The sequence below is a fragment of the Castor canadensis genome, chromosome 15, assembly GCF_047511655.1.
Source record: "Castor canadensis chromosome 15, mCasCan1.hap1v2, whole genome shotgun sequence".
Classification (NCBI taxonomy): domain Eukaryota; kingdom Metazoa; phylum Chordata; class Mammalia; order Rodentia; family Castoridae; genus Castor; species Castor canadensis.
The window spans coordinates 27258890-27525342 of NC_133400.1; the positions used below are offsets into that span (position 1 = coordinate 27258890).

Genomic DNA, 266453 nt, shown 5'->3' on the forward strand with positions numbered 1-266453 from the left:
TGGTGGCTCACACCTATAATCCAAGCTAGTTGGGAGGATGAGATCAGGAGGATTATGGTTCAAGGCCAGCCTGAGCAAACAGTTCATGAGCCTCGATCTCCAAATAACTAGAGTGAAAAATGGGCTGGAGGTGTGGCTCAAGCAATAGAGTGCCTGCTTTGTAAGCTCAAAGCCCTAAGTTCAAACCCCAGTCCCACCAAAAAATAAAAAAGCCAAAAACACAGGATGGGGTTAATAGCTCAGTGGTAGGACTAGAGCACTTGCCTAGCATGTGTGAGGCCCTGGGTTCAATGCCAGCACCAAACAACAACAATAACAAACAAACATGCACATGTGGCGTCCCAGGGGTCCACAACCCATACATAATGCCTGCCTACTACCCTCAGAATAATAAAGAGGGAAAGAGAGCTCTAGGGAGGGGAGCGACTTACCAAGTATGATAAAGGAAGTTAGTGGCATAGCTTGGGTAGGACTGAATTTCTCAGTGGGCTTTTTGTAACTTGCCTCTCTGTACATCCTCACAAGATAGAGTTGCCAAATTTCTGTCAAAGCCCAGGAAATCAGGCCCAGGGAGTCAGTGGCTGTGGAGCCAGGCAGTGGGAATGGCTGTAAGGAAATGAGGACTCTAAGCTGTGTTGCCAGTGATGGCTTTGGATGGAGTCCCCAGGTGTCAAAACCACGGTAACTGATGTGACTGACTCATCTGAAAAATTGACCGAAAAACAGGATCACGGAGTAATAACTCCAGACATTTCTGTATACCGTCTTCCCAAGTACCCACACACATAACACACATAACACAGTCTGCACAGAGCTCAAAGCCTCAAAGTTCTGTCTTCTAGAAGTAGCCCAGCTAGTTGCCCTAACCATCCCAACCCAATGAAATAAGCCTTTTGGTTCCTGGCATTTACATTTCCCTCTCCAGGGTGTTTTGGGGAAGAGTTTGGTAAAATTTTTCTAGAGCCTGGGGTACATAGTTAATGAGGAGTGAAGGGCTGGAAGAAGGCTTAAGGAAAGAGGCCAGATGTGAAATTAACAGCTGGCTAAAATACTCTGTTTCTTTTTTTTTTTTAATTGTTGTGCTAGGGGTACATTGTGGCATTTACAAAAGTTCTTACCCTATATCAACTATATCATACTTGTGCAGTTGGCTCACGTCTGTAATTCTAGCCACTCAGGAGGCAGAGATCAGGAGGATCATGGTTCAAGGCCAGCCTGGGTAACTAGTTTGTGAGACCCTATCTTGAAAAAAAATCTTCACAAAAAAAAGGGCTAGTTTTGTGGCTCAAGGTATAGGTCCTGAGTTCAAAGCACAGTACCGTGAAAAAAAAATACATTTTATATATATATATATATATATATATATATATATATATATATACACACATATATATATATATAACTTGAATTCACCTTCACCCCCTCTATCATTCTCCATTATTCCTCTCCCCTCTTTCTGGACTAGTTCCACCTGGTCTCATTTTTTCATTTACATACGTGAGTACAAAGTATTTGCATCATATTCACCCTCCTACACCCTTTCCCCATGTCCTTCCCCTCCCACAAAGACAGGACCTATTCTGCCCTCCTGTTCTCTGATTTTGTAAAAGAAAAAAAAATGACATTTTTGTTTGTTTAAGATAGCTATACAGGGAGTTGCCTTGTTGACATTTTCATGTATGTATGTATTATAACTTGAATTGGTTCATCTCTATTTTTCTTCTTTCTACCTTAGACCCTTTCTTATGGTTTAATGGGTTTAAAAATTCTATACACAATCTTATACAGAAAGTACATCAACTATATTCACCTTCTTAACTTCCTTATTTTACCCTCCCTCTCTCGTATGTGACATCGACTTATCATGACCTGTTTTTATAATATTGCTGTTAAAATACCATTTCTAACTGCAATTGAACTCCAACACTCACAACTGCTGAGTTAGAAAGTGACTCAGTGCATCCTTTATGAAGGTCCCTAGTAAAACAGTTTGCCTGGGCGTGATTTCCTACTATGTTTCTCAATAAAATGGCAAGGTGGACTGGGTAATCGCCACAACCCCTTCCAGTTTGTAAATATTCTGAGTCTCTCTGCTTTCTACTAAGGATAGGAGTCATCCAGCATGCTGACACATAGCTGAAGGACTTTGATCTCTGAGCTATTGTGCAAATCTTGCAGGTACTTGGCTGAGTCCCTATGTCATGTCAAATCCAATGAGTGATGTTGGTACAGATCCAAGGGAGAGGCTGGCAGTGGGCACAAGGGTCTCTTAGAACAGCCTTGGCTTAAAGCAGCAAACCATTTTCCTGGCAAAGACAGGCTGAAGCAGGGCAAAGCAGCTCAGCTTTATTTGAACTTATCATTACTTTTGGGGATTTATGTTTGACAGTAAAACTACCTGTAGAATTATAGAGTTGACTTTGATAGTTGATCTCTATGGTTGTCACATTCTTTCTATGAGACAGAGTCTCCCTATGTAGTCCAGGTTGGCCCCAAATTCTCCATCCCCCTGCATCAGCCTCTTGAGTGCTGGGATTATAGATGTGAACCACCACACCCATCTTTGTCTTTTTTAAATTACACAAACATGAATATGTCTCTTCTGCGACTAGTTCCAATAGGATAGCAATCTATGAAATATGAAGTAGAAGTTCCACTTATCCTTCCTCATTCCCAATCTTCTTCTGAGATGTCATTTGGGGAAAAGTTTCTCTTTCCCTTTTTCTTTTTCTTTTTCTTGCAGTGCTGGGAATTGAACCCAGGGCCTTGCTCATGTTAGGCAAGTGCTCTATCACTGAGCTATCCCACACCTCCCTGCAGCTTATTCTGTACCTTTTTTTTTTTTTTAACACAGTAACTTTCAAAAGCAAACCATCTAACTTTTTACTTAACAGTCAATCTTGGGCACATATGAATAAAATAAAAATTAAAAAAAAAAAACCAGTACCACCAAAAAAAATAAATAAAAAGTAAAAAAAAAAAAGTAACCCTCACAAAAAAAAACAGTCAATCTTGGAACAATTTCATATCAGAATAGATAGATCTACCTTATTCTTTTTTATTGCAATAAATTAATTGAGACAGGGTCTCACTATGTAACCCGCGTTGCCCTTGAACTCTCAGTCTTCCTCCCTCAGCCTCCTGCATGCTAAGATTAGATGCATGCACCAATACACCCAGCTCCACGAATTTCTTTAGCCAGTCCCTCCTGTGTCCACTCTTTTGTTTCTATAACCAGTGCTTCAGTGAGTACCCCTGTACTCATCTCTGTACACATTTGTGATGCCATCTGTAGAATAAACTCCTACATATGCAATTATTCGGTTAATAGGTCTGTTTTCAGTTTTGGTAAATTTGGCCAAAATGCGGTTGTCCATAGAGGTTTTAGCATTTTTTACTAGCAATGGTTTATGCAAGGGCCTTATTCCTTAACTTTGATCTGTTTGAGGGGCCTTTACCATTAGCATTACAATTGTTAGATAAAATTTATAGAAAGCCATTGGTTTGGTCTGAGCTCCTACACTGTGCTCACCTGGCCAAACTGAATTAGAGTCACTCATTCTGAAGTTCCATATAAACAAGCTAAGTTGTTTATTTGACCTTCCAAAATCAGCAGCTTGAGAGAGAAATTCCCAAACAAGCCAGTTGTAGCAGAAATGATAGCAAAGTTCCCTCAGCTTCAACATTTCCAAAAGAAACTTTGAAACAACTGATCTGATTGTTATGTTTTTGTCTTCCTCAGCCTTCTCTGTCTATAAAACCAACCTCCTCTGCTCAGTTCAACAGAACACTTGCTCTGTTTTATGGACTAAGGTATTCACTGATTCTAGAATTGAAAATAAAGGCCAATTAGGATCTTTAAACTAGTCTGGGTGTGGTTTTTCACATCTGTAATCCCAGCACTGGGAAGTACAAATACTCAGAAGATATGTGGTAATTTTAGTGCAGTAGGCAGCACCAACCTCATAAATTTTGTTGTAATTTTATCTTTTTTTTTTAATTTGAGACAGGATCTTGCTATGTATCTCCCAGACTGGCTCAAACTTGTGATCCTCCTACCTCTGCTTCCCTAGTGCTGGGATTACAGCTGTGAGTAACCACGCCAAATAATTTTGTCTTTTGACACAATGTTGTAAGTCTATTTCCCTGTTTCCTACCTTTTCAACTTTCTTTAAAGCATGAAACACTTCACACAGTCACATGTCATCCCTCTAAGGGGCTGTTATCAGTCAACTGGTTGGAGTTCTTTTGCTCATAGGTAGAAGTTCTTCCAGTGCTAGTGATCCTGGGCTCTTGGTGATTTTTGTAATTCTTTGCAAGTGGCAGCAGTGAACAGCAATAGGTGGTACCCTTTAATGTTATAATTCTCATTTGGACTCTGGGTGCTGGGACCCGTAGCCCCCCAGTCACAAGTGCTACACTCTTGAGTGTTGGACGTCAGTATCCTCAGCTCTTGACAGTGAGTGTTATAGCTCTCAGTGCTCCAGTGAATAGGGTCTGCAGTTTCTCTTTCTGGCTCTTTATAGCCTTCTTCCTTCAGTCTCAGCTAGCTGACCTTTTTTACTTTCTCTCTACTTGTACCATCCCTTGTCTCGGCTTTGTGTTGCTTTTACCGTGTCTCCTGTCATCACTGCTGCTATCACTGTCAGATAGTAGCTGCCTGGCCACTGTTGCTGGCTCCACTACTGCTTTTGCTGCTGTCACTGCCACTGCTGGGGTGGTGGCTACTGCTGTCGCCGCCTGTTCTTGCAGCCCATTCTCCTGATGGTGAAGATCAAAAAATAGGCAAGAAAAGACCACTTAAGGACTGGAGGAGTGGCTCAAGCAGTAAGAGCATCTGCCTAGCAAGCATGAGCGTGAGTCTCTGAGTTCAAACCCCAGTGCTGCCTAAAAAAAAAAGGCCACTCATTTATTGGGCCTGTTGGAACACCAGGGGATAGCACAGGAGGGTGTCTCCTGGGTGACTCACAAGATGAACTGAAGAGACTGCTTATATAGAAAGAAAAGGGGTGTGACAAGGGTATCTGCACCAATCATGGCATGCAAATGAAAGACTATGTTCATACTAGTCACAGGTCTTCTAGTGGGCCATCAGAGGAAGTGTTCCTCCTGGTCTGGGTGGAAATGGCTGCAGGGTCATCTAGAGTTTGCTGAGGCTTGTGATGGCAAAAGTCTAGTACAAGCTATTTGCTGGGAGAGTGCCTTCAGGAGCCTGAGTTGTGCTTCAGCAGCAAGCAGCTGTGATAGTCCAGTACTTCCTCAAGGTGGCTGTGGAGTGTTTGAAGCAGCTGGGCTGGCAGAGGGCAGTCCTGCTGGCTCCTTGGCTGGTAGTCCTTTGCTCAAGGTAGTCAGGCACCAAGGAAGGCCTGACAGCTGTTAATTGGGGGCCAAATTACCCAGGCCCCCAACATCTTTATTTTATTTATTTGGCAGCACTAGGGTCTGAATTCAGGGCCTCACATTTGCTAGGCAGGTAATCTTACACCTGAGTCACTCCACCAGCCACTTTTCAAGCTAGGGTCTCACAAACTGTTTGCCCTGGGCTGACTTTGAACCACGATTCTCCTGAGTAGCTAGGATTATAGGCGTGAGCCACCAGCACCCAGCTCTTAGTGTCTTTAAAGGAAAAATAAACATTAAAAGAAGTGCTTACAATAAAGGTTTATCGTTAACATTAACAATGCTCTAACAGTATTTAACAGTATTTTAGCAATGCTGACACTCCTGCCCTAGTGCCCCAGGGAGGGATGGGTCTCTCTAATCTGTCTCAGGGCCATGCTATCTTCTCTGTATCATTCTGATTTTAGTTTATGTGCTGCCAAAGGGAGCGGTTTTTCAAAATTTATTTGCTTACATGGCTACCCTGTGCCAGGCAGTGTGTTAGGTGCTGGAAATACAGAGAAGAACAAGACTGAAGCAATCTTTGTCCTTACCATAGGTGGGGTGCCTGGCTTTCACACATTCGTCTGAAAGCATAATGCACACACTGAGTACTTGCTGAAAGAATCCAGCCAAGGAAAGGAAAGTGTCAAAAAGCATTTTCAAGGATTTATGCTAAGTGAAATAAGCCAGCTGGAAATAGACAAATACTGTGCAATTCCACTTATATATTTATTTTTTTGAGTCAGGGTCTCACTGAGGTAACCCAAGTTGACGTGTGTGTGTGTGTGTGTGTGTGTGTGTTTTGCTGGGTTCAATCTCCAGCATGTAGCATGTAGCACTTTACCACTGAACTACACCCCCAGTCCCATGGCTTGGAACTCTTGAACCTCCTGCCTCAGCCTCCCAAGTGCTGGGATTACAGGTAAACGCCATCATGCCCATCTATGTGAAGTATCTTAGTCAAACCCTTAGAATAACAATGAATGATGCTGGGCGTGGGTGGCTCACATCTATAATTCTAGTTACTGAGGAGGCAGAGATCAGGAGGATCGAGGTTCAACGCCAGTCCCGGCAAACAGTTCTCTAAGATCCCATCTCAAAAATAATCAACCTAAAAAAAAAAGGACTGGCGGAGTGGCTCAACTGATAACAGTACTAATAAGCGTGAGACCCCGAATTCAAATCCAGTAGTGCCCACCCCCCACTCCCCTCCAAAACAAAACAAAATGTAAAACCTAGCTGGGGGTGTGGCACTTGTAGTATATCACCTGCCTAGCAAACAGAAGGCCCTGAGTTCAAACACCAATCTAACCATTTCTATTCTCACTTGCGAATAGGTGATCATAAATTTTACAAACTGTTACACTATAGGTAACATAGCAAAAGATGTGTTTACGTGGGAGAACTTGAGTTTCCATCTCTTCAATAGGCAGAACCAGCACATATGAATAAAAATTAAAAAAAAAAAATAGGCAGAACCAGAAGAGAAAGTTCCTTTGATTCCAGTCAAACGAGCTAGAACCAGGTGATCGTCTGGGAGACTACATTTCCCATCATACACTGCTCCTCGAGGGCGCAGCCGTGACGAAAGCTTTAGCGTTACTTTTGCGCCAGGAATGGGCGGGGTGCGCGACTACACATCCCAGGACGCAAAGATTCCCTAACTCTAGTCCGCGCCTGCCTTGCTTTCTGGTAGTTGGCATTCCCTCTAAAAGTGCCTGAGGGGAGGAATGTCTCCCCCACAGTCTACCGGACTGTCACATTTCGGAAGAGGAAAGTGGAGGAGAGTTACTCCACCCTGACTCAAAGCGGTTCCCGCGCAGGTTGGCGAGGCGTTATGGACTCCCTCTTGTATTTATTGTTTCTCAGAGGCAATGACCGGCCCCCATTGGTCGAAGACCTCGAGGGCAGGTGGGAAGTCCCAAATCGAAGTTCTCAGCGTCTCCCCATTGGCCTTAGCCCCAGGCGCAGGCGCAAAGGCTCCGACTAGGTACTTCGCACTGGAGAGAGGCAATTGGCCAAAGCCTGTGAAGTAGGAGTCTGGATTGGTAGTTGCTAGCAGGAGCCTGGTTTCTTCCTAGACTTCACCAACTGAAAGTGTGTGATTGGTTTAAATCCGCGGGCACCTGTCGGTGATTGGGCAGAAATGGAGGGCGAGGTGCGATCATTGGTTGGTGCTGGGGCCATCCCTCCTTGGGAGGACAGCGAATGATGAAATGGGAACGGGGAGGGGAAAGGCCGCGACGTGAGCGCGCGACCTCCGGCGCCATTTTGTAGAGAAACAAGCGGAGTTAACCGAAGAGGGGGGTCGAGGAGAACCGGAGTCGGGGACCCAGGAGTTTCCTGTGTCCAGCGCAGCCGGAACCGCCTGAGGTCAGTTGGGCAGGAGCCTGGGGTCGGGGCAGGCGGGCGGTGTCAGCCTGCGAAGAGTGCGGGGTGGGAGAGGGATCGGAGTAGCCCCGGGGCTATTGGACGCGTTTCCCGGAGCTCTGGGGAACCAGGGGCAGCTGGGACGGAGAAGTGGAGCGAGGCGGGAGAGGGCGAGCTCTGTCCCCACGGCTCGTGGAGGCTTGGCGCTCGGAGGAGGGTGGCGCGAAGGCGGCAGGAAGCGGAGCGCAGGGCGCGGTGAGCTCGGGGTGGCGCCCGGCTGGGCCCGGAGGCTCGGAGGATGGCGCTGGCGGCGGTTCGAGTCCCCATCGGACCGCACGAGCGCCTGCACTACTCCTTTCTCTCCGGGATCCCGAACAGGTGCCGCGGCATCGGGCCTCGGGGCCTAGCTGCTCGGGCGTGGGGAGTCGGGTTTAGAGTTGTCGTAGACTCCCAGCCTTTTCCGGGTACCGGGAACTGCCACTCGCCCCTCCTGCGCCCCCAGCACGTTGTCAGGCCCGGTGTCGCGGCCGCCGGTGGGAGGGGCGGGCTGCGGGCGCGAACACTACCTTACTTCTCGCCACCGGTTTTTGTTCTACTTGCGCGCCGCCGCTCACTTCCCCGAAGTCGGTCCCCACCTACTCCGCGTGGGGTCTGTGCTGTTCTGCCCACCCTGGGCAAGTGACCTCCAACCCCCCAGTGAGCTGGGCGCCCGTAGGCCTCACGGCTGGTGAGCGATTGCTGCAGGGCTTGTCCGGGCCACACACAAACCATATCTTTTTGCAGTTCCACCTGCTCTGCGGTGTTCACCCACCTGTGCGTGCCCAGATCCTCCCCTCCACGAGGAATCTGCTTTGTAGGTGTAAAAGAAATGCTTGGTAGCTGTGGGTTTGAAAGTGTTTGTTTAAACTTTGCCTTAAGTAACTTTTGCCCTGAAGTCACCCCACCAAATGTTACCGCCTCCCCCATCCCCCTGGCAGGGTTCGAACCCAGGCCCTCATGAGCATGCTAGGCAATCCCACCCTACCAATGACCTATACTACCAGCCCCAGATTTCACATTTTTTGAGTCTAGTTTTTTTGAAAACTGAGTAACATTACTTTTAACCTCCCAACCTGGTCTCTGCAATTTGATCACTACATGGAGAGAGAGCTATATGTGTATATACACATGCCTATATATGTATTTTTTTTACAAAGTCGATAATTGAGTGACTAATTGTATTTTTCTTTTTTCGAAAAAGTCCTGAGCATTTCCCTCATGGCAACCCCTTTGAAAAGGAATAGGTGTATATGGTTGTAAAGAAAATGAGAGGTGGCAAATAAAACATTGAGAAGTAGGTCAAACAGATTAAGAACAAATTTGTTTTTAATACTTTACTGATCTGTGGTCCAGGTTTAATTCGTACCCTTTCAAAAAGATTAACAGCACAGTATTTAACTATGAATAAGCTATGTGGTACAACCTAGGCAGGCTGCACTAGTGTGAAGGAGGCGGGAGGATTGGGAGGATTGGGAGGATTGGGAATGCGAGACCAGCCCAGGGCAAAGTTACCTAGCCCCTACTTCAAAAACAATACAAACAAAAGGGCTGGGGGCGTGGTTCCAGTAGCACTTGCCTAGTATGTACAAGGCCCTGCCTTGGATCCCCAATTCCACACGCATGCGCGCGCGCACACACACACAAACAAATATATATGGTAACAGTTTAATATTTAGGACATTACAAATTGTTACATTATTTAAGGGGAAAATGCCTTGATACTAGACCTGGGGTAGCTAGCCGTGCTTTCACCAGAATGGTAGCACGTTGCTGTACACTGGTGGCTCAGCCTGTAATCCTAGCTACTCAGGAGGCAGAGATCAGGAGGATCATGGTTTGAAGCCATAGTTTGCCAGACCCTATCTCCAAAAAACTTCACAAAAAAAAGGGCTGGAGAAATCCCAGTACGGCAAAAAAACAAAAACAAAAACACCCCCAAGATGGTAGCATGTTGATAAAGCCTGGCTTGAGGGGAAGATGTTGTTCAGACTTAGTCCTTTTTTTAAACAAGTTTGGGTCCTGAGTCTTATAGTGGAAATTTAACAAGTGTAGAAACATGGCAGAAAGACCTGACCTTTAAAACCTGAAAGTATTTTCTTTTCTTACCTAAGATTATAGTCTCAGAAGATTTTGTTTTGTTTTTAATACATGGTCTCACTATGTAATGCATGCTGCCCTCAAACTTTAAATCCTCTTTCCTCAGCCTCCCATGTGCTGAAATTACAGGTGTGCGCTACCATATCAGGCCTAAAGCACTTAAATGACACTGAGTAAACTAAACTTTCTGTTGAGAAGTTTCTGAGTGACATCTGGATGAGTCTTACTTATTACATGCAGAAAATCAAGTAATACCATTTATTTTTTTGTTCATGATTAAACATGAACATGATTTTTTAAATCATGTTTTAAAGCTAAAATGGACACAAAACCTGCACCTGAGCAGTTTTTAAAATGTCGTTTTTACTTACAAATTTGCAAGAATGTAGCAAAGCAAATAATTTATTGAAAACAATTCTTTGAGAAAGTAGTGATTAGAAGTGCAGACTTAATCTGAAACCCTGTGTTGTTGAGATTTGAGGGTAAATACAGCCTTGGGGAGTGAAGAACAGTGCAGATTTATTTAAGGAGTACATTTTAGGTTGAGGCAGAAGGATTATAAATTCAAGGCCAATCTGGACTACATAGTGAGATCCTGCTTCAGAAAACAACATTTCAGTTTTTAATTCTGGAAAGCTCAGAGTTAACTACTAGGATATGTCTTGGATAATTTTGTTACAGTGGTTAGAATGAAATTTCTAGAATGTTGAATGGGATATTAAGCTATAGGAGAAAGCTGGATATGTATGGCTCACTCCTGTAATCTCAGCACATAGGTGTTCTGGGAGCTGGAGGCGTGGCTGAAGTGGTAAGAGTGCTTGCCTAGAAATATGAGGCCCTGACTTTGAATCCTAGTACTGCCCCCCCAGAAAAAAGAAAGAAAGAAAATTGGTAAAACACTTGCCTACCATATGTGAGACGTCTTGAGTTCAGTACTTAGTACTGCCAAAAAAAAGGGAAGAAATAGTATTACAGGAGGATTGCAAATTTGAGGCCAGCCTGGGCCATATAGTGTGATCCTGTATTGAAAAAAACCAGATAAACAGAATGCCCCTCTTTGCAAACAAAACTATAGAATTCTTTTGGTGATACTGGTCTAGTATGAAACGTAAAGGAATGAAAGCAAACCAACTAAATACTGTTAAGCTTCATATTAAGAGCTCAGCATTTTCCCTTTCAGATAATGAGTTTGAAAGTTTGTTGTCTAACTTTTTTAAAACTGATTTTACTGTTTGGCGCAGTTTAAGGTGCACAACTGAACAAAAGACACAGCAATAGCCAGTGTTCTGCCTACCTTCAGAAACTCATAGCCTCTCCCATCGTCATAAAAAAATTCCCCATCAGAGTGGTTCATTTGTTACATGGTTGTTAACCCTGCATCCACACATTTTCACCCCAAGTCCATAGTATATTAAGGTTTACTCTTTGTATTGTATATTCGTGGGATTGGGAAAATTACAGTGCCTAGTTTTGCCATATAAGAACAGTTGTTCGGGTTTAGGGGTAGAGTGCTTGTTCAACGTGTGTGAGGCCGCGGGTTTGATCCCTAGTACTGCAAAAAAAAAAAAAAGGCCTAGTTTCAGTCTCTGTCTTTTTTGCAGTGCCTTTCTCTTTTATCCACTATTTGGTTATTAGGTTTTTTTTTTTTTTTTTTTTTTTAATTACACAGAGAAGTGAGTACATTCTAGTTAAAATAACTTTTTTTTTTTTGGTGTACTGGGTTTGAATTCAGATCCTTGAGCTTGCTTGGCAGGCTTTTTATCTTACCTCTTGAGCCATGCTCCCAGCCTTACTAGTAAAATTCTAGAAATAGTTAATTCTTTACATGGCTGCCCGTAATGCTTTCTGAATCATTGCTTTGAAAATATCTAGCTGGGTGCTGGTGGCTCACACCTGTTGTCCTAGCAACTTGGGAGACTGAGATTGGGAGGCTCAAGATTCAAGGCTAGCCCAGGCCAAATAGTTGGTGAGACCCCATCTCCAAAATAACCAAAGCAGAATGGACTGGAGGTGTACCTCAAGCAATAGAGCACCTGTTTTGCAAGCATGAAGCCCTGAGTTTAAACCCCAATTCCACAAAAAAAAAATCTTTCCTCTGTTCAAAAGTCCTTCAGATACATTCACCTGGAGCTGTAAACGTTGCTTCCTTCCTATCTGTGGTAGTACATTGCTGTATTGTGCTGTAGTTAGAAAACTTATGCAGTGGTTTTCAAATACATATGTGGGGAGAGGGGTTGTGCATGCTGGGCAAGTGCTTTTCCAATGAGCACATCTTCCCAGCTACACCTTTGCCATTTTTATCTGAAATGTCATAATTTCTTTCTACCAAAACTGTTCATCATTCTAGTCCAAACACAGATGTACTATCTATAAACCTTTTTTAAAGTGCTAGGGATGGAACCCAGGACCTTTGGTATCCTAAGCGTCCCTAACTGCTGTTAGCTTTTAATAGTCTTGAGTATATTATGTGCTTAATGGCCCTTTAATTTTGAAAATGCTACTGGGAAGATGCTTCTGAACAATTAGTCGATTCCAGATTTAGGAACGTGTTTTTTTTCTGATTTTTGGAATGATCCATACTTTTTGGGCTTTACCAGTTTTTAAAAGTAAAGATTTTTTTGCTAATGCTTAACAGTATTTTGAAATATATTGATAACGTGGATTGATTAACTCTTGTAAAATAACTAAGGTAGCCATACAAGCCTATTAAATGTTATTAAGGTTTTGTTGCATTGAGTAAAATAAACTGCTTTTTAAAGTGATGTAGCTTGTCTATTGAAGCAAGTCACCTCTTGTTTTTTTGAGACGGTCCTGCTATGTATGTAGCCTAGGTTGGTCTCAAGCTGTCGATTCTCCTGCCACAGCCTTCAGAGTGCGGGGATTACTGGTGCTGCCACCACAACCAGCCCAAGAGTCAACTCTTAACTTTTGGTCTGTTTGATTTGGTCTTAACCTGTCAGCTGTTAAGCTCTTTTTTTTTTTTTTTGACAAAAGATCTCACTATGTTTTGATCTTCCTGCCTTAGCCTCCCAAGTGATGCAGTTATGGGCATCTGTGTGTGTCACCAAGCTCAGGTTGTTATCATGTTCTTTGTCTCTTGTCAGCTGAGTTCTAAAAAGCTGTGTGTGCTAGACTTTTTTTTTTTTTTTTTGGTGGTATTAGGCAAGTGCTCTTACCAGTTGAGCCACTCCATCAAGCCCTGTTTTGTGTTGGGCATATTCGAGATAGGGTCTCTTGAACTAACCACCCAGGCTGGCTTTGAATCTCGATCCTCCTGATCCCTGCTTCCTGAGTAGCTAGGATTACAGGTGTGAGCCACCAGCACCCAGCAATGCCTAGCAATCTTGAGGCCCCGAGTATCTCCAAAAAAAGAAGAGAAAGCCCTCATCTTAATGCTGCATGTGGTGGTACACATCTGTAATCCCAGTGTTTGGGAAGCTGAGGCAGTAGGATCACAAGTTCAGTGTCAGCCTAGGCTGCATAGTGAAACCCTCTTTCAAAAAGAAAGACTGAGTTCAAACCCCAGTGCTACGGGGAAAAAAAAAAAAGCCTCTTCAAATTGTATTTTAATGACAATTGAATATGCATATTGAACCTACAGAAGTTCAGCAGAGTTTTCAGTGCCCTTAGAACAGGTTGGTTTGTTGAGAGTAGTGATAGGAAAAGATAAGGAATAAACTACCAATGTCCCAGGTAGTTGATGATAAAGGATAATGTAAACAAAATAGAGAACAGTGTGATTAAATTTCATAGTGTATCATGCATACTAAAATGATGGGATGGATTAGCCTATAGGTGATCTGAAGTGGTTTATGAGGCTTTAGCAGGGTCAGAACTCAAGCTAGACTCTGACTTTATTCCTGATGATTTTATCCCATTTATGGAGGAAGAGAGGAGGACTGGGCCTACCTCCTCAGCAACCATCATTTTTGAAGATCATCAATAATCTTCCAGTTGCTAGTTCCTGTCATTTATTATTCCTTTGCCAACTGTATCTTCCTTTCAGAACCTTTGCCCTATGGTTCCCATAGTATATAAATGCACTAGTTATCAATTAACTGCATAACATATGATTCCCTAATTTAGCTGTTCAAAACTTTGTTGTCATTACTTCACAGGCACTGTCTTGGTGCTTCTGACTGCCTCTCAAAACACTGCAATGAAGTTATTCACAGGCTGCTATCTTTCTAGGCTGTGGGGCATTGAGATCTTCTAGCTTCACCTTTACTGTAGTTGGCTGGCTTCAAATCTTTGGGGGACATCAATTCCTTGCCTCTTGTATCCTCTCCTCACAGTTACTCGTGTGTACGTCTCAGGGACCTACCACTCGGCCTAGTGAATGCTAGGTAAGCACTGCTACCTGAGCTGTATAACCCCAGCTATTAGGGACCTAAACCTCTTAAAGTAACTCAGAAAATACTTAACTATTAACCAGGAATTGACATTGAAAGAATTTTTTCAATTTAAAGATTAAACTTTTATTTTAAAACCATAATACAAAGTTTAATTTGTCTTTTGGTGCGGGAGAAATTACATGTCCTTGTGCATGCTAAGCAGACATTCTTCTACTGAGCTACACCCCAGTCTTTTTTGTTAAATCTGATCTCTGCCCAGTTACAATAATGTCTTCAAAATTCTATTTAATAAATGCAGGTTAAAGAATGATCCACATTTATAAAGTTGGGATAATAGTGTCTTCCTTTAATCTGGACTAGGATTAAATAAACTAACTTGGAAAGTGCTTAGAGCACTTCTATGTATTGCAGTTATCTAAGTAATCCTATTATGTGAACAGGTAGAGTAAGTTAGGTAGGTGATACTAAGAAGGTTGCTACCTTCAGTACTTTTAGAAACCATCATTATTTTTATTTACTCATTTTTGAGACAAGATTTCATCAGGTAGCTCATCCTTGGCCTTAAAATCTCCATTCTCCTGCCTCAGCTTCCCAAGCGGTGGGATTATAGACATGCACCACTATGCCTGGCTTCACACTGCCTTTAGATAGCTACGGTCCACCTGAGAGGAGTTGGGTGGAAAAGAAGAGATAGGTGTGAGGGCTGGTCTTTTTTTAGAAAGTGATTGCATTAAGGGGCAATAATATTTTCTTTTTCTTCTCTTTCTTTTTTAAATCCTGGTACTGGGGTTTGAACTCATGGCCTACCCTTTGAGCCATTCCACCAGCCCTTTTTTTGTGATGGGTTTTTTCAAGATAGGGTCTCGCAAACTATTTGCCCAGGCTGGCTTTGAACCTCTATGCTTCTGATCTCTGCCTCCTGATCAGCTAGGCACCCAGCAAATATTCTTTAAACATTTTCAGAGTGATTGAAACTGGAATTTTAGACCCAAGGCCCAGACTCCTGGGGTTCCACATGCCAAGTTCATGCACTTATCTCTGTATGTCAAAGAAAGAGGCATGGTTGAAGGACAGAGAAAGGAGATTTATTATGAGGCTCCGGACACGCTCCATGATGAGGCAGTAGGAACTCAGCCCATCTTTGGTGTATAGACATGAGCAATAGGTTTAAGTAGACAAAAGAACTAGGGAGCATATAAGAAAAGATAGGCATAGCTAAATAGTTCCAGTCACAGTAGTTCCAGTGATCTTGTTGGTCATTGTTTCAGTTCTTATTCTGGAAGAGGTGCAGGGAGTTGTCTGGAGGGTGGGAGGCTCTACTTTGGGGGTAGTTTCAGTCTCTTGTCCTGAAGATGTTATCAGTTCTGTCTTTCTTGGACTCCAAGGTGATTGTAAGGTGACTGCAAAGAGAATGGTTTAGACAGACAGATACAAAATGAACGGGAGATGCCAAGCTTTTCTCTTGCTTTTAGTCAATTCATGAGCCCAAGTAAGGAGTCAGTGCTTTTTAGCAAAAGCCGTTCAAGTACTTCTTTTTTTTTGCAGTACTGGGATTTCAACTCAGGGCCTATACCTTGAGCCACTCCCAGCCTTTTTTTTTTTTTTTTCTTTAATGAAGGCGTTTTTGTTTTTTTTTTTTTTGTTTTGTTTTTTTTTTTTTTGAGATAGGTCCTCACAAACTATTTGCCCAGTCTGGCTTCAAACCATGATCCTCCTGATCTCTGCCTTTTGAGTAGCTAGGATTATAGGTGTGAGCCACCACACCTGTTAAATGATTAGCAAAGAAGAATCTTGTAATGCTCCTTACGTCAGTGCTTCTCAGATTCTAAATTGTGTAAGAATTGCCTGGGGAGTTTAAAACAGAATGCCAGTATTTCCCCCCCCTCCCTCCCCCGCCCTTAGGGAACTTAATTCTCATGGTCTAGGATGGTATTTAGGAATCCATATTTAAGTAGCCCCCATCCCTCTCCGATGTTCTTTATTTGCATAGCAGTATAGGACATTTTGTATTCCATTAAACATTTTTTTTTTTTCTTAGTACTGGGGTTTGAATTCAGGGCCTACACCTTGAGCCACTCCACCAGCCCTTTTTTGTGAAGGGTTTTTTCATGATAGCCTGGGTCTGCCTTCAAACCGACATCCTCCTTAGTAGCTAGGATTACAGGCACGTGAGCCTGTAATATATAGGTATATATATACATAGATATCTATGTATCTGTATCGCCACACATGTATGTATATTTGTACATATGCATATATGTGTGTTTAGTGTTTGGTTTCTCTGTTTCCACTGCTTTCTGGCATGCAACTCCTAAAATCTTTGGAATTTTCTAAAGTAGTAAGGTACTTTTTTGCATGATAATGGCTTGACTGATGGCTGGTAACCCCCAGGTAGCTTTAGGATGAGGGCTGGTCTCCAGAAAGACCTAGGCAGGTTAAGAGGATTGGGACTTTTCAGCCCATGTCACCCTTGCAGTGAGAAGGTGAGAGGAAAAGAGGTAAAGTTGATCATTGATGGATAATGATTCAATCAGTTATGCCTGTGTAATGATGCTTCCATAAAAAACCCAAAGGACAGGGTTGTTCAAGAAGTTTAGTTGAACACATGGAGGTTCCTGGAGGGAGCTTTCTTTATTCCTTGCCCTATCCATCTCTTCATCTGGTGTTCACTGGTATCCTTTTTAGTGTCCCTTATAATAAGCCAGTAAACATAAATGTTCCCCTGAGTTCTTTGAGCCACGCTAGCAAATTAATCTAACTGGAAGAGGGGGCCGTGGGAAAATGTTGGTCAGAAGCACAAATAAAACAGCTTGGGGCTTTTGGTTGGCATGAAGAGGGGAGGCAGTGTCAACCTAGCACTAGCACTCAAATCTGTGAGTCTGACTGGTGACTCCAGGTAGTATCAGAATTTTATGAGAAGATACCTACCTGGTATCTTGCTGCAGAATTGTGTGCTTGCTTAGAAATCTTCTATGATTATTTTGAGAGTACAGGAGAAACTGATTTTTCCCCACTCCTAAATTTTCTAGAATGAAATATAGTCTGGGCTTAGATGTTTGAATTATAAAGTCATCTTTAGCAGATGATAGTATTTATATGGTATACATGGCAGTAAACTTGAAGGGGGGATCAAGTTTATACATTCCTGATAAAAGGACAGTAATTATAAATTTATCCAATTAATTTTTTTTGCAGTACTGGGGTTTGAACTCAGGGCCTACACCTTGAGCCACTTCACAAGCGTGTGTGTGTGTGTGGGGGGGGGGGTGGTTTCAAGATAGGGTCTAACTATTTGCCCAGGAGGCTGGCTTTGAACCTCGATCCTCCTGATCTCTGGCTGCTGCGTAGCTAGGATTACAGGCATATTAGCCACTTGCGCCTGGCTGATTAAAAATATTTTAAAGCTGAATGTGGTGATTGTGTCTATAATCCTAACATTGGGGTGGGTGAAGCAGGAATATCACTTGTCTTGCTACATAGCATGACAAATGTTTTGTTTTTGAAAATTTAGCAAACTAGAGCTTCTGCAATCAGCTTTAAGTTAATTTTATGATTGAAAAGGCCATGTGCATTTTAATCTCCAAATTCTTATAGTAATCATTGAAGAAGAATCTTTTTTCCCCTTGAGACAGAGTGTGCCCAGGCTGGCACTGAACTTGAGGTCCTTCTGCTTCAACTAGCATTGATTAATTGTACAAAATAGTGGGCTTCATTTGAACTTTTTTTTTGTGTGTGTGTGCCTATCTTGTACTTTGATCATATTCACCCCTGAAGAGAAATCTTACTTGTGTTGACAAGTACTTGATATATTTAAAACTTTTTTTTTCCAGACAGGGTCTCATTAGACCAGGCAGCTGCCTCAGCATCCCAAGTTCTGAGACCATACCCAGTTTTAAAACAATTTTTTACAGTCACTTAGGAGATTTAAACATTGGAATGCTTGGAGTTGGGATGCAGCTCATTGGTAAAGTGTGTGCTTAGCATGTGCACTGTTGGTTCAGTCACCAAAAGCACCTAAAAATAATCACATAAAATTGTAATGTTTGAAGGCTAACAAAGTCTTTTTGTTGACAAAATGGTGTAGCATTGGCTTTTAAAAATGTATATATGTTGTGAATCCAACTTAAAAAGTATTAGGTAAAAGTAGTGGTGAAACTTATTTTACATAACTTGGGTGCATTGCAGCTATCTTCCATGCCCCTAAACAAGAGAAGAGTCTTGATTGAACCCACCCCTCAACCTTCTAAACCAGAGTTGCTCCAGACCAGTCAGTGATATCTTGGGCTGCCGGGCCATGCTCCATGGCCTGTGGTAAACATGCTTCTCCAGGAAGCAGCATCAGAGCTGATCAGCTGCTGTTCAGCCAGCTGCTAAAGCAAATGAGGAGTTGATAAAGAGTGTTTATAGTAGATTCCTGCTATTGTTCCTGATGTTACCAGAGGGCAGACTTGTTTAGGCTGCCCTTTGCCTTGAGGGCTTAGTAGCTTTGCTTTACTTCCTACTAATTAAATCTAATTAGATCCAGTTGAGTCTATATCTGTATATAATTTTTTTTTCAGCACTAGGGTTTGAACTCAGGGCCTTAGGCTTGCTAGGCAGGTGCTCTTACTGCTTGAGCCACTCTGTCAGTCCCAATTTTTATTTTTAAAAATTTTTAAATTTTGTTGGTAAATCTTATTTTTCTTTTAAAAAATATGTTTTTTATTGTTGTGCTGGGAGATTCAGTCACTTTCAAAGTCATCTAGCCTAGAATTGTATGTAGTTGCTGCTTGTGATTTTAAAAGTTTTTTTTTTTTTTTTAATTTGTAATACATATTTTAAACTTCACTTGAAATTTAGTAATACTCTGTAAAAAATTAATATGGGCAGCAATAATGAGTGCTCAGTTGAGCTTTGGAAATTCTGCCACATATTTGTGATACGTGCTTTAAAGTGTAAAAGTAATACATACTTCTTCTTTTCTCCAGTTTTATTAAGAAAAAATTCACATTTATGTGGAAATGGGAAAAAATAGTATTATGAATGGCCAAATAATCTCCTTAGTCAACAGTTAACATTTCACTGTATTACTTTTCCATAATCATATTTTGTTGAGCCATTTGATTTCAAATGTTCATTCACCTGTCTCCCCCCAAAATTTAACTTTGTTGTGTAAACACACTATTCCTAACAAGTATCTGATTTTTAAACTTCCCCATTTGCCTCAAGAATATCTGCTATAAGTTTTTGCATCAACCCCAGCTATAACCCAGCTGGGTAGGGCACTGGTAACCAATGTCTTACTTAGGTAGGCTGAGATGGGGAAGAACATGGTTTCAGGCTAGCCCAGGCAAATAGTTCAAGACCCCATCTCCAAAATAACCAGACCAAAATGGACTGGAAGTGTGGCTCAAGTGGTAGGGAACCTGCTTTGCAATCATGAAGCCCTAAGTTAAGATCCTGGTACCATTTCCCCCCTAGCACCCCCAAAAATAAAAAAATCTAAGGTTCCTATTACACTTACTTAGTTTTGTTAATTAAACTGTTTTCTACCCCTAATCTCTCCTCCCTCCCTCAGTCAGACCTTTTGAATAGACCAGGCCAGGGGTCTTATAGAATGATCCTAAACTGGGAATTGTCTCATTGTTTACTTCCTCCTGTGTAGTTAAACTTGTTTAATTGAACTCCTATATTTTGTATAAATTGATAAAAGTAGTCATATGGTTAGGTTTACATTAAACTTTTTTGTTTTTCTAGGGAATCAAATGCAGGACCTTAACATGCTCTATCACTGAGCTTTATCTCCAAGGTGTGAGCCACCAGCGCTTGGCAAGAGTCTTTCAAAGTGTTCTGTAGTTCAAATTGCAGTATTACCGACTCATGTCGAGTAGACTCATGTTGAGTTGTCTTACCACTGTGGATAAATGTCATCATTTGGTGTATAGTAGTGACAACCATTTCTTCATTGCAAAGGGACATTTGTTTCCCTTTGCAATTTTTTGTTTTTAATTCACCACTATGCTAAGGAAGACAGGAAAACATGACTATACTTTAAAAGGGAAATGGTCATCTGTTGAGTAATATGTTAACACTGAATTTCCCAGCAGCCTTTCACATGAGGATTTATTTATTTATTTGTTTTTGTGATGGATTGAGCCATACTTGATTCACTGAACTATGCTCCCAGTCCTCACATTAGGTTTTTAAGGGCTTGGTGATTTTTTTTTCCCCCCACTGGTTTTTTGAGACAGGGTCTCCCTCTGTAGACCAGGTTGACCTTGAACTTGTGATCCTTAAGCCTCTGACCTCAGTGCTGGAATCACAGGCATGCAACATGATATCCAAGGCCTCGATGATTGTTTTGCCTGAATCAGTTTTATTCAGGAGTATTACAGAGTGGTTGTTTTGTTTTTGTCTCATAGTTCTACATTTATTAGCCAGCATTTTTCTGTAAAAAATGCAAGTAGTCCTTTTGTCTTTTATTTAGTTATTTATTGGCGGTACTTGGGTTTGAACTCAGGGCCTTGTGCTTCCAGGCAGGCACTCTACCTACCACTTGAGCTACACTCCCACCCCATTTCCCTTTTAAAGTGTAGTCATATTTTCCTGTCTTCCTTAGCATACTGGTGAATTAAAAACAAAACAAAAAAGTATAATCATGGGTTCAGAGATTTTTCACTGTTACGGTTATCACCAAGTTTTTTTTTTTTTTAAACTATGTGACTATAGAAGAGCTTTTTACCTGGAATATGTCACGGAAATTGTGGGCTGAATAACACATCATTTAATCATTTGTTTATGTAAGAATGTTTAGTTATCTTTGGAATTTTTTTTTAGTTTTTGTACATATATGAACTTAGAATGCATAGAACGAAATTTGTAGCCGCATATAATAATGCTTCATGACAGGTATACTCTGATGTTTATGATAAATTAAAAATTCACAGTATACCCATTGGCAGTAGTAAGATAATCAGATTATTTTCGCATTTTCCCTCTCCTCAAGCATTTCTAAATGATGTTACATTTAGGGCAAGTCGTCCTAAATTATAAGTCCCTTACCTTCTCTCCTCTTTTTTTTTTTGTCAGTGCTGGGGGTCCATTTTAGGGCTTCGTATGTTTTAGATAAGCATTTTAATACTGAACTATACTTGCCATCCCCTGTAAGTCCCTTAATTTTTTTCCTCCTGTTCATTGTTTTTGAGACAGGATCTTACTATATAGCCCAGGCTGGCCTGAAGTCAGGATCCTCCTGCCTCAGTCTCCCCATTGCTTGTAGACTTGTGCTGCCACACTGGCTTAAGTTCCTTTTTGATGCTCAAATTAAGCCAAATTTATCCTTTGTGTCCTTTGAAAGCCGCCTAAGATTTTGAGTGTGTCCTTGTCACAGAATGGCCCAGACTCATTTTGTATTTTTCTCCCAAAATACATACACCTGGAATTAAGTCATTTCTCCAAGGATCCACGGTTCTTTTTAGTATATAGACACTAAAATCAGAAAGGGAAAAGAAAGAAAGAAAAAACCAAAATGAAGGAGCTACATGAGCTCTTTGCTTTTGGAGTCTTTTTTTAGTTCTTTGTATTAAGATTGAATTAGAAAATGATTTTTTTGTGGCACTGGGTTTAAGATCAGCATGAAAATGGAGAAAAAAAGTTCATGTTTCTCCTAGTCCATTCAGGCTGCTTTAACAAAATGTCATAACTGGGTGGTTTATCAGCAACAAACATTTTTTTCTTACAGTCTTACAGTTCTAGAGTCTGTGAAGTCTAATTCAAAATATGGTCAGGGGGAGTGACTCCAGTGGTAGAGCACCTGCCTACAAGAGTATGGCCCTGAGTTCAAACCCTAGTACTGCAAACAACAAAACAAATAAACAACAGTGTGGTCAGATTGAATGCCTGTTCATAGTAGGATCCCTTCTTGCTTATGTCTTTGAACCCTGGAAGAGGCAAAGAAACTCACTGGGCTTCTAAGGGTGCTAATCCCATTAGCCAGAGTCCTCGAAACCTAATTATCTTCTAGTACCATCACCTTTCGGGGTAGTATTTCTGAATATTAATTTTTGACGGGACACAAAGATTTTATATGATGGCAGTGTTGAATTTCCATTTTGGTTATACTTCAGTTCCTCCCTCCCTCTCCTCTTTTTTTCCCTCTCTCCCACCTCATTCCCCTCCCCCAGACTAGGTCTGCACAGGGCTAGACTTGTGCTCCTAAGCTCAAGTGATCCTCCCACTCTAGCCTCCCAAGTTCTGGGATTCACATGTACTTCCCCCCCAGCCAGGTTCTGTTTCAAATTAAGCTTTTTTCTTTCTTTTTATGTTTATCACATTTCTCTTTTAAAAATCTGGATTCCTATTAATACATGCATTGTTTTATCTAATAATGCATAAAACTTGTAATAAAACATTACTGCTAACGGTAAACCTACTGAATTACATTTTCTCGAGTTCTTTTTGTCCTTTAAAATATATTCCACTAAGAGTGTACAGTCCCAGCCAGGTGTAGGTGGCTCATGCCTGTAATCCTAGTTACTTGGGGCAGAGATCAGGAGGATTGCTGTTTGAAGCCAGCCTGAGCAAATAGTTCCATAACACCCTATCTCGAAAAACCCTTCACAGAAAAAATAGGGCTGGTTGAGTGACTCAAGGTGAAGGCCCTGAATTCAAGCCTCAGTACCTCAAAAGAAAAAAAAAAAAAAAATGTACAGTCCCAGAGGAGGAGGCTGAGGCAGGAGGATTATGAGTAGGAAGACCAGCCTGGGCTACATACGAGACTTGTCTCAAAAATAGTGTGAAGGGTGCTTTGTTTGATATATTTAGTTTTGGTGTGGACTTTTGGGATTGGTTGGTGTTTTGTTTTTTCTTTTTTTTTTTTTTTGGCAATACTGGGATTTGAACCTGGGGCCTCAAGGCAGTCACTTTACCATTTGAACCCTGCCCCCATCCCTTTTAGCTTTAGTTATTTTTCAAATAGGGTGTTGGCGTTTTTGCCCAGGTTGGCTTTGTCTTTGATTCTTCCATTTTTGCCTCCCTCAAAGCTGAGATGAGCTAAGTGCTGTATAATCCTAGCTACTTGGGATGCTGAGTCAGGAGGATTAAGGTTCGAGGTCAGCGTGGGCAAATGGTTCCTGAGACCCCCATCTCCAATAACAAGAACAAAATGGACTGGAGGTGTGACTCAAGCCAATAGAGTGCCTGTGTACCAAATGATAAGCCCTGGGTTCAAACTCCAGTTCTGTCCTCCACACCACCCCCCCAAAAAAAAAAAAAAAAAACTGGGATGACAGGTATAGCCACCACATTTGCTTGATTAAGATGGGGTTTACTAACTTTCTGCCTGATCTCCAGTGTAGCTAGGATTATGTGAATAAGCCACTGGCGCCTGGCTCATTTCTGTTTGTCTTTGGTTTTAGCATTTTTTTTTCCTTTGTGAATTTCTGTTCTGATTTCCACCTCTCCTACCTCTTTTTTTCACTCCCTTATAGGTAACCATTTTCTTTAGTTTGGTTTACCTATCTATTTTTGCAAAAAAACAACTTTGTGTGTTCATATATACAAATGAAAGGTAGCATATATACAAATACGCTTGAACAAAAGGTAGAATACCATATATATTTTCCAGGACTTTTTTTTTCACCTGTTACCTACTCATGGCCATTTCTGTGCTACGAAAAATACTGTTGTGGTGAAGAATATTGTACATGGGTTATTTTGTACCTTGGAGGCATGTAGATTATGAGGAGTCCTTTTTTAATTAATTCTTACGTGAAAGCCCCTAGACCATATTTTCACTGCATGTATAAACACAGATCTGTGAAGTGAACTTGGGTTTTTTTAAACAAGTGGGAAAAGAATAAACCAAAAATGAACAGCAGTAAGAATCTGCTCTTCAGAGTTCTGTAATTTTTTTCCTTAGTGTTACAGGTTTCTTATGTTAACACTTAACAGGTAAACCATAGCTGCTAGATATTCCTTAGATTAGATAATACAAGAAACAAGTTGTGGCTGTGTGAGGTGTCTTTTACCTATAATCCTAGCCACTCAGGAGGTAGAAATCAGGGTGGCTCAGCCCAGGGAAAAATGTAGCAAGATCCTATCTGAACCAATAAAAAGCTGGGTGTGGTGGCACACCTGTCACCTCAATAGGCAGGAAGCATAAATGAGATCACAAGCCAGCTTGGGCATAGATAGGAGACCATGTTTCACATAACTAAAGGAAGGCATGGCATAATATTGTGTACTTTAATCATTAGTTTACACAACCAGTCACCACGTAAAGGTAAAGTCTTCACTTTAAAATGAGTACAGTGGTATGTTAAGTTTTCCATAGTATGTCATTATTGAAAGTGAATGCAGATAAATGAACTAATAGCTCACAAGTACAGCTGTTTGTGTGTTAGTTGCTTGCATTGTGGCTTCCAAATACAATTCTATGGGCTGGACGTATGGCTTAGTGGTAGAGCAAGCATGAGGCCCTGGGTTTGATCCACAGTGATCTGTAGCACTGCAGAACAGATAAATAAATGGTATTTAGATTGTAGCGGTCATAGTGAATTGGTAAGAAATTAATGATTTTCGATTTATATATTTTATAATTGGTTTATTTAAACTAAAAAAGTTTAGAAAAATTACTAAAGGAAAAAGACTGAAGGCATGGCTCAAGTGGTAGAGCACCTGCCTAGCCCTGAGTTCAAACCCTAGTACTGCCAAAAAGAAAAGCAATTTATAATTTTGTGCCAATATGTAATTTTGCAGTGTTTCCTACCAGTTAAAATGTGAATGCCATTTCATAAACTGTGGGATGTAGTGGATGTTCATGGCAAAACTACATTGTTGGGGGAAAGTTCTGTGGCATATGTATAAATAGTCTTTATGCCAATGGATTTTTCAGTTATTCCTAATATTTTATCAGGAAAATTACTCAGAATGCCCTTGTTCAAATTTTGTCCACCACAAATTGTTATTTTGCTTTTTATTGTAACTGTTTGTTTTGTTTTGTTTTTTCATTGCTGGGGATAAGCCCAGGGCCTTGAAGCACTCTTCCACTGAGCTACATCCCCAACTCACTATAATAGCCATGCCTTTGATAATTTTTTTTTTTAGACTTCATCGCATCTATATTAGACAAGGTTTTTTAAAGAAAAAAAAAATACATAATATGGTCTTTGGCCATTTCCCAATCTTTTCGCTTACTATCTTTAAATCCTAACTTCCTAAATCAATCATGAGGAAAAGCCAGCTATGCAAGTTCTTGTTTTTTATAACTAATCACACACACAACAAACTTTTCCTTTTTAAAAATGTACGCAGAAGCCAGTGGAAGTGAAAAAGCATTCTACAGAGTAAATGCCTGTTGTCGACAGAAACAACAAGCAGAAACCCACTTGTTGGCATCATTGGTACTGTAGGAGTACATTTGTTTACATAGATTAAGCACAAGGAAGATCTCAACAGATCTAACCTAGTTGGGGGAAACAGAGTCCATAACTTTCAAAATAATACAAAAGTTGGTATTTCTTACACAGATAGGTATTTATATACACTCATACTGTTTTAAAGGAAGTACCCATCAGATGCTCTTTGCCTAGAACTTCTTTTTCCTTTTGTGGAACTCTGATCACAGAGCCCCACAAATTCAAGTAGTAGTCATGTTCCACTGTACAGTTTTGCAGATGCAGTTCCCTATACATGCAGAACTGTTGCTGCTCCTAAGAGTCTACTTCTCCAATATTGTTAGTTCATTTTATGGCTTTTTTTGGATAAATTTTAAAAATACCATTATTCAAAACAACAAAAAAAATAAAAGTACCACTGTTCAGTTAACACTTGACTCGTAGTGTATTGCTGTGCTATGTCAGTGCCCTTTGTATGTATGTGTGTTTGGTGGGACTTGGAATTGAACTCAGGGCTTCATGCTTACAAGGCAGGTGCTCTACCACTTGAGCCACACCTCCAGTCCATTTTGCTCTGATTATTTATTTTTGGAGATGAGGGGGTCTCACTAATTGTCCGGATTGGCCTCTAATCTCCTTCCTCCTGATCTCAGCCTCCCAAGAAGCTAGTATCACAGACCTGAGCCACTGGCTCAGACAGGGTCTTCCTGTGTAATCCACTCTGGCCTCATAGTCTATCCTCAGCCTCCCAAATGCTGGGATCACAGGCTTGACCACCATGCCAGGTTGTCTGTGCCCTTTTATTTGTGTTGTACACCACTGTTAAATTGAAATGAGCTAGAGGAAGTGTGCAGTAGAGCAATTGCTTGGAAGGATTTAGCTGTTCTTTTGTTTTTTGTGCCACTGGAGTTTGAACTCAGGGCCTCAGCCTTGCTAGGTAGCCACTCTTAACTCTTGAGCCACTCCGTTAACCCAAGATTTAGCATTTTGTATGTAAATAAAACATCAAGGTGGGGAGTCTGGTGATATTTTTTTTTCGAGGGCGGACTGTGTAGGGGGTTTGAAATGCTAGGCAGGTGCTCTACCACTTGAGCTATGCTCATGGCCCTGTTTTGCTTTAGTTATTTTTCAGGTAGGGTCTTGCATTTTTCCCTAGGCTGGTCTGCAACAGAGATCATCCAGATCTCTGCCTCCCGAGTAGCTGGGATGACAGGCATGAGCTACTGTGCCATTTTTGAACATACCGTGTTTGAGATGTTAGGTAGGAAATTATATATAATAGCAATCTGGACACCATTAGAAAGGTTTGTGCTGGACACGGGCTAAAAGATAGAACTTTGAGAGTTACTGGTATAGATGGTTATTAAAACCATAAAGCTGAGAAAATAAATACAAAAAAAGTCCATGGACTCGTGTTTGTGTATTTGTTGCCGGGGGCGGGGGGGAAGGAATGGGGGGAAATGGAGTTTAAACTTAGCTTTGTGCTTGCAAAGCAGATGTTCTGTCTCTTGTGCCACACCTCCAATCCATTTTGCTCTGGTTATTTTGGAGTGGGGTCTTAAGAACTGTTTGCCCAGACTGGCCTAGATCTGAGATCCTCCTGATCTCCACCTCCCAAGTAGCTAGGATTATAGGCGTGAGTCACTGGCGTCCAGCTCTTGACACTAATATTTTGATGACAAAAACCAGTAAAGGAGACTTGTGAAGGAGAGATCAGTGGAACACATTGTTGAAATAAGAGTGTATCAATTTGAAGGGAAGGAAGTTAACCATTTTTGTCACAGGTGATGGTTGGAGTGATCACATGGCCTGGATTGTACCACTTAACCTTGGTGCAGAAATTTTTTTGGTGATAGTGGGGATAGAACTTAGGGCATGCTCTACCACTACTTTACATCTCCAGCCCAGTATACATTGTTACTGGTGCCCTCTTTATTTTCAGAAGTGTCCTGATGAGGTTAATAAATTATGATCACCAACAGATACAGTAAGAGCTTGAGAGTTGCTTGTTTGTTGAGTGCATTAACTTATTCATATAATGAAGATTGGCTTCTCACAATTTGTCTTACACTGTTTTTATCTTTTAGCGTCTTTAGATGTCAATGTGGAAAAGATTTAGCCGTAGGGCTTTTCTTACTGGAAAAGATGAGATGAAGTGCTAAAATGAATTGTATTTGAGGAGTTGAGTTTCTGTGAAGGTCATTCATTCAACACTAAATTTCGCTGAATTCTTGCTATTCCACAGGTAAAATAATTTAGAGTTATAGCATCTGTTTCATCATAAAGCTATTCTGTTCATCTGTCAGCATTTTATTTTAATTTATTGGTGGTGCTTGGGATTGAACTCGGTCTTGTTGCACGCTAGGCAAGGTCTGTCAGCATATTAATTATACATTCTAAGTAAGGAGACTCTGTCTCATGGACTTACCTATCATGAAATGCATGTTATAAGAATTTTCCTGTTGATGTGTAATCAGTATATAGTTGTCTGTAATTTCTTTCCCCTAGTGCTGGGGATTGAACCCAGGGCCTTGTGCATGCTAGAGCTATACCCCCAGTCCCAGATGTGTGCAATATTCTGTCAAATAATACTGTTCATGTAAAATACATTTTGAATATTATTTTGGCTGAACATAACTTGCAGAAAGAATTAAGAAGATACTGTGATCTTTTACTCTGCACTAAAAGTGGGCAGTTTTTAAATTTTATTTTGTGACAAGGTCTCAGTATATAGCCCAAGTGGGTCTCTAACTCTCAGTCTCCTGAGTGTGTGCCACTACACTCAGCTAAAAATGGGAATTTTAAAATGTTAATAGAGTGATTTCTGTTTTTTGATGCTGCCAGCCATGAATTTTAATGACACCGTTTATCTGTAGTCCTCTTAGCCTAGGACTTTCTGGAGCTGAGTTCTGATTTGAACTTGGGAAGATTTAGAATCCTTTCTTTGGCATTTTTTCTGGAAACAACTTGTGTGTGTAAGATGCCTTGTTTAGCTTAGATAAAAGTCCTGATGCAATATGTTTGTAGTTTATATTCATCTCTCTTCTTTATTTTTGGCTCATTTTACCCAAAATCTCTTTATGTGATCTATGTTCTTAAACAAAACCTTACCACTCTGTGGGACTTTCTTTTCCCTTTTCTTTGTAAATTTTGAGAAATAAAGGTGGACAACACCATGTGTAATTGTGGGAAACAAGTTCAGTAGCTTAAAAAGGCAAAAGGAAAAGCTTTGCCACCTATGTTTATTTTTCTTAATTCCTTATTTTGGAAGGGCAGGTACTGATGATTAAACCCAGGGCTTTGCTCATGCTAGGAAAGCACTATGCCATTTACACCCTGCCAGGCCTTTTAAGATTCTATTTTGAGACACAGCCTCCCCAAATTGGCCAAGCTGGCCTCAAATTTGTGGTTCTCCTGCCTCAGCCTCCTGAGTGCTGGGATTACAAAGTGTGCCTCCTTACCGCACCTGGCTAGCTTTATTCTTTTTAACTATCTTGTTTGAATATACTGTAATTTATTTTATTGCTTTTCCCTGTTTTTTTCCTTATTGCTGTGATAGAGAATAACATCATTGAATAATAATAAAAATTAATACATCATTGAAAATTTGTTTTCCATTTCCTTTGAGTTTTGGGGATAATATATCTAGAGGACTACAGTATTTACAGTGGAATTTCAGGTCACCAGATTATAAATTTGAATTTTGGAAGAGGTTGTGTTGATTTAAAATGCTGTTAAGTCTGGTGTCCTGGGTCCCATACCCTGTGGTTCATTGTGGAATATTCTCAAACTTGGGTTTTGGCTAGTATGACACATAAAATATGCTATCACCATAGCATGAAGGAAGCTGCTTGCTTCTCCCCTGGCAGTACTGGTGTTTGAACTTAGGCAAGGTCTTGGACTTTGCTAGACAGGCGCACTACCACTTGAGTCCCACCCTCAGCCCTTTTCTGCTTTATTTTTCTGATTAGGTCTCGTGTTTTGGGCCTCAGATTTCAATTCTCTGCCTCCCACGTAGCTGGGATTACAGGTGTGTACCATTGAATTGGGGATCTCAGTTTTTAGCCTGGGCTGGCCTCCAACTGCAGTCCTCCCAGTCGGCATCCTGAGTAGCTGGGATTGCAGGTATGCACCACTATACCTGTCCCCTTGGATCTTGTAAATAGCTTGCAGATAGTGTGGAAAGGGGGACTGAAAGTGTGAAGTCTATCTTTGCTCAGGCTCTAATTTTAATGTATTCTTTTCTTGGTGGGACTGGAGTTTGAACTCAAAGCTTCATGCTTTCAAAGCAAGTGCTTTACTGTTTGAGTCACACCTCCAGTCCTCAAACTCTAATTTTAATTGTGTGTTCCTGCTGCCTCTGAAGGTTATAGTAGAAACTGATTGTGAAATTGGTAAAGTAGGCCAGGTGCTGATGGCTCACCATTAGCTACTCCTAGGCAGAGATCAGGAGGATTGGAATTCTAAGCCAGCTGGGCAAACAGTTTGCTAAACCCTATCTCAAAAATATCCAGCACCAAAAAAGGACTGGCAGAGTGGCTCAAGTGGTAGAACACCTATCTAGTTAAGCTTGACGCCTTGAGTTCAAACCCCAGTACCACTAAAAAAGAAAAAATTGGTAAAGTAGAAATCTGTATTACTATTTTTTGGCCATACTGGGGTTTGAACTCAAGGCCTCACATTTGCTAGGCAAGCGCTCTACCACTTGAGCCACTCCATCATCAACTAAAATGAAATTCTTGGGAGACACTTTCTCTTAATTTGAATTGTCTAATTTTGAAATTTGGCATTTATCAACAGTGGTTGAGACATCTAAATTGTTAAAAGTCTTTAGTAACTTTTTAGGTACTGAGACAAAGAAATGAAAATTACTTAATCCTCTTTTCCTCTTAACTTAAAAGTGTGGATTTTCTTCTTTTAAACAGGTGCCATGTTTCAGTACAGTGTAAGAAACCTGGTAAAGAAGAATTGAAGACATTATACAGATATCAGATACAGCCTAATTACAAAGAAAGCATTAACCTGCCTCTGAGGTGACTAAAGGGGAATAATGGTGATTTTGCGCCGGGCTCGGCCGCCTGCTTCCGCCCCAACCAGCAATGAATCTTGACTCGCTCTCGCTGGCCTTGTCTCAAATCAGCTACCTGGTGGACAATTTAACCAAGAAAAACTACCGAGCCAGCCAGCAGGAAATACAGCATGTAAGTAATCTAGTCAAAACAAATACCATTAAAGGAATGAAGATGCAGGGGACAGAGGCTGGACATTTATATGGGTGTATGGCATGACAGGTGACTAACTTTTGCATTTTTATGTGATTTCTCTTTAATATATGAAAGAGACCTTATTTCAGTATTCACAGGCTTTTGTTTCTCTATTTTTAAAGTGAAATATCTGACTTATTTTGGTTCAGTTCCCTCACTCTCGCTCTCTTTTTTTTTTTTTTTCTTTTATTTTAAGAAAAGTTAAGATGGAAGCCAGTGGCTTACTTCTCTAATCCTAGCTACGTGAGAGGCTGAGATCAGGAGGATTGTGGTTCGAGACCAGTCCCAGCAAATAGTTTCCAAAACCGCATCTCCAAAATAACCAGAGCAAAATGAACTGGAAGAGTGGCTCAAGTGGTAGAGCACCTGCTTTGCAAGCATGAACTCCTCAAAGTTCAAACCCCAGTCCCACCCCAAAAGCAAAACAAAAAAAAGAATGTTGAAATATACCATAAACCATAAAACTCACTGTTGTTAAACACATGTGCAATTCAGTTGTTTTTAGTAGATTCAACACTGTGCAGTCACCACCACTATGTAATGCTAGAACATTTTCATGGCCCCCACAAGAAACTTGAATCTGTTAGTTGACCACTCTTCATTTCCCCTCTTTCCAGTCATTGGTGACACTACTGTGCTCTGTGGGTTTGTTTGTCCTAGATTTTCATATAAATATATTCAGTGTGTAGTTTATGTAGCCTTTTGTGTATGACTTCTTTCACTTTAGCATAGTGTTTGTTTTTTGTTTTGGCAGTACTGGGGTTTGAACTTGGGCTTTGGTCTTGGGAAGCAGGTGCTCTACCACTTGAAATACACCACAAGCCCCTAACATAGTGTTTTAAAGTTTTACCCGTGTTATAGCATGTGTCAATACTCCATTCCTTTTTATGGCTGAATAATATTCCATTGTAGGGATATGCCCTTTTTTGTTTTATCAGATGACGCATGTTCTGTCAACATTTATTTACAGGTTTTCCTCCCTCCCTCCCTCCTTCCTTCTTTCCCTCCTTCCCTGTCTTGTCTTCCCCTCTTTTGCAGTACTGTAGTTTGAACTCAGGGCCTTGCTCTTGCTCTACCTCTGTCCATATTTACAAGGTTTTGTGTAGACACTGTGTTTCAGTTCTCCTGAGCATATACCTACTGGAATTGCTGAATCATTGGCAACTGCTTTCTTCAAACCCCTCTTCCCCCTTTCTCTACTATGTATAGTGATCAAATCCAGGACGTTGCACATGCTAGACAAGTGCTATACCACTGAGCTTGTCTTCCACATGTTTTTTGGTTTAAAGTTTTGGAGATGTGCCGTGCACTGCATTTTTCATTGCCTGAAGCAACACATAGCATTTCAGTTGTCTCCTCATCCTTAACTAGCAGTCATTATTACTCTTTTGCTTTTGCACATCTTTGTGGAAGTAAAGTTGTTTCGATTTACAAGTAATGATGTTGAACATATTTCCATGTGTAAATTTTTATGTCTTTCAAAAATATCTATTCAAATCCTTTGGCCCTCAGGTTTTAAAAATTGTTCTGTAGTGTTCCTCTCTGTAATATAAATGTACATATAGGTAACTGACTTAAAAAGAAATGAGAGCCTAAATATTTGAACTAAATCTAAGAATTGAGAGGGTTTATGTGAAGACATTTGTGTGTGTGTGTTATAGGGATTGTGGTGATTCTGTTTTATTTTTAAAATATACCCGAATCTGATTACTCAGCCATCCATTTCTCCTGCCCACAGGCAACTAATGTTAAGCTGTTTCTTTTCTTTCTTTTTTTGACTCCAACATACCTCCAATCCATTTTGCTTTGGTTATTTTGGAGAATGGGGTCTTGAGAACTATTTGCCCAGGCCAGCCTTGATCTGCAGTCCTCCTGAATCTCAGCCTCCCAGCAAGGATTAAAGCGAGCCATGCCCCCCTTCCTTATTATTCTTTCTTTAAAAAAAAGGTTAGCAAATGTTGAGTTAGTAAAAATCTGGGTAAAGAGAGGAAGAGGGGAGAAAGGAGCACCCCTTGACATGCAGAAGGTACGAGCAGAGAAGCTCCAAGCAGTTCTTTTTTTTTGGCAGTACTGGGGCTTAAACTCAGGGCCTGTACCTTGAGCCGCTCTACCAGCCCTTTTTTGTTATAGGGTCTTTCAAGATAGGGTCTCAAGAACTTACTTGCCTGGACTGGCTTCAAACTGAGATCCGCCTGAGTAGCTAGGATTACAGGCGTGAGCCACCAGCGCCTGGCAAAGCTGTTTCTTTCTTAACTGTCTTCCCAAAGGTATTATTTTCATATAGAAATATCCCTTTCTAATATGAACATTAGCATATGATATAAAAACTGTTCTTTCTGTTAGTATTTTTTTTTAAGTTTCCAGATATGTCTTGGAAATCATTCTTTATCTGTACATGAAAGGTTTATCCGTTCTTTTAAGGCAGTACAGTAAATAATTGTGTGGATAAGTAGTAGTTGCTATTGATGGATGTTTAGGTTCTTTTTAAAAATGGTTTTCTTTTGCTGTTGACTGTTACAAGGTAATTTCTTACATGCTTATGCTAATATATTTGTAGGAACAATACCTAGGAAATTATACTTTGGGCAACTCTTGATCTACTCTTTAATTGCAAATCTTTATTTTTTTCTGTGGCGCTAGATACCAAACTGATGTCTTCATGCATGTTAGGCAAGCTTTGTACTACTGTGCTACATCCCCATCCCATAGAAACTTTTTTTTCTTCTTTTTCTCTTTTTTTGTGGTGCTGGGATGGAATATTAGAGCTCATGCTTGGCAAGTAAGTGCCCTACCCTTGAGCTCCACTCACAGCCCTCAGATGCAGAAAGTCCTTTTCACATAGTGTCGGGGTTTTTTTGTAGTTTAGAATATCAGCTTGTGGAACTTACTATGTGTTGAGGTTTGTTACTTGCTCTAATATCTTTAGAAGTCCTCTAATTATAGAAGAATATCCAAATTCTTCATTCTGAATTTTCAGGTCCTCTTTAGTCTAAGTGCTATTCCTAGGATTCTTATCGTTTAAGAACCAAACTAATACTACTTACGCAATAAAGATTTACCCCTATTTTCCTTTATTTGAATTAATTCGTTATGATAAATATTGAAAGCTGTGATACCCAAGCATCAGTTTTGTCTTACATTTCACTTTGAGACTTTTTTTTTACATTATATATATATATATTTTTTTATTTTATTATTCATATGTGCATACGAGGCTTTATGAGGTCCCATTTATCTATGCTATCTCTTAGTTGCTGTGCTGCTGGGGTTCCATTGAGAAAGTTCTTACCTATACCTACTAACTCCAGACTATTTCCTACTCTTTCCTGTATCAGCTTTAGAGTTTGTGGTCTGATATTGAGATCCTTGATCCATTTTGAGTTAATCTTGGTATAGGGTGATATACATGGATCTAGTTTCAGTTTTTTGCAGACTGCTAACCAGTTTTCCCAGCAGTTTTTGTTGAAGAGGCTGCTATTTCTCCATCATATATTTTTAGCTCCTTTGTCAAAGACAAGTTGGTTATAGTTGTGTGGCTTCATATCTGGGTCCTCTATTCTGTTCCACTGGTCTTCATGTCTGTTTTTGTGCCAGTACCATGCTGTTTTTATCGTTACTGATTTGTAATATAGTTTGACGTCAGGTATCATGATACCTCCAGCATTGTTCTTTTGACTGAGTATTGCCTTGGCTATTCGTGGCCTCTTGTGTTTCCATATAAATTTCACGGTAGATTTTTCTTTTTTTTTTTTTTCCTTTTTTTTTTTTCCGGTGCTGGGGACCGAACTCAGGGCCTTACACTTGCCAGGCAAGCGCTCTTCCACTGAGCTAAATCTCCAACCCCTAGATTTTTCAATCTCTTTAATGAATGTCATTGGAGTTTTGATAGGAATTGCATTAAACATGTAGATTACTTTTGGGAGTATGGACATTTTTACTATGTTGATTCTACCAATCCATGAGCATGGGAGATCTCTCCACTTTATAGTCTTCCTCAGTCTCTTTCTTCAGAAGTGTATAGTTTTCCTTGTAGAGGTCATTCCCATCTTTTGTTAGGTTTACACCTAGGTATTTGATTTTTTTTGAGGCTATTGTAAATGGTATTGTTTTCATACCTTTTTCAGTTTGCTCATTGTTAAGTGTATAGAAATGCTAATGATTTTTCTATGTTGATTTTATATTCTGCTACCTTGCTGTAGCTATTGATGATGTCTAGAAGCTTCTGAGTAGAGTTTTTTGGGTCTTTAAGGTATAGGATCATGTCATCTGCAAATAGGGATATTTTGACAGTTTCTTTACCTATTTGTATTCCTTTTATTCCTTCTTCTTGCCTAATTGCTCTAGCTAGGAATTCCAGTACTATGTTGTATAGGAGTGGAGATAGTGGGCATCCTTGTCTAGTTCGTGCTTTTAGAGGGAATGGTTTCAGTTTTTCTCCGTTAAGGGTAATGCTGGCTGTAGGTTTGTCATATATAGCTTTTGTAATGTTGAGGTACTTTCCTTCTATTCCTAGTTTTCTTAGAGCCTTTATCATGAAATGGTGTTGGATCTTATCAAAGGCTTTTTCTGCATCTATTGAGATGATCAAGTGGTTTTTGTCTTTGCTTCTCTTAATGTGGTTTATTACATTTATTGATTTTCGTATATTGAAACACCCCTGCTTTCCTGGGATGAAGCCTACTTGGTCGTGGTGAATGATCCTTTTGATGTGTTGTTGAATTCGGTTTGCCATTATTTTGTTGAGGATTTTTGCATCAATGTTCATTAAGGAGATTGGCCTGTAGTTCTTTTTGGAGGTGTCTTTGCCTGGTTTTGGAATAAGTGCAATACTGGCTTCATAAAATGTGTTTGGCAGTTTTCCTTCCCTTTCTATTTCGTGGAACAGTTTAAGGAGGGTTGGTATCAGTTCTTCTTTAAAGGTCTGATAGAATTCAGCAGAGAATCCATCAGGTCCTGGACTTTTCTTTTTGGGGAGACTCTTGATTGCTGCTTCAATTTCGTTTTGTGTTATAGGTCTATTCAGGTGATTAATTTCCTCTTGGTTCAGTTTTGGATGATCATATGTATCTAGAAATCTGTCCATTTCTTTAAGATTTTCAAATTTATTTGAATATAGGGGTGGCCTTGAATTTAATCCTCTCAGTTCAGCATCCTAAAATGCTGGAGCTACAGGAGTGCACCACCACATACAACTGTCCATTGAAGTATTATGTGCATATAGAGCAGTTCACAGATTATGTGGATGGATTTTTATTTATTTATTTTAAAGCACTGGGGTTTGAACTCAGGGCCTCATGCTTGCTAGGGAGGTGCTTTAACCACTTGAGCCACTCTGCCAACCTGATTAATTTTTGTTAAATGAGCATATTTCTGTTATAGCCATGCAGATCAAGAAAAGTGATACTTGGCAGTTCTCATTTTGGTTACTAACTATAACACTTATGATCCAGTAGTTCCAACTTTTAGGTATATATTTTAACAGAATTCTTACACATACTTATCAAAAGATGTATCAAAATAACCCCAATGTAGAAACAACCTGAGGTATGCTGTGAAGCATTGAGACTTTCACACAGAAGGGACATCATAGATGTTTCAGTATTGAATGAAAAATGTTAAGCTTTCTTTTGTTTCAGACATTTTATGTATTGAAGTCAGTTTCCTTAGCTGCATATTTAAGCAGCTAGTTTTCTAGGCATTATTTTTAATGAGATTTAATGGCAGTTCTTACATTCTCGCCGCAGTCTTTCAGGGTAGGTAATAGTGTCTCATTTTGCTTTTGGTGTTAGGATTGAACCAGGGCCTCTTGCATACAAAGCACATACACTATCACTGAGCTACTTTTTCATCTTTCCTCATTTTACATTGAAGTTCAAAGATACTCTTAAAATAGCAGATGTGAGAGTTGAATCTACACCATCTCTGGTGAATCCCTTGGTAGAAGAAGAAAATTGTCTCTGTATCATGAGATGTTCTTGTTCCAAGTTTGGCAGTCTTTGAAAGTCTCTACTCTGAAAGATCTGATTTTGTTATCACAGTGACTTTTGTAAGATATATAGGTGATACTAATCCTTTTGCTGTTCTGAAAGTCTTGTAGTGTCACCCCTCCACCCCCTCCCCTTGGTGACTTGAACCCAGGTCCTTGTGCATAATAGGCAAGGACACTACCACTGAGCTAAACCCCCAGCCCAGATGTTTTTTGTTTTGTTTTTGGTGGTTCTGGGGTTTGAACTAAGGGCCTCATGCTTACTAGGCAGGTGCTGTGCCAGTTTAGCCACTTTACCAGCCCTGTTTTGTGTTAGGTATTTTCGAGATAGGGTTTCACGAACTATCCACCCCAGTGGGCTTCAAACCTCAGTCTTCCTGATCTGGAATAGCTGGGATTACAGGCATGAGCCACTGGCCCCTGGCTGTTTTGGTGTTTCGAAATCAAATTTTGCTGTGTAGCCCAAGTACTAGGGTTACAGGTGTGCTCTACCACTTGGTCTATTTTTAACATTTTAATATGGCATTTAATAAATATGACTACTTAGTATATAATTGCTTAACTTTTTCCTGATGAGATGTCCAGAAGTGATTGATCATAATCACACCAGTTCGCTGTTTTCCTGCTACTTAACAACAATAATAGCAATTATTAGGTACTGGTAAATGCTATAGAGCAGAGTCAAGGAGTGGTGGTAGGGCAGGGCAGGGTGCTATTTTAGAGATGGAAAATCCTTACTGATACAATAACTTTACAGCAGAAACCTTAAGGAAGTAAGAGAAGAAATTGTGTACATATCTGGACTTTCCTGTTAAGCAGTAATAGCACATACAAACATTGGTAGTTTTGAGGAGCAGTGGGAAGCTAATGAAGCTCAAGTTCAGTATCTAAATCAAAAGTCAGAGTAGCTGGTGACAGCTGTGATATGTGGGGTGTTGCTACGGAGTAGTATTGGTAGAGAGATTTTGAGTATGTATGTTGCCTTTATAAAAATTTTGAATTTTTATTAGTAAAAAAATCTTAAAAATAATCATTAAATGTACTGCTTCTATTTTATTAGTCCCTTAAAGATAAAAGCACATTTATTTATTTATTTACTTTAACCCCAGGAATCATATGTGCTAGGCAATTGCTCCATCACTGACCTATAATCCCAACCGTGTGTATGTGTGTGTGTACATGCACATTATATATAATACATATACGTGTGTGTGTGTATAAATATATATATATATATTTTTTAGCTTTCCTTGAACCTTACACTTGTTCTTTTCAGATTGTGAATCGGCACGGTCCTGAGGCAGACAGGCATTTATTACGCTGCCTATTTTCACATGTGGATTTCAGTGGCGATGGTAAAAGCAGTGGCAAAGATTTCCATCAGGTATTTGTGGCTTATAGAGTTTATATCCACTTAGCTCTAACTGTTCAATAAATTGCAATTTTGAGCATAATGTTTGTAACAACACTTACAAAATAGCGTCCAGAAGTAATCTTATCTGTGTAGCTCAGAGGTATTGTGGACAGTTCTCTTTTTCTGTCCTCCCCTTCTCTTGCTTGATTGTAGAGTATTACACTTACCTAATTTTGGAGAACTGGGGCCAGATCTACCTGAATGAAGCAGGCAAAGGGGATGCTGTGTTTGGCTTGTAAGGCAGAAAGGAGATCTCAAGTTCCAGATTGACTCTCTGGCTTGATTCTGAAACTTGTTAACTGTGATATTGTTTGTATCATGTTTAATGGACTCTGTTTAACACTTTTTTTCCTGATACACTGTAAGTAGTTTAATGGCATTTTCAAAGAGCTGATTTTGATAATAAACAGTATATAATATGAAACACTAATGTTTTGAGATGCTCTGCTTTTATTTATGTGAGTTGGTTAGTGCTAATGGAAATTCACTTTTTGTTTTTAAAGACTCAGTTTCTGATTCAGGAGTGTGCGTCGCTGATTACAAAGCCAAATTTTATCTCGACATTGTCATATGCCATTGATAATCCATTGCACTATCAGAAGGTTGGTATTATTTTTATCTTTATTAATCCTAAGAATGTGAAAATCCACTAATTCTCCCCCCTCTCCCCCCAGCTCTCTTTTAAACAGGGTAGTTTTTTATGTAGCCCAGGTTGGCCTCAAACTCTGGATCCCTCTGTGTTAGCCTCCCAATTGCTGGTATTAGTAACGCCTGCCATCACGCCTGGCTGTGATGTCATTAATAGTGTCTGTTATCTCTTGCTAGACTTTCTAAAACAGCCCCGAGCCTCATTTTGTTGTTTTGTTTTTCTTGTTCCTTTTTTTTTTTCTTTTTTCCTCACAATACTGGGGTTTGAACTCAGGGCCTTGCTTTTGCTGGACATGTTCTACCACTTTAGCCCAGTCTTTTTTTTTTTCTTAGTAATATGTTTAATTTTAAAATGTTTAGTTGCTCTGAATTGTCTTTGTAGCTTTCTAACAAAATCATGGCAGTTCTTTTGATAATAAAGAACAATCTTACTAAAAAGAGATGCTATGAAGGCTTAAGCCTGTCAATCCATAGTTCTAGAATATGGCATATTGCATCTGTTAGCACCATAGGGTTATATCACTTGTGCATAATTGGGTGAACTGATCCTTTTAGAAACCTTGAAAATTAAGGTATTGTTTTAAAATAAAAGTTGGTTACTGGAGGTGTGGCTCAAGTGGTACATTGCCTACTTTGCAAGTGTGAAGCTCTGAGTTCAAATCCCAATCCCACCTAAAATAAAATTTGGTTTGTTTCAGAGTTTAAAGCCTGCACCCCACTTGTTTGCCCAACTGAGTAAAGTTCTCAAATTAAGCAAAGTACAAGAGGTGAGTGATTTATGAAAAGAACTATTGTTAAAATTACAGTATAAATGTCCATTTGATTCTCTGGTTAATATAACACTTACTGTTTTAGGTAATTTTTGGCCTTGCCCTATTGAATTCTTCCAGCTTGGATCTCAGAGGTTTTGGTAAGCTTCTTTTCCTCAAGAGTAAGATAATAAAAGATTTTAAAAGTTTTCTTGGTGTTCATCTATTTATGATAAATAAGGCATTATGTAAGTTTTTTAGTGTGATGCTTGTTTTTGTACCGTACCATTCAGCCACACTCGTGGCTCTGTTTTCAATTGTGTAGTGTTACCTATATTCATATTACATAACAGATCTTAGGAATCTTTTCATCCCATAAAACACCCCTCCTGTAGTTAACCCCTGGCAGTCTCTCCTGTTTTTTGGGGGTGGTGGAGGTTATAAAGATAGCATCTTTCTATGTAGCCCTGGGTGGCATCAGGATCCTCCTGTCTCCACCTCCCAAGGGCTGGGATTATAGCCATGTACCACCATGCCTTCTTCAGTTGGTCTCTTTTTACCTCCCAAACATAGCTATAAAAGCAGAGTTAAATTGGGGGATTGGTGAATGAAAAGGATGATCATATATATTTTGATGGTATATAAATTTTTACTCATTATGGTACAAAAATAAAAATAAAAAAAAATAACTGGTGTTTGGTTTACCTGATTTCTAGCTGCCCAGTTTATCAAACAGAAGCTTCCAGATCTTCTGCGCTCTTACATTGACGCAGACGTCAGTGGAAATCAAGAAGGTGGCTTCCAAGATATCGCAATAGAGGTCCTTCACCTCCTCCTCTCCCATCTCCTCTTTGGGCAGAAGGGAGCCTTTGGAGTTGGACAGGAACAGATAGACGCTTTTCTTAAGACGCTGCGCAGAGGTAAGAGAATTTTTGTAGCCTATAATAGGTGAAAACATGTTAGAATATGAGTGAAGACAATGATTTGTTTCTCTGTTGTTAATCTTATAAGGAAGAGACTATTTTTTATCATGAAGGGGACAAAACTTTGTTAAAGAACAATATGATGAACCTAACTTCACTAGTCTCTGTTATATAAATACAGTCACAGATGAGTTTTGGCATGTTTCCCTGTAGTCTTTATTCTTCCTTAAGGAAGACTACATTATAATGACAGGCTGTTTGTATTTAAAAAGTGGTCACTTTTGATACATTTGTATCAAAATCCCTTGACAGTTGGATTTATAATGCCAAGGTAAATTCCTGTGAAGTCATCCTCATTTTGGAGAGGATATTACTCTTTTTAAAACTAATCTTTGAAGGACTAACATCCTTTATCACTTAGTTTTGTTTACTTCTATTGTTTATATAGTTTAATTTTAACCACACTAACTTTCTCGATGATAAGCTTTCTACCTGCAACTGAAATAAATAGACTAATACACTGTTTCTGATGCCTTGTTTGCGAATTGGTTGTTGTGACAAGTTAATATTTAGGGTGTGAGTTGATTAATAGATACTGAAGTTATAACATCAAAAATTAAATGCATACACATAAGCAGTTTTTGTGATAAAATTTGAACTCAAGGGCCCCATGCTTGCTCTAGGTAGCATGCTTGCTCTAGTGGTACGCAGGTGCTCTACCACTTAAGCCACTCTGCCAACCCCAAACTCTAGAATTGGTATGAAGTTATAGCATGGGCAAGCAGGATATAAAAATGAAGTAAACTTTACTTTCCAATGTGAACTTTTGGAAATAATGGATTTGAAGGGCTTCAGAGATAGAGCAAAAGAGGATTGTCAGATTTTTTTTTTTTTTTTTTTTTGGGTCCTAGGGACAGAACTAAAGCCTCCATACTAGGCAGGTTCTCTGCTTCTGCACTATTGGTTTTTAATCAATATATCAGTTGTATACTTTTTCTTCCCTCAGATTTTCCTCAGGAACGCTGTCCTGTGGTGCTTGCACCACTTTTATACCCTGAAAAACGGGACATTCTAATGGACAGGATCCTGCCTGATTCCGGAGGGGTAGCTAAAACCATGATGGAGAGCTCTTTGGCTGATTTCATGCAGGAAGTAGGCTATGGCTTTTGTGCAAGGTTGGTAGTAAGACATGAAAATCTTCTGGTTACTCTTGTACTAAACATGATGTAAATATATAAATCAGGTTAAGATTCTGTAGTTATCGTCTACCACTCAAAATTTTTTTGCTTCTAAGTTTTAATCTTCCACACATAGTGTCAGTTTCAACTGTAAACATCCTGGGAATTAAATTTATGTCTCCTCATCCCTTCCAGTTTCTCAAATAAGAAATGAGATTCTTAGCCTAGTTGTCAGGTAGGCGTAGTTTAGCCTCATTGTGCTTTCATTACTTGTCATCTTCCTTTTTTGCTTCACTGTATGACCTCTAAAATAGATCTATGAAAGCATTAGAGGTAAAGTGTGGGCTTAACCATTATGATCATTATATGACCCTGCCTGTTACGTAGCATTTATGTTTATGGTATAATGGATATTAGTATTTTTCCTGAGAGTAAGTGAACAAGGGCATCAAGGTGCTTTTCTTTGACTTCTGAGTATAACTTTGAATGTTTTAAGAGCCTTCTTACAAGCCAGATTCCTATTTGTGAGTGCCTCACATGCACTCTCTTGAATTTTGTTTAATTCAGCTTCTAGATGCAAAATGAAAAGGTTAGGATGTAATTTCAAGGCTTTGTACACATGGGAATAATCAGACTCATCTTGGATATGTGTACTGAAAATTAAAGGACTTTTACTTCATTGTGAGAGAAATCATTATGCATGGCTCCTATTTTCTACCACTGGTATCTTTCATGTTCCTACTTACATAATAGTAACAAGACATGAATCTGTTACTTTGCCTATCATAGAGATTTAACACAATTCCTCTGTTACCAGCATGTTTTAATCTTGGTATTTGAGAGTGGTGGCCTTTTTAAAGTTATATTCTGTTTCAGTATTGAAGAATGTCGCAACATAATCATGCAGTTTGGTGTTCGGGAGGTCACAGCTGCCCAGGTTGCCAGGGTTTTGGGAATGATGGCTCGAACTCATTCAGGATTAACAGATGGCATTCCATTACAGGTTTGTTGAATTCAGCTTTTTAAGAAGTGAGGTAATGTCCTGTTCTTAAACCTTTAATTAAATCACAGTAGGATTGATTGTCCTGTCAACCAGTGTCTGACCACATTAAGTAGTTAGATTTATTTAGTTTAAGTTTTACTTTACAGAGTATCTCTGCTCCTGGCAGTGGAATCTGGAGTGATGGAAAAGATAAAAGTGATGGAGCACAAGCACACACGTGGAATGTAGAAGTCTTGATTGATGTTCTTAAAGAACTGGTCAGTACTTGTTACCATGTTTTTCGATTCTTGATATTAATATGTAGAGCTCAAGCAAAGCAAATTTTTATAAGTAATATGCTCAACTAAATAAGAACACCAGTGTTTTGTAATTCCCCAACTTATTATTTCAAAAAGCAATGAAGTATTCAAAGTAATGAGGTACTCAAAACAGTACATAACCAAATTCAGGCTTTTTTTCATTAGAGGCTAGTGGTTAAAATTCTGAGCAGCACTGCTGAGGTGATACGGTGAATTGTGAGGTATGTGAGGTCTTTTTGGGGTGGTGTGGTCAGCTAACTTGTTGCAACATAATGACTAAATAATTATTGAAGAGAATGGAGACCTGAATGTTTTCTGGTAGGTGCAAGAAAAATCCTACTCTGTGAGCTGGGGACAGTGGCTCACATCTGTCATCCCAGCTACAGGGAAGGCTGAGATAAGAGATAGGGAAGATTTCGATTCCAGGCCACACTGCGCAAAAAAGTTCAAGAGACCCCCATCACAGCAGAAAAAAGTTGGGTGATGGCATGCATCTGTCATCCCAGCTATAGCGGGATCCCTAAAGTAAGAAAATTGCAGTCTAGGACAGCCTGGACAAAAAGTGAGACCCTGTCTCCAAAATAACCAGAGTAAAAGGGCTGGAGATACAACTTAAGTAGTAGACTTTGCCTAGCAAACACAAAGCCTTGAGTTCTAATCCTGCCATTAACCTCCCCCTTCCCGCCCCTCCCCACAAAAAAAAAAAACTTCCTTTGTTTATGGTAGCAAGGGCTAATAAAATTGCGTATTTTTCTTACTACTTCCATTTTTTTGGATTATTTACAAAGTAATTGACCCTTTAATAAGCTAATGAGCTCCCTAAGTGCAATTTTGGAATGCTTAGATAATACATTAAAGAATGAAATTTCTAGACAGATTGATAAAATTTATTTGGGTGACAATAGTGGATACAGATGAAGTACATTTACTTTGTTCATGAAATAGCAAGGAACAAAATGTGACATTGAAAATTATATGTAAGGAGTCAGATACGATACGGTGGTTCATGCCTGTAATCCAAGGTTGAAGCAAGAGCCCAGCCAGTTCCAGACTAATCTGGGCTTTAGCAAGACCTGCCTCAGACAAGACAAAACAACAAAAACAAAAACAAAAAAAATCACAGTTTGGGATTGGGCTATAGCTCAGCAGTAGTACTTGCCTAGTATGCTCTAACCCCAGGGATCAATCCCCAGCACTGCAAAAATGAAACAGACAAAAAAACTACATATTTTGTTTCGTTTTTTTTTTTCCCCAGTTATCCTGGTCACCCCTCTTTCTCATCTTCAGTTTTCTGTGTTTGCAACTTGAAAGTGAGATCCAGTTACAGAAAATCATTTTCTTATAAACTTAGTTCTACCAGAAAGAGTGGATTTTCTTCTTATTGTTTTCCTTTTTCTTTTTCCTTACTACTAGGGATTGAGCCAGGGCCTCAGTCCAGTCGTTTTACTTTTATTTTGAGACAGGGTCTTTGTAAGTTATCCAGACATGCCTCAGCCTTTATAAACCTTCTTAATAGTACAGTTATGTGTTGTTTAGGAAGGGTTTTTTTGCCTTTTGTTTTTTAGTTTGTTTTAGCAGCAGGGCCTCACGCTTGCTAAGCAGGCACCCTATTACTTGAGTCACTCTGCCAGTCTGATAAGGGGTTTTATTTGAGAAGTTTATTAATAGGCAGTTTTATTATATTGTGTGAACACAATATTCTAGATTGAATAACTTACTGAAAATGCTATATGATATAGTCTGTTGCTCTTAGTCTACCAAACTTGTGTAATAAGTTGCTGTATTAAACACTGTAGGCAATCATAAAATAATAAATAGCATGAATTTGTTTACATAAGCATAGAGAAAGTCCAGCAAAAATGTGGATGGAGTTGTAGCTCAGTGGTAGATTGCCTAGTATGCACAAGGTCCTGGGTTGGGTCACCCACACCATTAAAAAAGAATAAAAAATGATATACCCATATAGGGCACTTAATGTAAATGGAGCTTGCAGGACTAGAAGTTTTGTTAAGGTAAGGTTTAGTACATTACTGTGTACTATTGTAGACTTTATAAACACTGCACACTTAGGCTGTACTAAATTTATTTTAAAATTGTTCTGAAATAATTCAGTCCTAGTTATTGTTACTTTTTTATTCTTCTTGACTCTTTTTGTAATAAACTGAGTTAAAACATAAATACATAGGCAGTACAGTGGTACATGCCTTTAGTCCTAGCTACTTGGGAAGCTAAGGTGAATCACTTGAATCCAGCAGTTGAAGGCCAGCCTAGGCATCATAGTAAGACCCTTTTTTCAAACACAGACACACAGAGTCCTGAACACAGAAAAGAATCATCTTCAGTCTGGGTATGCATAGCTTAGTGGTAGAGTGTATATTTAGAATTTGTGGAATTAAACTTTTTTGTAAGGAAGTAAAACACACACATTAGCCTGGGCCTACACAGGGCCAGGATCATCAGTATCACTGTCTTTTTATTCTTTGTCTTGTCCCACTGGGAGGTCTTCGGGGACAGTAGTACACTTGGAGCTCTCATCTGCTATCATAACAATGCCTGCTTCTGGAATACTTTCTGAAAGCCCTGCAGGAAGCTCTTCATAATGAAGTCAGTTTTACCAGAAATAATTTGCTGGGAAGAAAATGATGCACCATGAATATTCTGCTCATTAATGAAGACCTTTGTTGCAGTCCATGTTTTCATGCTTTTTGTTTTGTTTTGTCTGTGTAGCTCAGTCTGGCCTAGAACTTGTTATGTATCCTAGGCTGGCCTCAAACTCACAATCCTGCCTCAGGTTCCTGAGTCCTAGGGTTATAGGAGTATACCACCACATGCATTTTTCAGACTATAGTTTCTTGAGGTCCTTAAAACCTCTTTTTTTTTTCCCCTTTGAACTCGGGGCCTAATGCTTCTTAGGCAGGTACTCTTACTGCTTGTACTCCTTGAGCTACTCCACCAGCCTTCTTTTGTGATGACTTTTTTTTTCTTTTTTCTTTTTTTTGAGATAGGGTCTCACAAACTATTTGCTTGGGACTATCTTTGAACCTCAGTCCTCCCGATTTCTGCCTTCTGAATAGCTAGGATTATAGGCATGAGCCACTGGCACCTGGCAGTAAAATCTCCTCTTTATTGTGTGTGTGTGCATGCATGTGTGTTCGTCTGGTGCTGGGGCTGAATTCAGGATCTGTTCCATGCTTAGAATATGCTTTACTACTGAGCTTCACTCCATTCAACTAGAATATCTGGATTGAGTTTTGGATTTAGATTGGCTGTTTGGTTATAGAATCATTGTTTGCACACATTTGTTTTTTAAACCTTGCTTTTGTTTTTATTAGAACCCGAGTTTGAATTTCAAGGAAGTAACTTATGAACTAGACCATCCTGGATTTCAAATTCGTGACAGTAAAGGACTCCATAATGTTGTGTATGGCATTCAGAGGGGTTTGGGTATGGAAGTATTCCCAGTAGACTTCATATATAGACCTTGGAAACATGCAGAAGGCCAGGTGAGTGAGTGGTATTTTATTATTGGATTGAATATTCCTTATATAGGGTCACCTACTCACTGATTGAAATGTTATCAAGTTGAATTTGTTTTGCATAGCTCCGAAAAACAGGTTCCTATGAATTTTAAATGAGTATAGTGCAATTTTAGTACTAGCCTGATTCCTTTGAGGTGTAACAGTCAAATCTTTCCCTCCAGTAATTTAATGGTGTTTGTGTCCAAGACCATCACATTCCCTTTCTTCCAAATTGTCTGCTTTTTAAAGGACAATTAATTTTGATTTTTAAAGGGAAATTTTCTAATATCTGTGAAGTTAGCCTAATGAAAGTATTTCAGATTTTTATAACATTCATGGTCATTTCTGGCAGTAAGGACTTTTTTTGTTGTTGTTATTCCAGCTCTCTTTTATTCAGCATTCCCTTATAAACCCAGAGATCTTCTGCTTTGCTGACTATCCCTGTCATACTGTTGCCACTGATATTCTGAAAGCACCACCAGAGGATGACAATCGAGAAATTGCCACATGGTAAACACTGTCAGCTCGGTTTTCTGTAAGGGGTTCCTTGTGCTCTTTTCTAATCTAAAACTAATAATGAGAAGTACATAGTTAACAGATTAAGAAAGACAGTATGTTTAGTGAACTTAAGTAAGTTTTTGTTAAAGAGAATTGGTGAATAAAATTCTTCTTTAGTTATCACTAGTTACTTACCTGTTTTGTAATTGCTAATAGGTATTTTATAAAGTTCTAGAAATTTGAAGCTATCAAATATTGGAAAGAGGTTTGTACTCTCCCCTTAGTGTTAAGAGCTTTTTCTTCTCTGTATATTTTCTTCCCTTTGTAAGTTGCTTGTGATGACCAATTTACGAAATCATCTACTTTTAGCGAGGTTAACTAGTTTTTCTGAGTTCCAGTTCCAAATTTCTAAGGGAATCTGGTTCTGGCCCACTATCTAGAATGGATTAGACTGAACTCTGTCCAGTCATTACTCTAGCAATGTCAGCTAAGGATGGTAAAAGCACTTACATTGTCAAAATCACACATGGCTACCAGAGGGCACATGTATACTTTTTTCCCAGAGGCATGTAGTTTAAATGTTTCTTGACTTTTTTGTGTATTTTTTCTTGGTACCTAGGTACCAAGAAAAGACTTTGTGCTTTCAGGGCAGACTTGTTTCAATACAGTGTAACAACATTGTAGATGGTATTTATGCAGTAGCAGATACATATAATGTAGAGATTTATTTGTTTTTGAGGGCATTGTGGGTAGGGTACACAGGATTTTATATAAGGCACTTTAAGCATCCTCGGATTTTAGTAATGGAGGGGTTCCTGAAATCAGTCTCGTGTGGATAAGCAGAAAGACTGACTGTATACTCTTCTGGGATGCTTCCATCATTGTGCAGATTAGAGCAGTTCAAAGACTTTTGGATTTTGCAGTATCTTCTAGATTAAAAAATATCTTAACCTTTTTCAGTAAAGGATCAGATAGTTAATATCTTAGGCTTTACTGACCAGATGTTCTCTATTTCTACTGCTCATCTCTGATAGTGCAATAAACAACATGAGTGTTGCTCAAAATTACCAAAATCAGCAGTGAGAAGGTTTTGTTTTGCTTTGGCAGTGCTGGGGTTTGAACTTAAGACCTCACACTCAAGACAGGCTCTACCACTTGAGCCACCCCAACAGTCCTTTTTTGTGTTGGGTACTTTTGAGATAGGGTCTCTTGAACTGTTTGCCCCAACTGGCTTCAAGCTGCATTTCTCCTCATCTCTGCCTCCCAAGTCACTAGGATTATAGGCTTGAGCCACTAGCACCTGGCTGAGATGTGGCTTTTTGTTTTATTTTTTTTGTTGTACTGGGGATCATATCTAGGGCCTTGTCCATGCTGGACAAGTGCTCTACCGGGGAGCTATATTCCCAGCACTGAGATTTCGCTTTTTGATACCACTTGCCAACCTTTATTCTGATTGACCCAAGTGTTGGTTTGTTCTAACCTTTGTTCTCTCCCAAGTTCTAGCCAACATTGGATTTACAAACTGGTTGAATTTTTTTCCTGTTAAGTATAATGTGTACAATAGCATTTCTTCATTTTAGGTAGTTGCTCTATCACTTGAGCCACTCTACCAGTCGCATTTCGTCATTTTAATTTTAAAAGATAAAAGACCTCTTTCCATTTTTTAAAACTGAGGTATAATGATCGCACTTAACAAGTAATAATATATCTAATTCTTTAGACTTAAGTTTCTCTAATTGGCTCAAAAAATGTTTTATTATAGTTTCTGTGACTGAGAATTCAGACAAAGCCCACACTCTTTAATTTTGTAAGTCTCTTTTCTCTCTCAACTCTTATTTTTTACCATCGATAAATCACTTGTCCTGTAGTCTTCCTCATGTTACCAGCTCATCTGTTTCCTCTTGCTGTTTAGTTTATCCTTTGTTCCCATACCCATCGTGGACTATGGGTAGAGTTAGAACTTGAGGCTTGATTAAAGTCAACCAGGTTCAACTTCTTGGGCCAAGAAAAATCAATAAGGTGTGTTATGGACTTCAAACTTGCATTGCACCAGAAGACACCTGGATTTTTGACAGTTTTAAACTCTGAGATTTCTTTTTCCTCACCCCAATTACAAAAATCTATCTTTTGAAAAGGAGGATCCATGATTATGTAAATGTTCAGTGATTTTATAGTCTACTTTATATCAGTTGTTACCTGTTAATTTGGGTTGTCTTTGAAATTGATCTGGAATCATAGCAGTCAGTCCCTGTTTGGGGTTTCCCATGTCTGTCTGTTCCTTCCTCCCTTTGCTGGTGATAAATTCAGGGCCTTACCCATGCCAGGCAAGCACTGTACCACCAAAAAGCTGTTCCACAGCATATAGTTCTTAGATAGACAGCAGTAATTTAAATGTTCCTCAAATACCAGAGCATGGCAGCAGTGTGGTTGGCCTATTTGTTTTCAAAGTAAATTTTGTGCCTGATTGTGTTAGTTTAGTAATAATGTGTTTGCCAAGCATGTATGAGGCCTTGGATTTCATGTCCAAGGCCAAAACAAAAGAGTTTTTTGTCTTTTATATTTTCATTGATAGATCATCATTCTTTCATTCTTGTTAGGAAGAGCTTGGATTTGATCGAATCACTGCTGAGACTCGCAGAAGTTGGGCAGTATGAGCAAGTCAAACAACTCTTCAGCTTCCCTATCAAACACTGTCCAGACATGCTGGTATTGGCCTTATTACAAATCAACACCTCCTGGCACACCTTGCGCCATGAACTCATCTCTACTCTGATGCCAATTTTCCTTGGAAACCATCCTAACTCTGCCATTATTTTGCACTATGCATGGCATGGGCAGGTAAGACACAACTGTTGCTTATCATTTGTTCATCTAAATCATTGACATTCTCTGGCGTCTTAAGGATATTTCGGGAAGAGAAATTTATTTTAATTATGCGATTGTTGTGAAGTCACTGTCGTCAAATGTGTTTTGTTATGATTCTGTCACCATTAAAATGTCCCAAAGAGCAAGGAGGTAAGACAGTTTCTTAAAACAAAAACAGTATTATAAGAATTCTTGCTAGGACACCAATATTCTTTTGATAGCAATAAGTAACTTAAACATTTATTATGGAAGCAGAAGGTCCTGATGTCACTCTTAAAAAGTAAGTGGAAAGTCACAAAAAAATGTAATTGGCATATTTTTATTTTGTCAGATCCAACATTTAAATTTTATTGTAGTTTGTAATGAAATGGCTTGTAAGGTGTTTGTTACGTGTTTTGTACTTAATTTTATAATACGTATTTGACAAACACAATTTTGCCTATTGGTTTTTCTTAATGCATTTCACAAGTAAATACACTTTATTTTTTTCACTACTGAGAGTTGAACTCACATCTAGAGTAGCAGTCTGCCTCTAGAACCACACTCCCAGTCCTTTTGCTATTTAGTTTCCTTTTTTCAGATAGTGTCTCCTAATTCTGCCTGCACTGGCTCCAACTGCGATACTCCTACCTCTGCCTCCAAAGTAGCTGGAATTACAGTAATGCACCACTGTGCCTGGCTTTTTTTTCTCCCCTTATGTATAAAGCCTCACTGTGTATCCTGGCACACCTGGTCCTCCTCGTCACCCTGTTGAGTGCTGTGTACAGTGTGTGCCACCATAATAAGTGAGCCTATGTTTTTACTGTAACAAATGCAGAAACTTCTATGGGAAAACAATAATCATCTTCTTTACCTCAAGTCCCTGTTTTGGTGTTAAGAAAAACAATCCTTACATTAATTTAGTTTATATTATATACAAGTGCTTTTAAAAAGCTCATTATACTAAGTGAAAAATGTTAGTCTTAGTTTCATGCCGTTCAGTCCATTCCTCCTCCCTTTTAGAAACCTGTTTAACCAACCAACATTTACTGCCCGGACTTTCTTCATGCCTTTCTCACTGGAGTTGTAAGATAGAAAGATTAGGTTGAAAGGAACCACCTTTTTTCACTCCTTGTTGAATATTCTTTCTAGTTGAAGTCCAGTCTGGGACAGTTACTGGGTATGATTTGAACATAGCATCAGTAATTGCCTTGCAGTGTTTTCTATGGGAAATAGTCACTGAGATCCAACTGTGTGTTTATGTCCTTGAACTGCAAGCCTTGAAGTCAATTCAGAAAGCCAGGTTTATCTGGTGGGGAAAAAATGATTACCAAAAAGTGAATATATTTGTATATGGTAATAGCAAAATTTAGAATGTATATACATCATTTTCCCCAAATATTAGTAACAGCATCATATTATAGTGCAACACAGTAAGAGATGGTTACAATAAAGTGTTTCGTTTCTATTTAAAGACAGGTAATTTTTTATTTACTTCTAAGGAATTAATCATTTTGGTGTATTCTGAAATTCATATAATATTCTTTTTGGTGTTGGTGATTTAATGCAGCACCTTGTCCCTGCTAGGTAAGTGTTCTACCACTGAGCTACAACCCAAGATCTTGGTTCATTTGTTTTGTATTGGCCATACTGGGATTGAACCAAAGGTCCAGGATTGATCACTATCCCTCTTAAGCTACAACCTCGGTTTTTTTCTTCTAATTCTTTTTTTTTTTAAATCAGCTTTCTTTACAGTATTTTATTATTTTTATTATGTGGCATTGAGATTTACCTCCCCCTGCCCATATTTGAGACAGGGTCTTACTATGTAGGTGTGAATGGCCTCAAACTCATGATTCTCCTGCGTGAGGAGTGAGTGTTTTAATTATAGGTGTGTACCACACTGCTTGACTTCCTTTTGCATCATATGCATATTCTAATTTTATGTTTGAAAATGGATAAGCAGACTTACATACTTGTCTGGAAACCTTTTTTTTTTTTTGACAGTACTGGGGCTTGAACTCAGGGCCTTTACCTTGAGCCACTCCACCAGCCCTATTTTTATGAAGAGTTTTTCAAGATGGGTCTCCGGAACTGTTTGCCCAAGCTGGGTTTGAACTGTGATCCTCCTAATCTGTGCCTCCTGAGGAGCTAGGATTACAGGCGTGAGCCACCAGTGACCAGCAACAAACCATTTTTTAATGAATGATTCTGGTTTAGGTTTACCAACCATTTGGAAGATGTAGGATAACGAATTACTGTAATTATGTAGTGTTTGTTGCCTGAACTTAGTGTTTGAATAATACAATTTTTACATAAGTATGATTTTATTTCCTGGTAAATACTTCCTACTAGATGGTTAGCAGTGTTGTCTTTTAACTTCATTCCCTCTCTTCTTAGGGACAGTCTCCATCAATTCGCCAACTTATCATGCATGCAATGGCAGAATGGTACATGAGAGGGGAGCAGTATGACCAGGCCAAACTGTCTCGAATACTTGATGTGGCCCAAGACTTGAAGGTGACTTCAGAGGGACAACAGAATGACACTGGTTCATTAATGATTAAAAAAGAAATTTTTGCATAGTATTGATGCTTTAGGATATACATGTAATTTGCTCTTAGGAAGGAGAGTGGTTTTAGATGCATAAAAATGTCTTCATTTATTTTTGTTATTCTGTGTATTACAAAGCTGTTTTAGTTTTGGTTTCTGGTGGTTTTGTGTGATGCTGGGAATCAAACCCAGAACTTGGCATATACTAGACTAGCACTCTGCCACTGAGCTACATTTCCAGCTGTTGCAAGGCTCTTTTAAACCAAGTGGTGGTTGAGCTTTTTGTCATGAGTAAGCTATGAATTATAATTTTAGAAAAAGTAGGTGCATTTCTACTCCTCTGCAAAGTTATTAGAATCAGTAGACTCTTTTGATAGTGTGACTGGGTATCATTCATTACTAGGGGCATTACTGCAGATGATACAGTTGTGCTTGCATTTAGATTTTTTAATAAATGGGTAAGGATCATGGATTATGGTTTAATTTAGTCGTGCTTTGCTCTGGGTTTAGTTAATTTGAAAAAGTACCAGATAAAATTTGAGAGTGATTATGAGTTGAACTTCAGAGAGTTACCTTATTTTAAGTTAGAAATATTGACACCGAATATATTAAATTGTATAAAAAATTGTGACTCCTCCAAAAAAAAGTAGTGACCAAGGAAATACCAGTAGTATGTGAAAAACAGGAAACAGAATATAGACTCCAGAAGAAGTAAACCCATTGCTTGGTTTAATATTTCTAATATTCTTTTTTTTCTTTAGGCTTTGTCAATGCTGCTAAATGGCACTCCATTTGCCTTTGTTATTGACCTTGCTGCACTTGCTTCACGTCGTGAATACCTCAAACTTGACAAATGGCTCACAGATAAAATAAGAGAGCATGGAGTAAGTGGGACTTGTCCATTTGTTTCCACTCCAAATTTGTTTTGGTTAAAATATATAAAGAAACTTCTTTTTATGATGCTGGGGATTGAACCCCGAGGCTGGTGCATACTAGGCAAGCAAGAAATAGCTGTTTAAGGTGACAACCAAAATGTCATTTGTTCTAGATTTTAGTCATACTTCTGGGTTGGTATTTTTAATCTGGAAACAATGTCAATATGCTAAGAAACATTCTCTGTTCCAGGAGCCTTTTATCCAAGCATGCATGACCTTCTTAAAGAGAAGGTGCCCTTCTATTTTGGGTGGACTTGCCCCAGAGAAAGACCAGCCTAAAAGTGCTCAACTTCCTCCTGAAACTCTGGCGACAATGTTGGCCTGTCTACAGGCCTGTGCAGGGTAAGAGCAACATCCTAGAAAATGACTATTTAATACTGCAATTGGATTATTCTGATGACTGTTGATTGGCAGAAGGTGAGGTTTGAATGAAAGTGACAGCAGTTTAAGATAATCCAGTGGACTTTATTTAGGTCTGTAGGTAGTGTACTGCTTACAATGTGTTTTAGACCCATTTGTGTAAATTTTTTTAATAGTGTGTGAGATGAAGGTCCACATTCATTTCTACATGTGTATTTACAGTTTTCCCGGCACCATTTGTTGAAAATACTTTCTGCTTTGAATTGTCTTCAAAATAAATGTCCATGATGTTTGGGTTTTTTATTGATTCTCAAGTCTTACCTTGATATGTATGTGTCTTCGTAGTCCAGTACTTCGCTCTCTTAATTACAACACCTTTTAGTAGATGTTGAAATTGGGAATTAAGAGTCTTCTAGCCTCCTTCTTCAAGATTGTTGTGGGTTATTCAGCGTTCTTTGAATTTCCTTATGACTTAAGATCAGTTTGTACATTTCTGTAAAGGAATTGCAAATAATCACACTAGGATTGTTGCAGAGATTATGTTGTACCTTTAGATTATTTTGGGAATATTGATGTTAATAATATGTTTTCGAATCCATGATTCTGGGATGTCTTTTTTTAATTTATTTATTTTAAATTTTATCCTTTTTACATGTACTTAAAGTGTATACATTATTTGTGCATCCTTCCCCGCTCCCCAGGCAGAACCTCTTCCATCCATCCTCTTGTTCTCCAGTTTCGTTAAAGAAAAAACATATGAGATAAAAAAAAAACAGGAAAAACATCATTTTTTGCTAGTTTGAGATGGATCTGGGATGTCTTTATTTAGGTCTTTAATTTTGTTCCGTGAAACTTTATGATTCAGTGTACAAGACTTACACTTTGTTAAATTTAGTGCCCAGAATTTTATACATAAAACTACACTAGTGTAGCTTCATTTTTTCCTTTGTAATCTGATGTATTTTCTTACTCTTGCCTAATTATCTGAAATTGGATATGCAGTGTAATGTTAAGTTAAAAAAGTGGGACATGGACATTCTTGTCGTATCCTGATTTGGGGTAAGAACTATGTAGTGTTTGTGCTGAAAGCTGTGGCTTTTTCATATATGTCCTTCTTTAGTTTGAAGAAATTGGTGTTTGCCAGTTCTTGTTTGACTGAATGATTTCTCATGAAAGGGTGTTCTAAAGTCTTTATCTAGTGAGATGATTACATGGTTTTTGTTTTTTCATTCTCTAGATAAGTGGTATATTATGTTTATTTTTTATGTTAGATCCTGCATTTTATTACTAAATTTTACTTAATCATTCTGTATATGTATTTTCTATTACAGTACTACTAAATTTAATTTGTTAGTATTTTATTGAGTGTTTTTGTGTCTATCTAAGGAACGTTGTTCTGTAGTTTCCTTATGTGGTATTTGTTTACTTGTGACATTAGGGTACTATTGGCTTCATAGAATCAATTAGTGCTCTCTGAAGCTTTGTGAGAAGAGTTGGCGTTAATCCTCTTTTTTGTGGCTGTCCTGCAGATTGAATGCAGAGCCTCACTCTTGGTGGCCCATAGAGTCCCTCCCACCCCCTTCTGTTTTTAAAAACATGAGGTCTTGCTATGTTGCCTGTGTTGGCCCTGAACTCCTGGGCTCATGCAGTCCTCCTGTCAAACTGCAGGTGTGTGCCCCTGTGCCTCACTCTCAATTCTACATCCATTTTTTTCTTTTAAAGCATACATTTTTTTGTGCAGGGAGATTTATTGTGATAATTCCAAATAGCCTTACATTTGTGCATTGGTTAGATTACCCCACATATTCTACTTCTTAATGTCACTAGCAAAATTCTTTAGGAGGGAGATTTAAGGCAGTATGAAGTTTGTTAATAAAAGGGGGCTCATAGTTTCATGAGGCAGTATCAATACCTTAAGGTAGGACGGCAGATTTTCTGTCAAATATCCTGTGTGATGTTTATTTTAGGCTATAATTTCTGTGCTTACTAAATGCAGTTACTGACTATGTATATGGTATTTTTGTCTATATTTATATAATTACATGTCTTTATGATACATTAGTGTTAAAATTGCTTCCCTCATGATTTTGATAGAATGTTTTGGTTAATGTATAGTTTTTGAAAGGTGATTAGAGATACACCAATGTTCAAAAATCTTGGTAATGAATGACAGGGGTAAAAGGGTAGGATATGACAGAAATTTACCCAGGTACCCCTAAGAGGTTTATTAGAAAATCAGATGGGTTTATAAGTATTCTGCGAAATAGCACTTGTATTTTTCACCTTTTAGGAGTGTTTCTCAGGAGTTATCAGAGACCATCCTTACCATGGTAGCCAACTGTAGTAATGTTATGAATAAAGCCAGGCAGCCGCCACCTGGAGTTATGCCAAAAGGACGTCCTCCAAGTGCTAGCAGCTTAGATGCCATTTCTCCTGTTCAGGTAAAAATGAATGCTACAGTTAGTTGTCTGCATTTGTTTATAGACTCAGAATAGGCTAAGTTTCTACATCATCATTACTGAACTGAGTTTATTACATGTTAGATATCTGCATGTGTAGCATCCACTTATATTTTAAAGGAGATCCATCAATAGGTATTATAGTTTAGAATTTATCTTAATCATCTGCTAGAACTTGACTCAGGAAAGATACAAAACCACTTTTACTTAGGTAAATGAAAAGGGTTTCTTTTTAAAATTAGAATTACACTCTTGAAAAATAAGCACTGCCTTTGAATCTGATGTGTCTTGTTTGTAGCTTCACGGGCCAAGCAACAGTACTAGAGCATAACGACTTGTTATAACTGGGGCTCTTCAGCTCTCAACTGAACTGCTCTTTTAAAAACAAGGTACATTTAAGTTACTCCCTGACATCAACCACCCCATTCTCTTTGGGAGCAACATACTCCACTTCTGTTTCCAGATGCACTGAATGGCAGATTGGGGTTTAAGGAAAGAAAAAGGCATTTAGTGATTCTTCAGTGTCTACTTTATAAAAGGCATTTGCTTGTCATTTCCTATACTCATGAAGCTAGGAAGTAGTGCCACAAAGTAAGATGCTTGGAAGTACAATTTTTATGAGATATTTTAAAAAATCTTTTCCTAAATACCATACCTTGTTTTTGTTAAGTTTGTTTTAAAAGTCAAAGCTCATCTTTTTCAACCCTGAAGATTCTAAAATTTTGACTATATGTGTTTGACTAGAGGATATATTTCTAATTTCTAGTATTTTTACTGTGTTGAAAATGAAATAATAACTTGAGAGTTTGTTTTGGTTTAAATATGACTTCTGGAAATTACAATGACTTAATGTATAAATCTGCCCCATGTTATTATTAAATGTTGAATAGAATAGCATCAGGGCAATTTATTGTGTTTTTTCTTGAAGTTTCATAGCCCTCTTCTATGGCTCTGGTACTTTTTTTGCATGGACAAACTCTCTAAACCTACTCCTTATATACTCTAAAAAATGACTAGTAGACTCAATATTAAGAAATAAGTATGATTGTGTGGGTGTTGAGGTTCCTTTTAAGAGTATGAAGAGCTATTGCTAATGATTGCTTTAAACTGTCATGTCTGCCTTTCCTTGAAACATGTTTAATACAGTTTTATAATGTTTTTCTTTAGATTGATCCTCTTGCTGGAATGGCATCTCTTAGTATAGGTGGTTCAGCTGCCCCTCACACCCAGAGCATGCAGGGTTTTCCACCAAATTTGGGTTCTGCATTCAGTACCCCTCAGTCACCAGCAAAAGCATTTCCACCCCTTTCAACCCCAAATCAAACAACTGCATTCAGTGGTATTGGAGGACTTTCATCACAGCTTCCAGGTAAGGAAGAGTTGGGGGACACAGATTTTTTTGGTGTAGGGCCTCTTGCACAAGCTTGTGATTTGGCACTTAGCCCTGATCACATATTTTAAAGGACTTTTAATAGAAAAGGTTTTACTAGTTACTACAAGTTGATATAATAAGGTAGAAAATATTGTACCTATTAGATTCAAACATCTGTTTCTGCCTGCCTTGTGGTGCTATACCCACCTTGAAAGTGATTACTGTGTCCCTACAGCTTCTTGAGCCCTTTTATTCCTAACCCAAATATTTTTGGCTTGTAACTCTACATTGAAGTATAGGGGTTTTTTTGTTTTCTTTTTTCTTTTTGCTTCTACCTACTTGTTTTCCTCAATCCTTGTTCAGGGTATAAGGACAAAAGTGTTGTCATGACTCCATAACCTAGTTAATTTCGCTGCTGTATGGTTCTAGATCTGATTTCTTTCACTTATACCAAAGTTACTGTAGTTGTTAAGGCCTTCCTAACAAAGATCGTATTATTAGATTGTTTTAGCCAGAATTGAGAGGAATAATAGAGAAGCCCTGACTCATGTTTAACTGTAAGATGGTGATATGAAATTCTCTTGATTTTAATCATTGTGATAAGCAACCAGGTACTCTTGTTTTATCTATCTTGGGAATACTGTATGTGCTTTGCAAATGTATATTTTAAAAAATTGCATATTCAATAATGTAAATAAGGGCTGAAGGCATGGCTCCAATGGTACAATGCCTGCCTGGCCAGTGTAAAGCCCTGTGTAGAAACCCTAGAATCCTCCCCCTATCTCATGCATGTATAAATGAACTCATAAAATCTAAATCTGAAAGAAATTTTTTATTTTAATTGTTCTTGATGGTACTGGGGTTTGAACTCAGGGCCTGTGCTTGCTATTAAGGCCCTCTACCACTTGAGCCATGCCGCCAATGCAAATTCTCTTTAAAACTGAACAGATATCCATAGGGAATTAACAAAGAGTCTCACTTTTGCAACAGGACGTACATCTGAGATGTGAATAAAGTCAGTAATGTAAGTAATGGTAGAATTTCTGGTTGCCTTTGTTCTCTCTAGTAGGTGGTCTTAGTACAGGCAGCCTGACTGGTATAGGAACTGGGGCCCTTGGACTTCCTGCAGTGAATAATGACCCTTTTGTACAGAGGAAACTGGGCACCTCTGGACTCAACCAGCCTACATTCCAGCAGAGTAAGATGAAACCTTGTAAGTGGTAGTGTTGTCTGTGATTGTGAAGTGTGGCTGATGCACATAAAAAATTTTATTGTATGTCTGCTTTACTGTCCTCAAAGTTAATACGGACAAAAACATTTGACTTCATATATTGCTGAAAGAGCCATATGTTGGTACGTGTCCTCAACCCCTGAGAATAAATTCACAAATTTGAATTATTAGAATTATTATTATTTATTTTTAATTTTTTTTGCATTATTGGGCTTTAAACTCAGGACCTCATACTTGCTAGTTATTGCCAGTTAGATGTTCTAACACTTGAGCCACTCCACCAGCATGAATTATTAAAATTATAAACTGTCACTCCACCTTTAACAAAGTGATGGTTAATAAGAGGTAGCATCCTTATGATGTCAACATTGATAGTAGGCACAAGTGGGAAAGAGAAAAAAACTTGCAGTTCTTTTAAATTTCTTGGTGTTGGCTTTTAACAAGTCAGGAGCAACCAGCAGAATTTCAGACTTCTACTTCAGCTTATCGGGTTTATCAAGTAAGCAACTACATATTATTTTAAGGCTGTAACTTTATACAGTACATATAGTCTCATTCATAGATATTGCCATATAATATATATGAAGTAATTTAAGAACACAGTCTTTTAAAATTTCACCTCCTTATTGATACTACCCAAAGTCAGGAAGTCATTTTTATAAATCCATAGGCTCAGTTGACTTTCTTTATTATCTCTGGGAATAAATATTTTTGATACAATGTTTGAAAGTAAGATTGAGGGATGATAGGGCATGCCTTTAATCCTATCACTGGGGAAGTGAAGGCAATAGGAGTGAATTCCCAGTAGCCTGTGCTATAGTTAGACCCTGTCTCAGAAAACAAAAGAAAGCATAACAACAACAAAAAAAGGGGGTTGAAATTATACCTATTGACTTGAAAATATTAGTGTGAAAGGCTTGTCTGAATGTTATGTTTTGTAGCATGCTTTGTCTTTTCTATCAGTGTGTCATTCACATACATTAGTATGAGATTTTTTTTTTTAATATAAAGTAGTAAAGACTTGTTAGCCTCAAGTGGGTTTTATTAAGGGTAAATATGTTAGGAGTTTGAGCCTCATGAACTTACTGTAATAAGTCCTGATGAAGGAAATAGTAAAGTAGAACTGTGTGTGGCCATTTATTAAAAATCTGTCTGCCTGGAAAACCTTAATATTGAAACTTGATGATTTAACACCTTCACCTTCAGTTTTTAAAATTGTTTTCTCATGAAGTTTTTAAAATTGTTTCTCAAGAGAGACTATATTGGTCTCTCTTGCTCTCTGTCTTTTATGGGGGTGTTGAAGAGAGAATTAAATGTACAGTGATTTGTTTTTTGTTTGTTTCCAACAGCGGACTTGTCTCAGGTGTGGCCAGAAGCAAATCAGCACTTTAGTAAAGAGATAGATGATGAAGCAAACAGCTATTTCCAACGAATATATAATCATCCACCACATCCAACCATGTCTGTTGATGAGGTGGGTGTCTACAATTCGTAGTTATTCATTGTTTGACAAATCTTAAATAAGTCCCTTTTTTCAAAGTTTTTTTTTTGAAATTTAATTCCAAGTGTTTTGATGTATATGTGCACCTGATTTTTTTTTTTTGGTGGGGGGAGACAAAATCTCACCTGCAAGTCCTCTTGTCTCAGCCTCATAAGTTCTGGGATTTCAGGAGTGCACCACCACACCTAGCTCTTTTGGAGTCCTAATGTCAATCTCAGGCTCTGTTAATTGGTTTATATTTTGCTTAACAACTCTGCTATTAAGAATATTTGAGGAATGTTCTTAATACTTGCCTGTATAAGTGTTGTTTTTGTCTTTTCTAGGTGTTAGAAATGTTACAGAGATTTAAAGATTCTACAATAAAAAGGGAACGAGAAGTTTTTAACTGTATGCTAAGGAACTTGTTTGAAGAATATCGGTTTTTCCCCCAGTACCCTGATAAGGAGTTACATATAACAGCTTGCCTGTTTGGTGGCATAATTGAAAAAGGACTGGTCACTTACATGGCACTGGGTCTGGCCCTGCGATACGTTCTTGAAGCCTTACGGAAGCCTTTCGGATCCAAAATGTATTATTTTGGAATTGCTGCACTAGATAGATTTAAAAATAGGTGAGTGAAAAGGTTTTTACAAAGTCTCTCTCTCTCTCTCTGTGCCTCTTTCTCTCTTATACACACAGACATACATGCACACCCTTCACTTTCTGTCAGTGTCTTGCTATGTAAGCCCAGGTTGGCCTCAAACTTGATATCCTCTTGCATCAGCTTCCTGAGTGTTGAGAAGGTTCGCATTCTCTTTTACAAGAAACAGTAACATCATTTATCAGTTAATGGATTTTAGGTACTATAATTAAACATACTAAAATTATACAGTCATTACATATCTGAAGTAGAAGAGGACAAATTGAAAATAATTCTTTACTGTTGTCAAATAAGTGATAGGAAAACTAATGAGATAGGTAGGTTTCCTTTTTCTGGGGAGATATACTTTACGTAAGTGTAAAGCTAGCCATTGTGGTAAAAAATGCTTGAATTTTTACATTTTTACCATCATTTAACCATGACCACTATCAAGATACTGGGTGTTTGTTTTTTTTTTTATCACCCCCTCAGTAGTTCCCTGTTTCTCTTTGTAGTCAGTCTCTTCCTTGCTGCCAATCTCTGAAATCACTGATCTCTGTAGTTCTCTCTCTCGGGGTTTTCCTGAGAGTCATTTAAATGGGATGATTATATGTAACTTTCTTTTTCTTCTTTTGAACTCAGGACCTTTGGTTTGAGCCACATTCCCAGTCTTTTTTGTTAGAACTTTTTCAGGCAGAATCTGGTGCTTTTTGCCCAGGGCCATCTTGTACTGGCATCCTCTTATCTTCTCTCACATAGCTAATGGCATACCACCACAATCTGCCATGTACCTTTTTGAGCCTCAGGTTTTAAGAATCATCACATTACTGCATCTTTTAGTATTTTGTTTCCTTTTATTGCTCAGTGTTTGGACTGGCCAGATTATTTTTCAACTCACCTTAGTGCAATTTTGCATTGTTTCCAGATAGCTGTTTTAAGGGTTCATTTTAATTTTTTCATTCGTCCTTTTGTTTTGGTACTGTGGATATAACCTTGGGGATTATGTATGCTCGCCACATATTCTACCACTGAAATGAACCCTCAGTTCCTCATTTTAGTCTTAGTTTTAAGTAAAATTTGTCCTTTCAAAAGCATATATTAGCTGGGCACTGGTAGCTCATGCCCATAATTCTAGCTACTTGGGAGGCACAGATCAGGAAGAATGTGGTTTGAAGCCAGCCTAGGACAAAAACGAAATCCTATCTCAAAATACCTAACACAAAAAAGGGCTGGAGTAGAGTGCCTTCCTAGGAAGCATGACACCCTCAGCTCAAACTGCAGTACTGCGAAAGCAAATGTTATCTTTACTTTGCCTGTTTTTTTTTTTTTTTCCTTTGTGTGTGGGGGGATCAGATTGGTTAACTAGGGATTGAACTCAGGGACTCAAATGTTTTATGCAAGCGCTCTTTCACTTGAGCCATATACCCAGTCTTCATGTTTTATTTTCTCATGTAGAAAGTGAGATTGACTAGTATGGCCACACACACTCATGCACTTTGGTATTCTGTCCTTTGATATTTTCTTCACATAGGTATTCAGAGGTAGAATTGGGAAAACAGTCTCAATTAGTGTCTGGAAGAAAGTTTTCTTCTGTACTTACATGAAATGATGAGTGAAGAAATCACTTTTTTTCTTGGCAGATTGAAGGACTATCCCCAATATTGTCAGCACTTGGCTTCTATCAGTCACTTTATGCAGTTTCCACATCATTTACAGGAGGTAAGTGCCCTCAATATCTAATACCTGCCTAATAGTTGGAGGGTTTATCTGTTGAGACTTGCAAGGAATGGCATAAGATTTCTTAATGAATGAGCTGGAGCTGTGGGTCAAATAGTAGCGTCCCTGATTACTCCCTAGCAAGTGTGAAGTACTGGGTTTCAACCCCAGAATACACCACCCTTAGCACACGTCCAAAAAAATTTCTTAATGATTGTCATGATCTAGGTACACATTGCTTGTTGCTAATTTTGCTTAGTAATAGAACATGACAAACATTCTTGTTTAGCTTTTCTAAGCAGTGTTTTTGTTGTTGTAAAGTGTTTTACTTTTTCTTATAGCCTGATGGTGCTGTAAGTATAAATCTTTTACTGCTACATATAGTGAATCTTTGTGCTATTAGGAATGGAAAACCTGCCTGATTCTAATAATAAGGATCTGGTGTAGTATTCTGTTGTTTTTGTTGTTTTGGTGAGATTGGGCTTTGAACTCAGTGCTTTGCACTTGCAAAGCAGGTGTTTTAACAGTTGAATCATACCTCCTGGAGTCGTATTCTTAGATAGAAATCAGTAAGATTTTTCCTCTGCTTTAAATTTTACTATGGTTCAAAGTTGCTTATGTATAGGACTTAGAGGTTTCTTAAACATATATCCTAACTACCTGTTTAGATTCTGTTGAGGGCCTTGTTAAATAGGAGGCAGTTCGTGGGAAAATGGACCTAGGGAATAATACCTAGTAATCCCATCTTGCGTGAGTATTGTTGAAATTTTAGAACTAATGTTTTAGTGATTGATTTGGGTTTATAAGCAATGCTTATACCTTTGTGCTTTAAAGGTCAGTCAGCTTCAAATGGAGCTGACTTGAAGTTTTTTATTTTACATAAAACAGACAGACTTTAACGTTATATTTTAACGAGTGAGAAAGGTCAGATTTTATTTATCTTTTTGAGGTATGAGGGATCAAACTCAGGGCCTCATCACATGCTAGGCACTCACTTGTTACTGAGCTACATCCCCAACCCTAATAAGTTCTTTTAAAATTGTTTTAATTGTGGTTATTTTAATTGTTAAAATTAATTGTATGTATAGGTGGTAGTTTTCAGTTTGCTAGGTAAGGACTATTGAAGTAGCAGTAGGAACTCTACGTCAACCCTCTAATTTGTATTTGAGGAGAGGGATTTAGTGACTGGTGAAGTGAAAAGGCTGCCTTGTGATGTCCCTTATGGTATTGTATACCTTTGAGTTGGCTTGGCAGCGTGCAGTACTTTTTTGTTTTGTAATGATTCGCTGAGATAGAACACAGTGCAGTTTTTTGTTTGTTTTGTGGTATGGGGGATTGCATACAGGGCAAATAGGCTAGTTTTCTAATAAATACTGAAACATACTAATAGTTTGTCTTTACAAAATTCAGTGATACCCACTTTCCTGTTACTGCCAGAATGGGACAAGGATTAAGGGAGACAGATGCATCAAAAGAATACTCTGAAGTTATATTTTACCTCTCACAAGTGAGAGTCGTGTAATTCAAAATTTTTAATTTCTATTAAGAACTTTCAATGTGTTTTTCTCTGTCTACCTGCATAGTATATCGAGTATGGACAACAGTCTAGAGATCCTCCTGTGAAAATGCAGGGCTCTATCACAACCCCTGGAAGTATTGCACTGGCTCAGGCCCAGGCTCAGGCCCAGGTTCCAGCTAAAGCTCCTCTTGCTGGTCAAGTTAACACTATGGTAACCACTTCAACAACTACCACTGTTGCTAAAACGGTTACAGTCACCAGGCCAACCGGAGTCAGCTTTAAGAAAGATGTGCCAGTAAGTAGATCTCTTTTCTTTTCCAGGATATGTTGTTAATGTTGTAAATATCCAGTAGTGAGCATGTATTTTAATTTTATTATAAGTATAAAACAAGCATGTCTCCCTTTTTGTATCTCCTCCCTGAATTTCCCAGAGGCAGCCACTGTTAATAGTTCAGTATGTATTCTCATCTACACTGCCAGTGCACAGTCATACCATGTGTGCTTTTTATGCAAATGGAATCTCTCTACAGTCTTTCTAGGCCTTTCCAAGGAAGCATCTCCACTTACTTACTTTATGTACTTTTATAATTATTATTACTATTTTTTTTTTAGCCTTCTATCAATACTACAAATATAGATACATTGCTTGTGGCCACAGATCAAACTGAGAGAATTGTCGAGCCCCCAGAAAATATTCAAGAGAAAATTGCTTTTATCTTCAATAATCTCTCACAGTCAAATATGACACAGAAGGTGAGCTATGAAGCTTATAAATATCGTCTCCTCTTCCCTTAATGGTTTGAGGGATTTATTTTTATTCAGTTTATGTTATTTTATTTTTGGGGGTGGTTCTAGGGACTGAATTCAGGGCCTTGCTCTTTCTAGGCAGGCACTCTACCACTTGGGCCATGCCACCAGCCCAAAGGATGCATGCCTGTAGTGCTGGCTACTCAGCAGGTCAAGAAGGGAGAATCCCTTAAACACAGAAGTGCTAGACCAGCTTGAGCAAACATATTAAGACCCCAAACAACCAAATGGTAAACCCAACTTTAAAGTTAGAGGTAATGGAAACAAAGCTAAGGAATATGAGCCTTCCATTTGTTGTGAATTTTATAGACTTTAATAGTGCCAGTTTAAGATGTATTGTTTTGCAGTGAGTTGTAGGCTTTTTGAAATAAACCTGATGTTCTCACAGTAATGGGAAGTTTCATTTATACTTTTAATCATGACTTAATTCTTCCCCGAAACAATTCAGAATATTTATCAGGTGCCTAATAACTGAGATAGATCTTGAAGAAAACATCATAAATGATGCTTGCCCCTTGGAAGTATATGCTAAGACACTACTTTGAAATCAGAGTACTCACCATTAAGATGAGCTTAAAGGAGAGGTTTTTAGTTATAAGTACCATCTTTGAAAAACTCGGGATAATTGGTTGGGGAAAAAAATTGAGGCCTTCAGTATTCTGCTTTGAAGAGAACTCAAAGTTATAAATGATTTCTAGGAGATAAAATTTAGGAAAAACCTAGTTCTGGTGTTGTATCTGTTAATGACAAGGTTTTAGATTAGTAATAAGAGATTGGGGGAGGAGGGTAGTAGTGACATAGACTACAGGTTTCTTTTTTTTTTAACTACTTACTAACATATATTTATTGTAAGGGTGAGGTTCACTGTCACATTTCCCTATGTGTTTTCAAGATACCTTGGTTACATTCATCCCCTCCATTGTTCTCCCTCATGTTTTAAAGATAAAAGTCCTTATAGATGTTGTAGTAATTGTAACATAATCATGGGTGATTAACCTACAATGTGAGAAGCACTTGGCCCTTTACTAACATAGAACATATTATACTGCGTAGCCTCTGTCTGTCATGGGGACTGATGAAGTTTTAACATCATGTTTTTGACATGTTTTTAAAAAGTCCAAACCTTACTTTATCTTGGTGTAATTCTGTGCTTCACGTGTGTTGTTGATTGTAGGTTGAAGAGTTAAAAGAAACTGTGAAGGAAGAATTTATGCCTTGGGTTTCACAATATCTAGTTATGAAGAGAGTCAGTATTGAGCCAAACTTTCACAGCCTGTATTCAAATTTCCTTGACACACTTAAGAATCCTGAATTTAACAAGATGGTTCTGAATGAGACCTACAGAAACATCAAGGTAGGAGGAGTTCATTCTTGTATTTCCTTTTAATTATTTCTCTGAACTCAAATACTTGACTTTTATAGGTAGAATTTGGAGTAGGTATTTGCTGTTTTGCCCTATATATTGTCTATATTAGGTAACTGTGGAAATTGATCTAGGTTTTGTTCCAAATGTAGAAGTAAAGTTCACGAAGAATTTAATCTTATAGGCATTACATTTTCAATGTTGTTTACATTGAAAATAACCACTATTCTGTATTTGTTTCATGTTTCCTTGCATGATTGTACAATTTCACCATATGTAACACATAATAAAATGTTACTTAGTATATTCTATATGGCATTCTACATGTTTTTCTTCTCCTGGATTTTATTTTCAGCATGCTTTTAGTTCTCCCTGGTTTTTAAAAAGTAGTCTTAGAAAAAAATGATTGTACATATGCATATTGCTACTGAATATTAAGGTCGTTAATCAAACCAAACAAGATATTAATAAGTGTTTTCATTTGTATCTTATGGTTAAGTGCCAGGCAACCTGACATCTCTAGATTCTTGACTTGTTTGTAGAATACTTTTTTTCAGGGTCGGGGGCAGGATCTTTAACTCCAGGCTTGTTAAGCAGGCACCCTCCTGCTTGAGCCATTCCTCCAGCCCTTTTTGTGATGGGTTTTTTCAAGATTGGGTCTCTTGGACTGTTTCCCCAGGGCTGGCTTCAATCTGCCTGATCTCTACTGGTGCCTGTATTCTCTGCAGTTTTATCTTAAAGGTCAAACTCTTGTACTTACTCCTTGGAATTCAAGTGTTTCAATTTCTAAACCACTTATTTTTAGGAGGAAAAGGTTTTCAGGAAAACTGTAAACCAGCACACAAATTTGATCATTGTTTTCTGAGTAGTTTGGGCCTGGTTTAGGAACCAGCACTATATTTAAACCTATGGTGGGCTTTTCCCCATTCTTGGTTACGCTTTAGTGCAAAAGAATTCCTGGCTCTTTCTGTTGCACAGCTGATTTGCCATTCTGCTGTTGCTTTATGGAGTTAAGGAACATAATTATCTTCAGCTTGTTATTACTTGGTATCAAGAATTGGTATATAATAAAGTTTCCACATATTCTGAGCCAAAACTTGAGATCTTACCATTGATTCATTCCATTTGCTATGCTGGGATAGATTAATGGAATTCTCAAACATTGAGTTTAAAAATTTCTTTCATAAGTTCACTCTCATTTCTTTCTTAATCCTGCTTTATTTCAGGTGCTCCTGACCTCTGATAAGGCTGCAGCCAATTTCTCAGATCGTTCTTTGTTGAAGAACTTGGGACATTGGCTAGGAATGATCACATTAGCTAAAAATAAACCCATCTTACACACTGTGAGTTTCAGCTAAAGATTTGTGTACAGTTTGACAATGTTCATGCACTATATTATGTCTAAAATCTTTACTTGGGTGGGGATCACTGTAGTGATTATTGGGTTTTTGTAAGATTTTGGCCCGTGTTTGAATTCCTAATTCTGTGCCCATGGTCATTTAGGATAAAGAAAAGCCAGCAAAGTGTGATTGTCATCTCTTCCTTTTTTTTTCTAAGGCAAGGGTCAGAAACTGTGTTTATTCCTGTTTTGGGGATGAGCTTAGTAAGATACTTTTCTTTGTGTAATTTTTTAGGTCTTTTGGGGTATGTTCTCAGCTCTTGAAAATATTTTTTTGTTCTAGGACTTGGATGTGAAATCTTTGCTGCTAGAGGCTTATGTTAAAGGACAGCAGGAGTTGCTCTATGTAGTACCCTTTGTTGCCAAAGTCTTAGAGTCCAGCATTCGTAGTGTGGTGAGTAGATTTTAAGAAAGAATTGGGTTGCTTTAGCACAAGGCCCAAGAGATTTCACCCTTAATTCTTACGAATACAGTGGTAGCTCACTTTTCCATAGTGGATCTTAGATAGCCAATTTGTGAAGTCAGGTGATATGATAAGACTGGATCTAACAGAGACGGCTTTGGGTTTTCATGTTTTTCTAAAAATGGAACGCTAGGAATTTTGTTATGGCTAAATAGGTACAAGTGTTTAACTGTTTTAAATAATTCAAATTAAAGGTTGATTTTTAAAACCAGTTTAACATAGTACCTTTTCTGTAGGTTTTTAGGCCACCAAACCCCTGGACAATGGCAATTATGAATGTATTAGCAGAGCTACACCAGGAACATGATTTAAAGGTAAATGTGTTGTTTGTTTATTCTATGGAACATTTTCTGCCTTCACTTTATTAAAGTTGACAGTAAAGGCAAACTTGGGGGGAAAGCACTGTAAAGTTGAATTGAGAATAGAGTATATTAATAAAACAGGTTTTCTGTTGCAAAACTCTAACCAAATACTGGAATTACGCAGTTAAACTTGAAGTTTGAGATTGAGGTGCTCTGTAAGAACCTTGCATTAGACATCAATGAGCTAAAACCTGGAAACCTACTAAAGGATAAAGACCGCCTAAAGAACTTAGATGAACAACTCTCTGCTCCAAAAAAAGATGTCAAGCAGCCAGAAGAACTCCCTCCAATCACAACAACAAGTATGTGTGACAGTTACAGTAGACCAGTGTTCTTTAAAATGGTAAACCATGTATGTAAGCAAACTTTACCTGGTATTGAAACTTTATGTAATTTTAGTGAACCTTCTAAATTATCAAATAAAAATAATGTTTTAAGTGTAGTCTTACCTTCCAACTCAGGAATTCATGTGATTAGTTTAACTAAATTTGATTTAATTAGTTGTTTTTTTGTATCCTAACCAGACCTGTTTAGCATTACATTGTTTGAAGTCTCAAAAATATTTGCATGATATGAAAGCCTACTTTATCCTTCAAAGCTGCGGTTTACAAGTCTAGGCAGATATTACGGGAAACGTTATTTTATCTGTGTGAAGAGGATTCGGACTGATAATAGGGATGATGAATGATAGGTGTGGGTAGAATAAACCAGCTTTTATTCCCCGGCAGGTAGAAATCTCCACATAAACCTGGGAATAGGCTGGGTTGAAAGTAAACACCTAATACAAAACTTGAGCTAGTTCATTAGTATAGCTTGACCCTTCAGTTGATTTCAGTGTCATGGGATATTTTCACTTACATAGGTTTCTATACTTTGTTCACATTTCGTATAATAACAGAACTCTTTTTTATAATAGGAAAGAGAGGCCTAAGTCATCTCCCACTAAGCAATCTAGTTTGTTTAATTAAACAATGACCACTTAATATGTAGCTAATTTTATTGTAAAATCAACAAATATATATATATTTTTATCTTTCTTTACATTTAGCAACTTCTACAACACCAGCTACCAGCACTACTTGTACAGCCACAGTTCCACCACAGCCACAGTACAGCTACCATGACATCAATGTCTATTCCCTTGCAGGCCTGGCCCCACACATTACTCTAAACCCAACAGTAAGTAAGCACCACTGTGTTCTTTCATTGTGACAAAGTGAGCTCTATTTGGTCACCATCCCTTTATCTTCCCCTTTCTTGTGTAATATTAACTAGGCTTTTTTCAGAGAGTAGGGATCTCTGACTGCTATGTAGTATTATTAGGCTTTTGGAGGGTGGGTAGTACTGAGGATTGAACCCATGCTTGCTAGGCAGGCTTTCTACTTTCTTGTTTGAAAGAAAGTGGTAGAAGCCACTTTGCCATCCCTGCTCTGGTTATTTTAAACAGGGTCTCCCCTTTTGCTCAGGATGCCAGGACTGCAATTCTCTTGTATTTTATACTTCTGGTCACCTACATCACAGATGATAGGCACACATCTTTTTTCTGTTGAGATGGGGTTTTGCAGACTGTCCTGGAACCTCATTACTCCCAGTAACAGCCTCCCCAAGTAGCTAGGATTACACCTGTAAGCCAGTGGTGCCCAGTTTATTTTTTCTTGTTTTAAAAATAGTCTGTATAGCTGGGCACCAGTCTCTCTTGCCTGTAAACCTAGCTACGTGGGAGACAGAGACCAGGGAAAACAAGGCTCAAGGTCAGTGAGACCCTACCTCAAAAATACCAGTGCAAAGAAGGGCCGGCAGAGTAGCTGAAGTGTACAGTGCACAGTGCCTGCCTAACAAGTGCGAGACCCTGTGTTCAAAGCCCACTATCATCAAATAAAAAAGACTAAGTAATTAATATTCTGAGTAGTTCCTCTTACCCCCAGATTAAATTGAGACTGCAATAAAATCACAATCTTGAGTAATTCCTACACAGGTCAAAAGAACCTTAGTGTATACCATAGCCTTGCCTTTTACTTTGATTAACCTTCACTTTGACCTTATATTAAGTCATGTCTTTTGGCAGATTGTCAGAACTGAGCTGATCTTTGTGTGTAAAATTTCCAGGCCACTGTCTTGAAGTGGGACTTAGTCCTTCCAACATGTTGTTGTGGCTTGGTTCTAGGAGGCTGTGTGTTCTAAAGTCCTCTAAGATATCCTCTTAATTCCTTTTCCTATATTTAAATGTAATGTTCAGAACGGTTATTGCTTGCTGTCCTTAATTTGTTACTCTGCTTAACTGTTTTTGAGGCAGGGTCTTACTGTGTAGCTCAGGTAGAACTGAAACTTAATCATTCTCCTGCCTCAGCCTCCTAAGTGCGGGAATTACAGGTGTATGCTGCCATGTCTAGCTTAACACTTGTTTAATTTAGAACCAGGTGCTTGAGTTTTCATTGTTGTTGGCTTTTCAGTAACCCAAAGTTTAAAAGAAGAGGATTTTGAAGAGATCATGTTAATCTTCTCTTCCTACCTATTCCCTCCTTTCTATAGATGTGGGCAGGTTAGGAACCTAGATCTAAAATTTGTGATTCCTCTTTGAAATATGCCCAGTAATTTGAATATTATTTGTTAATTGTGAGTATTTAAAGTTTTCTTATTAATTTATAAGTTAAAGGGACTCAAGTGGGTATCAGGGCATAGTAGTTTATACTAGACATAAAAGATAAGAAACAGTCTTTGGGATGAAGTAAGAGACTTTAAGTGGGTCTTCCAAAGTGTTTGTTATTCTCAAGTATTTGTGGTAATAGTAAATTTTTTGTAAGAGGCCCTTTCTCTAAAAACTTACTTTTTCTAAGTTAACAAATTCATTTTTTAATAAGTACTTTAGCCATAATTTTAAGTTAGCAAGTAATGTTTCTGTAGTAAATAATGCATCTTTTAATGAAAAGCTTGCCTGTTAAACATGAAGTTTTACTTTAAAAAATCAGTTATTATCACAGATCACAGTACACTGAACACTCTTTTTAATAGCTCAGCCTCTTTTTCTTAAGGTTTGTTTTCATTGGTTCATTTTAAATAGAAATTCGTAGCTTCTCCTTTTTTGTTTTGTTTTTGGTGGTACTGGGGTTTGAACTCAGGGCTTCACTCTTGCTAGGCAGGCACTCTACCACTTGAGTCACTCCACCAGTTCAGTAGCTTCTCTTAAAATTGAAGTAATTCCAGGTTTGTGCGATTGCTGATAGAAATGGGATTGTCTTATTTAAACAAGGTGTTGACTTATTTTGTGTTGCTCTGTGTGTCACCCTACTCCCACCCCAGATTCCTTTGTTTCAGGCCCATCCACAGTTGAAGCAGTGTGTGCGTCAAGCAATTGAAAGAGCTGTCCAGGAGCTGGTCCATCCTGTGGTAGATAGGTCAATTAAGATCGCCATGACTACTTGTGAGCAAATAGTCAGGAAGGACTTTGCCCTGGATTCTGAGGAGTCTCGAATGCGAATAGCAGCTCATCACATGATGCGTAATCTGACAGCTGGAATGGCTATGATTACTTGCAGGGAGCCTTTGCTCATGAGCATATCTACCAACCTAAAAAACAGCTTTGCCTCAGCTCTTCGTGTAAGTTGGTTATTTATTTGATGTCATACAAAACTCATTACTGCTTATCTGCCGAGTTTTTGCCTGTGGCACTGGCTTACTTCTTACTCTTAAAATGGCCTTATTTGTTTGATGTTTTCCTTTTTAAATTAGAAGTTCTGTAAGCAAAGCATTGCATCTGGTCTTTGGTCATTGTTGTATCCTCAGGTGTTAAAATATCCAAATATTTGTTGGCTTGACAAAATGAAGGATTTTTAAAAATGCAATAAGCTAACAATCTGAATTCTGCTATTTGAAGAATTTAATTAAATTCTTAATTAAATTTAGTTAAAGCAGTTGGAGTAGGATGCTACAGAAAGATTTGAAGTGATTTTGCATATACAGACACAGCACATTGTGTCTTCAAGTAACTTAGTTATTAGCCTTAGATGTCATTCATGGTTTGTAATTCCCTTGTTTACTGCTTTATTGTTTTCATATTGTTCACAAGAAACAAAATGAAATGATTAGAGTCTTCATCTTACAGATGAGGGAGTTGATCACTAAGACTATTTCAGGGTAACAGCTGATTCATAAATTATAGCACTAAAACTTGAAATGTATTTGTTGAATGTATAATGTTTCTTACTATCTAACTTCAAAATTTTTCTCCCTCTCTTTTTTTCTGTTCCCATTAGGCTGCATCCCCACAACAAAGAGAAATGATGGATCAGGCAGCTGCTCAGTTAGCTCAGGACAATTGTGAATTAGCTTGCTGTTTTATTCAGAAGACTGCAGTAGAAAAAGCAGGTCCTGAGATGGACAAGAGATTAGCAACTGTAAGTATTAAGCATTTGCCTTTTAAATTGTAGGTATTTTTTAATTTAAGAAAGTGCCTCATAACAAGAACCTCAGTGACTTTTTTTGTTTGCAGGAATTTGAACTGAGAAAACATGCTAGGCAAGAAGGGCGCAGATACTGTGATCCTGTCGTTTTGACATATCAAGCTGAGCGGATGCCAGAGCAAATCAGGCTAAAAGTGAGAATTGGGGCTACCTCCCGCTGCATCATCTTCATTTTCTGTCTGTTACTGTTGCTTGAACTCCTCACTGGGTATAGGATAGCAGGGCCAAATTTTGTTTCTAAGAAAAGCATCTCACCCTAGTAGCAGCTCACTTTAATGGTGCCTGTGAAGAAGATATGGAAATAGCTTAGATTCCTCCACTTCCCCAAATTGTGTAAGGGCTGCTGGATAGTGTTCATGTGCCTATTAATATTTGTTTTCCAATGTAGGCTTCCCTAGTCCTGTTTGCTGGTGCTCCTATTTTCATGGACAGTTGCTTATTGGTCTCAACAAGATGCTGAGGAATCTGATACTATCACCAGTGGAGAATTGCATGGGCATGGTTCCATCTGAGACATTTTCTATTGAAAAAGTTGCTAATGACTTTTTAAGTGAGGGTGAATCTAACAGTGAAATGGGAAACCCTTTTTGCATTGTTTGTGGTCATGTAGCTCACTCTAGTATATGTTATAATGGCTGTTGTGAGATTCTCCATGCCTACCCTCATGCACACTTTCAACTTTCAAAAAGAGTTTTTTCTTTAACTGTGGAGTGGACATTGTCAAAATAAATTTTTCTTCTTTTAAGGTTGGTGGTGTGGACCCAAAGCAGCTGGCTGTTTATGAAGAGTTTGCACGCAACGTGCCTGGCTTTTTGCCTACAAATGACTTAAGTCAGCCCACAGGATTTTTAGCTCAGCCCATGAAGGTATCTATACTTCACTTGGATGAAATTAAGCATTTTATAAAGTAATTTGAATGGTGGGTTTTTTTTTTTTTTTTTTTGTCAGTTAATATATCAGTTTTCTTCCTGGAAGCTTATAAGTTATAGGGGAAAATACCCACAGTTCTTAACTTACATGTTCTTTGTATTAGATCAGCATGGCATGCAGTGGTTTTTGTTTTGTTTTGTTAAATCCATGAGATTGGTGTAACTTTACTCTGTGTCTTAGAAGAAATTTGATGGGTGACCTCATGTCTTCTCTTTGGTGATTTGTTTTTGAAAAGGATATCCTAAAATTTTTCTCTTAGTCACAAAGTTGAAAATAGAGGGAAATTTTTTCCCTTGAACTACTTGTAAGAGTAAGTTGCTGGCCTGATACCCTCATTACTCTTCTTTATTTCTTCTTTCTCTCCCTCTCCTTCCCCCTCCCCCCCACTCTCCCCTCCCCCCCTTTCTCTCTACCTCCTTCCCCCCACCCCCTTGTGTGGGTTTTTTGCTATGTTTACAAGGGTATCCTCAAGTGGAGATCTCCTGCCTCAGCCTCCTGAGTAGCTGATATATTCAGGTGCTCACAACTGTGCCTAGTGGTCTTATATTTATTATTGTTGCTGTTAATACTGTTACTGTTATCATTTTGTTTGTGTGAATGTGATGCTGGGAGGTCCTACCCAGGACTTCGCAAATGGCTAGGTAAGCATTCTGCCAGTTACATCCTAAGCCTTTTGCAATACATTTTTGATAGGAATATCACAGAAATAATTTGAGTGTTTTTACTCTGTCCAATCATGCTTTGACAGTTGATATATTGTATTTTTCATGATTTAAAACACTTACCTGTCTTATTGTAGAAGTCTTCCTGGATGCCTAAAGGATGCTGCTCTTGGTGTCCCTCATTGTTAATGCATTCTGATCACTTGATTGTGCTAGTGCCTGCCAGGCTTTCCACTCTCAAATGCTTCTGCTCCTGGGTCTGCCTTGCACCACCCCACTTACTAGTATTAGGAGAGAATAGCTTAGGAAGGGGGCATGAAAGGAGCCCTCTGTATTGAAAAAAGGGAACAGTCATGTTAATAGATCTCTTAGGTGCATGTGCCAGTGAAAAACCTTAACTTTTTTTCCCCCTTTATCTCTTTATTTCCTTCTCTAACACAGCAAGCTTGGGCAACAGATGATGTGGCCCAGATTTATGATAAGTGCATTACAGAACTGGAGCAGCACCTCCATGCCATTCCACCAACTTTGGCCATGAACCCGCAAGCTCAGGCTCTTCGAAGTCTTTTGGAGGTTGTAGTGTTGTCTCGAAACTCTCGGGATGCCATAGCTGCTCTTGGATTGCTCCAGAAGGTTGGTTCTTGGTATTGTAGAGGAATGAAACTAGGTTTATAGCTTGCTATAAACCCCATTATCTAAATTACAGCTTGCTACCACACCATCATCTGAATACTTTGTAGTTATGCTTAAGGTTTAAAAAAATTAACATAATGTAGATTCTGCTTTATAATTAGATGATTTTTCTCTAGGGTAGCATGTAGTCATGGCGGTGGGAAATCTTACTTTTCCTTAAAATATTTTCTTAGAAATATAACTAATTGAAGAAACTATAAAAAGATTCTGTTTAACTTTTGAGAGATGGGGAATGTTTTTGGGTAGGTGGGGAACCCTGCATTTTGACTATAAGGACTTAAAACAATGAGGAATGCAGAATGAGCTTAAGCTAGATAGAAGAATCGAGAGTAAAGATAATAATTTTGAAGTTTTACAAAGTATTTAGTAGTTTGCACTGAGGTTTGATTTCTAGCTCTGATAATTTGCGCTGAGCAGTGTATTTCCCATTATTCTGAACACTCTTTTTGCCCACAGGCTGTTGAAGGCTTATTAGATGCCACAAGTGGTGCTGATGCTGACCTATTGCTGCGCTATAGGGAGTGCCACCTCTTGGTACTAAAAGCTCTGCAGGATGGCAGGGCATATGGATCTCCATGGTGCAACAAACAGATTACAAGGTTGGTAGGCATCTTGGAAGAGTAGTAATTATTGGACTCACTTTTGGTGCAAGGTCCCATTTCTGTCGAGAAGTTTCCTTTTTTCCTAGAATGCAAATGGGACATTTGAATTTCCTAATTCTAAGAGGTGTGTATCGTTGAATGGTTTTGCTTTTCCCATCTAGTCTCTACCTTCTGCCCATGATGGTCACAGGCAATCAGAACCTGGTTTTGAGGAATAAGTTGTAGGTAATTTGTGTTTCAATGACTTCTCAGAAGTAGTGTTCTTATTTTTTAAAGTCTTGGATGTTTTCCAGGGTTTGAAAGCAAAACATTCGGTGTGGTTTGAAGCATTGGGTTCTCTGTTCCACTTCATTGCTATTTTTTTTTTTTTTTTTTTTTTTTGTGCACAGTACTGGGGTTTGATCTCAGGGCCTACACCTTGAGCCACTCAGCCAGCCCTCTTTTTAGTGATTTTTTTATTTTTTATTTTTTTTTGAGATAGGGTCTTGCAAACTATTTGCTTGGGCTAATTTTTGAACTGCGATCCTCCTGATCTCTGCATCCTGAGTAGCTAGAATTACAGGCGTGAGCCACCAGCACCTGTCTTGGGTATGATTTTTATTTTGGATGGTGCTGGAGATTGAACTTGGGGCCTCATGCATGCTGAGCACATTTTACCACTGAGCTATACCTCTAGTCTACTGACTGTTTTGAAACTTGGATACTGATTTTTGCAGTTGCTCTTAAGGCATCCTTTATTTGTTACAAATTTCCACTGAATAAAATGAGCTTTTTGTTTTTCCTTATACATATCATTAAGCCTCTACGAATAAAATATTGACTTTCTTTAGGTGCCTAATTGAATGTCGAGATGAATATAAATATAATGTGGAGGCAGTGGAGTTGCTGATTCGCAATCATTTGGTTAACATGCAACAGTATGATCTTCACCTAGCTCAGGTATGGAAGGAATTTACTTGAGATGACAAAAAGGACTCAATGTTTTTGTTTGAAGTGTTCTCTCTCTTACATTGTGTTTTCTGTATTGCCAGTCAATGGAAAATGGTTTAAACTACATGGCTGTGGCATTTGCTATGCAATTGGTAAAAATCCTACTTGTGGATGAAAGGAGTGTTGCCCATGTTACTGAAGCAGATCTGTTTCATACTATTGAAACCCTCATGAGGATTAATGCTCATTCCAGAGGCAATGCTCCAGAAGGGTGAGGATGAAATGCTTTCCTTGTGCATTCAATAGTCTCCTAACTTCTTTAGAAATGGATGTGCTGACTTATTAACATTACTTATAGCTGCTTTACCTAAAACGTAATAAAGCATAACTTCAGTTAGGCCTAATATTGGCCCTGTAAGTATGAAAGCTTAACTAAACTGACAGGCCTTCTTGTTGTAGAGCAGCATAGTGACTTCTGAGTTGGTGTTATAAGCCAGTGGTTTAAAAGCCCTGCCTCTGCCCCTTAAAACCTTTCTGGTTTTAGGCAAGAGGACTTATTCTTACTAGGCCTGTTTCTTAAATAAAATGGAAATTATTTCTCAAACAACTGTTGAGGATTAAGCAGTATAAAAGAAGTTTGGCACAAATTAGGTAGGCAGTGAATAAATTACTTGTTGACTCTGAATATCAACTCCATTTCGATGGGCACATTTTTTTGGTGAAGAAGTAGCTTAACTAAAGTCAGTAATTTTTATATAATGTCTTCATAAGTAAGGAGATACGAAGAGACCAAAGAATTATTTATTTAAATATAGAAATGCTAAAGTGACATGACCATCACTCTTCTGGTTGCTGTTAAATAATTGTCCTACTGTATGTCCGTGAAATTACAACTGTGAGTAGACTGATTTTCACTTGAATTTATTGTACTAGATTACCTCAGCTGATGGAAGTAGTACGGTCCAACTATGAAGCAATGATTGATCGTGCTCATGGAGGCCCTAATTTTATGATGCATTCTGGGATCTCTCAAGCCTCAGAGTATGATGACCCTCCAGGCCTGAGGGAGAAGGCAGAGTATCTTCTAAGGGAATGGGTGAATCTCTACCATTCAGCAGCAGCTGGCCGTGACAGTACCAAAGCTTTCTCTGCGTTTGTTGGACAGGTAGAGCTTTTGGAAAGAAAGGTGCTTTTTATTCAACATAAGTAGGGTGTGATACCGCCAATATTAAAGTTCAGTATTATATACCTACGGTCAGACGGTTACCTCCATACTCATGCAAACCAAAAATGTCACCATCATACTTTGTTAAATTGATACTGCCTGTGTGTTTACTTAGCATTGATCACAGCAGTAAATGACTTCCCCATCCCTCTTGATTCCTATTTATCTCATTGCCGTTGTCACAGCAGTAATGTACAGTGGGTCACATAATGAATAATGAAGCTGTGAAAACACAATTTTATTAGCTTGATAATCAGCAGTGATGGATTATAGAGTGTAATAGTTAAAATTCTTATAGCTCATGTTTAAAAGAAGAAAGATACAACAAATAAAAAATAAAAACTTAAGTGATAGAATATTTTCAGATTTTATATAGCTTATCTGCCTAAACATAGTAACACACGCTTTTGGAAAATAGTCTTCAGATTTTCTGTTCATTAAATTTGATGCCAATTGAAGTTAAAGTGTTAGGAACCAAGCCCCTAGCTAAAAGTCAGGTTTAACAAGAACAAAGTTGTGGACTGGATGAAGAGAGAAAAAAAAAAAAAAATACAGGAAGAGAGCCATGGTACCATGTAGTACTCTGCTTTTTGATCATCACTGTCTGCATTCAGGGACTGAAGGTTTAAGAGTAGCAGTCAGTGTGTCCTAACTATAATACTGTATAGTATGAATGGTGCATTCCCCAAACTGGCCTTAAAATATCTTTGGTAGAACGATTGTTATGTTTGTTCAGGGTGAGCTGTTGGCTTATTTCTGCCTGCTGACCATTATAGTTCTTCAAACTGAAGCCAAAACTTGAATATGTTGTCAAAGAAAAATCACTAAATTACATGACAGTTGAAATGTGGAAGATCTGAAATTCATAAATTAGATATACTTTTCAAAATGAATGAGAACTCAGTAAAACATACTAGGTAAATTTCTCTGCTTATAGAATCCAGGAAGTTGGGCTAGGGGCATGACTGAACTGGTATCTACGCCTGCCCTTAGGCAAGACCCTAAGTCCAAACCCCAGTATCACAAAAAAAAAAAAAAAAAAAAAAAAAAAACAGGAAAAACATAATACTATTGAGAAACTGTTACTGTATGTTTATACTTTGATTTTGATTTGAATAGAAAAAATTTAAATCAATTTGGATTTGTGATCATTGCTACTTCATGGGTATGGATGTGGCACCCGTCTCAGTTCTTCCTCTGGTTTCTTTGCTGTCATCTTTCTGTTTCTCTTGACAAAAAATAATTCATTATACTTTTCTGGTTCCTTTTGCATTCTTTTGATAATCTCATCCTCACTCACTTTTTCCTTCTTGTGCTTCCTCTTTATCACACTAGAGTCTCCCTCCTCATTTTTCAGATTTTAATGTAGACAAAAGTCCTTTTTGCTGGCCTTTATTGGCTGGGGTTACATTGTTATCATAGTCCTACCAATGTAGCTAATATATTGCTCATGAAGAGACAGTTAAATTGTTTTAAAATTTCTAAGATAACCTTCATGTTTTTTCTCAGGGCCTGGTTTGTTTGCTTAGTAAATGCTGACCTCCTTCCTCTGTAGTCTTAATGTGTTGTTATTTTTTGTCATTTGTTTGTTCATCTAGATACTAGCCAAATAACTTTTCTGCTCTGCTGTGAAGTCACTTCTAGATCAAATGTCATATAATATGTAGCTTTTCCTTTCTTATCAGTGAACTTGTATTTTCCATTTGATTGTAACTTAATGTAACAGTTTATTGCATTTACAATAGCTAGACATAATCTGTGGGTATTTTCATTTGATTCTGTTATACAAGTTAATGGTTTTTCTAAAGGTAGCTAGATGACATTTAAAAAGCTTTGTCATTGGTTAAGTCAGAGGAAATTTAATTCTATGAGAAGTAAACTATTGGTGAGAAGTAAAAATACATGTATATTCTCCTGGGAGAAAAGATACATTGTCCAGAATGCCCTATAACCTCCAGTGTTACTAAACATTGATTTCATTTGTATAATTTTCCAAATTATTTGGTCATACCCTCTTTTTCAAAATTGTCATATTATCTCTGTCAATTTCTGTCTTCTCTATTCTGTATGAAACTTTTAAACTGGAGGAATTCTGTCATGGGGAAGTCATTCTCCTCATTACATCTTTTTTTTTTTAACAAAGAATTAGAAAGTTGACAATAGGAATAAATAATAAAATATCTGTGTGTGTACAGAGTTTGTGTATTTATCTCATTGTGTCTCTTTGGTTTTTTTGTTCTCATGGTAGATGCACCAGCAAGGAATACTGAAGACTGATGACCTCATAACAAGGTTCTTTCGTCTGTGCACTGAAATGTGTGTTGAAATCAGTTACCGTGCTCAGGCTGAGCAGCAGCACAATCCTGCTGCTAATCCTACCATGATTCGAGCCAAGTGCTATCACAACTTGGATGCCTTTGTCCGACTCATTGCACTGTTAGTGAAGCACTCAGGGGAGGCCACCAACACTGTCACAAAGATTAATCTACTAAACAAGGTCTGAAATCCTTTCTTGCCTCTTGTCCTTGTATACTTGAAGTCTGTCAGTGTTTCTCAATTCCACTGTGCTTGACCTTTCCCCAAAACATTTTGTAACCTCTGTTTTCTATCTAGAAATGAAATTAAAGTGCTATAACTGAAAAAAAAATCTATGTATTTCAGTATGTTAATGTTTTGGTAATGAAAATACTGAGGTAGTATATTTTCTTTCCTCTCTGTACACAGTAGGATTGTGAATGGGTGGCTGGAAACATCCATGATCGGCATATAGATTGGCAGTTCAGATGCCAGGGGTGACATTTAGTCATGCACCTAGTGTACACAGTGGGATTCCTGGAAATGTGAATATTAAAATTGTGCAAAAATGTACATAAACATGGACTTAGAATTTGGCCTTGGGAAGTTATAAGTGGGTCTTTCATGGCCTCCACTGATCGTGAGCAACTCAAGTGGAGCATAGGACAGTTGTTTGAATGACACAGCTGTGCTACCTGATTAACAGGTCCCATGGCCACCTACCTACCAAATGCTAAGAGAAGTGTAAATCATTTGCTGCTTGTCACCTTCAGGTTAGACCAGAAATATTACATTGTTTCAACACAGTGAAATATGAGGGACCCTCCTGAATTCTAGAGCTTTAAAACCAGTGGTGGGCAATTGTGGAGAATATGCAGGTTTGGTCCAAGAATATTGAAATTCAAAGAAAACATACAGAACAATGCAGACCAAGTCAACCAAAGATGGCCCCTTTGGCTGCCAGCATATAGTTTTGTGCTTAAATGATATATATCCTGTCCTTTAATGTAGTGCTTAAGATAAAAGAAGCATGAGTTGAAAGTTACAAGCACATTTCCTGTAGGACTTATCAGCTGTTATCTGTGTGTTCTGTATAGGTCCTTGGTATAGTAGTGGGAGTTCTCCTACAGGATCATGATGTTAGGCAAAGTGAATTTCAGCAGCTTCCCTATCATCGAATTTTTATCATGCTGCTTTTGGAACTCAATGCACCTGAGCATGTGTTGGAAACCATTAATTTCCAGACACTTACAGCTTTCTGGTGAGTATAGTATTGTTGGGTTTAATAGAGATTTACTCTAACCCTCCTCCCCCATCCCCCTTGGCTTGTTTGTTTTGGTTTTTGAGACGAGGAGGGTCTCACCTATGTAGCTCAGGCTGGCCTGGAACTCAGGGTCTTTCTGCCTAAGCTTCCCCAGCTGTTGGATTATAGGCACACACCACCACGGGTGGCTGAGATTTTCTACTAAGTATCGTTGGTTGAGTGTGGTAGAATTTCAGAGGTGGAACTTTTGTGTATTTGAGGCATGTTGACTGTTTTGATTTATAAGACAACTTTCACAACTAGAGTTTCTGGCTAAGATTTTTTTCTTCTTTCAGCAATACATTCCACATTTTGAGGCCTACCAAAGCTCCCGGCTTTGTATACGCCTGGCTTGAACTAATTTCCCATCGGATATTTATTGCAAGAATGCTGGCACATACGCCACAGCAGAAGGTGTGGCTGCAGTTTATCTCCTACAGATGAAGACTGTAACTACCTGGGGCTTGTGGGCACTGCCTATAGATTTCTATTGGTCATTCAGTAGTAATTGTACTTCTCCCAAATTTATTTGGAAATTAGTATTTTTGTTTTTGTGTATGTGTGTGTTTTGCTAGGGACTGAACCCAGGGACTAACACGTGCTAGGTAAATTCTCTACTACTTGAGGCTTCCTCCCTACCCCCGCCCGCTTTGTCTACTTTTATTAAAGAGTTCTTAGTCTAACTAGGAATACATTGTAGTTGATATGAGAAGTTTTTCTCTTTGATTTTGCAATTAAATGGCAAATGTATACTACAGAAAGTTCCCTCGTTTGGCCCTTCAGACCAGAACAAAATGTGACTACAGTGTGCTGAAGTGAACTTGACAAAAAAGGTGAAATAACCCTTTAAAGAACCTTTGTTAGAGAAGGGTATTCCCTTTTCCAAGGGAGGGACACAACATATTGAGTAAAATCATCCAAGAATTAAATCTAATTGGTAGGTGGAATAGTAAGCAGGCCAATTTTGGCTAAAACTAGAGATTCATGTTGTAAACTCACTGAGGTTGTTTCCTATGAGTCAAGAAGTTGGGAGTAGGAAAAGAAATAGTTGAGGACCGTGACTTTAATTAAATGAAGGAATTAAGAAAACAAACCTCTGGTTGTCACATTATATCTGAAATTTCCTCAAGGTCTCCTTCCCTTGCTTTTCTTACGGGCACAAGGACCAATATGTCCAGAAATCTCTGAAGTCAGTTTGTTTCACATATTTCCCACTACCTCAATACTTAGTCTTTTTTAAGACTAGTCTAGCCATTAGTTTAGGAGAGCTACTCAGCGTCAGTATTTTCTAATAATACCAGTGTGACAAATGATAATTATGTCATAATATAGCTGCAGGAGCAACTTTTTTTGTTGGCTGAACCATAACCGAGTATAATTATGACTCATGTACATTTCTTTCTTTTAGGGATGGCCTATGTATGCACAGCTACTGATTGATTTATTCAAATATTTAGCGCCTTTCCTTAGAAATGTGGAACTCACTAAACCTATGCAAATCCTCTACAAGGTAATTTATTTGGATTTATAAATTAACTTCCAGAGCTAAAAATACTTTTGCGTAGGATTATGAGGCCTTACTTTTATTAAGCTTTTAAAGGATAACGTACATTCAGAAAAGCGCAAAATCCATGTACTTGCATTTGGATGCTATCACAAAGGGCCAGAACCAGTTCACACTTTGGCATCAATTCACTTTTCCATATCTTGGCATATCTGATTTTTCAGTTTCAGCTATTTTAGTAGAATTTTATTGAGGATTTAATTTGCATTTCCTTAATTGTTCCTGATTGAGATTTTTGTGTATAAGCCTTTTTGTGATACTCCAGTATTTTACTCATACTTCTCTACAGTTGTTCAGTTTTCTTATTTTTCAATTTTAATTCTTTTTTTTTTTTTTTAATGGTACTGGGGATCAAACCCAGGGCCTCATGCATGCTAGGTAAGTGCTTTTACTTGGGTATATCGTTTATTCCCTTATTTTTAAAAATAAAATTATTAACATATTATGGGTACAAACTCTTTTTTTGATACATATTCAAATGTCCCACGCTTGCCTTTTCATTCCTGTAAAGGAAGGGGTGATTTGAGGGACCTTTTAATGTTTACTCTTGTCAGATTTATCAGGTTTCTTCTTATACTGAATGTGGCCTTTTGTCACTTATGTAACAAAGTTGCTGAAGTGTTCTATCTATATACTACCTTTGTACTGAATTGCTGAATTTGTTAATCTTTTTTTTGGGAAGTGGGGTTTGGTTTTGGTGGTACTGGTATTTGAACTCAGGGCCTCAGGCTTGCTAGTCAGGCGATCTACCACTCTGCTGGCCCCTTACTAATCTTTTTTAAGAACTAATTTTTAGTTGTCTTCTCCCCGCCACCGCCCGCCTTTTCTTTTCTTTTTTTTTTTTTGGCACTGGGGTTTGAATTCTTCTCACTCTTGGTAGGCAGGCGCTCTTACTGCTTGTGCCACTCTACCAGCCCTCTTTCTGGATTCTGAAGATAGATGCCTACATTATTGTATTTTTTTTGTGCACAATATTCTGGCATTTTCATTTAAGGCTATAAACTCATAATGCTTAGTTTTTTAGTATTATATTTAAATGTAAATGTTTTGATAGATAACCTGATGATTTGACTAAAGGCTATAGATTTGTTATTGAAGTATACTTTTGGCCTTTTTTAAATGAATTAAAAATTTAAGGAAAATATGTTAACTTTTTTCAGTGTGGAAGGTTTTTTTTCCTTTTTCTATTTTTTCTTAAAATAGGGTACTTTAAGAGTGCTGCTGGTTCTTTTACATGATTTCCCAGAGTTCCTTTGTGATTACCATTACGGGTTCTGTGATGTGATCCCACCTAATTGTATCCAATTAAGAAATTTGATCCTGAGTGCCTTTCCAAGAAACATGAGGCTCCCAGACCCATTCACTCCTAATCTGAAGGTAATGTTCCAAGTAATTCCAAGCAAAGGTTGTAATAATTTGGTTCTTTCTCTGATGAGTGGGATGTTTAACCCCCTTTCTTCTCAATACACAAACACACACATTAGGTTAGGGTACTATTTGTAGGAAATAATCAGGAAAAATCCTGATGGGGTATGGTAATGCTGCTTCTGCTGATTAGTTCACCATATTTTTCTAGTTGCTGTTTTTCATATTAATCTTGATACTGTAATTATAGAACCCCAGCCTAGGTGTTAAACCATTGTCAGCCACGCACAACAGGATCACAAATCAAACAGACCTTTGTAAATCCATATTTCACAGGTGTTTGTGAGTGTTCTTGTGTTTAAATTATTGTAGTAAAAGAGAACAGGACCACTTATAATCACACCACATTGATGTGTTACTATTTATTTTAATGTATTTGCTACTGTATTTTTGTAACCCCAACTTTGATGTGCACTTTTTAAAAACGTGGTGAATGTAATGTCCCCTTACTCTGCTGGGACTTCTTTTCAAAGGTTTGAGGCTCTTGGAGGTGAATAAGAAATCTTCTAGACTCATTCTCAAATCTAAGCTTCGGAAAAGTTGGTTACTCATGCAAATTAGACCTGTCCACAAAAAATACTTCTCTTGCCTTGTTTTTGAAAAGAAAGAAATTTTACAGAATGAGAAATTCCTTTCACTATAGATTAAATAAAAGGTAGCATTCCACAATTGAAGACATTTATGTGAGTTTTTGAAAAACAATCCTACCACTTTGTAACTTGGGTACAATTTGTTAAACTTCTACAATTTATTTATTTGTGGTAGGTGGACATGTTGAGTGAAATTAACATCGCACCCCGGATTCTCACCAATTTTACTGGAGTGATGCCACCTCAGTTCAAAAAGGATTTGGATTCCTATTTAAAAACTCGATCACCAGTCACTTTTCTTTCTGATCTGCGCAGCAACCTCCAGGTTAATTGGCTTAAGCTCTCTGCTGTGTGTTCTGTGGAAAGTACTTCATATGCACCATCCTGTGTGTGGTACATTTTAGGAACTGGTATTTTCAACTTGATTTAAAACCATACTGTTATATCAATTGGGTGAGCTTGAGTAGATTATATATTTTACTAGTATATTTAGTTATCAACACAGTGCTACAGCTTCAGATCGAGACATGGTAAGGGCTTGATTTTCTTTTAAAAGTAGACACCCAGCAGTCATTCCATATTCGTATAGAAGATTTTCCTAAGCAAGGGGACTCTTGTTAGATTTGCTGTATGGAATGACTTGAAGTAGAATATCTTTCCGTGCCATTGTAATTTTCATAATTGGGACCATGTATGTTTTGTCTTGACAAATTTCAGTGCTACGCTGTGAGGACGATAATGGTATTTGTTTGGGTTCCCAAGGACAATCATTTCCACTCTGGGGGCAGCTATATATTTGTTAACTAACCTCACTAAATTGAGCAAGGTTCTGGTATTTTAACTACAGAGAACATTGAGAGCAGTTTAGCTTTTCCATGGAGGCATAAGAAGACTTTAGAAATAATGGTGTTACAGTCAGTTGTTTGGGAGTAAGTTTTCTGTTTTGCTTACTTAGGTATCCAATGAGCCTGGCAATCGCTACAACCTCCAGCTCATCAATGCACTGGTGCTCTATGTAGGGACTCAGGCCATTGCACACATCCATAACAAGGGCAGCACACCTTCAATGAGCACCATTACTCACTCAGCACACATGGACATCTTCCAGAACCTGGCTGTCGATTTAGACACTGAGGGTGAGTGAAGCTGACCAATCCGCACCATAAGGTTTTCTGTGCTTTTTTCCACAATCTGATCATAAAAAAAAAAAAAAATGAAACAAAAGATTTTAAGACATAGTAAAAAATGTACTGTAAGGTCGGGCATTGGTTCAGGTGACTCAAGGGCCAGAGTTCAAACTCCAGTACTAACAACAACAAAAAGAAGAATGTACTGTCAGCATAACTATAGATCTGGCTGTTTTTGTTTGTTTGATAATCGATTATTCATCAGTCCAGTTGAAAAACTTGCTGTTACCTGTTTTTGTTTTTCTGGATTTTTTTTTTTTTTTTTTTTTTGGCTGTATTCAGGTTTGAGCTCAGGGCCTAACACTTGCTAGGCAGGTGCTCTACCACTTGAGCCACTCCACCTATTTTATGTTGGGTTTTTTTAAATAGGGTCTTGTGAACTGTTTGCCTGGGCTGGCTTCAATCTGTGATCCTCTTGATCTCTGCTTCCCGAGTAGTTAGAACCGGCGTTCAGTTGGTTATTTTATCTTATATTGGATCTTATCTATTCAATGTACAGCAAAGCATAAAGGAAAGAATTGCCCTAAATCCTGCCGTACTGGTTAATATTTTGGTGTGTATGATTTCAGTGTTTTAGTGTGAAATTGAACATACTCCTTTTGGTAGTATGTTTCAACATAGGCTCCTATTACAATAGGTTGTGTTTCTGGAACATTTATTTGTGCCTGTTTGCCAGGCAGCATGTTGAGTGTGAAATATAAAGGGTAATGGCTATGACTTCTCTACATTTATTTGCAGGAAATAAACAGTATAACTCATTGCAGTAATAAGAGACAACTGGATACTAATGGCTCATGCCTGTAATCCTAGCTACTCATGAGGCAGAGATGAGGGGAATCATGGTTTGAAGTCAGCCAGGGCAAATAGTTCATGAGACCCTATCTTGAAAAAAACCTATCACAGAAAAGAGCTAGTGGAGTGGCTCAAGTTGTAAAACACCTTCTAGCAAGTGTGAGGCCCTGAGTTCAAACCCTAGTACCACCAAAAAATTAAAAAATAAGAGACCCTAGTTAGGTGCTAACTAGCTACACAGTCTTGACATTTTTGCATAGTTTCCTTTCAAAGAACTATTTTAAATTTGCTGTGGACTCTTAAGAGACTTAATTCATCTTGGATATATACTGCTTGCCTATTTTTAGAAGAGATTTGAGAGAGCTTAAAATCAGTATTTAACAAAATTGAATATTGTTATTTCCAGACCTCATCAAAAAGAGGATGACACTCTTTAAGGAAGTGTTAGGGTTACTGTGACAGTTTTATAATCATGAGTAATATTAAGCAGATCAAACTGCAGAGGCAGAAATGTGAATCCAACTCTTCTGTTATGACATTAAATTATCTGCAGAATGTAAAATAGTGACAGCATTAAATTTTTGGAGGAAAGTATTTTTCATTAACATGTTTGTCATAGGGTGAGGGTTTTTTTTTTTTTTTTAAGTATTTAACAATCTTAATTTTCTAACATGGAAAATTTTTCAAATGAAACCCACAGAAAAGCTGGGCGCCAGTGGCTCATGCCTGTAATCCTAGCTACTCAGGATTCAGCGATCAGGATGATCATGGCTTGAAGCCAGCCTGGGCAAATAGTTCTGTGAGATCCTATCTTTAAAAACCCTTCACAAAAAATAGGACTGGTGGAGTGGCTCAAAGTGAAGGCCCTGAGCTCAAGCCCCAGTACCACAAAAAAACCCAAAAACAAAACAAAAAACCCACAGAAATAAAAATTTGGGGGGTTAAGAGAGCCAAAGATCCTCTATGCCTACCCTTATGCACACTTTCAACTTTCAAAAAGAGTTTTTTCTTTAACTGGAGTGGACCTTGTCAAAATAAATTTTTCTTCTTTTAAGGTTGGTGGTGTGGACCAAAGCAGCTGGCACATGAACACTATCCAGTAACCCTTACACAGTTTGGGGGAGTGGAGGAGTCTTAAGCTATTTCTTGTCAGAAACCCAAATCCTATATAGAACTGTTTGGCCTTTCACAGCTAGTCCTTGCTAAATATTAGTCTCTTTTAATTTCTAGGCCGGTATCTCTTCTTGAATGCAATTGCAAATCAGCTGAGGTACCCAAACAGCCACACTCACTACTTCAGCTGCACCATGCTGTACCTTTTTGCAGAGGCCAACACCGAAGCTATCCAGGAACAGATCACAAGGTGAGAGTTTCTTTAAATGCCTCAGAATGGTGCCCTCCTTTCCATCACTTTGAATTTGAGTTCTTTGCATTCAAGAGTTCTGGTATCTTTTATATTCCTAATACTGTGCTAAATGTGGGATAGAGTTGCGAACAGAGAGATTGTCCATGCCCCCCTAACATTTAGTCTGATGGAGAGAGAGCAACAAGTAGCAAATTAAAAAAAAAGGGCTCAGTGTATTATTAGTTGAAGGTTAGGTGTTTCTTGGTAGTTGGAGCAGGATTTGCAATGAGTCCTGAATCATGCAGGCTTATTAAAGACTTAAGGATCTTGAATTTTCTTTTACTACCTTTGACTTACAAGGTTTTAAGCAGGAGCAGTAACAGGGTCATGCTTTCATTTTCCCAACAATAGTAAGGAATCTTTCAGAATGTTTGGACTATATATAGGATTGGAAATTGAGAAATGGGTAGATTCCTGTGAGATACAAAAACTTGTAGAGCTTGTCCATTCATCTGAATAGTGTCTATGGTGCTGAATATGGTATTCCTTAAGTTTACTGCCAGAAATTAACTAATTTTATTGGATGTTTAGATGATACTATGCCATTTTGTAATTTCTTGACCTTAAATCTTTTTTCCTTTATTTCTTTAGTGCAAATTTAGAATTACAGGCGGCAGGTTGAAGGATATGAATATTGAAGCCACTACTTGGTGCCGTTCAGGAAAAATGTCACCAATTTACATATGCTAATAGTGTTTCCTATTTCTTCCATTGTTTCCTATTTCTTCCATTTTCATTTGGTGTTTATTCTTGATTACTTTTTGTGTACCATGTACTCTGCAGACTTTCTGCCTTCCATCTTATTCTGAATAGCTTTTAGATAGATACCATTACCTTTATTTTAGTACTTGGCCTTCTGAGGCTCAGAACTAGAATTCAAGTCCCCAGATATTCTAACCAGAATCCATCTTCTACATTAACCAAACTATGCAGATTAATTTACCTAAGGGTAAAATCTTTATAACTGCCTTAATAATAGTCAGGTAGACGAGTCAGCAGCAATGGCAGCATGGTCATGAATTTGTTTCTGTGTGCATTAACTAATTCATTCTCCCCCTCTCCAGGGTTCTCTTGGAACGGTTGATTGTAAATAGGCCACATCCTTGGGGTCTTCTTATTACCTTCATTGAACTGATAAAAAATCCAGCATTTAAGTTCTGGAACCATGAGTTTGTACACTGTGCCCCAGAAATTGAAAAGTGAGTTGAAATCTAATTATCTAGCAGTGAAACAGAAGAATGACAGACATTTAATATCTCTAACTTGGGTTTGTTTGTAATTGAGACCATGGTAGCTAAAGCAAATACAGCTACATTTTCCTTAAAATTAAATGTGTATTTGTCTCTACTCAGGTTATTCCAATCAGTTGCACAGTGCTGCATGGGACAGAAGCAGGCTCAGCAAGTAATGGAAGGAACAGGTGCCAGTTAGGTGAACTGCATCTCTCTTGTAAAGGCACCAGCCTTGGTCTCACCGCACCAAGTTCATAAACTGAGTGAAGAATCCTTTGAGGTCCTCCTGACTTTCCCAGCCCTTTGGTTCTCAGGTGTCTACCCAAAAATCTACTTGTTGGGGTCAGCCTCCTGTCTATGTGGGCACACGTTCCAAAGTTTAAATGCATTTTTTTTTTGACTTGGCCAAAATTTAGATGATGCTGTGAATATCATTTTGAACTTGTGTAAATATATGAAAGAGAAAACCTTTGTCTGAACTTGCTGGGTTTGTGCAAAAATGTGTCCAAGGCAAGTACATAAACTGGTACCTTGTAATAAAGAGGCAGCTGATGCCATGCTCTTGTCTGAGGGCATAGCTCCATGTCTTCTGACATTCCTGGTATCCCAAAGAACAGTAAAATATTAAATTCTTGTGATGTATTTTTTTCTTAATGTGGATAGGAGACCTTGAAAGCCACTAAGTTATTAAAGACATGGATGTGCTAAGGTATGATCTGCAGGGAATATGGGATGGGCTGACAGTTGAGGTTGGGGCGGGGTGGGAGGGCGTTGCTTGCCTTTGCTGGGAGCCATTGTAAAGCTGACTGTAGGGAAAGCATTTGTGCCAGCTTCTCGGTGCCTCACTTGAGGAAAAATCAAACTAGATCTAGAGGCTGCTGTCCCACCCCCCTCCCCGCCCCAATTCCTCTTCTGATACTTGAAAACTGGGAAAAAAATTGTTCTTATCACTCAAGCCATATAGTCCAGTTGAACAAAATGTCAAAAACCAAAACATCCTCTTTTTGTAAGGATTTTTAAAGTTTTGTGGTTTATTCTGAAGCTTTTCTACTTCCTGTGCCCTAGCTCAATGACTTCTTGGGTGTGTGCAGACTACAGCTAAACATTAAAATCATGTAGCAGCAGCCAGTACTGGTAAGGAGAAAAGTAGACAGCCCAGCCTTGCAGAGCTCAGCCATTAGGACACCACTTCTTGAATGATACAACTTTTATAAATACTAAGCTGGAGCTTTTTTGACCTTGAACTCCTGGTCCTCCTGCCTCAGGCTCTTGAGTGCTAGGATTATAGGTATGCGCCACCATGCCAAGTAAGAAAATTATTTTTGTATAGCTTTTTTCTGTTTCAACAGAAGAAAACTTGAAACTGGAAAATCTCTGGTCAAATTAAATTACGAAACATCCCACTTAAATTACTGTAACCCACATTAAAAGTTTCATGGCTGGGGGGTGGTGGGCAAAAAAGTTCAAAAAGTAAACAGCTGGAGTCTTAACATTAGTGTGGTGTCCTTGGGTATCTTGGGGTAGATTCCTTCAAGGGTGAGTCATACCATCTGCAGAGTGCTGGTCCCATAACTGGTCATAAGCAACCCACTCTGCTGCCCAGCACCAGTCCTGTCTGCCAACAGAATTGGGAGCTTCGAAAAAGGTTTAGTGACTTCCTCCACGCAGACCCAGATTTGAATCAGGTCTGCCTCCAAAACCCTTATTAAATGCTATTCATTCCATCTTGCAGCAGAATGAAACAGCTATAGAATGCAGTGTTAAGTAACAACTGGAAGCCTGCTGATCCCAGTCCTTAAAAATGTCACTTTCCTTAAAATAGCACACCACCTCTGCTACCTTCTGGTACGTTGTAACAAAGGCCAAAGATCCAAATTTTCCTCCTTTTCAAGCAGCAAGGAACAGCAGTTCATATTGAAGTTACTGATTTTCCTTCAAGCAAGAGGGGACCTTTTAGCTTGTCATTTCCAACAACCGATGTAAGATCATCTTCTGACCATAGCGAACCTGTAAGGCCTGCTGTTCCCTCCAGCTGAGTTTGGCATAGATCTTATTACTAAGCAAGTCTTGCTCTGCTTTTAGGTCTGTGGCATAGGTCTGCAGAGTCAACAGAACACTATCTTGAAGAAGCTGTCTCCATGATGCTTTAAGTTTGGGGATATTTGTGATAGTCAGGCTGTCCTCTCTGCTTTCATCCTCTCTCCATTCATCCCGGTCTTTATACTCTCTGAACTCCACAGCAGACATACACAGTACCTAGAAGCAACCATGGGTCCCTTCAATTACAAAGTATTTGAAAATGCATACTGGGTTAGTGGGGCTTGATCCCACCAAACCTCAGGAGCACTATTACCCACTTTTCCTCTCATCTCTAGCTTTTACTTCAGTGTAGACACTGAAGCTGTTTATCAGCATGGCATGGTTATCCTCAGTCCTTTACCCTGAGTGTTGTGGTCAGCTCCTCTTCAGTTAGCACTTCTTCACGCCCAACCACAAATGCTCCCTCTTCCCCCACCATCTCCAGCTTGCATAAGAAATCCCAGCGCTCATACAGCAGGAGCCTTTCAGCTGTACTTTTAGCTCCTGTAGATAAAGTGAAAATCTCAGCAAACACCATTTCCACAACTCAAATGCTGTTCAACAAAGCTACTATAGGCTGGGGTAGGCAGAGACACAGCTGTCAGTATTAATGAGACTCACTCTGCACTGCAGCTTCACGAACAGTCACCATCTGAATGTCTGCTGTGTCATCTGTGTTGTCAGGATATGGTTCGACAAAACCATACATATGGATCAGTTGCCAATTAGCCATTTGCCCATAAGTGTTGAAAATCTCCTGGCCTTTAGGAATGGGGCGAGTAGCCACCATCCGAAGATAATCCTGAGATAAAAGGGAGAAACAGAGTAGGCCTTTCCCTGGCCACTCCCATCAGAACTACTTTGTTCTTAGAAGCCTCCAGCAGGTGCGTTTGGCCTTTGACTGAGGCTGCATCTATCAGCAGTCCTACTTTTACTTCCAGATACTTTAGAATGAAAGGGGGTGAGACCAACTTTTAAAAAGGTCAGCTTCATGTATTACTAGATACACCTCTACTAGCTCACCTTCAGCACTTAGAAGTTGCAAGTTTGGCAGGCATGATGCCCATAATCTTTGCTACTTGGGAAGCAGAGTTCAGGAGGATGGAGTTTCAAAGCTAGCCTGGGGAAAGTTTCTGAGACCCTATTTTGAAAACACCTAATACAAAAAGGGCAAAGATGTGTTCAAATGTTTTTTAAAAGCATACCCAAAGTACATCTAGGGGTGAGTTCAAAACACAGTCGTCGTCCTACCCGCCCCCCCCCTCAAAAAAAAAAGTACATCTCAGGGGAGTTTTAGGATGAGGAAAATGGAGCCCAGTGACTGACACTGGTTGGACTCCAAAGGCTCCAAATGCACTCACCGCAGAATACTCTAGATTGGCATTGTGATTGGCTGAGTGGTTTAGTATGTCTGCAGCAGGCACCATCAAAGGCGAGTTTGGCTCCTTTTCGTCGTCCTCTTCCTCCAGTGGTTCTTGAAAGCTGTCACAGGGAGAACTTGGCTAAGGCCCAGTCCTGGGTAAGAGATTGGGGGTGGAGTTCACTGCCGTCCCCCCCATTTTGCCTCTCAGTAGGTTCTAAAGATAGGGTTCAGTTCTCCAAGTTCCTTCTCATTTACCTGTAGGCCATAACAAGGGCCACAAGCTGGTGATAGAGTTCCACGGAGCGAACTCCAGACCTGAAGAGATCTGGGTGGGCTTCCATGAAGGGTAGGACGATGGAAGAGTACTCGCTGCGGATGTTGGTCAAATCCTTCTCCACTGCCTCCAGGACACCTGTGCCCTGCAGCAGGCGCCGCCGCTCCTCCTCTGGCCTGCAGGGACAGCCCGCCCAGCTCCCTTCAACACACCCCGCCGCCTGGTGTGTGGGAGCCCTGTGCCCAGGACGGGGTGGCTGGAGCAGGCTGATGAGGGTGCTCCCCCACCCCCTCCACGGCTCTCACCAGAACATGGGATGCTCCAAGCGACCCAGCTCAGGCCAGAGCGCAAAGTATGGGTTCCAGGGTGAGTCTGGGGCCTGAAGCTCGTGGAGCAGCGCCAGCAGCAGCGGCACCCAGCCCGACTGGCTCTGCAGCGCGCCTCGCTCTGGGCAACAGGGAAGACACAGAGTGAGCAGGAGCGCCGGCGCGACTCCGTGAGCCCGCGCAGGTGCCCCGTCCGAGAAGTGCTCACCTCTTTCCAGTAGGCCTCCGATGGAACAGGTGTGCGGCGACAGGAGCGCGGCCCGCGGAACCGCGAACAGCAGCTCTCCAGGTTGCACGCTGTCCAAAGCCACCATGCCGTAGCCGGCCACCGTGCCCTGCCTAGTCACCACCACCTGAGCGAGGGAAGAGCAGGTCAGAGCAGTGCCAAGCCTCGCCGCGCCTCTTCCATCTCGTCCGCCCGCGCACACACCTTGGGATTCAGCTCCAGTCCCACTCGCTGGCACCAGCGCAGGAAGCCAGCCACAGGATCCGTGTCGGGCTCCCCGCCGCCCGTGGGCCCCACCACCTGGGAGGAGCGAGATAGTGACGCGGCCCCGCCCCTGGAGAGCCGCGGGGCCCGTCGGCGCGTGCGCGGGAGGAAGGGCTCGGGCGTGTTGGGTGGGGAACACGACCTCTGAGGACATGGGACCCGCGAGAGGAGCGTAGGGGCGAGCGAGCCACACTCGGGCCGAGGTAGGGTGAGGCGCGGGGCCTCCGCCCTCCACTCACCCGCCGCCGCTTGGCCTGAGTCGCCATGGTCCAAGTGCACGCCGCCGGTCAGTGGGTCCGCGCAGGCGCTTCCGGCGCCGCTGTGACGCGTCGGAACCACGTGGCCGGCGCCGGGCGGAGGACAAACGCTAACCCGCGTCAGGTGGTTCCTCCCTCCTGCGGGCGTCCTCTTGGGCGCTGTTGTTTTCAATTGGGCTTAGAAAGGGCGCAGCTGGAGTGTGAAGAGGGCGTGGTTCAGAGCCAGACACCGCCGGGAGGCTGTCTGTCCCCGGGATCGGTGACTTCCTGGGTAGAAATCTACTTGAGAGCAGTTTGCCTGCATGTTTCGTTTGGAAATAAGCATGTTCCCAGGCCTCTCCCGTCCTACCCCCTCCCCTCCTACCCCTCTGACTGCATACAAGTTGGTGGTACTGGGGTTTGAACTCGGGGGCTTAAGCTTGCTAGGCTGTCGTTCTAGCTCTTGAACCAATCTGCCCTCTTATAATATTCCTGTTTTTCATATGCATAGAATATGGCGGGTTCTTGAGTTTTACTTTGTTGACACACAAAGGAACTCTATCCGGTAAGTAATGAGACACTGATTAAATTTAGAGCAGTAACATGCTGTCAATTTTAAGAAAAGAGGCAGCGAATAGAGATTACAGGAGTGGGTTTTAAAGGCAATCGATGCCAGACTTCACTGTTTGGTCTCTTACTGGGGCCAGGTCATCAGTTTCCTCAGCTGAGAGGAAATACTTCTACCCTGCAGAACTAATATTAAGGTTGGTAAAAATAAATGTGTATACGTATATACATGTTATATATATACATATATGTGTATGTATATGTATATGTGTATACACATATACATGCAAGCCCTGTAAGTAGAGATGGGCGAAACAGGCACTCTCACCCCCCCCCCCCCCCGCAGCCCATGCGCTGTGGGCAGCCGAAGCATTCTGTCCATGGCATCACCACTCAAGCACTTCTTAGGTTCTTTATTAGTTTTTCAGCACAATTAGCTTTCTACATCGACAAGGGTTTTGTGTTGTTTTACATGTCACCTCAAAGTCTCATGACATCAGCTACCGGAATACACAAAATTAGGCTCTTCACTTTGTACAGAGAGGAAAATAATAAAGGACATTAAAAGTCCACCTTGATCAAAGTGACAGCCTCCAGTGGAAAACCACACACAAGAGGACCCAATATACATATGTATATAATGTATAGATATTTATAGATCTCACCTGAAAGAACACAGCAAAAAAAAAAATTCAGTACTCGCAGTGCTATCTACAATAAGAAGGATTAATTCTATCGGCTTTAAACGGTCACATTCAATATTCAAAGGAAGCACGTGAGCAGACAGAACTGGGGACAGACTACACTCCACCAGGCTCTAGAGCAGTCTAGTAATGGCTTAAGATTATAGGAGGGGGGTGGCCTGTGCTGAGGAAATATGGATGTAGGTGTCCTCTTGGCCTCAGGACACCGCCCCCCCACATACACACCCCCCCCTACCCCCTCCACAGCCCTTCAGTTTTTCTGTGCACTCTCCCATCTATGTTGGGGGTTTGTGACAATGGACTTAGCATTGGACAATGATCCGGGAGATTCTACCCGGTAAAGGTGGGTAGATGGGAAATAAATGGTACAGTCCTGAGCTGCAGGTGGCAGAAGGGGGACTGGGGTGTTTGGGGAGCCCTTCTCTAGGCCTTGTTCACTTAGGAACCTTCAGCTCCCACTCCAGGACCCAGCAAACCCCAGTCCTAACAGGAGGTGGTGACATCTAGCTGTCTTGGACTGGCTCGCTCCAGTAAACTTGCTCTCTTGCCGATGCCTACAGGATGTACTGCACAGACTGACCAGGGCTCTGCTAGAAACACCACATGGCTGCTGAGTGGGCTGTCCTCTGTGGAACCTGAGGCAACAAAGGAGTCTACAGGACTCAGCAACCTTCTAGCTCCCAAAGGCGGCACCAGGGATACCCATGTGAATAATCCCAGCCTTCTCTCTCTGCCCCCAGTCAGGTCACTAGAGAGACAGGACCAGGTAATTTCTGCCCCAGGGAGGCCTTGGCTCAGGATGGGACAGGGCAAGGTGGCGGCAGAGTATATGGGCTAGAAGGGACAGTGTTGGGGTTCCTGCCCTCAGGTTCTCCATGTTCTGTCTTCAGTCCCTGCCTGCCACCCAGAGAGCACCAGGAAAAAAAACCACTGCCAGGTCATGGTGCCCCCCACCTTGTGACTACTATCCAGATGATTGTCACCTTTACTCCAGATCAGAAACAGGTAGTACAAATCAGAAACAGGTGTGCTTGGTGGCAGCGCCTAAGGGAAAGAGGCCTTCAGAGGTCCAGGGCTCCCTGCTGCAATCTTCTGGTTTCCACATCAGTGTTTGAGCCCAGCACCCCACCATCTCAAAACCCCATCTTCTCTTCACGCCTGCCTTCCCGAGGGGTGGACCCATGCTCTTTCCTTAATTTAGAATGATCCTGGATCCTGGCCTTAACAAAGGACTCCACTCTTTCCTCAGTCAATCCCCAATTGCCTCAAGGCCCCACTCCCACTGTGCAGGGGTTGGGGCCATATCAGCCAAGAGAACACACTGAGGGATGTGGGGTGGGGAGGAGGAGCCCCTCAAACCATCTGAGACTGTTCAGAATCTAATTGGATCCCCTCATTGTTTAAACAAGAGAAATAACCTTATTTCCTCCCCTTTGCCCTCACAAAAATAAACTAAAGGGAAAATGTGCAGGGAGATGGCAGGGGTCCCTCAACAGGGGCGGGCGTCTTGGGTGGAACTGGTTGGTGCTTCAGCAGGACACCTCCATGGTGTGGTTGACCTGGCCTAGCCCCTCACTGCTTTCTGAGTGGGTGCAGGCCTGGGGGCGGCTGCCATCCACTGAGCTGGCACTGGTGAGGGATGCAGTGCGAGAGCGTGCCAGACGTGTCATGCTGGCCGAGGGCACTGTGGACAAAAACAGAACAGGTGTGAGGACGCACAGGTAGGGCCTGGCATCAGCAAGCGGGAAAAGGAGAACACAAGCAAAGCGGCCAGCGAGACCCAGCCTTTCAATGACACAGAGGCCCATCCCAAGCCAGGGCACTGGCATCGGCTCCAGGCATGCAGGGCCAGGGACAATGAGTGTGCTAATGGGGATGCAGCCAGCAGGGCCTGGATCTCAACAACCAGAAAGAGTTGTGGACAGGATGGCGGGGTGGGGGGGGGTGCTGCCCAGACACCCCTGAGCAGGGACAGGGGTATGCTATCACACCAACTAGGCCTCCATCGACAGAGGATGATGGGGTGGAGGCAGTATTTGTCTCTAAAGGAGGACACAGTGTCATGGCTGCAGGCTGCCCTGGCATTCTGTTTCTACCCTTACTCAGAGTTTTGCAGGTGAGACCTGTGGGAGCAACACTACCCTCCCTTTACTCGTCTCCCCCTGCTGGGCTTGGCTAGGGCCAGGTGCAGTACCCACAAAGTAGCCTGGCTGTAGGTCTCTTCTGGCTCTAACTCCCAGACCTCTGGAAGCCCCACAGCCCCTGGCAACCTAGAAGCAAGGCTGCTCTAAGACCAGCCAATCTTGAGCCCCCATATGGGACAGAGCCCACGGTGGCCCAGAATCTGCAGAAAAACAGGAATCCTCTGGGGTTTTGAGCTGAGCAGGACACAAGAAAATTCCAAACCACAGCAAGATGGGGCCTGGCTGCAGCACTGCACAGAGAAGGCAGCAGGGAGAGGCTGGGAGGGGTGTCCATGCATCAGGAGAAGGGCCACAGGGCTACCTGCTCCTCCACTCAGCCTTCGGTCCTTCAAGTACGCAACTAAGAGAGAAGATAGAGCCAGAAGGGGGGTGGGGGACAGGGGAGACACACAACACGGTGAAGATCAGGGCTGGGCCCAGGTCAGGGCATGGAGATGGGCCAAGGAAATGAGAAAGGTGGATAAACGCAGAGAGGACTAGGGCAAGGTGGAGCCTCAGAAAGTCCACTCGTGCCCATCTCCGTCCACCTGCCCAAGCAACAGCCCCTACAGGATCCACAGCAGGAGGGGGCTCTCACCTCCCGCCCCACCCCTTCTTCAGCTCAAATCCCACATCCCAGTCTCAGTACCCTCACCATTCTGCAGGCTACACATACAGAATGGGGGAGGCCTGCAAAATCCGAAGTCCCTCCCAACACATGGGGTGCCTGGTGGACTCCCAGCTGTGTCTCTCTGTGTTTTGGCCTCTGCCCTGTTTCTCCCCCAAAGAGACTGGCAGGCCCAGGGGTCAGAGGAATTCCATTCCCGGCAGCTCCAGCCTGCCCCAGCAGCCCAGCTCTGGAGGTATAGCTGCAGAGTTGAAGGGGGGCAGGAGGGGAGGAGAAGAAATTCAGACACAGGAAGTTTGCTTCCTGGCAGGAAAGGAGCCAGAGGAGTAGCTGTGTGATGGAGGAAGAGGATGTGGGTCCAGGAGGTACACAGGAACCACCAGAGTTGGGTGTGTTGGGGGTGCTCATGGGCTCAGTTTGGGGAGGGACAGAACGTGGTGGGAAGGAGTTTGTTCTACCTCAGAGTTCCTGAGTCTTCTGGTTTGCTTCCCCCACCCCAATTCAGCTGCCTTTGGCTCTCCTAACACCCAAATGGTCCCACTTGCCTTTCCTGGTTCCCAGATTCCAAGCCCATTCCTGTGATGCCCTTGGATCCCACCCTCCACCTGTGACAAAGATCTTCTCAAGTGCCTTAGGCCCGGTGGGGGTGGGTGACTCACCACAAGCAGGCTTCCCTGGAAGGACCCAATCCAGGTCCTGAGCCCCCAGTCAGGCCCAGCACAGGCACAGGAGGGCTGGGCCCCCCATCTTACAGTGCAGGTGGAATCTGGGGAGACCAGCCCAGCATCTGGGCCCAGGTGACCCAGAGCTTACCATGTGTCCCCGCCCCGACTCAGGTGGGTGGAGGTGTACTTACTGTAGCCCATGCCTTGCAGGAAGTATTTGAAGGCCTCAGTCAGCTTTCCTGGCTGCAGGAGGGTGGGAGAGGCACAGGCTTTGATTGACTGCCTAGCATTCATGGGGGTAGGGAAATGGGAGTGGGGGGGCTCTATCACTCCCCATCTCCCAACCACCCATCCCACTGGACTGAGACAGGAGGACCAATAGTCTCACCTGTGTGACTTGGGGGAGCCCCCCAGAATCTGCCATCTGCAAGGGAGAAAGTGGGCCGTGATGAGCAGCACCTCCCACCTGGGCAGGCTCTGCTGATCAGACACTGCCCAGGTCCCAAGACCCAGGCAGGCCTTTCCCTACCACTGAGTCCATGGTGGGGGTGGGGCTGGCCCAGAGTGGGAGGAAGGTCTCACCTTCAGGAAGGTTGTGGTGGTTGGGTCCAATTTGGAGTTGCACTCGACCTGGGGACAAGGAGCTAGCTTTAGCAACAGCCCTGCTCCACCCACCCCCAGCAGGGGCAATTCTATGTGGAAGTGTCTGTGTCCTCAATGGAGAGGAGAGGACAGGGAGGCCCAGGGCTTGGCCTTCTCCTTCCAGGGTCCCTGCATTCCCTGGTAGCCCCCACCAGGGGCCTGAGACCCCCCCCCCCCACACTCACAACTGCTGGTGGGGCAGAAATTGGGTAGGGGCCTGCTTGGATGGCCAGGGCCACTCTGCCAGGATGGGGCCACAGGAGCTGGGGGAATGAGATGAGGAGGTGCTGAGGGTCAGTAGGGGGCTCTGGCCCTGCCTGGGTCAAGATGGCTGGTGAAAGTTCATACCTTGTTCTGGCAGTCCTGATGGGCACTGGAAAGTCTGGTATTTTCCAGGCACACGGGGACTGCTCTGGGCACTCCTGGGCCCTGAGCTGGAGCCTCCAGCACTGCTCTGTGCTGATGGGCACCCAGCTCCAGACTGCCTGTTGCCAGAATTCTAATAGAAGTAACACACAGCCCCAAACATCACTGATGCCTGGGCAGCCCGGGGGAATGGTGCCATTGTGTGTGAATCACCTGTTTCATAACAGGTCAAATTTTAGAGGAAAGAGAAATCTTCAGCTTAGAGACTGAGGAGGGGGCTGCACTATGGAGAAGGGAAGTATCAGACTCCTTCACCTGCAGGATAGCAGTGACAAAGCTGATGCTGATGTGTGGCAGGTGGCAGGGAAGTGAGGGGAAGGCCACCATCCAGCTTGTCTCCTGGGGGCATCCAGAGTGGGTCCTGATGGCTAGGTTCCAAAGAGCTTCTGCCTCTGACCTCCTATCCCCAGTCAGGACAGCCTCACACTCACCACCCCATCCTCAGCAGGTGCATTATCACCAACCACCAACATCACGGGGCAGCTGCAGACACAGAGGAAATAGAGTTGTCTAGCTTGCTTTGGGGGCAAAGGCAGTGGCTAGAAGGAGGGCCAGCGGCCACTCACCGGAGAGTCTTGGCATTGGGCACTGTTCCAGGCCGGTTAATGTCCAGGTCTCTTCGGCTACAGGGGAAGGGCAGAGGCAAAAAGATAGGCATCCCAGGACTGGACTGGGGGAAGGGGACACAAGCCCAACACTACCAACTGGTAATCAGGTGGACTACAGGGCTCTCCTCATGTGCTACTCTCCACACCCCAACTCATGCCAGGTCCTCGGAGCTCATGCACTGCCATTTCCGAAGTGGAGGCGGTCGCTGCCCCGGCTCCTGGACCACGTGGGAGGCGGGGCTGGAGCGCTCTAATTCTCCCATGATTTTAAGCACATGCACACAGCAAGTGCTTACTAAATATTTCCACCTGGGCCTCCCTAAGTTTCTATTGTTTTTCCAATAGGTGCTTAATAAAATATTTGCAAATAAAAGCGAAGGGAGGATTAACACCTCCTCAGGAAGCCCTCCAAAGAGCACAGCTGGAGACTCACACCTCCTCTCATTTTAGAGGTCAGCACCTAGGCTTCACGAGTCCCTTATATGCTCCAGTGCTCCCAGCCAGCAAAGGAGAAGTGGAGGAACCAAAACAGGGTCCCAGGCCCTCCTCAGCCTCTGCCCCCCAGGAAGCCAGCAACCCTGGGCAGGAAGCCCCCCCCCATCCACCCAGCTCCATCCCGCGGGCGGCTGCACGGAAGGTCCCGCTGCGAGTGCCGCCCACACCTGTTGTACATATTCCAGAAGAGCTGCAGGTTGGCCTGGTTCACCACGTTGGCGATCTGCTGCCTGTAGCTCTGCACCAGCTCAGTATTGTTCACCAGCTCCTCCTGGGCCGGAGATGGGAGGAAGGGAGGGGACCGGCTCAGAGCAGCCGGTGGGAGTCACCTCCTGGGCCACCCTGGCCGCGCCCGGCCCCGCTGGGATAGAGGGGCGGGGCGGCTTCCCGCCTCCATTCGTCTTTTCGGAGGCTGAGGCATCAAGGCGGGGATCAGGAAGCACCCCCCCCGCCCTGCTCCCCTCCAGCGGCGGACTGCCCCACCTTACCTGGCTGAAGAGGTGGGAGAGCACAGTGTCGGGTAAAGTGCTGGTCAGGCCCGAGAGCTGCAGGAGGATGCCATCGTGAGCGCCGCGCCTCAGTCACCACCCAGCCCGGGACACTCCTCTCACCTTGGTGGCAGCCCAGTCGATCCAGCCTTTGCCGTTGGGGTCGATGTTCATCAGCACCAGTCCCTCCACCAGGTCCGGGAAGATAAGCTGCGGAGAGAGGGGAGAAGGGGGGATGGGGTACAGGGATCCCCCCTTTCTTCCCATCTAGAAAAGGGGTTGTCCAATTCTGGCACTGTCCCAGAGGTGATCGGGAAGGTCACAGGAAGTGCAAAGGCTTTGTCAAGGCTTTAAGGTGCCATTGATGGGGCAAATGGCCGCAGCTACCCTGCGATCCTCCTTCCTACCCAGACCCCTAAAAATCCTATAATTTACTGAGCGGATGTGGTGGTGCATGCCTGTAAATCCCTGGACTGCGTAGTGAGACTCTCTCCAAAAGAAACAAAAACAAAAACACCAGAAACTTTGATTTACTTAGAACCTGCAACCATATCAGTTTTCTACCCCCCTAAAAGGATATATAAACTACAGTGCTGTGGATAGAACTCAGGGCCTCGCTCATGCTACCCCACATGGATGCTTTCCCACCTCTCCCACTGAGCCACACCCCCAACCCTCTTTAAAGTATGTTTGAAGGTATTGTTGCAAAACTGAGTATTAAACATGATTAAAACCTCAAACACGTCATATCATTGCAGTTCTAGAAAATGAAGCCTTTAGCTAGGCATGGTGGCCCATGTCTGTAATTCCACCTACTGGGAAGGTGGAGAAAGGAGAACCCAGAATTCAAAGCCAGCAGGGCAATGTTTGTAAGGCCCTATCTGACAAACAAAATGTCTGGGGGTCTGGCTCAAAATGTACCCAAGGCTCTGGATTCAATCCCCAGTACAGGAGGATGGAGCAAAGTATTAAGCCTTCCTGATGTCACATCAAGAAATTGACCTGTTTTCTGTTAGACAGTGAGCAAAAAATCTGCAGCTTCTGTTCAATGGCAGTGCTAAAGCCCAGTCCATTCCCCTGCCTGGGGTGGGGTGGTTTATAGTTAACACAACACGTAAGTGCTGGAATTAAAACTGAAGGCAACAACTCCTGGTTATTTGTATTTGAAGAAAACAATTGAAAATTAAGCTTCTGATTTTTAAAGATGACACGCTTTCTTGCCCAGCATGTTTTTGCAGAGTGCTTGCTTTAAACCTCATCTTCGTATGAATGTAATTTTTGATGGGGAGAGGGGATAAAGAAGAGTGATGGAGGGGTGAATCCAACTAAGATATATTGTAAGCACTTTTATAAATATCACAATACCACCAAAATATGTAAGTGTAATTTGTCTGGGTAATACTGCAGTTGGAACTCGGGGCCTTATGCTTGCTAGGCAGGCACTCTGCCAGCCCTGCTTTCTGTTATTTTTATTTTTTGCAGTACTGGGGTTTGAATTCAGGGTCTCACACTTTTTAAGCAAGTACTTTACCACTTGAGCCACTCCACCAGCCCTTTTTTTGGGAGGGTATTTTTCGAGATAGGGTCTTATAAACTATTTGCCCGGGTTGGCTTTGAACTGTAATCCTCCTGCTGTCTGCCTTCTGAGTAGCTAGGATTACAGGTGAGAGCCACAGGTGCCCAGCCTGTAAGTGTAATTTTTTATTAAAAGATTACTTGTGTTCAAATGTTTCCTGCAGCCGGGCGCTGGTGGCTCACGCCTGTAATCCTAGCTACTCAGGAGATAGAGATCAGGAGGATCAAAGTTGGAAGCCAGACTGGGCAAATAGTTCCATAAGACCCTATCTCGAAAGACCCTTCACAAAAATAGGGCTGGTGGAGTGGCTCCAGGTGAAGACCTTGAGTTCAAGCCCCAGTACTGCAAAAAAAAAAAAGATTGTTACCTGAATTAGTGAAGTATAATCCTTACCTGGTGGGCAGGGCAGTCAGTTGCATGGTTTGTAGCTAGGAGGAATTTTGGATTTGGGTAACTATTAAGCAACTTGTATTTAACAGTTTTTGAGGAAACATATGGGAAAATCAAGCTTTTTTTCTTTTTTTAAAAGTTAGTTTCCTTGGAGGGAAAAAGGTTTTTCTAAGCAAAGAGGAAGTGAGGGGAGGAGAGGAGGCAAAAGGAGCAGGGAAAGTCCCTTGCTCTAGAATGATCAAGCTCTGGGGTGGAGTTGGGGTTCTGGTTGGGGGCAGGAAGACTCACTGCAAACTTGGCCAGTACATAGGCTCCGGCTCCCACTCCAATGCCAATCACGTACTTGAACCTGGTGCAGAGCAGGCTGGTCATTCTAGGGCTGGAGGTGCCATTTCCCATGAAACCAACCAAGGCAGGCCCCGCCCACAGCCCCCAGCTGGATCTGTAGCGTGGTGGGCACTCCTGGCTCCCAGTTCCAGGGAGAGGCAGGGGACTCACCCAAAATGCTGCACCACACTGGGAAGCATGGCTGCCAGCTGCTCCATGGAGGGGAACTGGTATCTGTAGGCAGAGCAGAGGTCAGGATCTGGGGGCAACTGGGGTGCAGGCCTGAGGGCATGGAAGGGCTCCAAGGTACCTACCCCTGAGGGAACTGCGACGCCCCCACCTGCTGTCCGGGAGCGTCCACGTGGCACACCACAAAGTGCTTGGTTATCTCCTGCATGTCCTCGAAGTTGAAGAAGGTGTTGAAGCACAGCTTGTCTGCAAAGATACACCTCTCAGGGAGCTGAGCACAGGGCAGGGGGCAGAGGGAGGCTAGTGGGCCCTGTGGGCAGGTGAAGCAGGCATCATGGGCCTTAGGACCCAGCAATAAAATATAGGCCAGTGGGTTGAGCCACGAGCTAAGTGTGAGCTGGGAAATGCAGGGCCCTGTGGGGAGTGGGGGGGGCCCAGGGCAGGGCAGAACAAAGCTGGGCTGCACTTACGGTTGAGGCCCACATCATGGTAGGTGATGATGGCTGGGCGGTTCCCCTTGGGGGAGCCCCGGATCACCACATGCAGAAGACCGTAAGGTGTCTCAATGTCATGCTCCTGGAGGGGACAGACAGCTGTCCATTTTCAGTAGCCCCCACTCATGGTTCTTCTAGGGACCAAGGCAGCCAGGCAACCTGAAGGCTGGTGGTGCCCCTCTCTTCCTCCCTGCCCCCCACCAGGGTGACCTGTTCTCATCACCCAGGAGGCTCCCAGAGAGGTCAGGCAGATGGAGCACCTTTTCTCAGGGGCATTCGACATGAAAAGTTCTGGTATCTTCTGCAAGTCCACCCATGGGCTGGACTGCCACTGAATGCAAACTCAGCCCTCCAGGTCCAGGGAGGCCCCTCCAGAAGTGCTCTGCCACCCCAAGCAGGGTCCCTCACCAACTTAGACCAGTCAAGGGCTCCCTGCTTCTCAAGAGGAAGCCTCAGCAGCCCTTCCTTCAAGAATCTGCAGCAAACACCTCCATGCCAGCTCCACCCCGCCCCACCCCTACACCTGTCCCTGGTTCCCACCCCAGGCTTTAGCTCATGCCCTTCCTTCCACCTCCAATGTCCTTCTCTGTGCACCAAGCATTCTGCAATGCCCGCTCCAGGTCCTCCTGAATTCATATCCTTCGCTTTCCTGTTCAGGTCCTTAGGCCTTCAGGAAGACAAGCTCTGTCCCTTACTGTGACTCTAAGCAGGACATGTCACTTCCCTATGTCTCAGATACTTCCCTCAAGCCATCTCATAGGGATTTGGTGACAGCTTACAGTAGTAGCATGTGGAGGGGCCCTGAAAGGGGGCTGTTGTGCTTGGGCCCCCATGAGCCTCTGAACCTTGGGGGGAGACACCCTGCTGACTGGTTGCTTTGCAGAACCTTTGCAGAGTGATTTTCTTGGGTGCTCAATCAGGAAACTTCCGAGAAGGTCTGTCAGAGCTGAGTCAGCCGCCTTGCCTGTATAGTGAGGATCTGTGTTGCTGCAGAGGGTGACTCAGATAGTTGCAGGTTGGGCAGGGGTCAAGGATGGGAAGGAAACACCAAGTGACTGAGTACCACCATGTGCCTGGCTTCCTGTATGTTGCCCAAGGGAGAAGGAAATACTTCGTTTTAGAAGCAGAAACTTGGGTGGCAGGAGTGACTTCTCAGAGATTACTTTCCTAGGTCTGGTCCCAGAGGACCACTTTCAAGGGCTGGGTCTCTAGCAGGGAGAGACAAGGTGGTAACAATCCATGTTCAAAAGCCACACTTTGGGAGTCAAATTCTGCTGGGAGACCTGTGTCTCTTCCCATGGTCCTCTAGGTGGGCCTGGGCCTATCACAGCAGGCCAAGGAATGCTTCCTGCTCCATGGTCACTGACTGGACACTTTTCGAATGTCATCTCATTTACTTATCATGTGGGCACAAGCCAAAGAGGAGGAAATTGAGGCCCAGAAAGAATACACTTACTCTTTCTTGGCCAAGATTTGAGTCCAGCGAGGGTGAGGGAGGGAACTGGGGCAGCCTCAAGGGCCTAGGCCTGGCAGTAGGGGTTAGGTTTTCTGAGGGGATGATTAAGTTCCACTCAAGGGACTTCCTGAGTCGCCAGCCCCTCCACAGCTGCTTGTCCCTGCTGCAGTCCCCACCAGTCACAGGATTGTCCTCCCAGCTCTGGAGAGAGGGACTAGAGAAGATGCCACAGTACAAATGCTGCAGTGGGCTTCAAATAGGCAGGTCTCAGAGACAGGGCAGCTCTTACCCTGCAGGCATACATCAGAGACACAGGGCTCCCTCCAGACTCAGACCTCTGCCCTTCAAGGGTGTGTGGGGGGGGGGGCTGAGGAGCCCTGTCTGCCCCTCCCAGCCCTGGTGTGGCTTTTCAGGTCCCCACCCTCAGGCAGCTGCCACAGTCACAGAGCAGTCCCTACTAGGGCTCATCGCCAGCTCTGGGAAGGGCTGGGTCTGGGTGGGGGGTGGGGGACCTAATGACCTTGGCGGAATCCTTCCCATGACTTCCCTGCACCTCCTCCCACCAGACCCACGACCCTGACTGTGGAGCTCTGACCCAGCTTGGCCTGATAGAGCTAAGCATCCCTTTTCCTATGGCTCTGCCCAAGCGGTGGAGAATCTCTGAGCCCCCCAACTCCCAACGTTCCCATTGGCTCCTGATGACGTCAGAACCCAGCCCCCGCCTCCAGGTGGGCGCTGGCGGTATGCATTGCGGCAGGCAGGGAAGGAGGGGGCTCTGACGTCTCTCAGCCTGTTTCTCTTCCCTTGCTAGTGACCTTGAGGACTGGGCGGGGGGGGGGGCGGTTCTAGAGCAGGGCTTTGATGCATGGAGATGGGTGGTTGTGGTGTAATTCATCGGGTGCATTAGTAATTTAGGGGACAGGGTCTGCATGGGCGGCAGGTGCTGACATCTCAGGGACCAGGCGAAGGAGGGAGTGGGGGGAGCAGGCTGGTGCAGATCTGCCCTTGTCTCTCCCTCCTTGAGGAAGCTCACACAGGGCTTGGATAGGAGGAGGCACCTTGGGAGCCCCGTGCTCTCCCACCTCATGGCTCCAGTGTTGCCTCCCCAGCTTATAAAATAAGGCCAAGTGGCCCTCCTTATCCCCTCCCCTACAGAGACTACTGCCTGAAGGCCTAGACTTCCATCCCTGTGCTGCACCGCGGTGCCCTGGGGATGCAAAGGCCACTCCTAAGGAAGACAGACACTGCCTGTCCTTCAGATGGCTCTCTGCTGCAATCATTCAAACACCAGAGACAATCCCCCACGGGGACAGGTCCACAGACCCTGGCAGGCGCAGCCCCAGACACAAGCTGGGAACTACATACACAAGTGGCTCACAGAGGACCAGCCCCCTCATCCACCAGGTTAAAGTATCCTAAGCGCCTAAGCAGACACCAGCAGGGACATGCCAAGCCCAGGACAGCAGGGCCTGGGGCGTGCACACATTGGCACCGAGCCCATCCAGGCAACTAGAGGGGCCACAGTGCACACATTCCGAATCTGAAGACTTTGCCCCTCCCCTCTGTCTTTCCCCCAAGGCCTGACTAGCAGCCACCCCAATTACCCCTGAAGACCAGGGTCAACAAAAGATGAGAGAAGGCAAAGTTACCACCAGACCTGGACAGAGGGACGCTCTGTCCCTCCTGCAGGTCACAAGGATGTCCTTCCTCCCCGCCCACCTTGCTGCTCCCAGGACCCTCACTCACCCCATCCCAGCACTCCGGCATCTTGCGGAGGGAGGGAATTCGCTCGACCAGGAAGGGCAAACAAAGGCCTGAGTCACTCAAGTCCAGAGGGAGGGGGCAGCTCAGGTGGGAGGCCAGCAGCTCTATGATGGGGCAGGCTCGGCTCCCAGGCCATTTATACGCAGATCCAGGCCCGCCCAGGCCCGCCCAAGCCCGCCCCTCCTCCCCTCAGGGTTTCAGAGCAGCCACTTGCTCGCTGGAGCCCCTGCTCCCAGATTGGCTGCTGGGAGACAAACCTGGTTCTGATTGGCTCCCAAGGTCCTCACTCACTTCAGTCTCCCTCCTGCTCCTCCAGCCCCAGCACACAGCATCCTGATGGTCCCAACATCAGGGATGCTCACCCCCAGCAAGGGGTAGTGCACCAGCTCCCAGCACCCAGGAGCCGGGGCCCCTGCACTACAGGGTAGTGCAGGACTCTCAAGTCCACCTCAGACCAGCAGAACCCTTGACCTATGCCCAGGAGCTCCAGCATCCGGGGAACCATACCCCCAGGCCAGCTCCTCAGCAGGAAGGCCTGGGGTAACAACCCTTAAGCGGGGTGGGGGAGAGACTGTTGCTTTTTGGAGCAACTCCAGGAATCACCTACTTAGCTGTTTGCTCCTCCTTCATCCACTGGGCTCTCTCCCCTTGGGCAATTCCCATTCTGTTCACATGGATGGTCAGGGCTTGCCCACACAGCCAAAAGTGGGGTTCTGGGGTGGGGTGGAGGGGAGGATGACCTGAGCAGACTACAGGAGCAGGGGTGGGACGTACACCTGCTCTGCCATCCCCACCCCAGCTCTGCAAGGGGCTGCAGGCCACCAGGAGAGGATGAGGAGAGGATGAAGGACAGGAGACAGACTATTCAAGTTGACATGCCTGTCTTCTGCACACTTGCCAGGTCTCTCTCCTGGGGCCAACTAGCGTGGAGCTCAGTTCCCAGGTCTCACAAGCCACCTCAGGCTCCATGGCCCATCTTCCTGGGTAGGTAGCATCTGAGTGGCAAGCTGGCTCAAGACACACAGGAGGAGTAAGTAGAGGAGAAGGGGGCCAAGCAGAATGGAGAAGGAGAGGAAATAGGCCAGGGAGGGGACAGAGGAGGGAGCACTAGAGTTGACAGCAGAAGTGACAGGGAGCAGGGTGGGGGCTGGGTGCCTGTGCCCCCATTCTGTCTCCTTGGTGGAGGAACATACTGCTCTCTTGTCCCAGCCTGTGCTGACAGCCCTGCACTCTCGCAACCACCCCCAGGGAAGGTGCCTGGTGACCTGGTCCACACCTGTCACAGGCATTTTTCCTGCTTCCCGGGGTACTAACAGCAGCCCCTGCCCCACCTGAGACCTAAATCAGAGCACTTGCCCTTTGTTCCCCAAGAGAGTTGGGTGGGGGGTGGAGGGTGGAGCAGTGTCCCCCTGCCTCTCCTATCCTGCAGACCAGGACACAGAAAGAAGCCTGGATAGCCAAGGTAGCTGCAGAGCCCAGCCTCTGTCCTCACAAGTCCTCCCACCTGCTTCTCCAAGAAGGGAGGTCCTGCCACCAACTCCTGCTCCCCGTGGTCCCCACCCAATTCTTGAGTGGCTTCTCCCCTCCCTGAGACCCAGGGGAGAAGCTTACTTGACACTGCCCCCTCCATGCCACAGTCCTGACCATCTCTGCTCAGATCAGCTCTGATACAAATCCATCTCCAGCTGAGGTTTTTAATCTCTCAGTGCCTCAAGGTCCCCAGGCTTCCCCACAGATGATCCTTATGTGCTTAGGAGAGGAAAACAGCTGAAGACACAGAGAGGTTAGGTAATTTTCCTGGATCACATCAGCATTCTGGGACTGAGATTGCATCGTTAAAAGGAGCAAACATGATGCTCAAATAACAGAAATTCACAGTGTCACTCAGGACGCTACAAGTTCAGAGTCAAGGTGCCAGCAGAGTTGGAGCTTTCAGAGGACTTTGAGGGAAGGATCTGTTCCAGGCCTCTCCCCTAGCTTCTGGTAGCCTCAAATATTCCTTGGCTTGTGGAAGACCATGTCCCTTGTGTTCACATAGTCTCTGTGTTTAAATTTGCCCCTTTTCATTAAAGTACCCATTGTATTGAATTAAAAATAAATAAATAAATAAATAAAGGGGCAAACACTTCTGTTAGCATATGTCCCATGTGCCAGCACTTTACTCATTTTATCTTCTTTTTGCTTTATTTTGCTTTTTAAATTTTGAGGTAGGGTCTCACTGTATAGCCCAGGCTGTCTTCAAACTCACAATCCTCTTGCCTCAGCCTTTCAAGTGCTGGGATAACAGATGTACACCACCACCATCAACTCATTTTATCCTCTAGTCATTTTTCAGATGAGGCACAGAGAAGTTTGGTAACCTCCCAACATCACACAGTAGACAGCACAGAGCCAGGAACCACCTAAGTAGCATGCTCTGCCCCCGTGCTCTGATGGTTACTTGTCACAGTCATTCAAGGGTCTGAGTATCGGGCCTGCTGCAGACAGCATCACCTCACAGACTCAAGAGTGACTGAGTGGGGTGACGCCTGCTGAAGGTCACGTGGCCCATAAATGGCAGGATCTGGACCCCATCTGTTGGGTGTTTGCTGGTCTCTCTGCCTTATTATCTCCCCTCTAGCTAAGCCCCATGGAATCCAGAGACTGACCCACCAGCCACTGTGAAGCAGGGGGAAAAAGTCTCTGCCCTGTCTTGGCCCAGATAATAGCTACCTTTGTAGCTGCTCTTTAAAAAAAAAGCATCCACGTAGTATAGCTAGGGTAGGTGGAAGGTGCCTCTTGCCACAGGCTGCCCCTCTCCAAGAAAAGGGTCATTAGAACCAGGGTCCTGCTCACCATGGGCAGCTGCCTTGGGCATGGGTCACTGGCTGTTCAGAAGGCCCAGCTAATGGGGACTTTGCAGAATCAGTCAGTGTCTATGAAGGGGGAAGCTCCCCTGTGACCCCCAGAGTTCCCCTTTCTCCTCTCTGAGGAAGGCATGTGTCTGGCTGTCAGCACTCCTGCCTAGGCCTTCCACAGTGTGGGACCAGAGTGGCAGGGCAGGGCCAGCTACTCCAGGATTTTTTTTAACCAGCCCCTCCTCCAGGACTATTTGCTCACACTCATCTCACTCGCAGAGGGCAGAGTATCCCTGGCATAGTCTATTCTGATTTCCCGCCATCCCCTGGCCACATCCCTCTCAAGCCTCCTCCTGGGCTCCAGTTAGCCTCCCACTGCCCAATTTCATCCAGTCCTCTCAGCTTGGAGACCTTTGTGTTTGGAGACAGCATTCCCAGGGGATCTGGGCACGTGTACATGGTCTACCCTGAAGCTTTGCCATGTGTCCTTGAAAGGCGGGTGATCAAGGGACCAAGGCACAGGCCTGATCTTTATGCCTGCAGGGAGGCTGCTTGCCACGGGAGGAGCCAGCCAGCAGGCAGCCCCACCTCCCACACAAGCACCGTCACCACTGCATCCAGACACCACTAGGTCCAGACCACGAGGCTTCTCCTGTCATGGGGCTTGGAGACTGACCCAGATGGAAGTCAGGTGGAGACAAAGGCAGTGGCCTGGAGGTTACTTCGATCTGGTTAGGAGAAAGGTTCTGAATTTGTTCATCACGTTTGGATGACCAATGGAGTCTGAGAACCCAGCAAGGCTACCCTGGTATTTGCTGCTGTAAGACATTTTCTGACATCTGGAAATAAATAGCCACTGAAGCACTCAGGGGGGAGAAATGGCTGGCCAAGTGAGCAAAGCATCATGTGGAGGAATAAAAACAAAGAGCAAGTTCAGTGTTCATAGAGAATCTGGCATCAAATTAACCAGGACATGGTTGTCCAGGCAACCGCTGCTATGGAAACAGGAGCTATTTCAGCGTCAACCTGGCTTTCATGAGAGGCAAATGCTGATTCAGATGACAGTATTCCTCACTCCCTTCTCCATTCTCACTGTCCCCAGGCCTCCCCTTCCTTTCCAGATGTCTGGACAACAGAAGGCCCTGCTGCCTTCCACCTGGGTCTCCACAGGCAGGGGCAGGCAAAGCTGTTGTGAGCAGCAGGGCTGGTCCTGAGGCTGAGGTGCCCAGCCATGGCCATTCCAGGTGGGGGACACAGAAGGGATGTGACCCTCCTATGGGACATGGCCAGGTGGGCAAATGGGTTCAGCCAGCTGTAGGTCCCACAGCTCGGGAGTACGAGCTTTGACCTACCTTCCAGTCTGTGTCCACAGCTGAGAGGAAGGTGTCAGGGTTCTCCTGAGAGAGGGCAAACAGAGGACAGCAAATTAGCCCTGGCTGGTCTGGGGGTCCCACAGGCTGGCTTTCTGACCCCCAGTCTATGTTAACAAAAGTAGCCAACAACTTATCAAGTGCCACATGTCAGGAACCCATGAGTTTATCAACTTAAAGTGCAAAGATTTCCATTTTGCCGGTGGGAAGGGTGAGGCTCAGAGGCTTGGGTCCTCAGGTCAGAAAGTGAGGACCCTCTGACTCCAGGTCTTGGCTACTGATTACTTTGTCCTCTTGCCCCCAAAGGCATTTCTTATGATCTGACATCAGGACCCAGGGCAGAGGCAGGGGAGAGGGACATGGGGGACATGGCTGTCACATCCAGGACAGGGAGGGCATACTGAGGCCCACCAATCAGGAGCCGTTAGGGCAATTTTTCCTGGGGGCATCCATCAAGGATAAGGTTTTGTTTTGGTTTTTGTTTTGCGGTGCTGGGGTTTGAACTCAGGGCCTACACCTTGAACCACTCCACCAGCCCCTTTTTTGTGATGAAATTTTTTGAGATAGTGTCTTGTGAACTATTTGCCTGGACTGGCTTTGAACCGAGATCCTCCTGATCTCTGTCTCCTGAGTAACTAGGATTACAGCTATGAGCTACTGGTGCCTGGCTCAGGATGAGGTTTTGAAGATCATGCCCATGCAGAAGCAGACTCAGGCAGGCCAGTGCACCAGGCTCAAGGCATCTGTAGCCACTGGAGACTATGATGGTCACTTCACTCCAGGTGTTAAGTGCTCCAAGACAGTAGCCACCGCCATCTGAGAGCTATCCTCTTGGTCAAAATCTCCACTGTCCCTGTGTGGAGAGGCTACTTGGGGAACAAGACTGGCAAGTCCCACACAATCCCATGCAAGGTGACAAGCCCTTAGGTTCTGTCCTGGGGGGGCCTCACCCAGCCTCAGGAAGCACTGCCATTGTCTCAGCACCTGTGCCCAAGAAGCTACTGCTGATGACTTCAGCCAGTGGCTGCACTGCCACCCTGAGCAACTTCACCAAGGCCACCTTTGATGCCATCTCCAAGATCTATGGCTACCTGACCCTGGCCTCTGAAAAGAGACTGAATTCACTAAGTCTCCAAATCAGGAATTCACTGACCACTGTGTGAAAACCCCCCACCAGAGCCTCTGTGCAGAGGACCCAGGCTCCAGCCATGGCTACACTGCTTTCTTTTTATACAAGAAAAATAAAGTGAATTATCCCTGTAAAAAAAAAAAAAAACAACCTGCACAGTTTGGAGCCATCAGAGCCTGCAGGAATGCCCGCTTGGCACTCTCAAATTGCTCCAGCATGCGTGACACTGAACGGTGTTTTTGAATGCTGCCTGACTGGACAAGGGCAGGGCTGCTTCTGGTTGTGCCCTTAGCACAAAGCGTAGCTAGGAATGGACTCCCTAACACATGTGAATCTGGATAGCCACCTGTCCTCTCAAAGGAGGGGCACACAGCTCAGAAGGCACCCACAGTTTATGAGGCTGCACCGATGGAGGCTGGAGAATGGGGGCTAAACCCATGTGTAAGTCACCAGGAGGCCCTTGGACACTCTGCAACTGGGCCTAGCTTTCAACCCTGTGGGTCCCCATCTCCCCGTCTGTACAACAGGGAAGCTGGGCTACTTCAGACTCCTGCCGCCTTGGGGCCTGGGGAAGGAAAACTACCAGGTCCAGCACCTGCCCAGGTAAGGCAGACCTCTGGGCCTCCCTTGCTGCCTACTGTGCCTGTCTAGAAACCTCTCTGCTCCGCTTGGTGAGGCAGGGAGCTCTTAGCAGGTCTCAAAGCCCCTGAGCCTTAATGTTTGCAGGACTAAGTAAGAATCCTGGCGCTGGCCACCGTTCTTTCCTTTGCACTCTTGCCCTGGACTTTGTAAGCTGCAGATTCTCCTGGTGAATCAATAGCAATCAAATTAGAAGCAGAAGACTATCTGAGGATGGGGAGAGAAGGGACAGGCTGCAGAAGTGCAACAAGGATAGCCACCCCATGTCACAGGCACCAGAAGAACCAGCCAGTGATTCTGATGGTTTTTCTCACGGTGAGGAAAAGCCCACCACCTGCATTCGGACAGGAGTTGGGATGGAGGATGGAGAAGATCAGAGGCTGTTCTCAGCCAGGTTTCAGCTGCCTGGGACTATGTCATAAAGAAGGGCTGCACTTTCACCAAGTGTGGTGACACACTCATGAGACTGAAGCAGGAGGAGCACAAGTTCAAGGCCAGCCTAGGTTACATAGTGAGACCTTGTGTCAACAATAAATTTTGTTAAAAAAAAAAAAAAACAAGCAAGAATGGCTGCACCCAGACCTCCCCTAACTGATTCACCCAAGGTCTGGGCACTACATGGAGGAGGGAAGGGCAGCCACTTCTGGAACCCCAAGGAAGGGGACCAGGATTGGGGAATGGGATATGGCTGGGGGAAAGGGGTGGGCTGGCCACTGATGGATCTCACCAAAAGGGCTTATGTGAGGGGCTGAAGAAGTATAGGTGGTAGTTTTTTATACTGGAGACCTTAACAAGGTAATTATCTCTGAGAAGAGAGGAGGCATTTTTTTAAAAAAAAACCAAAATCTGACAAGAAGGATGAGGCAGATAATGGCAGGGTGTGCTGTGCATTCTCAGGATGCTGGGGGCCCCAGGAGATGGGGAGTGGGAGGGATGGGACCCAAAAGCCAAGAAACAGCAGGAAAAAAGTGAGCCAACTCAGACATCCCACGCCCCCAAGTCTGTGGGAGGTTAGTGAGCTCAGAGGACAGGGCGACAGAGAGGGTCCCACTAAGAGGGGGTGGGGAGGGCCTGGAGTGGTTTGTGGGACATGAGGTGGGGTATCCAGGCACCAGAGAAGGGGCAGTCAGTCTCCCATCCAGCTCCAGACCCACCCAGCGCTGCATCTTCAAATAAGCAGACGCCAGTCTGATGCGGCGTGAGGGAGAGGGAGATGTGCATGTACAGTTGTCCTCCACATCTATCTGTGGGGCCTTGGTTCCAGAACCTGCTGTGGGTACCACAATCTTCAGATGCTCAAGTCCCTTATATAAAATGACACAAGAATTTGCACAGAACCTAGCACTGGCCTCTCATACAATTAAGTCAGTTCTAGATTACTTGAGACACCCAATGTAAGGCAAGTGCTGTGAAATGTTGAGGGAACAATGAAAACAGAGTCTTACATATTCAGTACAGTCTCGATTCTTTTCCCAACATGTTCTATCTGTGTTTGGTTGAAACCCTAGAAGTGGAGCCCACAGACACTGAGGGCCCTCTGTATTCAGTCCTTCCGGGACTCCAAGAATTGTACCTGGGAAATTGTAGATGTAGAAGTGAAAAGGGCAAGTACTTTCCAGCTGCTGTGGAAAGGGGGAGAGTGTGTGTGTTGTGAGAAAAAACAGAGGGATGACATTTGGAAAGACCTTGTTGGGAGCTGAGAGGAGGCTGCTTTGGGCTTGGGGACGGGTTTTTAATAGGCCTTTGGAAAAATCAGATGTGACCAAGTCCCTAGCATGGGGCTTGTGCTGAGTCAAGAAAGAAGCGAGTGGCTCACTCTGTAATCCCAGCTACTTGGGAGGCAGAGATCAGGAGGATAAAGGTCAACCCAGGCAAAAAGTTAGTGAGGTCTTTGTCTCAATCAATAAACTGAATGAAAAGACTGTGCCTGTGATCCTAGCTATGCAGGAGGCCATAGGAAAGAGGATCATGGTCTGAGGCTGCCCCAGGATGAAAAGCAAAATCCCATCTGAAAAATAACCTAAAGCAAGAAGGGGTGGGGCATGGCTCAAGTGATAGAGTGCTTGCCTAGCAAGCACAAGGCCCTGAGTTCAAACCCCAGTACCACCAAAAAAACCCAAAAACAAACAAACAAAAAATTGAGGACTGGTTGGGAGACTGAAATGCAGACCTCACACAGGAGTGGGGACACCAATGGTGGCAAACTCTGGTCCTGGTGGCCAGTGGGATGAAGTGAGAGACCAGCTCCAGCAGAAGGAAGGCAGAGCCAGGCTGCCCCAGCAGGCAGGGCGGGTTCATGAGTCAGGGAAGAAGGAACAGTATGGTGCAGACTGGATCTGAGTGGGCAGTGGAAGACACTGGCCCAGGAGGTTAGGCTGGAAAGGAAGGAGCCAGGGGAAAGAGTAGGAGGGGCTGTAGGAAGGACCACAGCTAAAAATGAGGGAGGTGGCAGCCAGTGGTGAACTTTAAGCCAAGAAGAGACATGATGAATTTTAAAAGTGCTGTGCAGAGGAAGGGCAGAGGCAGGGAGACCAGTGAGGAGGCTCCTGCAAGCATCCTAGCAGGAGATGGGGATGTGAACTGAGCACAGAGGGCTTTCAGATGTGCAGCTTACCTGCCAGCCTCTGAGGGCTGACCTCAAACAACCCAGGACCCAGCACCTGACTCAAGATTCTGTCTTTCAGGTAAGACAAACTTTCTCAGAGGCAGGACTATGTGGTGGTTGGACCCCCTAGAGCCTCAGTTGACTGGCTGGTCCCCATGCTTGCTGCTCTGTGGCTCCTAGGCTCATTTTCTTGTGCCAGGAAGAGGGACAGGGCAGAGACTTGAGGAACTGGGTTCTGGTATTCACCATCTGCAAAATGAGGGGGTCTGAGATGGCATCAACAGCAGGGACCCCAGTCCCAATGCCCACAGCCAAACAGCAGGAGACCACAGCTTCTTGCTCAGTGCACAGCAGGATGGTGCTGGCAGGTGGGAGAGGGAAGGTGGACAAGGTGTCACAACAAGAAAATATAGGGTAGAGCAAACTCCAAATCTAGCGTCTGGTCCCCTCTGACTGAAGGGTCTTTGGGACAAAGTCATAACCTTGAGCTCCTCAGTCCCACAGCTTCTGTGGGACTATTGGTGAACTTTGCCCTTGAACCTCAAAGGCTTGTGACAAAAAAGACAGGATGCTGCGTCAAGGGAAGGCCCCGTGGATGGGGTGGCTCACACTCCTTCTGGTGACAGCACCAGATGTTACTACCTCTGGATGCCCAGAACCAAGGGCACCTGGACTCCAGCTCTAAGACCTTGGCCAAGCGATGGGAAATCTCTCCTTCAGAGCTCCAGCCTCCAGGACAGCTGGAGGGAGCCTCAGTGAGGCTGGCTGGGCACTCAGGCTGGTCTGGGAATTTTCAAGGCGAGGTACAAGGCGGCTCAGGGTGGCAAGACCGCAGAGAGAGGGCGCGGTTTCCCTCCTCGCCACGAGGTGGCGCACTCGGCCCCAGGACAGGAACGGGCGACTCACCAGCTCAGTGGCGTCCTGGCCCCGGAGCAGCGGCTTCTCTTCGGGGAATCGCAGCTCTTGCAGCCCGGCCATGGTCACGTCGTGCAGCAGGAGCCCTAGGAAGGAGGAAGGGCGAGGTTGGGTCCTGCTCCGGAGCTCCTGGGCGGAGAAGGGCTGGGGGAGACGCTGGCGCAAGAAGACTGCGAGCCACACCGATCCTCCCGCAAGACCAGCTTATTTATCTCAGGGGATAAATATTATTTATATATTATTTGCTCTTAAAAGTCAAATCGTGTTTTGAAAAGCTAGGAAAGCAATACAATGACGATCCTAAAATGGTTTCAAGCAAGATCCTGCATTTATTGAGAAGCAGAGGGAAGACTGGGAAGGCCAAAGGCAGGATCAGAAGCAGACAGGGGTCCCCTGTGGAGACCCCGGGTTCCGGAAGTGGACAGGGAGGTTCTGGGGACAGAGGCTGGAAAGAGCTGAGGGTTCTCCTCAGCTGGAGAAAGAGCCTGGGAGGGGGTGAGAGGACACTTGCAAGAGAACGATGTTGAAGAGGGGGTGCCAGTCAGGACAGGCAGGGAGGGGATGATGCTCAGGACTTCTCACCCCACAGCTACTGGATGGTAGGTTCCAAGCCCCAATTGCTGGGTGTTCCTGGGAGGCCCCGGGGGGCCTCTGACTCTCAAAGGAAGAAAGGGTCACACCTAACTAAGGTATATATATATATATATATATATGCTCTTGTCTGTGTTTGGAGGAGCCCGCAGTGGGGAAGGAAAAGAGGGCCCAGGACAGGCAATTCTTCCAGGAGTGACAGAACTGTTCCTCACCTGCATTTCAGAATGGAGAGGTCAGAACCCATCCAGGGGAAGACTAGCCAAAGGATTTGATCTGGAAATTCATAAAATTAAAACTGGCCAGTAAATATGTGGAAAAAGTACTCAAGCTCACCAGATGGCAGACCTGAGAAATCACCCTGCAGCCTCACTGATGGCCTCTGGACATCCCATGGTGATCAGCTCTGACCACCCGGCTCTGTTTGGTGCCAAAGGCTTGTCCTATGACTTCTATGAGGTCTTCATAGGGATTGCAGGGAATAAGGCTGACCTGAGGACCCTCAAGCTGCTGGTCACAAACTCTATCAAGTACAGCTCCATGGTGAAGTCGGAGAAGGACTTTCTCATGAAAGTCTGGTGGATCAAATGGAACCAGTTCATAGAAAAGCTGGCCCAGAGGCGAAGATGAAGTGAGCAGCCTTCCTTGCATCTCCTTCCCTCCACACCAATTCAGCCTACTTCCGTAGTCCTAGAGCCATGCTGGCCCAGCCTTCTCCATTTCGGTCTCAAAAGTGACTTTGTGAAGGTTGCCGATGGCCTCTGCATGGCTTGACGGGTCAGAAACACTTGATCAGCGGGCCACACTCATCTTTTTCACATACTCTGCTCTCTTGGCCTTGGTGACATCCACCCTCTCTGTGCCCCCTCACTCTGCCCTTGCTCAGGTCCCCTTTCCCAGAGCCTTTCTCTCTGTGAGGTCTCCTCCCAGCTCGGTCCTGGATGACTCCTCTACTCCCGTCTCTTTCTTTCTCTCCTTTTTCTCTTCTCTTCACCTATACTCATTTTCTAGGCGTTTCTCATTCTCGCCGCCTGCTGTGTGCTCTACCTGCCTGTCCACCTTCAGATTCCACCCTGGCCACCTTCTCAGAAGGCTTCTGGAGCCCCCCTGGCCTGGTACTCTGGCTGGTGGCACCTGTTCTTCTTCATGGTTCCCACAACAATTTGTAATCATGATTGATTTCTGTTTGCAGTCTAGTCCCACCAAAAAGGCCATGTGAATGGGCACTCGTGAGTGTCTCTCTGAGATGTAGAGTCAGCACCTAGCCCTGCCCCCAGACCTAGTTAGTACTTAATAAAGAATGTGTTGAATGCAAAAAAAAAAAAAAAAAAAAGCTCACCAGAAGTCAAAGAAACTCAATTAAAACGAAACTCTTCTTATTTTTGTTATTATTTTGACCAAGGGACCTGGCAAAGTATGCATAGCTAGCAAAAGCAGCATGGAAACCCTCACTTCCTTCTATTCCTTGCTACATTGGTACATTGTGGCCATAAAACACAATGATTGAGCCTTCTAGAGGGCATTATTGCAAAAAGTTAAATTAGTTCAAAGGTTCATACTTGGAGCTGGGGTCACAGCTCAGTCGTAGAGTGCTTGCCTACCATGCACAGGGCCCTCGGTTCCCCAGCACCCCCCCCAAAAAAAAAAAAAAGAAAGAAAAGGTTAAACCATTTGATTCAGCAATCCCCCTCCCCTGGGAGAAATTCCCTAAAACCAGAAAGGGCACCCGCAGGCTTAGCTTTAGGAATGCCTACCACCACAGTGCCATCTGAAGTAGAGAAAAACTGGAAAACCCAGTGAGTTTCTAGCTACGTACCTTATTTCATTAATTTAGGACCATTTAATAACATGAGGGAAATGCCTGTATCACAATAAATAGAAAAAGCAGCTACAAAAGAAATATTCAGCGGTAGTAGAGTGGTTCATGTGGTAGAGCGCCTGCCTAGTAAGTGTGAGGCCCTGAGTTCAAACCCCAGTACCGCCCCCCCACCAAAAAAATGCAGTATTATCTCAAATGTGAAAATATGAATAGTCCCACAAAAACAGTCTGGAAGGATGTACATCAAAAATTTCCAGGAGGCTGGGGGAGGGTCCTACGTTCAAGGATAGCCTGAGCTACATAATGAGATCATCTCAAAACTAAAAATAAATGAATAACTAAAATTCCCAGGTATTAATCCTGGGTGGAGGACTGAAAACTGGGTGTACAGTCTGAAATCAGAAAGAAAAAAAAAAGGCTGGAACATTTAAGGACTTGTTGAAGATCAGTGCCAATCCCTTTCACTCTGGTGAGAAGACGGAGGCTGATGGTGGCCCGTGACTTGCCCAGACTGTGACAGGGTTAGGCTCTTGTCCAGTGAGCGGTGCTCAGTGGGAGAACCACAGCCGCCTAGATCAGAAGATTGGAGGGATGGATTCCTGGACTCCTTGATGTCTCCCTCCGTCCTTCCCCTTCCAACGCCATTTCTTCCTTCCCTTTTTTCTTCTTTTTTGTGGTACTGGGATTTGAACTCAGGGCCTACACCTTGAGCCGCTCCATGAGCCCTTTTTTGTGATGGGTTTTTTGAGATAGAGTCTCATAAACTATTTGCCCAGGGCTGGCTTTGAACCTCCATCCTCTGATCTCTGCCTCCTGAGTAGCTAGGATCACAGGCACAAGCCACCAGCGTACTGGTGCCACTACAACTCTATTTCTTAAAGACTCCCTTTGCCCTAAAGAGCACAGCACCCATCAGCTGGATGGTCAGATATCCTTGCCCCCTCAGCTTGACCCCTCAGCTGCTCCCTATGGGAAGCCCAGTGACCAAAGTCAGCCGAAAGGCACAGGGCTCAGAGGGAACATACTCCTGTGGCAGGGCTCATGGCATCTAGGTGTGCTGGGCTGGCTGGGAACTGCTGACCACCCAGCTCCAAAGGACAGCGGTGAAGCCCCAGATGAGCCAGCATCTCAGCATAAGAAGGCTCTGCTGCAGGGCGCAGGGTCCCTGCACCACTACACCCTGCCAGCTCTCTGTTCCCAGTGGTTTCCCAGGAAACCAGCTAATACAATGCAGATGGGCTGTATTTTTAGAAAGGCGTCCTTTCCCCTCTCCCTGCCCCTTTACCCTTCCATCCACCAGAGTGGGAAGTTGAAAGAGGGCTCCCACCTTGAGAAACTTCCCCTATTAGGACTTTCTTAAACACCTGCCTCCCTGACCCCCACCTCAAATTCAGCTGTAGGCCGCACTGGGTTGTCCTGTCCCCCATCCTCCTATGAAACCACTCTGGAGACCATCCTCCCCAAGGATGGTGCTATTAAAAGGGCTGGGAGTGGGCAGCACAGGGACAGACGGCCTGTGACAGAGGGAGTGGCAGGGAAGGGGTGGGAAGAGGCCTTGTAGTCCAGAGAAACTGGGAATGTCTCTGCCCATGGAAAACACACAGTTCACCAGAGAAATGGCTGGACCCCAAAATGCAGAGCCCAATCTGCACTTCCTCCTGAAAGCTACTGCCTTCTATCTATGTCAATGTGAACCAGACCTGTTCTGCTTTTCCATGTGTTTCTATGAACTCCTATCTCTTCAACCAACCCTGTGCACGTGCGCACACACACACACACACACACACACACACACACACACAGAGCACATTTCCCCTACACTTAAGACAGCCCTTTTTGGGCTCTCACACTTATAGGTAAAGACCCCAGATGACTCAGTAGATTCACCCCAGGAGCCCCATTCCCTTGCTCATGTTGTTCCCAACTGCCTGATATGCCTTTCCCCATCTGAGTCACAGTAACAAAAGGAACCATTAATACTTACTGAGCTGACTAGGTTCCAGGCACTGTTTCAGCATTTTACATGTATAAATACATCAAATTCTTCCCGTGCCACCCAGAGGGAGGGCCCACTCGTGTCCTCATGTGTAGCTGAGGGTAAGGCCCAGGAGATGACATGACCAGTTTGAGGTCTCACCAGTGGGAGGTGATAAACCTGATTTGAACAATGAGCTATGTTGCCTCAGTAACTCACTGATGTGTGGGTGAGTGGCTTCACCTCCCTACCACAGGCTCCCTGAGGACAAAGGCTGGTTCTGTCAATCTGCCCAGCTCCATTGGAACCCCATGTCACAAGAGGCTCAATAGCTGGAGAACTGGACAATTCGCCAACTCCAGAACAGGCTGGAAATCCTCCTGGCCGACCTGCCTGAAGCTGCAGAAGGGCTCAGAGTGCAATTTGTCTGCAATTACACTTGAAGATCTTTCTGGAGGTCTCTGTCCACCATTTGGTACTGGGTTGTTGGGCAGGGTTGGGTGGCGAGAAGGTTCCAGGGTGAGTTGGGTCATCAGCCTTAGAGGAAGCAGAAGCCTGCCTGTGCACCCCCCTGTCCTGGGAATCTTGACCTGGTCCTCTCCTCACCCTCAAATCCTACTGCACCCCTCTCACTGTGAGCCTCACCAGACCCCCCAAAGGGAAGAGACTCAGCAGCTCTGCATTCCAGGCTCAGCTGGAAACAGAAAAAGATCACAGACTCCAGTGGACGAAGGGCCAGGGTCTGGGATAGAGAGTCAGCCGGCCACCACATGAAAAGTCCAGGAAAACCACTTCGTTAGCATCAAGGAAATGCAATGAGCTAATGTGGTCTCACCACCTGCTCAAACCTCACCTTCCTTCCCAGAGACTCCTCAAGGACAAGGGCTCCATCTGGTTTTGCTCCCTGTGATGTCCCATCTAGGACAGTGCTTGGCACTCAGTACTTTTTTCTTTCTGTGGCACTGGGAGGGAACCCAGGGCCTTGCACATGCTGGGGAAGTGCTATGCCTCTAAGCACACCCCCAGCGCAGCTGTATTTTTGCTTAATGAAATGAAATGAGTAGACTGAAGAACAAATCATTCTTCACTCAGACAGCAAATAAAAGGTGCTAAGCCCCAGTGTCAGTAAGGCCTGGGCAAACAGGTGCACATTCACCTAGATGTTGGTTGGATTACAGTGGGGTCAAGTTTATTTGGGGGCGAGCTGGTAATTTATCAAATGCAAGACACAGTGACTTTGGGCGTTTATTCTAAAGAAAGCCACTGTTGGGCACACTAAGGGACAGGTCATGGCGAGGTTTGCCACAGCACTCTTGGGAACGCTGAAAATGTGGAAATGACCTAAATGAACATCAGGAGGATGGTTAAATAAATTATGAGCATCTGCTCCTGGGAGTACCATGCAGCTATTAAAAAGGCAGCTTCGGGGGCTGATGGAGAGGCTCAAGTGGTAGAACACCTTCCTATCGAGCTGAAGGCCCTGTGTTCAAATCCCACTACTGAGAAAATAACAACAAAAAGCAGCTCTATTCAGTTAGGGAAAGCTTCTAAAATGTAGGAGAAAAAGTAGTTAGGAGAAAAAGGCATGCCACACAATAAAAAGTATGAATGATCCTTTTTATGTCAAAAATATATGCATGGGACAGGTACCTGAAGGAGCAAATTCAATAAGGAATCCTCAATAAGTTAGAGTAAGTGAAGGTTTATCTCTGGGGAAGGACATGGGTATAAAAGGGAGCTTTTTATTCTATACAGCATATTTTACCAAATTAAGATACGACTGATTATAAGTGACAGACAGTATTCATATACTTAAATGTTACCAACCAAGACAACACTTCCCCACTTTCGATGTGTGTGTGTGGTGCTGAGGACTGAACTCAGGGTCTCATGCTTAAGTGCTTTACCACTTGAGCCACACCCCCTTTTAGTTTTTTTCTCAGAGAGGGTGTTCGGCTAACTTTGCCCAGGCAGACTTGACTTGTGATCCTTCTACTTCCTGCTCCAGAGTAGCTAGGAGTACAGGTGTGTACCACCTCACCCGCCCATCAATGAAGTTTTGTGTGTGTTTGTGTCCTGGGGATTAACCCAGCAGCTCAAGTATGCTAGGCAAGCACTCTACCATTTGAACCTTTCTCCCAGCCCTCGGTTTAATCTGAAAACATTTTAGGCTTACAAAAAAATTGCAACAAACAAACAACACATAAATTTCTCACACCGCCTGCCCTCAACTTCTGCCAGTGTTACCAAGCTACAGAGGCTTCTCCAGCTGGGACAGTTGCTCAGTCTTTGTCTTTTCTGATCTTGACACTTTTGAAGACAGCTGGTCATTTAACTTGTAGAATGTTCTCAGTTGGGTTTCTCTGTTGTTTTTGCACAATTCCACAAACTTCAGACATTTTTGGAAAGAACATAACAGAAGCCACGTGCAGTTTCCTACCAGGGAACTGATGTTCCTCAGTCTGATTCCAAGGGGTTAACCTCAGTCTGCGGGGCTTTCCACTGGAAGCAACTGTTTTTCCCTATGTAGTAGGGATGCTATGTGTCTTGTAGGAAGATGCTTTGCATACATGCCCACTCATTTTAGCAGGCAGTTGATGAGTCCTGCCTGTAGTTGCTGTGGTGTTTGTCTAATGATGATTTCCTGTTCCCAACATCCTGTCCACATTTATTAACTGGAATTCTCTTGTAAGAAGGAACTATGCTTTCTCTTCCACTTTCTTCTCTATTCCATTATTTATTCACATCATTATGGACTTGTGGGTATTTATGCTATGCCATTGCGATTTGTTTTAAATTTCATTGTTCAAACTGGGCTGTCTTTGGTGAATCCACCACTTCAGGGAGCCCTGGGTGTCTTTTTCTTTCTTTTCCTTCCTTCCTTTCACTCCTTCCCTCCCTCCCTCCCTTCCTTCCCCTTCCTTCCTTTCCTTCCTTCCTACCCTTCTTTCCTTCTCCCTTCCTTCCTTCCTGTCCCTCCCTCCCTTCCTTTCTCTTTCTTCCTTCCTTTTTTCCTTCCTTCCTTCCTTTTTTCCTTTCTTCCTTCCTTTCTTCAGTAATACTGGGGTTTGAACTCAGGGCTTCACACTTCCTAGCCAGGTGCTCTATAGCTTGAGTCATGCCTCCAGCCCTTTTTGCTCTGGTGATTTTGGAGCTAGGGTCTTGCTTTTTGCCCAGGCCTGCATGGACTGCCAACCTCCTAGTTTGTTTCCTGCTGTAGCTGGCATGACAGGTGCACCCAGCCTTTTCCTGTTGAGATGGGGTCCTGAGAACTTTTTTTTTTTTGGCCTGGGTTAGCCTTGAACCGTGATCCTTCTGATCTCAGCTTGCCAAGTAGCTAGGTAGGAGCCACCTCATCTGGCTTTTTAAATTTTTTGTTTTTCGAGGCAGAGTCTCACAATTAAGCCTACCTTATTCGTGAATTTATTACACACATTTCTGACCAAGTGTTGTCAAAACGAATTCTCCTTTGTGCAGGGGATGCAGAGAAGCTTTCAGTGGTCCCATTTTATCATCAGTTGTGTTTAAACTCTATGCTTCCCACGGATTCAGTTTTCCCTCAACAGCGGTATCTCTGGGACCATAGACCATACCAGGGTCTACTATATAGTCAAGGCTGGCTGTGAACTCATGATTCTTCTACCTCAGCTGCCCTAGTGCTGGGATTACAGGGTGCACCAGCACACCCAGCTGTGAGTGCTGTTTAGAATCCAGAATCTCAGTAAGTCTGCTCAGTGCTACCAGGGTGTCAGTTGCCTAGGACCTCTTTGAAGGCAGAGCTAGGAAATGTAAGACAGCAAAGCATATTTACTTCTAAACCCATCCATCTGCAAATATACTAAAACTATGCAGTTTATACTTCTAATAATTCCAATTCAACTCCACAGAGCTTATTCTAGCTTCTCTCTTCTTCAGCGGCACTTCTCCCCTCTAGTGGTGAGCAAACTGCCTCTCATTCTCCACGGTACTTTTCCTTATTTCTCTCTCCCTACGATGCACACAAAGCATTTGGAATTGCCACTCACAATGAGTTCTTCCATTCACGGTTTCGATGGAGAAGGGTTTTGTACTTACCAAAAGAACATTTTAGACATTAAGATGAAGATGTTTAGAAATATCTCTCACTCGGGTGAATTTCATTTTTTGGGATGGGATTGGGTTTGAACTCAGGGCTTGATCAAAGCCCCGAGTTTGTGATTGCAAGGCAGGTGCTTGAGCCACACCTCCCGTCCATTTTGCTCTGGTTAGTCTGGAGATGGGAGCTCAAGAACTATTTCCCCGGGCTGGCCTTGAAACCTGATCCTCCTGATCGCAAGCCTCCCAAGTAGCTAGAATTACAGGCATGAGCCCCGGGTCCCCAGCTTCGTGTGAATTCTTAAGAAGGAAGATGTAAGTGAGATAAATTGTTTAAGGTCTTCCTGAGATTTTGCATTCTGAGTCCATGTCCTCCAAATCTCTGTGCCTTGAAGCTGTTGATGCCGGTGGCTTCCACACAAGCCAAGCTCCTTGGCACGCAGGATGCTGGCGAGGCGGTGTTCTCCAGAGCGCTCCATGCTGTTTCCAGGATTTCCATCCAAGCTGCTGACGTCCACTCTGCAAATTTGGATGCTCACAGGACAGCAATAGCAGCAAAGTCATGCTGCCCACTTTGCCAGCAGACGCTGGAGGATGCTTCCTGATTTTAGAATTGTTAAAACATGAAAATGCGCACCTCAGAACGGCCATAACAGAGCTCTTTCTAAAATTACAAGTTGAGGCACTGCACCAACATGTGGGCTCCATTTCTCTGCACAGGTGGCTCTGGGTCTTAAACACAGGCACAATAAACCGCTAATCCTCAGGCCAAGGCCAAGGGCAGAGGGAACCAGGATCCCAACACCACAGTCTATACAGCAGCTTCTGTATGGAGCCAGTGAGCGAGTCCTACTGAGACAGAGACTGTTCCTTGTTCCCTAATGCCTGTTCACTCCTCTTTCCTTAAGAATAGAGCCCCACATTTTAGACAAGCCAGTGGGTGATGGGAATGAAGTCTAGTTATGACTGTGTGCTGCTCTGCCCGGAAGGTGTTACTAGAGGCAATGACTTTAGGTTGGTGTTCTTAAAAGAGGACATACAATATTCATTTGTTGGCCCTTTTTCCTGGCAGCAGAGTAGGATGCAGATGTGAGGGCAGGAACTTCAACAGTCATTTTTCATCCTGAGGTCAGATGCTAGAGTGGCAATATAGAAGGAACTGAACAATACAGGAAACTGAGAATCATATAGAAGGAACTGAACAATACAGGAAACTGAGAATCACACAGCCATGGTTTTTGATGGTCAGTTTCCAGACCCTGCTTGTGAAAGAGAGAAATACATTCTTAACTTGTTTAATCTATTACCATCATGGGTTTTCTGTCACATACCATTTATGCTAATCTAAACTTGGAACATTTTGGGGGGAGAGCCAATCTAATATACAAAAAAAGAACTCAAGGGAAAGGACTGGGCTCTCCCAAAGGAAAACAGAGGAACTCTCCCCAGTCCAGAAGGGTCTGCCTGGCACGGCCACATACAAGAGTGCCAGGTTCTAAGCCACACCCCAGGTTCACAACAACTGTATCCACAGGGTAACCATGACCTACATTTCAAAGTGGAAAGGCTTACTCTGGCACTTTTGTCACAAATTCTCAAGTTTCTTTAACACAGGTGCCTTGCTCAGTTCAGCTGTGTATCTTTGCCCAGTTTGGCAAATTTCCCAGAAAAAAAAGAAATGCTTGCCCTGGATCTTTGTGCAAGACTCAAAAAGGTAAGCAGAGGCAGCAAGCCTGCTAGGGCCCAGGGTCTGTGACGCCACCATCCCCAGCATGGAGCCCTTCTCAGAGCCCTCACCAGGGACATTTTCCCTGGGGAGGCCCCTGTTCTTCTCTGCCCAGTTCCTTAGCTCTTTGAAGACTAATGATCACCTGGCAGAGAAAGACTCTACGCTAGGTGACTCCGAGAGTTCTGCCTCCCCTACAATGTCTGCAGAGGGGCAATGCCACATCAATGCCCCCCTACACACCCAATGCCCCCCTACACACCCAGGGCCCCTCTTCTTGTAACAGCACCCCGGGGGGTGGCCAGGTGAACCAGGCCTAAGTCACCCATCTATTCATTCATTCACCTGTTCTAGGGTGAGCATCACTAATGCTGGATCTTGCCACATAGCCCAGGCTGGCTTGCACCTTGCTATATAGCACAGGCTGACCTTGAACTCTTGATCCTCCTGCTTCTGCCTCCCAACTGCTGGAATTACAGACATGTATCACCATGTTCAGTTGAAATCTGAAACTTTCTGAGCTTAATCTGAACTTTTGAACCCTGGCATGATGCTCAAAGAATTTTGGATTCAGAGCATTTTGGATTTTGGATTTTTCTAATTAGGAATGCTTGATGGGTAAAATCTATGCAAATATTACTAACTTCAAAATCTCCAAAATCTGACAGACCTCTGGACCCAAGCTTTACGATCAGAGATACTCAACCTGCATGTTTCAGGTACTGTTCTAGGTCCTGGAGATAAAATAGTGACCATTACAAAGATTCCCACCTTTGCGAGGTTTTCTGGGGTGGTGAGGAGGCAAACGATCAACAAATCTATGGAAATGCATGGTGTGTCAGATGTTCTACGTGCTATGGAGGACAGAAGAGGACAGGGCAGGGGCTGGGGGCTGGATGCCACCTGGCATGTCTGGGTGGGGCACTCAGGGCACTGCACAGAGCTTGCCAGCCTGGGTTCAAGGAGATGAAAGGAACCCAGGGTCACAGGGCAGAGTGGTGGGGGGAAAAGGAGAAGGTGAGGGCAAGCAGAAAGGGCCAGAGTCAGGTCACATTAGCCTTGGTTTTAAGCAAGGGACACACAAAGAATCCCTCCTCCTGCTACTCAATGAATAGTCCTGGGGTGGGGCTAGAAAAGGGTGACCACATTGCCACAGGCCCTCAGAATCTGGGCTCTTTTGAAGGTGGAGACAGTGGGGACTGTGGATGTGTTGAGTTTAGGGGGGTGGCAAAGAAAAGTGCAGGGTGATTTGTATTTGCTTTAGGTCACTGGAGGCACAGGTGGCTGCTTGTAAGTTGGGAAACTTGAGAAGAGTTTGGGGCAGGGTGAGGGGTTTGGTTTTAGACCTAATATCCCTGTGTCCACATGCTGGCCATGGACCCCATCCCCACCATGTTCCCCTCCTGGTGTGGGGGATAACTTGTTTTTCCTTCAGAGAAATAGAATTATTTCCTATCATATATAGTAAATCCAGGTAAATCCACTTTAAAGCAGTTGTCCATTATGTTTGCTTAATTTGCAGCTTCTCAGAATGTTAAATATTAACCTTGCACTTTACCTCATCTATGGTCAATCTAGAAAGACTGTGAGCCCTGACTCCTACCAATAAGAGAAGAGGGCAGTGTTGCATCGGGATAAAAACCCTAACGTACTTCCTACCCGGTGTGCTTTCTTCATCATACCTTTGTCAGTTGCACACCCTTCTGCAGAAGTAAAACTGCTTGCCTTGCTGACTGACTCTTGAGTCTTACTCATTAATACAGAGATTTTTCTAACACTGGTATCAAAGTTCTGTTTCTGTTGCTTGATACCTAGAAATCTAACATAACTTTTTTTTTGATTGGGGTTTGAATTCAAGGCCTACACCTTGAGCTACTCCACCAGCCTTTTTATGTGTTGGGTGTATTTGAGATACGGTCTCGCAAACTATTTGTCCAGGCTGGCTTCGAACCACGATCCTCCTGTTCTCTGCTAGCTCAGATTACAGGCATGCGCCATTGGCACCCAGCCTAACATAACTTCTGTTTTTCTTGCACCGTGTCAAGGGGCTGCGCAAAGCTCAGCACCTGCCCATCTCTGTGGCAATCCCAGGTTCAGGTGCAGGTTCCAGGCATGGGCTCAGAGGGCCTTACAGGTTTGGAGACAGTTCGTCCCCACCACACACCATCACTATCCACTCTAGGGCAGGGCAGGTCTTCTCCAAGGCAGGCACTGCAAAGACTAATCCTAAGAACCCCCAGAACACCTTGAGCCACCCTGACTCTCCCCCTCTGGGTCCCATCCCCGTGTGCATTATGCCCTGCAGCTGGAAAGTCTCTGGAGGCAGTAGGCTTTGCTCTCCCTGTGTGGACAAGGAGGAGGCTGCGCAAGGTCACCTGACAACTGGTGAGAGCTTAGCTGCCCTCACCCAGAGCAGTACGGCAGGGAGCAGCATTGAAAAGACACTTCTGGCAACCACAGCCAGGTCATCAGAGCTATCAGCAAACGGTTTGGGGAGTGCAGAGGGTGAGCCTGGGGGCTGCAAACCCTGGACATGGCTATTGGAAACCCCTGCACTCTGAGGGGAAGAGATCCCAGAAACATTCCCCCCTGTCCTCTCCAAAGAGGTTGGGCCCCTCCCCTTCCCATGTGTCCACAGGCACCAGCAACTGCCCTGTCCAACAGGTGAGCTGAAGAAGCAGGCAGGCCCCACAGGTATTTGCTCCCAGGTTTAGGATGCACAGTCACTCTCACTGCTAGAGCTGACATTTTGGTGAACTGGAACTAAAAGGCTTGAGGATAAGAGTGAGTGAGTGAGTGTGTGTGTGTGTGTGTGTGTGTGTGTGTGTGGCGGGGGTGGGGGTGGGGGGGGTGGGAGGGGTGAGCTCTCTGTGGTCCTGCTAAGGACCAGGGCTGGGGCAGTTGAGTGCAAGCACACCTCTGATTCTGTGATGCTCTCCGGTTCACAATCAGTGTTTGGCTTTACCCAGGATCCCAGGACCACCCTGGAGGCACAGTCAAGCTCAACCCAAGGCCACACAGTCAGGGCTGATGGGTGGTTGGGGAGAATGGGCTCCCTTGCCCCTCCTAGCCCCAGGGCTCTCTGCCTTGTATGCCTTCCTCCTCTTCCAGGCCAGTGGCATTCAGTTCTGACATGACCTCTGCTGTTGTCGGACATCCCTGCCCCCTCTTACATGGATGATGTGGGTCCATTTAGACCCAACTGGATAATCCAGAAAAATCTCTCCACGTCAGTTCCTTAATTACATCTACAAATTTCCTTTGGCCGTCTAAGGTAACACCCATAGGTTAGCCACATTAGGGTCAGAATTCATCTTTGGGGTTCATTCTCTAATCCAGCACACCGTTAGCATGAGTGGGAAACTGAGGGAATCATGTATTAACCCAAGCAGGCTGAAAATAGGACCCTGCACCAAGTGTTCCTGGGGCCCTGCCTGTGGCTGTGTTGTTCACTCAGCCTGCAGAAGCTTCCTCCTCCTCAGGTTATAGAAAACCCACTTCACACCCAGCAAACACAGCTCTCCATCCCATGGGTTTTCTCCCTGCATGCTGGACTTCAGCTCTCCAGAATCCCTTGGGACTGCTTCATGAGAACCACAGTGCTTAGTGCATTTACTAATTTTTAGTTTTAAAAACCAGAACTTAAAAGCTACTCATGAGGCAGAATGCCTGTAAGTCCAGCACTTGGGAGGCTGAGGCAAGAGAATTGAGAGTTTGATGCCAGTCTGGGCTAGACAGCAAACCCTGTCTTAAAAAAAAAAAAAAAAGCGAGGAGAACTTGAATTTCACATAGCCAGATACCCTGGTTCAAATTCTACCTGGCCAATTACCATTGGCATGACCTCTGGCAAATTAATCGGTGTTGCCTGAGCATCCCTATCTGTAGAAAAGGAGGAAATAATAGCATATACCTCATGAACTTGCTATGATGACAAGCCAACACATAGAAGGACCATGCCTGGCACATGGAAAATGCCATGTATGTGTGAGCTGTCATCACTGTTATTATCACATGTGTTTAAGGGGCCATCTGTTGGAGTGCTTAAACAACCTTTGGCAGCAGAAGTCACAACTGCCTGTGCACTAGGGGTTTCCAGGTCTGAGTGCTTGTCTCCTGTTAGGCAGTGAGGATGTGCCATTTTTCCTGTTCTCTAAACAATGGCAGGGTGGACATCCTGAATAGACACCACTGCATGCTACTTCATTTGTCCCTAAAAATTCAGCTGCAGAGTCACACATCACACATATTTTTAAGCTTTGATACATCACTGCCCTTCATGAGAGTGGTACCAATTTCTCCTTCTCAGTGTAGCAGACACCACCCAGGCACTGGGCGCCATGCCTCCTTGCTCACCTATGTGGCCCCACAGCTATGGCCCAGCAACCTAGTGTCGTTTGCTGAGATGGATAAACTGGAGAGGAAGACCAGGCTATGTCCAGCCTTGGAGAGCAAGGCTGCATACCTGACAACAATCGAACACTATTGAATGTAGCCTGTAAAACTGTGTGAGGCTGTGCAACCCATGAAGTAAAATAAAACCAAAATGTTATGTGCAGCATAGCAGAATTTTTGCTTTTTAATCACACATTTTAAAGAATTGCCCAGATCCAGACTGAGGCTCCCAAGGGATCATTTCAGAGCCCGCAGTCTGTAAGTCCAAACCATCCTGGAAGCATATATGAGTACAAATGCACAATACAACTGCTTGCGTGTTTGTAGACACACTGCCTTCCAATTTTCCCTCATCACCCTGAAAGGTAAAAATCACCTAGCCAGTGCCTTCTGAGGCCTGCAGGCATGTGACTATGGCCTGGGCTCCTTTACAAAGCTCGGGAGGCAGGCCCCTTGCTCACATTTTACTAATGAGGCCGGGACTCAGAGAACTTAAGGATGTGCCCCGAGCTGAGAAGCAGAGAAGAGGTCCTGAGATTTGCAGCCTTTGACTGCAAAATTGTGGTCTTCCTTGACCTGCTGTAGGAAGGTATCTTGAGAGAGGGCCCAGAAAAACTGCAGCCTGAAAGACTGCTAGTGACCGGCAAGGATCCGATGGCTCCATTACCACCCTCTTCTCTCCAGAAAAAAGTGTCACGCCAGGCCTGGGTCTGGCAACTCATGGGCCCTTTCAGCTTCCATGTGAGGGACACTGGACTTCTCACACCTAGTGTCTGGGCTGTGGACATCTGGCCAGAAGGGGCTAGCCCCAGATACCATATGCCACTCTGCCCCACATGTCCCCTGGAGACACATCTCAGAGAGGTCTGGACTGAGTAGAGAACCCAGGGAAGGGACAGGGACATGCTGAAAGAAGGGACTCAGGATACTGGAGCAGAGCGGAGGAGGAGGCAGTTCAGGGACAGTAGCCCTGAAGCTGCCATTTCCTGACCATTGTCAAACACTGCACTCAACACAACACGCATGCTCACATTGCGGAAGAACCCAACAACAAGGATACCACAACGACCCTGCCTTCCAGATGAGGAGGGTGAAGTGTGGAGCAGCTTCAGACTGGCCCACAGCCAGGCAGGCAGGATGCCACGGGACCCTAGCTCAGCACTTGGGTTTGCACCCATCAACACCTCTTCTCGGCTGTGTGACTGTGACAAAGTGGCTGACCTTGTAGACTAGATGTACAGGGTAATAAAAAGGGAAAACTATGCAGAACCAAACATGCATCTTTAAAAAGGTTCAGTCAAATAATTTTCTAAGGCTGAGGGGGGCAAGGAGCTAGAGGCCTCTACAAATCCTCCTGGAGGTACAGCTGATGAACAAGGTACATGGCCTGGGATTCAGTAAATACTTATTGAGCATTTACTGTATGCTATCACAATAAATAGACCACCCTGAATGTGACCTGCTCATCATCCAAAAGGGGAAGCTGAGGCAAAATCTCCCAGGTGCATGCAAGCAGGGAGGAAGTGGGATACAGGCAGATCCAAAGTCTCTGGAGACCACTAGCTAGGGCTAGTGGCATCTTCCATTATGAGGACAGCCAAGATTAAGGAACTGGAGGAGAGACAGCCTCAGAGATGCCTCCATACCAGGCCGTAGGTCCCAACCATGTGTGTCACCTGCTCTGCTCAGCAGGTGGAGGGCTCAACAGTTCCATCTTTAAGATAAGAAAGCTGAAATCAGAGAGGTTGAGCAACTTGTCTGAAACCACACAGTTAACTAGTGGTGGACTGGAGTTGGAATGGATGTATAAGACAAGGAAGAGGACAGGAAGGAGGTGAAGAGAGAGGGAAGGCTGCAGAAGTAGTGATATAGGGGATCTGTGGTCTCCTGGGCATCTAACGGCACTGCAAGCCTGTGACTGATGACAGTCACCAAAGGTGTCCTTCTGCAGCCTAGCCAGGGGCTTAGAGAGTTTGCCAGAACTTGGCCAGCCCACTGATGGTGGAGGAAGGGACATGAAAGCACACTGCATCAGGACCCTGACTGGAGCCATCCCATCGTTTCTCCTCCAGGCCCTCTCTAAGGGCAGAGAGGATCTGGTTGTGTCCTCCAGGCAGGCTCTAAATAACCATGGGCTATATAAACTTTCCCTTGAGGGGGTTAACAAGTTCAGCACCTTCAAGGCCTGTGGGCCAAGCCTGCCTCAGGGGAGCTCTGTAAGCAAAAGTTGGCAAGGGTTTGGGGGAGGGGGCTGTCAGGAGCACGCAGTTAGGGTTTCCAGGACCCCAGGATCAACCCCCACCTGTCCCTCTGTATGAGTCCACCACCACCCATGGCTGATTTAACACACAGCCCAAACCCTCACATGATCTACTCCCCCAACCCTAGAACCCCCAACACACACACTCAGGCTCTGCAGCTGCCACGCCACTCCCAGGTCAAGCCTTGCTCGCACCCCAAGGCACAGGCCAGTCTTGGACCTTCCAGCACTAGACACTTCCCTCTCCACAGAACAGACATCCTGTCAGCTAGCATTTGCAAATGGTGTCACGTGCTCTAACCTTCTGTTCCTCTCCTGTCCCCTGCTCCAGATGCCATCCCATTTCCTGAGTGCACCCACAGGCTTTACCCTTTTTGGCTTTATAACAGAGCTTCCAGACGGTAAGGGCCCTGAGGACAAGAACCCAGGGTGTCTGAGGATATGTACTGGAATGTGTTCATCCACACATGGACTGAGCACCCACAAGTCCCAGGTCTGGGGGTCTGGACTGGGTCCCTCGCCTCCTGCATGGTGGTGTCTCCACCACCTCTGCCCTGAGGAGTACACACATGCCACCAGTGCTACTGTGCTTCGTGCCTGGGTGCACATCTCCCACCCTTCAGCCACCCTGGCCCCGTCCTTGTCGGTCCTCAGCGACAGTTCTCTAAGGAACTCCAGCCACTGCTTTCTGGATGCAGGTTTCCAGTGGGGCATCTGGTCACTTCTCCAGAGGGACCCCCACACTGAGGGACCCCCGTCCTCACACTCCAATCTGGCATCCCACTTCCCAGGCCACTTGGCCTCTACTCCCAGCATGAAACTTCTCCCTGAAGAGGAAGGGCCGCTCAGATTGTCACCGGGAGAGTTGGAGACAAGAGGCCACAGCAGAGGTCCTGCCATGAGTCCAGAGAGCTGTGCTCTCAGGAGATGAGCGACATTGACTGAAGGGCTTGGGGCTCCGAGCTCCCTTTTCGGGGTCCTGATCTGAGCTCGGCTGCTTGGAGCCTCCAGCGGTTTCTCCCCGGACCCACGATCCCCTCGCACGCGCTCGACCTGCCCGACGCCGCGCCAGGGACTCGAGATCAGAGCCAGGCGGACACAGCCGCTGGTTCTCCAGGGAGAACCTGCGCCCAGGAACAGGTAGCGCCCAAGCTAGAAATCATTGACCTGACTGGCATCCGCACCCGGTCCTACTCAGACCCAACCGCGCCCTGAGCCCGCTCCAACTCGGAAAGTAGTGTGCGGTGAAGGCCGAGGAAGGGCCGCGGTACCTGTCAGCAGTTCGAGCCTGTGTCCCAGCACCTTCATCCTGGCACCCGGCGCTGCCCGGCTCGGACTGCGGCGTCGGGGGAGCGCGCTGGGCCCGGCGGAGCTGAGCCGGGGCGAGGCGCGCGGGAGACGGGGACAGCAGCAGCGGAGAGCGGGAGCCGAGCACGAGCAGCAGCCCGCAGCCGAGGAGCTCTCGCCGCCCCCTCCACCACGGTTTAAAAAAATCCACCAATTGCACGGCCGCTCACCCCCAAAAGGCGCCCGCCGCCACCTGGTCGGGGTAAACTCCGGGAGGCGGATGGAGTGTGACACCGCGGGAGGGGCCCCTGCGCCCGCCGCTCGAACAAAGGCCGCCGCCCCCGGGCGTCACGGGAGGGAGGCGCGGGCACCGGTTGGGCCGTGGTCCCCGGAGGTGCCGGTGCCCGGCGGGGAAGGGTGGGGTGGGAGGAGGGGCGCCGCCCTGGCGTAGGCGGAATGTGGTCCCCGGGATCAGGTGCGCGGCCAGCGGGGTGGGGGGGAGGACGGCGCGTCGCAGCCGCAATGACAAGGGATCGGGGATGGGGAGGGGCCGGGGGCTGCAGGGCCGAGGGTCGCCGCAACTCACCGAGGGTGCCGAGGGAGACAGACGCGCAGGCGGGAGCCGGGCCTCGCCACCGCCGCCGCCGCCGCCGCCGCCAACGCGCGGTGCAGGTGCCTGCAGCCCGCGCGCCCCTCCGCGGATTCGCCGCTGTGGGGGCGGGCGAGGGGCGGGGGCGGCGCGCCGCGGGGGCGGGCCCCGGGGTGCGGGGGGCGTGGGCGCTCGGCACACCGCGCGCGGGGCCTGGACGCTGCTTCTCCCACCGCGGCCCCCCCGAGCGCTCGGTGGGTGAGTGGCCGGGACGGTTAGCGGGACTCGGGACCCGCCGAGCCGGCGGAGACTCCGGGCGATCTGCGACCTCCCGGCAGCTTCTCACCTCTCGGGGCGCCGGCAGCGTCAGTCCAGCCTGTGGGGTTCTGCCCAGTGGGCGTGCGGCCCTGCCCGCCCCTGAAGGTCCCCGGTGGCCGCGCGGCGTCTGCTGAGTCTTTGTTTGGACTTCCGAGGGGAACCTCAGGCCTGTAGAGACCCCCACCCCGCCGCCTCTCTCCCTTCCACTCCTGCGCCCCTGAACCTTTGCAGAAAAGCCCTGGGGCGTCTTGATGAACCCGGGGCTTTGGGGGAATCCCTTCTCCGCCCCCCGCCTCGCCTTCTTCAGAGCCAGTTTCTTTGGGGAACTCTAGTGGCCAAGGGGTTCTGTCTGGGCCCGGAGGACCACCTCCCCAACCCAGTGACCTAGCTCTGCTCTCCGCAATTCACACTCTGTTTAAGGGGGAGAAAACAGGTCATTTTCTGCCTTCCCCTGCTCTTTCCCAGTGCCACCCCCCTCCCCGACCTCCACAAAAAAGGAGGGTCAAAGGCCCTGAATAGAGTCCCTCTGTAAGAAGTATAGAAGTCAGAAATCCCCAAAATTTTATTTGGGCAAGACTGCGCAGGATGAAGGCTTTCTATTCAGGCTGACAGCCACGTGGGTGCGGCTCTGCCCCTCCCTGAGTCCCAGTCTTGGTCATGCAAAAAGAAAGTGGACTTCTCAGGTGGACTTGGAGGTCCAGGAGGGCGGTGGGGTGGGAGGTCAAGGGGAACTTGCAGCATCTCCTGGGCCTTCAGCAGCCTTTGGGCTGGTTTATGGTGAGGCCCATCCTGGCTTATCCTCAGTTCCAGACTGCTCCACAGCTCACCCATCTGCCAGTTACTGAAGCTGGTTAAGATTTTGGTGGGAACACATGCCTACCCAGGGACAACTCTGTGTTGCTTGGGGTTATAGAACAGACCACATAGGAAGTAGCAAGCTAGGCTTCCATATGTTCAGGAAGTCCCAGCCTCTCAGTGTCCCTCCTTTGTAAGGGGGATGAGGGAGGTCAGCAGCGACAGAATGAACCTCCACCTCTGAAACTTCAGCTAGGCTGGGATTCCATACATTGAAGTCAGGAGCCAGTCTGTAAAAGCACAGTCCATTTCCTGGCTGTGTACTGTCTGGCAAGTTACTCACCCTCTCTGAGCCTCCATGGTATACTATGTGAAATTGGGGTGATGTTGACCTTAGAGGAATTCTGTAAGAATTAAATGATGGAACATGTGCTTTCCTAGCATGCAGGAGGCCCTGGGATCAATCCCTAGTACCAACAGGTGCCAGCGGCTCACACCTGCAATCCTAGCTACTGAGGAGGCAGAGATCAGGAGGATCACTGTTTGAAGCCAGCCTGGACAAGTAGTTTGCAAGACCTTGACTCAAAAAAACCCATCACAAAAAAGGGCTGGTGGAGTGTCTCATGGTATAGGTCCTTAGTTCAAGCCCCAGTACTGCAAACATAAATAATAAATAACAAAAAGATGGAGCATGAAGAAAATGCTCAGTGTACTGCCACACACATGGCTTTAGCAGTCAGTGAAGTAGCCACTATTATTGGTGATGAAGCTGTCACCACTGCATTAGGGTGTCTTTCATGCTTTCCTGAGTTCTACCCTTTTCAGTAATTTCAGACCTAGTCATTGGATAAAACTAATTGCTGATGTTCTAGTAAGATAATCTACGAGGCCTCACGTGGTCTGAATTCTTTGGAGGAAAACAGGCCCCAGAGGATGTGAAGTCTGCCCGGCAAGAGTTTCAACACTATGATGTGCCTGTCTGTGAGACGCAGGGCGTCTGTAATGGCCTTGAACTAATGCAGGCAATCTCTTTGGCTCAGATAACTCAGGAGCTCCAAGTGAGCATTCTGGTGGGTCAGGGTGCAGATTTGAACCCCCAGAATATAAGGTTTGCTAGGTAATGAGGAAGTATAGCTGTAAGAGCCCCCGGGTGGCAGGGTCAAGCTCAGGTGCTTTGGAAGTAGGTTGAGTCAGTTGTACCAGTCACAACTGGGGCCTGCAGTCCCTGTGCTGTGGGACTCCTTCATTGTCACCTCCTTGAGGGGGACTCCTGTTGTTTGGGGCATGCTGGATGGTGGGGTTTTTATCATAGGAACACAGAACACTGCAGAGGGCCAAGCTGGTGCCTGGGACTAGGGGTCCATAAGCAGTGTCCCCTGGCCTTGCTCCTAGTGCCTTGCAAGATGCTTAAGTCACTGACTTGCAAAGTAAGCAGAAGCCTGGGTGGTGCCACACCTAGGCTAGAGAAGAGACGCGGGCTTTCACAGACCCCATCTCTAACTCAAGCTGATGTATCAGGCAGGGTGCTGGGGTAAGAAGCAGAAAAGGCTTTTTTAGCAGGAGGGTGGACAGTGTTCGGATCACGGGAGCCAGGCCTGACACTGTGCCTTGGCCTGGTGTTAAAACCACCTCTGTCTTCAACAGGCCCAGACTACTAGGCCTATGGACATAGGCAGTGGACATTGCCATCTGGACCCCAGCAGCCTTTGAAGCAGAGGTGGCTCTGGCACCCCTGCTGCCATCCACCTCTGATGGATTCTGGGTGGTTTTGGCTCCCTGTGCACCAGTTTCTAATTCAGAGTCCAGGGTGGGAGGTCTGGTTGGAAGAACCACATCTGGTCCTCAGACAAAGCTGCAAGGGAAGCTGGGAAGAGGTATTTCAGATTCTCTGGAGAGAGGTGGGCTCTGCCTTGTAGAAGAATATAGTGGACACTGGTGGCTAAATGAGTGACCAGTGCCCACTTGACGTAACAGTGGACTGGTGAAACCTTTATGACATGATGCACATGGTCCCTTAACTCAGAGCCTTGTGGGGAGGGACACACAGTTCCTGGTCGTTGAGACTTGTACCGTACTGTAAACACTCAGTGGCAACCAGTGGTGCTCCTTCAAGCTGTCATCTTTGATTCTTCAGCAGGTGAAAGACAAAGGAACCTTGAAATCAGTGTGGCTTGCTGCCCTTCCAGATGCAGACGCAGCTCCAGTCCTGCTGCCAGGAGGACAGGTGACTGGGTTTTTCCATTGTGGTGATGAATTGGCTGAGTCACCATCCCTCTCGGGTCCCCTCGTGACCATGACTGGGAGCAAGTCAGAAGGACTGGCTGATGGGGTGGGGGCGTACATGAGCCTGGGGCCGTGGAGGGTTCATCTCTTAGCAGGGGGAAGGGAGGCAGAACTCCTTCCCCTTCCCCACTCATTAGTTGGGAGCCAGATGGCCTCCCGGGAGAAGAGTCATTGCCTCTTGGTGCTAAGCCTTGTGATGTAGGGTCTCCTGGAGAGCCACAGCTGATGGGGACATTGACCTTGCCTTTAAGATTCATTTGCTGATGGAGGAAAGCAGCTCAGAGTCACATTGTGTGGGTACCAGACAGACCAAGGTTGCCATGGAGTGCAGGGGCCCCCGGGAGCTCAGCAAGGGCTTCGTGGGGAAAGACGCAGCTGAGCCTGCAGAGAGGTGGAAGGTCAGCAGGTGCAGGTGGCAGATGGGATAATTAGGGGAACTTCCATCCATCTGCCCAGCCTTCCACCCATCCCTGCACCCGTCTGTTTACACTGGGCTGTGCTCGGAGCTGAGCATGTTGCAGCCCTGCCCCCGACAGGAGCTCCTGGGCTGAGGTGGAGAAGGCTGGGCGTGTGTGAGCAGATGGTGAGGAAGTGCACTAAGAAGGTGGGTGGGGGACAGTGCCTGGTCTCAGCCTGGCTCTGGAATTTAACCAACCACTAGATTATCTGCTCAGTGTTCCTGGGCCACTGCAGACCACTCTCTGGCTATGTCACCAGCATGTTCTCTCACAGCATATAAGGACCCTCCTACCCACAGGGCTAATCTTTTGTTCTCCAGCTTATGACACACACTGTCTCCTCCCCTGTCCCAGAAGGCAGCAGACTCTCCCCAGTGCCCTTTGCAAATGCCTGTCTATCTCCTCTGGAAGCCACAAACATGGAGGGCCAGGTGGTGCCAGGCTGAGTTAAGAGGTGGGCCTGGGTGATACTTTTTAAAATTATGGTATTCATATATACTCAATGCACAAAATTTATAAGGTACAGAGAGAAAAATTTAGATCACTCATAATTTCACTGCCTAAATATAGCCAGTGTTAGTTGAACTTAGTGGTACACAGCTGCAATCCCAGCTCTTGGGAGGCTGAGAAAGGAGAATTTCTAGTTCAAGGCTAGCCTGGGCTACATAGTAAGAACCTGTTTAAAAAAAAACCAAGATAGCATTGTTAACATTATGGGGGAAATAATGTGATAAAAAATAGTGATAAAATTATTCTCCAATATAATAATAGCTGCACTGTCTTTATTGTGTGGTGTGTCACAGTTCTCTCAGCCAGTGCCATTTGTTGAGCATTTAGGATGTGTCCATTTTTTCATCATTGGAAACGATGTTCTACTCTACCAGCAGACCTGCTTTGCCTGCATCTCTTGGTTGACTTTATAAAGCTGTTGTGCTCCCTCCTTTAGTCTGGTTTTATGGTCTCTGACCTCCTATCCGTGGTAGCCCATCACTCTCAGAAGGAGGCCAGTGCACCCTTAAAGTCTGCGGGTCTTCACACTTGTACTGTTCTTGGGGAATCCATGGAAAGGCTGGTTGTCACCAGCCACTACCTTCACAATTGTGCCAACCTCATGTGAAAATCTGTGAGTTTCCACCTTGAACTATAGCTGTGTAAAAGATCCTCATGGGGGGAGATTGATTGAAGGGTACACCAGATCTCTCTGCTATTTTTGCAACTTCCTGCTAATCTATAATCATTTCAAATAAAAAGCAAAAATAAAATTGAGGCAAATGAACTCCTTGGCCTCATCTCAAAAGCTGATTAGCCATGAGGAACAAAGATAAGGCATTCATATCTTAGTTTCCCCTGGAAGGTAGGACTTGGTCTAGAGAAAGGCACTCCTTGAGGTTGGTGTCCATGTAGGCTTTCCTCCATCCTCTTTGTGTCACTGGCCCCATATGATCTTGAGGGACTGACAGAGGCATAGCTTCCCTGGGGGTCCAGACGGATGCTCTACGGTGCACTGTGTTGCTAAGCTCTGGTGCCCCATACATCACGTAGACTAGATGCGTTTTCTGCTTATGGGTTTACTGGGATGTGATCCCATAGTAAGAGGAGCTCATCTCTGATAGAAAGCAAGGAACAAACCGGATTCTGTGCTGAGTGTCCAAACCACCCTCGGCTCAATGGTAGCTGGAAGGACTCACAGAACTCAGAAAAGCCATTGTAGTCATTGACCATTCATTGCACTAAGAAGGACACAGGTCAAAACCAGCAAAGAGAAAATGTGCACAACCGAAGTCCTGAAGACCACAGGAGTGGTCTTACAATTGTCCCCTCCCAGTGAAGTCACAGGAACACACATAATTCTTCCAGCAATGGCCTATGACTGCACAGCGAAGTATTACCAACCAGGAACTCACCCGAACCTTGGTGTCCAGGGTTTTTATTGGGGGGTCAGTTGAGCAGGTGTGCAACACCTGAGAATCTTATCTACTCAGTGTACATCCCTCCCCGTCCAGGTTAAACTCATTGAGTGTGGCCACACTGTTAGCCTGAACTGTGGTTCAAATTCAAAGGGTGAGGCCTAAGGCCTCAGACATACAAAAGCCGATATCAGGTCAGGAGGGTCTCCAAGGAGGCGTCAGTTCCTTTTCTTTGGAATGTGCAGGGTGTGAAGAACTCAAGCCTCCTGAGTTAACCCCTTACTTTCAAATGCCAGTCATTTGTTTCCAAACACACACACACACACACACACACACACACACTTTGTCATGATTTCATAAAAGAAAGTTTTAACACAAAGGTGTGCTGGATATCACATGGGTCAGGGCTTCCGATGGCCTGATGTTGCTGACTTTGAAGGTGAAGGGGCCAGGAACCACCTGAATACAGGCATGCATCACCATGCCCATCCTTATCCTTTCTATCCTTGCTGCATTGCAACTACCCTGGGAAAGAAGGGCATCCGATTTTGTTTTTTTGGTGGTACTGAGGTTTGAACTCAGGGCCTCAATTTTGCCCTTACTATGTAGGTGTTCTACCACTTGAGCCACCTCCCAGTCCTGCATCTGTTCTTTATAACAGATGCTCTGGTCACTGTCCTGCCCTGGCCCAGACTCCAGATCTCCTTCAGCTGACTGTAGAGTAGATCGGCTATTCTTCTAGAGTGCTGTCTAATTCTGTTTTCTCACTGTCAGCCGGCATGTGTGGAGCCGAGCCATCAAAGGCCTGGGCCACTCCTGTGCAGGCTTTGTGGCTTGAGTTCCTTCATCTGCTATGTGAGTGACCTTGGGCAAGTCCTCTACCATGCAGAATCTCTTCATCTCTCAAATGGGTCTAATGACAAAACTGAGCAGTTACAGAGATGATAACCAAAGAGCCCAGGCCCTGGTGCCTCCTTGTAGCCCATTGACTATTAGTGGCTGTTAGGATGAAGAAGTGTGTGAGTCCAGGTGTGAAGTGTGAGGCAGGAAGGACCCCCGCAATGAGTTCAGTGGGTGCAGGGACACATTCAGCTACCTTTTAACTGGGTGTTGAGAAGTCAGGGGGACCCTGTGGTTCCTAGACTCTCGAGAGGGGAGCATATCTTACATACATGACAGGAAAAGACTGGGTAGGACTTTGGGGGTGTCATGAGGATTGAAAGGGCTGGCGACCACAGGGCATTTGCATGTGATCCCCTTTGCCAGGGGATCTCTTCTTTCTACTCCCTATACCTCCCCTGGTTATCCTTCTCATCTCTTGGCTGTGAGGTTGGACCTCTCCTGCCTCCTTCATTCTCTGACTCCTCTTTGTGCTTCCACTGAACAGCACAATTAGTCATAATGGTAGTGTAACATGTGCTGTATCTGGCATTGCCTACACGTCTCCTCTCATTTGATCCTCTCAGCATTTAGAGCTAACTGCAGCTTCATTTTTCTGATTTGTGAGGGCTCAGCTCCCCTCCCTTCCCCCTGTACAGCAGTGTCGGGTGTGGGTCTGTCTCCACCCTGCTCTAGGAGCTTCTGCTTCTCTCTTTTGGCTCAGCACCCAGCACTGTGCCTGGGACTTAGAACGAGCCCAGTAGAGAGGAGCCCTCCACCAAACTGGTTGAATAAATGAATGAGTGACTGAGCGAGTGCTTGAGCAAGTGACTATCTGTAAAGTGTAGATGCAGGCCTGGCATTCCATGGGCGAGAAGTATTAGTACCTGCGTTGGCAGAATAACGGCCACCAACCTCAGAAGTCCATGTCTGGATCCCTGTTAAGGAACTTGGCAGTGGGGACTGAAGGTCACTTATCAGCTGACTTCACAATTGCGAAATGACATTGGATTTTCTGGGTGGGCCCAACGTATTACAGGGTCCTTAAAGGTGGGAGAGGGAGGCAGGCGTGGGCAGCGTGTGAGGACTTGGCCTGACAGTGTCACTGGCCTTGAAGACGGGAAAGGGCAGGGAACCAAGGCAGCAGGTGGTGTCTCAAAGCTGGATGAGGCCCAGGCAGGGCGTCTTAAAGGGGTGCAGTCCTTATTAGGGCATCTTGGCTTTAACCCCACAAGGCTCATTTTAGACGTTGGAACCTCAGAACTATTAAAAAATGTGTGTTGTTTAAACCACTTATGTGGTCATTTTTTAATAGCCACAATAAAAAACCTAATATAGTCCCCCAACCAAGTGGCACAGCTCACACTTTGTGGTCACCTATTAAATGATGACTGCCTTGAATTGGATGATTGCTACACATGCCCCACTTACTAGCAGGAGCGCCACAGAGAAAAAGGACTTCTTATGTTTTGCTTTTTTATATCAAGGCCTAATTGAGAAGTCTCTAGATGTGTCAGAGTTTTGTCCTGAGACTGGGCAGGTTGGGCTGGGTGGGTCATGGAGAACACAAGGGGCTTTCTAGGAACAGAGTATGTCCCAGTGTCACTGGGTGGGAAGGGGTTGGCATCCTGTGACCATTCATGGCTCAGTGCTGCCTCTGGGAGCCACACCTACTGCCCTCATGGTCATTAGGACCAGCATGCACCTCTTCCAGGCAAGCCCCTCACCCCCCAAAACCAGCCTAGCAGCCAGTATTTGGTGCCATGACGATGCCCAGGGGCCAGGAGGGGAAGCCGGCCCTCCTACGCTTCTTCACTGTGGTGGGCACTGCTCCAAGCACTGAATGTCCTTAGCCCATTCGGTCCTCATGGCAGCTCCACGGGGCGGGAGCTATCATTAGCCCACTTTATGGATTAGGAAACTGAGGTCCAGATAGGTAAAGTCCCTTGCTCACCACACAGTCAACAACTGGCTTGAACTCCTGATCCTCCTGCATCAGCCTCTCAGTGCTGGGATTATAGGCATGTACCACTATGCCTGGCATTAATTTTTCTTTTGTCAAATTTCTAGCATCCCAGCCAGGGAACCAAGAAAGGCAGAAGGAAAACAACCTTTTCCTCCTCTACGATGCCACCTCATGTTGCAAAAGCCTTCCTGTTGACCATACATCTTCGTCCTGCTTTGTCTTGTCACACTCACATTGGCTGGTCATTGGGAAACAGAGCTCCTGAGAGGGAGCACTAGCCCTCTGAGGCCTGGGTGAGGTTCCTTGTCCAATCTCCTGCCTCCAAGACCAGGTGGTTCTTCTGCCACTGTCCCCTGCTTGCCCTGGTACATTATTTATGGCCCATTACTCATTCCTGCAGGCACCCACATGCTGCCTGCCAGAGGCTGTGACCTCGATGTGTTCCCTGGAGAGGACCAAGGCAGCTCCTTACCCCCCCAACCTACCTCTCCTGATGTGTGGCACAGCCTGTCCCCTTCCCATCCACAGAAGCCACCTTGTGAGCACAGCTCCCTCCTTGCCAAGCCAGCTAGCTGACACAGTCATCAACTCCCATCTCGCTGGTAAAGTCATGGTGGCAGCAAAGGCCAGGCGCATGTCCCCTCCCCCAGGTGTGTGTGCGGAGGGCAGAGGGTGTGGATGGGGTGTATGTACGGGGTGTATGTATGGTATGTGTGGGGGAGCAAGGTAGGTAGGTGTGCCTGTTATAGTGGGTGGGACACTTGAGCACTCAAGGTTGGACCCCTTTGTGTTCCCTCTTACAGCTTTTGTGTGTGTGAGTGTGTGTAAGTGTGTGAGTGTGTGTGTGTGTGTGTGTGTGTGTGTGCGAGAGAGAGATATGGGCTTTTTCAAGATAGGGTCTTCAGAAGTATTTGCCTGGGGCTGGGTTCAAACCGAGATTCTCTGGATCTCTGCCTCCTGACTAGCTAGGATTACAGATGTGAGCCACCTGGCGCCCAGCTCTTTGGGGTTTTGAAGCTGCAAGTGTAATAAGGATCATTTTCTTCTCTTCTCTTCCAGGGGAGTGAGAAGAGGTTCTTAGATCTAGAGTTAAAGCTGGGGCCAGGGCCCCTGGGAATCCCAGGAGCCCACAGCTGTGGAGCTGTGTGACATTGAGCAAGTTGCTTATTCTCTCTGTGCCTTATTGAGTCATTGTGAGGATTAACTCAGTGTGTAAGCACTTGGCACAGGGACAATGAACACTGACAAAACTGCACCAGTTGGACCACAAACTTGGCACAAAGGGCACTTGGAGGGGAGGAGAGGCCAAGGCTGGCTGGGCAGAATCCCTTGGCCTTGTGGCAGTAACTGGTCCCCTTTGTTCCGTTTTCATGTCTATGCAATGGGTGATGACCAAGTTTACAGCCGCTTACAACTGCAGAATGAAAGTGAAAATTGCAAGGGATCCCAGAAATTGTACTTTCAGCTTGCCTCTCCCGCGTTCCCTGAGAGTTACAGCATTTGGGAAATGTCAGCAGAGGGTAGGCATCTTTGTTTCCCTTCCACAGTTACACCCCAAGTGCTGAGTGACTGGGTAAAGGCTTTCAGCATCATCTAGAAACCTTGTGACTCACAAAGCCCCTGAGCCATGACACCTGGTTGATTAGGACCTGGAGGGGCCGCATAAAAGAGTCTGTCTGTTGTTGTTGTTGTTGTTGCTGTTCTGGAGTTTGAACTCAGGGCTTGCTAGACAAGTGCTATACCAGTTGGGCCACATCCCCGACCTATTTCGCTTTAGTTATTTTTCAGACAGGGTCTATCTTTGGACTGTGACCCTCCCCATTTCCACCTCCTCAATAGCTGGGATTACAGGTATGTACCACCACACCCAGCACAGATTCTGTGTCTTCAGTAAGTTTCCCTGATGGTTCCACAGCAGGCAGCCCACTGGGAGATCAGAGATCAAGCACTGTTCTGGAGATTGTTCTAGATGGCCTTGGGGAAAAGTCCTGGACTTCCAGAATCATGTCTCTCAGGCTCCTTCTCCTCCATCTGACCACTGAGAACCTACCCAGACCACGCCATCTCTCACTTCCTCCAACATGCTCTCTGTATCTTGATCAGTTTCTGAGTGCTGTAACTGTTTGGACCCAGGACAATTGACCTGCCTTCTGCAGATGCCTCTCCCTGCAGGCACAGCAGGATTGCAGCAAAGCCTTCCCCAGACCGGGAACACAGCATGCAGGGCCCACCCTGCTGTCAACGGGACCAGGCACCTGGGTGATCCCCAGCACCAGCATCCTCATGATTGCGGCCCGTGCCTGATTGGGCCAGTGGGCGCTTGGTGCATGGTGGGAGCAGGCAGGGGGTGGTGGTTTTTCAGGCAGCACAGCCGCAATCATAGCTGATTAGGTGGCCAGGAGCAATGAATTTTTCAGAGGTTCTTGGGCCAGCTTTGTCTGCGTGAAATCACTACGTGATTTCTTGCCCATAGTGAATCAGCAAGTGTCTGGTTTGAAGGTTCCAGATCATTTCAGCAACTGTGGCTGTGCTTGATTGCCATTTTATTCCAGAATCAGCTGTGATCTCATAAACACACACCTGCCTGTCTTCCATCCTATTCATCATAGGGACAACCGTAACAGCCACTGCCATTGCCAGCCTGGCACGCTCACATGCACCGAGAACACACTGCAAGTTTCGTGTATTTGTTGCCACAAACCTGTCACTTAGCTATTGAGATGACGCTCATTTTTTAGGTGAGAAAACCAAGGCGTGGGGAAGAAATGTGCTGACAAGGTTACAGCTGGTCCACAATGGAGCAAAGACCCCCGCTGATGGCCAAGCCCACGATCTTAGTGGGGGAGAGCCTCCTTGTGTTGGTGCAGGTGCCTGGCTTCATGAGACAGCCTTCTCCATGCCTCTCCCTCTATCTCTCTGCAGCCCTGGGGATCAAATCCAGGGCCTTGCACATACTAGGCAAGTGGTCTACCAATGAGCTATATCCCCAGCCCTTGGTTTTTGACGAGACAAGTCTCACTATGTAGTCCAGGCTGACCTTGAATTCTTGATTTCCTGATCCTCCTGCCTCCACCTCCTGAGTGCTGGGATTACAGGTGTGCCCCACCACATTGGGCTCCCCCCAGTCCTCTTCTGCACACTCCAGGGTAGCCCTGCTGCCACTTTCTACTTGTGTTGGATGTCCTGGTTCCCTGCTGCCTGGAGTTAATTATTCCCAAAACACATTTGGGAACGCTGCTAGTCTCATGTGTTCTCTTTGCCTAATTTAATAATCCTGTTTTCAAAACCGAGTGTGCCTCTCAAACTTGTTTCCAGGACTGATGGCTCTGCAGATACATTCCCATCTTTGTTTTTGTCTTTGAACTCAGGCTCACACAAGCCCAGTGGTGTCAGAGAGGAGATCCGTGACTGGGCATCTGCTCAGCAGGGTGAGGCCTTGGCTTTCTGTGTGCCAGGGCTTAGCAGTCAGCAGGCAGACAGGCCATTGTGAAATCCTGAAAGATGGATTGTCCCAGATCTCAGAGAGGAGGCTGCTTGGCTACCAGGGCGTCTGGGTCTGCAAATGCTAAGAGCCACTTTGTGTGGGTGCTGAGTATTCAGGGGATTTTTAGTTTGCTCCTTACGCTTCTCTTATCTGTGTTATTTCTAAAATGATATATAATTTTAATAAGAATAAAGTATTGTCATTAAAGTTCATTCAGTAAGAGGAATCTAATCCTTGTGACAAAGCCTCAGGCAAGTCTGGCTTTTTTATGAACTTGGGTTTTGTGTGTTTTTTCTTTTTTTGCAGTACTGGGGCTTGAACTCAGGGCCTTGAGCTTGCTAGGCAGACACTGCACCACTCGAGCCTCCCCACTAGCTTTATGAACTTGTTAAATGAACTTTGTAAACTTGCTAAAGCCACTCCCAGAAGAGACTCCTCTGAAAATAAGCAGGGCTCTATGCAAAAAGAGAAAACAAGACCCAGGTTAATAATTATATATTTAAAATAATTTATATATTTAAAAATGGAATGAACTTGAGTTTTTAAAATGTTCCCTTTGGAAAGCAATGCAAGTCAACTCCCTGTATAGCTATCCTTATCTCAACTAGCAAAAACCCTTGGTCCTTCCTATTATTGCTTATACTCTCTCTTCAACAAAATTAGAGATAAGGGCAAAATAGTTTCTGCCTGGTAGTGAGGGGGTGGGGGGGAGAGGGAGGGGCGGGGCGGGTAAGGGAGGGGGCAGGGAGAAGGGGGGAGAAATGACCCAAACATTGTATGCTATGCACATATGAATAAAAGAAATTTAAAAAATGGGAATATAAATTAGAATCCAGTAAAAAAAAAAATGTACCCTTTGGGGTCCGTTATAGCTTAGAGATCATTTCTGTTCGCCTTTGGGCATGACTTAGGTTTGCAAGTGGACTGTAGCATGAGTCAGTTTCTGTTTTCCATTCAAGGGGGTTGAGCTTGCCCTGGGCCAGGTAGTGTTCTAGGCTCGTGGGATTTGGGAGCAAATGAGGATGGTGCATCAGGCTCCAGCATCTCCCAGTCTGCGGGAGACAACTGGGCAAACAGTTCCACCATTTGCCAAGTGTGCTTCAAGGGCACTGGGGAAGCCCAGGTAGTTAGGCATTGGCTCTACCTAGCAAAGTCAAGGAGGGCTTCCTAGAGAAGGTGACCTACACGAAGAAGAGGGTTTACTAGGTGGAGAAGGTGGGGAAGGCATTCCAGGCAAGGGGGTGAGGGTGGGAAAGCTGAGATTGTATTCATGGGACAGCCAGTTGCTGTTGTGGCTGTAATTCAGGGATGCAGTGTGTTTGCTGGTTGGATTGGGAAGAGCCTTGAATGGTGGCTGAAGACGTTTATCTGGCTGGAGATGGAAGCTATTGAATGGTTTCATATTTTGTATTCTCTGTTGTAAAAATATCTGATGCCAGATGATATGTAAAAAAAGAGGTTTATTTAGAAACAGGTCTTGGGAGTCAATTGTAAATGCTGCTTACGTATCACCCATGTTGTATTAGGTTCTGTAAGTATGAAGCAGAGGCGCTCTGGTGAGGGCTTTGTGGCAGTGCCTTCACGGTGGTGACTGGAGGAAGAGATCACAAGGCCAGAGGCTCGCTCTTCTATAACCATTCTCACTGCAACCAACCATGTGAGGCCAGCACTCCGATGACCTCAGCACCTTTCCGTAGGCCCCCTCTGAAAGGCTCACCACCTCTTTTGTTTTTTGAGGGGTACTGAGATTTTGAACTCAAGGCCTTGCACTTCCTAGGCAGGTGTTCTACCAGTTGAGCCCTGCTCCCAGCCCTACTTCAGTTACTTTTCAGGTAGGATCTCACATTCTTGCCCCAGGCTGGCCTCAGACAGGAGCCCTCCTACAGCACATGGCACCAGACTCATCTTACTGATCGAGACGGCTCGCACTAATTTTTTTGCACAGGCTGGCCTTGAACAGTGATCCTCCTGTTCTCCACCTCCTGAGTAGCTAGGATTACAGGCGTGAGCCACTGTACCTGGCCACTACCACATGCACTGCCTCCAGCACATACACCCTTTGGGAACACACTCAAACTATATCCAAACTACAGCAGGGTGTAAGCAAGGGAGTGACATGACCACACGGTCAACCCAGAATCTGCAGGCTCCACTCTATAGACTCAACCAAATACACATGAAAAAGTTCTTGAAAAACCGTGTCTGTATTAAGCATGTACAGACTTTTTTCTTGTTATTATTCCCTAAAACAATAAAGAATAACACTTACATATCATTTATATTAATTAGGTATTATTAATCTAGATATGATTTAAAGTGCAGAGAGGAGTGTATAAGTCATATGCTAATCCTGTGCGGACTTGGGCATCCTTGGATCTTGGTACCTGTGGGGGTCCTGGAGCCAACCCCATACCCAAGGACGAGCGTACTTGTCTTTTATAATAGCTGCTCAGTTGATGACCATTGAATATTTCCTACTTGGGAGACAAAATCACATTGGTTATTTGAACATAGGGAACTTCATGTAAAGAACGGTTAATTAGGTATGTCTGGTTCTCTCTCTATCCATCCATCCAGCAACAACTCTTACTTTTTAATTCATTCCAAAGTAAATTGCAAGCATCTATGCATTAATGCTTCACTCTTCATGTCTTTCAAGTTCAATATATTTTGTTTTTTCTTTTAGTGTAAGCGTTACATAATAATATGCAAAACTCCAAAATACACAAAACTCCAAAATTTCTGAGTTTTGGCAGATGTCTACACCATATAACTCACACTGCTCTCCAAATACAGGACATTACTGTCCCCTTAGACAGTTCCTCCATCTCCATCCTCGGGCAATACCTCCTCCACACCACAGAGGCAGCCCCTCTCCTGACTTCCCCACTGTTATTATTTGAACTCAGGGCTTTACACTTGCTAAGAAGGCGCTCTACCACTTGAGTCACTCTGCCAGCCCTTTTTTTGTGTTGGGTAATTTTGAGATAGGTCTTGTGAACTATCTGGGCTGGCTTCAAACCAAGATATACCAGCTCTCTCTGCCTCCTGAGTAGCTAGGATTACAGATGTGAGCCACCCGCCTGGCACTCTTGGCATTTTGATCTAAATAACTCCTGTGCACTCTTTTGTTTGGCTTCTTTCACTTAATGTAGTGTTGGTGAGATTTAGTTGTGTTCTTTTGTGTATCACTGGTTGTTCTTTTATTTGCTGCTGAAAACCAAACTACTTTATCGTATGAGTTATTGTACACCGTGCAAACATCACTATAATCACAATTTAAAAAATTTAAAACAAGTATGGACAGATTTTCATATTTCCAAATCAGAGTCAACCATACATTTACATGGAATTGTCTTGTGTGAAATCCAAAAAGGAGCAGCTCAGAAGTGAGCTACTTATTTATTTATGTACTTATTTTTTTGGTGGTTTTGAGGTTTGAACTCAGAGTCTCCCAATTGCTAGGTAAGTGCTCTGCCACTTGAGCCGTACCCTCAGCCCTTTTTTTTTTTGCTTTATTTTTCAGGGAGGATCTTGCAGTTTTTGCCCTGGGCTGGCTTTGGACTGTGATCCTTCTACCCAAGGGCCTCTGGCTTACCTCCATGCATGGTTTATTGGTGAAGATTGGGTCTCCCTAACTTTTTGCCTTGGCTGGCTTCAAATCACAATTCTCCTGATCTCCACCTCCTGAATAGCTGGGATTACAGGCATGAGCCACCATGAGGGGTCTGTTGCTTCTTTATTTTTTGTGGATCAGTGGTTGGTTAGAAAACAATGCCATTTGTTAGGGAAGGTCTGAGATGGGAGAAGAGCTGAAGGCGTCATGGATTTACCTGTGAGCAACTTTCCACCCGCATGTCAGCCAGTTCTGGAGGAAGTGCAGCGTCAGCATGCTTGCTCTCGAAGTGCGCTGGAGGGCTTAGGGCCTGGCACGGTGTCCTACAGATGCTGCAGGTGTTTTTAAGGCAGCCTCTTTCCTCGTTCTTCTTTGGGCATTTTTCTGCTAAGACTGAATCCCCTGCTGTCTACGATCCACTTTCAGGCAGGGATGGGCTCACAGTGTTGGAGAGACAGGGTAGAATGAGACCCAGGAGGTGGCAGAGGGACGGAAGTGGTAGCTGCCAGTACAGCTTTGGCATCCTCTGCCAAGAAGGGGACAGAGGAGAACAGGGAACACAACATCACGCACCTTATCCCTGTTGCCATGTGCACCTCTCCATGCCTGAGCCTAGACAAGCCATTCCACCTGCCCACACACACTGAGCCAGGCTTTTGGTTACCCCTGTGCCTTGGGGCCCTGCTCCTGGTTGTTCCTTTTTTATTGCCAAATAGTACTCCATTGTATAGTTAGACCACCATTTTACTCATCCATTTTTCCTATCAATGGACACCCAGGCCATTTTCAGGTTTGGGTTATTATGAATGAAGCTGCTATGGACATCTTTATACCATATTCGTAACATCTGTTGTACATTTTTTTTGGTTAGTTAGCTAAGAGGAATTGCTGGGTCATAGGATGGGTATATAATTAGTCCCATAAGGTGTTGATCTTTAAGAGCCACCACTCTTGCTTCATCAACAAAATCAAGATTCCACTCTTGAACAAGCCTGGGGCTGAGTAAATCTTTATGTTTTAAGATTAAGCCTGTGTCTCTCTTGCTTTGAGCCAGATCCAGGGGCACAAGGTCACTTAGAGGTGACTTTGTCTCAGGGTGTTCTCAGCCCTAGTTACCAAGCTACAACAGGAGATCCATTCTGTAGGGACAAAGAATTGCTCTTCCTACCACTGGAAACTGATCTCTGAGTCTTTATTTGGTTTTGAGCAAGTCCCATTCTCTGGGTTTTGAGAGTTTTTTGGAGGTTGTACCCTTGACTGAAGAACGGTCCTCCTCTATCGGGGGTGGTCGTCCTCTTCGACCGAGCGTGTGGCTTCAGGAGGGATGCACATGGAGCAGTGAGGGAGGAAGGGGACACCCGTCCACCCAGCCAGATCAGCTAAATCACTCCTGATGATGAATGGGGTGACAGATATCACAACCAGATCGCCCTCCCATCCAAATGAGAGCTTTGAAACAGGGCAGGTCAGCCGGAAGGTAACCAGGAGTCTCCAGAGCCAGACTTCCTGCCTAGTTCAAGTCCTGCTCTGGCCTGGCGCCTGGGGCATGGGACTCCGTTACCCCACTAGGGAAGGGGGATTTACAACAGTGCTGACCAAGGGCTGCTGTGAGGCCTGGTGAGATTAGACTCCATAGTGCTGGCTCACAGCACTCTACAGTTCCCACCAGTTTGATCCTGCAGCCTCTCCTTGAATGAGCACAATACCCCAGGGGTTGTTTGAATTATTGTCCCATGGTACTGTAGCAGGGAGGAGGACAAGAAGAAAAACTGACAGGCTGTGTTCTGATAAAGTAGCAGGAGGAAGGGATGGCATAGCAGAGAGATAAAACCTAAAGAATCCAATCGTGAAGATGGTCACGTAGCACTAGGGTGAAGTAGCCTACAGAATTGCATGTAACCACATATGGTTTAAACCTTGTTTTTTAAATTTTATTGCCTCTGTAACCTGCTTGCAGGGGTACATAAGGTGAGACCCCTTTGTTCTCAGGGCTCAGCCTTTGGACACAAGTCTGCTGAGTCTGTGCCAGCACAATAAAGCATTGCTTCCTTGCCTCAGAGTCATGTGTCTCTGTTCAAGTTTCCTGTAACATTTCTTGGGGACTCATTGCTGGGATTGCAGAGACTGTTTTTTTCACCTCCCTTGTCACCAGGTGCATCCCCAGACCGCCTGGAGAAATAATCCTGCCAGGCTTCAACAGACAACTTGATCCAGAGGAGGGACTAATTTTCCCAGCAAGTCTGGGTGAGGGCCTCAGAGGCGCAACAGAACCTAGTGAGGCACAGGAACCAGTAAGGGGAGTGCCACCCATCAGACTGGTAAGAACCTGGATTTGAATTCAGGCCTGCCTTAGGAGGCAGAAGGGGAGTCTGATCAAATCCCAGTCAGTGAGACTCCCTAGTAATCACCTTTTGGGGTGAAACCATGCCTCTCAGGTTCAGGGAATGGAGTGGAAGTACTGTGTTGTGTAAGAGCGTGTGAAAGAGCGAGCCTAAGTGAGTGCAGAGTCCCAACCCGCCAGTCCATGGTGAACTCACATGGTCAAGGGTGAGCCCTAACAGGGCTTCTGGTCCAGAGTTTATATGGACTCAGTGCAGTCAAGAGATACCTAAATCCTCACAAGGGGAGCAGTTGGAGATGGACGAAGCAAGTGAGGACTCTGTGTAGGTGCAGTTCCTGGCCAGGCCAGGTCACCGATAAGGGGCGCAATTATTCTTCCTTGTGTGTCAGAGAAGAGGACCCCTTACCTCTCCTCCAAACTCTCCCCCCTCCCCCCACCATGTCTGTCTTGCCATCTGGTAACAGGAGAAGATGGGTGGAAATCAGAGTAAAACACTCCCTTGGAGTCTATGGTTAAAAACTTTAAAAAAGGGATTTAATGGAGACTATGGAGTTAACTCCTAACAAGCTTAAGGCCCTTTGTGAAGTAGATTGGCCTGCTATTGGTGTAGGGTAGCCCCCGGAAGGGCCACTGGATAAAACTGTGGCTAATGAAGTTTATAGGGTAATTGTAGGAAGGCCTGGGCACCCAGAGCAATTTCCCTATATTGATTGCTGGCAGGATGCAGTCCTCAACTGGCCCCCATGGCTAAGGCCCTGTCTGGAAGAGGCCTGTAGAATTATGGTCGCTAGGGTGGCTGCAGCTTCTAAGTGTAGAGAGAAAACAAAGGAGCTATACTGGCTGAGGAACCCGAGGGAACACTACTACCCTATGTGCCACTCTATCCACCTCTGCCACCAGTGCCCAGTTCTGCACCCTCACCTCTGACACTGGATGGGGAAGATCAAGGGACAGTCACACCTGTAAAATCTGGTTTGGAAGCTTCTGGGGCCTCAACTCCCCTGACTTCCCTGAGTCCTGCAGACTCTACACCCACTCCGAGTCTGCCAGTGCTCACCCCACATTCCCCACTCAATCAGGAACATCTCACCAGTCTCTGTGAGGTCCCCTTCTCACTTCCACCTACAAGGAGGAGGACAGACACTTATCTATCAGCCCTTTACCACCAGAGACCACCTCAACTGGAAGCTTCACACCCTCTCCTTCATGGAAAAGCCTCAGGCTCTGATTGATTTGATGCAGTCCATCATCCAGACTCACAAACCCACCTGGACAGACTGTGGACAGCTTCTCCTGACTGTTGAATACTGAAGAGTGGCACTGTATAACTCTGGCAGCGCTAAAGTGGTTAGAAGATCACGTCCCTGAGGGCACCCTCAATGCCCAAGCATATGTTCAGGCTCATTTCCCTGAGACCCCCATTGGGACCCCAATAATGGCCCAGATTACCAGCGACTTGAACGGTACCAGGAGGCATTCTGGGGCGGCATGAAGGAAGGAGGGGAAAAGCCATGACATGAGCAAAACATCAGAAGTCCTCCAAGGGCCAGATGAGAGTCCCAGCCAGTTCTACGAGCGTTTGTGTGAGGCCTCTGCTTTACACCCCCTTTGACCTGGAAGCCACTGAAAACCAGCGGACAATTAATGCCACTTTTGTTGGCCAGGCCCAGGGAGACATAAGGTGAAAACTGCAGAAACTGGAGGGATTCACTGGAATGAATGCTAGACAGCTCCTGGAGGTGGCCACAAAGGTTTTTGTCAGTCAAGATCAGGAGGCTAGGCAGGAGGCCTACAGGAAAATGAAAAGGAAAGTGGACCTCCTTGTGGCAGCCCTTGCTGGGCAGTCAGATGGGCCCTGGCAAGCTAATTTAGGCAGAGGCAGAGGCAATGCCCAAGGGTGATGACAAATGCCTCCAAGACACCCCCACCCTAGGAAGGAACTAGGGCAAAATCAATGTGCCTTCTGTTGTAAGGAAGAGCACTGGAAGAGTGAATGTCCCAATGGGTCAGGACTCCCAAAAGGCCCCCAGACCAGAGGCAGAGGCCAGGTTGTTGATGGAAAATATCAGCCTGCCACAGGGGAGCCAGCCCCTGGAGGAAAACACTGTTGGTCTGGCAGGCCTGGAAGGCTATGAGGGGGATTAGGACAGACCGGACTGCATTCTACTGGGCCCCCAGAAGCCTGTGGTCTGAATGAAAATAGAGGGCAGAGGGCTATCCCATTGATCTCATGATGGACACGGCTGCAGAGCATTCAGTTGTGACCCAATCAGTGGGTCCTCTTTCCAACAAGCATACAACTATTACTGGGGCTATAGAGGACCAGGTCTACCACCCCTTCTTTTTTTATTTTTATTTTTATTGTTTTATTATTCATATGTGCATACAATGCTTGGGTCATTTCTCCCCCCTGCCCCCACCCCCTCCCTTACCACCCCCTCCCCCTCCTCAATACCCAGCAGAAACTATTTTGCCTTTATCTCTAATTTTGTTGTAGAGAGAGTATAAGCCATAATAGGAAGAAACTAGGGTTTTCGCTGGTTGAGATAAGGATAGCTATACAGGGCATTGACTCACATTGATTTCCTGTGCGTGGGTGTTACCTTCTAGGTTAATTATTTTTGATCTAACCTTTTCTCTAGTTCCTGGTCCCCTTCTCCTGTTGGCCTCAGTTGCTTTTAAGGTATCTGCTTTAGTTTCTCTGCATTGAGGGCAACAAATGCTATCTAGTTTTTTAGGTGTCTTACCTATCCTCATACCTCCCTTATGTGCTCTCGCTTTATCATGTGATCAAAGTTCAATACCCTTGTTGTGTTTGCCCTTGATCTAATGTCCGCATATGAGGGAGAACATACGATTTTGGTCTTTTGGGCCAGGCTAACCTCACTCAGAATGATGTTCTCCAATTCCATCCATTTACCAGCGAATGATAACATTTCGTTCTTCTTCATGGCTGCATAAAATTCCATTGTGTATAAATACCACATTTTCTTGATCCATTCATCAGTAGTGGGGCATCTTGGCTGTTTCTATAACTTGGCTATTGTGAATAGTGCTGCAATAAACATGGGTGTGCAGGTGCCTCTGAAGTAACCTGTGTCACAGTCTTTTGGGTATATCCCCAAGAGTGGGATTGCTGGATCAAATGGTAGATCAATGTTTAGCTTTTTAAGTAGCCTCCAAATTTTTTTTCAGAGTGGTTGTACTAGTTTACATTCCCACCAACAGTGTAAGAGGGTTCCTTTTTCCCAACATCCTCGCCAACACCTGTTGTTGGTGGTGTTGCAAATGATGGCTATTCTAACAGGGGTGAGGTGGAATTTTAGTGTGGTTTTAATTTGCATTTCCTTTATTGCTAGAGACAGTGAGCATTTTTTCATGTGTCTTTTGGCCATTTGAATTTCTTCTTTTGAAAAAGTTCTGTTTAGTTCACTTGCCCATTTCTTTATTGGTTCATTAGTTTTGGGAGAATTTAGTTTTTTAAGTTCCCTATATATTCTGGTTATCAGTCCTTTGTCTGATGTGTAGCTAGCAAATATTTTCTCCCACTCTGTGGGTGTTCTCTTCAGTTTAGAGACCATTTCTTTTTATGAACAGAAGCTTTTTAGTTTTATGAAGTCCCATTTATCTATGCTATCTTTTAGTTGCTGTGCTGTTGGGGTTTCGTTGAGAAAGTTCTTACCTATACCTACTAACTCCAGAGTATTTCCTACTCTTTCTTGTATCAACTTAAGAGTTTGCTACCACCCCTTCTTTTTTTTTTTCCTTTTTCTTTTATTATTCATATGTGCATACAAGGCTTGTTTCATTTCTCCCCCCTGTCCCCACCCCCTCCCTTACCACCCATTCCGCCCCCTTCCCCTCCCCTCCCAATACCCAGCAGAAACTATTTTGCCCTTATTTCTAATTTTGTTGTAGAGAGAGTATAAGCAATAACAGGAAGGGACAAGGGTTTTTGCTGGTTGAGATAAGGATAGCTATACAGGGCATTGACTCACATTGATTTCCTGTGCGTACCACCCCTTCTTAATGGCTAGACAATGCAGTCTTGGGAGTCATGAAGTAAGGCATGAATTCCTTTATCTCCCTAATTATCCTGTGGGCCTGTTGGTCAGGGACTTGTTATGCAAACTGAGGGCACAGATACCTTTTGATTCAGATGGCACAGCAGCCTTAAAGTTGAGAGGACCCGAGGCAAAGACTCTAATCCTCACAGTTGCACAAGAAGAGGAATGGCGGCTCTGTGCCCCTGAGGGGAGGCCTTCTGAGATTCCTGAGCTTCCCTTTAGATTCCAGGTGTATGGGCTGAAGATAACCCCCAGGTCTGGCCCTAAATGTGCCCCCAGTAATGATGGAACTAAAGCTGGGTGTCACCCCCATCAGCCAGAAACAGTACTTTATTCCTCTCAAGGCCCAGGTTGGAATTCAAAAACACTTTGACAGACTCTTAAAATATGGAATCTGACCTTGTCAGTCATCTGAAACACACCTTTATTACCAATCCAGAAACCAGGGGCTGAGGATTTCAGGCCAGTTCAGGACCTCCGGGCAGTAAATTCAGCAACTGTCACTTTGCACCCTGTAGTCCCAAATCTATACATGATTTTAGGCTTTGTCCCAGCTGAGGCAAAGTTTTTTTTTTAACCTGCCTAGATCTTAAAGACACATTCTTCTGCATTTGCTGGGCCTCACAGAGCCAGCCTATTTTCTGCCTTCCAATGGGAAATTCTCAACACTGGGGAAAAGGGGCAGCTAACCTGGACTTGGTTGCCACAGTGTTTTAAAATTTCACCCACTATTTTTGGAACTGCCTTGGCATCCAACCTAAAAGCCTTCTCGGCCAACCAGCATGGCTGCGTACTCCTCCAGCATGTAGATGACCTCCTGCTGGCTGGACCATCTTGGGAGGACTGTATGGAAGGGACAAGCCTTCTTTCTCTTTTATGGGAAGCAGGATACAAAGTCCCTAGGAAAAAGGCCCAGATTTGACAAAACTCTGTCAAATACTTCAGCTTTCACCTGTCCCAGGGGCAATGCAGGCTTGGCCCTGAGAGGAAACAAGCTGTATGCTCCATCCCAGTCCCTAAGACCACTGGCAAATCAGAGAGTTTTTGGGAGCTATGGGTTTCTGTTGAATCTGGATCCCTAACTACTCCCTCTTGGCGAAACCCATCTATGAAGCCAAAAAAGAGGGAGAGCAGAAGCCTTTAATATGGGGAAGGAAGCAAGAGAAGGCCTTTAAAGAACTCAAGAAGGCACTCACCAATGCCCCAGCTCTAGGCCTGGTGGATATGATGAAGGAACCCCATTCTCCTGTATGTTCATGAGCAAAAGGGAACAGCTATTGGGGTCCTGACTCAGATACTGGGCTTCTGGCACCATCTGGTGGCTTACTTGTCAAAACAACTTGGTGTCATTTCCTGAGGCTTGTTGCCTTGCATGTGTGCCCTAGCAGCCACCACTGCCCTGGTGACAGAAACAGACAAACTCACCCTAAGGCAATAACTCACTGACCGGGTTCCCCGCTCCATCCTGACACTCATGGAGTATAAGGGAAATTATTGTCCGACTAACTCTCTGATGGTCAAATACCAGAGTATGCTATGTGAAAACCCAAGTGTCTGGCTACAGGTTGTTAAAACTCTAAATCCAGCCACTCTATTGCCGATTGACTAGGGCCTCCCAGAGCATGACTGCTTAGAGGTTATGGATGAGGTTTTCTCAAGCTGGCCAGATCTAACCACTCAGCCAATCAGCATTCTGAATGTTGAATATTTCACAGATGGCAGCAGCTTTGTCTGGGATGGCACATGTTTTGCCAGGTATGTGGTGGTGACTTTGGACTCAGTTATTGAGGCTCACTCACCACCAGTAGAGACTTCTGTGCAAAAAGCTGAACTTGCCCTCACACAGGTACTCCACCTTGCTGCAGGAATATGAGTAAATATTTACATTGACTCTAAATATGCTTTCACAACCATTCATGTCCATGGGGCTTTATATAAAGAGAGGGCACTCATTAACTTGGGAGGAAAAAGTATCAAGTGTGGGCAGGAAATCCTTGAACTGCTAGATGCTGTGTGGGTCCCTAAATGAGTGGTAGTTACACACTGCCAAGGGCACCAGAAGGGAGATGCAACAGTTGCCCAGAAAGCTGACAAAGAGGCCAAACAAGTGGCCCTAACAAGGGGACCAGCCCCATCTGTCCTGATGGCTGCTTTGTTTCCATGCCCCATAGCTGAATGGGACCCACGGTACACACCACAGGCTCAGTTTAAGACCGAGGAGGGAAATTTTCTACCAAACAGATGGTGAAAATTTGCTGATGGTTGCTGGCCCCTACATTTGTCCAGCAGTTCCATGAAGGAATTCATTCAGGGCAAACAGCCCTTGAGACCACCCTGGTTCAGCATTTTTATGTCCCCAAACTCTCCAGCATAAGTAAGTCAGTATGTGAGAGATGTAGCCAATGTGCTAAAAATAACCACAGATGAAGGCTAAAAGCACCTCCCCAGGTGCAGTGTTGGTGGAACTCCTCTTGAAAACTTGATCATAGACTTCACTGAAACGCCACAAGTTTGAGGATGTAAATATCTGTTGGTGTTTGTCTGTATCTTCTCAGGATGGGAGCAAGCCTTCCCCGCATGGACTGAAAAGGCCTGGGAGGTGGCCAGATGTCTGTTAAAGGAAATCATCCCCCAGTTTGGAATGCCTGTGTCAATTGGGTCAGATAACGGACCAGCCTTTGTGGCAGAGGAGGTACAGCTAATGGCTAAGGGCATAGGAATCACCTGGAAGTTGCCCAAGGCCTACCACCCCAGAATTCAGGAAAAGTGAAGCAAATGAACAGAACCCTAAAATTACAGTTAGGAAAACTGTGTCAGGAGACCCATCTGCAGTGGAATCAATTACTGCCCATCACATTACTAAAGAGTAGAGTAGGTTTAGTCTCATGAAATGGACAGGGTTCTCACCCTTTGAAGTCCTTTATGGACGCCAATTCCCCTTAATCAAGGGCATAAGGGGGGACCTTAAGAATATAAGTGACTTCACCTTGAGGCAGCAGATGCAGGCCCTTGGGTTGACTCTCTCAAAGATCAATGACTGGGTCCTGGAGAGACTGCCTGTCAGCCTGATGACTCCCATGCATCCTTACAGGCCAGAGGATGCCATCTGCGTAAAGGAATGGAATGTCCAACCATTAAAGCCTCATTGGAGAGTCCCCTTTGCTGTTATTTTGTCTACCCTTACCACAGTCAAAATAGCAGAGATTGCTCCTTGGATCCACTATAGCTGAGTCAAGGCAACTTCTCTCAAGTGGGAGTGCATCCTCTATATGGCATTGCCATGTTAGATCACCCTCCAGAATGTCAGCGCCCTCCCTTGGCAGGATTCCACTTCCCGAAAAACAACAGGGGACCACAAACAACTAGATTATAGCCCTTCTCTCGTCACTCCAGAAGCTGACTAGTCTATGCACAGCAGAAGCATGAGGAATCAACTAACAGAACAGACAAACTGTTTCTATGTCAGTAATTTTACTGCAATGCATCGTCACTCCTTATCTGTATCCAATGCTTAATTCTCACCCTAATCTTCACCATAGGTTTGGCAGAAACTGCCCCTGCTGACTGGACTCACAGTGAAAAGTTTTTATTAGCTCTCTTCTACCTCTTAACTATAATAATAATAATAATTATTATTATTATTATTGTTGTTATTTATGTTTTTGGGCCCTGGTGGCTCACACCTGAAATCCTAGCTACTTGGGAAGCAGAGATCAGGAAGATCACACTTCAAAGTCAGTCTGGGGCAAATAGTTTATGAGACCCTATCTTGAAAATACCCAATACAAAACAAGGCTGGCAGAATGATTCGGTGGTAGAGCATCTGCCTAGCAAGTGAACAAGCATGAGAACCTGAGTTCGAACCCTAGTACTGCCAAAAAGAAAACAATCTGAGTAGATAATTTTTAATCTCCCAATTTATAAATGGATAGTTTCTCTTGCATGTTTAGCAAGAAAAGGAAAAATCAGAAGAGGAAGGAAATATAGAGCTCAGATGAGATGTTTGTAATAACTCATGTTCTATTTTACTCAGGGAACAAAGTCATACTGATAAGTTTTAAGTAGCAGAATTAAGCCTAGTACTTCAAACACCAATAATGAGATCAACTACTCACTCAACATTCCTATATTCCTAGGCAGACATGTTTGGTATTTCACACTAAATCTTCTACCTCTTTCGGACAGGACGCATAACTGCCATTTATTGTTACAGATCTGGTTTCCCTTCGTGGTCCCAGAGCCCTCCTCCTGTGACCTATGTATGCACACTACTCAGGCAGGAAGTGTTGTTACTAGGACTTTGCTTTTCCATACTTACTATTCCTGTGCAAGCACTGTCACTGGGTCATGCACTCACAACCATACCATCTATTCAGTGTGTTCCCATGGTAATCAGCATGTATGTTTCAACCCCACCTATAGTCCTCGGGAACAATGGTTGGAGGTCCAGAGATTTGACAGTGTTATTGGGGAGGAATTAGGGACGTCATTAAGCATACCCAGGTATTCAACCCTGATAAACCAGTGTCAGTGTTTTTTGATGTATGTGCAGCCACAGGCCAAAATAGCAGGGGATGTGGAGGCCTAGCCTAGGAGAGAGCCTATATGTTAAATGATAAATACCTGTGCCTGGGCCCATGTGGCGGGTCATGTTGAGGCACAGGTTGGCATTATTACACTTACTGGAGTTGTGTCTCATGGGCTACTTGGCAGAAAGTAGGGCACTCAGCTCTCTTCCACAAGGGGACACCTAAACCTGACTGTACCCCTGGCAATTGTAATCCTTTAAATTTTACTATACTTAATCCCTCAGATGGTCAGTGTAAAGATAAATGGAAAGGGGTACAATCTTGGGACCCTACGGCACCTGAAGTTAGTGACTACCAACGGTGAGAGTTCCTCTCACCAAGTCTTTCATTCTTTGTATGAGGAAATGAAAAGTGAGTTCCCTATATCTGACAAGACCAAAAACTTGTTCCTCTCAATGGCTGAGTCTATAGCCCAGGCACTGAATGTTACTACATGCTCTGTTTGTGGGGGAACCAACATGGGAGACCACTGGCCATGGGAAGGAAGGAAGCTAGACCAACAGGTGCCCTTTGATGAGACTGCCTTCCCCAGTCACAGGGAAAGTGTCCGGCTCCTAAAAACTTCTATCATTGGGAATTACTGTATCTCCCACCCAAAAGACTGGTTCTCTACTCCAGTAGGGGATTTAATTTGTTTAGGACACAAGTTTTACAATGACACCGTCAAAGAAACCCAATGGTAGGGAGCTCCAAACTACACAGAACCCCAGCCCCACCCACCGGCCAACTTTTCTAATCTCCGGAAAGCTTGGGACAATCTTATCACAAAAATAGATTGGCGGGCACCCAGGGGGCTATATTGGATCTGTGGGAAGCAAGCTTATATGGTGTTACCCAGCAGCTGGTTTGGGTCTTGCATATTAGGCTTGATTAGGCCATCCTCCTTCTGCTTGCTTCCCCTGAGACAAAGTGAAAAACTGGGAGTCCCCATATATGAAGAAAAGTTAAGTAGACAAAAATGGGGTGCCTTATAAATTGGCAATTGGAAAGATAACGAATGGCCTCCCGAGTGAATCATCCAGTACTATGATCCTGCCAGTTGGGCAGAAGATGGGGCCTGGGGCTACCAAACCCCTATATATATGCTCAACTGCATCATCAGGCTGCAGGCTGTTGTTGAAATTATAACTAATGAAACTGCAAGAGCCCTCGATTTGCTGGCAAAACAAAGCACTAAGATGCACAATAACGTCTATCAGAACCGCTTGGCCTTAGACTATTTGCTGGCTTCTGAGGGAGGAGTTTGTGGAAAGTTTAACATAAGCAACTGTTGCTTACAGAGAGATGATGAAGGAAAAGCCATAGAAGAAATCACAGACCGAATGAGAAAAATCGCCCACGTTCCAGTTCAGACTTGGGAAGGTTGGAATCCTGGAGAATTATTTGGACGATGGTTTTCAAGTTTTTGGAGATTCAAAACCCTCATAAGTGTTATGCTTTTGATTTTAGGGGCTTGCCTGGTTTTGCCCTGCCTGGCTCCCCTGATTGTAAGGTCTGTCTCCAGCCTCACTGAGGCCACAGTTGAAAGAAAAACAGCCTCCATGCAATGATGCTATAATAATATAAACCCCTAAATCAAGATGGTGCTCTTTGACCCTAGGTGGATCAGAGCATCAAAGGGGGAATGACGTAGCAGGGAGGAGGACAAGAAGAAAATAGACAGGCCCGAGTTCTGATAAAGTAGCAGGAGGAAGGGATGGCATAGCAGAGATAAAACCTAAAAAAATCCAAACGTGAAGAGGGTCATGTAGCACTAGGGTGAAGTAGCCTGCAGAATTGCATATAACCACATATGGGTTAAACCTTATTTTTAATTTTATTGCCTCTGTAACCTGCTTGCAAGGGTATATAAAGTGAGACCTCTTTGTTCTCAGGTCTCAGCCTTTGGACACTGAGTCTGTGCCGGCACAATAAAGCGTTGCTTCCTCGCTTCAGAATCCCGGTCTCTGTTTGAGTTTCCTATAACAATTTCCTTCAATTATCCTTACAAGCAACAAACCATGGTGGTATTAGCAGTGTCTGCTCCAGTAGAAATCATAGGTTGTTTCATGCTGCTTTAGAGTTGTTGCAGATAGTTGAAAATATTGGTTTTGATGTTTTTGGGGTTAATAAGCCTGTAATAAGAGAGGAGCTCAACAAAGGGCTCTGGCCTTCAAGGGCCGGCCAGCCTCCAGTGGAGGAAAGAGGGACTCCCAGGCCCTCACCTGAAGGAAACAGGAAATGCTGGTCCCAGAAGGCCAGTGGGAGGGGCAGCAGGATGGTCCCCAAAGATCAGGAGTCTACAGCCTTGGAACTGCAGGTCACTGATTTGCTATACTTCAGAGAGTGACAGACCAGGACATTCCGTTTCCTTTCCAAGTGCCATCCCTCCCTGGCCTGTGACGTCCGTGAGGTCAGGCCGTTGTCTGCCATGTTCAGCACTGTATCTCCAGTGCCCAACCCAGGCCTTACCATAGGAACTCAGTCCTTAGCCACTGGATAACTAAACAAAAGAATGGCAAAGTCTGTTAGGGTTTGGATCTTAAATATCTCCCAAAGCTTATGCACTGAAGTCTTGGTCCCCAGCTGGTGGTAGAAACTTCGGAGGGGCAGGGTTGGGGAGGCTGGGCCTAGTTGCACCTTGAAGGGTTGGGACTCTGGTGCCTACTTCTCTCTCTCTCCTTTTTTGCTCTACCATGTGCTTTCCATGATGTTCTGCCTGCTATAGGCTCAAAGCAACAGGGCCAAGTAGTCACTTAAAAATTTTGAAACTATGAGCCAAAATGAATCTTTCCTCTAGGTTTGTCCACCTCAGGTGTTTTGTCACAGCAACAGAAATCTGACTAACAGAACCTCTATACATTCTGGAGGGAAATGAACAGAACTCTGGTGTCTTCCCTGCCCTGAAAAAGTTTATATTCCAGCAGAAGGTAATTATCATACAATTACAAGAATACTAATCTATTATCATTATGACCACTGGCTAGACACCTAGTTCCAGGTGCCGTACTGAGCCCGCCCCCTCCACATCTCCTACAGACCCCAGTGTCCACACTGGGAGGGTGGCACTCTTGTGATGTTAATGATAAGAAACAGCCTGAGGATAAGGTACTTCCTTGCTCATCCTTGCCAGGCAGGCTGCAGACCCAAGGGCACAGGGAGGGGAAGAAGCTCCAGGAAGGAATGCACGGCAGAGGTGGGGAGCACAGAGACCTGTGTTCGTCCACCAATGGAGTAAAGGACCCAAGCCAGGAGCAAGTCAGGCTGGCTTGCCCTCTCAGCCCTCACGTGCTCTCCCCGGGAAGGCAGGCCTCACATGCTCTCAGAAAGGCACTGCTGATGCATCTTCTGGCATCAGTGACTGAGAGTCTCCACTGGGTACATCCCTCTGGGGCTGTAGGCCACTGGGGACAGGGAGCTCTGTCCAATTCCTGCTTTTGCAGCATTTGATTCTCAAGTCTAAAGTACTCTAATCCCAGGCCATGCAGCACCAGGGAGGCAGGAAGCCAGGGTTTCAAACCCAGCCCTGCACAGATCAGCCCTGGGAGATCGTCAGTCAGTCACTTGACCTGCCTGACCTTGGTTTTCTCATCTGTACAATGAGAATATTAAGTATGCCAGTGTCTCAGTGCTGTTCTGAAGATCCCTGTGGGCAGTGCACGTGGAACCTTCTTGAGGGCCTGAGGCCCAAGCAGCTCACTGGATTCCCACTCTGTGTGCCTGTGTCTCTGAAGAACATGACAGGGGTCCAGGTACACCACGTCCACTCAAGTCACTGTCCTCTACAGCACCCCACTGCTCCCAGGAGATGCTCCCTCTTTCACAGCAAATGTCCTCTTCACCTACACATCCCGGCCTGGCCTGGCCAGGCCTCTGCAGTGCAGCCAGGGTTCCAATGTCAGAGGCACCACTCACTGCGTATTCAATATTGCACTTGCCACAGCCTGCTGCCATTAGCCTTGGCTCCTTTGGGGTGGTTCTTCTTTCCAGCTCCCAGAACTTGTCTGGCCAAGGCAGCACCTCCAGGGAGGGCCTGGAAGGAAATGGACAGTAATGGCTGATCCCTCTCTAGCAGGCCTAGGGCAGCTAGGCACTCTCACTTTAATGGCTATGGTTCTTTCAGACAGGCAAAGCCCGGCAGAGGCCAGCCCATGGTCCTCTTGGGTGCCATTTTTAGAACTGTCCAATGGGTAGGCTCCACTACAATTTTCCGTCAGGCTGACAGTGGCCCTGGAGTTCTGCAGGAAGTAGTGTGAGCTCTACTGGAAACCACCTGCCTGAGTAGCCCCAGGTAAACAGCACAGGATGGTTCTCAGTGTCTCCCAGGTGCCCGATTTAGATGTGTCTACAAACCTTGATTTACTGAGAAGTCTTAGCAAGGTTCAGAACAAGAACCCAGAAACGGGCTTCCCCAGGCAGCAAGGCCCTGGAAGTGGTGCCACAAGGAGAGAAAGGCTGAAGGCTGACAGTCCAGGCACTGCTTGGGGTGCTAATCATTCAGGGAAATGTAAGGAGAAGGAGAAGCTTGTGTTAATTACGGGGAGCTTTCTTGGGATCGGAGGGAGTGCCCCTCTACCCCTAGTGCTACGTGACTCTCTTCAATTTTGGATTCTTCAGGTTTTATCTCTGCTATGCCATCCCTTCCTCCTGCTACTTTATTAGAACACAGGCCTATCTGTTTCTCTTCTGGTCCTCCTCCCTGCTACACTGGCACCTTGATCTTGGACTTCTCAGCCTCCAGAACCATAAGAAATCAATTTCTGTTGTTCATAGCCACCAGTTTATAGCATTTTATTGTAGCAGCCTGAATGGATGAAGACAGCTAGCAATTTCATCTCCAGGCTTTTGCTGTATTCCTTTCCTTTTGCTGGTATAACAGATTACCACAAATTGGGTGGCATGAAACAGCCTTATTTATTATCGTTACAGATCTGGAGGTCAGAAGTTCAAAAGTGGTGAGCAAGGCTGAGGTCCTTTTGGAGGTCCTAGGGAAGAACCCATATGCTTCCCTTCCCAGCTTCTCAAGGCCTCCTGCATTCCTTGGCTCATGGCTCCTCCCAGCATCACGTCTGTCACTGTGCTCCTTTCCCTCTGCTTCCTCATCCTGCTGCCTGTCTGCCTGAGACCCTCTTGCCTCCCTCTTACAAGTACCTTTATGATCACGTTGGACGCACCTCATAATTCAGGATAATTTCCCCAATTCGAGATCCTCCCCTTAATCACAGCTGCAAGCCCCGTTAGTCACATAAGCTAACAAATGTGTGTTCTGAGGACTGGGATGTGGGCATGTGGGGGAGGCCACTAGTCTGTCACACTTGCCTACAGTGCAAGGACGTAGGTGCAATGGCTTTTGGAGGTAGCCTGACGTCTGACAACAGACTCTGGTTGGGCAGTGATGCAGCCTTCTGTGGGATACCTCACAGCCATTAGAAGGCTGAGGGAAATAATAGGGACGGATGACCATATCCTGTTTTTTTGGACTCGAGTTTGAACTCAGGGCTTCACACTTGCAAAGCAGGTGCTCTGCCACTTGAGTCGCACCTCCAGTCGCCATGTCCTGTTTTTTAATGAGACAAATTTCAGAAATTCATAATTCATTTGTTCAACAAGTATCTTGCATGCCTCTGTGGGCCAGGCCCTGGGAGTACAGCAGGGAGTTCATATTCCCTTTCTGTAGGAAGACTACAGAAATTCCTGTGGGTGTGGATTTATCTGGAGAGGAAACACTGAATTGTTAGCCATGAGTATCTCAGAAGAGGAAAAGTAGGGAAGGAAAATGGCAAAATTTGCCCTTTTTATTTGGATGTTTTCATATTGTTTTATCTTTTCAATAAGCATTTATTATTCTGCCAAAAATGAAAATGAATTAAGGTCTAGTTGTCAGGAAGAATTTATCTGTTATGTCAACTCCCATTTCATAGTGACAAAATTATTCATCTGCAAGAAGGAAGGAGTGAGGAAGGGAGGGAAAAAGAGAGAATGAAAGGAAAAGAGAAGGGGAGGATGAAAAGAGGAGAAACCGATGAGCACTAACCTGAAGCAGGGAGGCTGTGGCCTGTCACAGTGCAAAGTGCCCCTCTCTCCCCCACAGACACCGGCAGCATCCCCTGGGCATTTACTTCTATCCTCCCTTTCAGCACCAGACCTTCTGCCTGTGCACATTGGGTAACTGGTGACATATTGCTGACAAGCACTGGGCGGGTATAGATGATGCTTCATGGAGCAGGGCTCATCTTTGGCCCAGTGTCCACAGGCACAGCCACCAGCCTCAAGTCTATGCCCATATCTGCTCTCTTCATTTATAACCTTCGAGTGCAAAGTCTGGTCCTGCCCAGGCCCCTGGTGGGTCCCTGTTTATCTGAGGCACAGGTTCTGCAGGTGGGGAAAGGGGTGGAGATTCCAGGCCACTTATTCCAGCCATGGTGGTCCCCAAGCACACTGTGTTGGGGACACACAGCTCAGCAGGTGGCCTCTGAGGCTTTGTGTCTGAGAGGTATGAGAAGAGGAGGGAGTGAAACCTTGGGTTTAGGGACCTTTACCCTGGCTACTGTCATTTCAGACCTAAATTCCCCTGAGAGTTACTGTCTCAAAACTGCTGTCTTCTCTCTCATTTTACTCTTGTCCTCAATGTTCTGAGAAAAAAAGGCTTGACTGGAAGACCTGAAATATTTGTGTTTTATTGAGAAAAGAAGGAACCTCTGATTTTCCTGGAGGGTCTATGAGACTTGTCACTTACTCTTAGTGCTCTCAAGCATAGACTGAACAAGGAAGACCTATTTTCAGTTTGTTCTAATCGTCTCCTTGAATGCCTACGTCATCCTTCCTAGACCTTAGGTTAGAAAACTAAAACTTCTCTCAAAGCATAGTTTATTTACCTGCCAGGCCCTCCATGTCATGCCCCAACTTCCTCATACCAAGGCAAACTTCTGCCCTAGGCCCTTTGTACTCACTGTTCTTGCCATCTGGAACACTCTTTCCCACATTCCTGTCCCTTTTTTGGGGGGAAGATGGGGGGACTGGGGTTTGAACTCAGGGCTTAGCACTTGCAAAGCAGGCACTCAGGCTTGAACCACACCTCTAGTCCATTTTGCTCTATTTTTTTTTAAGTGCAGAGCAGGAGTTTATTAAGTCAGAAAAATGTAAAGTGGAAGAGTAGAGGGGTAGGGGTCCAAGAGAGGATGCCCTTTGCTCTGGTTATTTTGGAGATGGCGTCTCAGAAACTATTTGCCTGGGTAGACCTTGAACTGTTATCCTCTTGATTTCAGCCTCCCAAGTAGCTAGGATTACAGGCATGAGTCACCCTCCTTTTCCTTCCTGACAGAGGCCACCTGACCATCCCCTTCAGAACTGCGGCCTCCACCCTGTCCCAGCCCTCCAACCCTAACCCTGCTCTAGTTTTCTCCATAGTCCTGGCCATCTCTTCATAGATGACCTAGTCTCTTTGCTGACTGTCTGCCCCTTGCCAGTGAAAACTCCATGAGAGGGCTGACTGTAGCTCAGTGGCAGAGCACTTGTCTGTCATGTGTGAGGCCCTGAGTTCCCACCTCAGCACAGGTAAAACAGCAACAAAACCCAACAAAATGAAACACATTGCTCCCAACTCCGTGAGTGTGGGGATTTTTGTCCATTCTGCTTACCTCTGCAACCCAGTCCTAGCATAATTGTTGAATGTGAATCTTCAGAAGGGAGGTTTACTTTAGGCATTCAAAGTCTTATAAATATGCTAATGATTCAACACTGCTGTTCCACTCTAGGAATTTATCCCGCAGACAAAATCACAGATGTGTGCAGAGATGTGGTTGAAGTGTTACAGAGTCAAAGCTGGAAAGAATAAGAGCTGACATTTAATTACCACTTAGCATGTGCCAGACCCGGTTCCAAACATTTTATGCATATGAACTCATTTAATCTCACAACAACGGAACCCTTGCTGGTCTGGATTTACAAGAGAGGAACCAGGCAGAGGGACTGGAGATGTCCTAGAGCCAAGATGGGATGTCATGGATCTGAACCAAGAGCTCTGTGGGTCAAACTCTGCTCCAACCACACCCAGGCCTTCAATACAACCATCTACAGGCATGGTGTAGACCAGGGATCTTGTCCCTGAACACCTCATGGGGACAAATGGACCACTGAAATGATACACCAATTGTAGGTTCACCTGTATTGCTGGGAGGGTCAGTTTTTTCAGATTCTCAGCAACAGCCAGGACCAGAGTGGTAGGTAATGCTACAAGAACAACTTCATGAGGTGTCACTCTGCCTTTAGCACAGTAAGAAAACTTTCATTTTCTTAAAGTTTCCTTCCTTTTGCACAGGCTTTCCTTTTCTTGCCCCAAATCATGCTGACAACCTCAAGTGTCACCACAGAAGAAATTTTAATGATTCAGAAAGAGGCCGGTTACAGACGAGACTTCACATTATGACCATATTTTGCTAGAAAATTCTTATGTACATATTTGCACTGTGAAAGGACTCAAATAGAGTATAAAACTTTTGGTCTTGTTTGTGAATTTTTTCTAATTTTTATTTATTTATTTATTTTTGAGACAGAGTCTCGCTATGTAGCCCAGGCTGGCCTCGAACTCCTCCAAATCCCGTTTCCTCTTGGCTGCACCTTACAGGCATGTACCATCATGCCTAGCAGTCATTCATATTCTTATAAACATAAAGAACACAAACAAGCTGAAAGTGTGGTGGTGCACACCTGTAATCCCAGCACTTGGGAGGCAGGGAGACTGGGCATTTGGGGCCACCTACATAGCGAGACCCTGTTTCAAACACACACACACAGATGAATTACTTTTGTAATTAAAGACGCCTCCTTTTGGCAGTGCCTGTCAAGCTTGCCATTGCACACCCCTCAAGGCCATGGAGTTGGGCAGACATCCTGGCAGTGAATCTGAATGGAGTCCACTGACAGCCACAGTAGCATTGCTGTGGGTGGATATCTTTGGCAATACTGGAGTTTGAACTCAGAGCTTCGCACTTGCTAGGCAGGTGCTCTACCACTTGAGCCACTCTGCCAGCCATTTTGGACATTCACAAGCAACTCACACGCTTTGCAGAAGGTGAGTGGTTAAGAAAATCAGGTGTCTCCATGCGGTGACCACTGCTAAAGGCAAGAGAAAGCCGAGGTGGTCAGATCTCAAGGTGCATGGGGAGGCTACAGAACAGAGAGGACAGAATGAGATCTGCTCAGGTGAGGACTGTAGGAAAACTTGAGGAGTTGGGTGTGGGAAGCGATGGTGAAGGGACTTCATGTTTTGTTCCAGATTTAAAAATCTTTTATAAGTCTCTAGATGCATAAACACATATTTTTTATGTAATCAATTTCAAAGAGTTTTAAAATGAAAAAGCCACCCTTGGGGCTGGTGGCGTAGCTCAGTGGCAGAGCACATGCTTAGTACATGCAAGGCCCTGAGTTCGATCCCCAGCACATGCACACACAGCCTCCCAACCCCAGACACATCTCCCAGATGGGCTGCTAAAGGGCTCCATTTGCAAGCTGACAGGAAGGCTTGTTGCTATCAGGATTTAGAGACACCTCAGTCCCAGCAAGGGAACAAAGGTATGGAAACAGCGATCTTACACAACACATGCCGCTCATATGTCCCAAGCAAGAACAATAATTGTGAAGCTCTTAGAGCAATATAGAAGGCAAGTGGCAAAAGTCAAGTGGGGTCCAGTGTGGTGGTGCACGTCTGTAATCCCTGCACCTGGGAAGCTGAGACAGGAAGATCTTGAGGTTGAGACCAGTATGGACTACATGGCAAGACCCTGACACAGGAAACAAAACCAAAAAGGGCTGGGGATGCAGCTCAGTGCTAGAGCACTTACCTAGAATGTGAGGCCCTGCGTTAGACCCCCAGCTCTGCCAAAAAAAATCCCCCAGAAAACCCCATCAAGTTGAAAACTGATGGGTTTCCAGCCAGGCAGGACCTGACTGTTCCCAGGACAAAGGTGAGGCCACAGCAGCTTTGTCAGCAGAGGGATTTTATGGCCATGGCCCAGACCTGTTTCTCATTCTAATTCTAAAACCATCAAGGCTCCCCCAAGTTCTTCAAAATAAGTGTGATCCCCACTTAACAGATGAGGAAAGTGAGGCAGAGGCAAGAGTTGTGGAACTCTAAAATGGCAAAGCTGACAGCCAGGCACAGTGGCTCATACCTGTAATTTCAGCTACTTGGAAGGTGGAGATCGTGAGGTTTGAGGTTGAAGGGCAGCCATGTGAGAAGTTAGTGGGAATCCCCCATCTCACCAAACAAGTCAGGTGTGGTGCTGCATATCTGTAATCCCAGCTACTTGGGAGGCAGAGGTGGCAGATCATAGTCTGAGGTGGGATCAGGCAAAAAGCTTGAGACACTACCTGAAAAATAACTAAAGCAAAAAGGGTTGGGGGGAGTGGCTCAAATGGTAGAGTGCCTTCCTAGAAAGTACAAAGCCCTAAATTCAACACCCCCCAGTACCAATGGGTGTGATTTGAGCTGTGTCCCTTGGATCCATTGAAGGTCTTCTATTGCTTTCTGCTGATGCTCTCAGACACTGAATCCTTAGGCTCATTTCCCTATGAATTTCCAGCAGGGCCCATTGCACAAAGGAGACTGCCTGCCACCTGTGGAACCCAAGAGCTAGCAGTGCCTCTGCCTGCAAAAAATAGGGGACTCAACGCCTATTTGGGTTCTATTTTTATTAAAACCCCATTAGCTTGTTTCTGTCGGAGCAATTAAAGTGTCAGGCCTGCTGCTCTGCGGGCCCGTGGAGGAGGCTGCGCTGGGAGCTGGAGCGGCTGTTCTCAGGGGAGGGCTTTTCTCTTTCCAGAAGGACCTTGGGGGCTGGAGTCTCAGACTTATTCTTGGCTCCAAGGTGGGTTTTCTTGGTGGAGAATTTGATGAGTGCTCTGCAGCTGGTCACGAGTTAACTGGGGTTGAAATAACCTTAGTCTCCCTTCTTGTCTTATTTTCTTTGTAGCCTGCTAAACTCAAACCCAGTTTAAAGGTCTCTTCTCCAACTAGGTGGCAGAGTGTAAATTCCCTTCGCACCTTGCCTGGAGTACACGGAGGGCAAGTGTGAAGTTGCACCAGAGCCTTACAGCTGCGTTTCTGTCTGACTTTTGCACCTTGGAATCAGCTAAGCTCATGTGGGCCAGGCCCTGTCCTTATTCCATGCCAGGGGGTGCAGCCCCCCGGCTGAGGTTTCCCCACCACACAAGCCTGCAGCTTGACCCTGAGTTCCGATTCAGTACAGTTCCAATCTGAAGCCGTGAATGGAGTCTCCCATGTGTAGGGCTCTGGCCTTTGTGCTCTGGGGACTCAGTAGTGCTGGGGTGCAGCACCAGAATTTGTAGTCCCAACTGTTAGGAGAAATGCCGCTCACGAAGAAAGCTCACAAGGAAAGTCTTACATAAATTCAGGGATGGTGCTGGTCTGGGAACCATGGCTGCTGTAGGTTTTTGCTTAAATATCACTCCCCGTGTGGCTCTCTCTGAGACATATGCCCTGATTTGGAAAGGTGTCCCTGCCTCAGGCTCTCAAGCTGCATGGCCCCTGGGCTCATGCTTCATAGTTTTACCAAGTCCCCCACTCTCTTACCATCAGCCCCGTCCAGCTGTCATATTCACCTCTCAAGGGATCTAGTCCCTGCTTCCATTCCCCACCTCATCTGCCACTCTCATTCACGATCCTGCCACTCAGGCCTGCCTTTTGGTCCTCAGAGCAGGCCACGCTGTGGACCCCTCACATTTTCCTGCCTGAGGACCTTGGCAGGAAATCCAGGATCTCTGCTGGGAATGATGTCCTTTCCTGGGCTCTTCACGCAGCAGCCCCCCCACCCCCACCCCGCTATCCTTGAATTCCCTGCCCCTAGCTTACTGCAGGCTGTTTTGCGGTCTGTCTTGCCCTGTAGGAAGCAAACTGTACTGAGGCAAGAGGGATGGCCAGCCATTCCGCTCCCCACTGTGGACCCCGTGACTGCACTGGCACAGGGGAGACCTTGTTGGCAGGCTGGATGGATGAGCGGATGAAGGGATTAGTTTCTGCTCCCAGGGGAATTCACAGCAGAGGCCAGGCCAGCCAATGCTGTCCTGCAGAGAACTGGTTGAGCCCATGGCTCCTTGTGGGCTCTTGAGGAAAGGACCCTTCCTCCAGGCCAACCATTCCTCCTTTTGTTTGGAGCCTGGGAGTGGGGGTGGAGGCAGAGAGAGGCTGGGGAGTTCTGGTGACAGCCAGAGGTGCAGATTAGACACATACAATCAAATCCGGAGGACCACTCGGTGTTCTGCCAACTGAGATACTCAGATTAAACAGGTCCCAGGCCCCCAAGGCATGCGAAATAGCTTTTCAAAAATAGCAACTTGCAATCTCAGGAATGAGCATGAATTGTCAGTGCCAGGAGCAGGGTTTTGAAACAGAAAGCAGAGTCCTATTTATACTGTAGATAATGGCGAGGGGACACAGGCACAGCTTGGGCCAGTTCTTCCAAAGGAAGCACTCAGAAGTGGTGGCATGGCGATTGATGTAGAAGCCACAGGAAGGACAGAGACCACAGCAGGAATGCCTGGTGGTGCTGTGAGAAAGGACTGCCCTGGCCTGGCCCTGCTGCTCACTGCACCACTCAGCAGGGCAGGGAAGAGCCTGGCCACCAGCCTCAGTACACGACGGGGGGGTCAGGTCTGGGCCCAGCCCTGGTTGTTATGCAACCATAGACACTTAACATCACTGAGCCTCTTTCTCTGTAAAATGGGGGTAACAGTAATCTAGCTCTAAGGGCTGTTGTAAACATCAAGTGAGAAAACATATATGGCAGTTATCACAATGATGGGTACAGAATAAGCTCTCAATAAATAATAGCTATTATTAGTAACACTTGTATATTGAGGAAGTCACATTACCTCTTTGAGCCTATTTTCTCTTTTTTAAAAAGATTACACAAGAACTTTTCTATTCTTCAAAAGAAAACTTAAAGACAAACTACAAACACAGATAATTGACAAAGGATCTGTTGGCAATGTTGGCAATAATGGCGCCGATAGGTTTCAGTTCTTACTGCACCCTTAAGCTTCTGTTTTCCAGGGTCATGGTCCAGCCTCCCAGGGTCACAGTCCAGCCTCAAGTCTAGCTTGAACCCTCCTTCTGCCCCAAACTCCAATCAGCATGAACCATAAGATCCTAACCAATCAGATCATGCTGAGTCCCACTGAGGGGTATTTAAGCCCTTGCCCCTCCTGCTTCTCTCTCTTGGCTCTCTCTGCTCTCTCCCTCTCCCACCGGGCAATAAAGAATCTCTTGGTACTTTCCTTCTATTCCTAGTTTTTTTAGAGCTTTTATCATGAAATGGTGTTGGATCTTATCAAAGGCTTTTTCTGCATCTATTGAGATGATCAAGTGGTTTTTGTCTTTGCTTCTGTTAATGTGGTTTATTACGTTTATTGATTTTCGTTGTTGAACCACCCCTGCATCCCTGGGATGAAGTCTACTTGGTCGTGGTGAATAATCTTTTTGATGTGTTGTTGAATTCAGTTTGCCATTATTTTGTTGAGGATTTTTGCGTCAATGTTCATTAAGGAGATTGGCCTATAGTTCTCCTTTTTGGAGGTGTCTATATATAAAAGCTATATATGACAAACCTACAGACAGCATTATACTTAATGGAGAAAAATTAAAACCATTCCCTCTAAAATCAGGAACCAGACAAGGATGCCCGCTATCTCCACTCCTATTCAACATAGTACTGGAATTCCTAGCCAGAGCAATTAGGCAAGAAGAAGGAATAAAAGGAATACAAATAGGTAAAGAAACTGTCAAAATATCCCTATTTGCAGATGACATGATCTTATACCTTAAAGACCCAAAAAACTCTACTCAGAAGCTTCTGGACATCATCAATAGCTATAGCAAGGTAGCAGGATATAGAATCAACATAGAAAAATCATTAGCATTTCTATACACTAACAATGAGCAAACTGAAAAAGAAGGTATGAAAACAATACCATTTACAATAGCCTCAAAAAAAATCAAATACCTAGGTGTAAACCTAACAAAAGATGTGAAAGACCTCTACAAGGAAAACTATAAACTTCTGAAGAAAGAGATTGAGGAAGACTATAGAAAGTGGAGAGATCTCCCATGCTCATGGATTGGTAGAATCTACATAGTAAAAATGTCGATACTCCCAAAACTAATCTACATGTTTAATGCAATTCCTATCAAAATTCCAATGACATTCATTAAAGAGATTGAAAAATCTACCGTGAAATTTATATGGAAACACAAGAGGCCACGAATAGCCAAGGCAATACTCAGTCAAAAGAACAATGCAGGAGGTATCACAATACCTGACTTCAAACTATATTACAAAGCAATAACAATAAAAACAGCGTGGTATTGGCATAAAAACAGACATGAAGACCAGTGGAACAGAATAGAGGACCGAGATATGAAGCCACACAACTATAACCAACTTGTCTTTGACAAAGGAGCTAAAAATATATGATGGAGAAATAGCAGTCTCTTCAACAAGAACTGCTGGGAAAACTGGTTAGCAGTCTGCAAAAAACTGAAACTAGATCCATGTATTTCACCCTATACCAAGATTAACTCAAAATGGATCAAGGATCTTAATATCAGACCACAAACTCTTAAGTTGATACAAGAAAGAGTAGGAAATACTCTGGAGTTAGTAGGTATAGGCAAGAACTTTCTCAATGGAACCCCAGCAGCACAGCAACTAAGAGATAGCATAGATAAATGGGACCTCATAAAGCTAAAAAGCTTCTGTTCATCAAAAGAAATGGTTTCTAAACTGAAGAGAACACCCACAGAGTAGGAGAAAATATTTGCCAGCTACACATCAGACAAAGGACTGATAACCAGAATATATAGGGAACTTAAAAAACTAAATTCTCCCAAAACTAATGAACCAATAAAGAAATGGGCAAGTGAACTAAACAGAACTTTCTCAAAAGAAGAAATTCAAATGGCCAAAAAACACATGAAAAAATGCTCACCATCTCTAGCAATAAAGGAAATGCAAATTAAAACCACGCTAAGATTCCACCTCACCCCTGTTAGAACAGCTATCATTAGCAACACCACCAACAACAGGTGTTGGCGAGGATGCGGGGAAAAAGGAACCCTCTTACACTGCTGGTGGGAATGTAAACTAGAACAACCACTCTTAAAAAGCTAAACATTGATCTACCATTTGATCCAGCAATACGCCTCTTGGGGATATTCCCAAAAGACTGTGACACAGGTTACTCCAGAAGCACCTGCACACCCATGTTTATTGCAGCACTATTCACAATAGCCAAGTTATGGAAACAGCCAAGATGCCCCACCACTGTCGAATGGATTAAGAAAATGTGGTATCTATACACAATGGAATTTTATGCAGCCATGAAGAAGAACGAAATGTTATCATTCGCTGGTAAATGGATGGAATTGGAGAACATCATTCTGAGTGAGGTTAGCCTGGCTCAAAAGACCAAAATCGTATGTTCTCCCTCATATGTGGTCATTAGATCAAGGGCAAACACAACAATGGGAATGGACTTTGAGCACATGATAAAAGTGAGAGCACATAAGGGAGGGGTGAGGATAGGTAAGACACCTAAAAAATTAGCTAGCATTTGTTGCCCTCAACGCAGAGAAACTAAAGCAGATACCTTAAAAGCAACTGAGGCCAATAGGAAAAGGGGACCAGGAACTAGAGAAAAGGTGAGATCAAAAAGAATTAACCTAGAAGGTAACACCCATGCACAGGAAATCAATGTGAGTCAATGCCCTGTATAGCTATCCTTATCTCAACCAGCATAAACCCTTGTTCCTTCCTATTATTGCTTACACTCTACAACAAAATTAGAAATAAGGGCAAAATAGTTTCTGCTGGGTATTGAGGGGGGAGAGAAGGAGGGGGTGGAGTGGGTTGTAAGGGAGAGGGTGGGGGCAGGGGGGAGAAATGAACCAAGCCTTGTATGCACATATGAATAATAAAAAAAAAAAGAACCTCTTGGCCAGATCACTCCTCTCCACGTGGTCATTTTGGGGCCTATATTTCCTTACAGGATCAGTATCCAGAATATTTAAAGAATTATAAATTATGGTGGCATATACTGTAATCCCATTAACTCAGGAGGTGGAGGTAGAAGGATCACTGTTGGAGGCCACTCAGGGCCAGACCCTATCGAAAAAACAAAGTAAAGCCAAAGGATTGGGGAAGAGAGGAGAGAGTGGCTCAAGTGGTAGAGCCCCAGCCTAGCAAGCGCGAGGCCCTTTGTTCAACCCCAATACTGAAAGAAAAAAAATTCCACAAAAACCAATTCCTATAAACCAGTAAAAAAAAAACCCAGAAGAAAAATGGGTAAAACACATAATAAGGTATTTCATAAAAGAGGAAACATAAATGGTCAAAGAATGAATTAAAAAAAAAATTCAACCTCACTAGTACGGGAAATGGCCAATCAAGAACGCGGTGAAGTGGGCTTCTCTTTTGTTTCAGTTTTGGTCCTGGGGTTGGCGATTGAATCTAGGACCTCACACATGCTAAGCATGTGCTCTGTCACCTAACCACACCCCCAGCCACAAGAAGATATTTGGCTTTTTGTTTGTTTGGTTTTTTTATTTAAGAAGGTTTTTATACCCATTGAGCTGGAAAAAGGGAACTCTTAGCACTGCTGATAGGGGAAGATGATATGTTGTGGCACTAGCTCTGTGAGCAGAGCTCTCACAGACTGCATGCAACCTCACTCCAGTATTCACCTAGAGAAATGTTGCAAGAATGCACACAATGACAAAGTTGGTAACAGAGGGAACAAAGAGACTATAAACAATCTGTGGCAGGCTGGTGGCAAAGGTCCTTGCCTTCACTAGCCAAAGAATTGGCCTGTGAGACTGACTCACAAGACAAGGTCAGCATTTAAGTAAGATTTATTAGAGAGGAAGGACAAGCTGCCTTTAGAGATGGACAGGGAGCTCCCTGTCATTCAGAGGTTTTTTTTTTTTTTTTTTTTTTTTAATTTGGTCCTTTTTGTTGGGGAGGGGTGTTAGGAGTCAGGGGTGGAGTGGCCTTTGATATATTTTTGTAGGAACACACTCTGTTGGGGAGAGGAGGTGCAAGAGTCAGGAGTGGAGTGGTCTTAATGTATCTCTGTAGGAACATATACATAATTCTGCGAAAGCCTCCTGCTTATCAGCCTTGTGGCATTTTGAGGCATCCCCAGGGGGCCATCCCTCTACAGGATGTGGGGTCCCCAGTGCTCTCACGGGGGATGGGGGCACTGGCTCATTTTGTCTTCTGATCCCCCAGACCCAACAAGATCAACAGAAAACACAAGTAATTACTTTGATAAAATCTTTCCAAATAACAGTTTTTTGCAGATGTTACTCAGAGCAGAACAATATTAAGATAGTCTTGTTATTTTATGGACATAAAGAATTAGATTTTAGTTTGACATGACCCTAAAAAATCTTTTAGGCAACTCTTAGATTATTGTCAACTTTATCACCACCTAAGCTTTTATTATACACTTTTAAGACTTACTCAGAACCTTCATATAACATTCTGAACCCTCTGAGGGTTTGTCCTCTCCGTATTTGGAACAATCTTTAGAACAAAACTTTCTTCCTTTCTCATCCCAAAGCACTCCTTTTTTCCTTTAACTTTTTCCCCTAAATACACTCAATACCTATCTATATCCTTTTTACTTGTTCACTTTGTAACTTGTATTTTAAAATAACTTTTATAAGAATTTAAAATTTAAATTTAAATAAAATTGTTTTCCTAATTAGCCTTATTTTTTATTATATAGACCCATATAGAAAGGCAATTTTAAACTGTTTTTATACAATAACTTATAAAGACACCATTTGTTGGTAGGTCTACTTATAAAAGAATTGAATGTAAATTACTTACGATGAAACAGATTAAGGTTACTATCTATATAATAATGCCTATAATTTAGTTAGACCTGATTGACATAACCTTTGAAGAACTGTTTTTTCTTAAAAGTAGCAGCAGAAGAGGTAGGGGAGAGAAGAGAACGGAGCCTTTCATTTTTTTTTTTTTTACATTAACTCCACAATAAGAATCATGTTAAAGATGTCCAAATGTATGCATATGTAAAAAAGTTTTAAATTAGGCACGCCATAAATGTCAATTTAAGCTTGCATAGATTCAAGAGCTCAAGAATATGTAAAAATTAAGTGGCCACAAGTACATTGTTTGGTTATTTTTTTAAATTTTTAGGAGCAGATTGAAATGTGTCCCATTCTGTTCTTTTAGGACTCATTTTGGGCAGCTTAACAGCTAAGGCAAGAATCAATTCTAGGAAATGTTTTGAGTCAGTGTCAGTCTCTAATAAGATTTTTTTGTCTCTAATAAGTTAATCATACAATAGCCATATACAAAATTTACACAATGAAACACAAAACAATTACATTAATTTCAAGTACACTCTTAGATAGTGGAGGCTTTAGATTTACCTCTAGAGGGTGTTTTTAATAATTTTTAATAATAGTTTACCTTGGGCTACAGTAACTTTGTTATAAGCCAAATCTTTAAAGTAAATTTAGGGAGCCTAGTCTTATAGTATTGGTATCCCATATCCTTGTCAGGACAAAGGATACAGGATGCATGAGGGGATGTACAAGTCCATCCTCTTATTTTATACCAAAAATTCTGTTTTTAAATTAGAGTTTATATGACAGGCTGGGAAAAGAGTGCAAGGTAAAAAGGATTACATCTCCACTGAAACTGGTGATAGTAAGCATGGAAAAGGTAGAATGAATTAGCCCCTCAAGAATTAAAATTTAGGTAAGGGGCCTAATGAAAAAAATCCAAATGCCTTATTGAATCTGTAGCAGAACTCAGGAAGGCTGCCCTTTTGTCTTTTAGTTTATGCCATAACCTAGAAAACTGAGATTTTAATTTTAAATACATGGGGCATTTTAGATAGAGAATTGAAATTCTGTCATTGGTTTTTCTAGCCTCTGCTCACATGAAGCTGAGGTCGTGGACCCATCATCCCAACTGCATGGTACCTTGGCCAGGAGAGCAAATGGGACCTGATCCGCTCCTGGTCTTGACATGTCTGCAGTGGGAAAACTGCCCATCTCAAAAGCAAGACTTAAAGGAGAAAACTGTTAGTAGAGTGCTTAGGCAGACTCAGGTGGGAAACCAGGAGGTCAGGACAGAAAAGTACCACCAATCATTGGATACATGTCATTTACATTTCCAGTTGATTTTGTTTGCAGTCCTGGAACCACGTGAGTCACTCACGATGCTGAAAAAACTGACAATGTGACTTGTGCAGGGCTTTTCTTTCCCTTTCTCCCTGCCCATTTCTGTCTCTGTTGCCCTCACCTGGATGGCCAGTCCAGGAGAGGAGACAGGGGCTGGACATGGAATAGGAGGGGTGAAAGTAACCTCCATTATGGCTGAGACAGATTTAGAGAGAAGAGTTTTAAAGTTACACATTATTTTTATCTTGTGAAATGAGAAAAAGGAAAGGATGACACAGAACTGGGTTGAAGTCAGAGGAGGTTTTAATGGTGATGTAGCTGGATGGTAAGGTATTGGGTGGAAATCCAGCAATGGAAGATGGTCTCTGGTGGACCTGTCAAAGAAAGGAAAGAAAGGAAAGGGTGGGAGAGAGGTGAAAAAGGAGAGAGGCAGCAGGGATGGGGGAGGAAGACTCCAGCCTCCATTCAGGGCTGGAGAGTGAACCTGGGAAGAGCTGCTACTGTCCACAGCTTTTCAGGTTGTGGTAGTGGAGATCTGGAGTCAAACCTACAAGCTCCAGCAGTTTGAACAAAGGGAGAGGGAGGATTGGGACTTGAGATAAAACAAAGCCTGAAGATAAGAGACTTCTTGCCATTTGCCGTTTCTCACAATAAAGTTGTCAAGGTCTCGGAGGACATTGGGATTAAAGGTTTTAAATTTGGGCCATTTAGAGAAATTATCGAATTTGTACTGAGGTCAAATTTTTGTAGAAAACGAGATGAAGTTTTTTGGTTTTGGATCACCCTTTAGGCCCAGTTTGGTAAGACTGTATAGAAGACACCCAGGGTGAGTCAGAGAAATGTCTGAGTGGGTAATACCCACAGCCGTTAGGAAGTTTTCCCTAGTGTGTCCAACTCCCCCCCCCCACCCCAAGAAAACTTGCAAAACTGGAAAAACGAACCTGAACTTGGTGTTGTAGGTAGACATCTCTAACCTAAGTAGCCAGAGGCCAGATTCACGGGAAGGTGAGAGGGAGAGGGAGTGTGGGGGTGTGCTGGGGCCCAGCACACCAAGGTGTCACAGGGTGTGGACGGAGAGGCCAGGTCTTTCTTGTCCCTGTAGAAATCGGAGTGGTGTTGAGTGTGTGGAGTGTGTGGAGTGTAATTGGCGAAGGGCCTTGCAGGTGGTCGCAGAGGAATGGGGAGTTAGAGGCCTACGAATGACCAAAGGGTCAGGCCCCAGGGCAGTGTGGCTAACAATACTTTTTGGGCTCAAGTCCAATCGGAAGGAGCAGTTGCCCTTAATCCTATGCCCCAAACAATTGTCAGTATGATGGGAAACTCAGCAGAAAACATAGCAGTGTTAGAGGCATAGAGAAGATAGTGAGGTGGAAAAGAAGAGAGAGAGGGAGGGACAGAGGAAGAGAGACAGAGATTGGCGCGGTTTTGGGGATGGAGGTGGGTACCGGCCGTGCCCCTCACAGCAACTTAGGCACCTCTTGGTCCAAGTGTGTCCTATCAAGCTGGACCTGAGACCCCATGGGGGTGCACCATTGACTGGATGAGGATGGCCACGGAAATGTGGTAACCCAAGAAAGACGTTCCCCTGGATTGAAACTCTCTCCTGGGTTCCCACACCAAACAAAAGAAAAGCGGAGAAGCAGAAAAGAGACATACTGAGAACGAATCTGCGTCCGTCACAAGCAGCAGGCCTTTATTAGGGACAGCAGACCTGAGAGGGACCCTTGCCCATCAAAGCGACACTCTGAGAGGGGCGAGAGCACGCCTTTCTTACAGGCTGGAGATTTTAAACATCTGTGGCAGGAAAAGGGCAGTGGGAGGGTGATGGCATTAGGGAAGATGGTTGGGAAGGAGGATGAGGGAGGTGCTGGACATTAGTGGGAAGGTGGGAAGGTCACTGGGGTTGGGCAGGGAGGCGTGTTGTTATCTTGACATTCCAGCAGTTCCAGCATTTGTTACAGTGTTTCCTGACATTCTAGCAACAAGTGTCCATGACCCTCTTCTGGTTACGTGAGCAGGCTTTTGGGGTCAAGAAGACTTGTCTCCTGCACACAACCCCCTGGTGTTGTAGCATTAGGCCCCAATAAAGGACTTCTCCCAAGTCTTTGGCCAACTTGTGGTCTTCCTCATGGGTAGAGAAGGCTGAGCTGGTTGCACAAAGGGCACACAAAACCCCATTAGCAGCAGTGGTGACAAGTGACAGCGAGGAGATGGCTGAGGAACTCTGGAGAGTCACAAGGAGCTCAGGGCTTCCATACCCAAAACGCAGAGCACCAAGAGGCTGCTAAGAGTGTCAGCTGTGCAAACCGTGCCATCTCTCTGAAGGGCAATGTGGAATTACATAAAACGGTCAATGGAAATAACCTATCTCAATGGAGTGAGGGACTCAATTTTTATTGATTTCTTTTTAAAAAGCCTTAGAGTTTCAAGAACTTGATTTCCACACCTGGTCATATATCAACACGATGTATCATGTTACATGGCTCCCTCCCCCCTCTAAAAATCTTTGGAAGGAACTAGAAATTTAGCCTGTAGGGTCCTCTGAAATGTTGACCAAGATCTGATTTGGCCTAAAATCTGAGAAAATATTCCTGGACTGCTCACTTCTTTGAAAAGATGCATATTACTTAACATTTACCTGCAATCTTGGATTAAGAAATGAGTGAATGTGAAGTGCTAAATTAGAAGATGACACTGTTCTTTGAAACAGTTTTTTAAAATGTTCTGCTTCTGAATAGAGATAGCTGTGTGCCAGGCCCTCTTGAGCCCATTAAGATAAGGCCACTCTCTGAGAACAACCATTTCCAATGCCACTGGCAAAGTGGCTTTCAGACTGGTTTCTGTCTCCAGTCTTCTCTTCAAGCTGCAAAACAATTCCTCACCACACTTTTCCTTCAGTAAATTACAGCATCCTTCTCTCACCTCTCACCTGTGCTGTATTTGGGCCTATACGCCTTTGCTATTCATTTGCTTTTTCGTGTCCAAAGAAAAGACATCCCCAGGGAAGATTTTTAGTTGTACAAAGTCGGATATGAAAATCATGTGGTAATCAAATGAACTTCTCTCTCAAGGGCAAATCAAGAACAGAAAATGTTCTACAGGTTTGAAACGTTGTTTTTGGTAATTAGCCATCAGTTGGGAGTTTGTGAGATGAGCTGGTGCTCTGGGCTCCTTTACAAATTCTGAAACACTAGCGATTCCCTGGTACTATTTTCAGAGCCATGCTGACACTTGTTAATAATGTTGGTGCATACAGTCGTGCTCCTTTTAAACCCATTTAGACCTGAGAATTAGCTAGAGGGTGGTAGAATAGAAAGGGGAGACAATCAAGTTACTGATTGCCAGAGAGAGAGAGAGAGAGAGAGAGAGAGAGAGAGAGAGAGAGAATGCTACAAGTGTTAAGTAGACTCAAAGAGGCCTTTTTTCTATCAGATGTAAGTACTCGAGGAAAAAGTGAAAAATTCAACCGAAAAGCAAATTTTCTCTTCCTTCCTGATGAATTTACCTGCAAGCTAAAGGGGCTTTTGGCTCCAGGTACCTACCTCCCATGCTCCAGTAAGCTGAACTTCTGAAATATAGGAAAGTCCTTGATGCTGGGTTGCTTTAAAAAGTGATTGCCCCCTATGTGCAGTGAGGGATTTTTGGAGTGGATTCTGAAACAGGAAAGGAAATTAGTGGAAAACCTGAAGTTGCATAAAGACTGTAGTTTAAAGTGTTCTATCATTTTGATAAATATACCATGATTATGGACAATGTCACAGGAAGCCTGAATATACAGGAATTCTCTATCCTATCTTTACAATTATTCTATAAATCTAAAATTATTTCCAACTAAGTAGTTTAAGGAAATGATGTCCCTTTAGTTGGTTTGACTTTGATCTCAGAAAAGTAGGCATTAGAAGGGAGACCCGTTTCTGCAAGCGGAGGGTGAGGTATCCCATGAAGCTTTCCCTGGACCACAAGGCCAGCAACAGCACAGTGTAGCCAGTAAGGAGGATGTCAGTTTGCTAACCGGTGGCGCTTAGAAGAGAAGGCTGGGAAGATCCATGAAATGAGCTCAAACCAAAGCCATGACCTGTATGTCAGTTGCTCTCAGTGATGGGGGACTCTTTCTTAGGGTAGCCCTTGATTCCTTGCTATTTACTGTGCTCATTCAAGAGCTAGCAACAGAATTCCAACTTTTATGTACCTTTCTTTAGGTTTAGGGTACCTCATTATCTTAAAACATTTTCTTTCTACATGTGTTCAACATTAAGGTTTTAAGCTTACCTTTAAATAAGGAATGTTGAAATTTTTTTGCTTTTGGTGGCACTAGGGATTGAACTCAGTACCTTAAGCATTCTACCACCTGAGTCACATCCTTAGTCCTTTTGCTTTTTAGGATTCTTTTTCAGATAGGGTTCGAGCTTTTGTCTAGTCCAGCCTCAGACCATGACTCTCCTACCTCTGAGTAGGTGGGATTACAGGCTTGAAACACCACACCCAGCCTTTAATATATTTATTTTATTTTTTTGCAGTACTGGGGTTGGAACTCAAGGCCTACACTTTAAGTCAGTCTACCAACACTTTTTTTTTTTTATGACATCTGGCCCTCTTACAGTAATTCTTACAGTTACATGTATTCTACATTTTGTTCCACAAGCTCCTTGAAGGATAGATTTTCCTCTTGAACAAAAATTACCTACTTTCAGAATCACACATATGGCCTTTATATAGTTACCATTGCCAAGGTGAGTTTCGGCACAATTATACCCCATTGTTTCAAGGATAAAGATAAAAAGCTCTCTTGGGGCTCCTTGAAGGAGAGTGCTGGGGATCAAACCCAGAGCCCCATGCCTGCTAGGCAACACTCTACCACTAAGCTACACCCCAACCCAGGAATTGACTTCTGTATGAACTTTAGTGGCTCCGTGCTTTTGCATTTCAGTTTACTTTAGATACTGTATTCCATCAGTCCAATGGCTGACGCTTGATGAGTTCTAGAGCTGCTCGGAATTCTCTTAGGGAGAAGGTGGAATTTTTATTTAAAATAAGAAACGTTATTTCTAATATAGAAGCAATAAGAAAAGTGACTATTCAATCACTGGGGTAAAGATGCTCTAAAAAAAAAAGTGCAGGGATGCCTGTGTGGTTTTTTTCTCCAGGGTGGGAAGGTTTGAGCAGAGTAGACAAGGTCTGATGTGTGAGCCTGTCCTGTCTAACTACGGTGAAAAGAACATGAAGAAGGAGGATGAATCTGGGGAGGTTAGCAGGTGACAACATAAATCCAGGAAGGAACTGATGTGGCCTGGGCTGTGACAGCACCAGGTGAGGGATGGTCAGATTCTGCAAATGATTCAAAGGTAGGCCCCAAAGAGATGGAGAGTAAGAAGGAAGGGCAGGGAGGACACTAAGATTTTTGTGGTGAGAAATGAGGAAAGATTGAGCTGTTAGTACTGGAGATGGAAAAGGTCAGAGGAGTAGATAGGATAAGAGTGGACCTCAATCTTAGCTCCGTGGGTCAGATGCTGAAGTGGAAACAAGCAGCTGGCTACCAGCCTGGGGTTAGACAGAGTGGAGCAGAAGATCTGAATGTGGGAGTTACCAGCATGTAGATGAAGATCCAGAGACTAAGCCTGAAGCTGTCCAAAGTCAAGAGTCCAGAGAGAATAGAAGGAATATACAAGCCGGGTGCAAATAGTTCAAGAGACCCTATCTCAAAAAACTCAATACAAAGCAGGGCTGGCGGAGTGGCTCAAGTGATAACAGCACCTGCCTAGCAAGCCTAGCAAGTGTGAGGCCCTCAGTTCAAACACCAGTACCACCAAAAAAAAAGGAACCCATAGGGACAGGGCCTTGCTCCATCACTCCCCTCAGCCCAGAGGGTCCATGGGAGAAACCTGCATACAGGAAGGTCTCTCATCTATAGCTAGGGTCAGTTACCTGGAAACAAAGTCCTAAGGAGAATAGACATATCTTTACTCCCTGGAGTTAAGTAGCAATTTGATGTAAGAGTCAATCTGTTGATTCTTTTTGAAAAAAATTCTCCTCTTTCAAAGAGTAACCTAAAAAACTGACTAGGGGAGGACTACCAGGGAGCAGGGTAGTCTGACAAGCTTGAAGGCAGATATGTAACTGAAAATGGGTTCAAAAACTCCATGTGATATAATCTTCCCCAAATTTTAAAACGGGATAAACTCTGTACATGCACACCCTCATATTCCTGCCATAAAGCCCCTGAAAAATAGATACATATATATATATATTTTTTTTAGAAAAAGGAAAACAAAAATGGCAGAAGCTTTAGGATGATCTTCTGTTAACAAAGCTATCTGTGAAGATAAAGACACCAAGTTAAAACAATATGTTTTCTAATGGCTTCAGGGGCTCTGGTTATCTATGAAAGCTGTGGTAGGAACAGAAGTCTCATCTTTTTAGGACACAGCATGTTCCAACAGAGAATGAACCTTGTATTTCTATGGATTATACAAACAAAAGAGCAGTTGCTAAAACATGGATTTGTTTTGCATTATTGTCAAATACGATCAAAGACAGAATTCTCTGCCGGCCACTTTGCTGACCATCTGCAGTCCTAGAGCTACGGAAACAGCATTCATACAGAATGTATTCGCAGGCAAGGCTGATCATTTAGCACTAAGATCAAATCATAAAAACAACAATTCCATCATAAACAGGCATTTGAAATGCATTCTGTCATTCTAAATTTGTATCCAGACATCTGCACGATCTGGACACCCAAATTCCTCTACAATTTCCAACAACAAAGACAATTTCTGTTAGTTGTAGAGTGCTGGAAGAGGGTAGTGGTGTGGAGAAACTGCCCATTGGACAGTTCAACTGGTCCCAGGGAATACTGTCTCTTAGTTGGTCTGAGGTTTCCTTGCTCTCCCGGGAAGAGTTTGGTGCTGGCTTAAACAGTACGTAGTCAGGGATGCTCTATGCAAGAACATTGCCAAATTTATCTGAAGAGAAAAAGATAAAAACAAGGCCTCTTGCCTATTTAATGATCGCCAGAAGTTTCTCCAACAGGGCCTTGACAACCTGCAAGCTTCCAGTCCTGTTTCCAGATGTAACAACACTGGTTAACACCCTTTAATAACTACTTTGCAATTCCAAATGACACCCTGACAGCTTTTCTAGACAGGGAACAGATTAAGTATGTGGCGTGCTGAGGATCATGGAGAGAAACACAAACTCAGTTTAACCACATGTCCTCGAGCTGACTGCACCATGTGATTCCAGTTTGAGAAGCCCCAATTACAGGATCCAAAAGCCACTGCTTCTCTTTTCTGCTATGCTATTCATCTCCTTTTCCCTTTTCCTCCCTTTTTCTTGGTGACTGTTTTGGAAACTGGGGTAACTCCCCACAGGCAGGCAGTAGGAGGAATCTACAAGTCAGGCCAGCATGGGGATGCTGTCCTTTGTTCAGTCACAAGGGAGGTAAGGAGATGAAATAAGCCAAAAAGAACATTCTGTGAACAGGCAAAGTGACCCACTTTGTACCTATCCTTTGCAGCTAGTGAAAGTGGACATCTGTGGCTGTCCAAAATCCCAGACATAGGAATCCCAGTTCCACCTTGACTGCGATGTATACACCCAGGAGCCCTATTTAGGGTGGACTCTGATTTCTCCTTGGCTGTGCATTCTTGGGTCAAAAGGCCTGAGCTGTGGGTCAGCAAGGTAGGAAGGACATCTCTCCCAACTAGGCAGTCCCAAACCCCAACCTGCTGCAGGTTATAAACCGTGAAGTGCGACACAAGTTGGTCTGTGCCAGGTCAAGGACACGCAGGGCCTAAGTCCCCAAAGAGCAATTCTGTGCCCCTCTAGCCTTCAGCCTTCCATGTCGGTGAATTTTCTCTTCTTGTAATTCTGAACAAGGTTGGAAGCTGTGATCTGAGAAGCCTGACCCTTCTCCCAACACTGGAAGTCATTCAGTCCTTTCTGTCCTGTTTGAAATAAGCTCCTCTCCATCTCATCCAGCCTGGCTACCAGTGCTGAAGTGTCTTCATTGTAGGCGTTCTGGGAGGAGTCCATGATGCGGCGAAAACGTCCGATAAAAGTCTGAAGAAAAAGGGAGCAAGAGAAATCAGGGTCCATCTCACATCCCAGAAAGTCACATCCATTTTCAGGCTGGAACACTGAAGTGGCATGAAAGAATTTGGTCACAGGACTCAGAAGAAGGAGGCCTGAGTGCCCTCTGCCATTCAAGGAAGTTACTGTACACTGCCAGCACCTTGATTTCCCTGACTAGAAATGGGTTGTTATAGAAATTCAATGGCAGTTATGAAAACCAATGAAGTAACATGTGTAAAGCACCCAGCAAGTGCCTGGCTCGAAAAAACGTTACCCAGTAGTGTTCTTGGTAACAAAAGCTATACTAATGTCCACTAGTCATGGGCTGACAGCTTTCAACCAGAACGGGTTCCTGACTTAACTGAATACCATTCCTAGTTTTCCTGGTCTGAGAGTAGGATGGAGGTGCCATTCCACCATTGGGCTCTGAGAACAAACACAGGCCCCTGCGCTACCTTCTTCAACTGGCTCATGGCAAAGTCACCTTATCTACAAACAACTCTAAAGCACTTGAGAGCGATGACGGAAAAAGAAAACACAAAGCTCATTTATTTTAAAAAGGTAAGACTCTAAGTTAAAACCATGTCCTAAGGTTGGGTGCCAGTGGCTCACACCTGTAATCCTAGCTACTCGGGAGGCAGAGACCAAGGGAATCATGGTTCAAGGCCAGCCTAGGCAAATGGTATGCAAAAAAAATACCCATTATAAAGCAGGGCTTGGGGTGTGGCTCAAGTGGTACAGCACCTGCCTAGCAAGCATGAGGTCCCAAGTTCAAACCCTAGTACCATCAAAAGAACCAAAAAATAAACATGTCCTAGGGAGTGTTAAGAGAAATGGGTTCTAGTTTTCTGATCATGAGCCTGAGCTCAAGCTTACTTTCTGTGTCCGTAGTCTGTGCATGGACTTTTTCTGAAGGGATAACAATGCTCTTCTTTAAAACCTGTACCAAAGCAGCACTAATAAATGGGGGGCCGGGGGGAAAGAACCCTTAAACCTGATGGAAGACATCAGCATAGTTCAGGGGGCAAACATGTCTTGAGCCAACAGTTCTTATAAAATTAAAAATGAGGATGGGAAGTCTTTTGACTATTTACATCCCAAGAGGCAGAAAGATTGTTTGTTCTACTATCATCAGAATAACAAAAAATTATGAAGGGTTAAAGTAAGATTATACCAAAAAAGGATGTCTATTGTTTTAACCATGAAAAATAATAATTATAGGGCTGGAGATGTAGCTTATTGTAGAATGCTTATCTAGCATGTATAAAAGCAACTAAAAAAGTTGTATGTTTATTAAATGGCACCACCTGGTTTTTACCGTAATTCTGACAGATGAAGAATTGATGCCTACGGGTCAAGTAGCTTGAGCAAGTCTTACATCTAGCTAGTGGGAGAGCCAAGTCTTAACTCCAGAAGGGAAGGGAACAAATAACTAAGTAACTCAAGGACTCTCAACAAGAACCCCCAGACCAGGACAGTATATCTATGTGCCTGTCATCTACAATCCATCATCACTTTTTTCTCATTTCTTACACTTTCTGCTACTCCCAATTCTTAGGAACCAAATAGAAAGAACACTAGGGAGCCATATTTTAAAAATATATTACAGTTAAAGAGGAGAAAGAAGTCTGGAGTACAAGTGCCCAATAGTGCAAAGATATGTAACAATAATAAACTGTGCATTTCAAAAGGCTAGAAGTATTTCAAAACTTTTCACCATAAACAAATGAGTGATGTTTCAGGAGACAGCTATGTTTAGTATGATATAAACATTACAAAATGTATACATTACTGAAACACCACAGTACCTTATTAATATGTGCAACTTTTAAGGTGTTTGTTTTTATTTTTTGTAGTGCTGAGGATCGAACTTAGGGCCTCACGCATGCTAGGCAGGTGCTCTACCACTGACCTATATCCCCAGTGCAGCTTTCATGTTTTTATGATCGGTTGAAAAGTAAATTTTAAAAATATGAAATTGGCAGATACAGTGAAACTGGACACCAATCTAGACCAATAACAAACTAAGTTCACAAATCATACACTTCCCTGGATAACGGTGACGTCTGGTGGCTGCCACAGCTGGCTCCTGAAACAGGGACACACCAGCGGTTTCACACCCATCGCTTACCTGAAGCAGAGACTGGGAGATGCCTGCATTCTCCGGACTGTCAAAGTGCAGGAGTTGCGAGCCAAAGCCATAGAAACGTGGCCCCATTTTGTGGAGGTCCACCACGTTGGCGTCTGCACTGAACACAGTCCTCCAGGCCTCCTGGTAGATTTTCGGAAGATCCACAGAAAGGATGCGCCTCTTGTTGTCAAAAAGTCCTTTGGCAAGCCACAAGGGGAGTTCCAGCTTTGAGCCCTGCACCAGACAAGAATGCGGATTTTAAAGACATACAAAAGTGTAGTAAATGTGTGTGACAGAAAGTACACCTCCTCCTTTCCCCAGCAATGCTGCCTGTCCTCTGGGGGAGGACTGTCAAATGCAGAGAACCTGCTTGTAAGCTGAAGAAATGAACTGTGGGAGCTGAAAGTTTACTTATTTTTATTAAATTAATTTTAACTGACACATAAAACATAAAAATTATATATATTTATGGGGTACTTTGTGGCGTTTCAATACACATACATTGCATAATGTTAAGTCAGGTTAGCATCTATCTTCCTCAAACATTTATCATTTCTTTGTAATGAAAACATTCAAAATCCTTTCTTCTAGCTTTTTAGAATATAAAGTGCTATACTGTTACCTATAATTACCCTACTAGTCCACAGTACACCAGAACGCCTTAATCCTAACTACCTATCACTTATACCCATTGATCAAGCTCTCCCCATTGTTCCCTCCTCTGCTCTCCCCAGTCTCTGGTATCACTTCCACTCTCAGTTTCAATAAGATTAACTTGAGCTGAAGTTTTATGTTGTGATGGTGTATGGAGAGAAAACAGATTTATACAACAAAAAATAGGGCATAGAACAAAAATTCATTATAAGGGGAAGTTTTCTAATTAACATAAATAAAAATTGTCCAACTGCATTACACATCTCTATTTTCTCTGAATGTACACTATCTATGTACTGAGTGCCTACCATGTGCTAAGCACCACGGAGGGAACAGAAAGAAGTAGGCTGAGCCTGAGCTCAGGTGGCAGCCCCTCCCCTCCCACAGCACAGCTTCGAGGTGACACAACAGGTAAATGCTTCTGTGTTGTTAAAACCTCAACAAAGCTGGAAAACAATGAGGTGTTGTGATGCAGAGGACATGAAGAGAAATCTAAAAACTGAATGCAAAAGCAAACATCACTAGATTATAGGAGTCAACTAAAGCATAAACCTGTGATGAGGGAGAACTGCTGCCAAAGGTGGGGGCTGCTGGGGGGATGGAGGTGTGGTGTACACAGAGCCTCTGACATGCTTCCGGGGCTGGAGACAAATGCTGAGCTCAAGGCTGCCATTGATGCCAGGACCTGAGCGGCCAAGATCTGAGAAAGCACAGAAAAGCAAGCCCAATATTCGGCACCAGAAAGCACAGTAAGTAGGCACTGACTTTAACATTAGCAATATCAAGTGGAGATTTCAGAACTGAAGAATCCAATAGTTGAACCTAAGATGTCAATAGATTGATCAAATTTAAATTTTACCAGAGATGACATAAAGAGATGCAATGAAAAAAAATGCAGTAGGAAAAAGAAATGCAGACTAAGTCATGAGGGGAAAAACAAAGGAAAGAACACGATAATGGTAAGACATTGGGGTATGGCATACAACTCCGTGGCACCCAAACTTCTACAAAACAGATACTGAGAAAAATGGAAAAGCAACTGGGGGTGAAGAACACACTCTTTCAAGAAGAAGCAATAAACTAGCATGCTGCAATCCCAGCACTCTTGGAAGGCTAAGGCAGGAGAACCTCAAGCCTCGAGTTTAAGGCAAGCTTGGGCTATATACTGAGAACCTCATCCAAAAAAAAAAAAAGGAACAGTAAGAGTTAAAGCCAACTTCTTGACAGAAACGTAGAAACCACAAAACAATAAAAATGGGTGACATTCTTTTAAATGCTTAAGAAATAACTAATAACATAACACTCCATATCCACCGGAAACATTCTTTAAAAGTAGAAGTGGAATAAAGGCATTTCAGAAAGAAAGTCACGCAGCAGGCCTGACACAGCTATTCCTGCCAGGCCTGCTTACAAGGTTGGCCTTTGGTTGGTATCTGGGAACCTGGATGTTAGGTGGGTTCCCATTAGGCCCAGAACTGAGGAGAGTGTCACTGTGCCTAATATTCTGTGGTCAATGCTGAACGCCTGCTTTCCGAGGGTCTGCAATTTTGTTATGTGCCTATGTGATAGCCCCCAGTGAAACCTTGGGCACTGAGCCAAGCTTCCCTGGTAGATGACATTTAACACGTTGTCAGAATTCATTACTAGAGGGAGAAAAGGGTGACATGTGACTGCGCTGGGAACTCTGCAAGCTTGGGCCTGGTCTCCTCTGTGCTTCCTTTCCCTTTGCTGATTTGCTCTGCATTCTATCACTGCAGTAAATCTTAACCACGAGTGAGTCCTCTTAGTGAATCATCAAATGTGGGGACTCCTGGCCCAGCCAGAAACTGAGAATTTACCCCCAGAAGATCTGGAGTAAGAAAATCCTGAAGGGAGAATAAAAAATTATTCCAGAAAGAAATACAGGAAGAAAAAAGGGTAAGGGACAGAGAAAATAAGTAGATTTTGTAATAAATAAGTAAATAAGTAAGTTAAATAAGAATATATAACAATAACACAAAAAGGAGAGAATGGGGTTATTCTATGATCCTACTATCTATTGTCTCTGAAGTAGTGAAAGTAGTAACTTCAAGCATATTTTAATTAGTCAAAAATAATTATGTGCATGTTGGCACACAACTGTAATCTTGGCTACTTGGGAGGTTAAGACAGAAGGATCATGGGCAAGGCCAGCCCAGTCCCCCCATCCCCTCAAAAAAAAAGTTAGTGAGAGCCTATTTTACACACAAGCCTGGCATGGTGCACATGCCTGTAAACCAGCTGCTTGGGAGGCAGTGGTAGGAGGAATGTGGTCTGAGTTGGGTGGGACAAAAGGCTGGAGACCATATCTGAAAAAAAAATGAAAAGCAAAAGGGTTAGGGGTGCCTCAAGTGGTAAAGTGCTTGCCTAGCAACTGCAATGACCTGCGTTCAAAGCCCAGTACCAAAAAAAAAAAAAAGTGACATTTAAAGTAGCACTAGGAGAATATATAATTAAACTAATGAAAAGGTATATGGATAATACATTTGATTAGTCCTAAAGAAGTCAAGAAAGGAAAAGAACTTGAAACACAAAGAAAATAACAGGGAAGTAAAAATAAACAGATATATCAATAATTAAATTAAATGCAACTGGATTAAATAACCAATTAAAATGATCAAAGTGAGTGAAAAACAAAATCTAACTATATGCTGTTTAAGTATAGACACAGAAATGTGGAAAATAGGGTAAGAAAAGGTGTCATGCAAACACTATTCTAAAGAAGCATTACTGGAAATAAAGAAAAACTGATGGTGACAAAACGGTCATTATACCCACCAAAAAAAAAATAAATATCTGTGTACACTGACAGAAGTAAAAGGAGAAATAGACAAAGCCATAGGTGCAGTGCAAAACTTTCACATAGCTCTTTAGATTAGTTAAAGGTAGCAAATATGAAACTAGGAGGGATATAGGAAACCTCAACAAAACAATTAACAAACCTGACCTACTTTACAGATAGATTATTTACTATACATCAGAACTTGAAAACACATATCCTTCCAAGTGCATACAGAACAGTTAAACTGAGCATGTTTGGAATAAAGTACTAGTCTTCTAAATAACTCATGGATCAAAAACAAAATTACAGTGACGACTAGAAAATACTTGAATTCACTAATAATGAAGATGTACCAGGCCAGGCAAGGTGGGCCCATGACTGTAATCCTAGTTACTTGGGGGGCAAAGACTGGAAGGATCACATTTCAAGGCCAGCCTGGGAAAAAGTTAACAAGACCCCAACTCAACCAATAAAAGTTGAGCATGGTGGTGCATGCCTGTCATCCCAGCTATTGGGAAGCATATATAGGAGGATGGAAGTCTAGGCCAACCTGAGCACAAGCACAAGACTCTATTCTAAAATACCTAAAAGCAAAAAGGGGTGGAGTGTGGCTCAAGTGGCAGAGTGTCTGCCTAACACTGCATGCAAGGTCCTGAGTTTAAACCCCTGTACTGTGGGAAGGAAGAGAGGGAGTGAGGGGGAAGGGAGGGAGGGAGGTAGGGAGGAAGGAAGGAAAACAAAAACACATCAAATCAAATCCAAACTTTACTGAAAAGTAGTTAAAGTTGTGCTTAGAGGAAATGTATAGCCAAAAATGTATGCAAGAAGGTTGAAAGTCATGAGCTAGTATCCATCTCAAAATGTGAAGGGGAAAACAACAGAGAATTAGCTCCAAAGAAAGTGGAAAGAAAGAAGTAAGTAAGAACACAATGACCTAGAAAACAAAGGTAGAGAAGAGAAAATGGACAGAGCCTTAAGTTAGCCCTTTTAGTGCTTGCCAGTATGCGTGTGGCTCTGGGCTCCATCCCCAAGCACAGAAAAAAAAATAAATACAATTTAAAAGACTAATAAAATTGATAAATTCCTGGCAAGAGTGAGAGCACAACTTATTAACATCAAGAATAAAAACTGGGATGATAATTTTACATTAAAAAGATAGTAAAGGGACAGGTGAATGGTCAAGTTTCTAGGAAACAATTCTCACATATCAAAACACAAGAAGAAATAGAATTATGAATAGTCCTTTATCTACAAAGGAAATTAAATGTCATAAAAACCTTCCAACACAAAGCTTCAATACAGAAGAATTCCAAATAATTTATGGAGATACCTGGCCCCCAAAGAAGGAGGGCATGACTCCTACTCTTTCAGTGTGGGCTGTGGTGCATGATGATGTCCTTCCAGACAGCACAGCTTGCAAAGATGGAAAGAGAGTAGTTTCATAGTAGAGAAGCCTGACAAACTCTCAGCCAGGTGCTCAGGGTCCATATCAATGTAAATCATAAGTAACTTATCAACATAAATAAGAAAGTCATGTGGATGGTGTGCACCCTTGGTATGATGTGGCAAAAATGGTATTTTACCTCTTTTTAAAAAAAATGGATTTTACCCATATCCACAGTGTAATCATGAATAAAATACTAAGTAAATCTCACCTGAGGAACACTGCAAAAAAACAAAAACAAAAACAAAAACAAAACACCACAAAACTGACATCAAAAACAAGGAAAGTCTAGGCCAGACATAGTGGCTCACCCATGTAATTCCAGCTACTCAGGAGGTGGAAAGTGGGAGGACTGAGGTTCGAGGTCATTTCAGGTAAAAAGTTAGCAAGACCCCATCTCAATTAACAAGCTGGGAATGGTGTCACACACAGTTATCCCAGCTAGGCTGGAGGCGTAGGTAGGAGGATCACGGTCCCAGGCCAGCAGAGCAAAAACTCGAGACCCTGCTAGAAAAATAACTAAAGAAAAAGGTTGGGACCTGGGCTGAAGCCCAGACTTCAAGCCCCAGTAACCAAAAACAAAACCAATCAAAGTCTGATTAACTGTCACATCCAAGAGGAGCCTAAAGAGACAAGATTGCTAAACGCAATGGTCCTGGAATAAATAGAAAGGGGACATTAGGTAAAAACTAAGGAAACTTAGTGTGGAACTTCTGTAATTTCAGCTACTCAAGAAGTGGAGGCAGGAGGATCAAGAATTTGAGGCAGGCCTGAACAAAAAGGTAGCAAGGCCATCTCTCAAAAATAATAAAAGCAAATGCTGGGAGCATGGCTCAAGGTATCTCGCCTGCCTACCATGCACAAGGTCATGGGTTTAATCCCCATTACCACATAAAACAAACAAAAAACCAATCTCCTAAGTAATTATGAATAAAGCACAGCAGTGTATCTGTGTGTTCACCAGTGTGTATCAGAACCAAATCCATGTCAATTATAATGGGAAGTCAATGCATGTCTACGTTTGTAAAAACCAGGAAGTTTAAGAATATTACTCAAAGAATATGCAGGTGAATTCTGAAGACTCCACTAAAAAAAACTACACAGGCCCTGGGGTTGAAAGCCAGTGGTGAAGCCAGGTATTATTACTCTTTCTGTACTACTTGACTTTATAAATTTCTGTGTGCTACTTTGACTGGAAACACAGACTCAATTCCAGCAGTTCAATGTACTACCATACATTCAACCTTCTCCCTAAGTTGGCTTTTCTATGGGGTTACATGATTCTGTGAAATTCAGCAAATACTGCAGTGTAAAATAAAATGAATGTTTTTCTGCAGTAAAAGTGGTTATAGAAAGGGAGTAATCCTGTGACGTACAGACTCATTCCTGGCAGGCACAACAAAAACACCCTTCTAGACAAAACAGGAAAAAATGGAACTAGAAATAACCATCCCGGTCCTGGGACAAACTTGTGTTTGAAAGCCACAGGGCCCTCGGTTGAATCCCAGCTTGCCAAGCTAACCAACCGTTCTGTGGGGTTATCAGTACCTACCTGGAGGGTTGTCAACGATTAAAGGGGGAACAGATGGAAAAGCTTACGCCCTGAGCCCATCCATGCTGGCCCTTGGTGAATGGATGCTGATACTGTCATCAATCATTATACAGGAATGGGTATGGCATTTTGCAGCTCTCAGGTGGGTTCTGGGTTTTTGTTTTGGTAGGACTGGGGTTTGAACACGGGGCTTCGCTCCCACAAAGCAGGCGCTCTCCTGCTTGAGTAATAGTCCAGTCCATTTTGCTCTGGTTACTCTGGAGACCAGGTCTCGAGAACTATTTGCCCCGGTTGTGTTCAAACCTCGATCCTCCCGATCTCAGCCTTCGGAGCAGCTTGGATTATAGCCATGAGCCAAACCGCCCATCAGTAGTTTTGTTTTAGGGCAATCGTGATCAGAGCCAATCCTAGCGTCGAGGGGCAGCCGGGACACAGCTGGATGCTTGCGGAGGGGGCGGGACCACCCGGCACCTGAGGCCTCGGCGCCCCCGACCCTGGGCCTCACCTGCGGGAGCGCGCGCTCGGGCTCGGCGCCCGCGCCCCGCTCCAGGAAGAAGGCGCCCAGGCGTGGCAGGGGCGTCTCGGTGCGCACGGGCAGCTTCTCCTGGGACATCAGGATGTCGTCCAAGGAAAGAAAGTTCTCCTCCGGGCCCAGCGCGCCCGACTCCACCCGGAAGTAAGCCTCGGACATGGCGGCGTCTGAGCGTGAGACTCGAGTGGACTCTGCGGGGAAGAAGCGGGAGCTCGCGCGGGAAACTCAGTTTCCCGCGCCAGCTCCGGGCCAAACCCCAAGAGTCGATTGGACAGCCTGCCGCTGCCCAGGCAGAAGCAATCGACCCAGGGCGGATCTACTTCCGGCGATCGCTGCGGGGAGCGGGAGGGACTTCCGCCGGAAGTTTTCCTCCCTTTGCGTCTGGTCGAGTGGGAACATTGCTAGGAGCTGCACAATGCGTTTCTTCTAGATTGTATCATGTGGTCATTTAAATGTTTTTATGAAGTTAAAAGCATTTTGCAACACTTAGGGGGCTTCAAATAAAGGCATCGTATTCCATCCACTCCAGATCTGATTATGTCTAACCTTTTTTTTTTGCTCCCTCCCCTCTTTTTTTTTTAATGTCTGGACTTTTACTACAATTTTCACTGCATCTCTAAATCTTGGTCCTTGAAAGAAACATTGAAAAACAAGCAAGCAACAAACAAACAAACTCTAGCATTAACCCCAGATATTTATTATAGGCAAGATTATGGATTATTTGCAGTAGTTTGGAGGGATTGGGGTGGGAAGATGGATGGAGCACTAGACTATACATAGCTGGCAAAGACCCTAAGTCTTTTCCAGGGCTACTGAGCTCACTTTACCATCAACTGACTATCTCTTTTGTGGCTGTTAATTTAAATCCCTAAAAGAGGAATTCTGATTGGTTCAGCTTATCTTTTTATAGCAGAACAGAATGGTGATAAATGGCCAGCCACCCTATAGATGGAGGGGCTGTAAGGCAAATGTGGGCCCCAAGAGACCACATGGAGAGGAGTGATCTATCTGGCCAAGAGATTCTTTATTGGGGTGGGAGAGGGAGAGAGCCAAGTGGGGGGGGGTGCAGGGGCTTAAATACCCCTCAGTGAGGCTCAGCATGATCTGATTGGTTAGGGTCTTATGGTTCATGCTGATTGGAGGTTGGGGAAGAAGGAGGATTTAAGCTAGACTTGAAGCAGGACCGTGACCCTGGGAAACAGAAGCTTAAGGATGCAGTAAGAACTGAAACCCATCAGTGCCATTATTGCCAACAGGGGCCTGTGTTAGTTACTATCACTGTTCCAGCGTCTAGGGAAGAAGAGCCCAGAGGGATCATGGCATGGTACCAAATTTGGTGGCACTACTCATCCAAGGCTATGTGTAGAGGCAGATTTTTGAGATATGTGCCACAAAATGTATTTGCTGTAGAAAAGTTTTCCCGGGACTACTGGAACAGCGAGCAAAGGGTGCTTGGGAAGGGAGGCATGTATTAATCATGATTTTCATCTTCTGTATTTCTTTTGGAATGTTGAACTTAAAATTTATTAATGTACTTACATAATTTATAATCGTCTTATAAATATAGACTACTACTTTATGTATACTAAGCAAAAAAATTTAGGTTAAATAAAAATTGAAAGTGTATTACTTTCTCTTCTCTCTTTTTCAATTCTATAACCATTGCTAGTCAATTTAGAACATATACAATTCAATTTGTCGCAGGCAACTTCTCTATCACTGCATTTTTTTTTTTTTTTGCAGTACTGGGGTACTAGCCACTATACCTGGCTTATCACTGCCATAGTGATCATGAAAGCTTATTTTTAAAAGGTGTCAATAACACTGCACCTGGTGGTACACACCTGTAATCCCAGCACTTGGAAAGATTGTGAATTTGAGAGCAGCCTGGGCTACATAGGTAGACCTGTCTTTAAAAAAAAAATGCCAACAATGAGTTTGGTGACTCATACAAAACAAGGGTCAGAAGCAAACTCAGGGCAAGCTAGGAATCTGCTGCCATGTTGCCAGTTTACTGCATGGGAATCCTAACTAACACAGAGATGGTTCTCAATTTACAATGGTCCCACTTACAAGTTTTCACTTTATGATGGTACAAAAGCACACCCATACAGACATTCTGCTTTTCACATTCAGTATGATATCTGATAGACTAAATGACACTTTATTATAAGATAGCTTTGGGTTCGGTGATTTTGCCCAACTGTAGGCTAATATATTTGGAGGACATTTAAGGTAGGCTGGTTAGGCTATGATCTTCAATAGGTTAGGTATATTAGATGCATTTTTACTTAATATTTTCAACTTAAAATGGGTTTATTGGGAAGAACCCCTAATAAATCAAAAAGCATCTGTATTTGATGAAAAGTGCTTTAGATGTGGCAGGGATAAAGTTGTTTCCATTGGTTCTATAAATAACCCATTTTCAAGTAATAATTGTCATCCCTCCACTAAAAATATCCTACCACATTTTAAATAATACAATTCCCTGTAACTGTGGTAATAAGAAAGCAAGGAAATTATAACCTCGTGAAGTCTTTTTCCCCCCAAGCCCCATGAAAATGCTAATTTCCCTGTACAAATGAAATGCTACGTAAATTCTTGATTAAAAACTATTCAATGATTTAATTCTATCATCCATACAATTATATGTATTCTTTTTCATCAAGGTCAAAATCCGATGTAATTCCTTTAGACATCAAAAATAGAAGTCCATAGACAAATCTTGGTGCCTTCTTCAAGGAGAGAACAGATCTAGACAGTTTCTGTAAGTCATTTTTGTAGGAAGAGGACTCAAGACTCATGAAGCGAAAGCCCACCTTGTTCATCATTAGGGTAAACTGGCTCAGCAGAATACCAGTGCTTTAAAATTTTCTGTCATTAAGTGGGGAGATTGTGATGCAGGTGACAGAAAACCAAACCTGAGGATTAGGGAAGACCTTCAGGCAGGAGAGAAAAAAATGTACTGGACTCCATCCATGAAGTTTTGGGGTTTTTCTGATCTATCCCACCTTTATGTTCTATAACAGACCCATCAGCAAATACTGGGTGTATTCTCACAACATTTCCAGAATCTTATCATTTCTTCTCACTTTGGTTCAAGTCACCATCATCTCTTGTTTGAGAGTTTGCTTTAGATACCTATCTGGTCTCTAATTGCACTGTTTATCCCAAGGCCCTATGTTCATGAATGGATCCATGAATGGATAAAAGGGGCTTGTGGCAGTGGTTCTCTTCTGCCTTCATTGTGTGAGATGCAGTCAGAAGGTCCTCATAGGATGCTGCTACCTTGACTTTGGGCTTCTCAGTCTACACAAGTGTGAGTAAAGAATGTATCTGTTGTTTGTAAATCACTCAGCCTGTGGTATTCTGTTATAGCAACACAAAAAGGACTAAAACAACTCTCTTCTTTCACCTCAGCACTGATAGCTGATATTTTCATGTATTTATCATGTTTTTTAATGTTATCCCTATAGAAAATTAGTTCCATGAGGTGAGGATGCTTTTTAGTCTACTTTTCCCTGCTGTATCCCTACTGCCTAATGTGCTTGGCACTTCATAAATATTTGTTGAGTGAGTTAGCAGGTCTTTATTTATAGCAGTGATATTAAATTTTCTTTAAAATACCAAGTAAAACATGAGTGAGTTTTAAGTAAGTAATAATGGACATGTTGTATAGATATTATAACAGTTACAAAATGCAGCAGGAAAATCCTGAAATCACTGAATTGAAGTGCTTTAAAAATAGCTTGCCAAGGCACAGACTCAGTCATAGATAATTCTCTAGACCCATGTGCTGAATAATGTCCTTGTGACCCATGGTTGTAATCCCACCACTGTGGAGGCAGAAGGATCAGGAGTTCCAGGCCACCCTGGGCCTGGAAATAAATAAATAAATAAAAAGGAAAGAAAAAGGAGTGCTTAAGCAAGTAGAGTGAACACATTTTTAAAATGTCTTTGTTTCCCACCTTTGAAACATTTCCAGTAGCTTTTACTCAATTGCTTTGTTACTTCTGGAATATAACAGGGTTTGGGGGTGGAGTTCTACTTCTACCACTTTATTAGGCTTATGACCTACGCTGAGTTACATGGTGGAAGCTTCTCTCTCTATAAGATCGGGATTGTGATAATAGCTCAGAGTTGTGGTGACTCTGGAACAAATGAGCCAATATACACAGAACTCTGAGCTCAGGGCTTGGCCCACAGACCCTGATTTTTGACCGTTATTTTATGAGTTTGTTCATCCCTGTATGCTCAGCACCTCAGATAATGCCTGTCATGTAGCAAGCACTCAATGAACAGTTGTTTAAGTAACCATCATGCTTCATTGTCATCATTAGTCTATTTAAGTTCCTAAATGCACTTGAAGGTGATAAGCTGTTGTTCTCCAATTCAACTTTTTCTTGCAAAAATCCAGGTAGAATTTATCACCCATGAGCTCAAATTACTGTATTAAAAGTAATACAGTGTTTTGTGTTTTGAAATTACAGTACTATGTTTGAAATCTTATTATATAAGATTAATGGATTAAAATCACTGGATTCATTTTTATATAACTTGAGTGTTCTTTTGGTTGAGCTATTTCTTGAGCCCTGCTCCAAAACGCCTTCCATGAGATCAAAATAAATTGATGGGCATGATGTGACCTTCTGTGTGGGCGGTGCTGATTTTAGATTCTTCCCACAGTCTTCAGCAGTACTAAGGAAATTGTAAACCCATCTTAGTTATTCAGAGAGATTCTGTGTGTGTGTCACCCTCTTAACTTGGCAAAGAAGCAGCTATTGCATCATTGTAATAGAGGTACTTATTAATACAGCTCTTCTTTTTCTGTGTTCCCAGTTCCTAAAAAATACCTTTTCTTACCATTCCTATATTTTCATCTTTTGGTAATAATTTATTACATAATTTAAGCCATGGTCTGAGAGCTTGAGTTTCTCTCAGTCCCAAAGGGGAGGAGTGGTAAGCAGATCCATTAATTTTGAGAAGAAGGTGTTCAGGGGCCTGTCAGGTGCCCTGGAGCCATAGACATGGGTACAAAGATGGATGTGACAAATTCTGTGCTAGTAGGTCTGTCAGTGACCTACCTGTGGAGGAATCAGTAACACAATGTGATAAAAACAATGATAGAGCCATGTCCAAAATGTTAGGAAGCTCAGAAGGTGTGGCGAATCCTGACATGGACATAAAAGAGTTTTAAAAAGGCTTTAGAGAAAAGGCCATTGGAGAGGGCCTTAGAGTATGAGTAAGACTTTTGCAGCAAGCCTACAAATATGAGGAGGGGTCATTTCAGGGCCACACATCAACTTGGAACAAAAATATAAGATTGTGAACGTTTAGGACAAAGCATCTCTCATTTGAAAAGAGCTGTTCCTTTTGCCAGCATATCCTGATTAATGACACCATCATTCACCTGATGACCATATCTTTATATGGCAAGCCATAGAAAATCCAATATAAATCAGCTTAAACATAGGGGTTGCAAGCTTCATAAGAGAGATCAGGACTTCATGATTGGTTGATCCAATGGCCAAGGATGCCACTGGAGAGCTCTCTTTGCTTTCATCTGCAGATGGTCAGCTCCAGTCTATGACTCAGTTCCCTGGAATCACAAGATGGAAGCCAATTAGGTCTGGTCTACATGCCTCCTTGTTCCTATCAAGAAGGGCAGAGCACTTCAGACCCAGTATTCCAATCAAGACTTCTGATATTCACAGTCCTCACAGGACTCTCTGCCTCTACTCTCTCCTTGCTCCACAGTTCCTTTGTACCACTATCACAGCATTCTTCTTACCCAAAAGATCTGACCCTGTTCTTTGCCTGCTTGCAATCCAAAGTCTTTCGTAAGTCATACATCTTCCATTGGCCTGCTAGGGCAGCCATAACAAAATACCACAGACTTGGGGTGTTTAAACAATAGGAACTTATTTTCTCATAATTCTGGAGGCTGGAAGCCTGAGATCAAGGTGCCATCAGGGCAGGTTTCTCCTGAGGCTCCTTTCCTTAGCTTGCAGGTGGCGGTCTTCTTCTTGTGTGCTCACTTGGTCCTTCTGTGAGTGCACATCTTTGGTGTTTCTTCTTAAAAGACACTGGCCGTACTGGATTAGGGCTTCACCCTTATGATGTCATTTAACCTTAATTACGTTTTCTAAGTCTTGTCTCTAATTATGGATGCAGTTGGAGTTAAGCTTTTAACCTATGAATTTTGGGGATCACAGTAAACATCTGATTTCCATTTCCATTCTCTGATACTTTTTTAAATTTTAGTTTTTGTTTTTAATTGAAAAATAATTATATATTATATAATTATTGGAACAGTGTTATATTTTGATATAGGTGACTTTTCACTGTTGCCCTACAATACAGTGTCCCAAGAGCAAAGGTTGGCAGAGCTCTCTGACTGAACACATTCACATGCACTAAACTCTTACTTTCTGCTGCAGGTTTCCTTAAATACACATTCTGTAGCTTTGGGTTATCTCATATGTGAACACAAGACCCATAAAAACCCAGGAAGACAATGAAGAGTATCAACAGAAGACCAGCAGTGTGTGGAAATTCCTGTAGAATAGAAAATGGGTGGGATCAGATTTATAGAAAAAGTGGAGCTAAGGCAAATGTGACTCAACTAAGAATGGGGAAGCACCATTGCTATGGAAACTAGGGCAGTTCAGGAATAGTATAAGCTTAGTAAACAGATACCTGGAGCAGGAGGAGCCTATGGGCCAAGGGATGGGAAATCTGTATTCACAAGGGCCAGGTCAGGGGAAGGCATGGTGGCCCATGCCTGTCATCTCAGCTATTCAGAAGATGAAGGAAGAAAGGTTGTGATCTGAGGCCAGTCCTGGACAAAAACACAGGACCCTACTAAAAAATAACCAAAGCAAAAAGGTCTGCGGCTGAGGCTCAAGTGGTAGATCATCTGCCTAGAAAGCACAAGGCTCTGAGTTCAAACCACAGTACAAGAAGAAGAAGAAAAAGACGACGACGATGATGAGGAGGAGCCAGGTCAGGACTTGCTCCTGTAGTACAGAGTGGAATTAGATGTATGACAAGAATATTAGCATGGATACTATGCATGGATGATATGAATTTGTGAAGCATTCCATCTTTTCCATAGTACCACCTACAAATGACATGCTAACTACAAGGGGGAAGATGTGTTTTTGCAATGGAGAAACTTGTTGGGCACCTCTGTCACCACCATCTGGAAGTGATGAAACCAAACATTGTTAGGACAATATGGAGTGGTTGATATGCAGCACAGTGCAGCTAAAGTATTCTGCTAAATGCCCAACCTGATTGCAGTCAAGCCCCCAGACCTAATTTTATAGGAAATATGGAGGAGGGGGTTGAGAGAAAGTTGAATGACACCAAGAGGAAACAAGCAGAAGGATCGGAGGGTACCCCATTCTACCAGGGCACCGATAGCAAAATCTTCTCTCAGGGAATCCAGTATAAAACCATGAGACCTTTGTTTATAACCTGAGAAAGATGTGAGGTGGTGCTTTGGCTCCTGTTATACAAAGAATCTTTTTTTTTTTTTTTGGTGATACTGGGGTTTGAACTCATAGCCTCATGCTTGCTAGGCAGGAGCTCTATCACTCAAGCCATGCCCCTAGCCCTTTTTGCTTTAGTTATTTTTCAGATAGGAGGTCTGATGCTTTTGCCCAGGGCAGTCCCTGGATGGTGATCCTTCTATTTCCACGTTCCATGTAGCTGGGATTACAGCATATGCCATTAGACTCAGCTTAGTAAGAAGCTTAGGGACATGCCTCATAGCTCTTTTCACCTAGATAGCGATGCTTCTAAGACTCCCTAGAGTGCGGTCCTACAGCAGCTTCTGAGGGGCCCAAAGCCTGATGGCATCGTGGGATAGGACTCATCATGTGATGAAACTTTGGAGGACTGTGTTAGCTTTCCATTACTATTAAAAAATCCAAACAGCAGAGATAATCAACATAGAAAGGGAAGGCTTGCTGGGCACTGGTGGTTCACGTCTATAATCAGGAGAGATCAGGAGAATTTCTGTTTGAAGCCAGCCCTGGAAAATAGTTTGCAAAACCCTATCTTGAAAATACCTAACACAAAAAGATCTAGTGGAGTGGTTCAAAGTATAGGCTCTGAGTTCAAACCCTGCTACTGCAAAAAAGAAAAAAAAGAAAAGAAAAAGAAAGCTTATTTTGGCTCACAGTTTGGAGGTTTCAGTCCATGACTAGTGGCTGTTTTGCTTTGGACCTGTGGTAGCAGTGCATTATGGGAATAGTGTGTGTTGGAACAAAGCTGCTCACTCCAGCAGCTGGGAGGAAGAGGCTGGGGTTCCACTGTTCCCTCAAGGGCACACCCCCAATGAACTAAATGTCCCACTAGGCCCTACCGCTTATGGGTTCCACCACCTCCTAGTAGTGTCAGGGCTAGGGACCAAGCTTTTAACACATGGGCTTCTAGGGAACACTTAACCAGACCATAGCAAGGAATCTTGGGAAAAAGTGTGTATTTTGCATGCAAAAGATAAATTTGTGGAGCATGGCAGTTTTAAAACCATACTGCCTCTCAAACAATGGCACAATGGAAGCGATGTTACGTGATTTCTAAGGCTAGGTCATTAGGTATGCAGCTCCTGTCCTGTTCACCCCAATGCTCATCCCCAGAGCTGAAAGCCATCCTATCACACAACAGACTACTCGGTAGTCAGAGTACAGGGACATGCTCTGGGGAGTCGGCCTAGCTGATCCCAGACTTCCCACCATCCTAACCAAAGATGTCAGACACAAGAATGAAGCCATCATGGACCCCCAGACCCGTCCATTTACAACTCAATTTCACCAAATGACCTTCATCAATGTATTGTGAAACAGAATTGCTTGATCTGTCAAGCAGTTGACATAAATTCTGCCAGAATTCATGACCCAAAAAATTGTGAAACAATACAAAATTGGTATTTCAGGTGACAAAAGTCTTAGAATATTTTTTAAAATTCCTTTTTTTTTGGCAATTGAACTCAGGACCTCACACTTGCTTAGGCAGGCACTCTACCACTTAAGCCATGCCCCTAGTCCTTTTAGTGTTGGTTATTTTTGAGATAGGGTCTCACTTTATGACCAGGTAGGCCTGGACCACAGTCCTCCTGTCTGTGCTTGCCAGCATAGCTGGGGTGACAGGTGTGCACCATCATGTCCAGCCATTGGCTGAGATGGGGTCTTGCTGTTTGTGTGAACTGTCCTTCAACCCTGATCCTCCCGAGCTCAACCTCCCAAGCACCTAGGGTTACAGGTTTCAGTCACTGCGCCCTGAAAACAAATTCTTTATGTAGTTAATGAACAAAATTTAGCTGTCAAAATGTTAATGTCATGGGTGGGGAGTGGGTTCTTTTAAAAGGCTGTAATAATCACAAGCAATGAGTCAGACTTTGCTCTTTCTCAAAAAAGATGATTATAAATTCTTTGGAGACAAATGGGGAGATTTGAGCACAGACTATTGGAAAGTATTTTAAGGAAATTATTGTTAATTTTGCTAGATATAATTATGATTTTGTGGTTATGTAGGAAAATGCCTATTTCTCAGAGATACTTTCCTGGCATAATTATGGATCAAGTGTCATTATGATTGAAACTTACTTAAAATGGACCAGCAAAACAATTACACACACACACAGAGCAAATATAGCAACAAAAAAAGAGTTGACAATTGTTCGAATCTAGGCACTGGGTAGATGGAGGTTTCTTACATAATCCCTTCAACTTTTCTGAATGTGAAAAAATTCACAGTTAAAAAACTGAGAACAAAAAAAGATTAGGGAAAAATAACTTGTAATAACATTTCCAACATCATTAGTCATCAAGGAAATGCAAATTAAAACCAAAATCCTGGGCTCAATGGTAGAGGGCTTGCCTCACATGTGTGAGACCCTGGATTCAATTTCCAGCACCGAAAAGAAAAAAAAATATACAGTACTACTCCAGCAGAATGGCAAAAAGAAGAGGACAGAAGAGTGTTGGCAAAGCTGTGAAGCAGTGGCCCTCCCTCATAGGCCTGTGGAAAAGGGTAAAATGGATCAGCCACCTTGGAAAGCAATCGGTTATATCTACCAAAGTCACCACACAGACCTGAGAACTCAGCAATTCCATTGTCAAGGCAATGCACATCTGAATCCATCAACAGATATGTGCAACACTATTAAAAATGGCCACAATCCAGAAACCATCCAAACATACGTCAAAGGGACACTGGCATGGACAAACGTCTGTTCATAATAATTCTATCAATATTTCGCTTGTGACAGCACTCAAGGTTTGCAAGCTGTTACCACTGGGGAAACTGAGTAGAGGGCCCAGATCTCTCCACATTATTTCTTTTAAGTGTATGTGAACCAACAAATATCTTTAAAAAATGTTTAATTGAAGAAAAAAAAAATCAAGGTATAGAAATGAGTGTATCATGCTGCCATTTTTTAATAGGGGTTTAATTTATAAGTATATTTATAGATTAATAGAATGAGAACAGTGGTCTCTAGAGAGGAGAAGTGGGAGGCTGAGGGTCAAAGGAAGAGGGAGTCCTACTTTTCACCGTCTTTTTGCATGGTTTGAAGGTTTAAACTCCTGCCTGTATTGCTTTTACGTTAAAAACTCTAAGAAATTTAAAATTAAAGCAAATGTGAAATTTAAACAATTTTTTTAGTGAAAGCAAAGATGAGAATTGACACACCATCAGTTTATTTGCCATAAAGATTCTATGTCCCTTTCATTGGGGACTTTACTGTGAAGAGAGAAATGAACCTGGACAAATGCTCCTCTTGTATGCTCCCCAGATGCCCCCCAAGCCTATTCAGTAAATTTGGGGTGCATTATAACCTTACTACTCCCTAGGAACTGACAAGGCCCCGCTTCCCAACCTGCAGCTGCTGGGTGTGCAGGTAGCCCCCTGACTTGCTTCAAGCCACCATAATTCAGCTTCAGGGGAGCTTTTATCTTCTGAACTATCATTACACACAATTTGAACTTTTAAAATCATTCATCAGTCCCAGATGCATAGGTGTTCCTATGCATTAATACGCTGGGTTGGAAGACGTACTGAAGATACGTCCCAAAGGAACCAGGAGCACTCACGTGACAGTTCTGATCCTTGAGGCTCCTGTAGCTGTTGGGTCTTTAGAAATTCAGGTCCCTTGACTGTTTACTTTGTTTATTGTGATCAGTGTTACCTCATCATTACAGAGTTCTGCTAACTTCCTTGTACTTGTTGGTAAAACCTCTTTTTAGGAGGAAAAGGGTTTTTATCTAATGAAAAAAGAAAAATTAACTGAAGCATCTGTAAAAATGTACCTTAACACTTCAGTAAACAAAAGACAGTATCACAAAGTTGAATTTAAAATGTTAAAGTATGGTATAATTCTATGATAAACAGATCAAGCAGTTATTTTTTAAAATCCCCTTCCCTCCACCCACATCTAATGCCACCAAAGATCTAAAATATTTCAGACCTGAAAGATGTTCAAATCTGACAGCCTAGCAGTTGGGAAAACAAGGCAAAAGAACATTACACCTCCCCAAAACCTACTGTTCCAAACTGAACCACACAAAAAGCCACATTACAGACCGTGAAAAACAGAAGCCTGGCCTGTTACACTGACAGCACTACCCAAACCCCCACACCGAATGCCAGAAACTGAGCATTCTGTTTTCTCGCAAGGAATGCAGTGTGAAAAAATATATGTAAAGTGGGACCTTTGGCAGTTAGTGAGTTTAAGAAATAATGCACAAAAACGTGAGGAAAGAAATACCTCAGATTTACTGAATATGCATGATTTTTAAAATAAAATTTCTGTTAATGGAAAACTCCCTTGAGTTTTGTAGGAGCCAGATCTCTGATGTACTTTGTTATTTATGAATAAGGCCAGGTTTGGGCAAAAATGAATTGTGTGGGGAGAGGAAGGGAGTGGAGAGAGGGAGGGAGAGGGAGGGGGAGGGAGGGAGAGGAGAGGAGGGAAGAGGAGGGGAGGGGAGGGGAGAGGAAAGGAGAGAGAGAGAGACAGAGAGAGAGAGAGAGATTGAAAGAGAGAATTTTCAGTGTCCCATTTGGGCAATGAATTCTGTCACTGAGAATTGAATGGTGTTCATTGGGGACCACCAAGAGCTACCTCTCTTTAGCCTGCTCTGTCTTCGGGAGCTGTGCAGAAAGGGCCCCTCCAGTCCTTGATACAGCTGATTGGATGGGCAGACCCTTGTTCCAAGAAGAGCACAGCTCATGGGCTTGGCTTGGAAAGATGAGCTGGACCAGTCAGGTGCTTGTCTTGAAAATTTGCACCAATACATCAGGTGCAGCTGCAGCTGGCACTGGACACTGGAGTGGAGAAACAGTCCAGAGTGGGCTGAGAAGGGGCTGCCCTCCCTGGATGCACAGGGATTCTGTGTTCTCAGGACATCCTCCTTTCACTTAAGCTATTGTGCAGAATGTCTTCCTCAGCTCACCAGAAGCCAGTTAGACTGCTGACAACCTTCTGTGGTTGTAATCACTTGAGACAATTGGCTTCTATCTAGGTGATCGTAAAAAATGAAACCCAGGAAAATCACCTACCCTATGGCAAATGTTCTCAGCAGTAACTTTGCTCCCTAAGGGATATTTACTGCCCAAGGGGTAATGGCCAACGTCTGCAGACATGTTTGGTTGCCAAACATGAGGGAGAAGGTAGGAGGTGCGCAGGTACCTGCGGGCAAAGGTGAAGGACACTGCTAAGGAGCCTATGAGTTACTGGATTGCCGTCATGATGAGGAACTACCCATCTCAAAACGGCAATTGTGCTAAGTGTGAAAATTCTTCTCTGTAGAGTTGGGGGCTTTTAAAAGTATGTATAAGAATTAATTCAGATCCATTAGACCTGAGACTGAGGCAGAGGCAGGAGGAGCACAAGTTTGGGACCAGTCTGGAATATGTAGAGAGATCTTGTTTCATTAAAAAATAAAACAAAACAAAGCCACTCCAGCATGTGGTGGCAGATGCCTGTTATCCGAGCTACGCAGGAGATGGAGGCGGGAAAATATGGTCTAAGGCCAGCCCAGACAAAAGCTCAAGACCCTATTTGAAAAATAAACTAGAAGCAAAAGAACTGGGGGTGTGGCTCAACTGGTACAGCACAAGACCCTGAGTTCAATGTTCAATCCCTGGTACTTCCAGAAAAAAAAAAAAAAGCATCTTATTTGGACCCTTACTTTCTTAAATTCAAAACATTTAAAAGTATTTTCAACTTCTGAGACAGAAGAGGGAGAACTTAATTGTTTTGCTCACTCAGAATCTATTCATGGTTGATTTTTTGCTTATGGAAAAAATCCTTCCTTGTTCTTAGTCTGTGTGGATTCTGTGAGGTTGAGCTGGATGGCCATGAGACCTAGGCTGGCCAATCAGAACTTCAGTACCTGTCTCCCTCAATAGTGATGGAGGAGAAGAGATGGCATGCCACCTAAATCAGGTCAATTCTGAGATCGAGAGCATGGGCCTCCATGGGAAGTTGCTGCAAAGGCCACTGTTACTGAGCTGCTAGCCCCACACAGGGGAGTTCCTGCTTAACTGGAGTCTACAGAGCCAGAAGAGCAGAGAGATGGGCTGAGTGAGGTTGAGTCCCCACTAAGGCGCTACATCAGGCCTGGCCAAAGCCACCCCTTTGGTTTTTAGTGAGATGAGCTGGTACATTCCAATTTTGGCTTGAACAAAATTGGGATTCTGTCATTTGATACTGAGAGCCACAGTGGCTCAGATACCTCTGTCATAGGTTTGCCAAAGCATAGGAAAGACTCCAGTGGAAACATGCAGTATGTACATGTATATACATATATTCAGATATGTAATATATCGTACATACAAATGTGTATCTATCTATCTATCTATCTATCTATCTATCTATCTATCTATCTAATACCAGAGCTATTTTGGCGTCTTGCTTTGTTTTTTCCAACAGAAGATCCATATACCTTGTTCTGATACATCTGCTTCTCTCCTGCTGAGTCCCAGTCATTGCCTTCAGCCCTTTGTGCTTGTGGTTTCCTTCCATCCACGGTCCACCTGCTGGCCCCAGTGAACCAAAGTTCAGCTTATGCTTACTGAGCCCTTCTAAGATTTATGGTCAGTGCCCAGCTGTGCACAGGCAGAGCCTTGTGACAGCCCTCTGTGACAGATGCTATTGTATTTCTCATTTTATAAGTTACCCAGGACCTCACGACTCATGAGAGGTCAACATAGGATTCAAAACTCAAGCCGGTTGTCTTTACTCTTAAGTACTATACCACATTACTATCTTGTTTTCTTTTTTTTTTAATTTTTGTTTTATTCATATGTGCAGACAATGTTTGGGTCATTTCTCCCCTCTTCCCCCACCCAACCCTTATCCCCCACCCCCACCCTCTTCCCCCCACCCCCTCAATACCCAGCAGAAACTATTTTGCCCTTATCTCTAATTTTGTTGAAGAGAGAGTATAAGCAGTAATAGGAAGGACCAAGGGTTTTTGCTAGTTGAGATAAGGATAGCCATACAGAGAGTTGACTCGCATTGATTTCCTGTGCAAGTGTGTTACCTTCTAAGTTAATTCTTCTTGAACTAACCTTTTCTCTAGTTCCTGGTCCCCTTTTCCTATTGGCCTCAGTTGCTTTTAAGGTATCTGCTTTAGTTTCTCTGTGTTGAGGGCAACAAATGCTATCTAGTTTTTTGGGTGTCTTACCTATCCTCACCCCTCCCTTGTGTGCTCTCGCTTTACCATGTGATCAAAGTCCAATCCCTTTGTTGTGTTTGCCCTTAATCTCATTTCCACATATGAGGGAGAACATAAGAATTTTTGGTCTTTTGGGCCAGGCTAACTCAGAATGATGTTCTCCAATTCCATCCATTTACCAGTGAATGATAACATTTTGTTCTTCTTCATGGCTGCATAAAATTCCATTGTGTATAGATACCACATTTTCTTAATCCATTTGTCAGTAGTGGGGCATCTTGGCTGTTTCCATAACTTGGCTATTGTGAATAGTGCTGCAATAAACATGGGTGTGCAGGTGCCTCTGGAGTAACCTGTGTCACAGTCTTTTGGGTATATCCCCAAGAGTGGTATTGCTGGATCAAATGGTAGATCAATGTCTAGTTTTTTAAGTAGCCTCCAAATTTTTTTCCAGAGTGGTTGTACTAGTTTACATTCCCACCAGCAATGTAAGAGGGTTCCTTTTTCCCCGCATCCTCGCCAACACCTGTTGTTGGTGGTGTTGCTGATGATGGCTATTCTAACAGGGGTGAGGTGGAATCTTAGTGTGGGTTTAATTTGCATTTCCTTTATTGCTAGAGATGGTGAGCATTTTTTCATGTGTGTTTTGGCCATTTGAATTTCTTCTTTTGAGAAAGTTCTGTTTAGTTCACTTGCCCATTTCGTTATTGGTTCATTAATTTTGGGAGAATTTAGTTTTTTAAGTTCCCTATATATTCTGGTTATCAGTCCTTTGTCTGATGTGTAGCTGGCAAATATTTTCTCCCACTCTGTATGTGGTCTCTTCAGTTGAGAGACCATTTCTTTTGTTGAGCAGAAGCTTTTTAGTTTTATGAGGTCCCATTTATCTATGCTATCTCTTAGTTGCTGTGCTGCTGGGGTTTCGTTGAGAAAGTTCTTACCTATACCTACTAACTCCAGAGTATTTCCTACTCTTTCCTGTATCAACTTTAGAGTTTGTGGTCTGATATTAAGATCCTTGATCCATTTTGAGTTAATCTTGGTATAGGGTGATATACATGGATCTAGTTTCAGTTTTTTGCAGACTGCTAACCAGTTTTCCCAGCAGTTTTTGTTGAAGAGGCTGTCTTTTCTCCATCGTATATTTTTAGAGAATTGTCAAAGACAAGTTGGTTATAGTTGTGTGACTTCATATCTGGGTCCTCTATTCTGTTTCACTGGTCTTCATGTCTGTTTTTGTGCCAGTACCATGCTGTTTTTATTGTTATTGCTTTGTAATACAGTTTGAAGTCGGGTATCCTGATACCTCCAGTGTTGTTCCTTTGACTGAGTATTGCCTTGGCTATTCGTGGCCTCTTGTGTTTCCATATAAATTTCACAGTAGATTTTTCAATCTCTTTAATGAATGTCATTGGAATTTTGATGGGAATTGCATTAAACATGTAGATTACTTTTGGGAGTATCGACATTTTTACTATGTTGATTCTACCAATCCATGAGCATGGGAGATCTCTCCACTTTCTATAGTCTTCCTCAATCTCTTTCTTCAGAAGTTTATAGTTTTCCTTGTAGAGGTCATTCACATCCTTTGTTAGGTTTACACTTAGGTATTTGATTTTTTTTTCAAGCTATTGTAAATGGAATTGTTTTCATATGTTCTTTCTCAGTTTGTTCATTGTTAGTGTATAGAAATGCTAATGTTTTTTCTATGTTGATTTTATATCCTGCTACTTTGCTATAGCTATTGATGATGTCTAGAAGCTTCTGAGTAGAGTTGTTTGGGTCTTTAAGTATAGGATCATGTTGTCTGCAAATAGGGATATTTTGACAGTTTCTTTACCTATTTGTATTCCTTTTATTCCTTCTTCTTGCCTAATTGCTCTGGCTAGGAATTCCAGTACTATGTTGAATAGGAGTGGAGATAGTGGGCATCCTTGTCTGGTTCCTGATTTTAGAGGGAATGGTTTCAGTTTTTCTCTGTTAAGTATAATGTTGGCTGTGGTTTGTAATATATAGCTTTTATAATGTTGAGGTACTTTCCTTCTATTCCTTGTTTTCTTAGAGCTTTTATCATGAAATGGTGTTGGATCTTATCAAAGGCTTTTTCTGCATCTATTGAGATGATCAAGTGGTTTTTGTCTTTGCTTCTGTTAATGTGGTTTATTACGTTTATTGATTTTCGTATGTTGAACCACCCCTGCATCCCTGGGATGAAGCTTACTTGGTCGTGGTGAATGATCTTTTTGATGTGTTGTTGAATCGGTTTGCCATTATTTTATTGAGGATTTTTGCATCAATGTTCTTTAAGGAGATTGGCCTCTAGTTCTCCTTTTTGGAGGTGTCTTTGCCTGGTTTTGGGATAAGTGTAATACTGGCTTCATAAAATGTGTTTGGCAGTTTTTCTTCCCTTTCTCTTTCGTGGAACAGTTTAAGGAGGGTTGGTATCAGTTCTTCTTTAAAGGTCTGGTAGAATTCAGCAGAGAATCCACCAGGTCCTGGACTTTTCATTTTGGGGAGACTCGATTGCTGCTTCAATTTCATTTTGTGTTATAGATCTATTCAGGTGATTAATTTCCTCTTGATTCAGTTTTGGATGATCGTATGTATCTAGGAATCTGTCCATTTGTTTAAGATTTTCAAATTTATTTGAATATACATTCTTGAAGTAGTCTCTGATGATTTCCTGGACTTCGATGGCGTTTGTTGTTATCTCCCTTTTTGCATTCCTGATTCTACTAATTTGGGTTTTTTCTCTCCTCATTTTAGTCAGGTTTGCCAGGGGTCTGTCAATCTTGTTGATTTTTTTCAAAGAACCAACTTTTTGTTTCATCAATTCTTTGTATTTTTTTTTTTTTGGTTTCTATTTCACTGATTTCAGCTCTTATTTTTATTATTTCTCTCCTATTTGTTTTGGGATTTGCTTGTTCTTGTTTTTCTAGGAGTTTGAGATGTAGCATTAGGTCATTTATTTGGGATCTTTTAGTCTTTTTAATTTATGCTCTCATGGCTATAAATTTTCCTCTCAGGACTGCCTTTGCTGTGTCCCATAGTTTCCAGTAAGTTGTGTTTTCATTTTCATTGACTTCCAGGAACTTTTTAATTTCTTCTCTTATTTCATCAATGACCCATTGTTCGTTAAGCAATGAGTTATTCAGTTTCAAGCTGTCTGCATGTTTTTGTCTTTACTTTTGTTGTTGAGTTCTAGTTTTACTGCATTGTGATCAGATAGTATGCACGGTATAATTTCTATTTTCTTATATTTGGTGAGGCTTGCTTTGTGCCCTAGGATATGATCTATTTTGGAGAAGGTTCCATGGGCTGCTGAGAAGAATGTATATTGTGTACAGGTTGGATGAAATGTTCTGTAGACATCAAGTAGGTCCATTTGATCTATTGTATATTTTAGATCTAGGATTTCTTTATTGATTTTTTTGTTTGGATGACCTATCTATTGATGATAATGGGGTGTTAAAGTCTCCCACAACCACTGTGTTGGAGTTAATGTATGCTTTTAGGTCCTCCAGGGTATGTTTGATGAAATTGGGTGCATTGACATTGGGTGCATATAGGTTGATAATTGTTATTTCCTTTTGGTCTATTTCCCCTTTTATTAGTATGGAATGTCCTTCTTTATCTCGTTTGATCAATGTAGGTTTGAAGTCTACTTTGTCAGAGATAAGTATTGCTACTGCTGCCTGTTTTCGGGGGCCATTGGCTTGGTAAATCTTCTTCCAGCCTTTCATCCTAAGCCTATGGTTATTTCTGTCGGTGAGATGGGTCTCCTGTAAGCAACAAATTGTTGGATCTTCCTTTTTAATCCATTTCATCAAGTGGTGCCTTTTGATGGGGGAATTAAGTCCATTAACATTAAGTGTTAGTACTGATAGGTATGTGGTGATTCCTGTCATTTAGTTGTCTTAGTTGTTTGAAGGTTTGATTGTGTGTACCTAAGTTGAGGTTACTCTCTACTTTCTTGCTTTTTCTTCTCCTGTAGTTTGGTGCTGCCTGTCTTTTCATGGTTAAGTTGGGTTTCACTTTCTGTGTTCAGAATCCCTTGCAGAATCTTTTGTAGTGGTGGTTTTGTGGTCACATATTGTTTTATTTTCTGGTTCTCATGGAAGACTTTTATTGCTGCATCTATTTTGAGTGATAGTTTTGCTGGGTAGAGTATCCTAGGGTTGAAGCTGTTTTCATTCAGTGCCCAGATCTCACGCCAAGCTCTTCTTGCTTTTAATGTTTCTGTTGAGGAGTCTGCTGTGATTTTGATGGGTTTACCTTTGTATGTTATATGTTTTTTCTCTCTTATAGCCTTCAATATTCTTTCTTGGGTCTCTGTATTTGTTGTTTTAATGATAATATGCCGTGGGGTAGATCTATTTTAGTCTGATCTGCTTGGTGTTCTGGAGGCCTCTTGTATCTCTATGGAAATAGATTTCTCTAGATTTGGGAAATTTTCTGTTATTATTTTGTTGAATATATTACACATTCCCTTTGTTTGCACCTCTTCTCCTTTGTCAATGCCCCGATTCTCAGATTCTGTCTTTTGATGGAGTCGGTGAGTTCTTGCATTTTCTTTTCACAGGTCTTGAGTTGTTTAGTTAATAGTTTTCTGTTTTTCCTTTAATTATCATTTCATCTTCGAGTTCTGAGATTCTGTCTTCTGTTTGTTCTATTCTGCTGGATTGGCCTTCTGTTTTGTTTTGCAATTCTGTTTCATTCTTTTTTCTGAGGTTTTCCATATCCTGAGTCATTTCCTCTTTAATGTTGTCTATTTTCGTCCTGAGTTCATTTATCTCTTTATTAATCGTGTTCTTTGTTTCACTTTGGTGTTTATACAGTGCTTCTATGGTTTCTTTTATTTCTTCTTGTGCTTTTTCAAATTCTCTATTTTTGTTGTCTTGGAATTTCTTGAGTGTCTCCTGTACATTTTGGTTGACCATATCCAGTATCATCTCTATAAAATTCTTATTGATTACCTGTAGTATCTCTTCTTTTAGATTATTCTTGTGGGCTTCATTGGGTCCTTTGGCATAGTTTATCTTCATTTTGTTGGAGTCTGGACCTGAGTATCTGCTTTCTTCATTTCCCTCTGGTTCCTGTACTAATTTTTTGCTGTGCAGAAACTGGTTTCCCTGTTTTTTCTGTCTTCCCGTCATTGCCCTTGGTGTTGTTATTGTCCCTGTACTGTGTGCAATTAAGCATTTTCTAGCTTGTAATAATAACAATGGTGATATTTAGAATGGAAGAGAGGGGAGGGAAAGCAAAGAAGTAAAGAAAGAGGGAAAAACATATAAACAAGTAAAAACAAAACAAAACAAACAAAGAAACAAAAGTTTCAAAGATATAAACAGGAAGAGATAGAGTATTAATCAACAGTAAGCTGAACAGGCATTAGAGAGAGAGAAGATTGAGAAAGAAAAAAAAGTAAAATAAAAAAAATTAAATTAAATTAAAAAATCTCCAAGTTCAGATGCAATAAAGTTTCAGTCTTAATAATTTTGGTGTTAGTTCCTCAGCCTCCAATCCTGGAGATAGTGTCTCAGAAGTAGTTCTGTTGTTGTCTCATCAAAGGGGAAAAAAACCAAACCAAACCAAACCAAACAAAACAAAACCAAACAAAAAAAACACTACAAAGTGTCCCAAGTTCAAATGCAATACAGTTTCAGTAAGTTTTTCAGCATTCAGGTGTAGTTCAGTTGTTGTCCATCAAAGGAAGGGAGGAAAAAAAAAAAAGAGTCTGGAGAGAGTTCTGTGAATGGCTACCTGAGGCTGCAGCGGCTCACCTGCCTGCTGCGGATGGATATGTGGATGAATAGATGAATCCTAAGCCCATTCTTCCCATTTCTAGTTCTGACCCAAGAAACCCAAAAGTCACAATATATCTGGGGAGTCTGGTATATATATATATATATACTGTCAGCCTGCTGTTGCTGGAGGCGTTATTTATGCAGATCTCAGGGGTGAGCTTAACACTCACCTGGCCCCACAGGCTATGTTTATTTAGAGTTCTCCTGTGTGCGAGCCACTGCTACAAGCTTTCCCCTTTCCAAGCACACTGGGGGAGGTGACACTGCACCAGCTTTCTCTGGCCTGCGTGTTTGTTTACAGCTCACATGGAAAGTGGGTCTTCCCCCCTCTCCTGTGGAGTTTTCCTCCCACTGCCACTTTTACAAGCTTTCCCACTCCTGGTTGCTGGGCGTGTGCCACCGCTCCTGCCTTGTCCAGCTGGCCTGTGAGGGATTTCCCCTCGCCCCCTCTTCTGTGCTCAGGGCACCCCGCCTTCTTTGCTACATGTCTTTTTTGTTGTTATTGCTTATTATTCAATTTTTTTCCCTGGGTGGGGGTCAGTCCGTCCAGGGGGCTATGCTGATCTGGCCCAGGGTTGTCCGTGGGAGTACCACATACCGCTTAGCTCACCTTGTGGTCCACGTCTTTCCAAGCTATCTGGGTGCTGCCATCTGGCAGTGGTGCAGGAGCCCTCCTGGTTTCTCCGTTTGATGTGAAGTGGGGATGCTATGTGTGGGGTGGGAGTGTGGAAGAGTCAAAGTTTTGCCTCTTCTCAGTGGTTTTTCCTGTAATGTGTATCTCCAGTGTCTCTCCAAGATTTTACTTTAGGAAGCATGCTTTCTGCTTCCTCCCTCTAGCTGCCATCTTGGAATCCTCTACTCTCTTGTTTTCTAAAGAAAAATTACTTACTTGAGCCAGAAAAAATTGTTTGGAATTGAATCAATACACTTTGAGTGATTTTTTTTTTCTACAGAGGTTTAGTTATAAAGAAATCTGAGCGGGTGGCTCATGCCTGTAATTCTAGCTACGCTGGAGACAGAGATCAGGAGGACTGCAGTTCGAAGCTAACCCTGTGTAAATAGTTTGTGGGACCCTATCTTGAAAAAAACTCATCACAAAAATGGGCTGGTGGAGTGGCTCAAGCAATAGAATGCCTGCTTAGCAAGGCGAGGTCCTCCTTGAGTTCAAACCCCAGTATTGACAAAAAAAAAGAGAAATCATCAAATCAAATCAAATATAGTTTCCTAAAGTTCCATGAAGAGGTGTGTACTTTCCATAGTTCTAGGCTGTTCTGCAGCTGTGCAGCCACTGTGTAGTCATTTTTTTTTTTGAGACAGAGTCTCACTTTGTAACTCAGGATGACCTGGAATTGCATGTGTGGCCCAAGCTGGTCTTGAACTTGCAATCCTCCTGCCTTTGCCTCCTTAGTGCTAGGTATGTGCCACCATGCCTCACTATAATCTTTTAAATCACTGTTTGACAATGCATAGGCACTGCTTAGAAGTACAGAGAGCACGTGGCTCTTTGTCACCATTTCTGAGTCATAGTGGGGTACCTATAACAGCCAAGCAACATATTCTCTAACAGAGTCTGACTTATGTGCAGAAGCTCCATTAACTTGACAAGTTTGATTTGATAAAATTAAAGAGGATTCTGAACTTTGATATTCTTCATCTCTATATATAACAATAATGCAATTTGGAAATTATCCTTGTGATTCCAAATGGCCTTAACTATTGCATAGTTATGACTTTTTTTTTTCATTTTTCTTTTATTATTCATATGTGCATACAAGGCTTGGTTCATTTCTCCCCCCTACCCCCACCCCCTCCCTTACCACCCACTCCACCCCCTCCCACTCCCCCCCCCCAATACCCAGCAGAAACTATTTTGCCCTTATCTCTAATTTTGTTGTAGAGAGAGTATAAGCAATAATAGGAAGGAACAAGGGGTTTTGCTGGTTGAGATAAGGATAGCTATATAGGGCATTGACTCACATTGATTTCCTGTGCGTGGGTGTTACCTTCTAGGTTAATTCTTTTTGATCTAACCTTTTCTCTAGTAACTGGTCCCCTTTTCCTATTGGCCTCAGTTGCTTTAAGGTATCTGCTTTAGTTTCTCTGCATTAAGGGCAACAAATGCTAGCTAGTTTTTTAGGTGTCTTACCTATCCTCACCCCTCCCTTGTGTGCTCTCGCTTTTATCATGTGCTCATAGTGCAGTCCCCTTGTTGTGTTTGCCCTTGATCTAATGTCCACATATGAGGGAGAACATACGATTTTTGGTCTTTTGGGCCAGGCTAACCTCACTCAGAATGATGTTCTCCAATTCCATCCATTTACCAGCGAATGATAACATTTCGTTCTTCTTCATGGCTGCATAGAATTCCATTGTGTATAGATACCACATTTTCTTAATCCATTCGTCTGTGCTGGGGCATCTTGGCTGTTTCCATAACTTGGCTATTGTGAATAGTGCCGCAATAAACATGGATGTGCAGGTGCCTCTGGAGTAACAGTCTTTTGGGTATATCCCCAAGAGTGGTATTGCTGGATCAAATGGTAGATCGATGTCCAGCTTTTTAAGTAGCCTCCAAATTTTTTTCCAGAGTGGTTGTACTAGTTTACATTCCCACCAACAGTGTAAGAGGGTTCCTTTTTCCCCGCATCCTCGCCAACACCTGTTGTTGGTGGTGTTGCTGATGATGGCTATTCTAACAGGGGTGAGGTGGAATCTTAGCGTGGTTTTAATTTGCATTTCCTTTATTGCTAGAGATGGTGAGCATTTTTTCATGTGTTTTCTGGCCATTTGAATTTCTTCTTTTGAGAAAGTTCTGTTTAGTTCACTTGCCCATTTCTTTATTGGTTCATTAGTTTTGGGAGAATTTAGTTTTTTAAGTTCCCTGTATATTCTGGTTATCAGTCCTTTGTCTGATGTATAATTGGCAAATATTTTCTCCCACTCTGTGGGTGTTCTCTTCAGTTTAGAGACCATTTCTTTTGATGAACAGAAGCTTTTTAGTTTTATGAGGTCCCATTTATCTATGCTATCTCTTAGTTGCTGTGCTGCTGGGGTTTCATTGAGAAAGTTCTTACCTATACCTACTAACTCCAGAGTATTTCCTACTCTTTCTTGTATCAACTTAAGAGTTTGGGGTCTGATATTAAGATCCTTGATCCATTTTGAGTTAATCTTGGTATAGGGTGATATACATGGATCTAGTTTCAGTTTTTTGCAGACTGCTAACCAGTTTTCCCAGCAGTTTTTGTTGAAGAGGCTGCTATTTCTCCATCGTATATTTTTAGCTCCTTTGTCAAAGATAAGTTGCTCATAGTTGTGTGGCTTCATATCTGGATCCTCTATTCTGTTCCACTGGTCTTCATGTCAGTTTTTGTGCCAGTACCATGCTGTTTTTATTGTTATTGCTTTGTAATATAGTTTGAAGTCAGGTATTGTGATACCTCCAGCATTGTTCTTTTGACTGAGTATTGCCTTGGCTATTCGTGGCCTCTTGTGTTTCCATATAAATTTCACAGTAGATTTTTCAATCTCTTTAATGAATGTCATTGGAATTTTGATGGGAATTGCATTAAACATGTAGATTACTTTGGGGAATATCGACATTTTTACTATGTTGATTCTACCAATCCATGAGCATGGGAGATCTCTCCACTTTCTATAGTCTTCCTCAATCTCTTTCTTCAGAAGTGTATAGTTTTCCTTGTAGAGGTCTTTCACATCTTTTGTTAGGTTTACACCTAGGTATTTGATTTTGTTTGAGGCTATTGTAAATGGAATTGTTTTCATACATTCTTTTTCCGTTTGCTCATTGTTAGTGTATAGAAATGCTAATGATTTTTCTATGTTGATTTTATATCCTGCTACCTTGCTATAGCTATTGATGATGTCTAGAAGCTTCTGAGTAGAGTTTTTTGGGTCTTTAAGGTATAGGATCATGTCGTCTGCAAATAGGGATATTTTGACAGTTTCTTTACCTATTTGTATTCCTTTTATTCCTTCTTCTTGCCTAATTGCTCTGGCTAGGAATTCCAGTACTATGTTGAATAGGAGTGGAGATAGTGGGCATCCTTGTCTGGTTCCTGATTTTAGAGGGGATGGTTTTAATTTTTCTCCGTTAAGTATAATGCTGGCTGTAGGTTTGTCATATATAGCTTTTATAATGTTGAGGAACTTTCCTTCTATTCCTAGTTTTCTTAGAGCTTTTATCATAAAATGATGTTGGATCTTATCAAAGGCTTTTTCTGCATCTATTGAGATGATCAAGTGGTTTTTGTCTTTGCTTCTGTTAATGTGGTTTATTAAGTTTATTGATTTTCGTATGTTGAACCACCCCTGCATCCCTGGGATGAAGTCTACCTGGTCGTGGTGAATAATCTTTTTGATGTGTTGCTGAATTTGATTTGCCATTATTTTGTTGAGGATTTTTGCATCAATGTTCATTAGGGAGATTGGCCTCTAGTTCTCCTTTTTGGAGGTGTCTTTGCCTGGTTTTGGGATAAGTGTAATACTGGCTTCATAAAATGTGTTTGGCAGTTTTCCTTCCCTTTCTATTTCATGGAACAGTTTAAGGAGGGTTGGTATCAGTTCTTCTTTAAAGGTCTGATAGAATTCAGCAGAGAATCCATCAGGTCCTGGACTTTTCTTTTTGGGGAGACTCTTGATTGCTACTTCAATTTCATTCTGTGTTATAGGTCTATTCAGGTGATTAATTTCCTCTTGGTTCAGTTTTGGATGATCATATGTATCTAGAAATCTGTCCATTTCTTTTAGATTTTCAAATTTATTTGAATATAGGTTCTCAAAGTAGTCTTTGATGATTTCCTTCCATGGTGTTTGTTGTTATCTCCCCTTTTGCATTCCTGATTCTACTAATTTGGGTTTTTTCTCTCCTCATTTTAGTCAGGTTTGCCAGGGGTCTATCGATCTTGTTTATTTTTTCAAAGAACCAACTTTTTGTTTCATTAATTCTTTGTATGGTTTTTTTGGTTTCTATTTCGTTGATTTCAGCTCTTATTTTTATTATTTCTCTCCTATTTGTTTTGGGATTTGCTTGTTCTTGTTTTTCTAGGAGTTTGAGATGTATCATTAGGTCATTGATTTGGGATCTTTCAATCTTTTTAATTTATGCACTCATGGCTATAAACTTTCCTCTCAAGACTGCCTTAGCTGTGTCCCATAGGTTCCGGTAGGTTGTGTTTTCATTTTCATTGACTTCCAGGAACATTTTAATTTCCTCTTTTATTGCATCGATGATCCATTCTTCATTAAGTAATGAGTTATTTAGTTTCCAGCTGTTTGCATGTTTTTTGTCTTTACTTTTGTTGTTGAGTTCTACTTTTACTGCATTGTGGTCAGATAGTATGCACGGTATTATTTCTATTTTCTTATATTTGCTGAGGCTTGCTTTGTGCCCTAGGATATGATCTATTTTGGAGAAGGTTCCATGGGCTGCTGAGAAGAATGTATATTGTGTAGAGGTTGGATGAAATGTTCTGTAGACATCTCCTAGGTCCACTTGATCTATTGCATATTTTAGATCTTGGATTTCTTTATTGAGTTTTTGTTTGGATGACCTATCTATTGATGCTAATGGAGTGTTAAAGTCTCCCACAACCACTGTGTTGGTGTTTATATATGCTTTTAGGTCTTTCAGGGTATGTTTGATGAAATTGGGTGCGTTGACATTGGGTGCATACAGATTGATGATTATTATTTCCTTTTGGTCTATTTCCCCTTTTATTAGTATGGAATGTCCTTCTTTATTTCGTTTGATCAATGTAGGTTTGAAGTCTACTTTGTCAGAGATAAGTATTGCTACTCCTGCTTGTTTTCGGGGGCCATTGGCTTGGTAAATCTTCTTCCAGCCTTTCATCCTAAGCATATGCTTATTTCTGTCGGTGAGATGAGTCTCCTGTAAGCAACAAATTGTTGGATCTTCTTTTTTAATCCATTTTGTCAAACGGTGTCTTTTGATGGGTGAATTAAGTCCATTAACATTAAGTGTTAGTACTGATAGGTATGTGGTGATTCCTGCCATTTAGTTATCTTAGTTGTTTGGAGGTTTGATTGTGTGTACCTAACTTGATGTTACTCTCTACTGTCTTGCTTTTTCTTCTCCTGTGGTTTGGTGCTGCCTGCCTTTTCATGGTTAAGTTGGGTGTCACTTTCTGTGTGCAGGATCCCTTTCAGAATCTTTTGTAATGGTGGCTTTGTGGTCACATATTGTTTTAGTTTCTGCTTATCATGGAAGACTTTTATTGCTCCATCTATTTTGAATGATAGCTTTGCTGGGTAGAGTATCCTGGGGTTGAAGTTATTTTCATTCAGTGCCCGGAAGATCTCACCCCACGCTCTTCTTGCTTTTAATGTTTCTGTTGAGAAGTCTGCTGTGATTTTGATGGGTTTACCTTTGTATGTTACTTGTTTTTTCTCTCTTACAGCCTTCAATATTCTTTCCTTAGTTTCTGAACTTGTTGTTTTAATGATGATATGTCGTGGAGTAGTTCTATTTTGATCTGGTCTGTTTGGTGTCCTGGAGGCCTCTTGCATGTGTATGGGAATATCTTTCTCTAGATTTGGGAAATTTTCCGTTATTATTTTGTTGAATATATTACGCATTCCCTTCGCTTGCACCTCTTCTCCTTCTTCGATGCCCATGATTCTCAAGTTTGGTCTTTTGATGGAGTCAGTGAGTTCTTGCATTTTCTTTTCACAGGTCTTGAGTTGTTTAATTAGTAGTTCTTCAGTTTTTCCTTTAATTACCATTTCATCTTCAAGTTCTGAGATTCTGTCTTCTGTTTGTTCTATTCTGCTGGATTGGCCTTCCGTTTTGTTTTGCAGTTCTGTTTCGTTCTTTTTTTCTGAGGTTTTCCATATCCTGGCTGTTTTCTTCTTTATTGTTGTCTATTTTTGTCCTGAGTTCATTTATCCATTTATTCATTGTGTTCTCTCTTTCACTTTGGTGTTTATACAGTGCTTCTATGGTTTCCTTTATTTCTTCTTTTGCTTTTTCAAATCCTCTATTTTTATTGTCTTGGAATTTCTTGAGTGTCTCCTGTACATTTTGGTTGACCCTATCCAGTATCATCTCTATAAAATTCTCATTGAGTACTTGTAGTATGTCTTCTTTTAAATTATTCTTGTGGGCTTCATTGGGTCCTTTGGCATAGTTTATCTTCATTTTGTTGGAGTCTGGATCTGAGTTTCTGTTCTCTTCATTCCCCTCTGGTTCCTGTACTAATTTTTTGCTGTGGGGAAACTGGTTTCCTTGTTTTTTCTGTCTTCCTGTCATTGTCCTTGGTGTTGTTACTGTCCCTGTACTGTGTGTAATTAAGTATTTTCTAGCTTGTAATAATAACAATGGTAATATTTAGAATGGAAGAGTGAGCTGAGATGGAAAGCAAGAAGTTAAAGAAAAGGGGAAAACAAATATACAGACAAGAGGGAGAAAGCAGAACAAGGTATCAGACAAGAGCATTTCAAAGGTATAAACAGGGAGTGTTAGTGTACTAATCGACAGTAAGCTGAACAGACAATAGAGAGACAGAGAGAGGATTGAAAATCAAAGATAAAAAAATAAAAAATAAGTATATGAAAGTAATATCTATATATAAAAATGAATTAAAATAAAATGGAAAATAGAAAATTAAAAAAAAAAAACCAAAAAACTTCCAAGTTTATATGCAATGCAATTTCAGTCTTAATAATTTGGATGTCCGTCTCAATCTCCAGTCCTGGAGTTGGTGCCTCAGATGTTGTTCTGCAGTTGTCTCATCAAAGGGGATGCATAAAGTAGAACAAAACTACACTCACACACACACAGAAGAAGAAAAAAAAAAAGCCCCACCAAGTCACCAAGTGTCCCCAGTTCAAATGCAATACAGTTTCAGTAAGTTTTTCAGCTTGCAGGTGTAATTCGGTTGTTCTCTCATCAAAGGTAGGGAGAAAAAGAAAAAAAAGCGTCTGGAGGCAGTTCTGAGAGTGGTATCTGCAACTGTGGCTTGCCTGCCTGCTGCTCTCAGCCTGTAGCTGGCGGCGTTATTTATGCAGATCTCTGGGGTGAGCTAGCACTTACCTGGTCCCACAGGCTTTGTTTGTTCAGAGTTCTCCTGTGCGGGGAGCCTCTGCTACAGGCTTTCCCCTTTCCAAGCACTGGGAAAGGTGACACTGCCCCGCGTTGTCAGGCCTGCGTGTTTATTTACAGTTCACGTGGGAAGTGGGTCTTCCCTCCTCTCACAAGCGTCCCCGCTCCTGGTTGCTGGGCGCGCACCCCGCTCCCGCCAGAGCCTTTCCGGCCCGCCCGGCTCGTTTATTTACAGTCCCGGGAAGGATTCCCTTCCCCCAATCTTCAGCGCTCAGGGCGCCCCACCCTCTTTCCAGCGTGTCTTAACTGTTCTTATTGCTTAGTACTCAGTTTCTCTTTTTTTCCCGGGTGGAGGTCAGTCTGTCCAGGGGGCTATGCTGCTCTGGCCCAGGCTTGTCTGTGGGGGAACCGCGGTACCGTGAAGCTCACCTGGTCTGCGTCTTCCCAAGCCGTATGGGCGCCGGCCACTGGCGGCCCCGGGGGCCCTCCTCGTTTCTCTGTTTAACGTGAAGTGGAGATTCTCTGCACCGGCTGGAGATGTGGAGGAGTCAAAGTTATGCCTTTTCTCCATGATTATGCCTGCAAAGTGTGTCTCCAGTGTCTCTCCAAGGTTTCACTATAGGAGGGTCGCTTTCTGCTTCCTACCTCTAGCCGCCATCTTGGAATTCCTAGTTATGACTTTTTCATCCAAACAAAAGATGAGGTTTCATGGACTTTTTTTGGTCCAACTTGGGATGTGCAAACCACAGGAGGATCACTGTTCATGGCCAGCCTAGACGAACAGTTTGCAAGATCCAGCTCCAAAATAACCAGAGCAAAATGGACTGGAGGTGTGGCTCAAGCAGTCAAAAACACCTGCTTTGCAATCAAGAAACCCTGAGTTCAAACTCCAGTCCCACCAAAAAAACCAACAACTAAAAACCTCCTCAAAGATAATATTAGACAAAACCTACTTGGCTTTGGATACAGAAGTGACTTTTTTAGGTAGAGCACCAACAACATAATCCACGACAGAAAAGACTTGATAAACTGGACTTCACTGAAATTATGAACTTTTGCTCTCTGAAAAACAACATCATATAATGAGAAAATAAGCAGCAGAGTAGGAGAAAATATTCACAAAAATATCTGATAAAAGACTGATATCCAAATATACAGTGAACTCTTAAAATTACACAAGAAAATCTGGTTAAACACGGGCCAAAGATCTAATGGACCATCAAAGCAGGCATATAGATGCAAATAAGCATATGAAAAAGTATTCATCATCATTTGTCATCAGAGAATGATAAGTTAAAATGACAATGACATGCCTCTCCACACATATTTGAGTGGCCAAGTCCAGAACACTGACTCCACCAAATGCAAGTGAGGACATGGAGCAACAGGAACTCTCATCCATGGCTGGTAAGAATGGAAGATGCTGCGGCCACCTGGAAAAACTCTGGTCATGTCTCAGGACAGAGCACATTCTTACAACATGACCCAGCAATTGAGCTCCTTCGTATTTGACACAAATGAGTTGAAAACTTATATTTGCACCAAAACCTGCACACAGATGTTACAGCATCTTTATTCTTAAGTGCCCAAACTTGGGAGCAACCATGATGTCCTTCAGGGTGAGAAGGTATATCCACACCCTGGAGTCTGTCCACATAATGGGATATTAACCAGTTCTCAGATGATGTGCACAATGAAGCCATGAAAAGTCATGGAGGAACCTTAAGCATATTATTGAGCAAAGCCACCAATATGAGAGTGAAATAACCATACTATAGTTCCAACTACATGACATTTTGTAAAAGACAGAACTGTGGAGGCAGAAAAAGGAACAGTGATCTCCAGGGGGATGAACAGACAGAGCACAGGTAACTTTAGGGCCATGAAACTGCTCTGTATGATACCATATTGGATAGATTTGTCAAAACTATAGAATGTACAAAACCATAACTGAGCCCTAATGACAATTATGGCCTCTTGGTGATAATGAGGTGTCAATGGAAGATCATGAATTGTAACAAGCATGTCACTGGTGTGGGATTTGGAGAGTGGCTGTTTGCATGTGGTGGTGGAGAATATGGAACATATCCATAGCTTCCATTCAATTTTGCTGTGAATCTTAAAATATTTTAAATTAAAAATGTCTTCATATCTCTCTGGTCATTTTCTACTAAAAAGTCCCCATACATCCCACTTACAGGGGCTCCTCTCTTCCTGTGCCTTCTTCTTGCTACCTTTATTCTTTGGTCTTTATAAGTAAATTGCACACCTGTGAATCCCACCATTCTAATTACTGTGCACTTGATCACTATTGTCCTGGTTACATGCAAATGCCCCTCCTTGTCTTAAAGTCCTCCAGTGTCCATGGGAAAACACCCACTTTGCTTTCTCTTGGGTATGGGTTCCATTCTGCAAGGTTATCTCCTCCCCTCTCTTTATCACTTATATGAAACTTCTTGTTGTTTTAAGGCAGGGTCTCACTATGTAGCTCATGTTGGCCTCAAACTTGTTATTCTCTTGCCCCCTGAGTGCTGAGATTACAGTCATGCCTGGCTCACCCATATCTAACTTTAACTTAATGTGCTTCCCTTGCTTGGCAGTCAGGGACTTAATCTTTCCCATCTGTGTCTCTTTGGTGCCCACACAGAGGTTGGAACACAGCACAGGGATGTTCTAAGGGTAAGACTAACATGTTGAGTATACTATGGGCACTGAACTTGGTCAAGATGGTATCTGTCAAATAGCTCTGCTCTCCCTCTGTCCTAAGCAGAGAGAGAAGGCACACATGGCCATACCAGGAAACCCCACTCCTGGGCCACTGGTGGGAGGAAGAGCTGTCTCAAGACCAACCCACCCACAGAGGATTAGTAGCCTAAGAAGGGACCCACTAAAAAGTTTCCTTAAAGCCAGGCTCAGTGGCTCACACCTATAATCTCAGTCACTTGGGAGGCAGAAATTGGAAAGATTACATTTTGATGCCAGTGTTGGAGAAAACTTAGCAAGAACCTATCTTGAAGAACAATTTGGACGTGGTGGTGCAAATTTGTAATCCCTGCTACATGAGAGGCAAAAGTAGGAGGATCACAGTCTGAGGTCAGCCAAGGCAAAAACATGAGACCCTATCTGAAAAATAATTAAAAGTCAAAAAAGGGCAGGGATAATGGCTCAAGTGGCAGAGTGCCCGCCTAGCAAATGCGAGGCCCTGAGTTCAAATTCCAGTACTGCCAAAAAGAAAAAAAGAAAGAAAGAAAGGGAGGGAGGGAGGGAGGGAAGGAGAGAAAAAGGAAAGAAGGAGGACAGGAGGAAGGGAGGGAGACAGGAAGAAAGAAAGAACTCCAGCTGATCAGGGTGGGTGGTGATTAGCTAGGTCTATCAGATCTCACCTGGGAACCAGGCTGGGAAGTTCACAGAGAGAGTCAGTAGCAAAAGCAGAAGTTGAAAAGATGTTTGGTGAGAGGCCATCAGCAATGACGTGGACAGAAGATGCAGAGTGGAGAACAGGTGGTTGTTTGGTTGGGAGCTGGGGTGGAGAATGACCTGGCAAGGCAGGGACAGAGAGGGACCAGTGATGCTGAGGATGAAGGGACAGCTAGCACAGATGCTGGAAGAATAATCTGGCGTCAGAGCCAGACTGCAGTCTTCCTACTACACGGATCTCCATGGTGCCCAGCTGGTGGCCAACCTGGCAGATGGGACCAGCCTGGGTGAGTCTGCTCTTCTGCTGTAGATTCCTTCATGGTCCCCTGATGACTTGCCTGTGTCTTTTTTCTCAGCTAGATACTGGTGCTGAACTCTGCCATCTAGATTAACTTTCAAATTCACTCAGGAAAGTGGTGGAGCTGGGCTGGGAACTCAGATTCCTCAGGTCCAAAGCCCATGGGATGTGACTGTCCACAGAAAGCTCATGTCTAGTGCCTTAATTGACAGTGACATGAATACAGCTAACAGTGTGACCCTCAGCCTCTGCAGAAGCTTATGCAATAACAGTTTTCCTTTTGCAGGAGCCTGACTCTTTGGTAATCTTCATGACTGTACCCCAAGCCCTGTGGGCGTAACCAGCTCAGCTTCAACTCAGTGTTAGTGATAATGGGAGACAACAAAGACAGAAAGTCTTAGATTTTATTCACAATATTGGACTAACTCACTCATTATTTTGTTTGTCTGGACCTCCTCCCTGTTTTTCTCCTCTACTTTTCTGAGATGTGTTTTCTGTCCCCATCAGCCACGTTGTTTGAGCAAGTAGTTACAGACTCCATACTGCTGGCTAGAGTTAAGTGGGTCAGACATGTGTATCGACCCTTTCCTCCCCTCGCAGCCTGGGGGAATGATGGGGCCAGTCCTGTTCACCTTTGACTGGTCCAGTCAGGGGCAGGGCTAAAGCCATGCCAGTCAGAGCTCTTCTCTGGGTTTATCAAGCTTTGGCTAAGAGGGATATTTAAATGTGTGTAGAGCGTTCATTCCCTCCACTACAAACGAGGTGAACCCTACAGTAGATTTAAATTGTGGTAAAATACGGGTAAGTGTACAGTTCGGTAATATCAAGTGTGTTATGTGGTTGTGTAGATTATCTCCAGAATTCTTTTTGATCTTGAAAACTGGAAAGTTTGCTCATTAAACTCTCCATTTCCCCTCTCCTCCCCCTGGCACAGCATTCTGCTCTCTGTCTGGAGGAATTTGACTTCTCTGGGTGCCTCATGTCAGTGGAACCATACCAGGGCTATAGCTTTGCATTTATCATTTATATTGTCATAGTGATTTAAAGAAACTTTACTGAACTGAAATTGTCTACAGCTTAAAATGCTCTGAATATATTAGTCTGATTATTTTAGCCATCGTGGCTAAAGTTTCCCAAATGACCCATGCCACGCAGATAGCCCCTTCATCTTCACAGCTTCTAGATGTAGCCAGCTGTTTCAACTTGTTGACAGTCCTGCTTCACAGGCCGAACCAGTGTGCTCCTTCATTGAGGGCACTTTTGTTCCGGAAGGGGACTTGTATGAATATCTGGAGACATTTTTGATTACCACACTGGGGCATGGATGGCCCTGGTACCTGGTGGGTAGAGAGCAGGAGCGCACAGAACATTCCCCCATGGCGAGGGATGTCCACAGTATCAGAGGTGAGACATCCTCTGACCACCGTAGTGACCTTTCCTGCTCCACACTGACCACAATTTTCCAGGCAAGGAAGGAGTCATAGCAAGCATGATGGACTTTGAAAGCATCTTCTTTCCCTGAAGAGAGACATGGGAAGGCTCTGTCTGCTTCCATTCCCACCAAAAAAAAAGTTCCCAAGCAGTCCTCCCTGGCTTAGTGATTCCAAAACTTGCCCTTATACAGTATCTTCATAACCTTTTATGTCTGATTTTACACTTAGGGCACTTTACATTTTACAGTGGAAGCCATAAATTATACTAGTGTTCCAGCTTTTTAGTCAGGACACCTTCTTTTAGTTATTATGCAAAAGTACTTTCAACTTTCTGGCTCTTAGGTGGTCTGGAAAGTAGATGTAATCCACAGATTTACTTTGTTTTCTAGAAACTATCTCTACATTAGTACTACCATGGACCAATTAACCCGAAATATATCAAGCTGAAACAATCTGTCCACTTGGCAGCTAACAGCCTGAGAGAGAAATCTTCAAAGTTCCAAGTACTGCCAGGCATTGTGGCACATGCCTGTAATCTCAGCACTTGGGAGGTGGAGGCAGGAGGATTAAGGCCAATCCAGGCCACATAGTGAGTTCCTGGTAAGCCTGTGCTACATAGTGTGACCTTGTCTCCAATAAATAAATAAATAAACAAAATATAAGTATATACATACAAAATCCAAATATAGATGGTGTCTGACTTAAAATTTCTTTTTTAGATTTTTTAGATTTTAGAGAATTTTTTCCTTCCTGAGATTGGTCTGGAGGAGCTTAAAGTATGGTGAAGATATAAATACCTAGTGGATTTTTGGTTTTGCTATATAGCCCAGACTGGCTTTGAACTTGCTTTGTAGCTGTACTTAAACTTTTGATCCTCCTGCTTCAGCCTCCCGTGCCCTGGGATTACAGGTACATGCTACTATACCTGCCTGATTTACACTTTTTTTGACTTTACAATGACGTAAAAGAGATTCATGTTCCATAGAAACCGCACTTTGAGTTTTGAGTCTGAATCTTTGCTGGGCTGCTGACACGCAGCGTGGTCCTCTCTCACAATGAATGCGGGGCAGCTGCAGTGAGCGAAGCTTCCAGACAGCTGACAGGTACAGCACACTGTTGCTCAGCTATGTTGGGTAGGGTGGAGTATTAAATGCATTTTTAACTTATGACATTTTCAATTAATGATAGATTTATCAGGATAAAGCCCCCATCATAACTGAGAGCGTCTGTAATGGTATTTCTCAGGTTCCCAGAAGAGAAAGTGAAATGGAGCTTTAGATATTATTCAAGAGTAGCCCTAGAATCCACAGGCTCGCCAGTGACCAAATGCATCCGTGACTTTAAGTCAGAGGCTGGCGACGTGGTTAACGTCTCCATGTGACACTAAGTGCTTCACACCAAGTCACTGAGTGTCTGATCAATGATAATCTTTATTGCTCTGTTTCAGTGACTTAAAGGAAATAGAAATGTAATGACATGCCTGAGCAGTCCCAGAGGAAGCTGAATTTGGAGCAGAGACCCAACTAGAAACCAGGTTTGGGTTTCTTTAAAAAAAGAAAGAACTTACCACCCAGCTGCCTGGAGGTGTTCCTGCTCCTTGGGCTGCAGTGGGGGTGCTTTTCCCTGAGCTTGGGCTGCAAAAGCTCAAAGTCTGAAGAAGATGTAAGTATGTGTACTAGACTTTGGATTGCCTGTGAAATCATAAAAGTCTCAGTGAAGTGCAGAAATCAGAAGTCTCCGGAAAGATGCACGCTCTGTCCGTGGCCTTCATTTGAGCTGCCGTTCAAGGGCAACCCTCTGAAAGGAGATGGCCCTGGACTCGGTGAGCAGCAAGTTTGGGAGAGGACACAACTGCCAGATGACAGACCTGACACGAGCTTGCTTTGCAGTCGTTCAGGTTAACATCTTTCTGAAAGGCGCTGGGTAACTCGAGCCTTTGTGACTTGTTTGGTGGCGCTCAGAAAAGTTCTCCTCTCTGTTACTAATTTTAGAGCCAGCAGCTGTCACTGCTTTGTTCTGACACGTCAGTCGGTGATTCTTCCATTCCCCTGGCTTACTCCTCCTGTTCTCTTTATATATCCAGTCACTCACTCTGCAAAAAAATCTAACTTGGTCTGATTCTTTTAACCCCAAGGACAGATATGCATGCCACATATTGTCATTTGTTAGTCACTTCTGTAATTTTTTTTTATCTCACTGCATACGTGCCCTTTGCCTGTATTAATCTTCTGAACTTATGTGGTTGATATTGAGTTTTATCATGCAGTGACCTGATATTCAATGCTTTTCCTCTTTAGAGTAGGAAGGTGGCCTTTTGTTTCTTATTTGTTTACTTTTTAGGGTTCCATCTGAGCCACTAGAATTCCTTGGAGGTGTTTTACAAGTGGCATCCGCATGTCTTCTATCTGAATTTTGTAATAGTCTTGGATTTGTTTTCAAATAATCCAGATGGAGGGGAAGGGAATATGATAAACAAAAGAAGACTGACCATGTTACTCTCTCTACCTTAGTATACACTTGAAATTTCCATAATAAAAGTTTTATAAATTTTACATGAAGATTATTTCTAATAATCTCCCTTTAATAAAAGGAATGGTGAGTATACTACTATTGCCACCTACAGGAGGAAAACACATTACACTTGTTTTTCTTTTAAAACTGGCAACATAAAAGAAAAAAAATTAATATAATTTTCATCCTAATTCTAAAATGTTATTCCATCAATGCTATTAGCTCAGAACTCTCCACTAACATGAATTGCTAGGTATAACTGGTATAAATTTGATTATATCCTCTGTTTTATGGATCAGTAAAACTTTGTGTTTGAAAAAGGTCAAAACTACATTTGATATCATGACTCATGGTTTTTCAAAGTCTGGCCCTTCAGATGTTTTTGATGATTGAGAATGTGTCTATATTTTAAGTTCTTGTGTTCACATGAACTTGATGTTTTCACATGAGCTTAAAAAAGAAAAGTATTGCTTTTGAATTTGGGGAAAACATAAGAGAAACTTCTTTAAATCATTTAGAGATGGGGCCAGGCATAGTGGTTCACTACTGTAACCCCAGCACTCAGGAGGCTGAGGCAGGAGGATCATGAGTTTGAGGCCAGTGTGGTCTAGAAAAATCATGGAGGATAGACATAGATAAACTTTGAATACTGTGAGTGACAAAAATAAATACCTTCAGGATAAAACAGGATGTTCTGGAACTTGCCATTGACGGTTTTGATGGTTTTGATAGTAGAATGAACACAAAGTTGCCATCAGAGCATATTTCAGGCCTCCCCTATCCTATGATTACAGTTACATTTTCCCTTAATACTCCTTTGTTTTCTGAACTATAATTGCATTCTAATTGTTGCTGTGTATGTGACTTTTGGATAAGGTTTACCTTACTTACCATTCCAGGAGTAACAATCTTTTCTGAGATGACCTTGTCCAAAATTTTTTTTCCATATTACTTGTGTCTGTAGGGCCGTGTCTGTACCCTTCTGTGCCTCACACAGGGTTCTGAAAAGGAGACGTTCACCTGGGAGTGGAAACATGGCACACAGATCTTATGGGTCAGTCTACTGACTTAGAGAGCCAGGACACATCCTTTCACATCTTCCAGAAAAACCCACATAACTGACCAGCCCAGGATCTGATTACGCTTCAAGACACAGCACAAAGAGAATATCTAAACATTCCCTGTATCACAACAGTTCCTAGTAAAAGCCACTTACCAATTTAACTCATCTCAATTTCTTTTTAATGATACAGTAGCATTTCTTGCTTGAAGGTGCTGTGGAATTTCTAATATTTTAGAAAGAGAGCCCATTGGGGGAGGAGGAGACTGTCAGGTTGTTCTTGGATAAGACACCCAAACACAGGCACCAAAGGAAAAAATAGGTAAACTGGATAACAGTCAAAAGTGAAAACTTTTAAACAAAAGGAAAAAAGTTAAAACCTTTGTGCACCAAAGAACACTAACAAGAGTGGAAGGACAAGTCATGAAGTGGGAGAAAATATTTGCCAATTACTGAGCAGAGGTTGATATCTGGAAAGGATATTACTTAAAGGACCCTATCACTCAATAGCAATAAAAAAAATAACTGGGTTTGGAAAATGGGTAAGATACACGAACAGACATTTCTCCAAAGGAGATATGCAAATGGCCACGTGGCACAGGAAAGGTGCCAGCATTACTGGTTCCTAGGTACTAGGGACAGGCAACTCAAAACTACTATGAGTGACTGCTGCACACCCTTTTGGATAAGTGTTAGCAAACAAACAAACAAACAAACAAAAGAGAACTAACAAACACAAATCCCAGAGAATAACCAGTGTTGATGAGGCTGCTTGTTGGAATGGAGAATGGTGCAACTGCTGAGGAAAACAGGATGGTGACTCCGACTTCCAGGTAACAGATTGGAAGCTTCCTCCAGGCAATTCTGTGAGGGAGAAGAGTAAGGGGAACAAAGGACAGACTATATTCCAAAGAGAGGAAGAGGAAGAGCATAGAAAATCGTGAAAGATTTGACAGGATAGGCAAAAAGCTCAGAGAAACAGAAAGGTTTCAGAGAAAATAAGAAACAACCCCCAGCTCCAACCCCAGCTGGAGAAGGGGTGGGGGAGACAGGGAGCTGAAGCTGCAACTGAAAGGTGAGCCAGGCAGCCCTGGTGACAGTAGACAGGCAGTCCTGATCACAGGATGAGCCCATGGTTCTCACAGGACTCAAGCGGTAGTGTGAAGTGACTCTTCCTGGATGGTAGGTCAACACTGGAGAAGAAAGCCATTTTGTCACTCCTCATATCTTGGAGCACTATGGCCAGGTGCCATCTTGAGAAGGAGGCCTATTGTTGAGACAGAGCTACTTTGAGGACCTGAAAACAAGGAACAAACAAGCCAGAAGGACTGGGGACAGCCTGCCACAGGGCTTAGATCACAAGCAGAGGCCCAGTGCCATCGGTTGTCCCCCTCCAGGGCACATGGCAGTGCTCTGTTGCTTTCCACACTTTCTCATACACAATGGAGTGTTTGTTATTTATTCATAAAGAAGAACAAAATGTCATTTAAAAAAATCTTGATTAAAACAAAACATGAGAACAGGAGCTGTCGGAGTGGCTCAGAGGGCAGATCACCTGCCTAGCAAGTGTGAGGCCCTGAGTTCAAACCCCAGTACCGCCCCCCCCAACACGACATGAAAATGGGAGGGGAACTTTGGGAGGAAGTAGGGGACTAGCGGGAGGAGGGCACAGGACTAGAGAAGGTAATGAGGAGTGAGTATGTTCAAAGTACATTATACACATGAATGAAAATGTCATAATGAACACCATTGTTTTGTACAATTAATATAGGCCAATTAAAAGAAGGAAAAAGTATCTACAAGTGTCCTGTACTCAGCTCACTTGAAAACTGTTCTTCAGTTGTTGATTCACTTAAAGACACCCAAGCTGGAAATTGTGCATGACTAAGGATGGATTTGATTTCTTCTAGAAAAACAGCTTAGAACTCCAGTCAGCTGACCCAGAATCAAAGCAAAGTCCTGGACTTCCATGGCGCTGGGCGAGCGAAGTCACATCTGCGTGCATTTCCCATGAATTATGTGTTTACCCGTTAATTCCATCCCGTATGCACAATGAAAGCGCTGAGGCAGGGCTGTCATCCCACAATTGTCTTCGGTAACCGAGGCCTTGTGTTAGGACTTTAATCCTAACACGCAATGACACATAATGGGCACTGATGAACCCCTGCTCCTTGACAACTTCAAGGGAGGGCACTAGGCAAGACAGCGAGAAGCAACACCTGTGCCTGGCACTCCTCAGGATGGAGTCTGTGTCAGCAATAGTGAAGAGGGTACTGTTAGTTCTGAGAATTAAAATGCAAGCTCTTGCTTTGGGAGAAAAAAAAAAGAAGAAGAATTAGCCTACAAACCAGCATTCTTCCTCTGGGTACATACTCAAAGGAATGGAAGGCAGGGTCCAATGTTCACTGGGGCACCACTCACAATAGCCACAAGGTGTAAGTGCCCAAGGTTTTACCCACAGATGAGCAAGTGGATACACAAAATTTGGTATATTGATGCAATGGAATATTATTTGGCCTTCAAAAGGAAGGAGATTCTGTCACATGCTACAACATGGATGAACCTTGAGGACATTACACTAAATGAGATAAAGCAGGCACTTATGCTAAGTGAAATAAACCAGATAAAAGTCAAGCCAGGTGTGGTGGTGCACACCTGCAATCCCAGCACTAGGAAGGCTGTGACAGGAGGCTGAGATGAGTGTGAGGCCAGCCTGGGCTACGTAGTGAGATCCTGTCTCAAAAACAAAACAAAACCCATACATAGTATATGATCCCATGCATAGAAGGTACTTAAGGAAGTCAAATTCATAGAGACAGAAAGTAGAATAGTGGCCAGGTGTGGTGGCACACGTCTATAATCCCAGCACCTGGGAGGTAGAGGCAGGAGGGTTTTGAGTTTGAGGCCAGTCTGGGCTACATTAGTAAGATTCCCTCCCCTCCTCACCCCACCAAAAAATGCGATTTTCACACCAGGGGCTGGGACAGGTGTTCTGAGACTGTCCTTTTCAATATTATTTTCAGAATTTCTCTATGTGCCTCAATTGTACCAGACTGACCTATGCATTGTGGGGAGGTGACAGATTCACCTTGCCTGTGAGCAAAGGACAGCTCTGGTGGGAAAGGCAAACAAGACTGAGCTTCAGGCAAGTGACACAGGAATAAGTTTAGGGGACAAGAGAAAAATTCCAGGATCTCCCAGCTAGGGTGGGGTGGGAAGGGAGCCTAAAAGTGAGAGTTGTTACAGATCTTGACATTGCTATGGATTTTTGATTCCAGCCCTCACTTTATTCAAATTTATTAATTTGAGTAATAAACAACAGCAAGGAGAGGATTCAGACCTCACAAAAATGAATGACACTTTCCCTGCCCTTAAAGAGCTTTCAGTGTAATAAAGAAGCCAGGCCTGTATGGAAAGAGTTGCAATGCAAGGCAGAAAGTTAAGAACATCTTCAGAATGATAGAGAAGCAATGAATACCAGCCCTCAGTCAAGACCACGCATCCACCAGCCAGAACTAGAGCGCAGAAAACCCAAAGACATGATTTGTTTTCTTCTTGCAAGGCAATTTGTTTTTGACAAAGGTGACATTTCATATGGGCAGAGAAAAGATAGATTAATAAATGTGGATGGAGAAATTTTTATGTTAAATTCTAATTTACACTTTTTTTGAGACAGGGTCTCACTATGTAGCCCAGACTGTCCTCAAACTCAGGATCCTCCTGCCACTGCCTCCCTAGTGCTGGGATTACAAGTGTGTACCATTGTGCTCAGATGTAATTTCCTTCTTATACCCAAATACATTCCAAATGGATCAAAGATTTAAATACCATAAAATCATTATCTGTTTGAAAAAAATTACAGTAAAAAGATGTTTTTAACTTAACTTTCCAGTGCTAGGGATCAAACCAAGATCCTCACCCATACAAAGCATTCACTCTACCACTGAGCTGCATTTCCAACTTTTAAAATATAGAAATGAGGAAGATTTTTCTGAGTTAGAAAGAAAACCAAGGAAATTTAAAGAAAAAGACTGATGAATCTTACCATATAAAGGTTGAAATATATTGCACAGGAAAAACTTAATCCAGAAACAACATTTTACTAAAATAACAAATTAAGAAAATTGTATGATTTATCTCTCTCTCTTCTTGAGATAGGGTCTCAATATTTAGTTCAGGCTGGCCTCAAACTCTCCATCCTCCTGCCTCAGATTGTGGAGTAGCTGGGATTATAAGCATGTATCACCACACTCAGATCTCTTAAAGAATTAATTTATTTAATACATAAGGTGCTCCTATTGATAAATAAGAACTCCAACAAAAAATGGATGAAGGACACACACAGGTAAGCCCAGAAAGAAAGCAAGAAAGGCTTATGGTGTCTTAAGAAAGAAAATGGCCATAAACAATTAGTGACAGAGAAAAAGAGCATTTGTGTTTTTTATCTGTCAGAACAGCAAAGATTGTAGATGATAATAACACATGTGAGGGAGAAAGACACAGATTGTTTGGGGAGAAAATACAATTTTTAATGAGAGAAGGAAGAGGGGGAGGGAGAGAAAAACCAAAAGAGAGAGAGAGAGAAAGAAAGAAAAGAAAGGGAGAGAGAGAGATTGATTTTGAAAGATGAAGACAGTCCTGCCTTCCTGAGTTAATGGAGGGGGCTTTGTGGCCCCCTTGTTGGGGGGCGTGATATAGAACTGGGCCTGGAAAATGAGGAGGGTGTCAGAAGCAGAGGTAGAGTGGCTTGTGAGACTGAAGCAATGTTGAAACTAAATGCCACATTTTCATCCTCTAAGTCAGGCGCAACGTTGAAAGGTCTTTTATTAAACAGATATGACCAGAATATTCTTGAAAGTTCACCATTCTCCTAGTTTTCCAGTCAGGAAGTAAGTTCTGTCAGTGGTCCACAGAGGACTCTCTGGAGACTGGGTCATAAGAAGTTCCACGGCAGCCAGGCTCTAGGGTTCACACCTGTAATCTTAGCTACTTGAGAGGCTGAGATCAGGAAGATTGCCATTCAAGGTCATCTCCATGAAATAGTTTGAGAGACCCCATCTTTACCAATAGCAGGGTATGGTCCTACATGCCTGCCATTCCAATCTACTCGAGAGGCTAAGATCGGAAGGATCAAAGTTCTAGACCAGCCTGAGCCAAAACATTCATGAGACTCAACAGAAAAAAGTGGGCGTCATCCCAGCCACGGCAGGAAGCATAAAATGGGCAGATCGTGGTGAAAAAGCAAGCCCCATCTCCAAAATACCCAGAGTAAAAAAGGGCTGGGTGTGTGGCATGAGCAGTAGAGCACCTGCCAAACAAGCTGAAGTCCAGAGTTCAAACCCCAGTTCTGCAAAAAAAAAAAAAAAAAAAAATTCCAAGGCCATTTCCCATGTGCACTGTCCTACTGGGCTGGTCTTTGTCACTGGGATGCAGTGGAAAAACTCCCAATTAAACATCACATCTTCAGCCTTTAGCCCCAGCCAGGCTACCCATGGTGACAGAGGCAAGTCACCGACCCCTGCTTCTGGAAACAAACAGGGTTGGACTCTTAAGCTCTGTCCTTTCCACCTACAGAATTCTCCCCAGCAGATCTTCACCACAGGGCTAGAACACGATCGATCTCTGGGTTTCCCCGGGCATCCATGTTGGAGAAAGGCCAGAGGAGCAGACAAGTACCCCAAACCAGAAAAGTCGGCGTGAGGTGACAGCAGGTGAGACCACAGGTTTCCTGCCCGCTCAATCTGGAGAGCTCGCCTCCCTCCCAGTGTCTCCTCTGCTCTTCGTGTCCTACCTTCATGGGCGGTGGCCCCCCCCCATGGAGAACGTGGTGTCCCAAGCTCGCCTGTGCTCCAAGTGGCATTGCCTGCTTTCACCTTCCCAAGCAAAAACGTTTGGAATAGTCAGATAGTCCTCCCTTGTGGAAAACGGCAGGGGTTGTGTGTTGATCATCTTTCAAACATCCTTGTTACTACTTTTTTTTTGTATCCCCCCCAAGCTTGGGTTTCTTGAACTTCCATTTAGAATTTGAGCTTACAAACTCTTAACTTTTGAGAAAGCAGTCAAATTCATCATAGCAAGACTTAAATGCCACGTCTGTCAAGAGCTTCTTCTCTGCCAACTTATTTCTCTCCCTGCTGCCCCTCCATGCCACTTGACATAATGGCAGTGATTCTGGAGGGCTGGGAGTTTGATGGAGGTAGACAGGTTCCATCCAGTGAATGCTTACCTTCCAGCTCCACTGCAAAAACAGGTGCTGAGGGTGGGGTTCCCGTTGATCTGCACGCTGCGAGGGAACCAGGTGTGGCTGGGACCCCAGGTGTCCAGTGAAAGTAATGTCCTAGAGCCCCACCATCCAGTGAGGGTGACAGTCACAGACACTTTCTTGCCAAGCCAATCTGATCACAGAAATGAACAAGGGGAGGTGCCACGCTGCCTCACTGGGAGAGAAGTGAGCCAGGTACCTCACGCCAATGAAGGGAAGAAGAAAAACATTTCGATGAAAGTTCTGATCTTTTCAACAAGTGGACAAAAGCATCCTTCTCCTCCCGTTCCCTTTTCTCCCTTCTCCTATCCCCTTTCTTTCTCCCTTTTCCAGCAGTTCCTCTTTAAAAACAAAAGTGATCAGAAATAAGGGAGACGGCGTTTGCTTTTGTTCCAGCACATTTTCTTTGCAAATAGCAGCTTCTTTGCCCAGGATCTTCAGGTAGAAAAGGTTTAACTGTCTTTGGTGTCAGGAGCGCAGCCCTTTTCAGTTTGAGTGCGGAATGGTGAGAGCAAGGTCGCCACCTAGCGGCCTAGATGATCATCGCAAGGAGCTCCCGCGTGGCGGGATGGATGGATGGATGGATGATGGGAGGGAGGGAGGGAAGAAGAAAGGAAGGATGAATAAATGGCTCAATGGGGGAGGGAGGTGGCTGAGCGAATGCAGCGCAGTGCCTTTGTGCCCATAGAGCTGCCTCTGTCCCCCGCAGAATTTTCCCACAACCACTTAGGTGGGAACAGGAATCCGACCCATCCTGCAGGGTCATTTCTGCAGGGTCACCAGCAGCTCCAGTCACACCCCAGCCTTTGCAGGCTGAGCTCACCCTGGCAGTGTTGCAGCCTTCCTGAGGAGCCATCCTGAGGCGGGGGTCCCAGGCCTGGGTTTGCTTTCTCTGGTCTGGGGGCAAGGTGGGCATGGCGAGTTTTCAAAGCCCCTGATCATTTTAATGTGCAAACTCGCCACTGCCTTAATGCTCGCTGAATTATTTGCTTTTAAAGTCCCAAGCCTTTCTGAAGTTGGCACCAATGTTCCCTCCCTTGGAAATACAGAGATGTTTAACCAGAATCAACACTAGATTGGCTCTAGAACTTGATTTCTTTTTTTTTTTTTTAAATGCTTGCTAGGCAGGCCCTCTTTTGCTTGAATTATTACGCCAGATTTTTTTTGCTTTGTTTATTTTGGTTATTACCACGTTCCTCTTATCTACTTTACACTTCTGCCATCACTGGGATGACAGGTGCATGCCACCACACCGAACTTTTTTCCATTAAGATGGGGTCTCATCATGGTTTATTGAGGGGGGAGGGACTAGGTTGGCTTGGAACCCGTGATCCTCCCTCTCCATCACAGCCTCCCATGAAGCTTAGGATAACAGGTGTGAACCACACATCCAGCTATTTGTTGAGATGGAGTATTGAAAATTCCCTGCCTGGTGTTGAGGCTCCCAAGTAGCTAGGATTACAGGGGTGAGACACCGTGCCCTGCTTGATGTTAGCTCTGCAGTGTGATTGCCTTCAGGATCTGGTAACCTCTGGGGAGAGGGTCTCCCCGTTTCTGGCTTGAAGGAGGCAGGGGATGAGAGTCCAGAGATTCAGCCCGTGTTCAGCTGAAGGGAGACATTACAAGAACTTGAGAACACTGGAGGATTGTCTTTCTTTTCTAACCTATAGGCAAACAGAAAGAGCAGTGTGAATCCAGCCTGGTGACCTGATATTCCAAGCCTTCCTGAACCACCCAGGTAAGTTTCTTTAAATTCAACACATTTTGTATTTATAGGCAAAACATTTTCACTCCATATGTCTTGTTAAAACTCTTATACCTTGCTGTTGAAAAAACAGAATGCTTAATTCCTTGCTTTAGTGAAGTAAGTTTAAATATTTGCTGTTTTGGGTGCTATTTTGCTGGCTGTGTTTACTATTTGTCTTAATTACAGTGTGACAAAAAATTATCTGCTTAAATGTTCATGACAGATATGGTCCTACTCAATGAGTACACTAATACAAACTTCCTTTAGTTTGGATTTTAAATTTTATTGTGATAAAATGCTCCTAAAATAAAAAATAAAATTCACCACTTTAACCTTTCTTTTCCCTCAGTACTAGGGTTTGAACTAATGGTCTCAGGCTTAGTGCTCTACCACTTCAGTCATGCCCCCAGGCCTTTTTTTGTTTTGTTTTTGTTTTCAGGTAGAGTCTCCCACTAACTTTGCCAGGCTAGCCTCTAACTGCCATCCTCCTGTCTCCATCCTTAGAATAGCTGGGATTACAGGTATGTAGCACTGTGCCAGGCCCCAGTGTTGGGCTCTAGTTGTAGAGCTTTTTCATCACCCCTGTGCCAAACTATACAGTCCTCTCCACACATGCCTTCCCCATGATTTCACCTACAGGAAATATGCTGAAGAGACCAGTCCACACAGAAAATGGATCCTCGCTGTCAGAAGCTGGGGGTGCGGTGGGGTGTGGTTGAGAAGTTGGGCAGTGACTGTTGATGGATATGGACGTTTTAAATGGTAATTACAATGTTCTACAACTGCCAGGTGCCAGGGGCCACACCTGTAATCCCAGCTACTTGGGAGGAGAGATCAGGAGGATCTCAGTTTGAAGCCAGCCTGGGCAAATAGTCCAAGAGACCTAATCTGGACAAAACCCTTCATAACAAAGGGCTGGTGGAGTGGCTCAAGATATAGGCCCTGATTTCAAGCCCCAGTATCTCACACACAAAAAAAGTTCTATAACTGATTATAAAGGTGTGTGTACAAATCCATGAACACAGTAAAAACTACTGAATCTTACACCTCACAGGAGCAAACTTTTGGTATGTGTATTATATCTCAATATATCTGCTTTTTAAAAAAACAAAAAAATTAATGTCTAACTCATTGAGCTTTAAATAATCCTCAGAGTTGTGGTATTTACTCTTTTGCCTCTTTAAGAATTTAACCCAACCAGGTTTAATAAGACAGACCCCCTAACCTCAAGGGGCTCCCAAAGCAACAGCACTCCTCATCCCTGCTTCTTGGGCATGCTGGGTAGTGGCTGCTACAGTGTCCTTTCCTTATGCCAAAGAGTGTCTCAAGCCCAGGCATTTCCCTCTGAATACACCTCTAGCTCTCTCCATGGATTTTGGCATGTTGTGTTTTCTTTAGCATTATTTCCTAAATATTTGGTCTTAGTCCATTTTTTGTTGCTATGACAAAATACCTGAGAATAGCCAACTTAATAAAGAATAAAAGGTTATTTGGCTTATAGTTCTAGATGCTAGAAAATCTAAGAGCATGCACCTGAGTTCTGTTCAGCCTCTGGTGAGCTCCTGGTGGTGTGTTGTAACATGGTGCAGGGAATCACACAGAGATACAGAGCAAACGTGCCAGCTCAGGTCTTTCTTCTTCTTCTTACAAAGCCATTACTGCCACAAGGAGCCCTCATGTCCTCATCGAATCCCAGTTACCTCCCAAAGGCCTCCAAGACTTTACTGTATGTATTTTCATTTTCAACATATAAAATTTTGAGGGAGACATCTGAACCATGACATATTCTTATAAGTTTTATTTCTACCTTTTTGCCCATGAGTAGTTTGATATAAAGTCCTGAAATTCTCGATGGCTGACTTTCTGCTTCTGCTTTTGGATTTATTTCAAGGTTTATTGTGCTATGATCAAAGAGCATGGTTTTACTGTTTCTAATTTGTTACACACCATTGATTTTCCTTTTACTTCTATTTTATTTATTGTGGTAAGAACACTTCACATGAGATCTATGTGAAGCATACAACGAAGTATTGCTATCTCCCTGCACACTGGTAAGCAAGCAGTGGGTCTCTAGATTGTCATCTGTATAACTGAGCATTTATACCTGTGGATTAGCAATTTTTTACTCTCTCTTCCCCCAGCCTCTGGCGGCCACCATTTTACTTTCTGTTTCTGAGAGTGTAACAACTTTGCCCTTTTGTGATGGCTTATTTGATTTAGCACAGTGTCTTCAAGATTCATCCATGTTGAACTATATGGCAGGATTTCCTTTGTTTTAAGGTATGGTAATCCATACCATTGTGTGGATATGCCACATTTTGGTTTCCCATTCATCCATTGGTGGACACTGTATAACTTTTTCTATTCATATTTGAAGAGAAGTCTACTCTTCATAGAAGTCAGAGTTCAGAGTGTGTAGTAATTATGTCCTCTTCCTAGTCCAAGAAGGACTGATGTATGTAGCACAATCACTATATTTATAGATTTATCTTGGTGACTTGTGACACTTATCTTTAAACACGTGACAAAGTGATGAAATGGGACTCTCCCTCAGCTTCAGCTGAGGCCCCAATGTGGGTGAGCAAGGCCACAGGTGCCAAGAACCCACCTCTTAAAGTCAGGGCTACATTGTCTGCAGGACACGCTAAGAGGCGATGAAAATGTCCAACCTGGGGCTTGGGGTGTACCTCAGGGGTACTGTGTGTGCTTAGTGTGTGTGAAACCAGACGAAGAGGAGGAGGAGGAAGAGGAGGAGGAGGAGAGGAGGAGGAGGAGAAGGAGGGGAGGAGGAGGAGAGGAGGAGGAGGAGGAGGGAGGAGGGGAGGAGGAGGAGGAGGGGAGGAGGAGGGAGGAGGGGAGGAGGAAGAGGAGGAGGAAGGCAGCATTAAATGAGATTAAAGTGTAAAGACAGCTGGTTCACATGGTAGAGTTTTGTGCCATTGTTGAGAGTTGTACTGTTGAAGAATAATGAATACAGACCACAGTGTATTATTGAGGGAGGAAAAGCAGGACACAAAACTGATACGCTTAAGTCTAATCTTATGAAATCAATATATTTACACAGAAAAAAAGATAGGAAGCATCCCAACTTGGATTTCACGTACTTTTTCTTTCTTTCTTGAAATTAGTTTGAACTTTAGAAATTTTCCACAATAAATATATACAGGTTTCTTTTTTACTCATTATTTTTGTGATAGAAGAAGCTCGTTTTCTTAAACAATAACTCAAGTGTTGGTGCACTCACTCTCACCTCCTCCTGCTACCTTTGCTCTCTGATTTATGACCAATACATAAATGAAAAGCAATTGATCTGGGGTCAATCTTCCTCTTATTCAAGTCCAGGAAAGGATGTGACTTGTTGATGCTTCCTACATTGTGACTTGTTGCTGCTTCCTACATTGTGACTTGTTGCCATTTGCAATCTAGGTCTCCTCTAAATTGCATTCCCCAAATCCACACAAGACAGAAAACTTTGTTTGCTTCCTGCCTGTTCCCTGAAAAGAGGGGAGCAAAAGGAGATTCCAGGAAGAGGTGGCTCAGTGCCTTTTCTTTGTCCCTCTACCCTTGCTCCTCAGTGGGATTACCTGCTGGGCACAAAGGAGGGAGGTTAGGGAGGGAGAGGGGTGGGGGGAGTGAGGGGATGAGGGAGAGGTGAGGCTGAGGCTGTGAGGATCCTGGCCAGCCCACCTCTTCACCTCTTCCTCAGCACAGTGATGCCTTGCTTATTTATTTGTTTATTTATTTATTTATTTATTCTGGTACTGGGGCTTGAACTCAGGATCTACATTTTGAGCCACTCCACCAGCCCTTTTTTTGTGATGGGTATTTTTGAGATAGGATCTTGGAAACCATTTGCCTGGGCTGACTTCAAACTGCGATCCTCCTGAGTAGCTAGGATTACAGGTGTGAGGCACCTACACTCTTGTGTGGCTTAAAAGGTGAAGTGTCCTCATGAATCGTGTGTCCCAGCCATGTCCTGCTCTGCACACCCACCAAGACAGAGCTGCAGAGCCCCTCCCACCCCACAGTTTCAGGCCATGACAATGGAACACATGGTTTCATAAATTTTCCTTTCTTTTTTTTTCTGGTGGTACTGGGGTTTGAACTCAGGGCCCCATGCTTACTAAGCAGAGGTGCTACCACTTGAGCCACTCCACCAGCCATAATTAAGTCATTCTTTGAACAAAAGACACAGCAGTGTCTTTGTGAATCTGCTTTGAATGGGACAGGCTGATGTGAAACACTGCTCTCCGAAGTCCACCATCCCCCTGGTGTTGGCTACTATGAGGGAAGAAGGCAGCACCATGATGACCTGTTTCTGATATGTGGGGTGCAAGCAGGGGTCCCAGGCAAAGTCTTCCCAAGGAAGTGACATTTAAGCTAAGACCCGCACAGTGGTTCCTTAGATTTTTATAGAGATGATTCAGGACAGTGGTCAGGTGAGAAGGAGAGCAGAGGTTGAAACTGTCAGCCTTTGGGAAAGCGATTCTCATGGGAGAGAAGCGGGAGTGATGGACGGCCCCCTCCCCGCCCAGCACCCTTTATCCCTCCTTTAGACATGATGAGTAAAGCACCAACTTGAGGTCAGTTGCCATGTGTCTCTTGTGTTTCGCATAGGTAGTTAATGGCAACTGGTTTTAGATGGTGAAAGTGGAATTTGAATCTTAAGGATCTGGTTAAAAAGAATAAAACATACACCTAGTTACCGGAGTCAGGAACAAGAGGATAGGGCAGAGGGGACTTCCAGGAGAAGGGACTATGAGACCATGTTCCGGCACTGCTGCCTTGGTGACCTTCAGTCACCAATGTCTTTGGTGACTGAGGTAGGAGTGATGGGAATGATAATGGTGACAGAAGTTGGAAAGCAGAGGACTTTATGACCATGCCAATGCTGGGGCAGACAGCTGCATGGAGGTGGGGAGGTGGGGAGATGCAGACAGCTGCACAGAGGAAGGCACCTGGCAGCAGGGTGCAGGTGTGTGCTGGGGGAGCCAGGGAGGCAGTGGGGGAGCAAAAAACCCAGGATGTCATGGAGTGGGCAGAGGTGGGGGAGGCAGGTGAGGATGCTGGGGAAGAAGCCTGTGTTGAGAAGAAACTCAAGTGCTAGGCTGAGAGCTGGACACTCTTCTTGCTTGTCCGCATTTTTTGTAATGTCAGCTGCAATATTTGTCACCTGTCACTCCTGACTGTCTCAGTAGGGTGATAAAGGTCACCCAGGATGTCTGCTCCAGCAAGGAGCAGCTAGAGTGGCAGATGGATCCTCGATCTCTTACACTGCTTTATTCTATTCGAGGGACATGTGGAGAGGCCCATGGAGTCTGCCTGCACATGGCTGGTTTAGCCACACCATACTTTGCTCCTCCAAAATAACTTCTCATTCTTGCTTTTTTTCAGTAGGTGCTTATTGGCTGATAAATGTAAAAGATATCATGTATTTTTTGAAACATGATAATCTTTTGTTATTTATACTCAAATGTTCCTAAAACAAACTAGGCTGCTTTGAGCACCACAGAAAGGCTGGCAGGATGAAAGCCTGCATTCTGGTAATTGTCCCTTACTATATAAAAGTTACACAAGCTTATTAAAAAAAACCGAATGAAAACCCAAAGGAAAAATCCCTCTCTTTTTCCCACCACCCCCGCATCCTTCAACCATGCCTGAGAGGTGTGGATGTTGCCTGTCAGACATTTTCTAAGTATATCTTCTTGTAATATACTTAGAAAAAACATAAATGAACTCTCACTGTACATCCTGTTTTGTAGATGGTCTTTTAGAGGTGCAGGCATTGAACTGCAGCCATTCTATATTTTAGCTGCAGGGACCTCTCTGTGCAGGGTTTGTTCTTGTAGTACTGGGATTTAAACTCAGAGCCTCCTGCTTGCTGGACAGGTGCTCTACTACTGAGCCACACCCCCTGTCCAAGGGTTAATTCTTACAGGGACTGAGTCTTCAGCTTGGACATCTCTAATGCAAAAATGCCACTAACTTAATTTGCAAGGGCATCCTAGGGAAACGTATGGTTTTTCGTTTTTGTAAAGCACCAACTTGCGGCTAGTTGCCATGTGTCTCTTGAGGGAACTCCAAGCCTCCTGCCCAGGACCAAGGAGGTCCCAGGTGGAACTGGGCAATGGTGCCCCAGAGCACAGGAGGGATTGTTGCTAGGTCACATTCTTGCTGGATGAGCTCCCCAGATCCCAACAGAACATGGTTAGACACATTTTCTGTTTCCTCCAGGGCTTGTTATTACCATGTACTGCAAAGTGACTTATGTCAAGGAAAAGCTCCTCCCAGGAAAACTAATTGCAGCATATGCACAGCACTCAGCAAGGCCTAGCAGAGATGTTTCTTTAGTGCAGTGGATTAGCTGTGTGGAGCAGAAATCCTTTACACTTGTGCATGAGGACCCATATAAAACATTTGCTGGTATTTTAAGAACTGGGAATGGGGGTATGGCTCAAGTGGTAGAGCACCTGCTTAGCAAGAACTGAGTTCAGTCCCCAGTAATACCGAAAAAAAAGAAATTGGTAACCATCCAAAGCCCTTTGGCAAGGAAATGAATAAATAAATTGAGGTGTATCATAAAATTCTTGACAGCAATGAAAATGAATGGACTAGATTTTTTTTTTTAGTGAATAATTTTTGCATGTGGTAATGCAAAGTGAACCCAGGGCCTTGCTAAGCGCTCTTCCACTTGAGCTCAAGCCCCAGCTGTGGACTAGATCTTCAGCTAACGTTGAGTGAAAGGCCAAGCAGGAGCATGACATGTATGGTGTGAGACCATTTTTAAAACATACAGAGTGTCATAGATTCGTGTATTTAGGAGGAAAGTGTAGAAAGAGTGGAGGTGCAGTAATGCTGTTCTAGGGAGGTAGGAGGGAAAAAGATTTTCCAGCTGGGTCATTTGGGGACTTCGCCTCCACCTGTGATGCTCATTTCTGTAGGCCCCAAAGTGACCACATCAGAGAGGAGTGATCTGGCCAAGAGATTCTTTATTGCCAGGTGGGAGAGGGAGAGAGCCGAGAGAGACAGAGAGAGAGAGAGAGAGAGAGAGAGGGGTAGGAGCTTAAATACCCCTCAGTGAGGCTCAGCATGATCTGATTGGTTAGGATCTTATGGTTCATGCTGATTGCAGGTTGGGGCAGAAGGAGAATTCAAGCTAGACTTGAGGCAGGACTGTGACCCTGGGAAACAGAAGCTTAAGGGTGCAGTAAGAACCGAAATCCATTGGCGCCATTATTGCCAACAATTTCTTCCTTGAAATGAGGAATTTTAGAGTCTTCCTTTTGACCCAGCTTTACTGAAGTATAATTGACAGATAGGATTGCATGTGTTAATGATGTACAATGTGACTTTTGATATCCGTGTACGTGGTGAAATGATTACCATGATTGAGCTAGCTAACATAAAACTCATGACCTCACACAGTTATCCTTTTGGTGTGTGAGGCGAGAACATTTGAGATCTCTTTTAGCAATTTTTGGGTATAGAATACATTATTACTAACTTAGCCACCGTGTTATACCATAGGTCTCCAGGACTTACTCATCTTGCCCAACTAAAACTCTGAACCCTTTGAACAACATTCCCCATCTCCTCACCCAAGCCTTGACAGCCATCATTCTATTCTGTGCTTCTATATCTTTGACTTTTAAAGATCCCATATGTTAAGGAGATCATGCAGTATTTGTGTTTTCATGCCTGGCTTATTTCACTTAGCATAGTGTGCTTACAGGGTTATCAACATTGCCACAAACATTGAAGAATTCTCTTCGAAGGCTGAATAATATTCCAATGTGCATAAATGCCACATTTTCTTTATCCATTCATCCGTTAATGGACGCTTAGGTTGATTCTGCATTTTAGCTATTGTGAATAATGCTGTACAGTGAAGTGCTGACTTCACTTTCTTGACGTTTTGCAGTGTTGAGGATAGGACTCAAGGCCTTGAACTTGGTAGGCAGGTGCTCTACCACTGAGTTACACCCCCTGCCCTCTCATTTCACTTACTTTGTCTACAGTCCCAAAAGTGGGATTGTTTGGCCATGTTACGTGCTGGTGTCAAGGGTCCTTGCCTCCACAGGCCAGAGAACTGGCTCATGAGGCAGTTGAATGATGAGTCAAAGCCGGTTTATAAAGTAGGATTTATTAGACAGAAAGGAAAGGCTACAGCTAGAGAAGAGTAGCGGGGCCCAGAAGCTGGTGGCTCACTGCTCAGGTGAAGGCTCGGGTTTTTATGGATGTTTTAACTCTGGGTTGCACAGTTCTCATTGGCCGTGCGTTTCAAGGGCTTTCTCAGGGGAAATGGTTTGGTTTGCACCTTTATTGGGGGAAGGGAACAATCTTGAGAGCATTTTGCTCATCAGCCCTGTGGCAGATCTGTATCTGTCCTTTAGGATGCAGGAATGCAGGCCTCCATCTCCTCAGGATGCAGGCATGACAGTGCCCTTCATGGGGGATGGGACACTCACTCATCTGCCTTAGGACTCCAGACCCAACAGCCATATGGCAGTTCTATTTTTAACATTCTGAGGAGCCTCCATATTGTGTTTCATCATGACGACCCTGGTTTAAATTCCCATCATAAGCTACAGAGGTTTCCTTTTCTCCACATCTTCACCAACCCTTGTCTTTTTGAAGACAGCCATTGGAACAGGTGTGAGATCATACCTCATTGTTTTAAGTTGCATTTTTCAGATGACTAGTGATATTGAACAGTTTTTTCCATATACTTATCAGCCATTTCTATATCTTCTTTTGGGAAATATCTATTTAAATCCTTTGCTCATTTTAGAAAATTGTAAGAAGTACTTAAACTACTTTTGCTGAAAAGCACTGACTCCTTACTTGGGCCCATGAATTAACTAAAAGCAGGAGAAAAACATGGCATATCTCCTTTACTTTGTATCTGTCTTTGTCTAAGCCATTCTCATTTGCAGTCACCTTGCAATCACCTTGGATTCCAGGAAAGACAGAACATCTTCATGACAATTGGACCAAAACTACCCCTAACAGTCGAGCTTCCTGAGGATGAACCACCTGCCAGGTAGGTGACAATGATTCTGAATAAGACCACAACTGTTACTGGGACTGTTTAACTGTGCATACCTCTCTCCCCTTGCCTCCAGGGTTTTTTTTTTTGCCTATTTACAGTTAACATTCATGCATGTACCTTAAAGATGGCTGAAGATGAGCTGAGTGCTTACTCTGCCCTTTCCCATATATGTCTCAGGCTGTGCAATAAACCTTTCTCTGCCTTCACCATGCCTCTTTATTTGTTGTATAGGGGCAGTTGGCCTGGAATGTAGGAGTCTAGGAGTTTGGGCCTGGAGTCCAAAACTCCAGTTTCAAAATTGGATAATTTTTTTTCTGGCTATTGAGTTGTTTGAGTTCCTTCTATATTTTGATCTTACCTCCTTATCAGATAGACAATTAGCAAATATTTTCTCCCATTCTGTAGGCTATCTCTTCATTCTGTTTTTTTTTTCTCTGCTGAACAAAAGCTGTTTAGTTTTAATGTAAGATCCTATTTGTCTATTTTTGCTTTTGTTTCTGTGATTTGGTGTCATAAAAAAAAAAAATCACTGCCAAACCAATTATAAGACGCTTTTTACCCAGGCTGGGGGTGTAGCTCAGTGGTGGAATGCTCGCCTCACAGGTATAAGACCTAGGTTCAGTCCCCAGCACTGCAAAACACAACACAAAACAAAAAACCAGATATTTAAAGACAGGGGTGGTGGCCCACATGTGCACTCCTGGTACGTAGGAGGCTGAGGGAGGAGAATCACAAGTGTGGGCCAGCTCGAGCTACACAGGAGACTCCATCTCAAAAACCACAAACAAAGCAGCAACAGTGAAAACGTTTCTCCCATGTCTTTCTTCTAGTAGTTTTACAATTTCAGGTCTTACATTTAAGTCTTTATCCATTTTAAGTTTTTTTGTACATGGCAGGAGACAAGGGTCCAACTTTAAAAAGACATGAGATTCTGATGTGTGCCACAATGTTGATGAACATTAATGATAATAGGACAAGTGACATAAGTCAGACACGAAGAGACAAATGCCACATGATTCTACTTACACGAGGTACTTAGAGTAATCAGAGAAAACAGAATGGTGGCTGCCAGGAGCTGGGAAAGGGAGAATGAGGTGATGGTACTTCGTAGGTAAAGTGTTTCAGTTTGAAAAAATAAAAGAGTTCTGGAGATGAATGGTGCTGATGAAACCAGAATTTTGGACCCCAGGCCCAAACTCCTGGGCTTCTGATAGAGTAATAATGTCACCATTTTGTGAATTGGCCAAAATGGCAGCCCCACCCCTTAACAGAAATCCCTGCACTCTAAGACAGCCCCACCCCTACCAGAGACTACCACACATGCACCAACTTCCTAACCCTCTCCCTTCTATAAAAGCCAAGCCTTGCCCAGAGTCTGGGCTGCACCATATTTCCCCAGCCAGCCTGGAAGTTCAAGCCTGCCATTAAACTTTGCTCTTGGATGTGAGACTTTTCTCATGAGCTTTCTTTGTGAGTGGCATTTTTCTTAACATTTTGGTACCATGACTCAGATCGGGGTGCACTCCCGGCACTGACCTTGCTCTCCCAGCCTCCCCCACCCCATCCTGCTCTCTCTCTCTCTCTCTCAACTCCCACTCCCTTCCTCCAGAATATGAGCTGCTTTGCTGGAACCCCCGATCCTAGAAAATGCCACTTTTTCACAGCTCACAAGGAATTTCCTCCGCCCCAGTGCTCCTCCAATTGCCATCCACCACTGGCCAATCTTCCTTCAAGGTCCTCTCTCTCAGTGCATCCTCCTCTCATGCAGAGCACTGATCGCTCTCTCATCTCCTCAAAATCCTAGTGCTAGATCTTGGCTTGCTCCTGTACCTGGGAACTGGGTTCTCCACTAGGGACTGTGGACCCCTGTGGCAAAGATGTTCCCTCTGAGTACTCCACATCTCTTTCTCTCTCTTGAGGACCTGATATTTTGGGGACGCCCACCATATCTCTCCTTAGGTCAGGCCTCACCATGGGAGTTGGACCACCCAAATTCCTTCAGACTCTCCACTGGGATGTCTCCTGGCCAACCTTGGGCCCCTCTGCCTAACGCCTGATCTTAAACCACAAAAGCTCATTTTTCTCTGTAATCAGGCATGGCCCCAATACCCATTAGACAATGCCTCCAAATGGCCACTTAATGGCACTTTCAATCCCAATAGTTTAAGGGATTTATACAATTTCTGTGAGTGTGCTGGTAAATGGAAGGAACTTCCTTACGCCCAATTCTTTTCCTATCTCCACACCAAACGCTCCCTCTGTACTTCCCACTCCCCTGCACAGGTTCTATTAGCCTATAAACCAGCTTCTAAAGAAACCAAATCCTCTCCCAAACCTCCTCCTTCCCCATGTAAGCAGACTTCTTGTGCTGCTCTCCCTGCCTGTTTCTTCCTATCTTCCTGACAGACTTTCCTGTCATGATGTCAAGCCACTCCTTGCCAACTCTGGTCTCAAGGAGATTCCAGCTCTCGGAGAGTTCATGCTCCCTTCCTGTGGGCTGAGACCAAGCCTGGGGTTTATTTGGGTACACCTCATGCTACATTGGGGGAGTCTTGTTTGATTATGGTGTCTGATGACTGCTTCTCTTCCCCCCTGTCTAATGCCCTTTTTTCCTGAAATAGCAACTGGAGAGTGGAGGTTTCGTGTTGCTGAAAGTGTTCTGAAACTTGTAGCATGGCTCGCTTGTCCCAGGTGTGTGTGGAGCGGGGGGTCAGTGCCTTGAGCATGCCCTGCTGCTAGCCCCACCTCACACCTTGGGGGCACCAGACCCAGCCCTTGTAAACCAATTGTTAGCTCAAGGTTATAGTCCCAAAAATAGCACATTACTTTGGTCTCTAAACTTCTCATTTAAAATTTTCTATACTTTCAGCCTCAACATAAATTTTTCCCTCCAAATATTAACACTAGTTGTCCCGTATGGTCCTGTTATTGGCCCAGGATGTCCTCTGAATGCCCTTCTCTAACTTTACAGAAGATTTATTCCTTTATTAAAAAGTAGCCTTTATTAAAGAGGCTGCCTGCTGTTAGCTAAAAGACAGGATCCTAACGTTTTGTTCTTTCTAGATGGGACCTGAACCTTCCAGTCTTCTGGATTGTAGATGTTGGAAGCTTTATACTGAGGAAGGCCTCAGTATGCCTTGGATGACTAAAAGAAGTGGTCTTCACAGGGTTCCTTAAATTACAATACCATACTCCAATTAGACATATTCTATAAAAGGGAAAAAAGTGAACTGAGGTCCCCTATACAAATTTTCTTTCATCTCAGATTGGCTCCACAATTGCTATTTAGATACTCAAATGGTGGCCATTCTTTGTAAGCCACAGCATAAACATCCTCTGCCTACCTTCTAAGCCACCCCAATATTCAGAAACTCCTAATGGATGCTTCCCCCTTCAATAGGTAATGGTAGGAAGAGGGCGAGTCTATGTCCCCTTCCAGCTATCAGATCTAAGGGGAATTAAGAAACATCTGGACAGCTATACTGATGCCCCAGACCAATACATCCAAGCCTTTATCTCTGTGATCCAAACCTTTCAATTGACATGAAAGGATATTTTGCTTCTACTAGACCAGATTCTTTCCTCATTAGAAATACCATGGGTTCTGGCCCAGGCCACTCAGGTTGGAAATGATTACCATTTATAATGAGCCCCAATACTAGTAGCACCTGAAAATGAAAAAATAAATGTGTCTACCTACAGGGACACAGGCAATCCCCTTGACAGATCCACACCAAAAGGGGCTGATGATATGGCTCAAACAGTAGAGTGCCGCTTTGCAGGCACAAAGTCCTAAGTTCAAGCCCCACTACAGCCAAAGGAAAAAAAATATTGGGGGATAAGGGCATTGCTCAGTGGGAGAATGTCTGCCCAGCATGTGCAAGGTCCTGGGTTCAATTCCCCAGCATTGCTAAATGAAAAAAAATGGTAAGAAAGATAACTGGTGTTAATGTCACTTCAGCCATCTCATAGTGGAAGAAAGTAGTTTAACCTAGACCAGATCCCTCATTCTTCAAGTGAGGAAACTGAGGCCCAGAATGGTTCAGAGACCTGCTCTCCAGAATATCAGGTATCAAGGTGAAATAGCAACTTTACTTTACAACAATGCCCTGAAGAAAATCCCCTTACCTTTCTGCACTTAGGGACGCTATCAGAAAGCATACCACAGTGGGCCCAGAGTCACAGTGAGAGAGGTTCTCCTCAAAGATAAATTTTTAACAGTCAGCCTCAGATATTCATAAAAAAAACTCAAAGTCTGTGGCTGAAGGAGAAAAGTCACTGGATCAACTAATACAACTAGCCATGTCTGCATACTAAGAGACATAACCTCATTGCTGCCCCCACCCGACTGGGTCCTACATCTCGAGTTTGCTACCATGGTGGACAGGAGGAGCATTTCTGCAAAGAATGCTTAAGGGGGGACAGCCCAGGAGACATCCCTGCCCCCACCCAGGACCCTGCCCTCTCTGCAAAGGTAACCACTGGAAGTCTAAGTGCCCCCACCTCCAGATGGAAGTGAGGTGCCACCTCCTATGGATTGATGGGTCCTGGCTTCCTGTCCATGCTCCACTTCTTGGCATCGATGTTGAGGAGCCTCATGGTAGCCATTATGGCAGAAAAACAAAAGATCATTTTCTGGCTAGACAGTGGAGCTCGTTTCTCTGTCTTACCTTTCTCTCCAGGTCCCTGGTCCAATGACAAAAGTTATCATTCGGGGTAAATCTGGCCAGCCCCTAGAGCGCTAGTTTACCCGGCCTCTGGCCTGCTGTTTGGGAGACCTCCTCTTCCGTCACTCTTTCCTCATAGTACCTAAAACTCCAGTGTCCCTGCTGAGACAGGATTTACTATCTCAACTAAAAGCTCAAATTCTCTTCCCCCCAGGCAGCTATCTCTGCTGCCCCCTCCTTTAGGAACAAATAGATTCTACAGTGTGTACTGATGAGATGAATGTAGGGCAAGCTAGGATGGCCCTCCTTATTCAAATAAAACTCAAAAATCCCTCACAGTTTCCACACCTAAAACAATATCCCCTCAAGCCTGAGGGACAATGAAGCCTTATGCCTATCATAAATTCATTAGAAAATAAGGGCTACTAATTAGTTGCTACAGACCCTACAATAAATTTAAAATTCTTATAAAAGTTAATTTTAAAATACAAGTTACAAAGTAAACAACTAAAAAAGATATAAATAGGTATTAAATAGATTTTTTAAAAAGTTAAAGGAGAAAGGAATGATTTTTAAGTAAAAAAGGATCTAATAAAGAAGGGTTTGTCCTAAAGATTGTTTCAAATAGGAGGGATAATGACAAGCCATCAAAGGGTTTAGTATGTTATATAAAGGCTAAGCAAGTTTTAAAAATGTATAATAATAAGCTTCAATGTGTAATAAAATTAAAGTTAAATATAATCTAAGAGTTGCCTAAAAGATTTTTAGGGTCATGTCAAGCTAAAATCAAATTCTCTATGTCTATAAAATAACAAGGTTATCTTAACATTGTTCTGCTCTGAGTAACATCTACAAAAAGCTGTTACAGAGAAAGATTTTATCAAAGAAATTATTTGTGTTTTCTGCTGTTCTTGTCAAGCTTTAAGTACTACTAAATCAGAATTCCTTTACATATTTGCTTATGTGTCTTAAATGACCACCTTGTAACAGTGTAGTGTCTATATTTTATCTAAGTATGGTACAAACATTTATAAAGTTATATAAAAAATGCGCTAGGGCTCTCTTTTATCCAAGAGTGTTATATTTAAATCCTGACAGCCCCTGCCTCCCACAGGTCACCTACCTAGGTATGGCCTTAAAGGGACAGACTCACTCCCTGAGTCATGAGTACATCAACCCAATCTTCCGTTTCCCTCTCCCCCATACCATAAGGCAGCTTACAGCTTTCTTGGGAGTTACAGGATTTTGCAGAATTTAGACCCCTAGGTATGCAGTCCCTTAGCAGACACATTTTTATGCTCCTCCTAATATTCCTATTTGGCTCTTAAATAATGCATGGCCACCCATTTCTCTTAGAAAACTTGCCTCCAACAGACTCTGCTCCTCTGGCTGACTACTACCTTATCTTAACCTTCTCAGGGAACTTCTCAGAGAGCATGCAGATCAGATCCTGCCCCACCCTATAACAATTTCTGTTAAACCAGGGCATCTTGTTCTCCTAAAGGATCTTCTACCCTCTCAATTGGGGCTTCGGTGGACCAGCCCTCATCTGGTCATTCTCACAACACCCACTGCTATCAAGCTCAATGGGATTCCCCAGTGGCAGCACCTCTTAAGAAATGGACTGTTGGAATCTTCTAGGGAACAACGTTTCACAGTGGTTCTCTTAATGCCCATCCTAATGCTTATGTTTCTTGCTCTCCTATCCTTAAGCTTCCTCCTTTGTATCATACTGCATGTCTGCTACTGCTAATCAAAAGTTTAACCAGTTGTACCTCCAGGGATATCAACCTCTCCAAAACTGTCCAGAGGACTGCTATGAGGGCCGGGCCCCTACCAGGACACAGGAGCCTGAGGATCCTGCCCCATACAATGCCTCCTGCCAGCAGGAAGCAGCTAAGAGGCCAACGCTTCACCCCAATTCCCAATCCTCAGCCCCTACCCTCATCATTATTAAAGAAAAAATGGGGGAATGATAGAGTAATAATGTCTCCATTTTGTGAATTGGCCAAAATGGCAGCCCTGCCCCTTAACAGAAATTCCCACACTCTAAGACAGTCCCACCCCTACCAGAGACTACCGCGCATGCACCAACTTCCTTACGCTCTCCCTTCTATAAAAGCCACACCTCGCCCAGAGTCTGGGCTGCCCCATCTTTCCCCAGCCAGCCTGGCAGTTTGAGCCTGCCATTAAACTTTGCTATTGGACATGAGACTTTTCTTGTAAGCTTTCCTTGTGAGCGGCATTTTCCCTAACAGCTTCCATGTGTCACGTCTGGCGACTCACCCCTAAGTGCCCCTAGATGCCAGATAAAGAAGAATAGTGAAACTTAGAGAAAAGGGGTTTATCACAAAGCCTGGCACATGAGCTTTAAATACACAAAGACTGAGAGTGGGCAAAAGGTATGCAGAGTGAAGTAGCCCCTGTCGCAGGTGTGGACTGTTTGTCACTATCTCAGCCCTTGTACTTCAAAGTTCCAGAGAAGCTATCACAACTTGAGGGGAGCAAGTGACAAAAGGATGCAAATATAAGTATTATGATATGAAATATGAAGGATAAAATGAAAAAGTCTAACACTTATTCATTTGGAGTCCTGGAAATAAATAGAAAGCCCTTGGAAGAAGCAATATTTAAAGAGACAATGACTGAGATTGTTCCAGAACCTATAAGAAAATGTAAATGCACAAAGCTAGGAAACATGACATATTTGCCCACACACCCATGCTATGCTAGTATCTGTGCCCTAGCAGGACCTGTTTCACATTCCTGTCCTTCATTTTTGAGGTGCATACTCATTGTTCAAAGGGGTTTCACTATGGAATTCCACTTGTGAATATACTGTACTTTACCTTCCCATTATTCAACAGATTTCAATGCATTTCTTTAAGCCATCTTCCTATACAAATGAAATGTATTTCAACATATCCACTCTATCATTCTCTTTTCCTCTCCTTCCTCCCCCTAGTCCCTCCAACAGTCCCACTACTGCAAACAAGATATGACATATCTTAAACAGAATAAATAAAAGGGAGCTCATGGTTCAACTTACTGTAGTGAAATTGTAGTCTATCAATAACACAAAATCTATGTTGGTAGAGTGGCTCAAGTGGTAGAGCACCTGCCTAGCAAGCACGAGACCCTGAGTTCAAACCTCGATATTGCCAAAAATAAAAAAGTTGTTAAAAGGATCCAGATAGAAAGGACAGATAAGGGTAGTCTTTCTAGTCTTAGAAGTATTAAAATATGAGTCATAGTCAGAAATCTTCACACAACGCAGGGCTCAGGCCTAGAGAGTTCTCAAATGAGTTCTGCAAACTTGAAGAGAACAGGTAATTTCCATCTCCCCAACTGATTCCATGAGGTCAGTATACCTGAGGAGACCATAGGAAAGGAAAAATTATAGGCCAGTCTAATGCATAAAGATACTTGCTAAAAATCCTACACAAGATACTGGTGAGTAATGGTATATGAAAAGAGAAATTAGTCCTTGAAATCCAACAGTCATTTAATCTGAGGAAGTTTTATTGTTCACATTAACAAATTAAAGAAGAAAACCCATATGATTAACACAACACCAAAACGATACTTGACAAAATTCAATCGCACATTTTATTAAACAAATAAAACCTAGAAATAAAAGAGGAGTTCCTTAACCTGATTAAATAAATCTATTTAGCAATCTGCATCATCTATTATTTTAAACAAGGAGAACTGAGGGAGTGGCTCAAGGAGTAGAGCACCTGCCTAGCAAGTGTGAGGCCCTGAGTTCAATCCCCAGTACCACCAAAAAACAAAACAAACTAAAACAAAAGAACAAACAAAAACCAGGGAAGTGTTACTAGATGCCTTCCTTTGATCATGATTGTAATAAGGATGCTGTCTATTACTGATCTTATTCAGCATTGTACTGGAGGTCTTATCCAAGACAGTAAGACAAGAAAAAATGACAAGGAAACAAAATTATAATTATTTGCTGGTTTTCTTTACATGGAAAACTCAAAGTAATCTGGAAATAAGTTATTAGAAATAACATATTTTGTTATTAATTTGTTATAGATTACTATAGAGTCAAACTGAAAATAGAACTACTATATGATCCAGTGATACCACTTCTGGGCATATACCTTAAGGAATGTAAGCCAGGATACAAAGAGTGACTTGAACGCTTATTCCAGCACTGTTCATGATAGGCAAGCTATGAAAACAGTCCAGGTGCCCCACAACTGACCAATGAATTAAAGAAAATGTGGTATGTATACACAATGGAGTGTCATTCAGCTATAAAGAGGAATGAAATCGTACTATTTGCAGGTAAATGGATGGAACTAGAGAACACCATATTAAGTGAAGGAAGCCAGGTTCAGAAAGACAAAGTTCGTATGTTCTCTCATAAGTGCAAGATAAATCCTAAGGTAAACGTATATACAAATACAAATATATGTATATATAAGTACATATATGTATATACATGTACATATATATACATAACATGTTTGCAGTAGTGGGACTGTTGGAGGGACTAGGGGGAGGAAGGAGAGGAAAAGAGAATGATAGAGTGGATATGTTGAAATACATTTCATTTGTATAGGAAGATGGCTTAAAGAAATGCATTGAAATCTGTTGAATAATGGGGAGGGAGTAAAGGATATGAGAGAGGAGTAAAGGGGACTAATCTGGTAAAGTACAGAATATTCACAAGTGGAATTCCATGGTGAAACCCCTTTGAACAATGAGTATGCACCTCAAAAATGAAGGACAGGAATGTGAAACAGGTCCTGCTAGGGCACAGATACTAGCATGGCTGTGTGGGCAAATGAAGACAGTAAAGGAGAATGAATATGGTCCAGGTACTTTATATACTTGTATGAAGATAGAACAATGAAACCTGTTGAAATCATCTTAAATAAGTGGGCGGGGGAGGAGGAGAAGTGAGAACAATTTTGGGATGAACCTAGCCAAGACACATTGTAAGCATATGTGCAAATGTCACAATGAACCCCCCGTACAACTAACATATGTGTATATATACATATACACACATACATAAACCTTGTGTATATATATAAACATATATATATTCTTCATTGCTCATGACAGACCATGCCTGAAAGCTTCCAATGAGCATCAACATTAATGAAAAGCAATGTGCAGAGAGGGTCACATGAGCTATTGACACAGTTTCTGCTCTGATGACTCCATGGAGTATTCTGTCTACATCAAAGGTAATAACTATGCCATGTATCTGACCTAGCAGATATTCTGCTTCACAATTCAACCAACCAGCGAAGAATATGAAGCAACACTCAGAAAATGTAGGAGAAAGAGAAGTGGATTCTTTCTCATTTTGTTAAGTCAGAAGGAAGGCTATTTTTAATGTAGTATGGCTATTATTGGCATCCTTAAAAGCCATCTTCCAACACTGCAACAGAACATGAAGAAATCTTTTCCAGAGAGAAAGGCAACCAAGTGACCTAGAAATCCACCCACCACTGTCTCGGGGATGGAACAACTCAGCCTGGCAGAAGAAGCTCCCAAGGCCTGAGCGTCATGGGCAGGCTCCCAGGCACCCTAAGAATCATCATCAAGAAATCCTTCTATGAGTTTAGGGTCCCCGCCCAATCTGAATATCGAGAACTATCTGACTGAGCCTCTGGAACTTGCTATGATTTCAGATGTCCTTTAACTGAGAGAATTTTCTAGCTTAATGAAAATGAAGAGTGAAAACTGAAAGCAGTGGCTGAGAAAACTTATACATTTCATGCTGTCACCATCCTGAAGAAGACACCCGGAAGCCCTCGGTGTTAGATTGCAAGTGACTACTCTCAAAGACATAAAACCATGATTACTGCTGTTGTTATTAACCTTAAAGAAGGAAATATTTTTAAATGATAACACATTTTTATAAATTTATGTAAAGTCAGTGATCTGTGTTAAGTGGTCCAAGAGGCTGAAAATTTGAAGCCTGTTGTTCATAGGGACTGCCAGGTCCCCACATAATTTTGAGCCTTCCATATCCAGTGTGATGCTGGATCATTCCTATAGGAGACAGAACATTCTTGAAGATCCACCCAAGGCTTCTTTTCATGGGGGAATTTAGACAGGAATCTGAGAGAGTTAGGGAGGACTTCATGTGTTAACCTCAGCGTTCTGTCTCTTAGAGCATCTGTGCGTGCCTTTGTCCCTGTCATGTTATAATGACTGCATGGGATGCAGGCTGAGAAACCCACACTTGGGGATGGCTCACCATCCTGGGGTTGGGAGGATCTGGATAGGTCCTGTCCCTGCCATTTCCTAGGTGTGTGACTCTAGGGGTAGTGACCTCCCTACTCTGAGCCATCATGGTCTTATTTGGGAAGCTGATCCTTCGTTCTGCCCAGTGACTGGATTGTGAATGAGAAAATGCACATAAAAGCTCTTCGAAACCTTCGTTGTGGAGCAGATAGACAGATAGACTCCCATTTCTCCCACTCCCCTTCTGTTTCTCAGCAGAAGCCAACTCCACATGCGGTTAAAGGTAATGGCGTCACACAGGATGCCATCCTGACATCCTGTCTCCCTTCGGCCATCATTACCTGACCAGCAAGTCTCTTCTGTGGCCCTGTGCCAGAAGTCCACAAGCCTTCTGTGGTTCCGTGAAGTGACAATGTCATCATGATGTTGCCAACACTTTTCTCTAGTAGCATTTGTGCTGAAACCAAAGGTGCCCTCAGCACCTGGAGCACAGGTCCCAGCTGGCCCTGTGGCTTGACGGAGCCCATATTGTAGCTTAGCTTGGACCTGTAGGTTGGGGGTGGAGGGCACTGAAGAAAAAAACCATACTAGGAGTATAAGATGCTGACAGGGACTGGAAATGTCAAAGCTACCCTAATGACGCCAACTTGTGTAGGCACAGGGTAGAAGTCAGGCTGCTCACAAAACCAAAGAGAACCAAATGGTCTAGCAAAAATGGTGTCTTCTCAGCCAAATCTGGGAGCGCCTGGCTTCAAGAATGTTACCAATTCTGGGTAAGGAGAGTCTTTTCATCCTAGTTCGTTCTGGGTTCCTATATCCAGACCTTTGCTTGGAGACACCATGGTAACCATGATGCCATAATGGAACATTCTTTCCAAGGTGGTAGAAGAAACTCCTCTGTTGAACTCTGCTGTGTAAGGCCAGAGTGAGTTCATTTCTCGTGTAGTGGGAGCAGTTCAAGAACTCATAGGACCATCCTGAGGACCAGAGTCATGAGTGACTCTCTGCGCTATGTTCATGGATTCCTTAGGTTGTGGAGCACCGTTTGAGGTAAAGGTGTTGAGCTGGTGGGATGGTGTGAGGTGACACACCCAAGGGCTTTAGATTCACACAGTCCTGAGCTCAAATCCCAGCTCACAACTTGGTAGCTGTGTGACCTTGGGCTGGTTCCTCGATAGCTCTATCAGTTTCTGAATCTGTAAAATGGAGACAGTGAGAGTGTCTACCTCCTAGGGTGGTTGTGCAAATGAACCGAGCTAAGTGGTAGTGACTGGTTGTCACTACCCAAAAGGCATTCCAGCGTTACATAAGCCAGCAGAGTTTAATGGGAGGAGTAAATGGCTCCTCCTGTGTGGTGGATGGGCTTCCACCAACATCCTGCCTTTTCTTTTAGCAGCATTTTATGGCTACAGAACTGAATCAAGGGTTCAATTCCATGAACCAAAAACAAGTCCTTTTCAGAGGCCCAACTCTCTAGGACATTCGGACATCCAGAGGCCCAGGCTGCATTGAGAAGAAAACAAAAAAGTGGGCTGCCTTTTCTCCATCATCCATCTTGCAAACTGCTGGCTGAGTATTGGCACGGTATAGCTGCTTCCTGCCTTTCTACTGCACA

General features: G+C 43.5%; 4 protein-coding genes, 3 non-coding genes and 1 pseudogene across 23 annotated transcripts; 5 read left to right on the forward strand and 3 right to left on the reverse strand.

Moving 5' to 3' along the window:
* The first annotated feature begins 7597 nt into the window (after window positions 1-7597).
* On the forward strand, window positions 7598-90527 carry Cnot1 (CCR4-NOT transcription complex subunit 1). Of its 12 annotated transcripts, none has more exons than XM_074055916.1 (51): window positions 7617-7755; window positions 27706-27863; window positions 29590-29743; window positions 30544-30819; window positions 38145-38252; window positions 38786-38884; window positions 39629-39697; window positions 39786-39840; window positions 40396-40599; window positions 41609-41777; window positions 42657-42783; window positions 42930-43040; window positions 46415-46585; window positions 46983-47110; window positions 49696-49936; window positions 52343-52462; window positions 53257-53379; window positions 53621-53772; window positions 56081-56231; window positions 57417-57618; window positions 58688-58834; window positions 60202-60326; window positions 60677-60963; window positions 62613-62691; window positions 64272-64502; window positions 64820-64960; window positions 66189-66368; window positions 67604-67720; window positions 68060-68170; window positions 68476-68553; window positions 68726-68903; window positions 69650-69780; window positions 71899-72195; window positions 72852-72992; window positions 73088-73192; window positions 73805-73924; window positions 75092-75283; window positions 75800-75942; window positions 76776-76884; window positions 76977-77146; window positions 77809-78061; window positions 80349-80597; window positions 81493-81656; window positions 81995-82112; window positions 83107-83208; window positions 84466-84639; window positions 85453-85602; window positions 86233-86413; window positions 88487-88619; window positions 89726-89860; window positions 90014-90527. In XM_074055916.1, exons 4-51 carry the CDS (start codon window positions 30718-30720, stop codon window positions 90090-90092), a joined length of 7152 nt encoding a protein of 2383 aa, XP_073912017.1. In that variant the 5' UTR covers window positions 7617-7755; window positions 27706-27863; window positions 29590-29743; window positions 30544-30717; the 3' UTR covers window positions 90093-90527. The 12 variants fall into 12 exon arrangements, with proteins under 12 accessions (XP_020028317.1, XP_020028324.1, XP_020028322.1 ...); XM_020172730.2 differs by having other exon boundaries at window positions 29590-29648; XM_074055915.1 differs by lacking the exon at window positions 27706-27863 and having other exon boundaries at window positions 7606-7755.
* Window positions 24446-24583, forward strand: LOC141417695 (small nucleolar RNA SNORA15). Its single transcript, XR_012442339.1, has one exon. It is a non-coding gene; the product is annotated as a small nucleolar RNA SNORA15 (small nucleolar RNA).
* On the forward strand, window positions 56511-56646 carry LOC141417706 (small nucleolar RNA SNORA50). The gene has a single exon (XR_012442350.1). It is a non-coding gene; the product is annotated as a small nucleolar RNA SNORA50 (small nucleolar RNA).
* LOC141417701 (small nucleolar RNA SNORA46) lies at window positions 67268-67400 on the forward strand. The gene has a single exon (XR_012442345.1). It is a non-coding gene; the product is annotated as a small nucleolar RNA SNORA46 (small nucleolar RNA).
* Window positions 90528-90636: 109 nt separating the features above from the next.
* On the reverse strand, window positions 90637-94766 carry Setd6 (SET domain containing 6, protein lysine methyltransferase). 2 transcript variants are annotated; one of them, XM_020172741.2, is made up of 9 exons: window positions 94665-94766; window positions 94366-94461; window positions 94144-94288; window positions 93915-94056; window positions 93591-93785; window positions 93334-93454; window positions 92594-92774; window positions 92334-92476; window positions 90637-92149 (listed from the first exon to the last, which is right to left on the reverse strand). In XM_020172741.2, exons 1-9 carry the CDS (start codon window positions 94689-94691, stop codon window positions 91847-91849), a joined length of 1353 nt encoding a protein of 450 aa, XP_020028330.1. In that variant the 5' UTR covers window positions 94692-94766; the 3' UTR covers window positions 90637-91846. The 2 variants fall into 2 exon arrangements, with proteins under 2 accessions (XP_020028330.1, XP_020028331.1); XM_020172742.2 differs by lacking the exon at window positions 94366-94461 and having other exon boundaries at window positions 94665-94761.
* Window positions 94767-95626: 860 nt separating this feature from the next.
* Window positions 95627-136539, reverse strand: Ndrg4 (NDRG family member 4). 5 transcript variants are annotated; one of them, XM_020172721.2, is made up of 17 exons: window positions 136470-136539; window positions 117750-117844; window positions 112453-112497; window positions 105020-105125; window positions 104675-104795; window positions 104532-104594; window positions 104322-104382; window positions 102191-102277; window positions 102068-102124; window positions 101747-101850; window positions 101043-101099; window positions 100908-100959; window positions 99991-100038; window positions 99797-99832; window positions 99600-99651; window positions 98438-98476; window positions 95627-97616 (listed from the first exon to the last, which is right to left on the reverse strand). In XM_020172721.2, exons 2-17 carry the CDS (start codon window positions 117819-117821, stop codon window positions 97462-97464), a joined length of 1155 nt encoding a protein of 384 aa, XP_020028310.1. In that variant the 5' UTR covers window positions 117822-117844; window positions 136470-136539; the 3' UTR covers window positions 95627-97461. The 5 variants fall into 5 exon arrangements, with proteins under 5 accessions (XP_020028310.1, XP_073912019.1, XP_020028307.1 ...); XM_074055918.1 differs by lacking the exon at window positions 136470-136539 and adding an exon at window positions 135868-136028; XM_020172718.2 differs by lacking the exons at window positions 98438-98476; window positions 136470-136539 and adding an exon at window positions 135868-136022.
* Window positions 112618-113720, forward strand: LOC141417584 (small ribosomal subunit protein uS5 pseudogene; annotated as a pseudogene).
* Window positions 136540-184059: 47520 nt separating the features above from the next.
* Window positions 184060-199890, reverse strand: Gins3 (GINS complex subunit 3). The gene is made up of 3 exons (XM_074055919.1): window positions 199551-199890; window positions 192596-192829; window positions 184060-190452 (listed from the first exon to the last, which is right to left on the reverse strand). Exons 1-3 carry the CDS (start codon window positions 199734-199736, stop codon window positions 190222-190224), a joined length of 651 nt encoding a protein of 216 aa, XP_073912020.1. The 5' UTR covers window positions 199737-199890; the 3' UTR covers window positions 184060-190221.
* Between the last annotated feature and the right edge of the window lie 66563 nt (window positions 199891-266453).

What these genes read in the sequence shown, in the direction of transcription:
- Cnot1 (XM_020172728.2), top strand. Translation starts at nt 30,718, where the DNA reads ATGAATCTTGACTCGCTCTCGCTGGCCTTGTCTCAAATCAGCTACCTG. An exon ending in TGTCTACAGGCCTGTGCAGG is followed by an intron (nt 53,773 to 56,080) that starts GTAAGAGCAACA and finishes TTCACCTTTTAG; the next exon opens with GAGTGTTTCTCAGGAGTTAT. An exon ending in ATCCAGGAACAGATCACAAG is followed by an intron (nt 88,620 to 89,725) that starts GTGAGAGTTTCT and finishes CCCCCTCTCCAG; the next exon opens with GGTTCTCTTGGAACGGTTGA.
- Ndrg4 (XM_074055918.1), bottom strand. Translation starts at nt 135,904, where the DNA reads ATGAAGGTGCTGGGACACAGGCTCGAACTGCTGACAG. An exon ending in TTCTGGAATATGTACAACAG is followed by an intron (nt 101,100 to 101,746) that starts GTGTGGGCGGCA and finishes CTTCCCCTGTAG; the next exon opens with CCGAAGAGACCTGGACATTA. An exon ending in CCACCACAACCTTCCTGAAG is followed by an intron (nt 99,833 to 99,990) that starts GTGAGACCTTCC and finishes TCTCCCTTGCAG; the next exon opens with ATGGCAGATTCTGGGGGGCT.
- Setd6 (XM_020172741.2), bottom strand. Translation starts at nt 94,691, where the DNA reads ATGGCGACTCAGGCCAAGCGGCGGCGG. An exon ending in TTGGAGCATCCCATGTTCTG is followed by an intron (nt 93,786 to 93,914) that starts GTGAGAGCCGTG and finishes CTGTCCCTGCAG; the next exon opens with GCCAGAGGAGGAGCGGCGGC. An exon ending in GCCCTTGTTATGGCCTACAG is followed by an intron (nt 93,455 to 93,590) that starts GTAAATGAGAAG and finishes TCCCTGTGACAG; the next exon opens with CTTTCAAGAACCACTGGAGG.
- Gins3 (XM_074055919.1), bottom strand. Translation starts at nt 199,736, where the DNA reads ATGTCCGAGGCTTACTTCCGGGTGGAGTCGGGCGCGCTGGGCCCGGAG. An exon ending in CCGAGCGCGCGCTCCCGCAG is followed by an intron (nt 192,830 to 199,550) that starts GTGAGGCCCAGG and finishes TGTCTGGTGCAG; the next exon opens with GGCTCAAAGCTGGAACTCCC. An exon ending in TCTCCCAGTCTCTGCTTCAG is followed by an intron (nt 190,453 to 192,595) that starts GTAAGCGATGGG and finishes CTTTTTCTTCAG; the next exon opens with ACTTTTATCGGACGTTTTCG.